At 40.5% G+C, this 230,577-nt stretch overlaps 4 protein-coding genes across 15 annotated transcripts; 1 reads left to right on the plus strand and 3 right to left on the minus strand.

The window, feature by feature from the left end:
• Positions 1-1,564: 1,564 nt before the first annotated feature.
• On the minus strand, positions 1,565-77,496 carry TRIP11 (thyroid hormone receptor interactor 11). 3 transcript variants are annotated; one of them, XM_012453130.3, is made up of 21 exons: positions 76,969-77,496; positions 71,291-71,352; positions 66,559-66,669; positions 61,744-62,022; positions 58,450-58,518; positions 56,431-56,596; positions 54,939-55,301; positions 52,836-52,876; positions 52,391-52,477; positions 49,068-49,280; positions 45,170-48,199; positions 40,375-40,515; positions 39,656-39,849; positions 35,656-35,819; positions 34,153-34,256; positions 29,108-29,207; positions 12,254-12,335; positions 10,707-10,821; positions 9,861-9,977; positions 8,272-8,416; positions 1,565-5,477 (listed from the first exon to the last, which is right to left on the minus strand). In XM_012453130.3, the coding sequence occupies exons 1-21, from the start codon at positions 77,105-77,107 to the stop codon at positions 5,257-5,259; spliced, it is 5,943 nt and encodes a 1,980-aa protein (XP_012308553.3). In that variant the 5' UTR covers positions 77,108-77,496; the 3' UTR covers positions 1,565-5,256. The 3 variants fall into 3 exon arrangements, with proteins under 3 accessions (XP_012308553.3, XP_021531387.1, XP_021531386.1); XM_021675712.2 differs by lacking the exons at positions 1,565-5,477; positions 8,272-8,416; positions 9,861-9,977; positions 10,707-10,821; positions 12,254-12,335 and adding an exon at positions 16,762-16,823 and having other exon boundaries at positions 76,969-77,469; XM_021675711.2 differs by lacking the exons at positions 1,565-5,477; positions 8,272-8,416; positions 9,861-9,977; positions 10,707-10,821; positions 12,254-12,335 and adding an exon at positions 16,860-22,112 and having other exon boundaries at positions 76,969-77,469.
• Positions 77,497-85,553: 8,057 nt separating this feature from the next.
• On the minus strand, positions 85,554-137,907 carry ATXN3 (ataxin 3). 8 transcript variants are annotated; one of them, XR_010342102.1, is made up of 13 exons: positions 137,836-137,907; positions 127,036-127,200; positions 126,469-126,513; positions 124,168-124,253; positions 123,676-123,742; positions 120,712-120,799; positions 115,471-115,603; positions 114,640-114,806; positions 112,763-112,859; positions 102,114-102,244; positions 95,788-95,957; positions 89,834-90,035; positions 85,554-87,553 (listed from the first exon to the last, which is right to left on the minus strand). XR_010342102.1 is itself a non-coding variant. In XM_064375168.1 (11 exons), the coding sequence occupies exons 1-11, from the start codon at positions 137,857-137,859 to the stop codon at positions 90,016-90,018; spliced, it is 1,023 nt and encodes a 340-aa protein (XP_064231238.1). In that variant the 5' UTR covers positions 137,860-137,907; the 3' UTR covers positions 89,759-90,015. The 8 variants fall into 8 exon arrangements, 7 of the variants coding, with proteins under 7 accessions (XP_064231238.1, XP_064231235.1, XP_064231236.1 ...); XM_064375168.1 differs by lacking the exons at positions 85,554-87,553; positions 95,788-95,957 and having other exon boundaries at positions 89,759-90,035; XM_064375165.1 differs by lacking the exons at positions 85,554-87,553; positions 89,834-90,035 and having other exon boundaries at positions 90,072-95,957.
• Positions 137,908-147,526: 9,619 nt separating this feature from the next.
• NDUFB1 (NADH:ubiquinone oxidoreductase subunit B1) lies at positions 147,527-154,848 on the minus strand. Of its 2 annotated transcripts, none has more exons than XM_012453137.3 (3): positions 154,548-154,848; positions 148,580-148,724; positions 147,527-147,632 (listed from the first exon to the last, which is right to left on the minus strand). In XM_012453137.3, exons 2-3 carry the CDS (start codon positions 148,717-148,719, stop codon positions 147,596-147,598), a joined length of 177 nt encoding a protein of 58 aa, XP_012308560.1. In that variant the 5' UTR covers positions 148,720-148,724; positions 154,548-154,848; the 3' UTR covers positions 147,527-147,595. The 2 variants fall into 2 exon arrangements, with proteins under 2 accessions (XP_012308560.1, XP_064231243.1); XM_064375173.1 differs by lacking the exon at positions 154,548-154,848 and adding an exon at positions 150,360-150,737.
• Positions 154,849-154,908: 60 nt separating this feature from the next.
• On the plus strand, positions 154,909-194,753 carry CPSF2 (cleavage and polyadenylation specific factor 2). 2 transcript variants are annotated; one of them, XM_012453131.2, is made up of 16 exons: positions 154,909-155,033; positions 159,230-159,293; positions 161,263-161,447; positions 165,216-165,375; positions 165,454-165,559; positions 166,045-166,174; positions 168,712-168,827; positions 172,684-172,871; positions 173,529-173,819; positions 183,011-183,111; positions 183,773-183,973; positions 186,624-186,776; positions 187,810-188,035; positions 189,107-189,406; positions 191,641-191,775; positions 192,183-194,753. In XM_012453131.2, the coding sequence occupies exons 3-16, from the start codon at positions 161,299-161,301 to the stop codon at positions 192,273-192,275; spliced, it is 2,349 nt and encodes a 782-aa protein (XP_012308554.1). In that variant the 5' UTR covers positions 154,909-155,033; positions 159,230-159,293; positions 161,263-161,298; the 3' UTR covers positions 192,276-194,753. The 2 variants fall into 2 exon arrangements, with proteins under 2 accessions (XP_012308554.1, XP_021531388.1); XM_021675713.2 differs by having other exon boundaries at positions 159,230-159,287.
• Positions 194,754-230,577: the final 35,824 nt, after the last annotated feature.

Here is a 230,577-nt window from a genome sequence, read left to right on the forward strand (position 1 = left end):
GATACGGTAAACAACCACTCTCCCTCCTCCCATCGCTCTGCGAGGCCCAACTCAGGGCTCCTAGCGCCTCGCATGAGCTCCCCGAGCGTTTCTCGTACTTCTTTAGTAATCTGGACAGGCGTCTGTCTCTCCCACCTGTGAATTTCTCAAGCCGCAAGCCTTACTCCCCTTGTTTTTACCAGATAAGCTCCCCTCCAACAGCAGAGAAAAATTCCCACAACTTCCCCCACCCAAATTCACCCGCCATCTACATCTCCCCTCTCTTCCATAGTACCAGCCCCAAGAAAGGGGTCCTTCCTACCTAAGGCCAATCCCTCCAAAACTGTGCTCCGATCTCATTTCCCTTTCTCAGGAACTCTACTCTACACTCTCTTCAGCCTCTCCATCTAATCCTGTCCTTACCATACTCATTTACCATAAGCGCAAGGCTCTCAGCTTCAAACAAGTCTCCTTCCACCCCCACTATCCTCTCCTACTCATGCCCTCTTCCCCATCTGCAATCTGGTTTCTCAGCAGAGTTGCCTACAAACAGTCTCCACTTGCTCCCCACCCCTCACCAACACAGCTCTGGTCAAAGCCAACAACCACCTTTTGCTCCCCAAGTCCGGCAGTCTTCTTAAAACTCCTCTTGCCAGCCCTCGCAGCAGCTGGCACCTCATGCGTTGACCTCACCTTACCTTTCGGAAGGAACTCTTGGCTTCAGTAACTCCCTGACATTCTTATCTACCGTTTGGCAGTGATGAACTTTTAACATCTGTCTAGAATTTTGGACTTTAGAAAGCACTTCCACAAGTGGCACATTTATTTGTTTAATAAACATTATAAATGAATGTGTCATTTGATCCTAACATCCCCATGAGGTTTACTAGGTAGGTGTTGACTTATTTCAGAAATGAAAAAAATAAGACCTGTAGTCAAGGTAATTTTGTGACAGGTCACACAGAAAGGGTCAAAATCAGTACTCTATCCTGCTGTCAACTTTAAAAGCCATGACCCTTTCCGTCCTGCCATCATATGAACTGCTAGAAGTACTCAAGTTCCACATCTAAGAAAAAATGAAGACACATACCGATTATCTTGCAAGAGGACCAGAGGCCAATGATGTAAAATACCCTCTGAAGGAAAAAGAAAAAAAAGGCTGGTTAAAACCTCTCAGATCCTTTTTTTCTCTTTTTTGAGACAGAGTCTCACTCTGTCACCCAGGCTGGAGTGCAGCGGCACAATCTTGGCTCACTGCAACCTCCACCACCCAGGTTCAAATGATTCTCCTACCTCAGCCTCCTGAGTAGCTGAGATTACAGGGACATGCCCCCATGCCTGGCTAATTTTTGTATTTTTGTAGAGATGGGGTTTTGCTTGATTCGTATGAAAAAAAGGATCCTTCTCTCATACATAATCTCAAGCATCTTTTAAATTGTTCATACTTAAAAATTTCCAAGGCTGAAATAGTATCCTAATAGCAGACATCCGGTGAATAAAGACATTAGCTTCAGTAGTTCATCAACTACTGTTACAAACAACATGTGTAAGTCATTTCTCCCCTTCTAAAGAAAAAGTCAGCAGCTGTTTGCTAAAAAAATTTTTTTATTGTGAATGAAGACATTGCCAACTTACATATATCATTTTTATTTGGAGTTTTTTTTTTTTTTGCCTTGCAGAGCTCCTGAGAAATTCAAAAATGCATTAACTTTAGCTCTATAAATAACATAACCTAATTTTAAGGTTGCGTTGGAAATTTCCCACATTTAGATATTTCCCTAAAAATCAAAAGACAATTTATCAGTTTTACATAGAGATACCTTAATAAGTATTTAACTTTTTAATAAGTTAAAAAGTAAAGACTGGCAAATAATCACAAATGTCAGAATATTAAAGTAGCATTTTTTCCATAGGAATATATAAAATAAATATCATCTATACCTACTAGATATTTACAAAATTTAAAGATAAGTTTTTGTTGATGGAAGATGTTTTAAATACTTCGATATGTGGAAAACTTCATTATCTTTAAAAATCACGTTCAAATGCTTTTAAGTTTGATGCATAATAGTGTTTTCTAAAAAGTTCCCATCACTCTCCTGTCCCTGAAGACAAAGTTTTTCCCCCCACCTACTGATTGGGTAAGTATTTTGATAGTTTCTGTACTCTGTTCAATTAACTGTTAAGAGGTTAAAAGAAACCAAAGGCTTTATTTGGGGGGATACTGGATGTTTAACCGGATAGTGGGAAAGAAGCCATTCCTTTATTCCTAGGTTTTTGTTGTTTAGCTCTGTTTCATTTCTTAAAAATCAAGAATGACAGGAATGAAAATTCAAACAATTTAATCCAGTATTATGCTAAAATTAAATTCAATAGTTGGATGAATTTTCTACTACAGTATAGAGGTTGAAAACCATTTGGAATGTGGTGAAAAACTATGGCAGCGAAGGCAGAATTCAACCACAAATTCTACTGAGGGGATAGAGAAATAAACAGAAAAATTACTGTAGTTAAAATATTGCAGTTAAACGCACAGTTAGCAATGTCCTATTGCCAACATTAGAATTATATGCTTCATCACTGTCTGGTTATTAAGACGATTTGGTGAGCAGGTGGTTCATCTCTGACACAACTAAGTCTCAGAAAAGTCAATGACTTATATCTGGTTTAGATCAATGAACACTTAGTATGCATACCAGTCAGCTATAGTTTCAATGACGCAATGAAAACATTAGGTACTATAGCCTTTTTTTTTTTTTTTTAAAGATGGGGTCTCACTGTGTCGCTCAGGCTGGAGCGTACTGGTGCAATCTTGGCTCACTGCAACCTCCACCTCCTGGGGTCAAGAAATTCTCCTGCCTCAGCCTCCTGAGTAGCTGGGATTAAAGGCGACTGCCACCCACCCCGGCTAATTTTTATATTTTTAGTAGAGATGGGGTTTCACCATGTTGGCCAGGCTGGTCTGAAACTCCTGACCTCAGGTGATCCACCCGCCTTGGCCTCCTAAACTTCTGGGATTACAGGCGTGAGTCACTGTGCCCGGCTGGTACTATAGCTTTAGGACAAGGTCACATACTTATTTAAATAGTAGCCATTTAATATCATGCTCTGTGATGTTTAGCTATGCAATCCACCCACAACAGCTTTTAAACTTATATTAAACTATGGGATGAGAGGGGGACAGGCTGTTTTGGTCAGAGAAGGAAATACTCAATAATGTCAGAAAAGGCATTTCAAATATGATGACATACTACTTAAATACCAACCATGCATCTCTTTTTCAAATTAAAAGAGAAAACTTTTTACATATTCTATTTCTTAAAAATAAAGTACCATGTGTCTTTTTTTAACTTAGAAACTAGTATTTCATTTGCTCCACACTGAACTGAAACTTCAATGGCAGGCAGCAAATACTGTAGGATAGTCAGTGAAAGTGTCTTTGTCAAAAGCATATGAAAACCAAGGAGTAACAACTCATAGAGAAATAATAATGGGCAAAAACCAAGAGGAGGCAGTTGGACAGTTCTAATATTGAACTTGTATGACAGCTGCCTTTAAAGTATACTAAATAAAGCATGGCAATATAAACCAGTTATCTGAGGAGATGGGAGACATTCTGAAGCAGCATTCTCAGTTATTTCATTTTTCAGAAAAACAAGTTTCACCTATCAACATATAAATAAGACTTCCAGTCTTCCAAATACATTAGAAATACAGTTAATCACAGCAAAACTTGCAAACTACCCGATTTAGTTCTGGCCTCAGCCAGGCCTATTTACATATTTGAATTTGTTTTATTTTATCTTTCCTTGTTATACAAATGTTTCTATTTTAAAAGCATATAGAAATTTATAAAATTTGCAAGAAATGTCTTTTTAAATGTACAACTTCAACAACTAATAAAAATATGAACATCCAGATATAGTTAAGTTTCAAGTTGGGATTTTTTTATGATGGGTTTATAAAAAAATTAAAGAAATACTCTCTTAAGTTTCGAACATCTGGGTACTGGTGCTATCAAAGTGATTTCACTGCCTCTGTGAACACCGTGATGAGAACAGCTGACTCTCAGACTGCTGTAGCCCATATGTCAACACCGCAGACAGAGGCAGGAAGTGACACGCATCTTCAGTGATATTGCTAATTATACTTATGTAGATGCAGCTGTATAGTTTAACACTTATATGAAAGTTGTATGAATTTGTGTAAAGAAACATTTAGCTTTAAGATGATATCTTTAAATAGATATCTTAGCTGTTAAGACTAAGTGATACATCTGCACTATATACTCAACAATAAAAAAGAACAAACTAGTGATACATCCAAAAACTTGGATGGATCTCTTATGCTGAGTGAAAAAAAATCAGTCTCAAGAGGTTACATATTGATTCCATTTATAGAACATTTTTAAAATAACAAAGTTGCTGAGATGGAGAACAGTTAGTGGTTGTCAGGGATTAAGGAGAGGGCCAGGGAGAGAGGTGGCTATGATTATGAGAGGGTGACACGGGGGATACTTGTGATGGAGGTGCTGTATCTTGACTGGAGATAGTCATATGAATCTACACAGAGGGTCAGGTGGAGTGGCTCATGCCTGTAATCCCAGCACTTTGGGAGGCTGAGGTGGGAGGATCACTTGAGCTCAGGAGTTCAAGACCAGCCTGGCAGCATAGTGAGACCCCATCTCTATTTAAAACAAAACAAAAAAAGCATCTCCACACATGATGACATTGCACAGGACCAAATACATACTTCATCTCAGGGCACCTATGACCTTCCAGGTACAATCTTGTTGGTCTGTCTCCACAAAGTCCTCTAAAGATGATCAATATATGCTTCAGATCAACTTTCCACACTAAGCAGAAAAGCCACTACTAGTACTTTTTTATTCTTCATTAAAAAAAAAAACAACACTCTCTTGATAAACCACAATCTCTAGCTTAAATGAGCTTGGAAATCACAGAAGGAAATAAAAAGCTGACATATAGCTACTAGCATGTTTGTCTGTCTTTTTGTAAATTAAGATAAAAGATAAATCAAATGTTCCTAGCTTAAATAAGGTCATATGAGAAGGAATAAAGCAGATTACATAGCAAACATTTGCTCCTGACACCTACAGTGTCTAAAAGCATTAGGAATATTTTTATTAAATTCAGAGAAAGCACAACTGCAAACAAATACATGACTTTTTCCCAAAGGCCACTTTGTGATAAAGTACGTACGTATAGTGTTCATGGTTCCTTTAAAGTGCTAGATTGTCTCTGGTTTGAGAATTATCTATTGCTTTAAAAGGTCTTTCAGCACAACCCCAGCGCTGTTGTCAGGTAACACTGGCAAAGGTGTAAATGTGGGCAAGACATCTGAGATGGGTTTCAGAAGAAGATGCCCGGGTCCACCAGGTCCATGTCCAGCTGGGTTAATAAGAGGCACAGCTGCCGAGCGAGGAGCCAAAAACGAATTTACATCTGTTCTTCTACCAGATCTGGATTCTGCTGTATCTAAAGAATAAAAGGTGGATTTAGTCACCTATCCTTCACAAAGAAGTCAAAATGAAGTAAGTCTCTGAATATAAGTAATAGCATAAAAAAAGTTATCTGTGTGGCTGGGCGTAGTGGTTCACATCTGTTATCCCCTGTAATCCCAGCACTTTGTGAGGCCAAGGCAGGCAGATCACGAGGTTAGGAGTTTAAGACCAGCCTGGCCAACACGGTGAAACCCCGTCTCCACTAAAAATTCAAAAAATTAACCGAGCGTGGTGGCGCACACATGTAATCGCAGGTACTCAGGAGGCTGAGGCAGGAGAATCGCTTGAACCTAGGAGGCAGATGTTATGGTAAGTGGAGATCACACCGTTGCACTCCAGCCTGGGCAACAGAGCAAGACTCCGTCTCAAAAAAAAAAAAAGAAAAGGAAGTTATCTGTGTAATATTGTTAAATAATTGATTAACACAGATATATAAAAACAATTTCCCACTACTATCAACTTAAAAATTCTACCTTGATGGTAATAACATTGGTATTCAGCACATCTTTTTGGACTGTTCTTTATTCAAAATGAAAGCACAAATAGGCCTCAATTTCTAAACACAAATACTAATTTGTATGGCTAAAATCCGACTAATGTTCACTCTTGGTAATTCAAAACATTTTCTGATAAAACAATGCTATACATGTGCTTTAAGTTCCCAGATTTGGCCCCTAAGCAAATGTAATTCATAGGCTGCTGGGTTCTAGATCCCATAAGCAGGGTCTATGAAACACTGGAGGTGAAAGAGGATGAGGAATAAGAGGAATTAATAGGGAAAGAAAAGAAGAGAGAAGAGTATTTGTATGCTTATCTAATACTTTATTAAACACACTAAAACTCTTGCTTTATACTTCAATACCAGATATATAACTGAAGAACTTCATTTACCATAATAACAGCTTTTTAAATGGTGTCATCTATGTTGCAAGGCAAACTCTTTACTTACCCACCTGAATAATGAAGGACTTGAGGAGTTATGTTTTCCCCAAATAATTGTAATCGTTAAGAAGAACAAACCCATATTACAATCATAACAGGTGAATTAATATTAATTTACCAAAAGAAAAAACATACACATACCTTACCTGATCATCTTTTAAGCAGTCAAAGGTTTGAAAACAATCTTGATTATTCTTCTATGAAGTTGGGCTAATACAATTCCTTTATATTGGAATAGTCAAATTCCTAATGTGTTAGTGAACAGATTCTGCTTTAGTGCCCAAGACCACTGACAACTTCATTGGTAAGGGACAAGCAATCCTTTGAAGGTGCCCACTTCAGCAGTGAGAAACTCAAATAAAAGAGACCTCTGGAAGCAAAGAAAGCACTAAGACAAATTCATCAAATCTGCTTATCACCGGGCACTCTTAGAGGTCTCAAGCTGTACTTTCCTGTGAATGACAACTTTCCAAACTCTGGGCAAGCTCCTGGTGTTACCTAGTGTTACACATTTCCAAATTCAGGATTAAAGACTAAGCTTGCTTAATTCATGCAAAGCCTATATCAACCCAGACCATCACCAGCTTTTGTCTCCCATCAATACAAATCAAGCTGGGCACTGAACTTGATAAAAGGAAGGGGAAAGGTAGGAAGCAGGAAGAAAAAAAAAAAAAAGAGAAAAGAAGTGGAAGGGAGGAAGAGGAAGAGAGAAGGAGAAGGGAAGAAAAGGGAAAGGAAGGGTGGGAAAAGAAGGGGAAGAGAAGAAGGGAAGAGAGGGAGGGAAAGAGCCTGCCATAATGAATTTGGGAATCTGTTTCAAGATGCTACAACCTAGTGTAACAAGAAAAAATGTTTTTAGTATAGTCTACACCTCTTAGATAAAACTATGACTTTTCACTACATTTAGCAGGCAAAACTATTATCTAAATAACCGATAAGTTTTACTACTTTCCCTTCCTATATAAGTCCAGAAAAATAGAAATATTTGTCTAAACAGTAGAAGTTTTAAAAATTTCAGAATATAAATTCTTTATTCAAATTTAAGCATCTGATGTGATATGAGTATATAACATATAACATATTACAGTCCAATTAGTAAACATGTTAGTCTATATTAAAATATGAAGGTTTCAGAAAAGAGCTCTTCCAATAATTTGTTTACAGTCCAACAGCTTATAATTCAATTTCAATGTGGTAAATTTTCCTGCATGCTGGTATATGTGACATGAACATAAATAAAACCCTTACAATCTAGTGGGACAGAAAAATATGTATACACGTTAGCAACCACCAACCATCCACTTCTAGGCAGATCTTTCAACATAAAAGAGTGCTTTCTACATTCTTAGAGTCCAGTCAGCTTATTAAACTGCACTTACATATATTAACATACCAATGTTCGGTCACTGACTGCAGCACTTAAATTTTCAAAGGAGAAAAACGCTTTTCAAACTATAAACTATACCTCCAACTCGGATTAGCAAGAAGCACCATTAGTGAGGAAGGAAAGCAGGTGGCCAAGAAAGATTTAACCAGTTCTCCACCACTTCCAGAGGAAGAATTCAAAGCTGGTTAGGCAGACAGAGAAGAATTCTTCTGATATACAAAGGGAAGATATTTTTTACCATTTAAATTAATCTAAACCAATTAAATATCCAATTGCTACAAGAATATATGACGCAAAAGCCTGATGCCTGATTGGAATTCTGGAAATCTTCATTGCACATTTTCAAAAACGCTAAAAATTTAGTATCACTGTGAAACATAATCATATATTAAACGTCCAATTTTTAAAATATAGAAAAAAAATAAATCTCTAGTTTTACCTTTAAAACTTTCTGGTGTATTTGCATCTAGTTTTCTCCTTCCTGGTGAATCCAGAGGTTTCATATCATGAACAGAAAGCTTTGGTGGTGGAATGGATGGATGAGATTCTGTTTCCAGAAATTTAACAAAAAGTTCTGAAAAAGACTAAGAAAAAATATTTTGGTTTTATTAGGCTAGATAATTAAGTTATATTCACTACAACTAAGAAAATGTACCAGCTTTTCTAATTAAATATTAAAAACTAATCATGCCATTTGAATCATTTTTTTTTTTACAAATCAGTTTTATGAACAATTGAAAACACCAGCACTTTAGATAGATGATCATTATTACAAAAATCTAACAATTAAATCAATAGTCATTGATGATAACACTCACTTTTAACATCTCATGGTCAGAATTAATTAGCCAACTGATGATACTTATTTTTCTTGCCATCAATGAATAGCATTTAATGAATCTGATCATTTTAATAACTATTAACATAAACATAAAAAATTATATGAGGGACTGGGCATGGTGACTCATGCCTGTAATTCCAGCACTTTGGGAGTGCTGGAGGCAGGAGGATCACCTGAGGTTGGGGGTTCGAGACCAGCCTGACCAACATGGAGAAATCCCATCTCTACTAAAAATACAAAAAAATTAGCCAGGTGTGGTGGCACATGGCTGTAGTCCCAGTTACTTGGGGGCTGAGGCAAGAGAACCTCTTTAACCCAGGAGGCAGAGGTTGCAATGAGCAGAGGTTGCACCATTGCACTCCAGCCTGGGCGGCAATATCTAAACTCTGTCTCAAAAAAAAAAAAAAATTATACGAAAGGAAAACACACATTAGACGTGATTTTCTAAAGTCAGGTCTAACCAATGAATATAGCAAAAGATCACCCATAACATTATCAGATAAAAATAATGTAGTGTAGACCTTTCCTTTAAATTAAATTTTATGCCAGCCAAGTAAAACAGGGTTTCCTCTTTAACCAGCTCTGGGTAAGTCATCTATCCTCAGTGTCCTCTTCATTAAAAAACTCCACATTCTAACTCATAATACTACTCAATTCAATTAATATTCATCTAGAGCCTACAACATACCAGGCACTGTGTTTTCATGTTCATTAACTGACTCCTCCATTGAGAATCTAAGTTTTATGAGGGCAGGTACTTTGTCTATCCAGTTTGCAGCTGCATCCTCAGTGCTTGGAAGAGTCTAGCTCACAGCAGGTACTCAGTAAGTATTCACTGGCTCAACAATTTGGAACATACATACACGAAAAAAATAAATCCTCTATCTTGCTACTATAATTTAGTAGCAAGACTGCCTATGGCAGCATGATCAAGTACAAAGGAAAAATTAATATTTTGAAAAATAAAAGCACCATATAGAGTTAAAATAAAGCCTATATGCAATAAAATTATGAAAACTGGCTTGTTATCCTTAAGCTTAATCACCTCTCTGGAACTCAGTTTCTGCAACTTCAAAATAAAAGGGTTGTATGAAGTAATTTTTAAAAGAAATATGATTCTTTGCAAATGAATGCAATATACAGTCATTTCACTGTTCACTTTAAGCAAGAATAAAATTGGTTCTTACACTATTAAACACAGATTGCTGATTTGGTCTCAAAGGTGTGGTGGGAACACTTTTTGATCCTCCTCCAAACCACCCAGTCATCCACCTGGTAACACCGCCCTGATTGTCATGAAACAACTGAAAGATCATTTTAAAACAGACACATATTATCAGTACAAGAAAAAAAAAAGGACCACTTTCACATGATTTCTGATAGTTGTGCATGCTTTTCAAGTTCAAATCCTAGTAAATGCTTCCTACTGACAGAGGCTACAGATACAACAAAATGCCACCCCAAACACAATCTCAAATGAAAGTTTGGGGATATTTCAACATTTCAGAATCCTGACATGAGAAGTACTTTCTAAGTTATAAAACATTTAGGCTGGGTGCAGTGGCTCACGCCTGTAATCTCAGCACTTTGGGAGGACAAGACGGGCAGATCATGAGGTCAGGAGTTCGAGACCAGCCTGGCCAACGTGGAAAAACCCCGTCTCTACAAAAAATACAAAAAATTAGCCAGGTGTGGTGGCGCATGCCTGTAATTCCAGCTACTGGGAGGCTGAGGCAGGAGAATCACTTGAACCCAGGAGGCAGAGGGTGCCGTGAGCCAAGATCACGCCATTACACTCCAGTCTGGGCAACTCCGTCTCAAAAAAAACAAAAACAAAAACAAAAAAACAACATTTAAACTAAAATCATACATATGGAACAAATCTACCTCCTCAATGTTGTAAGAAGTAATTCCATTTCCACATTGAGAAAATTACATTCAGTAAAAGCTACATATAGTAAAAGGAAGTACTTATCTACAAAGCCACTATCTGGGTTATGAATGTGTTCAGATGGCTTTCATTGTCCAGTCACCTGCTCCATCTCCTCCCTCCTGACACCCAGGATGCTCCCCATCAACCGTAACACTTCATGACGCTGATTTTTTGGTGTGTGGAAATGACCGATGAAGAGGTTTCTCATTAGGACTCTGAAAAGAAAGGCAGAAACAGCTCAAGCAAACTCAACATTAAGTGCACCCAAACACTAAACATAGAAATATTTAATTAAACAATTACATATTTCCTTATAAAAAAAGTCTAAACAAAATATTTTAAAGTGTCTTAAAAAATCTTGACAAGTCTAATTAATATTTCAAACAAAACAAAATAAAAAAAATTTCAAACATCCCAAAATGTATACCTTTTAAAACATCACTTACTAGCCTCCCACTTTCTTCAACCCAGTAACTGACTGAGGTGGTACCGCCTTAGTAATCCCAAGTGCCTGACTGGGCTCATGTTTACCTGAGCAGAAGCTTATATGGTGATGACTATTGTGTTTAATGTTATGCTTTGGGCTGGGCGCCGTGGTTCACGCCTGTAATCCCAGCACTTTGGGAGGCCAAGGCAGGTGGATCACGAGGTCAAGAGATCGAGACCATCCTGGTCAACATGGTGAAACCCCATCTCTACTAAAAAAATACAAAAAATTAGCTGGGCAGGGTGGCGCGTGCCTGTAATCCCAGCTACTCGGGAGGCTGAGGCAGGAGAATTGCCTGAACCCAGGAGGCAGAGGTTGCGGTGAGCCGAGATCGCGCCATTGCACTCCAGCCTGGGTAACAAGAGCGAAACTCTGTCTCAAAAAAAAAAAAAAAAAAGTCATGCTTTTATTTCCCCATCCAAATTTATTAAAAATTTACTAATAATATATACATTTAAAAAATATTAAATGAGCTATTATTGCATGTATACCTAGGTTTCAGAGATAATACATTTGAGCAAGATTATGTTCACTTAAGGACAGTAAAAGAAGCAAAAAAGAATAGCAAAATTAAATTTTTTATTTTCTAAGTACTTTTTACTGAGGTGGTATTTTTTAACTCTTCTTTTTTTTTTTGAGATGGAGTTTTGCTCTTGTTGCTCAGGCTGGAGTGCAATGGTGCGATCTCAGTTCACCACAACCTCTGCCTCCTGGGTTCCAGCAATTCTCCTGCCTCAGCCTCCAGAGTAGCTGGGACTTACAGGCATGCGCCACCATGCCTGGCTAATTTTGTATTTTTAGTAGAGACAAGGTTTCTCCACGTTGGTCAGGTTGGTCTCCAACTCCCAACCTCAGGTGATTCACCTGCCTCAGCCTCCCAAAGTGTTGGGATTACAGGCGTGAGACACCATGCCTGCCCAAGCTCTTCCACATTGTTTTAAGAAAAAGAATGAGTTGAAAAAAATCTACACTAAAAAATAAAAGAAGGTTAAGTGATTCTGTTGACTCCTCATTAAAGCTGCATCTTTCTTCGCTATAGAGTAAGAAAAAGAAAAGGCTTTTGAAAAAATTAATCACATACAAACATTTACATGTAGAAGTTTTTTTTTTTTTACCACAATTTCCACAAAACACACAAACATTAAAAGGAAAAAGCTTACTTGTTCACTTTTCCTTCTGAGCTGTTTGCTAAGTTCATCAATTTCTTTTGTACATCATCCAGCATTTCTTGTCGGAGCTCATCTGTTTTAAAATATGTGAATAAAGATAGCCATTAACTGATTAAATAGTCTGGATGACTATATAATGACATTTATGAGATCTTTATTATAAACTGAATATATGCACTTATTCTAATTGTATTCCCAATTACTTCATTAAATTGGGAATTCAATTACTTCCATCTCTTCTTTGGTCCAGAGAACCAGGCTCTGATACAGAAATCCTCTAGAAGCCAGAGTGCATTAATTCACATGGTTTACTCCGAAGAAAGTAATCAACTCTGTAATAGAACACTGAGAAACTAAGAAAAGTTCTTATCCTCTTTAAAAACTTAATAGCAAAGAAGAGATTTTCATCACTGCCTCCTTGCATGAAACATTTCCAGAGCCACTCTAATGGGAGGAAGTGGAAAGGACAATTTAATATTTTCCTTTTTCTATTTTCCTGGCCAGACTCTGTTTTTGGTGAGCTAAGAAGTGTATCTAACACAACTAAGACCACGGCTCAGGATGTAGCTGATAGGGCAAACTATTCTGGGGGTAAGGAAATTGCAAAATATAATTTAGGCAATCAGCTCTAATATACAAATCAAGATACTATAGCTTATGACTGATTTAGAAGGATGCCTGGACTATTTTATTTTTGAATTATTCTTTAAAAAGGAAGCAAAATCCGTAAAATCTTGGTGAAATAGTTGGAATTTAAGCAGTATTAAAGGCAAAGTCTAGAACTACAACAAAAGATACCCTGTTTATAAATTCAGCCATGCCACAGGGCAAGGATTTCTGGACTAAGGAACTCTGAGTCAAACATGAAGTTTATACCTGTTACACCAGAAATGAATAGTTTGAGCTGAAAGAGATGCTCACTAATTTTAAGCTAGATTATAAGTTTTTGTTCTGAAAGAAATGAAGAGGAGAGCTCTATCTCAAAACATTCACATCCAAATGCTAGACTCTGCCACAAACTTTTTCTTTGGATTATGCTGCATTTTCCTAGTAATAGCTGGATACAACTTCCTTTATCAGATATATGACTTACATTTTTTTTTCCCATTCTGTGAGTTGTCATCTCACTTTCCTGGTGATATCTTCTGAAACAAAAGTTTTCCATTTTTATGAAGTCCAATGTACTTTTTTTGTTGCTTGTGCTTTTGGTATCATATCTAAGAAACTACACCTAACCCAACACCTATGTTTTAAGCATTTTATGGTTTTAACTCTAAAATTTAGGTCTACTATCCATTTTAAGTTAATTTTTGTGCATGGTGTGAGGTAGGGGTCCAATTTCATTCTTTTGCACATGGATATCCAATTGTTCCAGCATTATATGGTGAAGAAACTATTCTTTTGGCACCCTTGTTGGAAATCAATTGACCATAAATGTATGGTATATTTCTAGACTCTAAATTCCCACTGTAAGAATTCTCCAAATGTTTTGTCTTTTTTTCCTGCCTGGAAAGCTCTTTTCCATCAGTACTGCCTATTAACTCCTATTCACCTTTCATGTGTGTTTCCAACTCATTTTCTTAAAGAATTTTCCTCTGAGCCTTAGAGATTAGGCCAGGTCTGTTTGCTTTATGTTTTCATTCTGCTCTGTACAATACCCAAAATTCTGATTTATGGTACTAAATTCATATATAAAATATCTTGTTTAATTGTTTATGATGGCTTGTGGTTCTCCTAAATTGCAAAAATCTAACTTGCAAAATGTCATTCATGTAATAGGCCAATTTTACCAAAATAGAGATGGTTGCCATAACCATATTATAAAAGCAAGGTTTCTATTTGGAAAATCTACTACACTTTTCCTTTCCTGTCTTTCCAGTAAGGAATTTAAACTTGGACGAGAGAGGGAGAGAGGGAGAGAGAGAAGGGGAGAGACAGAGAGAGAAAGAAAAGGTGGGGGTGGACAGGACTATTATTAAAGTCTGAGTCAGTAAAAGACATTTTAGACTCCTAATGTGCACATGTATACTACTAGCACATGGTGTTATTTGGGCCTTTTCTACCACAACATTCTCAATGTAAATAGAACTCAGCAAATAAGTTAATATCTTGTCCCTGTTTTGACTTAACCATTCCCCTCACAAACGAAAGTAGGAGACAGAGTAAAGATGAGCACGATCTTCTCCTTCCTCCTCCATTCCTCCCCAAGGCTACAAAATAGATAGAGGATAGCTGGGCGTAATGGCCTATGCCTGTAATCCCAGCACTTTGGAAGGCTGAGGTGGGTGGGTCATCTGAGGTTGGGAGTTCAAGACCAGCCTAACCAACATGGAGAAATCCCGTCTCTACTAAAAATACACACTTAGCCAGGCATGGTGGTGCATGCCTGTAATCACAGCTACATGGGAGCCTGAGGCAAAATAATCGCTTGAACCCGGGAGGTGGAGGTTGTGTCGAGCCGAGATCATGCCATTGCACTCCAGCCTGGGCAACAAGAGTGAAACTCCATCTTGAAAGAAAGAAAAGAAAGAAGAGAAAGAAAAGAAAAAGAAAGCACAGAAATAGAGATCAAACTTAGCTACGCTGCCCCCAACCCCCACCTTTCCTTTCTCTGAGATTTCCCTTCTCCTACCTACTTTCCTCTAAAATTAATAATTTGTACATTGATTACATGTCTATATAATAATTTGGTTATACTGGACTATATAAAAATATATGTATGTATGTACATGTATTTGAGACAGGGTCTTGCTCTGCTGCCCAGGCTGTGGCATGATCACAGCTCACTGTAGCCTCAAACTCCTAGGCTCAAGCCATCCTCCTGCCTCAGCCTCAGGAAACAGCTGAGATTACTAGTGTGCACCACCACAACCAGCTAATTTTTAATTTTTTGTAAAGATGGGGTCTCACAATGTTGCCTGGGCTGTTCTCAAACTCCTGAGTTCAAATAATTCTGCCATAGTCTTCCAAAATGTTGGGATTACAAGTGTGAGCCACTGTGCCTGTCCCTATATAAAACATATTATGAAACTTAATTTCATCTATAGCTTTTTACTGTCTTAACATGGCCACTAAAAAATTTAAAATTACACGTGGCTATACTTCCACTGGACAGTACTGCTTTAGAACATAACCAGGATATAACATTACACTATATTGTCTCTTATTTAATAAAAGAGGCTGGGCGAGGTTGCTCATGCTTGTAATCTCGGCACTTTGGGAGGCTGAGGTAGGTGTATTGCTTGAGCTCAGGAGTTTGAGACCAGCCTGGGCAACACAGCGAAACCCTGTCTCTACAAGAAATACAAAAATTAGCCAGGTGTAGTGGCATGAACCTGTAACTCCAGCTACTTAGGAGGCTGAGGCAGGAGGACTGCTTGAGCCTAGGAGGCAGAGATTACAGTGAGCTGAGGTCGAGCCACTGTACTCCAGCCTGAGCAACAGTGCAAGATCCAGTCTCCAAAAAAAAAAAAGAGAGAGAGAAAGAAAAAGTGAAATGACAGACATCTTCAAAGTAAAATTCACAAAGCAGAGCTGAGCTGGCTAAACATTTTAGTAAAATAAAGTAGAAAATTTTAACTTTGCTCTATGAAAAACTGATCAAGAAATCAAACTGTGTAAAAGTCCAAATCAAAAATACTTTCTTGATGAAAACTCATTAAGATTGGCATAATTTTTATTAAAGTCTCTATATTCAGAAAGGTAGAGTCAAAACATCCTTAAGGTGAAAATGACAAGGTTAAAATTTACTAAACTATCAGAGCCTGCAGTTTGTCCCTGAGCTAATGTGATGTGGAATGCAAAGGGCTGTTGCAAATTCAAGCAATAGTTAAAATATATTCTGATGTTTGAGTCTAGGGGGAAAAACTCAGAATTTAAGGGGCAAGGCTAGAAGGATGGTATTAACTATGAGGGGTTTGGAAAGGAAAAGAAAGTCAAACATCTACTACAAAGGTCCCCACCGATGCCTCTTCTTCTCCAGGCACCCTTATTTTCCTCCCATCAGAGATTCTGAATATTTCTCTACAAAAACTAAACTCGAATTCAAACCACAATTTGAAATCAGAACTGTATTTATATGGGCAGGCAAAATATGGTTATTCAGAAATGAGTTTTAAGCCAGATAAAATATTTCTGTGAAATAATCTCACATGCCAAAATAATTTTTTGGAAGTAAAGAAAAAAAAATAGGTGGAGGGGGGCACATTAAAAGCTCAGCAATAAAGCAACTGAGATTTAGTCTAGTGTGGAGAAAGAGTTACTCTATATCTATGACACAGTAAAACTTGCCATAGCAGAGTCTCTTCTCTTGAACACCAGATGGTGCCATGGTCTTCAACATTTGGTTTGAAATAAAAATTGATTACAGCAAACTGGCACATCATAATTTTACATTTCGTTTGTAATTAATGACAGTACACTATAATACTCCCTTCAGACAACATCTTAAAATGAATCATACTACATCTTAAAGTGAATCATACTGCTTACAAAGTCATTTGGATATTTCATGACTAAGCTCCTGCAGGCAAGATCCAAGTCAGATTAGCTGAACAGTCACCTGACAGAGGAAAAAAAAAACAAAAACACAGACCTTGAGAGTCAGAAGTGGATATGAATCATGGTCCTATCACCAGGGCCAGACTTTGTTGCCTATTTTGTAAAATGAACAGGCTTATCTCAAAGGATTTGAGAGAATCAACCGAATGATCAAATGTGACTTTTCTGAACAGTTAAGTGCCATATAAAGCATTAGTACTTATCTAATTTCTTATAACTAAAAAGTTCATATTTCAATCTAGCCTGAATCAGTATCACATATATTACTCTGTTTAATGTTAATATTTTGTGAGGTTCCCCCCTCCATTTTGCATGTTTGCCATCTTTGAGGCCAAGGAGTCGAGAAGGAAGAAAAAACTGTTAGATGATTTCACAAATATATATATATGTGTGTGTCAAATTGCATCTGGTATCTTATTTGCATCTAGATGCCTTAAAAATTTAAATCTGATATAATATTAAACCTAATAAGGAAATTTAACCTCTTCATTTAATTAAATATAATCAAAGCTAGAAATTAGATCTTTTTTATTACAGAATTTCAAGTTATACAAGATCACTTTTAGCATCAAATTACATATATATGTATACATACTTTTTAAAACATTTTTTATTTTCATTTTTTTGAGACAGAGTCTCACTCTGTCACCCAGGCTGGAGTATGGTGATGCCCCAGCTCAATGAAACCTCTGCCTCCCAGGTTCAAGCAATTCTCCTGCCTCAGCCTGCTGAGTAGCTGGGATTGCAGGCACCTGCCTCCAGGCCTGGCTGATTTTTGTATTTTTAGTAGAGACAGGGTTTCACCATGTTAGCCAGGCTGGTCTTGAACTCCTGACCTCAAGTGATCCACCCACCTCGGCCTCCCGAAATGCTGGGATTATAGGTGTGAGCCACCATACCAGCCCAAATAATATATGTTTTTAAAAGATATCATATATATTTGCAATTTGAGATTAAGCTTTATAAGCATCTGCTTTTTTTTTTTTAAGACAGAGTCTCACTCTGTCACCCAGGCTGGAGTGCAGTGGCACAATCTCTGCTTGCTGCAACCTCTGCCTCCCAGATTCAAGTGATTCTCATGCCTCAGCCTGCTGAGCAGCTGGGATTATAGGCATGTGCCACCACATCTGGCTAATTTTGTTGTATTTTTAGTAGAGACAGGGTTTCACCATGTTGGGCAAGCTGGTCTCAAACTTCTGACCTCAACTATCTATCTGTCTTGGCCTCCCAGAGTGCTGGGATAACAGGAATGAGCCACCGCACCTGGCCCTGCTTTGTCTTTTAGCTCAATTATTTTCAACTATATCTGACACAGAATTTGAAAGTCTAGAGTATACGGTAAATGTTTTATTGTCCCATTATTATAATTGTTCATTGTTGAGTGAAAAGTATCTTTTAAAATTCTAGGCCAGGCCTAATTGCACATGCCTGGGAAGCCAAGGCAGAAAGATCATCTGAGGCCAGAAGTTCAAGACCAGTCTGAGCAACATAGACAGACTCTGTCTCTACAAAATAATAATAGTAAGACCTTGTCTCTCAAAAATAAAAATAAACTTCTACTTCCTAGCAATGGACTCACAGGAAAAGAATTTTATTATATAGTATAATAACCTCATTAATCTGAATTCCACTAGATCAGAATCTGTGATTGGTTGAGGTCTACTGGATTATTTGTAGACCAAATTTGGATTATTCATTGGAGTTACTATGTACACTTGATTTTATATAAATACATGTGTGTGTGTGTGTGTGTGTGTGTGTGTGTGTGCATACACTTTTTAACAAGACCAGCAAGGTAACTTTATTTTGTATATTTTAAAATTGAAAATATAAACAATAATTAAAAAATAAAAAGAAAATATAGCATAACAGAAAAGGTTAAGTTTCTCAATTAAATGTACTGGATACACATAAATTTTAAGGGAAGAAGCAAAAAGGAAAATGATGGTTATTCAAGTGCAGACTGACTACCTAGCCCAAAAAAAAAGACTTTTAAAAAATCATAAAACCTCTAGCTTTTCTAAGACTAATTTTCATATGGTTGGAGGATCGTCACCATGGAAGTGATTTTGTTATATGCGTATATGTTATACTTTACTGGTAATTTACATGATGGCTTTTAAGGCCCTGGGAGACATATGGTTTTTGGAAACAAGATTGGATAAAAATCACTGCTAAGACGCAATACACCTTATTTTTTTTGGTCCTCCAATAGTCAAGAAAAGGGATAATTCACTGTAACATTTTCTTACCACCCAAATGCCTCAACCTATACATTTTAAACTTTTTTAAACATTGGTTATATTGCCCAACTTCATTATTGAAAGAATATTAACAAGACATTATTTTGGCAAATTAAATCTTAAACGTGGCTTTTCAACAGGATTCCATGTTAAAATGTAGTTTTCAAAATCTTACAAGAGTAATGCTTAAAATAGTGTACATAGTTAACCTAATTAAAACAATTAGCTTCAAAATGACAAATTGATAAGCTAAGTAAAGCCTACACTATGGAACATTTGCTTGGAAACTTGATTTGTCAGTTATGCATAATAAAAATTCCAGTCATCAAGAAAATTACAAAATTTTTTATCATACCATGATTTCTTTCACCCACCAGCTTTTTTATCTTACAATAGATAAATACCAACATGTTCTTATTTTTACACTAAACTACACAGGATTGATGCATTTGGTTAGACTATCATTCACATTGTTAAATTCCATTTTCTCTTTACATAACTTGGTAAAATTTCACTTCTTCTAGATTCCAAAAGTACCTACAAAAGCCATGCAATTTTACCATTTTTAATATACTATGGAATATCACACAAAGTAAAGCATTTCAGTGTCATGTATAACCAAGTTACTGTCGATCCAAAAATTCTTGCACATCAATCAAAAGATATCTAAGAACTTAGGAACAATATTCTTCTTATTACTGTATAAAAATAACCACAATGAATAAGTATTTGTGTAATATTTACTCCACTGTCTCATTTCCAGAAACTGTGACAAGCTGTAAAGGTATTTCAGTGTTGGTAAGGATATCTTGATTGCTGGTGGCCAAAGTATTAACAGTTCCTATTCCTGAAACAGAACCTTGTTGAATATCTGCAAGGATAAGTGTTGTTCCTCCTGCAGTAACCAAAGTATTATCTCACACAGCTTCCACAGATGCCAGCACTGTACTGCTAGAGTGAATACCTTTTTTATTCTGTGTGTTTTAATACGTTTGGCAAGGTGGTCACTTCTCATAAAGCATTTTGAACATTCTGGACAAATTTCTTCTCACCTGTATGTGTCCTTCTGTGCCTCTGTAATTCATCACTTCGAGTAAATCTTTAAGCACAGTACATCCAGTTACAAATAAAAGGGTGTTCTCCAGAATGCCAACGCAGATGAGCTCTCAGATGTGAGGCCTTCCCATAGACTTTACCACATCCTGGTATATGACAAATGTGTTGCTTGTTTTTCCCAAGATTGGAAGCTCTCCCATCACCTTCTTTACAGTTGGGACAAGTGCAAGCTACCCTCTGAAGTCTTTTTCCTTCTTGATGTTGTTGGTCCCCTTCTTCATCTACCACTTGTATTCTTAAGTGTGTTAGGTCATTGGTATTCAAGGTAGAATTACCACTGAGCTGCCACTCTTCAGGATCAGGTTCTTCTTCTTCCTTGATCCTAATATCTGTGGGACTGTCAGCATTCTCTCCTGGATGTAGCTGTATACCAGTAGAATCTATAGAGTTCACTGAAGCTGTCTGTAGATTTGGCTACTGCCTGGTGTTTAGACTAACTGGAGTGGAAGTGAAGGTTCCACCTACCACAACTTGACCAAGTGTGAAGTTTGAACAGGCATCAAAGTTATTTGTTGGGCAGCAGTATGCTGTTTTTGCAGATTTTGCAAGTTCTGGACCCCCTTGTACTTGAAACGTTTGCCAAGTTATCTGTCCAGAAGGGGTCACTGTCAGTGCCTGAATTAAAAAGATTCCAGGATTCAGCTGCAACCAAAGATTCTGCAAAGCTTGTTGTGACATACTTTGACCACTGACTTGCACACCATGGATTGTCTGTGGTGTAATACCTTGCACAATTTGGGCTTGACTGGTTGGCTGCTGAGACTCCTGAAGTTGTAGATGTTGTACAACAGGCTGTACAACAGGCTGTGCTGTAGAAACCCGAACATTCTGTGCCTGTGTCTCTTCAGAAACAGGCGACTGGATATAATTTCCCTGAAGATCTGAAGAATGAACTGGCCCACTAGATGTGATCAAGCTATTTGTGTTTTGTTGTAATATACCTGTACTGTCTATCATAACACGTAACTGTGATGAAGAGGATATTAGCACAAATAAATCTGTATCAGTATCAGTTTCATTAATATCAGGAGAAACCCACCCAACAGTCCTTTCTGAATTTTCTGAACGATCCATAGCTTGTCCTGTGTTTATCAAATGTCCATCAGCATTAATGCCTGCAGTCATTGTATGAGAACTGCCCGAGAGTCCCAAAGGATCTTGATTGACACTATTGATTGGTACAAACGTAGTATTTCCTGGCAGACCAAGAGTCACATTAGCAACTACTTGCGTTTGACCAGGAAAAGATGAACCACCAATTGCAACTCCCTGAACCTGGACTTGACCAGTCTGAGGTATGAGATTCTGGATGTTAGCAGGAGGTGTTCCAGAGGCAAGTAAGGTTTGATTAGAGCCAGGAATGATCGGAAATTGACTGCTTTCTTGATTTACACCCCCATTATCTGAAGAGCCTGTGAAACCAGTTTGAACCTGCTGACCATCTCTTGACTGAATCTGTGGTATTACTTGATATTGAACATTGGACATGGTACCATTTGATGAATCTGATCCTGGTGCAACTGAAAATATTTGTTGATTCTGCAAATTCTGCCCACTTGAAGCAGTGGTACTTGGAATCTGTACTAGATTACCAGCTTCATCTTTTATAGTTGTAGGTGTGGCTGACAAAACCTCCCATCGGTTTGGTGCTCCTCCTAACCGTGCAGAAGCCAAATCACCTGTTGCTCTGGCGGCGGCCGACTCCTCCTCGTCGTCGCCAGGCGATGGCGGCCCTATCTTGCTGCAGGTAGCGGCCAGCAGAGCGAGGGGTGACGGTTGAGTGTCCTGGGTTGCTGCCGCCACCGCCACTGCCACCGCCGCCACGGCACCGTTTCCGTGCTGTTGCTGCTGCTGCAGATACTTGCCGTGGCCGTCACCGCCATCAACGTCCAAGGCAGCCATTTCCTCTTGTTTCATGGGCTTTTCAGGAGCTGCAGGCACAGAGCAGGATTGGGGGTGGGGGTGTGGGGGAGAAAGGCAGGTGGCAGAGAGGGAGGGGGCCCACAGGCCGAGGCGAAATTACTCCCAAAGCCCGGACCCAGGCTCCTTTCCCTCCCCCACCGGACCCCTCGACCCGCGGCCTTTTTTTTTTTTTTAAAGGAGTCTTGCTCTGTTGCCCAGGCTGAAGTGCAGTGGCATGATCTTGGCTCACTGCAACCTCCATCTCCCATGTTCAAGTAATTCTTCTGCCTCAGCCTCCCAAGTAGCTGGGATTAGAGACATGTGCCACCACACACCCAGCCAATTTTTGTATTTTTAGTAGAGACTGGGTTTCACCATGTTGGACAGGCTGGTTTTGAACTCCTGACCTCAGGTGATCCACCTGCCTTGGCCTCCCAAAGTGCTGGGATTACAGGTGTGAGCGACGGCACCTGGCCATATTTTATATAAGTATTTTTAATGTAACCGAATCAAATTTATTTCTCCTCTCCATTCTCCTACCTCAACTCTTTATTATGAATTCAGATAATCTGTACTGTATTTTCTCCATACTGAAACAGAACTAATCTTTTTAGAAAGAGTAAATATTATGAGTGATTATATATTTAATTTTTACTCCTGTGGCATGTGAGACAGAATATCTATTTAATTTTAAAAGTGTTACCCACTTTCTTACTTACAGGTGGGAGCCAAACACTGCGTACATATGGACATAAAGATGGAAACAGCAGACACTGGAGACTACCCGAGAGGGAGGAGAGGGAAGGGAACAAGAACTGAAAAACAACCTAATGGGTACTATGCACACTACCGGGGTAACAAGATCATCTGCACCCCAAACTTCAATGTCAAGCAGTATATCCATGTAATAAACCTGTACATGTACCCTGAATACACAAGTTGAAATCAATTTTTTTTTCCAACGGGATATTTCACCAAAGAAGAAAAAAGAAAAAAAAAAAAGCAGATTTCCAGTATCTCTGGAAAGATCTGAAGACATGGCAACACTGGGCCCACATTCCTGCATGGCAGCAGCTGTGTGGAGCAGAGAATCTACTGCCTCCATAAGAAACACTCTTCAATTGATCAATCATTCAAGTAAGTTCAAGTAAACCCTTCACTAGCTTTTTCTACCCTTCCATGCTACTAACAGCAAGTAGAAAGGATAGCTCTTTCCTTTCTAAAACACGTGTTACATGTATTTGATGTGTGTCATCTTCCCTTCCTGCCTGACTGTAAACCTTCTGAAGGCAAGACCCTTGTCTCCTGTCTTTGGATCTTTAGTGCTTACAGCAGTGCTTAGCACACAGCAAATAAACAATGAATATTTGAGAAATAAGTCAACGACTGATTCATTTTCTCTGGGAAAAGAGAGTATCTGCAAAGAACACTGGACAAAAAGAACAAATACTTTATGTTCTGAATTATGTTCTCACCTATGCATAAAGGAATAAGGGCAAGTACATAAAACACATTAACTGAAAACATTTTTATTGCTACATCATGTACTTTCCCTTTAAACTTAGAGGAATTTTTTTAAAAATTATAATTTCTAAAAAGAGGCTCAGTTTAGATATTAATATTAGGGAGACTTACATTTAAAAATATGATCACTAAGTTGAAAAAGGTTTAATTATTTATCTAATTAACATACACTTTTTTCTTAACTCATATTTTGGCATTGTGTAGTATACCCAGATGTTTATATCATCACAATTTTTTAACCGTTTATGGCAATTCAGAATACTGCATCTGGTACTTCTTATATGTTTCCTCTAAAATCACCAGTTCTGCCAAAAACATCTATAAAGAAATCCCTCAAAAGGTTTGGGTAACAAAGCGTCTGGGAATGTATTTGGCTTCTGTTCAACGGGACATTATATGTTTTCTTGTATAAATCATGTCCTGGAAAAATGGAATGTCCGTATTTAAAATAAAAACTTTACCATCCAGCACCGTAAAGGTAGTTCCATGAAAAACATTTTAAGCTTCATTTATATCTGTAGTTTTAAAACATGATTTTATGCTTCATATTACAGTAAGTTTAACTGGGACTATTTTATACATTCTTCTAGATTTTCTTTTGAAAAATAGTCTAAGGAAATTTTCCATTCTCAACTCAAAGGAGACTTTTAAAAGCAGTCATTAAATCTTCTTTAAAATAAAAAATTGGCCAGGCATGGTGGCTCACACCTGTAATCCCAGCACTCTGGGAGGCCAGGGTGGGTGGATCACCTGGGGTCAGGAGTTTGATACCAGCCTGGCCAACACGGTGAAACCCCATCTCTACTAAAAATAAAAAAAGAAATTAGCTGGGCATAGTGGTGGACGCCTGTAATTCCAGCTACTCGGGAGCCTAAGGCAGGAAAATCTCTTGAACCAGGAGGTGGGAGTTGTAGTGAGCCGAGATCACACCACTGCACTCCAGCCTGGGCAACAAAAGCAAAACTCTGTCTCAAAAAAAAAAAAAAAAAATCAGTTATGTCACCCTTTCAGATACAGGTATAAACTAGCAGACACAACAAAAGATCTTTGTATCGCTTATGAAAACTCACTTTTCTTCCCACACTGTAAAATTCACCACCCTTCTGAATCACAGTTATCAAAATAATAACTGTCTTGTGCTATTTCAATTTATCCAATCATTTTCTTTTTTTTTTTTTTTTGAGATTGAGTCTCACTCTCTTGCCCACGCTGGAGTACAGTGGCATGATCTCAACTCAGTGCAACCTCCACCTCCCGGGATCAGGTGATTCTTGTGGCTCAGCCTCCTGAGTAGCTGGGATTACAGGCATGAGCTACCATACTTGGCTAATTTTTGCAATTTTAGTAGAGACAGGATTTCACCATGTTGGCCAGGCTGGTCTCGAACTCCTGACCTCAGGTGATCCACTCGCCTCAGCCTACCAAAGTGCTGGGATTACAGGCATGAGCCACCACGCTCAACCAAATCATTTTCATTTAAGCAGGAATTTATGTCAAGGATGATGGTAGAGAACAAGATGGAAAGGAAAAATGTCAAATCTTACCATAAATATCACAACACAACACATATTAATGGTTCAGTCACAGGTGTATATTTTCTCATCAGTAATAATTCCATAGAAATTCTGAACTCTGATCAACTCCGAATAGTTAATGGAAAACACTGTCATATGTGCTTCATAGGCCACTATACTGAGTTTGGATATGGGATGGCATGTGAAGTCAGTCTTTGGAACTGTATTGAAGAACGCTTTCAGGTAAAATGCTGAAAGAGGCCGGGCGCGGTGGCTCAAGCCTGTAATCCCAGCACTTTGGGAGGCTGAGGCGGGTGGATCACGAGGTCAAGAGATCGAGACCATCCTGGTCAACATGGTGAAACCCCGTCTCTACTAAAGATACAAAAAATTAGCTGGGCATGGTGGCGCGTGCCTGTAATCCCAGCTACTCAGGAGGCTGAGGCAGGAGAATTGCCTGAACCCAGGAGGCGGAGGTTGCGGTGAGCCGAGATCGCGCCATTGCGCTCCAGCCTGGGTATCAAGAGCGAAACTCCGTCTCAAAAAAAAAAAAAAAAAAAAAAAAAAAAAAAAAAAAAAAAAAAAAAAAAAAAAAAATGCTGAAAGAATAATTTCTAAAAGGAAGGATAGCAATAATTCTTTTACCAGCCAACATTATCTATTAAACTCTAGTACTCTTAGGATCTTAGGATTTATTTTCATTGTTTCTTTCCCAGGAAGAGAGATAGAGGGGGAGGGAGACAGGGAGAAAGATTTAAACAGTTCCCTACTACTGGTTTAAGTCTTTACTCAAGTTCCTTTTCTCCATGGAATGCTGCCTGACCCTTCATGGGATTCTGGAGGAACTAAATATGCACTGTCTTATGATCACTGTTGTGCACCACTGTCTTAAATTACTAACCTATGGAGTATCTACAGTGTGTGTCATTTCCTTAGCTAAACTCCTTGGAAAGGGATACTATCTAGCATCTCATACAGCACCTAACAGGAAGCCAAGCAGTTGGTTCTCATTAAATACTTAGTGTCTGATAAGCATGTGCCTTCATACTTTTCACACGAGGCCTGAAAATACTCTTAATTCATAACCACAGATGCACATACATACTCTAAGAAATGACTGAAAGTATCAACAATCTACTGTTTCAATATTGGCGTTGTTTGCAACAGCTTTCTTTTTCGTATGTTTGACTAGACTGAATCATCTCATCTCTGGTAGCAATGACATAATCAACCATTTTGAATAAAATACTTTTAAAAGTGAGTTTCCTAATATTGTTTAAATGTTGAAACTGTATATCAACTAATCATTAGTCTACAGATGCTTAGAAGTAAAACAATACTTTGCCTTTACAATTCAAGTCTCCATGTACTTTCTTACAACAAAAGCCAATCTGTCTTTTTCAAAATTGTTTCTCCTGGCAAATATTTTTGCTGTCTGGCCAAGTTTTGTGTTAAAAATAAAGTACAGTATTACAACATCAATCAACATTTAAAGTACTTAATGATCTAGGAGAGAAAATATACAGCGATTCTTTTGAAACAAGTAAACCAATCAAAGTTTTGTTTATATTATCGAATCAAGAGTGCAGCTTTGAGAAAACAAAATTGCATTTGTATTTAGAGATATAAAAGTGATATTAAAGCACTTAAGTAATATGAGAAAACAGATTAAGAAGAGCTGAAAATGGCAAGAATGACTTAGAGACATAACAGAATCAACTGTCTCTTTACACCCCGTCCTGTCTGTGCAACACTGGCCTCTTGCCTGCTGTTTCAAATACCAGTTGTACAAGCATAATCAGAACTTTCTCTGTAGCTAATACTGATTCCACAAAATGAGTCCGAAGTTCCTATACATTCACAATGATTAATATTTTTTACAAAATAGAAACCTAGGCCACGTAAGCCTTATCATCTATAATCAAGAACATCTGAAAATATTCTACTGGTGGGAGCTTAAATGAAAGCCTCAACAAGTACTAAATACAGGTTGAATATCCCTTATCCAAAATGCCTGGAACCAGAAGTGTTTCAGATTTTGGATTTCTCAGACTTTGGAATGTCTATATTATATTACTACCAGCTGAGCATCCCTAATCCAAAAATCCAAAATCCAAAATGCTCCAATAACCATTTCCTTTGAGCATCATGTCAGCATTCAAAAAGTTTTAAGACTTTGGAGCATTTCAGACTTTGGATTAGGGATGCTCAACCTGTACTTTAAGAACTCTGATAATATTTATTCACTACAATAAATCATAGAATTTTACATTTATCATCAAGTATTGGGAATGACTCAGATAGGTGTGTAAAAGAGGATGTTGCCTTAGATATTACAGTAGTATAACATATAGCATTGAGTTGCCACAACCCAATGAGTTGGTTCACAATACTGCTGTTTCACCTCCATTAGTTTAGCCCAACCCTAAGATACCAATTCCCAGTGTGTCTCCTCTCAGTTGCCCATATGACTTCCAGATAATGCTGTAGTTGCACTGGCCTTCAATCTACCTAGACTGTTTTCTAAATAAATACTGCCTCTTGGTAAAGGCAGCCATTTCAACATTTAGGACACAATACAGAAGATGCTACCATATTTTCAGAGGAAATTGGAACTATATGGAACAAAATACAAGTAAGACTATAACCATTTTCCTGATAGGACTACAATAACATAGAAAGATCATGAACTATGGTAATAGGTAAAAAGACTGGAGTTCGAATCTTGCATCTTTAATGTAGAAAATGGAATTAATACCGTCTATTTTAGAGATGCTTATAAAAAGTAAATGATGAGAAAACTAAATACATAAATGTTATGTCAAATGTCTGTAACAGACACTCAATGTATAATTGTTTCCTTGCTGCCCATTTCCAGGCCCTCAACTAGATCTAGAGATCCTAGGCTGGCCAAGTCTTACAAGGTAGAAGACTTTTGGTTGGGCAGTAACTTGCCTCAGAATCAAATCATTTTGAGGACAATTACTTCCTATCTAACTTATTTTTCTTCTTTGTATTCCTAAAAATCTCCCCTCTCTGGTCTCCTGCTGGATTTAGGTCAACTTACTTTGGCTTGTTCTTTGATGTCCATGCTTCAGTGGCTCCTGCCTGCTTGTCGCCCTAGTATCTAAGTCACTGCTTCTGTCGTTGACAGTTCCTCTGATGTACCACCTCCTTCTATTTTTGCTTATATCTAAGTTCATGTTAGGTGATATGTATTTCTTAATTACATGCCTTGTTACTACTGTGCCTAACCTAGACATCTGGAGTTGATGCATTCTAGGCTCCGTTATCACCTTTCCAATAACCTTGAATCATTACCTACTAAATCCGCCCTAGAATAGTTTTGACTTCCTGGTTGCCTCTAACTTAGAGATGAAATGAGGATATACCATCTTTGTCAGCTATTGGATTCAACAAAGCCCTGTAAGCCACCTGATCATCGAACCAACTAATAATCCTAAGCATGTGACACACCTTAGGGAATTGACAGGGCATACGAGACACCTTATAAACGTCAAAAAATACATGATGCACCTGTGGTAAAACACCATCTACAATCATAAAAATCTAGTTATACCTAGACATTCATTCCATAGAAAGTTACTCTTTTACTTGAGAATTCTGCCCTAACAGATTGGATGGCTTTAGGCAGCATGCACATTAACTGATAAGGGAGAAATCACATCCATAAAAAGTCAAATCAGTCCAATCAAGCCCTCTGATGGTCAACAGGGTGACAGCCAACACAATGGCATTGCCTTAACATCCAGTAAAACTCACTGGACAGCCAGGGCCAACTTAAAGACTCTGGTTTCACTAGGACCATACGTAAATTGAAGCAAATCAGTAAGGGAAGATGCAAATGGAAGTCACACGTCAATGAAGTTGGTCTCACTTAACTGTGCCAATTTATGGCCGAAGACTACATTTGATTCTGTATCAGTATTGCAGTGGGGGAAAAAATGAAAAGAAAAAAAGCCTACTTTGTTTTTTAAGTTCTTCAATTTGTTCTTCTTTTAGATCTAACTGTTCTGTAAGTCTTGATGCTGAATCCAATGCAGCATTTGCTTCATCCAAACGTTCCTGAGAAAATAAACTTTATTAAAAAGTATGCAAAAATTATTTCGCAAACTATAAGGCTTAGAGACATTTTAGAGTCAACCTTTACATTTCGGCTGGTGAAGCTGCACCTCTATGACCTTAGGCAAATTCATCCAACTAATAACTGTCAAAGGCAGAACCCACATTCTTTTCAATACAATACTGCCTCATTTAGAGGAACTAAATAAAAAGAGCAGATGCCACTAAAAGACAACATGATGACAGAAGTTAAAAAAAAAAAGTAACAATAAGAAATAAAACTCCAAAAAAACAAAAAGTCCAGAAATATAGCAACAAATGTTCTTATTTTTTAATTTTTGAAAGTCTAATAAAGCAATGCTTGATTATGACTTTGTTACTTTAATTTTTATTTCCCTGACCACTACTAGTGAATTTGAGCATTACTTTTCGTGTTTACAGGGCAAATTGGATCTGCCCTTCTGTAAAAACCTCTTTGCATACGTTGCCCAAGTTTCTACTGAGCTGTATTTCTCTTGTCCATCTGTAAGAGCACCTTGTATAGTAGATAAGAAACTTTTTAACCTGTGCTATGCAAATAGTTACCATATCTGCCATTTGTCTACTGACTCTACAATATCTTTTGCCATGTAAACATTTTACACTGTATATAATCAAACATGTTCTACTTTGCTTTTACAGCTTCTTAAGTCTTGGTCTTTGTTAGGATCCTCCTTGCCCTTAGAATGTACATGTTGTCTTCCAGATTTTATTACAAAATATTTTGTAATATAATTAAATCTTTAACACAGTGTTTCTTAATGGGAGTGGCTTTGACATTCCTTGCCCAATAAATGCCAGGTGAGACATCTATCCCCAGATAATCAACACCACTCCCAGTTGAGAGTCCCTGCTTTAATACACCTAGACGTGACTTTCGTTCATGCTGGGAGATGGGGTCTGTTTTTTCTTTTCCTTTGTTTCTTATGGACAGCTGGTTGTGTCAACATCATTAATTAGATAAGCTATCCTTTTTCTCATTAAATTAATTTAAGATTTAGTTTCAACTTCTCAAATATATCCTGGGCTCTATTTCTGGATTCTCCTTAATCCACAAATCTAGTCAATATTGTGTCAATTTAGGACTCTATCATGGTATCTAGTAGGCAGGTCTCTCCTCACTGTATTATTTCTCATAATTTTTTGGCTATTCTCAAGTATTCTCCCATGTAAATTTCAAGTCAAGTTTTGCCATCTTCAGTCAGTGTCATAGTCTTTTTAATGTGTTACCTTGAATAGGTCACAGTCCCCAGTTATTCAATCAAACATAATCTAGATGTTGCTGTGAAGGTATTTTGCAAATATAATCAAAGTCCTTAATCAACTGAATTTAAGAAAGGCAAGTTATTCTGGATAATTTAGGTGGGCCTGATTGAACCAGTTTTAAAGTTCTTAAAAGCCAGGGCTTAGGCTTCCCCTTAAAGAAGAAATTCCCTCTTTGAGCCACAGCTTCCACCTGTGCCTATGGAGTTCCACACTGCTTGTGATTTTCCTTTCCTGGCTGCCTGTGGACAACAGCTTTGGCCCATGCCTGTTGAGTTCCAGCCTGCCTTTGATGTGGTCTTCCCATCCTGACTGCCAACCTATGAATTTCAGACTTGCTTAGCCAGCCCCTACAATTATGTAGCCAATTCCTTGTAATAAATTGCATATGTGTATCCATATGTATCACACATATAAATTTGACACATATACATACACACTCTACTGATTTTGCCTTTAGGGACTGAACTCTGATTGATATATAGAGGAACTGAAATTAAACAATTTAAATAAAATATTTACTATTCAAAAATCCACAAAACTAAATTTAGTGTGAAGGAAATTTAAACTTTCAAATGATGTTTTTAACCCCACAGCATTTGTACTTACAAAGTTATTAAAGCTTAAATCTACACTTAGACTTTTCCAAAATTAGCATTTAGATTTTGCTATTCTACCAATAGTTTGGTTTTTATTTCATTAATTACAGCTTTTATTTTTATTAATTCTTCTCATTTATCTTGTTCTTCTTTTAAATGTGTATTACATTTTACATTAAAAAAAATAAAACCAGTTTTAAAAGAAGATTTGGCTGGGTGCTGTGACACATGCCTAGAGTCCCAGCTAGTCAAGAGGATGAGGCAGGAGGACTGCTTGAGCCCAGAATGCAAGGCTGTAGTGCGCTATTATGATCACATTTGTGAAGAGCTACTGCATTCCAGCCCAAGAAATATGGCAAGATTTCATCCCTAATTAAAATAAGAAGAAAGTGCCAGGAATAGAGGCTCTCGCCTGTAATTCCAACATTTTGGGAGGCCAAGACAGGAGGACTGTTTGAGCCCAGGAGCTTGAGACCAGCCTGAACAACAAAGCAAGAATCTGTCTCTAAGAAAAAAGAGAAGAAGATCTGGACTTCCATTCTAGCAGTTCCACAGACTGTATACTCTGGATCCACTAGAAATTACTATTTGGATAAAATACATCTTTTTATGTGTATTAATGAGATGACAAGAAAGTAAGTATAAATGGTCAATAAACATATTAAAAGATGCTTGGCCAACTTGGTGAAACCCCATCTCTACTAAAAATACAAAAATTAGCTGGGAGTGGTGGCACACATCTGTAGTTCCGGCTACTTAGTAGGCTAAGGCAAGAGAATTGCTTGAACCCAGGAGGCGGAAGTTGCAGTGAGCCAAAATCGCACCACTACACTCCAACCAGGCAACAGAGTGAGACTCTGTCTCAAAAAAAAAAAAAAAAAAAAAAAATGCTTGACCTGGTAATTAGGGACATGCAAATTAAAACCACAGGAAGATAGCCCTTCTGCTATGGCTTGAATGTAGCCCCCAAAGTTCACGTGCTGGAAACCTGATTCCCAATGTGGCAGTATTGGGAGGTAGGGCATAATGGGAGGTATCTGATTCATGGGGGTACCACCCTCATGAATAGATTAATGCCCTTATTGTGAGAGTGGTTCATAATCAAGGGAGTGGGTTCCTTACAAGAGGAGGAGTTTGGCCCCCTCCTGCTCTCTCAGCCATGAAATGATGCAGTAAGCAGGTCCTTACCAGTTGCTGGCACCTTAATCCTGGATTTCCCAACTTCCAGAACCTGTGAGCTACTAAGTTTCTGTTCATTATAAATAACTTGGTTTGTGGTGTTCTATTGCATCAGCACAAAATGGGCTAAGACACTTTCCTACCCATCAATCAGATTGGCAAAAACTTTGAAAGTCTGATAATGTCAAGTGTTAACAAGGATTAGAACAAGAACTCATGTGAACTGCTAGTAGGAGTAAATTAGCATAATTACTTCAGAAAACAATTAACCATCATCTAATAAAGCTAAAGTTGACCATATATATCCTATAACTCACCAATTTCAATCAAGATATACACCTGAAAAAAACTCTTACATGTATTGAAGATATCTTAAATATCCTTTATTAATAAAATGGGTAAATTATATATTCATGCAATGCATACAGAAGTGAAAATAATGAACCCCTACATATAGTAACACACAGTAATATGACTGAATCGCATAAGTTTTTTTTAAAAAAAGCAAATCTCAACCAGGTGTAGCGGCTCACACCTGTAATCCCAGCACTTTGGGAGGCTGACTCAGTGAATCACCTAAAGCCAGGAGTTCAAGACCAGGCTGGCCAACATGGTGAAATCCTGTCTCTACTAAAAACACCAACATTAGCTAGGCATGGTGGTGGATGCCTGTAATCCCAGCTACTCATGAGGCTGAGGCAGAAGAATCACTTGAACTTTTGTGGGGTGGGGCGGGAAGGAAAGAGGTTGCAGTGAGCCAAGATCCTGCCACTTCACTCCAGCCTGAGCAAAAGAGCAAAACTCCATCTCAAAAAAGAAAACCAAAGCAAGTCTCAGAAGAATCACTGAATTTACATATAGATCAAATTCCATTTACATAGACTTCAAAAATATGCAAAACCAAACAATGGATTGTTTGGAGCTTCAAATCTATGTGATAAGAACCATAAAGAAAACAAGCAGAAAAAGAAATAGAGAACAAAACAAAACAAGGAAGTAATAAACCTAACATTTTGGAATAGTGGTTACCTAAGAGGTAGAAGATAAGAATGGGATATGAAGGAGTGCATAAAGAACTTCAAAGGATGAAGTTTTATTTCTCACACTGGGTGGTGAGAATGTGGGCATTTGTTGCATTGTTAGTCTTATATTTTATACTTATTATCTAAATTGCTTTGCAGCCACTCAACACTTAATTAAAATGTTAAAACTTTATTAGGACATATATCTTCACTTACTCGGGACGTTAATGTTAAGAACAGCAAGATTACCTCCACTAATACCAGGTAAATGAACTTTATCATTTTCTACCAGCTATTGACAGTCTATTTGTGACTTAGAAAAGGTTTTCCTAAATCTAAAAGCAAGTTGTTTTGGTGTCATATCTCTTCACAGGAGTTGATTTTTCCTTATATATAATTTTTATATGTATGAAATACAGCATGTAATAGAAAAATCTTTTAAAGGATGATGCCATTATACAAAAGAAAAAGATTTAATGGCATAATATATATTGTTTTAATCCATGTGAAATAGAGTGCTCAGTAAAGTTTGTTGAAAAGAGAAAATTATAAAGTTAAAATTGTAGATTTGGATGCTTTTTTCCCCCAGAGATCTCTAAAATACCTGTGTGTGCCAAAAAATGTAAATTATCATCTTACATTTGCTGTGTCTACTCTAAACTATGACACCTTAGGGAAATCCTGGGTATCTTGTTCACTGTCAGGCTGCAGCAGAGAGCTGGATTCAGGGTACTACTCAAAAGTTTACTAACTGAACAGTTTAAGAGATTATTTCGAAGACAAAGACTCTACAAGTAACTGTTTCATGAATAATAAAACCTACAAGAGAAAACTATTTTGTCCTACCTGCAATGATACCACTTTTCCTTCCAGATTTTCTGCCTTTTTCTTCCATTCAGCTACAAATTGTTTTTGCTTTTCGAGTTCAGCAGAATACATAGCCTTTTCCTCTAAAGAGAACAGAAAGTCACATTAGTATTTTGCAATTGTGTGATAAAACTGGAATGTTAAGCCATTTGAAATTTTAATAATCCAATAAAAACAGTTCGAATGTCTCAAACAGAAAAGAATATATATGCCTTAGTGTAATGTTAAGTGGTACTTAAGTAATGAGATCACTTTCCTCCATGTAAACCCTCTCCATCTTGTCTACCTTGCAGATTCTTCTCTCCCTTCATAACTCTACTCAAAGATTTCCTCTCTGGCAATGCTTTCTCTATAGCCTCAGTTCCACATTGCTTTGTATAAATACCCACTTTAATAATTACATTATATTGTAAAGTAGACCTTAAGAAATTTTCTTCTTTCTTGTTTCTCGCTCTGTCACCCAGACCGGAGTGCAGTGGTGCGATCTTGGCTCACTGCAACCTCCGCCTCCTGGGTTCAAGCAATTTTCCCTGCCTTAGCCTCCCAAGTAGCTGGGATTACAAGTGTCTGCCACCACGTCCAGCTAATTTCTGTATTTTTAGTAGAGACGGGGTCTCATCATGTTGACCAGGCTGGTCTTGAACTCCGGACCTCAGGTGATCCGCCCACCTTGGCCTCCCAAAGTGCTGGGATTACAGGCATGAGCCACCACGCCCGGCAATTCTTACATCTAAAATTTAAGATTTCAACCCCGAAAGGACACAGAGGTACAAATTTAAAGTTTTGCTTAGACACAAAACTAAAAGCCTCCATTACTTACTCATTCTCATATCCCCTAATTACCTCCCCCAACTAGCAGTTAATTTACTGTCAATAATTACTGAATGCACGAATAAACAAATGGATGGATGAATGATCTCACGTGAGTAAATCTAAGGACAGGAGGTACAATGTGAGAAGGTCTATTTGTTTCTCAGGGTAAAACTGCTCTGGTTACTATTATTGTGTCTCCAAAAAAGTATCTTCCATATGGACTAGAAAATGTAATTACCTCAAAGCATAGACGAATAGCTATGAACATGAGAATCACTATTTGAAAGAACAGTAATTAATTATGATTATCTCAGGTAGGTTCAACCTCCAGCCATTACCTTAAAACCTAACTATTCTTTCTAAGTGCATATCTCTCTTTCTTTGTATTCTCCTCTTTATTACTTGATCATCTTTTCTTATTATTTCCTCAACTCTTACCTCTCACTGGTAAGAGGATGGTAAAACAAATTTTTAATAATTACTAAAGTTTGTTTTCTCGTCTTAATTGTAAAAGGAGTCTAAATTAACTTTTTGATGGCTACTCACCCTACCCTCTGAAAGGGTAACCTTTCAGAGATTTCCCCATGCATCATCTAAAATAACTCTCAAATGAGGCAAAATTTCCCATACCTACAATTTTTCTTCATTGAAAGTGACCATAAAGCTTACCTTGTTGGAAATGCTCTAGTACCATCTGCAGGTTGGCCAGCGACAGAGCATACTGCTTTACTTGTTCCTGAGAGACAGAAAGCTGCAGCGCAGTTTCATCCCTTTGCTTGGAGACCACATTCAATTGTTCTTGCAATGACTCTACCTGCATACTGGCTTGATGGCTTCAAACAAAAAGAACAAAAGTCAAACTGCTTCTATCTATTTAGATACTTTAAGAAGAAACCACCTTCTCTACATCTCATTGCACTTTATTTATCTTATTTTGAGACAGAGTCTCACTTCTTAGTGCAATGGCACCATCTCAGCTCACTGCAACCTCGGCCTCCCGGGTTCAATCAATTCTCTTGCCTCAGCCTCCCGAGTAGCTGGGATTACAGGTACCCACCACCACACCCCCACTAATTTTTGTATTTTTAGTAGAGACAGGGTTTCACCATGTTGGTCAGGCTGGTCTCAAACTCCTCACCTCAGGTAATCCGCCTGCTTTTGCCTCCCAAAGTGCTGGGATAATAGGTGTAAGCCATCATGCCCGGCCTCTTACTGCTTTAAATTCAAGTTAGATATCAAAGTATTTAGATACTTTAATAAGATGAAACATCTTCCCTACATTTTTTATTTTGGTAAAATATACATAAAATTTACCATTTTAACCAGTTCTAAGTGTATGGTTCAGTGGCACTAAGTACATTCACACTGTTGTACAACCTACCACCATTCATCTCCAGCACTTTTCTCACCTTCTCAAACTGAAACTCCACACCCATTAATTAGTAACTCCCCTTTCCCTTGAAAACTACCATTCTACTTTCTATCTCTGTGAATGTGATCTTCCCTACATTTTATTGCATTCAATTCAAGTTAAATTTCAAAGAAACTTGAAGAGTTCTTCTGGTACTTATTGTTCCTGTTTCTGTAAATTCAATTACCCTTCCTACGACAGTGACTTTGAACAAATGGCAGTCCTTTTTTAAAGACTAAGAATTAAGTTAAATAAGAAAAGTCAGCAAAATAAAAATGTAGGCCAAGTGAGATAACTCTCACATGTAATCCCAGCCCTTTGGGAGGCCAAGGCAACAGGACTGTTTGAGCCCAGAAGTTTGAGGCTGCACTGAACTATGATCACACCACTGCACTCTAGCCTGGGCAAGAGAGTGAGATCCTGTCTCTAAAAACTACAAATAAAAGAAAAAGAAAACTGTACAAGTAAATAGACTGTAATTTTTGTGCTTCCAGGATAAAACTCTAAGATGTAATTTATCATGAAATGTTTTATAAGGAACCCTGGAAGTCATTTTGTCCATCTCCCAATTTAATACAAAATGGATTCTATGACACTCCCTTGCCTTTGACCCTCTTGCATTCATGGTGAACTCACAACTTTCCAAAGGCTATCCCACTGATGATCTGCTCTGAATATTAGTTATCTTTTATTATCATCTTTCTTTCTGACTATATTAAACACAATCTCTTAACTCCAACTCCACAGATTTCTAAGAGGTTTATATAGCACCTATCTAGGTTTATGTCACTGGTGTACTTCCTTAATGTATAATGATTATATTCAAAATACTGCACCCAGTCTCCCAGGATTTTTAATTTCCAGTTAAATTCTTATTCAAGAGCAGCCCATGAAAGCTCATTAAGATCAACTCATTTTGAAGAGACTTTTTATCCATTAGCACCCTCTTGTGGAAAGAGCATAAGTTGGTAATCAGAAGACCTAAATTCTGCTGCCAAATATCTCTGGACCTTATTCAACTTTGCTGGTTAGCAATCACTTAAAGGGTGACTGTAGGAATGAAATAAGCTATGATGGCACTCAAAAAGATAATAAATACCAGGTGTACTATTAAGTAAGAGCTCACACCACCATAATCAGGTTTATAGATCTGAGTTACTGATACAACAAATATTTACTGAGTAGCTATTAAACTATATGTAATATATACAGTGTGATGGGTAGAAAATAAATGGCCCCATTTCTATCCCCCAGTGACTTTACACTTCATTGGGTGGGAGACAGCATAGGACATGTCAACAATTACCTGTACCCTAAATTAAAGTATAAGTGCCCTCAAACTGTAAGACTCAAACTAAGTATTATGCAAGTTTGAAGGATAAACATCACACCAGGGAAGGTTTGTTTTCGGATATGACAAGTGGGGTGCTAAATAAAGCACCCTTTAGGAGAAAATGGATTTGAAGAATAGTCAAGATTCACAGGTAAAGTGCAATTAATATATATATATATATCTTTATATATCTTTATATATATATTTTTAATATATTATTTAAAATATTATATATATATATTTTTAATATATTATTTAAAATATTATATATATATATATATATATATATAAAGATTCACAGGAAAACTTGCTGGGGATCTGGTTGACTCTTCAGGCAGAAGAAGGCATATGAAAAGAAAAAGCAGAAAAAAAAGAAATAGGAAAACAGTGGCTCTATCTGAGAAAGTGAGTAATACAGTCTGGCTGGATGTAACCAACAATGTGAAATAAGGCTAACGTGGTAGGAGCCTGGGACCATCATTGGAGTCAAGACCAGTTTTTGAAAAAAGGAGTAACAAGATCACAGCTCTATGTAAGGAAGGTTATTCTGGAAGTTATGAAAAATAAATGAAAGGAGCAGGGACTAGAAACTATTTTAATTAAGAAAAAATAAGGGCTTGAAAAACAAAAAAAAGGATGAGAATAAAAAATGTTACAGCATTTCCACCGAAGTGAAACATAAGAGTCAAATGATCACTCATTGTTTTAATATCCTTTTTAAACAAGTTTTCCAGCTGAATCTAAAGGTATAATAATATACTCTGCAAAGGTGGGGTAGGGGTTCATCCTCAGGAATATTGTCTCTACTGGCCTATAACCTCTTTGCAGATAGATAGTATCTATAGTCTCATTTTATCTCCCTTTGTGTCATAAATCATAAAAAGATAAAAAGATGCACATACCAGTAAGAAATATAAATTGACACAATTTTTTGTAAAATAATTTGGCAGTATAATCTCAGAAGTTTTGATCTTGATCTAGAAGTTCTTGATCTAGAAGTTCTGTTTCTCAAAACTTACACTAAGGAAATAATCTGTCATCAACACAAAATACATGTCTTAGGATATCATGTTAACACTCAGTGATTTTGAAAAGTTAAAACACAATAAATGTCCAATAATAAATGACTGGGTTAATCATGGCAAATCCAAATAATGGCATATTATGTGGCCATAAAATATTGTAAACATACATGGTTTAACATGTACTGCCATTCGTATTATTGATAGAAACAAGTTTCAAAACAGACTGAATATTATAATCTCAGTTTTGCTTTAAAAAAGATATATAATATATACACACAGACATAAAAGTATAAAAAAGCACACAAAAAGATAATCTCTGGGCATGTGAGGCTCTGTGTTCTTTTGGATTTGTACGATTTTCCTAAAGTGAAAAACAGAATGTTTTTATAACAAGAAAAGAAAAAAATTTTATTGAGATAAATTAAAATATATAAACAGGGACCGGGGTCACTCAAGAGTTCTAATAAGCCCTTGGTCTTTACTTTGCTACTTCCTTTATTATCTTCCTTCTAATATCCACATCCTGCTCAACTTTAGATCATTTGATGAAAAATAAAACCATATAAATAGTTCTTTGGGAGTTGGACAGAGCCAATTAAAATCAGTCAGCATTTCAAACTATACTCCTAAAATGGTAAGAGGCAATGATCTAGGTGATGAACAAGATACAGACAGTTTGAATGCCAGATCTTCTTAAGAGTCACAGACTCAAGTGTGAAACCCCTACACATACTGTGTGTGCCTACCTTGGGCAGGTTATTAAATCTCTTTACCCTCAGTTTCTTCATCCATAAAATACAGATAATGAATTTTGCAAGGATGAGCTAACATACAAAAAATAGAGTCTGATATTCAAGAAGAGTTCAATTAAAGTTAATGCAAAAAAAATGAAAAAATTACCTTGCATTTTCCATCGCATTAGAGGATGAAACTAGCTTTTCCTCCAATACTGTGACTTTCTTTCTTAGTTTAGCCTCTCTATCTTCTGCAGCCAAAGCTTCACGGGTATAAGAATCTTCTGATTCTAAAAGATGATTACGCAATCTCTCTAGCTCCTGGTTTGACCGCAATTCTTTGTCACGTAAACGTTGAACCTAGGTAGAGGACATTATTTTTCTTCTACAAAATGCTCCCTTTCCCCAGATACAAACCACTTTGTTATCAAATCCTTTCCCCATTACTGAAGTGTATTATTTGTATACCAATTTCCCACACTGCAAAATGCATTTATACTAGGAAAAAAATCATCTTGAATATTTAAATGGAAGCTTTACTTGGCAAAATCTTATTCCCTGTGACCATAATGGAAAATGGAATTATACAAATCACTCTACTGTATAAAGTACTCTTTGTGACAGGCCACTTTTTCAGCAAATGTCATTTTTTTTTCATACTGTATGGGTGGGCAATTTTTTTATACCCAAGATATGCCATAGTTTTCACTTTTGAAGACTGAAAAAAAATACCATGGGAGACTAAAATCCTACATTGCACAGCAGAGGAAGACTAAGAAAAATCACCTAAGAGAGAAAGTCATTTTCATTGATCAGCTTTCCAGTTCTCTTAATAGTTATTAAACTTATTGTCTAACTCGTAATTCCTTTAAAGTGAAAGTGTACCTCATTCTGTAGGGCAGTGTTTTCCATTTGTTTTTGTTTCAGGGCCAACATGACTTGGTCTCTCTCCTGTTGAAACACAACTGTCTTCTCCTGCATTGATTTAACTGCATTTAAAAGCTGATTTAACTCCCCAGTCTTGCCCTTTTGAAAAGAACAATTTTAGCTTTAAAAAAACAAAACATATTTAAAAAGAGACATTTTCTCCATTAAATTATTAATTCATTTAATTTTTAAATCAGGCAGCCTCCTGAGCCAGAGTAGGCTCAGAGAGACTCCTAATTAATTTAACAACATAGTTAACTATGTCAAAGTCATGAAAAACAAAGTCAGAGGATCTGTCACAGTCTAGAGGAGCCATGGAGACATGACATCTAAATATAATGCAGTATTCTGAATGACATCCTGGTACAGGAAAAGGATACTTAGCAAACATTAAGGAATTTGAGTCTAGTATGAATTTTAGTTAATAGTAATACCTCAGTATTGGTTCATTAGCTGTGGCAAATACATCATAGCAATGTAAGATGTTAACAAGGGAAACTGAGTATGAGGTCTACAAGACCTATCTTTGCAAATTTTCTATAAATTTAAAACTATTCTAAAAGAAAAAGGTTATTAGAAATGTTTTAAAGGCTGGGTGCGGTGGTTTACACCTGTAATACCAGCACTTTGGGAGGCTGAGGCCAGTGGATCACTTGAGGTCAGAAGTTTGAGACCAGCCTGGCCAATGTGGGGAAACCTCATCTCTACAAAAAAAAAAAAAAATATATATATATATATATATATATATATATATATATATATATATATAAATTAGCTGGTGTGGTAGCCCACCCCTGTAGTCCCAGCTACTTGGGAGGCTGAGGTGGGAGAATTGCTTGAACCCAGGAGGTGGAGGCTGCTGTGAACCGAGATTGTGCCACTGCACTCCAGCCCGGGCAACAGATTGAGACTGTTTAGGAAAAAAAAGAAACGTTTTAAAAGGTACCCAAAGGACAAAAATGTCTTCAAATTTACCCTATACAACAAAGTATTCAGAATCCCCAAATCAACAAAATGTGTATGTGTGTGCGTGCATATCTGTCCATTCATAAGGCATCCACAATTGTTATTAGAGAAAGCAACTTCACTGCAAAGTACGGCCACAAGTTTCAGATGATAGCTGAAATTCTAAAAAGCACAAAAATGTGTCAGACTGCTTTACAGCTACTTCTTTTTTTTTTTTTTATGAGACAAAGTCTTGCTCTGTTGCGCAGGCTGGAGTACAGTGGTGTGATCTTGGCTCACTGCAACCTCCACTTCCCAGGTTCAAGCAATTCTCATACCTCAGCCTCCCGAGTAGCTGGGATTACAGGCATGCACCACCAAGTCCAGTTAATTTTTGTATTTTTAGTAGAGACAGGGCTACACCATATTGGCAAGGCTGGTCTTGAACTCCTGTCCTCAAGTGATCCACCCACCTCAGCACGCCAAAGTCCTGGGATGACAGGCGTGAGCCAGCGCGCATGGCCTCCAGTCACTTCTTTTCTCCATTTTAAATATGCACATCATATGAACCTATTTATAGTTTAGCATATTTTAAGTTTTCATGTAAACTTTCCATTTCTTTAAGAATATATAATGTATCCCCCAGGATAAATCATTATAACCAAAATATAAAACCATCTGTTCCTTTCCTATTAACACCTCTCCTGGATAGAGAGGCCAGTATTTTCCAAATAATTTTTCAGTTAATTTTCTTTTCACATTATAGAGAAAGAACAAATGTTTGATAAATTAAGTAGATTTGAATATCTCCTGTTGAGAACATCCTTTTCTCCCTAAAAAAAAAAATGATGTTACTCATTATATTCAAGATATAATCTAAAGGCACTCTTCAATTATATAGAGAGTATTGGAAGAAATTAGTTTACACTAATTACCTTCAAGTAATATAATAGTTAAGTACTACTTAACTTAGGGAACCTTCCTAAAAGTGAGAGCATTAATAAAATCTGCACACTTTAGATCTGTAAATGTCAATGAAATAGAACTAAATTGCACAAAATGCTAAAACTCCAAAATGTCTCTAAATGACAGAAGACATCATTGCTCTATATTCCTCTGTTCTACTCTCATAACCATAAGAAGCTACAGCTAATTTGGGTTAGTGAACAACAGGAAGCTCTAGCCTCTAAAATTCTCTTCACATCAATTACAGACCAGTACCATGAAAGTGAAGAAGTTATCGCGGAAGAACACCTTAATACTGATCATCAGTGTGCCTACTTCATCAGATGACAAAGGAAAAAAATGAAGCTTTCACAACTTTCATCTAAGACTCTAAGAAGAAACTTAATTGGCAAATGAAGTTAAATAACTTTGTATCTTAAGCCTGGCAGCATGTAATGCTCAAGAAGCACTAATTGAATATTTTATTGTTCTGCCTATCATCTCTTTTCCAAATTTCTGCTACTAAAAGTATAGAAATTACAGAAAAAAGGCACTACAAGCCCTACACAGCACCCTATACACTACCAAACAAGCCCTACACTATACTATCATATATAGTAGAGTATATAGTAAAACAGGAAATCCTCATAATTCTTACTAAAATGAATTGCATTTAAAAATTTAAATATTATCAAAAGCTACTGGCACTCTCCATATAACTGCTATGACCTTCTGTCTTACGGCTGAATAAACAAACCATAAGGTCAAAACACATCCAAAGTCCCAAAACTGACAGAACTGGGATTATAATATTTACTGAGCCTACTACGAGAAAAGTTATTACTCATGTCCAATACATTTCAAATTTCAGGTTGTGACTAATCAATTCATAAAAATCAATTTAATGAGGCATCTAGCACTTTATTTATTTATTTATTTATCTGAGACAGTTTTGCTCTTATTCCCCAGGCTGGAGTGCAATGACACAATCGCGACTCACAGCAACCTCCGCCTCCTGGGTTCAAGCGATTCTCCTGCCTCAGCCTCCCAAGTAGCAGGGATTATAGACATGTGCCACCATGCCCAGCTAATTTTGTATTTTTAGCAGAGATGGGGTTTCTCCATGTTGGTCAGGCTGGTCTCAAACTCCCAACCTCAGGTGATCTGTCCTCCTCGGCCTCCCAAAGTGCTGGGATTACAGGTGTGAGCCACTGTGCCCAGCAGCACATTATTATTATTATTATTATCATTTTTTGAGATGGAGTCTTGCTCTGTCGCCGGGCTGGAGTGCAGTGGTGCAACCTTGGCTCACTGCAACCTTCACTTCCTGTGTTCAAGCAATTCTCGTGCATCAGCCTCCCAAGTAGCTGTGATTACAGGCATGCACCACCACACCTAGCTAATTTTTGTATTTTTAGTAGAGACGAGGTTTCACCATGTTTGCCAGGATACTATCACCATGTTTGCCAGGATGGTCTCAATCTCCTGACCTTGTGATCCGCCTGCCCTGGCCTCCCAAAGTGCTGGGATTACAGGCGTGAGCCACCGCACCCAGCTTTTAATTATTATTTTTAAAAATTTCTAGCCCAAGTCATTCTACCTGAATAGCACATTCTTTTTTAAACAGGGTATCACATGTAGTAAGAGCAATTTCTGGTTCCTGAAACATTTCAGTTACACACACACACACACACTCTCTCTCTCTCTCTCTCTCACTGTGTCACAATGTAAAATGTATTTCTTACTACAGATGGTTAAAGACATGTGTATATTTCACATACATATATACATAAGAATTTCTAAGGCCAGGCGCAATGGCCCACGCCTCTAATCCCAGCACTTTGGGAGGCTGAGGCGGGTGGATCACCTGAGGTCAGGAGTTGAAGACCAGCCTGACAAACATGGTGAAACCTCATCTCTATTAAAAATACAAAAATGAGCCAGGCATGGTGGCACACGACGGTAATCCCAGCTACTTAGGAGGCTGAGGCAGGAGAATTACTTGAACCCAGGAGGTGGAGGTTGCAGTGAGCCAAGATCGCAACACTGCACTCCAGCCTGGGCAACAGAAACTCCATCTCAAAAAAAAAAAAATCTCTAAAATGTTAAGTTACTGAAATATACCTAAAATCTGATTAAACTGAAGTGACTTCAAAATTCTCAGGACACACTTCTGTTATCTAAAGAAAAATATTAGGTTGGCATGTTGGTTCACACCTGTAATCCCAGCACTTTGGGAGGCCAAGATGGGCAGATCATAAAAAGTCAAGAGTTTGAGACCAGCCTGACCAACATGTTGAAACCCCATCTCTTCTAAAAATACAAAAATTAGCTGGGTGTGGTATCGTGCACCTGTAATCACAGCTACCTGGGAGGCTGAGGCATGAGAACCACTTCAACCCAGGAGGCAAAGGTTGCAGTGAGCCAAGTTCACACCACTGCACTCCAGCTACTCAGGAGGCTAAGGCAAGAGAATCACTTGAACCTGGGAAGTGGAGGTTGCTGTGAGCCAAGAATGGGCCACTGCACTCCAGCCTGGGTGACAGAGCAAGACTCTATCTCAAAAAATAAAAAGAAAAAAGAAAGAAAGAAAAAAATTAAATACTACCAAATTCTTTTTATCTACTTAGCAAACTGTAAAAAATTAATGTATCACTAAAAATATTTGGGAATACCTAGTAATTTTGAGGGAGAACTTCCAGATGCCTCTGAGGAAAATTTATTTAGAATGAATCATACCTTGAAATAAATATTTCTAAATGAACAAATGCACAGTCCTCTTCAAAGACAATATAAATGGAATAGCATAAAAAAAGTCTCCTCCACCCCAACTTCCTGCAACAATACTCCATCCAGAACATACCTGTTCTTTCTCTTTCAATAGCTGTTCAAAAGCAAGAGCCTTCTCCTTCATGGAATGGCACTCAAACTCTTTTTCTCGCAGCATCATAGAAAACTTCATGTTAGTCTCCTGTAACGCTTGATATTCTGTTTCCTTTCCCCTGGATGTTTCTACTATTTTTTCATTTTCTCCTTTTAGTTTGCCAATGTCCATCTCTAGAATTAATATTCTCTCCTTCAGGTTTATTACTGCCTGCTTCAAAAGTTCATTTTCATTTACTTTGTTAGTAAAATTTTCATTGGAAGAAAGTAATTGATCACTTTTGGCTTTGATTAAGAGGTCTTTTTCCTTAAGTAATTTTTGCAAAACATCTTGTTTCTCCTTTAGCTGCTTAATTTCTGAATCAGTTTGCTCATGTTCTTTTTTTTCTAGCTCTGAGGTGGCAGCAATCGAATCAGACAATCTGTGATTATTTTCCTGGAGAGTTCTAATCGTGGCATCTTTTTCCTGTAGTGATTTCCTTAGCTCTTCTATCTCTTGCTGAAGCAATTCAGACGATTCACTCAATACATCAGACTTACCTGCTCTAAGAGACTCTGCTGACTGGGGAGTCAGCAATGATGCAGAAGACAGCTGGGGTGAAATAATATCAAGTTTTCCTAAAAGAAGATCCTTGGTATTGCAAAGCTGCCCAATGCTGTGCTGAACTTGTGCTAACTCCTGTCCAAAATTTTTGAGTTTGGTTTCATTCTGCTCATAACTTTGGATCAGGCCAGTATAGTCCACTTGTAATTTAGAATTATTATCACTGTCAACCAAAACTTGTGCCTGAAGTTGGTGAAGTTCTTCCTGAAGCTGGGCTGACTCATGTTGCATGTTTTGTACTGTGGTCATCACCTGCTGTTTCCATTCCTCCATTTTCTTTACTTGCTGTTTTAACTTGTCACGTTCCTGTAGAAGCTCTTCAAATTGATTACTGTTAACACCTCCAACCTCATTACCAGTGCTGGATGTTTGTAAAACTGCCAATAAAGTCTGACATTTCTGACTTAGTGCATCTATTTCAATGTCTTTTTCTCGAATGATACGTGATAAATTCTGAATAGTTTCTCTAAACATGTCTTGGCCACTACTTTCAAATCTAGTGGACAATTTTTTATTTTCGTCTTGCAGTTTGATGAGAGCTGCTTCTTTGGCAGCAACTATATCCATCATTTTGTGATATTCTGTTTTTAGATGGCTATTTTCCCTAGTCTTCTCATTCAAAACAGCGAATACCTTTTCTCTTTCCATAGCATAGGCCTGCAGTTGCTGTTGAAGGTAAACAACATCTTGAGTATAGGAAGTTGAAGAAATTGTAGCATGAAGAGCTTGTATCTCTAAATCTTTCTGCTGAATAATCTCAGTTAGTTTACCAACTTCATCTTTGGACAACTGATCAATCTGTTTAGTTAAAGATATATTCTTTTCATTTAGAAGTTTAATCTCCAGTTCTCGCTCTTTTATTCCTTTCACTAATCTTTCCGTTTCAGCTTTAGATAAATCATGCTTTTCACTTCCATTTTCTATATTCAGGCTCTGAACTTTTGTTTCTTGAAAAATATCAGAGTTATCTGTTTGAATGTGCTGTCTTTCTTCATGAAACTGGGTTTTGATCTGCTCGATTGTTTTTTGCAAACTCTTAATTTCCTCATCTTTCTCTAAAAAGAGCTGGGTGTGCGTGGCGTTCATTTGCTCATGCTGGTGTCTTAACTCATCCATTTCCTTCTTCTGGTCTTGTAAAGACTGAAGTAGTTGTGTCTTACTCTGGTTTTGGTCTTCAATTATCTTTTGATGATGTTTAATTTCCTCTTCAAGATGATCCTTGATCATGTTCAGTTGAGATACTTCAGATTCTAGTTCAGTAACACTATCAAGGGTCTTAGGGTCAGCCACAGGTGCAATTCGACTCTGCTGTTCCCTAAGTCGTTCCAGTTCTTCTTGTAGATGATTATTTTCTTCTTTCATGGATCCAAGACTTCTGTCCTTTTCCTCTATGGTCTGTCTTAAAATTTCATTTTTTCTTAAGGCCTGAGAATGTTTATCCAATTCCTCCTGCAGCTTTGAACTTCCTTCTTTAAGTTTTTCAATAAAAATTTCTTTTTCATTTATAAGTTGTGTCAATTGCTTCTGCTCTTCTAAACTAGATGATAAAATGTCCTTAGTTTCTTTGTGACCAATATCCATTTGTTCAATATTCTTTTTGAGTTCTGCTATTTCAATGTCTTTCTTTTGATTGAGTTTAATTAAACGCTCATGTTCCACCTGTAAGGCAGAGGCATTCAAGTTACGTGCATTTGATAGTTCTTCAATGGTTTTCTCATACTTGTTTGCTTCTTCCAACAGCCTCTTTTCAGCCCGACACAATTCTGCTTCTATCTCTCCTTTTTCCATTTTTAGAGTCTCCACAATAGTGTTTTTTTCCAGAGAAAGCTGTTTGATATCAGCCATAGATTCTTCCAACTGATGCATCAAATCTTCATATGCTAAAACTAACTTTTCATTTTCCACTTTGACATCAAAAGCAACTTTCTTTAAATTTTCATTGAGCTGTTCTAATTCGGAAAGACTTTGCTTTAAGTGTATAACTTCAGCTTCTCTTTCTTTAAGTAAACTATCCTTAAAATTACTACTAGAGTCTTGACTTAGAGACTGAGTTAACTCATTCCTTATTCTAGAAAGCTCATCCTCATTTTGTCTAATATGCTCCTTAAGTTCCAAATTCTCCTTCTGGATGTTTACAGTACTTTTCTGTGACTCATTTAGCTGATCTACTAAACTTTCTACTTTGTCCTCAAGTTTCTGCTTAGTTAAATGTAAATCATTTAGCACCACTTCACGTTGAATTAACTTCTCTTTCTGTACATCTAACTTTTTAGTAATGTCCATTTTATCATCTTCAAGTTGATGAACTCTCTTCTTTTCTTCATTTAGATCTTGTTTCAGTTTACTTATGATGCTATCTCCTTCATTTTGTTGTTTTGATAGTTGATCTTTTATCAAAATCATATGCTGAAAGAAAAATTTGCACGGTGACTTTACAACATTTTCTCAAGTTAGTACTTAACGAAAATTTTATAAAACCTCACACATAATAGAAGAACAATCCTCAGATATTTCTAATCCTTCTTAAAAACATTGTTTTTCTATCAAAACACCTACTACAAAAGTACTTACTACTATTTTACAGAAAATCTATCTTTTCTTTTTTCTTTTTTGAGACGGAGTTTTGCTCTTGTTGCCCAGGCTGGAGTGCAGTGGCCCAATCTCGGCTCACTGCAACCTCCACTTACCAGGTTCAAGCGATTCTCCTGCCTCAGCCTCCCAAGTAGCTGGGATTACAGGCATGTGTCACCACGCCTGGCTAATTTTATATTTTTAGTAGAGACGGGGTTTCTCCATGTTGGTCACGCTGGTCTCGAACTCTTGACCTCAGGTGATCCGCCTGCCTTAGCCTCCCAAAGTGCTGGGATTATAGACGTGAGCCGCTGTACCCAGCCCCAGCATTTTAGGGATAAGAATTTAAAACCAAAGATGGTAAATAGCATATGTTGTTCATTTTTAACTCTACACCAGAGCAGGAGTCAATGAAGTATAGCCATGAGCCAACTCAGAGGTGCTGCCTGTTTTGTAAATAAAATTTTATTGAAACATGGTCACACTCATTTGTTGATATGACAACAACAGAGTTTAGTAGACTGAGACTATATGGCCTACAAGGCCAACAATATTTACTACCTAGCACTTTACCAAAGAGGTTTGTCAAGATCTATGAACTAAACCATTAATTAAATCACACCCATTTCTGCATGTCAATCCAGTGATTAAGGTACTAACTACTTAACAGAATGTGCTGCCTCACTGTATTTAATAGTGTTACCTTTGTAGCTTCTTGATTTTGTCTGTCCAATTCTTCTATCTCAGTTATCAGTATTTCCTTTTCACTAATAATCTGATTGAGTTCTTGTTCCTTTGCCTCCAAATGAAGTCTTAAGTCATGTAATTCTGAATCCAAACTTATGTCTCTTGTAGCTGTACTTTTAATTCCTTCATATTCATTGTTCAATTTTAAAAGTGCTATCTGTAAATCTTCCTGAAATGATAAAGGGAAAAAAGCAACACATACTTTCAATTAGAGACACCAAAAGACTAAAAACATACATAAAAACAAAACTTGGGAATCTATCTTAAGTGCTCTATATTGGAAATAGTATTGAACAATACCTCAATAATGGCATGTGAAATTCAACAAACCACATCCCTCATTCATGAGAACTTTTCTTGTAGCTTCAAGCAAAACATTTCTATAATCCTAGACAAATGTAATGACTGTAAGTTTGTCCTCTAGCGCCAACTTCTTTATTTAAAAAGTTCCCATTTGAAAGCCTCTCCTAACCTGCTCCACTGTGGCTTCCCTTTATCCATCCCCTGGCCCCACCTACCATACAAACATACTTTTCAAAATGTCCCCAGGTCTTTCTGCCTTCCTCACTTCCATTCTCTAACATCTAGTCATCAACAGCCACAAACTAAATAAAAACATAAAAAAGCAACACTCCTTCACCCAAAAGTTTAGCCTCTCTAATTAGAAAGGTTTCTTTTCTCTTACTAATTTCCCTTATTACTTATGCTTCTGTCACAATATGGAACTTTTTCTTGACCCAAGAATAACCCTTCTTCCTTCCTTTACTTTCTGAGTACAGACTAGATTCCCCTGTCACACCTGACATTCCTAAAGATAGCATATATACATTTTATAGTCTACTACTTGGTATTTAATGCTTTCTCTAAAATCTCAGAAGTGGGGCAGTTCTCTATGCTTCAATATTATTTCAGTCTCTAGTCAAGATGTTTGTAAAAAATTGTATATTAAAGCCTTCTTTCATTGACAGATTTTTAAAAATCAAACCTATATGGAATCTACTTTAAAGAAGAGTCTTGAACCGGGTGTGATGGCATATACCTATAGTCCCAGGAGGCTACTTAGGTGGCTGAGGCAGAAGGACTACTTGAGTCAAGGAGTTCAAGGCTGTAGTGCACTATAATCATGCCGTGATCAGCCACAGCACTCTAACCTGGGCAACACAGCAAGACTCTGTCTCTCTAAAAAGTAAAATTTTAAAAAATAAGAATCTCAAGTTCCTTCAAATAAACACCCTAATATATACCTTATAATAGAAACTCAACATTGCTATGGAGAGTTGGTTGAAAAAACCAAAAGAGACCCAATAAAATCTACAGTAGACCATCTGTATCACCATTTTTATTTCCTTCTAATTCAAAAATTTATTCTAACTACAGCTAAAAGATGAAAACAGCATTCTTTTAAGTCTTTCCAAAGTTATCTGTTCAAATTAGGAGAACCACAAACATTTTCTTTCAGTGGATCTTAAAAGCTCACAGCCTTATAGGGACTTTTTAAAAAAAATTATTTATTTATTTATTTATTTATTTTTGTGGTAGAGATGGTGTCTGTCTCACTATGTTGTCCAGGTTGGTCTCGAACTCCTAGCCTCAAGCAATTATCCCACCTTGGCCTCCCTAAGTGCTCACCCGCATAGATACTTGGTATTCTTAATCAGTAAGCAGACACAATTCCAGGAAGAGTTACAATGGACTACTTAACATCAAAAGAAAGGAGAAACAGTGATCAGGACTAGCTACAGAAACCAAACACATCATGAAAAGTTACAGGCCCTACCAGATAAGTGCATAGAGGTCTGCAAACTACAAACTTACTAGGTCAGTCAGGTAAAGAGCAGAATACAATGGGAACACAGATAGGAAAGAGAAATATATATAATATAGTAATTTTTTAAATGACTGGGAGATACTGCTGGCATGTAGTGGGTAGAAAGAGTGGCAGCAAGAATCCCACAATACACAGGGTAGTACACACAAGAATCTTCCTACTTCAATGCCAATAGCAGTCCCTTTGAGAAACACTACACATATACTAATGTGGAAAGATGTTGGAAATATGGTACGTAAAAAGGGTATTTATAATATGCTAACATTTGTATTTTTTAATGCTATTGATATGTACAATCATACATGCATAGACAGAGTCTGCAAAAAAATCACTATAAATTAGTAACAGAGCCTGTCCCTGGGAAAGAGGCCAAGCCATAAAGGTGCGACAGATACTCCACTATACTGTCTGAAGGTTTTCAGTATGTATGTTTTCTGAACACATATATCAGAAAATATGCACCAATTTTTAAAATTAAGAATTTAAATTAAGACACTAGCCTTTAACTTAATAATACTACCTTATAACTGTCCTATATTTAAGCAGCTGCCTTAGCCAAGAAATTTCCCCAAAGTGATACAAACATAAAAATACTTCTAAATACCTTTCCCTTTCAGAATCTTATTTCTTCCTTGCTATGAACATACACAATAAAGACCTTCTTTCTACCACTGAAACGGTCGCTCTGTACCCCTGTAAAGGCCTTATTTCACCGAGTGTGTTGGCTCATGCCTGTAATCCCAGCACTTTGGGAAGCCAAGGCAGGCGGATCACCTGAGGATGGGAGTTTGAGACCGGCCTGGCCAACATGAAGAAACCTCATCTCTACTAAAAATACAAAATTAGCCAGGTGTGGTGGCAGGCACCTGTAATCCCAGCTACTTGGGAGGCCGAGGTGGGAGAATCGCTTGAACCCAGGGCAGAGGTTGCAGTGAGCCAAGTTCGTGCCATTGCACTCCAGCCTGAGCAATAAGAGCGAAACTCCATCTCAAAAACAAAACAAAACAACAAAAAACCTTCTTTCTACCACTGAAACTGAAGCTCTGTACCCCTCACCACCAAGAAAGTCCTGTCTACTCCAATGAACACATTCTGAAGCACACAGCAGCAGATACAGTTATTATAGCATGCCACTCCAGACCTCCTGACCTACCTGTGTATGCTCCTGCTGTCAGGACATCATCAGAAATCAAAACAGGACCTCCACCTGTCTTTTCTGCTTGTTTCTGTGTGCCTACTAGCTTATTTCTAAATATATACTCAAAGCCAGCCACTTATACTCTGAACTTTGCCCAGGTACTTCAACCTAGCCTGACAAGCATCAATGAGATCAGCTCTATTCTCAGGACTTGAGCTCAATTACTAAACATTCCATTTGGATATCAACTGGCCCTTGGCTGTGGACTGTAACAAACACCATTTTAATTCTGCCCCATTTTTACAGCACCCACCTTTTCTTGACTCAGTAATGACTTCTCTTTTTCTAAAACTTCAATATGCATTTTAAGTTTCAGATTGTCTTCAGCAAGACTGTTATCCTACAAAAATATTAAGTGTTTTCAGGTAACAAGAAATTTCCAGTTTACAAAAAAGCAGGCAATCTATACAACTGCGTGTTTCTATTCAGTATTTCTTTAATGATATATAATAATTATAAGAATGTGACACTTATAAGAGTGTCTAAAATGAATGAAGCCAGCCATTCATTTTCAACACTCTTATAGATTTCCTTATCATGCTTGAAAAAATATAAAAATACATTTACAAAATAACTTCTAATTATTAGAAAAACAACTCTCTGAATCTCTTAAGGAAAATTAATATGCATTTCTCACTTTGGTATAGGATCTGCTTCCACTGTCTCTACGCAGATAACATTTGTCAAAATTAATTTACCTGGTTTAAACTACTCAATCTCATTATTTCATTTTCAGCATCTGTAAAAACAGCAAATGAACTTGAAATTAAAATTATTTAGAGTAAATTACCTTCAATATTAAACTCAGAAATGCAACCCAATTAAAACAAAGTGTATATTTAAGCACCACTGGCAAGCAGTAACTGTTCTGAGTGAAAGATGTATTTGTAATTTTGTATTTCTGTTTTTGTCTGTATCAAATAAATCATAATGTAAATGCCAGTTAGAAACCACGTTAAAATACAATTTGGTGGATAAGTATAAGAAAGAATTAAAACTGTATTGTGGATGAGTCATAAGTTACTGCCTTGATAAAAATGCTAACGACAACTACGTTTCAAAATGAATTGATTAATTTGAGAAGCAGGAAATAGTACATGGTTTAAGATTGGATGAAAACAATTTAAAAGTAATAAATGTATATTTATACCACCACAATATAATCCCCCAATTATCTAAAGTGATTTAGACATGAATGTTGATTTAAAAAACCAATCTGATATTGTAGATAGATCCATCAATAGAAGAGGCACACAAAAAAACACAGCTGAAATCATTGATTCGACATTCACTTAAGAAATATTTAACATTTACTATGAGGCCAGGTGCTAGATAAAAAGCTGGAAAACCTTAGCCCTTGCTATCAAAGAGTTTACAATTCAGAGAGGAAGAAAAACTAGTAAGCAGAGGATTACAACATAGTATAATAGAGCAAGCACGAGGTGCTATGAGAACAAGGCAAACACCTAATCCAGATGAGGAGGAGCAAATGGGGCCAGGAAGTAGCAGTGCTAGGTACCTCTTGGTGGAGGTAATACCGGCACTGAATTGATACACTGAGAGTCAGCTAAAAGAGCCATAGAGACACTCCACAGAGAAAGCCGAGAATGCAAGAGTGACAGAGCAAAAAGGCAACATTGCTGGTTTAAGGAGCTATAGAAATTCAACATGGCTCAAGCTTAGAATGTCAGGAGCATGGGAAAAATTTAAACTGAAGAGTAGGTAGGAACCAGATCATGAGAGACATTATCATGTCTAACTAAGAAGTTTAAACATCACCCCGCAGTTCACAGGGAGCTACAAAGTACTAAAAACAGGAGAGTAACCTGCTTTGCATTTCTGACAAATTATTCTGGCTGGAGAAGAAAAAAAACTAGATTGAAGGAATCTTCGAGAAAGGAGAATTTTAAAAGATAACTCTTCAACACTCACTACTGGCTAGACACTAAGAGTGGCAGACAGTAACTCATATATTCCTGATTACTAAAACTACAAGGAAGATACCATTATTATCCCAACCCTATAGATGAAATAACCAAGGCATAGAGATGTTCACCTGTCCAAGGTCAGCTAATTAGTGATAGAGTTAGATTCTAACCCAGTTATGTCCTTACCCACTATGCTATTCTGCTACATTCAGAGAAGGACCATAGTTAACAGAGGCAAAAAGCAATTATTATTGCCTGAAGTAATTCTGTGGCAATGGAAATGGAAAAAAGGGGGTGGGTTTCTTTTCTAAGCAAATAAACTCATCTGGATCACCCAATATGATAAATAAATAAATGTATTATTCTTACATAAGTAAATTTATTTTTAAGTAAACTTGTTTTTTAAAACATGAGTACAATTACTTTGAAATTTATTTTATTTACTGGTGTTTGGTCTATTTCATTTAGTACATTTTTTGTAACACAGAATACTGGTATAGTAACTAAGTATCATCATGAGCATAAAAAACGGTGGAAGACCTACTGCTCTAAGCACTCAGGGCTTTGCTTGGATATAGATCATTTCAAAAAGGTAACAAGTGACTTTGAAGAAGAAAGGCTGTATTCCCTAACTGGAAGGTGTGGGTTGTGATGAGTTACAGAAAGTACAGCAATACCTAATCCTTTTTAATAGGAAAGCCCTATTCGCAACCTATTAACTCTTACTCCACTCAATTCTACCCATATTAACAGGCAGTCATTTCCAGGAATATGCCATTTCCACAAAGTATTCAGTTAATGAAGCATTTGTCTCTAAAAACAACTACTATGCAATGAAACAACAATCTGAAAGAAGTTACAAAGACTATATACCAGACAGTGCTTGTTGCAGTCTGAATACTTCTTCCACTGATGCACTCTGTGCAACAAGTCTTTCCCTTTCTGTCACAGTATCACTTTGCTTCATGGCAGAAGGCTGCAATTTACTACATTCCAATTTCAAGTTTTCACATTCTTCCATTATTTGTCTCTTTTCCACATTTAGCTGTTCTTGTTTTCTCCTCAAAATATCTCTGTCATTTTCTGCAGAAGATAATTTTTTATTTATATCTTTTATTTTATCCTCAAGTTCTTCAATTTTTTTGGTAGACTCCACTTTTTCTGTTTGTAGAACTTGAATAGTTTTTTGCATCTCATAGATTTGAGAGTGATCAGTTTCTGTAACTCCAGAGCCACCTAGAACATGAACACAAAACAAGGACGTCAAATGTCAAGTACCAAGAACTTGGCACTTGCTCTTGCTTGTTATATACACCAAGAGATTTAAGACAGTTCAGAATTTGGAAAGCTTAAAAGTTAAGTTACTGTAATAAACTAGAGTATTTTAAAATAAATAAGAAGTTGGGAGAAAATATTTGAATCAACTACATAAAGACCTATGTATCCAAGTTTGAAAGAAAGTGACAATATCTCTAATCATTTATTACCAAAATATCATCACCAAACAATGCAAAGAAATCTGTAAATTATAACTATTTACCACAAAGGCAAAAAGGACATTTTCATTTTCACAAATTCCTTTTTTTTTTTTTGACATGGAGTCTCACTCTGTTGTCCAGGCTGGAGGGCACTGGTGCCATCTCAGCTCACTGCAACCTCTGCCTCCTGGGTTCAAGTGATCCTCCCACCTTAGCCTCCCGAGTAGCTGGGAACACAGGCAAGCACCACCACATCCAACTAACTTTTGCATTTTTAGTAGAGATGAGGTTTCACCATGTTGGCCACGCTGGTCTCAAATTCCTGGTCTCAAGTGATCCACACGCCTTGGCCTCCCAAAGGGCTGGGATTACAGCCATAAGCCACCACTCCTGGCCACAGAATCTTGAAAGTAGAGATGTCATTGCAAATTTCTGGCAGATAAGCAGAACTAGTCATCTACTCATTCATTATAACTCAATGCAAGTTGACAGCACTGTCCTGGTCTTAGAGTGCTAGGCCTACCATTTAATTATGTCATCTAGTATGTTAAATTAATGAAACTAACAACTAGCTAGGCACAGGGGCTCACTCCTATAATCCTAGCACTTTGGGAGACTGAGGCGAGTGGACCACCTGAGGTCAGGAGTTCGAGACCAGCCTGGCCAACATGGTGAAACCCTATTTCTACTAAAAATACAAAAATTAGCTGGACATGGTGGTAGGCGCCTGTAATCCCAACTACTCAGGAGGCTGAGGCAGGAGAATTGCTTGAACCTGGCGGGTGGAGGTTGACGTGAGCTGAGATCATGCCATTGTACTCCAACCTGGGCATGAGAGGGAGATTCCATCTAAAAAGAAATAATAATAAAGAAATAAAACCAATAACCTTGTTGTAACAGATTTTCAAGTTCTTCAATTCGTTCTTCATAGTCACTTAATTCTTCCCGATGTCGTCGACTTATTTCTGTCAATTTCTGTTGGTGCGCATTCTGCAGTACTGACATTTCATGTTGATGGTCATCAATTTCCTGACTTCGGTTCTGTTTTAGTTCCTTAAAAAATGAAAACAAAGTTATTCAAATTTATAATCAATGAATTTAAGTAAGCTATATATTTAACCGTTGTCCAAAAGTCTGCATTATTAAAAATAATTATCAGAACATGTTAAGGCTGAAAAGAATTTCAACACAGACGCAAAATTAGGACAATTCTGAACAACTTCACTCTTTCCTTTCTTATGTCTTAAAAACAGTTTTTCTATTTCTCATGAGGGAACATCAGCAAGAAAAGGCTGAAACAAAAGATGAGTAAAAATGTATTTTCCTTAATATCTGTGACCATGAACCTCTCCTTTTCCTAATAACACATTCTACCAATACCGGTGTCACCCCTCTGGCTAATCTGTACCTGCTGTTCCACTACCCATATTGTCTCACTCAGCCTTTCCTTTTACCAATCTTACTGGGACTCCCAAACTGTCAATCTTGGCGCCTTCCTACCCACGTTGAGCCCACTGTCTCTCTCCCTGGAACCTGGATCTTGAGCTGAGTCCGTCAACTAGGGAAATTGGTTTGACAGGAAGCATCAGGACAAGTGCGTTCTTAAGAGTCTGTCCACTGGGTCCCGCCACCCAGATTCCTAACACTCTTCCCACTCTTATCTAACCTGAGGCCCAGATGCTCAGCTCCTCCTTCAATGCTGCAGAGGAACTACTCTGGGTTCTTCCAATAAATCCTCTTTTGCTTTACTTGGCCAGAGATAGTTTTTGTTGCTTGTAACCAAGAATCCTAATCTATGAAAAAATTGATGCTCTTATGAAAAAAAAAAAAAGATCCTAATCTGTAAATTAACTTCTTACTTATGTGCCAGCACTGGGCTAAGAGCTTTACATTTAAACCTCAAAACAATCCTATAAGGTAGGCATTATCATGGTCTCTACTTTATTGATAATAAAACAGAATTAACTTGCCCAAAGTTAGCAAAGCATGTAAATAATACAGCCAGGATTTAAACACTGGTCTGATCTGGATTCTATCCACTCTAGTATTATAATAATAATGAACCCAAAACTAAAAACTCTATATTTGACAATAATTTTGACACTAAAACTAATTCACAGCCACAATAATACACGTAACTAAGACTTTTCTTTAAAGAAATAGTTGACACGCACTAGCAAAATTCTACTGCTAAATTATTTCCAATGCATATTATTATTTTATCTATATCCTTTCAGTCTAAACCTGGAAACTTCAGCAACCCAGCAATTACATTTTAATAAAGACAGTTTTACTATATAGAATATGAGACTTAACGAGAGATAAACTCCCTAATAAATGTTCAAAACCAAATGATTTTGGAAAGACAGAGATTTTTATTTACTTTACTTGCCATAAATAATAAAGAAGATAAAAAACATTTTTAGGCCAGGCGCGCTGGCTCACATCTGGATTCCCAGAGTTCTGGGAGGCCGAAGCAGGAAGAAGGCTTGAGACTAGAAGTTTGAGACCAACTTGGGCACCATCTATACAAAAGCCCCATCTATACAAAAAATTTAGAAATAATGAGCCAGGCATGGTGGCATGCCTGCCTGTAGTCCCAGCTACATGGGAAGCTTATGCAGCAGGATCACCTGAACCCAGGAATTGGAGGCTGCAGTGACCTGATCATGACACTGCACTCCAGCCTGCCAACACAGTGAGACCCCCTCTCTAAAAGAAAAAGAAATATCATGATCTATATAATGATAATGACTTTTATAACTGAGACTTTTACTAATTTAGGCTTATGCTTTTATTTTTCATTTTTTCTTTAACATTAACAGTCTCTGAGTACCATATGCTTATGCTTTTAATAAGTAGATTTAGATATGTAACTGCCATCATCAATCAACAATTTGACTTACCTTAATAATATTTTGTAGTTTACATATTTCACTTTGATCAGAGTTATGTGTTCCTTGTGCTTTGGAAGACTAGATCAGAAAAAGAGAATTAGTAAATAATTATACTGATTTTCTTGTCAACAGAAAGTCACAAACAAACTTCATTAAAAGACACTCTTTAAAAAAGGGGGCATTTCACAGATTCTGACTAAAGAATGTCATGCACCTTTTAAAGAACCTAGTCTAGCCGGGCACGGTGGCTCATGCCTATAATCCCAGCACTTTGGGAGGCCGAGGCGGGTGGATCACGAGGTCAAGAGATCGAGACCATCCTGGTCAACATGGTGAAACCCCGTATCTACTAAAAACACAAAAAATTAGCTGGGCATGGCGACGCGTGCCTGTAATCCCAGCTACTCAGGAGGCTGAGGCAGGAGAATTGCCTGAACCCAGGAGGCGGAGGTTGCGGTGAGCCGAGATCGCGCCATTGCACTCCAGCCTGGGTAACAAGAACAAAATTGCGTCTCAAAAAAAAGAAAAAAGAACCTAGTCCAGCAGTGAATAATACACAGTAAATAAAAGATATCATGTTTAAGAATTTATTAACTAATTGGGGGGACAACAGTTTTATAAAATAACTAAAGTTAAGGTAAAAAAATTTATAGAATATTTTACCCAGCTTGACAAAATTTAAGGATAAAGATAATTGAGCAGCTTTCTAAAAGGAAATTTTCTTTCTTTCTTTCTTTCTTTTTTTTTTTGAGACAGGATCTTTCTCTGTCACTCAGGCTAGAATGCAGTGGTGTGATCATGGCTCACTGCAGCCTCTACCTCCTGGGCTCAAGCAATCCTCCCGCCTCAGCATTCCAAGTAGCTGGGACTACAGGCACATCCCACCATGTCCAGCTATTTTTTTCTTTTTTTTTTTTTTGTGGGGTGGAGGGGCGGTATCTCACTATATTGCCCAGGCTGGTCTTGAACTCCTGGTCTCAAGCAATCCTCCTGCCTTGGCCTCCCAAAGTGCTGGGATTAGACATGAACCATCATGCCTGGCAAAATCTTTTTAAAATGATTTTACCCAGAAGATCTCTACCCAATAGAGAATAATCTTTGGTTTAACAAATAAATAAAACAACTTTTGGATTCTTCTCATTCAAAGCTGTATGTTGTTCATTTATCTTTATTAATATTACTACATAATATCTTAATGAACCAAAAGCTACTCTAGGACTCAAAGAATAAAGCATAATAGAAAAAATACAGGATTTAGAGTCAAAATGTGTGTCTGAATCATAATTTAATCACTGTGGCAATGGATTGCATTACTTAAAGTTTCAGTTTCCTTATCTACAAAATAGAGGTAATAAATACATCTCATAGTTATTAACATAATAATATATTGGGATAATACATATAGAGGATCTTGTAAAGTGCAATACAAATATTAATTTTTATTATGTCTTGCTAGAAAATTAAGTCCTCAGAAAGGTCCCAATAACGCCTTTTTCACCTTTGTAGTCTAGTACAGGTCTGTCATGGAGTAGGCATTCAAGACATGCTGAAGCGAACACACCAAAAACTATTCTCTTCCCTATGAAATCTTACCCTGACCATTGTTTCTTAAAATGTGTTCCTCAGGTTATCAGAATCACCAGAGCTATTTGTTTGAAAGCAGTTTAAGGCCCTAAAACTGGCTAACAAATTGGTATCTCTGAAGGTACAACAGAAGATCCACAATATTGCCAAATTCCCCAGGTCATTTGTTACACATACAAAGTTTAAGAACTACTGCTTTTTGAAGATAAGATGGACCAAAAGATCATCTTCTCTAAGGCTTATTTTGTGTACTGAGAATGTCCAGCAACTTGTGAAGGAAGGAGATAATTTTAATTGGGAAGATTTCTCCTTTACATAACTAGATTACATTTACACAAACACAAAAAACAATCTTTTTACTCATATAATTTGTTTTTTTCTTGCAATGATGAAATTAAATTCAAATGAACAATGTTCCAGTTAATTCCAGGTCTTAATGTCTCCTGACAATTTCCATAGCATACAGGTTGAGAATCTCTAATCCAAAAATCCAAAATCTGAAATACTCCAAAATCTGAAATATCTGACTGCCAATATGATGCCACAAGTGGAAAATTCCACACATAAGTACTTAACACAAACTTTGTTTCATGAACAAGTTATAGAATATTACTTAAAATATTGTATAAAATTACCTTCACAAGTACCAATGGGTATAAATTTTATATGTAACTAAATGAATTCCATGGTAAGACTTGGATCCCACCCTCAAGATATTTCATTATGTTTATGAAAATATTCCAAAATCTGGCTGGATGCAGTGGCTCATGCCTGTAATCCCAGCACTTTGGGAGGCTGAAGCAGGTGGATTACCAGAGGTCAGGAGTTGGAGACCAGCCTGGGCAACATGGTGAAACCCCATCTCTACTAAAAACACAAAAAAAAATTAGCCAGGTGTGGTGGCGTGTGCCTGTAATCCCAGCTACTCAGGAGGCTGAGGCAGGAGAATTGCTTGAACCTGGGAGGCAGAAGTTGCATGGGTCAAGATCATGCCACTGCACTCCAGCCTGAGCAACAGAGTGAGACTCTGTCTCCAAAAAAAAAAAAAAAAAAAAGTAAAAGAAAAGATTCCAAAATCCAAAATGTGAAACACGTCTAGTGTCTAGTCTCAAGCATTCCAGGTCAGAGATATTCACCTGTATACAATCTGATATCTAAGATAAAAAAGGGGTTCTTGGAAGAAAGTTTACAGCCCCAAATGGCAAAGAATTACTTGCTAATGCATGAGAAACAACACAAAATAGTTTATCATATTTTATAATATCAATGACCAGATTTTCATTTTGCATGTAACTAGAGCTAGCAGAAACCTCAAACAACATCTAAGCAAGTGGTTTCAAACATGGTGCCTCGGAATCCTGATGTTTTTGCCACAGGAGTCTTAGGGACTCCAGCAGAGAAGTTTCTTGGTTCAACCACAGCAATTCAACATTTTTTCTCTTTTGAGTCCTGGACTCATAACATTTTTTTTTAAAAAAAGGATCTGTTAATTTAATTTTTTGTAACTTTTTCCCAAATAGTGTACAGAAAGGGAAACAGACTGGGAGAGAAAGATGATGACCAAAATCACTTAGAAAGTCACTGGTGGAATTAGAATACAGGTTTTCTATTTCCTAGTCCAGGGTTCTTTCGGATATCAAACGCCCTACATACAGCTTTTTATATTACACCAGTATTTTTATTCAAAGTTTTCAAAAACTCATAAAAAATTTTATCTACCTGGGCAATATGCCTCCAATGGCCAACTTCGGACTCAAGCCTTGAAACTTCATTTGAAAGTCGGTTTATTTCTTGTTGGGATGAAATTACATCTCCGAAGTCCATATCATCGTCAGGGAAAGCTGAAGGATGATGACTAATCCCATAAGTGAATGAAGACGATGCAGTTGTGGCTGGTACACCGCCAGCTCCCGAAGGTACTGACTGAGCAGCTGACTGCAGTTTCTGCAACTGATCCTGGAGTGCAATCTGTCTGGCTTTAAGATGGCTGATTTCTACCTATATATTTATAACCCATGTTTTAAAAAGGGTACTTTAAAACAATCATATTAACCTTTTGTAGATTTGTATTAAAAGACACAATAATTTATCTAAGATTATCCAAGGATGGTCCTCTATTAACTGAATCTATCTTATATAAGATTCTAACTATAACATTTTTATTTAAAACACAAACACAAAGCACAAATAATGTCACAAATAGTAGAAATATCAGAATTTCATATGTTAACTAAAACAATGCATTTCTCAGTTCAACACGGGTTTGCTATCTTCTCTGTATGGGGTAGTATAGGCAATTTCTTAGGGTTCTGTTTGTGATTACCAAATCTTAAACGTTGAGAAATGAAAGCTGTGTCAGTCCATGCATTGGAAATTTTCTTAAAACATCTCCTGTCACAAGAGTCTTACGTAACTGATTATGGCTAGATGAAGGCTTAAAATGGACCATGAATCAGAGGTAACTTTGTACTGGTCTGCACAACACAGCTGGAAGAATGCTTTGATTTATAAATCTAATCTTTTTAGATAAGATAACAGTGAAACAGTGAGCCCAAGGTTATTAGCCCATGAATCTTAAAAAGAAATAATATACTGAAAGAGGTCTTAGCTTTAGCTACGGCAAAGAGGAGGCAGTGAGAATCTGACCTATTCAGGAAGAGAACAGTATATAAATTCTGAAGCTACCAGCAGAGTTTTGACTGAAGGCTGGCAAGTTATAGAACAAAAGAAATTATAAACACAGGACCTACCACAATGCCACATCCACTCTGAGTAAAAGATCATTCAAAACACAAAAACAAACAATATAGACAGAACTGAAATAAGCTTTCTGTAAAGCAGTCAAACTAGTCCAGAAGACACTGCCACAACTGAGGAAAATTTGATATTGGGAACACAGCCAAAAAGTAACAGTATTTCTTTTTTCTTTTTTTTAAATTTGTAACACAATTTATTTTACAGTCATTTGTGTCACAAATCATTTGCTTTTAATTTGGAATAAATAAAAAGTAACAGTATTTCCATATGCATAGAGTTAAGCAAGTAGACAAAAGCTAAACACATGTATGTCATATGTCATAACAAACAAGTTTTTCATACTGGAACCCCTTCTCGAATGGAAATTCATGGTAGTGTACAAATTTCATTCATTTTCCCACAAATGACATGAGATAAATTCCATCTTGGAGAATATGAACATCACAATGAAGGCTGCAGATATTCAGAAAGCAGCAGATCCATATAATCATATCTTTCATCCTTGTAAAAAGTACTGAAATCCACATTTTTTTCAAATGTAGTTATATTTTAAAAGCTATCATTATATAAGATACTTATATCAACTTGTAGAGTTATACAATTACAAACTGTAATAACAGATATTTCCAAACCGGAATGCTTAATGTGCCCTCTAATATGGATAGTTCAGTAGAAAATAAAATGCCAAAATTTTCCACACCAGTATTTTCAACTGTGAGGTAAGCATCAGAATCACCTATGGAGCTTTTGAAAATTATCAGTACAGGTTGAGTATCCTTATCTGAATGCTTGAGACTAGTAGGGTTTCACATTTCAGGTATTTTCCAATTTGAGAATATCTTCATAAACATAATGAAATATCTTGGGGATGGGACCCAAGTCTAAACACAAAATTCATTTCTGTTTCATATACACCTTAATACCCATATAGACATGGGAAAGTAATTTTATAAAATGCTTTTAGCAATTTTGTGCATAAAACAAAGCTTGTGTTCAGTACTTATGTGTGGAATTTTCCACTTGTGGCATCGCACTGGCACTCAAAAGTTTTGGATTTTGGAGCATTTTGTATTTTGGTAGGAATGCTCAACCTGTACCAGGGCCTCTTCCCAGTACACTAAGTTACAATCTCCTAGGTGGTGTAAACATGTATATGCTTTTCTTTTCTTTTTTTTTTCTTTGAGATGGAGTCTTGCTCTGTAGCTCAGGCTGGAGTGCAGTGGCGTGATCTTGGCTCACTGCAATCTCTATCTCTCGGGTCCTGATTCAAGCAATTCTCCTACTTCAGCCACCAAAGTAGCTGGGATTACAGGCATGAGCCACCACGCCCAGCTAATTTTTGCATTTTTTAAGTAAAGACAGGGTTTCACCATGTTGGCCAGTCTGGTCTTGAACTCCTGACCTCATGATCCACCCACCTCAGCCTCTCAAAGTGCTGGGATTATGGGCGTGAGCCACCGCGCTCAGCCAACATGTATATGCTTTTAAAGTGTCATAACGATTCAGCTGTAAACCCCGGGTAGGAGGAAATACTGTTCTATCATAATGTTTATAAGTCAGTGCTACTCAAAGTGTGACCCACGGACGAATGCAGTGAATGCTCACTACCAGTCCATAGCAAGTACAGCAATGGGAAGAGTAAGGTTTAAAGACCTGTAAAGCAATTTGGTGGTAATTTTATATCTGCTGAATCTTTTTTTTCTTTTTTGAGACAGAGTCTCGCTCTGTTGCCCAGGCTGGAGTGTAGCAGCACCATCTAAACTCACTGCAACCTCCACCTCCTGGGTTCAGGCAATTCTCCTGTCTCAGCCTCCCGAGTAGCTGAGACTGCAGGCACATGCCACCATGCCCAGCTAAGTTTTCTATTTTTAGTAGAGCTGGGAAATCGTGAGGAAAAAAAAAAGGAGGTTTTAACTTTAATTTGAACTTGCAGCCAGGTACAGTGGCTAACGCCTATAATCTCAGCACTTTGGGAGGCCAAGGCAGGTAGATCACCTGAGGTCAGGATTTTGAGACCAGCCTCGCCAATGTGGTGAAACCCCATCTCTACAAAAAATATAAAAATTAGCCATGCGCAGTAGCACATGCCTGTAATCCCAGCTACTCGGGAGGCTGGGGCACGAAAACTGCTTGAACCGGGGACACAGAGGTTGCAGTGAGCCGAGATTGTTGCACCACTGTGCTCTAACCTGGGCAACAGAGCGACACTTCATCTAAAAAAAAAATAATAATCTGAACCTGCAACTTTGCTTTTTTTAGTATTCGTTTTGTTTTTGTAGTAATTCATTTTTTATTGTATTTTATAAAATTATCACTTCCCAACAAATTGAAAATTTAAGCACTACTTTCGGGCCGGGTGTAATGGCTCACACCTGTAATCCCAGCACTTTGGGAGGCCAAGGTAGGAGGAGCACCTGAGGTCCGGAGTTTGAGACCAGCCTGGCCAACATGGAGAAACCCTGTCTCTACTGAAAATACAAAATTAGCTGAGCATGGTGGTGCATGCCTGTAATCCCAGCTACTCAGGAGGCTGAGGCAGGAGAATCACTTGAACCTGCAAAACGGAGTTTATGGTGAGCTGAGATTGCGCCATTGCACTCCAGTCTAGGCAACAAGAGTGAAACTCTGTATCAAAAAAAAATAGAAAATTTAAGCACTACTTCTTTCAATGCCTATGTATATCTTTAATGTGCTATACTTTCATCTTTCACCTTAGCATATCACAAAAGGAACCAGAAATCATGGCACCTAGATTTTTAAAACCCAAATATACAGTTATGGTAGAAATGAACACTTAGTCAAAAACTGAAAAACACGCAAATGATCTAAATAATAAAACAGGAAATGGTTCAATTCAATTTAAGTATTTACTGGGGTCCACTTATGTACTAAACACTAAAGAGAATTCAGTAACAGCATGACACATGAGGATACAGACTGTATTTTTTAAGGATTCAGAATAACATTAAACTATATAATAATATCTACTACCAGCACTGTAAAGCAAAGATAAGTCAATTCCAAGGCAGCCATTTCAAACTAAAAAAACTCAACACATTTATAAGACAATTATAAGTAGATTACAATATACTTAATACTGTTTTTCCATGGAAAATCAAGCACTTGCCAACAGAACAAATATTAGGCTTCATAAAATCAGAAATTATAAGCAACAGATGTCTACAGATATTTTATACAAAAACTTTTTCTTCTTGTTTTGGAAAGAAAAAATTACACATCACATAGGTTGGTTTATATAATATAAACTAGCACTTTGGGAGGCCGAGGCGGGCAGATCACCTGAGGTCAGGAGTTCGAAACCAGCTTGGCCAACATGGCGAAACCCCATCTCTATTAAAAACACAAAACGTAGCCAGGTGTGGTTGTAGGCACCTGTAATCCCAGCTACTCAGGAAGCTGAGGCAAAAGAATGGCTTCACTGTAAAGCCCTGGGTAGGAGGAGCTACTGTTCTATCCTAATTGAACCCGGGAGGCCTACAGTGAGTGGAGATTATGCCACTGCACTCCAACCTGGGTGACAGAGTGAGACTCTGTCTCAAAAACGAAAAAAAAAGTAAACAAATATATAACGTAAACTTAATAGAAAACCTTATAAAGTTCTTATTAAATAAGGGATATCAAACTGAGTTGAGAATTATTAAATTTATCACCTTATTTTTACAGACCTGAATATACCTTGATCTATATTCTAACTCTAAAAACATACCTAAATACATTACAGTGAAATACATATGAAGTAACTGTGATCACATTTACCTCTTTTTGTTGAAGTTGATTTCGGTAGCTTGTAGATTGTTGCTTTATCTGAAGCTCTGATGCTTCATGTTTCTCTTCTAGATCAGTACACAGTTTCTTAAGTCTTTCATTCTAGGAAAAAAAATGTATTTTCAACAAAAGACTGCAAGTAAAACATGCAATTAGTTATCTGCACAGCATTATGAAAACCACACTGCTTCCTCCCCCAAAAAAAGTCAAATACAACAGGTCTCGGACAGAATTCTGGAATTTAAAATATGTTTTTAAAGTTAAAAATGCACTGACCATGTTTATATAGAATATGCATAATTCTAAACCAAACGGGGAAAAATTAACATTTTGCTCAGATTGATTTTCTGCTAAGAAAAAGCCACTAATCAATGTTTCCCCATCTTTGTATACCCAGTTCTAGCATACAGTAGTCAATACACATCTAGTAAATGAATGGATTACATGTTTGGGCTTTTGTTTTCTCCCCAAACAGACCTTTTTTTTTTAAAGAAATCTTTCTGGTTGAAGTATAGGGAGGAGGCTAAAATCTCACATTGTTTGCTTGTCTTTCAGGCTCCCTGAAGCACCTCTGAAAACTCCAAATTTAAAAACCACGACTGGAACTGTTTGAAAAAAGTTAGAACTACACAAAATACCCTAATTCAATGAACCTAGACATCACACACAGTCTTTTAAGATGTTGAAAAACATTTAAAAAATTATTCAAATTGTATGTAACTAAATATTAAATTATATTAACCTATTATTCATTCCTTATTGAATTGAAATAATAAGAACATAATGGGGCAAGAGAAATGGACACTAAAACCCTCTACAGAAAAGTATTTACAAGTCATTGCAGATAACAATTTACTAAGCATTCTACTAATATACCTACAAACACAGTTTAACAATGAATGAGAAAAAGGAGACTGATGGTGAGACAAAAAGCTCTTGCTAAAAGGTGAAGACTTTTTCACTTTGCGGATGTCATTTGTTTTCTTCTTAGATTCTAGGAAACTCTAATGTCAATAGATCTGAAAATAATGATCCAGGGAAGATTACATAAATTCCCAGAGAAAACCAATGGAATAATCAAAGGAATAATTACAACATCTACAAATCCTAGTTTGGGACTCCATCCCTAGAAATCTAATACAGATTTTAATTATCTGGAATAGAATTAGTAGTAAAAATTAGTAAGAATTAGTAGTAAAAAACAAGACCAATGGTCACAACAGCTGATTATCTTCTATCCTACTGGCTGCTTTTGCATGATTTTCTGTAAATTGTTAGTATGAAAAACACAATATATAACTGGGCAATATAATATACTTAAGCCAAAAACTGGTTATAAAAGTTCACTTCAGGTTTTTCTTCCACACAAAATTACCTAAGGTTATTTGTTTATTTGTTTAACTCTGATTAGTAACTGGAACCTTAAAATTCAGCCGGGTGTGGTGGCTCATACCTGTAATCCCAGCACTGTGGGAGATCAAGGTGGGCAGACCACAAGGTCAAGAGATGGAAACCATCTTGCTTGACCAACATGGTGAAACCTCGTCTCTACTAAAAATACAAAAATTAGCTGGGTGTGGTGGCGTGTGCCTGTAATCCCAACTACTCGGGAGGCTGAGGCATGAGAATTGCTTGAACCCAGGAAGCAGAGGTTGCAGTGAGCCAAGATAGCGCCTCTGCACTCCAGTCTGGTGACAGTGAAATTCCGTCTCCAAAAAAAAAAAAAAGAAAAGAAAGAACAAAAAAAAAAGAATCTTAAAACTCTGAATATAGTCAATATCTACTTGGTTGTCTGCCCTGATCTCCCTAGCCATATGAGAGTAAGAAAGGTTGAGAAAGGGCCAGGTGCGGTGGCTCACGCTTATAATCTCAGCACTTTGGGAGGCTGAGGTGGGAGGATCACTTCAGCCCAGGAGTTCGAGATCAGCCTGGGAAACATAAGGAGACCCCATCTCTACAAAAAATACAAATAAGAAAATTAGTTGGGCATGGTGGCTTGCACCCATAGTCCCAGCTACTCAGGAGGTTGAGGAGGGAAGATTGCTTGAGTCTGAGAGGTCATGGCTGCAGGGAGCCATGATCACACCACTGCACTCCAGCCTGGGTAACAGAGCAAGACCCTGTCTCAAAAGCAAAAGAAAGGCTGAAAGAGCAAATGAACTTCATGTGGCTGAACCCATAAAATATGAAGAGAGTTGCCAGAGACAATATTTTCAATTATGTGGAATATGAACAGAGGGGGCTGGTTGGAAAGAATAAGTGTAAATAGAAGAGAAGAGAGTACAAATGAAAAGAGAGAGACTCCTGATGGCCTCCAGTTCTAGCTGAGTCCCTCTAAAGTCTGACTACATTTCTGCTGTTGAAGTCCACAGACACTCATATCTAAAATATTCCACCCTGCTTAATCCTTGGTTATACCATCAGGGCCCTCTAAAATAACTTAATTTCTTTTTTAAGTAGTCCTAACTATTCATAAAACTCGCTATTTATTTCTTTTATTCTTTCTTAGAGGTCTACCAACAAAGAGAAAATTTACATATTTTTCAAAATAGAATAAAATAGTCTATCAATCAATTACCATAAGGGTACCCTGAATCCTTTTATAAATTTAAGAAAAATCATGGGATCACAATCAACTTGTATTTTCTGTATCTTTTTTATTTTATTATTATTTTTTTTGCGACTGAGCCTGGCTCTGTCACCCAGCCTGGAGTGCAATGGCATGATCTCGCTTCACTGCAACCTCTGCCTTCTGAGTTCCAGCGATTCTACTGCCTCAGCCTCCTGAGCAGCTGTAACTACAGGCATGTGCTACCACGCCTGGCTAATTTTTTTTGTATTTTTAGTAGAGATGGGGTTTCACCATGTTGGCCAAGCTGGTCTTGAACTCCTAACCTCAAGTGATCTGCCCACCTCAGCCTCCCAAAGTGCTGGGATTATAGGACTGACCCACCATTCCCAGCCTATTACAAAAAAAATTTTTTAATTAGCTGGGTGTGGTGTCACAGGCCTGTCGTCCCAGCTACTCGAGAGGCTGAAGCAGAAGAATAGCTTGAGTCCAGAAGTTCAAGGCTACAGTGAGCTATGATTGTGTCACTGTACTCCAGCCTGGGCAAAACAGGAAGACCCCTTCTCAAAACAACAACAACAAAAACAACTAGAAGTAATAATAACGTGAAATCTATCAGGGAAGTAACTGAAATTTGGAATCAATTTTGACAAGATGGCCGGGTGCGGTGGCTCACGCCTGTAATCCCAACACTTTGGGAGGCCAAGAAGGGTGGATCACTTGAGGTCAGGAGTTCAAGACCAGCCTGGCCAACGTGGTGAAACCCTGTCTCTACTAAAAATACAAAAAATTACCTGGGCATGGTGGCAGGTGTCTGTAATCCCAGCTACTTGGGAGACTGAGGGAGGAGAATCGCTTGAACCGGAGAGGCGGAGGTTGCAGTGAGCTGAGATCGCACCACTGCACTCCAGCCTGGGCAACAAGAGCGAAACTCCCGTCTCCAAAAAAAAAAAAAAAATTACCAGATAAAGATATTCCAGGTTGTGCAATAAAGAGTTAAAAAGCAGTTAAATAAATTCAAACAACATTGCTTATTTTGACTCTTTATGCTTTCAAAACCAGAAAAAAAAATAGAAATAAAAATTTGGATTTGCTGTATTTAAATCATTAAAGTGTCTTTTTCCTTTTTTTGATACAGGGTCTCACTCTGTCGCCCAGGCTGGAGCACAGTGGCAGTTATCACAACTCACTGCAACCCTGACTTCCTGGGACCTAAGATGAGGTGATCCTCCCACCTCTGCCTCCTAAGTAGGAGACTACAGGCACCTACCACCACACCTGACTAATTTTTTTATCTTTATTTTTTGTAACGAGTCTCAAATTCCTGGCCTCAAGCCATGCTCCCACCTCCACCTCCCAAAGTGCTAAGATTACAGGCATGAGCCACTGCACCCATTCTAGACACTAATAATAAATAAAACAATAAAATTAATTTGCTATTCCTATATTCTTTTTTTTTTTTTGGAAAGAGTTTTGCTCTGTCACTCAGGCTGGACCTGAGTGGTGTGACCTCGGCTCAATGCAATCCCCGCCTCCCAGTTTCCAGCGATTCTCCTGCCTTAGCCTCCCAAGTAGCTGGGACTTGTTTGTATTTTTAGTTAGAGAGGTGGTTTCACCATGTTGGCCAGGCTAGTCTCGAACTCCTGACCTCAACTGATCCACCCGCCTTGGCTTCCCAAAGTGCTGGGATTACAGGCGTGAGCCACTGCACCCAGCTGCTATTCATATATTCTAAACTTCTTTGTATCCAAACATTATTATTATTTTAGTTAGGGAATTTAAAATCTCCAGATTAAACAGAATTGCATTCTTCATATTATAATTAAATGTACCACTGCAATTTTGTACACTGTTGGAACACAGTAAAGACTGGATTATGATAAAGTATTGCTACTATTAATTTCTACATTTGGTAGTTTTCCTACTTATAGCATACAGAAATAAGAGATGGGAATATTAAATAGAAAACTGCAACAACATGTAAATATATTTTTCATCTATAGAAGGTTGATAAAAGCTCAGAAAACAACTAAGATTAAACAAGAAGAAAAAGTGTTAAAGCAGTACATTTAAAAAGAAAGGATCAAAATAATATTTGAGTAACTTTCATGACTTCAAAAAAGAAAAATTTAAGTAGTTTTTGATTTTCCTTACCTCTGACCTCAAGATTACATGAATGGCTTCAATTTCCTTTGTCCTAGAATCCGGTAATTCTGCTACAAAAGAAAGCAAATGTTGAATATTTAATCAATACCATATGAATAAACAGGTATTTTCAGGAAAATATATTTCACGGAGTTTACACAGAATAGTAGGCCGATATAAGAGCATTCAAAAGAAATTTATCACTTCAGTCTCAAAAGAAAAAAAAAAGCGTTCATTAAAATTTTGTTGTGGGAAATTAAGTTCTGCAAATTAAAACTATTTATCTGTGGGCTTATGTTGCTATAATTTTAGATGAAACTTATTCAACTGTGGCTTCGGGCCTTATTTCTAACTTTAAGAATTAAAGAAAGAGGAGAAAAACACCTAGGGTAGCTTGCCAGTTAAGACAGGTTTATTTTTGAGAAAACAAACCTGAGAGGGGCATTTGGTTGAGTTAGCTTAGAGGCACACTCTTTTCCCGTTTAAGAGTTTTTAAGGATTTAGGGTGGGAGAGTTTATTAGAGGCTTGAGCTGCTTCTGTTTTTCTATAATGCTGATCTGGGAGGGAGAGTTTTGTGTTTATTTCATGTTTTCTGGAGCTGCAGGAATATCCCCCGAGTCTGCTTTAGCTTCCCGATTTTAGTACACCTGAAGGGAAAGGAATGTGCCAATATGGGGAAATTCTGTCTTTACTAAAAATACCCCAAAAAAAAACTAGCCAGTTGTGGTGGTAGGCACTTGTAATCTGTAATCCAGCTACTCAGGAGGCTGAGGAAGGAGAATCACTTGAACTAAGGAGGCAGAAGCTGCAGTGAGCTGAGATCATGCCACTGCAGTCCAACCTGGGCAACAGAGCACGACTCCGTCTCAAGAAAAAAAAAAAAAATCCAGAGTTAGCTTTTTTTTTTTCCTAGGTACTAGTATTTTTTTCATTACAGCATCTTAATATGAAAATAACTGGCCGGGCACGGTTGCTCACGCCTGTAATCCCAGCACTTTGGGAGGTCGAGGCGGGTGGATCATGAGGTCAAGAGATCAAGACCATCCTGGCCAACATGGTGAAACCCCGTCTCTAAAAAAAAAAAAAAGAAAATAACTTCTCTGAACTACAGTTTATTAGGAATGTCCAATTTTTTGGCTTCCCTGGGCCATACTGGAAGAAGAACTGTCTTGGGCCATACATAAAATACACTAACAATTGCTAATGAGCCTAAAAAAAAATTGGCAAAAAAATCTCTTTCTTTATTTTTCTTTTTTAAGACTGAGTCTTATTCTGTTGCCCAGGCTGGAGTACAGTGGCACAATCTCAGCTCACTGCAACCTCTGCCTCCCAGGTTCAAGCGATTCTCCCACCTCAGCCTCCCCAGTAGGTAGGACTACAGGCCTGTGCCACTACACCTGGTGAAACCGCGTCTTTACTAAAGACAATTTTTTTTACAAAGAAATTTTGTAAAAAATAAAAAATTTCTGTATTTTTTAGTAAAGACGAGGTTTCACCATGTTAACCAAGCTGGTCTTAAACTCCTGACCTCAGTTGATCCACCTGCCTCAGCTTCACAAAGTGCTGGGATTACAGGTGTGAGCCACCATGCCTGGTCAGAAAAACTCAAAATATTTTAAGAAAGTTTAGCCAGGCATAGTGGTGTGTGTCTGTAATCCCAGCTACTCGGGAGGCTGAGGCTGGAGAATTATTTGAACCTGGGAGACGGAGGTTGCAGTGAACCGAGATCACACCACTGCACTGCAGCCTGGGCGACAGGGCAAGACTCCATATCAAAAAAAAAAAAAAAAAGGAAAAAAAGAAAAAGAGTTTACAAATTTATGTTGGGTCTCATTCAAAGCCCATCCTGGGCCACAAGCAGCCTGCTGACCACAGGTTGGACAAGCTTGGTTGAAATCAAAAGAAACATGCAATAATTACAGTGACAAACACTCTTGTTTAGAAAATCACCATGTAAGGTTACATCTGTGGTTGTTTATGTATCTTGCTTGAAACTATGAAAGGACTGTTTAATTGCTATTCTGAAGAGGACCAGGTATAATCTAATCTATTTAGAAAGGTAATTGCTGCCAGGCGCGGTGGCTCACGCCTGTAATCCCAGCACTTTGGGAGGCCGAGGCGGGTGGATCACGAGGTCAAGAGATTGAGACCATCCTGGTCAACCTGTAATCCCAGCTACTCAGGAGGCTGAGGCAGAATTGCCTGAACCCAGGAGGCGGAGGTTGCGGTGAGCCAAGATCATGCCATTGCACTCCAGCCTGGGTAACAAGAGCAAAACTCCGTCAACAAAAAAAACAAAAAAAAAAGAAAGGTAATTGTTAAAAGCAGCAACTGTTTCAGAGAGGGATTTTACAAGTTCATGCAAACTCCATACCTCCCCCAAGAAAAACCTGGCCTATTTAAGTACAAAGGGGAGATATTATGTAGACAAAAATATTCTGACTTTGTGAATGAGGGCAAATATGACATTTACCATTCATTAATGTTTACGATTTGCTAGGCACAGTTCCAGGCATTTTACACTCATGATTTCATTTAATCCTCTTAACCTCTCAATGGGTATAATTATCCCTGTTTAACAGATAAGGAAACTGCTTTTTGGAGGTTAATTTCTAATAATTTGCCAAAAATCCCACAGCTTATAATGCACAAAAGCAGAATTTCAACCTATGTCTATCTAATTTTAAAGCCCAAGCTCCTAACCTTGAATAAATCAGTAGTGTTAGGTAAAACTGCAACCTTCTGATATTGTAAATATGGATGGCTTTCAAGTTGTCCCTACAGTGCTATTTTGGAGCTGCTTTATTTTTCATTGCTGACACAGGCAAAACACTAATACCTGTTCGTTGAATAAAAGAACTGTACTCTGACCCTCTGTTCCTTTTATTTTTTTGAGACAGGGTCGTCTCTGTCACCCAGGCTGGAGTTCAGTGGCGCAATCACAGCTCACTGAAACTTTGAACTCCTGGGCTCAAGCAAACCTCCCATCTCAGCCTCCCAAGTAGGTGAGACTACAGGCACATGCCACCATGCCCAGCTAAAAACTTTTTGTAGAAATGACATCTCCCTATGTTGCCCAGGCTGGTCCGCAGCTCCTGGCTTTAAGCTATCCTCCCACTTTGGCCTCCCAAGGTGCTGAGATTACAGGTGTGAACCACCGCACATGGCCAGACCCCCATTTTAAAAACTTACAAAATCAATAAATCAGGTGTTAAGCAAGTCCAACTGGAATACAAAGGGAAAAGAATAAAAGCATTAAGCAACTTTGCAGATTTCTAATCACCTACTTGTGTCATTTTTATTGAGCATCTACTATATGCCAAAAGGAAGATGCCACATATTGGTAATACAAGGAGGAAAAAAATTCAGTCCCCACCCTGGGTATTAAGAAAACAGATAAATTATAACTCAACATGTTAAGTGCGGTCAGGGAGTGATCCACAAAGTTCTGTCAGAACACAGGTCACCAACATTCCACTTAACTCAACTTGTATAGGAGTCAGAATGGTTCACCAAGTACTTAAGTACCTGACATGTGAGCAGGGATGTACAGGAAAATTGTTTTCTGGGTGAAGGACGAAATAGAGAAGAAAGGGCTTTCCAAGTAGAGGCTTGAAGTTGTGTAAGTACCTGACAAAATCCCAGGACAGAGACTCTGTGTATGAGCAAGCATGTGTATGCACACATGTACAGCAATTGGTATAGCAACTAGAAAAGGTACGTTGAAGGCCTGTAATCTAAACACTTTGGGAGGCCAAGGCAGGTGGATCACCTGAGGTCAGGAGTTTGAGACCAGCCTGGCCAACACGCTGAAACCCATCTCCACTAAAAATATAAAAATTAGCTGGGTGTGATGGCACGTGCCTGTAATCCCAACTACTTGGGAGGCTGAGGCAGGAGAATCACTTGAACCCAGGAATTGAAGATTGCAGTGAGCCCAGACAGCGCCACTGCACTTCAGCTTGGGTGAGAGTGAGGCTGTTTCAAAAAACAAAATAAAACAAAAAACCCAGACAAAATGGGTCTTGGCCTTCCAAAACTAAGAGGTTTGGATTTTATCCCGTAACAAGGTCAAAAAAATTTTAAGCCAGTTTGTTTTTAGAAAGTAACTGACAATACAATAGAAAATTGATTGGAGTAGGGAGAAATGGGTGACAGGACACGAAAGAGAAATAGTCCCTGGGAAAGATTATAGGGATCTAAAGAATAAGGAGTAATAAAGGAAAGGACAATTCTGGCATAGGATACACAAGATTTGGTGACCAACTGGAAGTAGGTGATGAAAAAAGACACAAAACAAAGACATGAAGATTTACACTTTAGGCAACTGAGCTGAGAGGGAAGCCATTAAGATTGAGAAAACAGGAGCACATTGGGCAGAACAAAATGAATTCCACCTTCAACCTGGAAAACATCCAGGTTGAGGGATGCATATTCTCTGGCTTAGGGTCAAAGGAACAGCCAATCATTTTCTCCTATCTAGGATACAAGGAGAGACTAGTCATTTCCCATAGTTATCCAACCCTTCTAAGCTTCTGACTGCCCTCAAGGTCCCATGCTTTCCCCCACACATAAAGAAGCTGTTTCATTTCCCTCCCCAAACCTGTCTCACTGATGCACTTTTATAGCATGGGAAACCTCAAGCAGTAAAATGGATTTCGGTAGCTCCCCAGTCTATTCTTCCTTCCATCTAAACAGACTGCATAGAAACCCAAAACATAAGCATTACCTTTCTATGAAACTATCTTTCCCGATTTTAACCAAATAAACATGAAGAATCTGTTAAATTAGCAATCAAAAAAACTAAGCCAGAATGCTAACTTATTACATTTATTTAAAAGAAATACAATTGTCAAAGGAGCAGCTCTCATCCAAAAAAAACAGCCCATTATCTCCCTGGAGCAGACTTAGACTGAAACTTAAACACCGTTTTAATCCAAAGAGTGCTTACTGAAATGCCAAGAAATATAAAATAGTAATTAATGTAGCCACTGATTACCATGTAACTCTGGGTCACTATTTATTAGTAACACAAGATTGAGGACTTCAAAAATGAGTGAAGATTGCTAAGGGTACCTTAAGAATAGGGTGATCTTCCCTACTCTACTTTCGAAATATGGGAGAAATGGGCGATTATACACAAAAATACATTCTCAGCTGGAGCGCTACAATGTATCATCACAATAAACAAAAATAAAAATAGAAAAACATGCCCCTGTTTCGAACATACTCAAGACAAAAAGAGCAAAACTCACTACATGTTTAAATTATGAGTTATTTCGACTGTTACAAAAATAGAAAACACATATACAATTCTTTAAACTGTGTCAAAATACAGGAAGATAAGAATGAGATCAGCCCCCAAACTGAGGGCAAAGTAAGTGGTGGACGTGGATAAACCAAACAAAAATAAACTCGACTTAACGTAGGAACAGTTTCACTCTACTGTACTTTGAGTGTCCAGAGTATTTAAAGGGAAGGGAAACAGGACTCTTCCCCTGGCCCTCAGTGGTCTTTCGTCTTAGAAAATCTGTGGAGAAGAGGCAAGAGGAGGTGTGTGAAGAAAAAAGGGAGGAGCAGTATTCCTTTGCGACCTGTCCGCGTCTCCTGACTGATGGAAGCAGAGACCAAATGCACGTTCCCCAGGTCTTAGAAAAGCCCTCCCCTCCCTCGGTCCAGCTGTTACCTTCCACTTCCTCCGTGCCCTCCATCAGCATATCCTTTGTAAAGTTTGAAATCTGGCCAGTGAGGGAAGCCAGGCTGCCCCCGACTTGACCTAGAGACTGTCCTAATCCGGAGCCGAGGCCCCCAAGCCAGGACGACATCGCGGCGAGTTTATAGAGAACGACCTGGTCCGCTCGGAAACAAAAAAACGTTTAGCACGGTCGAATGATCCCACCAAATATCCTTGGACGCCTGCCTTGGCGAGACTTGTCCAAAACACTCAAGATTTGATAACACAAAGCGGGGTTCTCAGGCAATGCCGGCTCCGGGTTCTGCCTAGAAACGCGGAGGCCTGGCCTGGAATTTTACCAGGGGCCTGCCTCTAGTGACACAGTCACCCATTGAGGGCCTTCTGCTCATTCCCACGAATTCCCACCGTCCAGATTGAGCCACTTCTTCCTCTGCTCTAGTGAGTGTCCCCAGTTTCGTGGGCTACTCCTGCCAACTCGACGCCGACCGCCATGACACTCGCTCAGAAAGCGGCAGAGGACCATAGAAAGGCGCCGCGGTGGCGTAGACAGGCCCCGCGACGCCACCGGATGTGTCCTTGGCGCAAGGGAGGCTGGGAGCGCGGAGGACCGAGCGCGGACCGGACTGAGAGCTGCCGGCGCCCTGCGCAAGGTTGGGTTCACGCAGTCGGCCGGCTTCGGCCTTGGGTGGAATAGCCGGGAGAACCCGGGCATCGCGGCGCTCCTTGGCCTCCTGCAGCTGCGTTTCAAAGCAGAGCCGACCCTTGGTGGGTAGCCCGGGGACCCTGCGGACCCTCCTTGTGTTGTTGAAACCGAGTGTTTTTTAAATTTATTTATTTTATCTTTTTTTTTTCTTTTTCTTTTCTTTTCTTTTTTTTTTTTTTTTAAAAGACGGGGTTTTACCATCTTGGTCAGGCTAATCTTGAACTCCTGACCTCAGGTGATCCGCCCGCCTCGGCCTCCCAAAGTGTTAGGGTTACAGGCGTGAGCCACCACTCCCGGCCGAAACCGAGTGTTTTAATTGGGACTACACCCAGCGAAGCCGGGAGACTTGGCGGGGACGTTCCACTGTGCAGGAAGCGGCTTCAAATAACTCACACGCGTCACTGTGTTAATTAGCTGCTCCGTGACAGGCACTATGGTAGGAACTGAGGCTACAAAGATAGAAAAGGTGCGTTGCAAAAAAATAAAATAAAGGATGGGTTGCAAATTCAGGTGTCCAAGCAGGAAACACACTTGCCCTCTATAGGAGAAATCTCCTCTGGTGGCTTTCAAGCTCACAATTGAAACCCTACCTTCTTTGACAAACGTTGAGCTTTTTTCATTAAGCTGCCCTCACCCAAGTAGTTGAAAAACGGACAACCTTTTTTTCAAAATGACGCGTTACAGGACAGCAGGGCAACTTGGTAGAGAAGTGCTGTTTAATGTCAACGCACCCATGGTATTGGCGGCACTAGCTATGCAAATGCCCACGCTGTGGCTGTAACACACAGTGTCCTGCCTTGCTTGCTTCCTTCCCTAAAGGAAGAAAACTTGTCATGTGACTTTCAAGCAATTGGTGCATGATACGTGGACACACAGCATCTAGCCAGGGAGACTTACACATATTTTGGTTTCAAAAGGATGTGATTGGTCTGCAGTTCTTTTAGCATACCAATAAGTATACTGGTATCTTTCACTTTGATTTTATTCACAAGGCGGGCTACCACAGATCGCACAGTTTGTGAATAGAACACTGGGAATGCCTCCAGTATTTGGGATCTGATGGCACTGGGCAATAGGAGTTCTCCCTGAAAGCTGAAATTATTTTATTTTTTTACATCCAGGAGTCACCCTGGATATCTGAATGTGCTTAAAATCAAATTTACATCTCATTCTGGAAGTGTTTATTAAATGCTTTCCCTGCATTCATGTGAAAGACATCATAGCCCAGTGGTAAGATGTGCAGACTCCGAGGCCTGACTGCTTAGGTCTGTCACTTATTAGCTGTTTGACCTTGGATGGGTTACTTAACCTTTCTGTGCACTGGTTTCTCAAAGTAAAATGGAGAATGGTAATAGTAGTGCTTACTAGGTGGGATTGTATGAGGATTAAATGAGGTAGTATTTGTAAGTACTTGAAACAGTGCCCGGTACATGGTGACTTCTATTTAAGTGTTTGCAAAGCTTTTTAAAATGTGGCATACCGATGATAAGCAACTTGTTAATGTGCTTACCATTGTTTTGGGAACAGGATACAGCAAGAGGAAAAAAAAATCAGTACTTCATCTTATGAAGCTTTCATTCTACTGGGAAGGTATAGATACTAAATAAAATGAAATAAATTTAAGACAGGTGGTGATGGCTACTGTCAAGGTATGAGTGGGGGCAAACAAATAAAACAGGGTGAGGCCAGACCCGATGGCTCACACCTGTAATCCCAAGCAATTTGGAAGGCCGAGGCAGGAGGATCACTTGAGCTCAGGAGTTGGAGACAAACCTGGCCAACGTGGCAAAACCCCATCTCTACCAAAAAATACAAAAATTAGCTGGGCATGTTGGCACCCAGCTGTAGTCCCAGCTACTAAGGAGGCTGAGGTGGGAGGATTGCTTGAACCTGGGAGATGGAGGCTGCAGTGAGCCATGATCATGCCAGTGCACTCCAGCCTGGGCAACGGAGCAAGAGACCCTTTTCAAAAAAAAAAGAAAGAAAAGAAAGCAGGTTGAGGATGACATAGGAAGGATGTGTGGAGAGGGGATACTTGTAATGTTGTAGAGGGTGATCAAAGAAGGCCTCACTGATAAAGTAATCTTTGCACAGAAACTTGAAGGAAGCAAGAGAATCAGACATCTCATCTGCTTATGCCTGTAATCCCAGCATTTTGGGAGGCCAAGAGAGGAGGATCACTTGAACCCAGGAGTTCAGAGCTCAGGACACCAGCCTGGGTAATACAGCAAGACCTCATCTCTATGAGAAACTAAAAAAAAAAAAAAAATGGCTGGGGTGCAGTGGCTTATGCCTGTAATCCCAGCATTTTGGGAGGCCAAGGTAGGTGGACCACCTGAGGTCAGGAGTTCAAGACCAGCCTGGCCAACATGATGAAACCCCATCTCTACTAAAAATACAAAAATTAGCGGGGTGGGGCGGCGGGCATCTGTAATCCCAGCTACTTGGGAGGCTGAGGCAGAAGAATTACTTGAACCCAGCAGGCGGAGGTTGCAGTGAGCCAAAATCACACCACTGCATTCCAGCCTGGGCGACAGAGTGAGACTGTGTCTCAAAAAAAAAAAAGAATGAGACATGTAGGTATTTGGGAATCCAGGCAGAAAGAAACAGCTGATGCAAATATCTTGAGGCAGGAGAATCCTTGGCAGATTAGAAAATTAGAAGGAAGGCAAGGATGGCTAGTACAGAATGGGCTGGAAATGGTTTGCAAGCAATGAGGACCTAGAAGTAAGGGTGTTAAAGTGAGGAGATCATATAGGGCCTGGTAAGCCATTGTAAGGACTCTGGCTTTTACTCAGAGTGGGATGGGGAGTGACATAAACTTAAGACCTAATTCAGTTCCTGGATGACAGTGAAAAGATTAGCTATTGTAAATTGAGCTTATATTTTATATAGGTGTACATTCTCTGGATTTCCATTTCTGTAAATTCATATGCCATAAAAAACAACCCTTTTTCAAAACCTTTTTCTGCAATTAATGAAGAAAATAAATGCAAATATATGCCTTTACATCATATATTAATTAACATAAAACGTATGTCCTGAAAGAAGTTTCTCATGGTGGATTTCTTTCTGTGAGATGGACTACAACCCAAGAAACTTAATAGATGATATTGGTAAATAATGTAATGTGATATCTTGGATGTGCTTCTAAATAATGGAAGTTGACTTTGCTCCCGTGTGTGTGTGTGTATGTGTGTGTGTGTGTGTGTGTTGTTTGTGTGTGTGTATAATAGAGGTGGGGTAGGTGAAACAAGAATTGTCAGAAACATAAATGTTGAAGCTGGAGGGTGGATACATAAGGGGTCATTAAACTAGTATTTTGCTTTTGCATATGTTGGAAATTTTTTATATCTCTGTAGCTAATATATTGCTCTTCATCACTCAATAAGCAGCAAAACCAACCCAGCACAATAGAATACAACACCTCAAACACAGCCCATGAACCTCAGTGGCTACAGGTGGTGCGATCGAAGCTGCCCAGCTGAAATTCTAAACCTAGGATTTTTTGAAACCTCAATGGATAGAACAGGAAAAAAGACAAAAAATAACTATCAGCTGCAAGCTGGTTTCCATTTCTCAAGCAGTGGGATCATCAGTATTCCTCAGGGGAAAATAGTTCATCTGTTTGTTTGTTTGAGAGGGAGTCTCACTCTGTCACCCGGCTGGAGTGTAGTCGTGTGACCTCCGCCTCCTGATTCAAGCAATTCTCCTGCATCAGCCTTCTGAGTAGCTGGGATTACAAGCGGTTACCACCGCGCCCGGCTAATTTTTTGTATTTTTTTTAGTAGAGACAGAGTTTCACTGTGTTGGCCAGGCTGGTCTCAAACTCCTGACCTCAAGTGATCCATCCACCTTAGCCTCCCAAACTGCTAGGATTACAGGCATGAACCACTACACCCAGCCAGTTCATCTGTCCTGAGAAAACCATCAAAATGAATTTATGCAACTAAAAGCAAAAACTCAACTTTAAAGTAGACTTTAAAATTTAGTCTGATATTTCTCTGAATTTCTAAGCATTAGGCTTATGATTGCCATTTTCTTATTAATTTTAGACATTACCAACTTTCCATTATGGAAAAATAAAAGATTTAGCACTCTTGTATTTCCCCATGCCTTTATTTCCCTTCCTCTGGGCTTTCAATATGGTGATACCATAATTATTGGTAAAGTAAGTAATCAATATTTACCTTACATGACTGTATAAATCTTATTCACTGCAGCTGAGTCAAATGGTGTACTAAGATTATATTGCCTTGATTTTTCTACCTTTTGTTATTCCTGAAGTTAACAGATTCCATTTTTTAAATTTGCATGATTTTCCATTACTACAGAATCTTTCTAAAACTTCCCAAGAGAATTGTAAAGTGCTTCTGTTTTCAACAGAACGTTGGCCGGATGCAGTCGCTCACGCCTGTAATCCCAGCACTTTGGGAGGCTGAGGCGGGCAGATCACCTGAGATTGGGAGTTTGAGACCAGCCTGACCAGCATGGAAAAGTCCCATCTCTACTAAAAATACAAAATTAGCCAGGGGTGGTGGCGCATGCCTGTAATCCCAGCAGGAGGCTAAGGCAGGAGAATTGCTTAAACCCAGGAGGCAGAGGTTGCAGTGAGCTGAGATTGCGCCATTGCATTTCAGCCTGGGCAACAAGAGGGAAACTCAGTCTCAAAAAAAAAAGAAAATCAAGAATTCTGTCAATTGGCTAGCCTCAGTTCTCTCTACCCAGTACCCTGTTTTCCTGCTGTATTCTCTAATTATTTGCTGTGCCTTGTTTTCTTCCAAGAAGCTTGTCATATGTTCTCTTTATATCTGACTCTCTGAAATTAATAATGGTGTGCTTTGATGTGGATTTTTGTTTCATACATTATGCTGGGCACCCTGAGCCCTTTCCAAAGAGCTTTTAGTTCTGCAAATTATTATTATTTATTTGTTTATTGAGACAGAGTTTTGCTCTGTTGGGATTACAGGTGCCCACCACGTCTGGCTAATTTTTTGGTATTTTTAGTAGAGATGGGGTTTCACCATGTTGGCCAGGCTGGTCTTGAACCCCTGACCTCAGGTGATCCACCCGCCTCGGCCTCCCAAAGTGCTGGGATTACAGACATGAGCCACCTCATGGCCACAAATTATATATATATATGTATATATATAAAATTAGTGATGAATGTTTCCTTTTTAAGGAATCTGCTATTTCTTTCTCTTTTTTTTTTTTTAAAGATGGGGTTTCACCATGATGGCCAGGCCGGTTTTGAACTCCTAACCTCAGGTGATCCACCCACCTCAGCCTCCCAAAGTGCTGGGATTACAGGCATGAGCCACCTCACCTGGCAGGAATCTGCTATTTCTTTTTTCTTTTCTTTTCTTTCGTTTTTTTGAGACAGAATCTCCCTCTGTCACCCCAGGCTGGAGTTCAGTGGCACAATGTCAGCTCACTGCAATCTCCACCTCCTGGGTTCAAGCGATTCTCCCGCCTCAGCCTCCCGAGTAGCTGAGACTACAGGCACTCGCCATCATGCCCCACTAATTCTGCTGTTTCTTTGAAAGAGTTTTAGCTACACCTCCTGATTTCAGTCTACATCTAACCCTCACCTCCCAGGATACTTGTTCCTGTCCTTTCCTGCATACTGCTAGAAACTCTTGAACACTCAGTATTCAGCTTCCCGGTTCTGCTCATTCCTACATCAACTTGTCATCTTCCAAAAAAAAAAAAAAGTTAGCATCTCTCTTCTGTTGTCTCACCTGGAAATGACTGCTAATTGTTCCCCAAAGTCTGTTCTCCCCTTCATATATAGTAATTGAGCCCCCATTTTTTACCTGGATGCATGACAGCCAAGATGCCAGTGCCCCTATTGCAGCCCTCATCCCTTTACCATGTTTGTGCACACCAGCCAGCACCTGTGTCTCTGTCAGCAGACTGCCTCCAGGCTACTGGAGCCCATACTTTCTAGGTGCCCAGAAAGCTGAAACACAACCTCATTCAGCGGGCATTGAAAATTATATGCAGTTTGCCTGTCCTGTTTTGGACTAAGATGTGAATATCCTGCCTCCGGACTGTCTGCAAGACTGAGGCTTTGCTTGATACGATCCCCTTGCTTGGCTTCCTCCCTTCCTATTTCCACTTTCTTACTCCCCTATGTCCTTTCCGCTTCTTCCTGGAGTACTTTTTTTTAATACCCGCTCCCCTTCCTGGAGTACTTTTAAAAAATTACTTTCAACCAGACACAGTGGCTTATACCTGTAATCCCAGCACTTTGGGGGGGCCGAGCCAGGCAGATCACTTGAGGTCAGCAGTTCGAGACAGCCTGGCCAACATAGTGATACGCCGTCTTTTCTAAAAATACAAAAATTAGCTGGGCATGGTGGCAGACACGAGCTACTCAGGAGGCTGAGACAGGAGAATCACTTGAACCCGGGAGGCGGAGGTTGCAGTGAGCTGAAATCGTACGACTGCACTCCAGCCTTTGAGACAGAGCAAGACTCTGTCTTAAAAAAAAAAAAAAAAAAAAAGGCCGGGCGCGGTGGCTCAAGCCTGTAATCCCAGCACTTTGGGAGGCCGAGGCGGGTGGATCACGAGGTCAAGAGATCGAGACCATCCTGGTCAACATGGTGAAACCCCGTCTCTACTAATACAAAAAAATTAGCTGGGCACGGTGGTGCGTGCCTGTAGTCCCAGCTACTCAGGAGGCTGAGGCAGGAGAATTGCCTGAACCCAGGAGGCGGAGGTTGCGGTGAGCCGAGATCGCGCCATTGCACTCCAGCCTGGGTAACAAGAGTGAAACTCCGCCTCAAAAAAAAAAAAAAAAAAAAAAATGTTAAGTGGTATGCACAACTTTGAGAAAGTAACCCAAAGGAAAAGACACATAGCCTTTTTCTGCCCTTGTTTGTTTGTTTGTCTCACTCTGTTGCCCAGGCTGGAGTTCAGCCTCCTGAATAGCTGAGACCAGTGGTGCATGCCACAATGCCTGACTAATTTATTTTTATTTGTTGTAGAGATGAGGTCTCCCTATATTGCTCAAGCTGGTCTCAAACTCATGGGCTCAAGCGATCCTCCGCCTTGGCCTCCCAAAGTGCTGGGATGACAGGTGTGAGCCACCAAACCTGGCCGCCTTTCTCTTTCTGCAGCATGGGCACCAGCACAGCCATATTAGATCCATGAGCTGACCTTAGCCATGGAAGCCGTGTACGTACAGCCATTATGTCAGAGGTGTGTAAACCACAGCAACTCCATCTTAAATAGGAGCTGGGTAAACTGAGGCTGAAACTTACTGGGCTGCATTCCTAGATGGTTAAGGCATTCTAAGTCACAGGATGAGATACAAGGTCAGCACAAAATACAGGTCATAAAGACCTTGCCCATAGATCAGGTTGCAGTAAAGGAGCTGGCCAAAATCCACCAAAACCAAAATGACCATGAGAGTGACCTCTGGTCCTCCTCAGTGCTATACTCCCACCAGCACCATGACAGTTTGCAAATATCATGGCAACATCAGGAAGTTACCCTAAATGGTCTAAAAAGGGGAGACATACATAATCCACTCCTTGCTTAGCATATCATCAAGAAATAACCATAAAAATGGGCAACCAGCAACCCTTGGGCCTGCTCTGTCTATGGAGTAGCCGTTCTTTTATTCTTTTACTTTCTTAATTCCTTTACTCTCTTAATAAACTTGCTTTCACTTTGCACTTCGGATTCACCCTGAATTCTTTCTTGCGTGAGATTCAAGAACCCTCTCTTGGGGTCTGGATGAGGACCCCTTTCCTGTAACAATTAAAGAGCAGATTCCTGAAACTGTGATGCTATATAATCCCTGGACTGGCGGTCTCCACATTTTTTGAAGATTGGAGGAGAAAAAAACCCATGGCACATAAAGTCACTGTTATATTAGTTTTTATTATTACAACCGAACCTAATACAATGAATGCATCTCCTCTCCTGTTTCCTGTATTCTTATATATTTTTCTTTACTTTCACCTAGGTGGGATTTTGGAAGGGAGCAAATACAGTGATCAATCCTCTGTATTTTTTATTGTGATAAGATATACATAACACAAAATCGACCTTTTTAACCATTTTCAATTGTTAAATGGTTATACAGTTCACCGGCATTAAGTACATTAACACTGTTGTACAGCCACCACAACTATCCATCTTCAGAACTTTTTTCATCTTCCCAGACTGAAACTCCATATTTGTTATTTATTTATTTTTTTGCTATTTTTATTTATTTTTTCCATATTCCTTAAATGACTCCCAATTTTCCCCTCTACTATCTCCCTGGCAACCACCATTCTACTTTCTGTCTTTATGAATTTGACTATTCCAAGGATCTTACATAAATGGAATTATACAGTAGATATCCTCTGTATTTAACTAGAAGACCCTGGAAAACGTGTGAGATGGTGGTTCAAAGCAGTTAAATTTAGTCAGGCACGGTGGCTCATGCCTGTAATCCCAGCACTTTGGGAGGCCAAGGTGGGCAGATCGCCTGAGTTCAGAAGTTCTAGACCAGCCTGGGTAACATGGCAAAACCTCATCTCTACCAAAAATACAAAAATTAGCTGGGTGTGGTGGCCCGTGCCTGTAATCCCAGCTATTCAGTGGCTGAGGCAGGAGAACTGCTTGAGCCCAGGAGGAGGCAGAGGTTGCCGTGAGCTGAGATGATACCACTGCACTCCAGTCTGGGCAACAGAACGAGGCCCAGTCTCAAAAAGGGGGGTGGGTTTCAGTGTTGGAGACAAAGGTACCCCTGTGCAGAATTCAAACACAGCTTTTGGAAAAAATGGATCTGAAGAAGGCACAAAAGCAATGGAGGTGGCATAGAATCTGCTCCCTCCTGGCCTCCTGCACTAGTTTTGAGCCACTTTAGAGGGATGAAGAACCTGGCTGAACCATTTTCTAAGAGACTTAGCAGGACTCTGGGCACAAGAAGAGCTGCTTGGGGCCATGTGGTGACACGTGGCTCAGGGCTGAGACAAGGAAGGGCTATTCCTCTGTGCTCAGCTTGGATTATAGTACCTCTCTGGTGTTCAAGAATTTGACATTTTCGGGCTTGGTATTTTTTCATCTTATTTTTTAATCAGGTTAACGCTGGTATGTATTAAAATGTGCACTTTGAATGAAGAGACCCTCCAAACAGGCTTTGTGTGAGCAACATGGCTGTTTATTCACCTGGGTGCAGGTGGGCTAAGCCGAAAAAGACGTCAGCGAAGGGTGATGGGATAGGAGTTGGTTTTTTTGGTTTTTTTTGAGACGGAGTTTCGCTCTTGTTACCCAGGCTGGAGTGCAATGGTGCTATCTCGGCTCACCGCAACCTCCGCCTCCTGGGTTCAGGCAATTACCTGCCTCAGCCTCCTGAGTAGCTGGGATTACAGGCAGGCGCCACCATGCCCAGCTAATTTTTTGTATTTTTAGTAGAGACGGGGTTTCACCATGTTGACCAGGATGGTCTTGATCTCTTGACCTCGTGATCCACCTGCCTCGGCCTCCCAAAGTGCTGGGATTACAGGCTTGAGCCACCGCGCCCAGCCCCAGGAGTTGGTTTTATAGGTTGGGGCAAATCTTTTGGGGACGGGACAGGGGTGTAACAGAGTAAGATCAGTTACAGTGCTGGGGGTAGGGGCAAGGGGTATCATTACTATAAGTTCAGTTACAATGGCGGGTTAGGTAAGGTGTAAGAGTAGTTAAGATGGTGGGGTGGAGGGGTAGTCACAGAGCAAGAACAGTTAAGATGGCAGAGTGGGGTGAGAAGCTTAATGTCCAGGGGAAGCTCCGCTGGGCGATCAGGAACAATGGTGAATGCAAGGGGACGGGGAGATCAGCCGAGGCAGGCAGGACTTCAGACTTTCTGGGTCCAGGCTTGCACGTGGAGGCCTGACAGTATGTAAAAAAGCTATTGGTTTTCTTTGATGGATAAATGAATAAGCAAAATGTGTATATATCATACAACGGAATATTATTCAGATTTTAAAAAGAAAATTTGGACATACACTACAACATGGATGAACATTGACATGCTAATTGAAATGCACTAGTCACAAAAAAAAACACCTACAAATACCGCGTAATTCCACTTACATGAGATACTTAGAATCAAACAGACAAAAGTACAATGGTAGTTGTCAGGGGATGGGGAAGGGAGGAAGGATAGGGAGCCATACTGACTGATTGAGCTCCTCTCTACCCTAATACAAGAGACTTTCATAGTTAGGCAGGAATATTGTCACCCTTATTCAGCCTGACGAAGTTACAGAAGATGGATCTTCATCTTTCTGCAACCCTTAGGATTAAGAGTTTTCTTATAAAAGGGAGGTAGGGAAATGTCAGAGGTGTTTCAACCAGAGCAACTCCATCTTGAATAGGGGCTGGGTAAAATGAGTCTGAGAACTAGTGGGCTGCATTCCTAGATGGTTAAGGCATTCTAAGTCACAGGATGAGACAGAAGGTCTGCACAAGATACAGGTCATAAAGACCATCCTGATAAAACAAATTGCAGTAAAGAGGCCAGCTAAAACTCACCAAAGCCAAGATGGCGATGAGAGTGACCTCTAGGCCTTCTCAGTGCTACACTGCCATTAGCACCATGACAGTTTACAAATGCCATGGCAATGTCAGGAAGTTACCCTAAATGGTCTAAAAAGGGGAGGCATGAATAATCCACCCCTTGTTTAGAGAGTGACCTCTAGGCCTTCTCAGTGCTACACTGCCATTGGCACCATGACAGTTTACAAATGCCATGGCAATGTCAGGAAGTTACCCTAAATGGTCTAAAAAGGGGAGGCATGAATAATCCACCCCTTGTTTAGCATATCATCAAGAAATAACCTGCTGAGCGTGGTGACTCCTGCCTGTAATCCCAACACTTTGGGAGGCCAAGGCAGGCAAATCATGAGATCAAGAGATTGAGACCATCCTGGCCAACGTGGTGAAACCCTGTCTCCACAAAAAGTACAAAAATTAGCTGGGCATAGTGGTGTGTGCCTATAGTCCCAGCTACTCAGGAGGCTGAACCAGGAGAATCACCTGAATCTGAGAGGCAGAGGTTGCTGTGAGGCGAGTTCATGCCACTGCACTCCAGCCTGGCAACAGAGCAAGACTGTCTCAAAAAGAAAAGAAAGAAATAACTATAAAAATGGGCAACCAGCAGCCCTTGGGGCTGCTCTGCCTATACAGTAGCCATTATTTTCTCTACTTTCTTAATAAACTGGCTTTCAGTTTATGGACTTGCCCTGAATTTTTTCTTGTGCAAGATCCAAAAACCCTGTCTTGGGGTCTGGATCTGGACCCCTGCCCTGTAACATTATCATGTTTCAAAACTTGTGCCCAATCCTAATTAAAGCTAAAATGAATAGACAACCCTCATAAAATTTGAGGACAATATATTCCTCAATCAGTCTAGGTGGATTCCAATACTACATTTGGATTCTGGTGTCCAGAGTTGGATAAAATGAAGAAAAGCAGCACTCTTAAAAATTGCTACTAATGTTTTGTTTGGCCCTAAAGGTTAAAAATCAATTGAGCAAACATTTATTTATTATTTTTTAAAGGCAGGATTCTGGTTTTTTTTTTAAATAGAGATGGGGTGTTTCCCTATGTTGCCCAGGCTGGACTCAAACTCCTGGGCTCAACGGATCCTTCCACCTTGGCCTCTCAAAGTGCTGAGATTAAAGGTGTGAGCCACTGGCGCCGGCTCAATTGAGCAAACATTTAAAAATCAGATTGCAAATGAAAAATTGAAATTCCTAGCTTCTTTTGCTAAAGACTGGGGATCCAGTAATAGTGCACCTTTTGGCAGCAGTAAGCTGAAATAGATCATCTATGGACTGTGCTGGCCTGCAATATTCATATTCATCACCACAGCTGGTTAAAAACAATTCATAAAATGGTGCTTCTCAAGCTTCACTCTACACTTTAGTCTCCTGGGGATCTTGTAAAAAGTCAAGTTCTGAGGCCGGATGCGGTGGCTCACACCTGTAATCCCAGCACTTTGGGAGGCCGAGTCGGGTGCATTACCTGAGGTCAGGAGTTCAAGATCAGTCTGACCAACATGGTGAAACCCCGTCTCTTAAAAAAAAAAAAAAAAAAAAAAAAGTGTTTAAGTTCTGATTCAGTAGGTCTGAGTGTGGCCTGAAACTGCATTTCTGAAAAACTCACAGGTGATACAGATGCTGCTGGTCCTCCATCCATACTTTTTTCCTGCTTTGTCACCCAGGCTAGAATTCAGTGGCAAGATCGTAACTCACTGCAGCCTTGAACTCCTGGGCTCAAGCAATCCTCTTGCTTCTGCCTCCTGGGTAGCTGGAATTTCAGGTGCAAGCCGTTGAGCCCAGACCTAATCATACTTTGAAGAGCCAAGCTATGAAATAAAAATAAACACAAATTCAAAAGGAAATAGAAAAGCAAACATTATCTTTATTTAATAATCTTTGATATTTAAAATACAACTCATTGAACATCCACATTTAACAACAGAATCCTCAGCGTTCAACAGTGCTTTGGAAGCCCGGCTTTTTTAAGGACCAGACAGGAAGGCCTGTGCGTGTAATAACGGCAAATGAACTTATGAGGGAGCACACACAGAAGGGCTGCAGGGCTTGGGTCCTGAGCAAGCGGCACTGCCACAGTACACTTTTATCAAGGCCAAACAACAATGCTTTTTGTTTCAGATATTTTCTGTACTTGAATTTCAAATATTTTATTTATACAGAACAGTAATTTTTAAAGTTATTCCTAATATCCCAGTGTTGTAGAAATTAGATAATAACATTTAAAAGGTATGTTTTCCTTTCAAAAAAAAAAGCATTAAAAAAATTCAGAAAACATTCCTTAAACTATGTAAGAGACAACTGAGAGCTTCCTAAATGCATCAGCAACATCCATGTATATTTCACTAATGTTTCCCATTGCTTTGTCTATGAATCCACAGGCTTAAAATAAAATGTTTTTTGATATGCTATTAAACATGCCAATTACCATAAATTTAGAAGTTAGGTTATTAGCATTAATTCTTACAATGCAAGGCCATTTTGGAAAAAATTAAAATAGCAAAAGTTTTCTTCAAATTAAAAAACAAAATCAAAATTCTAGAATTTACCAACCATGTCAATAATCTTCATTCATGGAAGCAGACTCGAACAAAAATATTTTTATTATGTTTAAGACTTAAAAAAATACAAAGGCGCTCATTTTTTAAAGCAAAAAGATGCTGGTTATAAAGGGACCAAGATTAAAAGAAGTTTTTACCTTGAATATGAAAAATAAAGTTATTTACATTGCTGATACGATTAGTTAATCCAATCTGGTATTTCCTAATTAGGGTCACATATGTATGTCCATACTTGTTAAGGCCTCGATACAGCAAACAATTCACTTTGAAAATAGTGGCCCGAGGTTGGGTGCAGTGGCTCACAACTATAATCACTTTGGGAGTGGATTGCACTTTGGGAGGCTGAGGCGGGTGGATCACCTGAGGTCAGGAGTTTGAGACCAGCCTGACTAACATGGTGAAATCTCCGCCTCTACTAAAAATACAAAAATTAGCTGGGTGTAATGGCATCTGTAATCCCAACTACTTGGGAGGCTGAGGCAAGAGAACTGCTTAATCCCGGGAGGTGGAGGTTGCAGTGAGCCGAGATCACGCCATTGCACTCCAGCCTGGGTGACAGAGCTAGACTCTGTCTCAAAAAAAAAGAAAATTAAAGAAAATAGTGGCCAGAGGCCTCTTCAATTCCAGGTAAAGTTTGTGTGTGTGTTGCTTAAGACGGAGTCTTGCTCTTGTCGCCCAGGCTGGAGTGCAGTGGCGCAATTTTGGCTCACTGTAACCTCCACCTCCTGGGTTCAAGCAGTTCTCAGCCTCCTGAGTAGCTGGGATTACAAGTGTGTGTCTCCATGCCTAATTTTTGCATTTTTAGTAGAGATAAGGTTTCACCATGTTGCCCAGACTCGTCTCAAACTCCTGGCCTCAAAGGATCTGCCTGCCCCAGCCTCCCAAAGTGCTGGGATTACAGGCGTGAGCCACCCCGTCTGGCTGAATCGATTTTTTATTTGTACAGTCCAATGGGCCAGTTTTAATAATTTAGTAGCTCTTGGCACTAGCTTTTTTTTTTTTTTTTTTTTTTGAGATGGTCTCACTTGGTCGCCCATGCTGGAGTGCAGTGGTGCAAACTCGGCTTACTGGAACCTCTGCTGCCCAGGTTCAGGCAATTCTCCTGCCTTAGCCTCCCAAGCAGCTGGGATTACAGGTGCCCACCACCTTGCCCAACTAATTTTTGTAGTTTTTAGTAGAGATGGGGTTTCACCATCTTGGCCAGGCTGGTCTTGAACTCCTGACCTCATGATCCACCTGCCTCAGCCTCCCAAAGTGCTGGGATTACAGGTGTGAGCCACCCCACCCAGCTGGCACTAGCATGATTTTAAAAATAGTATCAAAAATTCAGACATTCAGGCCGGGCGCGGTGGCTCAAGCCTGTAATCCCAGCACTTTGGGAGGCCCAGGCGGGTGGATCACGAGGCCAAGAGATCGAGACCATCCTGGTCAACGTGGTGAAACCCCGTCTCTACTAAAAATACAAAAAAAAAATTAGCTGGGCATGATGGCGCGTGCCTGTAATCCCAGCTACTCAGGAGGCTGAGGCAAGAGAATTGTCTGAACCCAGGAGGCGGAGGTTGCGGTGAGCCGAGATCGCGCCATTGCACTCCAACCTGGGTAACAAGAGCGAAACTCCATCTCAAAAAAAAAAAAAAAAAAAAAAAATTCAGACATTCAAAACGTGACCTAGGCTCTGACTGGAATAAAATTTATTTTATTCAACTTAATATTAAACAATATGGACTACTGGTAATTTTGTCTACAATGATACTCAACCAGTTTTGAGACTTTTTTCCTCATTAACTTTGGCATCATGAATAAAGCCTTAAGAAAAATCAAGTTTTAAGAACAAAAAAAAAAGCGCCTCCTTAAATAAAATATTCTGTGAATTGTAAATTATTTGGCCAAGATCTTAGAGTTTAAATATAGTTTACCTGCAGCAACCTTTGCAAACAGTTTATATTACTGAAATATTTGTATGTTGATTACTGTAAAAAACATACATTGATGATTTTAGATCAGAGGTTAACTATTCTGAATCTTAAAAACATAAATTACTCATTAAGTCCATGACATCTGAAAATATGAAAGTGGTATTTCCAAGGCTTATTTAAACTTCTACTAGCATCACCACTGTAAATACTTGATCCCAGTAATACAAATTACACATTAGAAAAATGATACCAGTAGTTTAAATATTAAACATTAAGATGTTCCCAATTAGTAAAACAGAATGGAAATCTTTAATACAGTTCTTAGCAAGACAGTTCTTGTGAATTTAGTTGTTCCTGACTTTCTTGCAGGTGGTTTACAGTAAATGGCAGTACCTGATGTATAAACTATAGCTTTAGGTAACTTTTAGCTTTTTTGATACTACAGTTATTTGCACTGGCATCTTTTCATACTGGCCAATGAATTAAGAAATGGAATCTAAACATTCAATTAAATGTAAGCCAACCCCACCAAGATGGCAGTTCACTAGTGATTCTGGATCTGCCTGCTAAATGTAACAATTTCACAACAAACTATACAAACACAATTTAAACTTATCCAGTGTGTGCTCAGCTCTGCTTTAAAAACTCTCTAGTTGGCCGGGCACAGTGGCTCACGCCTATAATCCCAGCATTTTGGGAGGCCAAGGCAGGCAGATCACCTGAGGTCAGGAGTTCGAGACCAGCCTAGCCAACATGGTAAAACCCTGTCTCTACTAAAAATACAAAAATCAGCTGGGCGTGGTGGTGGGCGCCTGTAATCCCAGCTACTCTGGAGGCTGAGGCAGGAGAATCACTTGAACCCAGGAGGTGGAGGTTGCAGTGAGCCGAGATTGCACCACTGCACTCCAGCCTGGGTGACAGAGCGAGAGTCCATCTCAAAAATAAACCAAACAAACAAAAAACAAAACAAAACAAAACTCTCTAGCAACTAAAAGTCAAACACGCCATATTTTCTTAAGTGCTTTAGGGTATATAATATATGAACTTTACAAACTCTAACTTTAAAATGCATATTAGTTTTCTCATTTTTGTATTAGATAGCTCGTCAATTCAAGTGTATAAAGTTTAATGTAACTTTTCAATGGAAAAAGTAATGAACAAATATCCATGGAAAACAGGACTAACACACTGGTAATAATTACATAAATGTTCAGTCTTAAAAATATTTAGCTTTTTAAATCTTGAGGGAGTAGAACTAAACTCCAACATCCCTTTCAGTTTAAAGTTTTATAATTCTTCTGAAACATTTTCAACTATTACAGGAAAACTTTTGATTTTAAAATAAAACTATCCTTTTGTCTAAGGGAAAGTTCAGAAAACTTTGATTGGCACAAAATAATGACTTAAAAAATCTGTTCTATCCAATAAAAAGCTATTTCATAATAATAAATAAAAGATATTTTTTCTTCTCTTTTCAGTTAGCAATGAACCCTAAATCAAAAAGGTTTCCCTGATAAAATGTGTGCAGCCACACACCAGTAGGGTAATACACCATACTTTAATTTTCTAAGTTGTCGGCTGAAATTTCTTCTTGGTATTAGCTTACGAACAATTCAACATTCAAAAGAGCTTCCAAAGGGAACAGAGAATGAGGGATGGGGAACACAAAAACTAAAACCTCAACTTCAGAGAGACACGGTTTTCACCAAAATCATACTATTCTATCGACCCAGCAAGAAACTCTCTGTACATCTCAATTAAAGAAAATATTTATCAAAACTATGGACTTTCTTATTTACAGACCCACTAAGTACTGTGACTTCTACAGTTCTTAAGCTAGCTAAACATGATGCAAGTGTCAAATCACAGTATAAATTTAAATATATTTTCATTAGTAAATTATTTTCATGTTCCAGATCACCATCTTTGACAAGCTATACCTACTAAAAGATGTGAAGCAGACACCTATATTCCATGACTCAATCATAAAGAGAACAGAAAGCTCCAGTCATAGGAGAAAAAATAAAATAAAACTGCTATTAAAATTGAAGGCCAAATTTCATGTATCATACATTCATGGTGGGTACATATGTTCAGTCTTCTAACAGAAGGAAACTTGCCTGCATACTATGCTTCTCCTAGTTTTCTCAATTGGAGAAGAAAAGAAATAATGAGGCGCAGGAAGAAGGGGTTGCAACAAAGCTGTAAGGTTTTGACACAAGTGAAAAGACATTCATAAAGCATCTGGGAAAGCACATGCTCACACATTTTAAAAAATGCTCATTTATTCTCAAGTACTTGTGCAGGGCTGATTTCAGAGTTAAGGAATGCACCAGTCATAAAGAATGATCCCAACATAGGGCTTAAAATGCTAAACCCTGGTTGAGTGCGGTGGTTCATGCCTGTAATCCCAGCACTTTGGGAGGCCGAGGCAGGTGGATCGCCTCAGGTCAGGAGTTCAAGACCAGCCTGACTAACACGGTGAAACCCCGTATCTATAAAAAATTTAAAAAAACAAAGCAAACAAACAAAATGTCTAAACCTCAGAAAAGATTACCACCTCTCAAGAGTTGTGGGAAAATAAAGAAAGCCAGGTAGCAGGAAAGTTGTGATCAGAGAAAATAACACAAGAAAACACTTGAGCACACGATATACAGTTGAAGGGAGAACCATTCATCCTTCTGGAACCATTACTTTGATCAACACAGACTAGAGATACTTTCCTGAAAGATTAATTTGGTTAACAAGAAATGAAAGTGACTATTAGGTGATGTGAGCCAAATTATCTACAAGAGAGAAAAAGAAAACAAACTATATGGAAAAAGTCTGAGGCAAGAGCTTATCAGCTGGTCTACAAAAAGATCCAAGAAAAAAAAAATGCCCTAATTTTAGATATGTTAGATATTGCACACTCAAAAAAGAAAAACATTTAGAAAACTATTTTAAATGTATTTAATTGCTGAATGCCTTTGGCTAATATTTGGAAGATCATTATTTAGTCCTACAACTGACACATTGTTCCACTTTCCCATCATTTTGTTTGCAAACCACTAAAAGTCTTATTTCCTCATCTTTTTGACACATACCAAAATGGACCCTATGCTGTAATCACACAGGATAATGTTGCAAAGTATGAATATCTAAATTGTTTTTTAAAGATATTATTTTTTTCCTTCTGTTTTCAAATCATTTCTGACAGTTTCTAAAGACATGGTCACAGCTGCCTGAAGCATGTCTTCTTCACTCATGGCCTCACCTGTTGGGAAAGAAAATACACATTTCCTTAATATTTCCGGAAAGTCATCAAAGGGTAAGCTCTTAGAAAATGTATTTCTATTTGATCACACATTTCTTCTTTTTGTTTAATTCATATAAAGCAAAATTCGCTTTCACAGTTGTATAAATTTTGACAAATGCACCATCAAGATACACAACCATTCCATTGCCCGAGAAAATTCCCTCATGCTGCCCCTTTGTGGTCAATCCCCAACTCCTAATCCCAGAAAGCCACCAGTATATATTCTCTGTCCAACAGTCTTATCTTTTCCTGCCTGCCATATAAAAGGCATCAGCAGGTATGGAGCCTTTTGCATATGGCTTCTTTCACTTAGCATAAGACATTTGAGATTTGTTGTGTATATCAACAATTCATGTATTTATAAAAACTCAACTTTCTATTTTGAAATAACTGTCAATTCAAAGGAATTTGCAAAGATGTTTCGGAGAGCTTTCGTCCCTTTTGCCCAATTTCACCCAATAGTTACATCTTATGTAACTAAAGATCAAACTAAAACCCAGATATTGACATTGGCACATGTTGTATGTAGTTCTTTATGGCATTTTATCACACATGTATATTCATGTAACCACCACGACCACCACAATCAAGACACATAAGTGTTATAATACCACAAAGATCTCCCTCCTATCGATTTATATTCACACCTACCTCTTTCACTCACTTTCTCTAACTGGTGGCAACCACTAATATGTCTTCTCTCTATATATACATCTGTCATTTTTAGAATGTTGAACAAATGGAATCATACAGTATAAGAGCCTTTGAGGCTTTTTTGCACTCAGCATAATATCCCTGAGATCCAGCCATGGTGCTGCATGTGCCAACACCTGGTTTCTCTTTCATCCTGAGAGTAGAGTACTCCATGCTATGGATGTACTACAGTTTGCTTCACGGAGGACATGTTGGTTGTTTCCAGTTTTTGATTATGACCAATAAGGCTGCTATAAACATTTGTATATATGTTTTTGTGATAATATGAATTTCTATTTTTGGCTGGGCACAGTGGCTCACGTCTGTAATACTAGCACTTAGGGAGGCCGAGGCAGGCAGACTGCTCGAGCCCAGGAGTTCGAGACCAGCCTGGGCAATTGTGTCAGTGGAACAATGTGTCAGTTGTAGGACTAAATAATGCTCTTCCAAATATTAGCCAAAGAGGCATTCAGCAATTAAGAACATTTAAAATACTTTTCTAAATTTTTTTTTTCTTTTTTGAGTATGCAGTATTGCCCAGGCTGGTCTTGAACTCCTGGGCTCAAGCATTCTACCTACCTCGGCCTCCCTAACTGCTGGTATTACAGGCGTGAACCACTGTGCCCAGCCAAAAATAGAAATTCTGCCCAGGCTGGTCTTGAACTCCTGGGCTCAAGCAATCTGCCTGCCTTGGCCTCCCTCTCTAAGTACTAATATTACAGCACTTAGACAGTGTAATATTAAAAAAAAATTTAAAAAATTTATTGTTTTTCTAGGATAAATGCCCAGGAATATACATGCTATGTCATATGGTCAGGGTTATGTTCAGTTTTTAAACAAATAGTCAAATTATTTTCCAAAGTAGTGCATCAGTTCAAATGAAATATAGAAAGCTTACCTCCCTTTATATTCCTTGACCCTCCCCTTCATTTGTAATATAATTGCCTTAAATATTTCCTGTATATATACTGAAAACCAAATCAGTGCTATTAATTGTTACTTCAACCATCACACAATTTAGAAAATTCAAAAGCAGGGGAAAACCTATTGTGTTTACCCCAATTTTACTCTTTTTATTGTTCTTTCTTCCTTCCTGATGTTCCACAATTTCTTCTTTTATCATTTCTTTTTAGAGAAATTCCTTTAGCCATTCTTTTAGGGTAGGTCTACTGGAGACAAATTGTTAATTTCCCCTTCACTCCTGAAGGATATTTCACTGGATATATAAATCTGGGTTTAGAGTTTTTTCCTTGGGTTTCTTATTTTGTTGAGACAGAGTCTCACTCTGTCACCGAGGCTGCAGTGCAGTGGCATGATCTTGGCTCATTGCAACCTCCACCTCCCGGGCTCAAGCAATTCGCTTGCCTCAGCCTCTCAAGTAGCTGGGACTATAGGTGCCCACCACCACATCTGGCTAATTTTTTCTTTTCTTTTCTTTTCTTTTTTGAGATGGAGTCTTGCTCAGCCACCTAGGCTGGAGTGCAGTGCCGCAATCTCAACTCACTGTGGAACTTTCGACTGCCGGGCTGAAGCGATTCTCCTGCCTCAGCCTCCCAAGTAGCTGGGATTACAGGCACGCACCACCACACCCAGCTAATTTTTGTATTTTTAGTAGAGATGAGGTTTCCTTTTGTTGGCCAGGCTGGTCTCCAACTCCTGACCTCAGGTGATCTGCACGCCTTGGCCTCCCAAAAGTGCTGGGATTACAGGCGTGAGCCACTGCGCCTGGCCTAGAGTTTTTTCCTTTCAGCACTAGAAAAAATGTATGTACCTCTTCCTTCTGGCCTTTATGATCTCTGACGGGAAATCTGGCTGTCATTTAAATTGCTGTAGGTAAAGTCATTTCATGGTAATTTCAACATCTTCATTCTTTATCTTCAGTGTTCAGAAATCTGACTATAATGCGTCTATGTGAATTTCTTTGGGTTTATTGTATTTGAGCTTCACTGAGCTTTTTCAATCTGTAGGTTTCTGACTTGTGCCAAATTTGGGAAATTTTCAGCCATGACTTCTTCCTCCAGTACTTTTTCAGCCGTACCCTCTTTCTGATCTCCTTCTGGGACTCCATGACACAAATTTAAATCTTGTTATAGTGCCACAGGTCTCTAAGGCTCTATTAAATTTTCTAGTCTATTTTCTCTCTGTTGCTCAGAATAGGTAATTTCTGTTTTTCTGTCTTCAAGCTCACTGATTCTTTCCTCTGTCCTCTCCATTCTACTGAGAGAGGTCTTAAAAATTCCTAAAATTTCAATTACTACTATTTTCCAATTCTAAAATGTCATGGGGGCCTTCTTTGTATCTTCTATTTCTTTGCTAAGGCATTCTATTTTTTCATTTGTTTCAAGTGTGCTCACTGTAATTGCTCACTGAAGCATTTTTATGATGGCTACTTAAAAAACCCTTATCAGGTAGTTGTAACATCAGTGCCATCTAGGTGTGTCTACTGACTGTCTTTTCTCATTCAAGTTGAGATATTTCTGGTTCATAAGTGATTTTCTTTTTTTGAGATGGAGTCTTGCTCTGTTGCCCAGGTTTGAGTACAATAGCGCAATCTCGGCTCGCTGCAACCTCCGCCTCCCAGGTTCCAGTGATTCTCCTGCCTCAGCCTTCCCAGTAGCTGGGATTACAGGAGCACAGCACCACACCTAGCTGATTTTTCTATTTTTAGTAGAGATGGGGTTTCACCATGTTGGCCAGGCTAGTCTTGAACTCCTGACCTCAAGTGATCCACACACCTTGGCCTCCCAAAGTGCTGGGATTACAGGTGTGAGCTATTGCACCCTGGCTTAGTGATTTTCAACCGAATCTTGAAAATTTGGGGCATTACGTTATGAGACTGTGAATCTCATTTTCATCTTCCAATTTGGCAAGGCTCCTCTGACACAGCACTGCCAGCAGGGAAAAGGGAGTGCCACCTTGCCACAACCAGAGGGAGGTGGAAGTCTAGGTTTCTTCAAGGCCTGTGATGACAAGGAGTGGTGGTCATGGGGATTACTGCTAAACACACATGGGAATTGTAGCCCCCTAGTCCTTCGCTGATCTATAACTGGCTGGGAGGGAGAAGACTGCCTTGTTACTGATCCCCCTGTGGCCTCCACGGATATTGTGGAGGTGTGCTTGCTATTGGTGGGTATCAGCAACAGTCTGGATTCTCTACTAGGCCTCTTTTCTGACATCACCCACATAGGAGCCAGAGATATGCTTATGTATTATTGGATAGAAGTTCAGGCTTCCTGTGACCACTGACACCGAGGGAAAGAAGTGCTATCACCTTCCGGAAACAATGAAAACCCCAGCTCCCCACTCAGCCTTCTCTGACACCACCTTGGCTGGGAAAGGGGTGAAGTGTACCTCATGACTTCCAGGTTGGGGTACATATCTTGGCTCCCACTTGTCCTTTCCTGACAGGAGTGAAGGGGCCAGTTTATTCTGTGGTATTTGACTAGAGTGCTATTATCTAAAAGTGTTTGTCTTGTTAGGCTGCCTCTTTTGGCTAGAAAGCAGACTTTTCAGGGGGTTTTCTCTTGATCTGAGCCCATGGCTTCTCCAGTACCAAGTCCAGGACAAATGAGGCAAAAAGAAAATCCAGGCCACTCCCCACCATGCTGCTCCTCTGGTTCCAAGGTCCCCAGCCAATCTGTCTTCTCTCTGCCTTTGACATTCAGCTTGTTTTATACAAATGTTCAGTTGTTTTGGCTGTATATAATAGGAGGAATAGGAAAAAGTACCAGTTCATCCCATTTAGTATTTAATTGTTTGGACATGCCACAGTTTGTGCATTTATTAACCAAATGAAGGTCTACATTTAGGCAGTTTGTAATTTTTGGCAATTATGAATAAAGCTGCTATAAGCATTTTTTTTTTGAAGACTGAGTTTCACTCTTGTTGCCCAGGCTAGAGTGCAATGGCGTAATCTTGGCTCACTGGAACCTCCGCCTCCTGGATTCAGGTGATTCTCCTGCCTCAGCCTCCTGAGTAGCTGGGATTACAGGTGCCCGCCACCACACCCAGCACATTTTTATATTTTTAGTAGAGATGGGGTTTCACCATGTTGGCCAGGCTGGTCTTGAACTCCTGACCTCAGGTGATCCACCTGCAGTGGCCTCCCAAATTGCTAGGATTACAGGTGTGCACCACCACACTCGGCCAGCTATAAGCATTTGATGTAAGTTTTTATGTGAACCTAAGTTTTCTTTTCTCTTGGTTATATATGCATGATTGGGATTGCTGGAGCACATGGTTAAGCATACATTTAAGTTTATAAAAAAATGCCAAACTGTTTTCCAAAGAGTACACTTTTACATTCCCATTAACACTGCCTAAGTCCCAGCTGCTTGGATCCTTGCCAATACTTGGTATTGTCAGTTTTATTTCTTCATTAAGCCACACTTACAGGGGTGCCGTGGTATCTCATTGTGGTTTTACTGAGCATTTCCCAGTGACTAGTGATGCTGAGAGTCTTTTCATGTGCTTATTTGTAATCCCTGTATCTTATTTGGTGAAATATCTTTTCAAATCCTTCATCCTATTTGAGTGGTTTTCTTACTGTTCAGTTTTAAGAGTTCTTTATATATTCTGCTTACAATTTCTTTGTCAGATACAGTTACCTTTTCACTCAACTTCTATTACTAACTGGCCAAAGTTTAAGACATATTTAAAACAAGACTTGGAAACTAACTCTGCACATCCCATTGTGAATATAGTTGAGTATATTTAGATTAAACTCAAGTATTTTTCATTTTCCAGGTGGTAGAATGTATTTCTTTTTGACCTACTAGTATTCATGATTTCTAAGGAATTTTTGGAGACTGTACAAATCACTGTGAAGTTGATATTATTATGTTGAGGTGTTCATTAAATGTTCTAGCATTCCTCCTGCCTTGGTTTCCCAAAGTGCTGGGATTACAGGTGGGAGCCACCACATCTGGCTTTTTTTTTTAATAGTAACTGCTCCTTAATCTAGGGAAATTTAGTAGATTACAAATTTATTTAAGAGTCTTAATATGATTAGAGGGGAAAAAGAATAATATAAAGCAAAAATCACAGGAAGCTTGTGGTCAGATAAAGTGTGAAGGTGGCCAGGCGCGGTGGCTCACGCCTATAATCCTAGCACTTTGGGAGGCTGAGACGGGTGGATCACGAGGTCAAGAGATCGAGACCATCCTGGTCAACATGGTGAAACCCCGTCTCTACTAAAAATACAAAAATTAGCTGGGCATGGTGGCGCATGCCTGTAGTCCCAGCTACTCGGGAGGCTGAGGCAGGAGAATTGCTTGAACCCAGGAGACGGAGGTTGCGGTGAGCCGAGATTGCGCCATTGCACTTCAGCCTGGGTAACAAGAGCAAAACTCAGTCTCAAAAAAAAAAAAAAAAAAAACAGTGTGAAGGTAACGAACATGATGAATGGTGAGCAGGCCTTACCTAGATCACTCCCAAGAGCTCCTGAACTGGTGGTTGGCCTTTCACGTGGATGTGAACTCTGTCCTGATGGGTTCCCCTGCTGCTGCTGCTGCTGTTGCTGCTGCTGTTGCTGTTGCTGCTGCTGTTGCTGTCTGAAACATTAAAAAGTGAATGTATATTTAAAAAACAAAACTTAACAGGCTGGGCACAGTGGCTCATGCCTGTAATCCCAGCACTTTGGGAGGCCGAGGTGGGCAGATGACAAGGTCAGGAGATCGAGACCAGCCTGGTCAACATGGTGAAACCCCATCTCTACTAAGAACACAAAAATTAGCCGGGTATGGAGAGAGATCCAAGATGGCTGATCACTAGCAGCTCGGGATTGTAGCTCCCAGAGAAAGCGCACAGAACGAGAGGACGCCACACTTTCAGATGAATTTTTGTTACCCACGGACCAGAAGATTCCCAGTGGAGGAGCCCCACAGGTTGCCAGGGCAACTTTGTGGCCAGCGTTGCGGTTTTGCCGGCGCCCCAGCGCGGTGGTTCTTGGTGCAGAGTAAACAGGACTGGATCCCCTTTTGATCGACATTTGGAGCTCCAGGAAGGCAGAGTCGCCCATTTACCTGATTGAAGAAAGGACTCAAGACAGAAGCCAGACCGGAGATTCCCAGGCAGAAAAGCACCATGAATCTTAATGCCGCTGTTTTGGCCGGCGCAGTGGGTTATTCAGATTTTGGCGCTGGGAATCAACAAGTTGGACATCCACTCAGAGACCTAATTTGAAAGTAGGCAATTACAAAGACGACAGGTGGATGAACTTACAATGATGGGAAGAAACCAGCGTAAAAAGACTGAGAATACCCAAGATCAGAATGCCTCTCCTTCTACAGGTGATCACAGTTCCTCATCAACAAGAGAACAAGGCCTGATGGAGAACGAGTGCGTTCCAATAACAGATTTAGGCTTCAGAAAGTGGATAAGATGGAACTTTAGTGAGCTAAAAGAACATGTTCTAGCTCAATGTAAAGAAACTAAGAACTCTGAAAAAAGGTTTGACGAAATGCTAACGAGAATTGACAACTTAGAGAGGAATATAAGTGAATTAATGGAACTGAAGAACACAATATAAGAACTTCGTGAAGTATGCACAAGTTTTAACAGTCAAATTCATCAAGCAGAAGAAAGGATATCAGAGGTCGAAGACCAACTTAATGAAATGAAACTAGAAGACAAGATCAGAGAAGAAAGAGTAAAAAGGAATGAGCAAAGTCTCCAAGAAATATGGGACTATGTGAAAAGACCTAATTTACGATTGATAGGTATACCTGAATGTCATGAAGATAATGAATCCAAGTTGGAAAATATTCTTCAGGATATTATTCAGGAAAACTTTCCTAATCTAGTAAGGCAGGACAATACTCAACTCCAGCTAATCCAGAGAACACCACAAAGATATTCCTCAAGTAGAGCAACTCCAAGACACATAATTGCTAGATTCACTAGGGTTGAAATAAAGGAGAAAATTCTAAGGGCAGCTAGAGAGAAAGGCCACGTCACCCATAAAGGGAAGCCTATCAGACTCACAGCAGACCTCTCACCAGAAACCCTACAAACTAGAAGAGAGTGGGGGTCAATATTCAATATCCTCAAAGAAAAGAATTTTCAACCCAGAATCTCATATCCCGCCAAACTAAGCTTCATAAGCGAAGGAAAAATAAAATTTTTCACGAACAAGCAAGCAATCAGAGATTTCATCACCACCAGGCCTGCTTTACAAAAGCTTCTGAAAGCAGCACTACAAACAGAAAGGAACAACCAGTATCAGTCATCCCAAAAACTTTCCAAAACTTAAAGAGTATCTCTATAATGAAGAATCTACATCAACTAATGGGCAAAATAGCCAGCTGGCATTAAATGACAATATTGAACTCACAAATATTAATTCTAAATTTAAATGGATTAAATGCCCCAATCAAAGACACAGACAGGTAAATTGAATAAAAAGTCAAAACCCATCGGTACGCTGTATCCAGATCTATTTCACAAGCAACGACATACAAGACTCAAAACAAAGGGATGGAGGAAGATTCACCAATTAAATGGAGTGCAGAAAAAACAAAAACAAAAACAGGAGTTGTAACTTTCGTCTCTCACAAAATAGACTTTAATAGTAACAAAAACTAAAAGAAACAAAGAAGGACATTACATAATGGTAAAAGGATCAACGCAACAACAGGAGTTAATGATTATAAATATATATGCACCCAATACAGGAGCACCCAGATACATAAGTTCTTAATGACTTATAAAGAGACCTGGACTCCCGCACAATAATAGCGGGAGATTTTGACACCACATTGTTAATATTCGACAGATCGATGACATAGAAAATTAATAGGGACATCTATGATTTGAACTTAGATCTGGAATAAGTAAACTTAGTGAATATTTATAGAATTCTCCACCCTAGGTCCACAGAACATACATTTTTCTCAGTATCATATTACACCTATTTTGAAAGTGACTACATAATTGGAAGTAAATCACTCTTCAGCATTTGCATAGCATTTCACAGACTTAAATATTGGTTGGCTGTTTGTTTGTTATTTTCTTACCTTATTCCTTCCTGTCTCCGTTGTTAAGCACAATTATTGGCATAAAAGAGGTTTTTAATACCTATTTTTAGATTGCATTCCAGCCCGGGCAATAGAGCAAGAATCCTGTTCTCTCTCCCCCTTTTTCTTTCTTTATCTTTAAAAAAAAAAAAAAGAAAATTAGCCGGGTGTGGTGGTAAGCGCCTGTACTCCCAGCTACTTGGGAGGCTGAGGCAGGAGAATCGCCTGAACCCTAGAGGCGCAATGAGCCAAGATCGCGCCACTGCAATCCAGCCTGAGAGACAGAGTGAAACTCCATCTCAAAACAAAAAATCAAAAAACAAAAAACAAAACTAAATGAAAGAATAAACACCATGAGAAAAACTATTCATGTGGCAAATACATTGTTCCACAAATCAAAGTAGTCACCGGCATGAAAAGAATGCAAGAGCAGTTAGTCTGATATACATTACTTTAAAATATAGAAGTGCTGATCCTAGGAATCCTAGACATAAAATTTAAATTTATCAGACAAATTAAGAGATAAGTATTTTCATCATAAAATAAGTTATCATGGCTGGGCACGGTGGCTCACACCTGTAATCCCAACAGTTTAGGAGACCGAGGTGGGTGGATTGCTTGAGGTCAGGAGTTTGACACCAGCCTGGCCAACATGGTGAAAAATCATCTCTACTAAAAATACAAAAATTAGGTGAGCAAGGTGGTGAGCACCTGTAATCCCAGCTCCTCAGAAGACTGAGGCAGGACAATCACTTGAACCGGGGAGGAGAGGTTGTGGTGAGCCAAGATTGCACCACTGCACTCTAGCCTGGGCGACAGAGCAAGACTCTGTTTTAAAAATGAAACAAAAAACCTATCATACAAAAAGATTCACTGGTGGCTATTCTTATGTGAATGAGTGTTGGTTTATAGACCCTTATTGTTGTTGAAAGTCACCGAAAACAATACATTTGAGCAGATAAAGTATCTTGAACTACCATATGAGCTAACATAATGTTTCTGTTACTGGCTCATTCTTTTCATTCAGGTCTGAGTTTAAAAAGCCCCTCAGAGACACCTTTCCTAACAACCCCACCAAAAGTAGCCACCTGACATTCCCACTACCTCATCACTTCATTTTAATTCTCAGCATAAACTTATCATCATCTGGTGTTCTGTTTATTTCCCTCTTTATGGCCTGTAAGCTCGGGAGAGCACCAATTTTTTTTTTTTTGAGACAGTCTTCCTCTTGTTACCTAGACCAGAGTGCAATGGCGCAATCTCGGCTCACTGCAACCTCTGCCCACTGGGTTCAAGTGATTCTCCTGCCTCAGCCTCCCGAGTAGCTGGGTTTACAGGCATGCGCCACCAGGCCCAGCTAATTTTGTATTTTTAGTAGAGTCGGGGTTTCTCCATGTTGGTCAGGCTGGTCTCAAACTCCTGACCTCAGGTGATCCGCCTGCTTTGGCCTTGCAAAGTGCTAGGATTATATGTGTTAGCCACTATGCCCAGAGAGAGCACAAATCTTATCTCATTCATAGACTTCTCCCAGGACTGATAACTGGGCTGTTACATAGTAAGCATTCACTGAACACTTGATAAATGAAAGAAATGAAAACTACTACTACATTATCAGATTTTAAGTAATAGCTATTGCATTAAGTTCCTCTGTAATTTTTTCAAAAGGAAAAACAATGTAATACAAATCCCCATTTTTTTTTTTTTTGAGAAGGAGTCTTGCTCTGTCGCTCAGGCTGTAGTGCAGTGGCACAGTCTCTGCTCACAGCATCCTCTTCTGCCCAGATTCAAGCGATTCCCCTGCCTCAGCCTCCTGAGTGGCTGGGACTACAGGCATGCGACACCATGCTGGCTATTTTTTTTTTTTTGTATTTTAGTAGAGATGGGGTTTCACCATGTTGGCCAGGATGGTCTCGGTCTCCTGACCTTGTGATCTGCCCACCTTGGCCTCCCAAAGTGCTGGGATTACTGGCGTGAGCCACCACTCCTGGTCACAAATCCCCATTTTTAAAATGTTTAAACATGATGGTTATGATGTAAATATGTATGAATATATATCCTTGTACTTAGAAAATATACACTGAACAACTGAGACACAATGGAAAGTCATATCTGCAAATTATTCCCAAATGGTTCAGAAAGGCCAACTATTGGAGATTATGGGTGAAAGATATAAGGAGCTCTGTGTACTATTTCTGCTTTTATGTATATCTGAAATTACAGGTCAAACATCCCAAATCTGAAAATCTGAAATCCAAATGCTCCAAGATGAGAAACTTTTTGAGCACCAACAAGACACTCAAAGGAGGTACTCGGTGGAGCATTTCAGATTTGAGATTTTTGGATTTGGAATGCTTAACGGGTAAGTATATTGCAAATATTCACAAATCCTAAAAAAGAAACCCAAATCTAAAACACTTCTGGTCTCAAGCATTTTGGATAAGGGATACTCAATCTATATTCTTTTTTTTTTTTTTTTTTTTTTGAGGCAGAGTTTCGCTCATGTCTGCCACGTTGGAGTGAAGTGGCATGATCTCAACTCACTGCAACCGCCACCTCCCAGGTTCAAGTGATTCTCCTGCTTCCACCTCCCGAGTAGCTGGGATTACAGCCATGTGCCACCATGTCTGGCTAATTTTTGTATTTTTGGTAGACACGGGGTTTTACCAAATGTGTTGGTCAGGCTGGTCTTAAACTCCTGACCTCAGATAATTCACCCGCCTTGGCCTCCCAAAGTGCTGGATTACAGGCATGAGCCACTGTGCCTGGCCTCAATCTGTATTTCATATATATAAACACAAACACAGAAAACCAAAAACCAAAACTCACAAACAGCTGACAATCTGAATGAGAAGCCATAGGTTTAAAAAAAAAAAAAAAAAGGTACATAAGAATTTCAAAAGAAGCCAGAATTTTTAAACTACCTGCAACAATTACTAAGACAATGGCACACTTTTTTCTAGAGTTCCTCTTGATTTTGTGTTTTAAAACTGTGAAGAGTAAAGAAAGTTCAACCAATGAAAACTGCAATTTCTCCCTGTTGGTCTGAGCCAGAATACTGACCTGTGTGTAAGTGTAACACTTTAGCGTGCACGGGTAATGAAGCACACAAGGGCAGTGTCCTCCCATTAGCACATCTTGATGCTGTGACATGGCACAAGACAGATGGACTGAGTTATGGAGTATTCCTGCCCATGCCCTCTTCCCCTCCACTCAAGAAGGTAGGTGAGAATGCAAGGGAGGGGCAGGTGAGCTAGCAACTTTAGAGGGATAGCCTTTATTCTACTTTTAGTTTATGAAAAATGAGAAGTAAACAAATTACCGACCTTGAAACAATGCTGACACCTTCCAGCTGTGAAGACACTGAGATGGAACATGTCCAAGAGGCACTCAGCATCCACCTTGCTGTACCCTCAACATTATAGACGTTAAAGCTAAAAGCTAGATGTCTTAGATTCTTTTACAAGTAGGATTCTGGTTACAAATTAAGTGCTCACATGAGCTTTAAAAGGCAGAAATGGGTTGGGGGCACTGGCTTACACCTGTAATCCCAGCCTATTCGAACATTTTTAAAAGGATACAAGGTTGCCTGACACTGTTTACTAACAAGCACTAATTATTGCTGACATCATGCTTATTATAACTTACTTAGTCATTATTGGGTATTACCGAATTATCTTTACTATTCTAAAAACTTCAATCTGTTGGAAGGTTCATATTTTTAATCTAATTTAAAAAAAAAAATTGGGCCTGGCGCAGTGGCTCACGCCTGTAATCCCAGCACTTTGGGAGGCCGAGGCGGGTGTATCACGAGGTCAAGAGATCGAGACCATCCTGGTCAACATGGTGAAACCCCGTCTCTACTAAAAATACAAAAAATTAGCTGGGCATGGTGGCACATGCCTGTAATCCCAGCTATTCAGGAGGCCGAGGCAGGAGAATTGCCTGAACCCAGGAGGCGGAGGTTGCAGTGAGCGGAGATTGCGCCATTGCACTCCAGCCTGGGTAACGAGCAAAACTCCGTCTTAAAAAACAAAAAAAAACAAAAAAAACAAAAAAAAATTAAGTAAAAGAAGCGTTTATTTTTATGCTTTAAATATAGTTTTCTTAGATATACCTGTAAATTTTGTATCATAGTTTCTCTGTAAAGTATGTCTTTAGACCATTATAGTTTGGCAAAAAAAAAAGTCTGAAATAAACATGACGGAAGTATCACATGGGAATTATTCTGTAAAGCAATTTAGAAATCTGTACCAAGGCCTAAAAAATGTTCATATCCTTTAACCCAATAATCTGACATCCTCAGAAAAATTAGAAGAAATGATGAGAGATTTAAGGCATAGAGGCAGTTTAAGAATTGTTCATTGCAATATGATAACAGCAGAATTCAAAAAGCTCATAAATTATGCCACATCCATTCATTTTATGAAATATGCAGCCTGCTACAAAGACTATTTACTGTCATGGGAAATGGGTACAATACTTACAAGGAAATGGGTACAGTACTTACAAGGCAAGTGTCTATATGTCATAGAAAGAGAATGTGCCAAAATACTAACATCAGTTACTGAAGGAAGTGAGAGTATGCTTTCTTCTTCTTTCTTTTTTTGAGACAGTCTTGTTCTGTCACCCAGGATAGAGTGCAGTGGTGCAATCATGACTCACTGCAACCTCCACCTCTGGGTTCAAGCGATTCTCCTATCTCAGCCTCCAAAGTAGCTGGAATTACAGATGTGTGCCACCGCACCCAGCTGTTAATTTTTTTGTATTTTTAGTAGAGATGGGCTTTCGCCATGTTGGGCAGGCTGGTCTTGAACTCATAGCCTCAAGTGATTTGCCTGCCTTAGCCTCCCAAAGTGCTGGGATTACAGGCATGAGCCACTACAACTAGCCATGTATGCTTTCTTTTAATTTTGATATTTCTTAAAATAAATTTTTCAGAATGTTAGTTTTTCTAATTAAGTAGATTTAAATTATTTTTTACATTAACTAGATAATTGATGATACAGAATTATAATTAATCATTATTATGATTACTATTTTATGACAACAGCATTTAGCGATGTTAAAAAAAAGCTCATATATTTTAGAGACACATTAAAATGGTTACAGACAAATGATATAACTGAGATTTGTTACACAATAATCCAAACTTGTAGGTGGGCCAATGGAAAGAAGGACGATGGGAGTATTAAAAAATGAGACTAGGCCAGGTGCGGTGGCCCAACACTTTGGGAGGCCAAGGTGGTGGATCACTTGAGGTCAGGAGTTTGAGACCAGCCTGGACAACATGGTGAAACCCTGGCGCTACTAAAAATGTAAGAATTAGGCCAGGCATGGTGGCTCACTCCTGTAATCCCAGAACTTCGGGAGGCCAAGATAGGTGGATCATGGTCAGGAGATGGAGACCATCCTGGCTAATATGGTGAAACCTCGTCTCTAATAAAAATACAAATAATTAGCTGGGTGTGGTGGCATGCACCTGTAGTCCCAGCTACTTGGGAGGCTGAGGTTGTAGTGAGTCGAGATCACACTACTGCACTCCAGCCTGGGTGACAGAGCTAGACTCCAAGTCAAAAAAAAAAAAAAACAAAAAAAAACAAAGAATTAGCCAGGCATGGTGGTGTGTGCCTATAATCTCAGCTACTTGGGAGGCTAAAGTGGGAGAATCACTTGAATCCAAGAGGCAGAGGTTGCAGTGAGCAGAGATTGCACCACTGCACTCCAGCCTGGGCAACAGAGCAAGACTCTGTCTCAAAAAAAAAAAAAAAAAAAAAAAAAAAAACAGCGAGATTGACCATGTGCTAGTATTTGTTAAATCTGGGTGATAAACACAAGTTCATTTTGGTAGTTTTTCTATTTTTGTATAAATTTGGAGTTTATTAAAATAAAAAAGTTACTTTTGAAACTTAAAAGTAAAAAGCACTAATAAGCAGTACTTTGAAATTTAACATATAATTAGCCACTAATCTATGCTGAATAAAGACTAGAAATATCTCACATTAGGAAGATGTCAGCTGATCAGAATTTTCCTTCATTTACTTCTGAGCTGTGACTTAAACAAAACAGAAGAAAAGGTAAATATTTTCTTCATTATACCATCAAATGTAAAATGCTCCAATATTTTTAGATGCTGCTAAAATAGAGTCAATAACAATGTAAGATGCTGCTTAATTTCAGAGACGTTGAAATGTGAAAATATGTGCATCTTAGAATGTATGAAATACAGCAAATAGCAGCTCAGATTCAGCTATGAACCTTTTGTTTTCTGACCTAGGATCAGAGGGTCTGATTTTTAAAATATTTCATTTTAAAATAAAAAAAAATACCCTCTCATCTCTCTATGATACAATAATTTACATTTAAACTCCTAATGCACTGATGACTTATCACAGTATCATAGGAAATATAGCACCTGTGCAAAATGAAGTGTGGAACTGAAGTGGCATTGGGAAGGAGAAGACTCTAAGGCAAGATTTTTCTTTTCCTTTTTTTTTTGAGATGGAGTCTCGTTCTGTTGCCCGGTTTGGAGTGCAGTGGGGTGCAATCCTGGCTCACTGCAACCTCCGCCTCCCGAGTTCAAGCGATTCTCCTGCCTCAGCCTCTTAAGTAGCTGGGATTACAGGTGCGTGCCACCACGCCCAGCTAAGTTTTTTGGTATTTTTAGTAGAGACAGGGTTTCACCATGTTGGTCAGGCTGGTCTCACACTTCTGACCTTGTGATCCGCCCACCTCGGCCTTCCAAAGTGCTGAGATTACAGGCATAAGCCACTGCACCCAGCTGATTATTTATCTTGCAATCTTTAACATGGAGTTTTATTTTTCTTAGAAGAAAAAAGGCAGGAGACAAAAGTTTGAATGCTAGTTACTTGAAAAGAAGGGATTTTCACACGGTGGAATTTCTATTTAGCAAGCCCTTACAAGGCTGGCTACAGGCAAGGTTTTAGGAGTTGACCCAGATTTATGGTTTGCATCCATCCCCCTGATGCTAACAGGATTGCAGGACCCCCTGAAGCGTCCATGAGCAGCTAAATGACCTACCACCTCTATTTGAGAATGTGCTCCCATACCTCACAAGCTGTTTTTCTTACTGATTGGTAGAGGAATCTTGCAGGGTTCATCAGGTAAGCAAGAAGCACATCCAAAGGATCAATAAGCATTCTTCTTGCCTTGTCTTAATTCAATTTTTCTTCTAATAAATGAAATTTTACAAGGTTTTCATCACTCAATTTCAGGTTTTTGGTTTTTTTTTTTTTGTTCCTTTTTTCTTTTTGAGATGGAGTTTTGTTCTTTTGCCTAGGCTAGTGTGAAGTGGTGCTATCTCGGCTCACTGCAACCTCCGCCCCCTCGGGTTCAAGTGATTCTTCTGCCTCAGCTTCCCAAATAGCTGGGATTACAGGCACGTGCCACCACCTCTGGCTAATTTTCAGATTTATAGTAGAGATGGAGTTTCACCATGCTGGCCAGGCTGGTCCCAAACTCTTGATCTCAGGTGATCCACCCATCTTGGCCTCCCAAAGTGCTAGTATTATAGGTGTGAGCCACCATGCCCAGCAATTTCAGGTAATTTATCCAGTATTAGGGCAAAGTTTTTCTTTAAAACTACAGTTTGTTTCATACATTATTTGCTGTAAAGTTTTAAAAAATACATTCAAATGGCTGGGCATGGTGACTGATGCCTGTAATCCCAGCACTTTAGGAGGCTGAGGTGGGCAGATCACCTGAGGTCAGGAGTTTGAGACTAGCCTTACCAACATGGAGATACCCTGACTCTACTAAAAAAAAAAAAAAAAAAATACAAAATTAGCCGGGCATGCTGTAATCCCAGCTACTTGGGAGGCTGAGGCAGGAGAATCACTTGAACGTGGGAGGCGGAGGCTGTGTTGAGCTGAGATCGCGCCATTGCACTCCAGCCTGGGTGACAGGAGCAAAAACGCCATGTCCAAAAAAAAAAAAAAAAAAACCAAAACAGGATTCAGGCAGTAATCATTTACAAATAGACAAATTAGCCAAAGCAAATATTAAACACGTTATTTTAATTTGTACCAACTACTTTACTTTTCAAAGTAGGCTTCTCGTCTTTTCCGAAGCTCTTCTGAAGTAAGATTTGTACCTGATGTCTGTGGAATATCTTGAGATATATTTCTGGAACTACCTGAAAACAAAACACAACAGAACAAAAACCAATCATTAGCCGGGTGCGGTGGCTCACGCCTGTAATCCCAGCACTTTGGGAGGCCAAGGCGGGTGGATCACGAGGTCAAGAGATTGAGGCCATCCTGGTCAACATGGTGAAACCCCGTCTCTACTAAAAATACAAAAAATTAGCTGGGCATGGTGGCGCGTGCCTGTAATCCCAGCTACTCAGGAGGCTGAGGCAGGAGAATTGCCTGAACCCAGGAGGCGGAGGGAGGTTGTGGTGAGCCGAGATCGCGCCATTGCACTCCAGCCTGGGTAACAAGAGCGAAACTCCGTCTCAAAAAAAAAAAAAAAAAAAAACATTGTATTTACCAATTCAAGTAACAATATGTTTGTTTATACTCATTTGAATAAGCTTTTAAAACGTTTAAGAATATTCTATTCTGGATGGGCGTGGTGGCTCACACATGTAATCCCAGCACTTTAGGAGGCCAAGGCGGTGGATCACCTGAGGTCAGAAGTTCAAGAACAGCCTGGCCAACAGGTTGAAACCCTATCTCTACTAAAAATACAAAAAATTAGCTAGGCATAATGGCAGGCACCTGTAGTCCCAGCTACTCAGAAGAATTGTTTGAACCTGGGAGGCGGAGGTTGCAGTGAGCCAAAATGGTGCCATTGTACTCCAGGCTGGGCAACAGTGAGACTGAGTCTCAAAAAGCTGGTTTCTGTCCCTGCTAATCCAGCAGGGTTCTATTAATCAAAAATGGGATTGCACACCATATGGAGTACTCAGAGGCGTGCCTAGAGGCAAGAAACATTCAGAATAAAAATAATCTTCCTATTAATGGAATCTCAATTTTATTTAGATATCTAAGGAAATCAATTGATAAATAATTTCATTAGAAAGTAGAAGCAAATACATATGAGTTAGAGAAAAATAAAACAGCCCACTTTAAACTTTTTTTTTTTTTTTTTTGAGATGGAGTTTCGCTCTTCTCACCCAGGCTGGAGTGCAATGGCGCGTCTCGGCTCACCGCAACCTCCGCCTCCTGAGTTCAAGCAATTCTCCTACCTCAGCCTCCCGAGTAGCTGGGACTACAGGCGCGCGCCACCATGCCCAGCTAATTTTTGTATTTTTAGTAGAGACGGGGTTTCACCTTGTTGACCAGGATGGTCTCGATCTCTTGACCTCGTGATCCACCCGCCTCGGCCTCCTCCCAAAGTGCTGGGATTATAGGCGTGAGCCACTGCGCCCGGCTGTTAAATTTTTAATTAAGCTACTTTGAGCTATGCCTTAACATTTTTCTTTGCCTAGATTGTCTAGGGGAGGTGTTTTCGCTTTTCCCTATTGATGGTTTATATCACTAAAAAACTGGGCCCACCAAAGTGGGTTTAAGCTTTAAATTACATAGCCAATAAATGTTGGATTTTTGTAAAATCAGTTTATATTCCCTGTCCAGGCCCTTCCATAGTGTCTAATGGCATACATTCATGAAACAGCTGGTTTGGGTAAGGGTCAACTGATACCCACAAAGATTAACCTCAGTTTACTATTGTGTTAGTAAAGTATTGAAACAAAATGAAATAACCAGAAGTAAAAATATAACTACTCCTAATATACATTGTAAAAAGTGATTTCCATTACAAGAAATCTAAAGGAAAAGCCCACTATATAGCTATTGCTTCTGCAGTAATTGTCAAAAAACTTCTAAGAGTACATTAACTTCCAGGAATCCTAAGAATAATTGAAACTGATTCTTCAGCAATGAATAAAGCACACATCGGAATGTCTTTACCTTGCATACTTAGCTGAATAGCCCTGCGGAGATCTGCTTCCTCATCTTCCATGTCAATTTCTTGGCGGCTTAGTGCCAGAGCCCTCTGCAAATCCTCCTCGTCTTCATCTAACATTCCTGAGCCATCGTTTGCTTCTAACACTTGTTCCAGGTCTGTTTTATGGACTCTAAAGAACAAAAGCACTGGTATTAACTGCAACTAGTCTTCTATTTTAGACAGAACACAAAGGCATTTGTAATGTAAAGGTTTTATGTAAGTCAAAATTTAAAATGTTTTCTGGAAAATAAGCTCTAGTAATATAATGATTGTGTTGTAATTTGAATCTAACTAAGTGTTTTTTTTCTGTTTCTTTCCTTTTTTTTTTTTTTTTTTGAGAGACAGAGTCTGACTCTCTTGCCCAGGCTGAAGTGCAGTGGTGTGATTATGGCTCACTGTAGCCTTGATCTCCCCAGGCTGAAGTGATCATTTCACCTCAGCCTCCCAAGTAGCTGAGATCACAGACATACACCACTACATCTGGCTAATTTTCATACTATTTGTAGAGATGAGGTTTTGCCACGTTGCCAGGCTGGACTCGAACTCCTGGGTTGAAGCAATCAGCCCGCCTTGGCCTCCCAAAGTGCTAGGAATACACCATACCTGGCTAACTAAGTTAATATATTTAAGTATTTAAAAGAGTTGATTCAAGTTTGAATTAATAAACTTCGCTAAAATATAGGGTCTAAAATAGTCACCAACAATACAAGAACCACATATTCAATGTAAGCATGAAAATTTAATTCCTGTAATGAAATACTATCACATATTCCATACTGCAGGCTTATTTTTACCTTTGCTCTTTTAGTTGTGCTAATTCTTCTCCAATAAGTTTTGGTCGATGCATTTGTTGGACCCTAATCATCTGCAGAAGTTGGTCAGCTTCACAATCTGGCAGATCACCCTTAACAACAAATATAGAATAACCTAAAAAAAAAAAAAAGGGCAAAAGTCAACCTAAACAGCTAGAAAAAGATTCAAAATTGATGTAAAATGCTGGTAAAGAGGCAGCACAGTATACTGGAAAAAAAAATACAAGCTGAGTGCCAGGAGCAGTGGCTTGTGCCTGTAATCCCAGCACTTTGGGAGGCCAACACGGGTGGATAGCCTTAGGTCAGGAGTTTGAGACCAGACTGACCAACATGGCGAAACCCTGTCTCTACTGAAAATACAAAATTAGCTGGGTGTGGTGGTGCATGCCTGTAATCCCAGTTACTTGGGAGGCTGAGGCAGGAGAATCGCTTGAACCTAGGAGGCGGAGGTTGCAGTGAGCCGAGATCACACCATTGCACTCCAGCCTGGGCAACAAGAGCAAAACTCTGTCTCAAAAAAAAAAAAAACCAAAAAAAAAACAAGCTCAGGATTCAGAAAGATCTTGATTACAATAATGATTCTCATACTTACTAGTAAAGTTATCTAGGATAAGTTACCTGAAGTCTCTGAGCCTCACTTTCTCCACTGTGCAGCTGGAATAGCCATCTTATCAAGTGACTGTGAGAAGTACGTAAGGCTATGCACTAACTGGTATCAGAGAGATAATAAAGGAATGGGTAAGAGCAAGGGATTTAGAATCAGACTGCCTGCATCTGATCCCAGTTCTCCCACCTCCTAGTTGCATTTGTCTTGGTTTACTTTACCCATTAGTCTTGGTTTCTACTCTTAAACATATGATACTGGTACCTGGCTGTGATGGTTAATATTGCATACCAACTTGACTGGATTGAAGGATACAAATTATTGTTCCTGGGTGTGTCTGTGAGGGTGTTGCCAAAGGATATTAACATTTGAGTCAGTGAACTAGGAGAGGCAGACCCACCCTCGATCTGGGTGATCACCATCTAATTAGCTGCCAGCCCGGCTACAATAAAGCAGGCAGAAAGAACAGCATGGAAGGACTAGACTTGCTGAGCCTTCATCTTTCTCCTGTGCTGGATGCTTCCTGCCCTCAAACATCAGACTCCAAATTCTTCATCTTTTGGACTCTTGGACTTACACCAGTGACGTGCCAGGGGTTCTTGGGCCTTTGGCCACAGATTGAAGGCTGCACTGTCGGCTTCCTACTGTTGAGGTTTTGGGTCTTGGACTGGCTTCCTGGCTCCTCAGCTTGCAGACAGCCTATTGTGGGATTTCACCTTATGATCATGTGAGTCAATATTCCTAATACATTCCCCCCTTCATATATATCTACCTGTTAGTTCTATCCCTTTAGAGAACCCTAATACGCTTACTCACAGGGCTGTTGTGAGGACACAGTCAGATAATGTGTGCAATAACTAGTAACATGGCTAAAACGAATCGTCTGTGGAAAGAGCTACTCCCACCCTGACCCACACATGTATACCCCTTGTACCTGAAAATAGGAGCTGGGAAGCCAAATACCTAGAAGCTAATTAAGGTGTCAAATGTGTGGTTTGCATCCCAAAAGAATTACATTAGTCTAGTGTAACTGTATAAATATGATTCCAGAAATCCAGGGTTTCCTAAGCTAGATGCTACACTAAGGGTGGGATATACCTAAAGCAGTCTAATTGATTTAAGTTTTTCTATCATATATATATATTTTTTTTTTGATTTGAGATGGAGTCTTGCTCTATTGCCCATGCAGTGGTGCAATCTCAGCTCATTGCAACCTCTGCTTTCCAGGTTCAAGCAATTCTCCTGCCTTAGCCTCTCGAGTAGCTGGGATTACAGGTGCCTGCCACCACGCCTGGCTATTTGTAATTTTAGGAGAGACAGGGTTTTACCATGTTAGCCAGGCTGGTGATGTTTTTTGTTTGTTTGTTTTTCTGAGAGAGAAAGTCTCGTTCTTTTGCCCAGGCTGGAGTGCAGTGGTGTGATCTTGGCTCACTGTAACCTCTGCCTCCCAGGTTCAAGTGAGTCTCCTGTCTTAGCCTCCCGAGTAGCTGGGACTACCGGTGTGCACCACCATGCCTGGCTAGTTTTTGTATTTTTTGGTAGAGACAGGGTTTTACCATGTTGGCCAGGCTGGTCTTGAACTCCTAACCTCAAGTGATCTGCCCCCTCGACCTCCCAAAGTGTTGGGATTACAGGCATGAGCCACCCTGCCCAGCCTAAGACTTCAGATAGTATTCTAAGTGTGCTGGGAAGCCAGTGAAGGACAAAGAGTGAGGGTGGGAAATAACAGGCATTATACGGTTTTTTTTCTTTTTTCCTCCTCCCCACCTCATATTACGCTGTTTAAGAAGCATTCTGAGCTGCTCTATCAGTATAATATATAGGAACCAGAGTACAAGAAGAGTCACCCTTACGGAAATGGAAAACCTGATGGATAGCATGGATAGAGAAAAAAAAAAAGTCTTTTGTAGATATGTTCAGTTTGAAATGCTTTTTGGACTTCCAAGTGGAGATGCCAAAGCTAGGAGTTAGTCAAAACTAGGTGTTCAGGGTAGATATCAAGACTGAAGATAAAAATATAGTAATTACTGACACGTAGATCTTAATTAGAGATGATATTTAAAGGAATGCAGTGGCACATAATCAAGAAGTTGTACAAGATTTAAATCCTAGGTGACTTCAATAGTCAGAGACTGGAAAGAGTAAGATCCATGAAAGGAATCTGAAAGATGCAGGGTTTCAAAGAAGGGATATTATTAGGAACCAAGATTTTAAATAGAAAAAGGATACAAGTATCTAAAAATCAAAGAATTAAAAACACTATATTCCTAAATGTGAATTCACAATAACATCATAACAAACCTAGTAGCAATAAGCTGCTGGCACTCAGATTGTGATCTCTAAATACCACTGTTAGAAGGTGGTGGAGCACGGTGGCCCATGACTATAATCCCAACACTTTGCAAGGCTGAGGCAGGTGGATCACTTGAGGCCACGAATTCGAGACCAACATGGCCAATATGGTGAAACCCTGTATCTACTAAAAATAAAAAAAATTAGTCAGGCGTGGTGGCGCACGCCTGTAATCCCAGCTACTCAGGAGGTTGAGGTGAGAGAATCGCTTGAACCTGGGAGGCGGAGTTCAAGAAAAAAAGAAGGCACACTAGAGGCAATTCTAAGGAAAAAATAAAAACAAGGAAGCAGCTGGAGTCTCATGGAATTAAGAGAGGCTTTTTCTTTTTAATCAACGGAGGTACAGTGCTTCTTTTTCTGCTTCTAGGAATACTACAAAAAAAAAAAAAAGAGGAGGGAAACTGATTATATAAGAGAGTGGAGAGATGAAAGCAGGAACATCTTGCGTACGTGACAGGAGCTGGGATCCAGCCCACAAGTGAGGGGCTGGTCTTGGCTAGAGGTAGGGGACCACTCATCTATTTCAATAGGCTCAAAGCACAAGTAGAGATATAAGCAAACTGATAAATTTGCTGACAGAGATAACAATTTTAATTGCTTCTATATTCTCAGCAGAATGTAACAGAAGGCAATAAGCAAGGTTTGTAAACAAGGGAAAGGAAAGTGGTTAAAGGTTTGAAGACATAAGCTGTGAAATTAATCATCTCGGTGAGTGGTACATGATTTTTTTATAAACATCTTGGAGGGTGGTACATGGATTTACTAAGAAAACATAGTAGAAATATCAGGCAGCACTAAGGACTCATTTGAATTTTGTGATTATAATAAATTTGAAGTAAAACCTTTGCTAGGTGTGGTAGCATAAGCCTGTAGTCCCAGCTACTCAGGAGGCTGAGGCAAGAGGATCACTTGAGCCCAGGAGTTTGAGGCTGCAATGAGCTTTGATTATGCCACTACACTCCAGCCTGGGCTTCAGAGAGTGGCTCAGTCTCTTCGACAGACGGATGTATGGATGAATAGATGGACAGATCATTTAAGAAAAAAGTAAAACCAATCATCATGTTTTATGTTATTTTTAGCCATGTCCAGCTACTCTGGTACAGGAATGAACAAGGTCAAGATTTGGTTTTAACCAAGGTTGAGATTTTTGTCATTCAAGTATGATGGAGGGACAGAAGGGGAAACAAGTTGAAGAATGCAATGGAGTGATTATAATGATGGATTATAGAAAACAAGCAGCATAAGAAAAAGAATGCATATAAGGAAAATGCTTGGGCCCCATGGTAGGGTTTAAAGAATGGTTGGAATAAAAAACCAGACAAAACATGGTTTAAAGATAGGAGGTGGAGGCCGGGCACGGTGGCTCACGCCTGTAATTCCAGCACTTTCAGGAGGCCAGGCCAGGTGGATCACAAAGTCAGGAGATCGCGACCATCATGGACAACATGGTGAAACCCCGTCTCTAGTAAAAATACAAAAATTAGCTGGGCGTGGTGGTGGATGCCTATAATCCCAGCTACTCAGGATGCTGAGGCAGGAAAATTGCTTGAACCCAGGAGGCAGAGGTTGCAGTGAGCCAAGATCGTCCCACTGCACTCTAGCCTGTGCGACAGAGTGAGACTCTGTCTCAAAAAAAAAAAAAAAAAAAAAGATAAGAGGTATTTAAAGAGTAATATGCTTGCAATTGAGATCTGATGGTGGTCACGATTACTGGTAATAGCTAAGCAAGAGTAAGTGATTCTGAAACTAAGAAGCAGGTACTGGATTGATGGGATTGATTAATGATACAGGAATCATTAAGAAGGATAAAAGAAGTTGAAGTAGAGAAAAAGACAGTGAGTCAGATCCTAAAATCACTGATGAAAAGAGACTTGTGGATGAGTGCAAAAGGGCAAGGGATAGTTTAATCTAGGGGCATGTATTTCAAAGAAACTGGAGTTTATAGGGAAGAACAGTGGCCTAGAAGAGGCAAAGAAGAACAAAAATATCTATCTCTCCTCTCAGGTATGTGATGTATAAAAGAAAAAGCCATTACTTAGAAGGGCTGAAAAGAAGGCAGCATCCTCAGAAGAGGGATGGCCAGGTGTCAGTGACAACTCTAATTGAACAGCCTCACCCAAATCACAGCCTAACATTCACCACGTCAAACCTAGAGATTAGTTCACTGCCACTGCCAGAAAAACAGTATTGTCACACTCACATCTAATGTGCCTGTTTGTTTAACTACTTTGAAAGATAACATTACAAAATTTTCAGCCTTTACTTACCTTCCTGTTGTAACTGAGCCAAGAAAAGTGCAAGGTATGTATCTGATATTAATTCTGGACCCGTCAAGAGAGAATTCAAGTTAAACCACTGAAAAAAAAAATTGTCAATATTTTAGTGTACATTACAGGTAATAAGGAAATAAGAATAGGTATAATCCATCTAAGCTTAGTAAGATTGTTTAAACTCTAGAAATATGTCAAGTTGAGCTCTTTTCTTTAACTGAATAATATGATTGTAAAAACTACAATAGAGGCTGGGTGTGGTGGCTTACATCTGTAATTCTAGCACTTTGGGAGGCCAAGGCAGGCGGATCACGAGGTCAAGAGATCGAGACCATCCTGGCCAATATGGGGAAACCCCATCTCTAATAAAAATACAAAAAGATTAGCTGGGTGTGGTGGCGCACGCCTGTAGTCCCAGTTACTCGGGAAGCTGAGGCAGGAGAATTGCTTGAACCCAGAAGGCGGAGGCTGCAGTGAGCCGAGGTCGCACCACTGCACTCCAGCATGGCGCATGGCGCCTGGTGATGGACTGAGACTCTGTCTCAAAAAAAAAAAAAAGGTAGAAGTAGGGTTTTTGTTTTTGAATTATCTTTTATTGATTTAATTCAATATACTCTTTCTTGACTTTTATCTTTTTCGGCATTTACTTTTTTTTTTTTGAGATGGAATCTGCTCTGTCGCCCAGGCTGGAGTGCACTGGTGTGATCTCTTCTTACTGCAACCTACGCCTCCAGGGTTCGAGTGATTCTCCTGCCTCAGCCTCCTGAGTAGCTATGATTACAGGCATGTGCCATCATGCCCTGTTAATTTCTGTATTTTAGTAGAGATGGGGTTTTACCATCTTGGTCAGGCTGGTCTAGAACTCCTGATATCATGATCCACCCATCTCTGCCTCCCAAAGTGCTGGGATTACAGGCATGAGCCAGTGCGCCAGGCTGGCCTTTACTTTTTATTAAAAAAAACAAACAAAAAACTCAGCTTCATTGAGGTAGACGTGACATGCAATAAACTGCAGATATTCAAAGTGTACAGTTTGAAATTTTTTTTTTTGAGACGGGATCTTCTTCTGTCACGAGTGCAATGGTGTGATCATGACTCACTGCAGCCTTGACCTTCTGGGCTCCCACCTCAGCCTCTCTAGCAGCTGGGACTACAGGGAGGTATCACCATGCCTAGACAATTATTTTTTTTCATTTTTTGTGTGGAGATGGGGTCTTGTGACATTGCCCAGGCTGGTCCCGAACTCCATTAGCTCAAGTAATTATCCTGCCTCGGCTTCCAAAAGTGCTGCATGACCCACCGCATCTGGCTTAGAAATGTTTTGACATTTGTATACTGTGCTCCCATGAAACCATTACTACAACCAAGATAGTGAACACACTGATCACTGCCATGTTTCCTGTGCCTCTCTGTAACCCTCCCCTCTAACTCCTCTTTAGACTTCTCGTCCCCAAGCAACCACTGCTCGATCTGCTTTCCATCCCTACAGATGAATCTGCACTTTTCTAGACTTTTATATAGATAGTACCATACAGCATATAGTATTTTGTTTCTGAGTTATTCTTTCAGCATAATTATTTTGAGATTCATCCATGTTGCTGCATGTATCAATAGTTTATTCTTTTTTACTGTACTAGCTGGTTTTCAATAAACCTCTTTCAAAGATTCAAAATTCTAATAAAAAGGACGTTAAATGATTTTGTTTCTTAAAACAGCTTGCTGAAGACATATTTAATGTTTTTTTAAAAAAATAGAAGTGATTTTATGTAGAGGGTATTACCTGGCTTTTGGAATCATATGAATAATCTTGTTACACTAAAGCAAACATAACTGAATGCTTTTATTCATGCTTGACACTACTTCAGGCTTTGTGACAGCACTATGCTAAATACAAATCTGTAAATGTAATAATTAACTGACAGGACATAGTCATCACATAAAAACCCACTTAAAAGTAACCACATTTGTACTGTCTTTAATAGAGAATTTTTCAGGCCGGGTGCAGTGGCTCACACTTGTAATCCCAGCACTTTGGGAGACCAAAGTGGGCAGATCACCTGAGGTCGGGAGTTCAAGACCAGCCTGACCTACATGGAGAAACCTCATCTCTACTAAAAATACAAAAAAATTAGCCAGGCATTGTGGCACAAGCCTGTAATCCCCAGCTACTCAGGAAGCTGAGGCAGGAGAATCACCTGAACCCAGGAGGTGGAGGTTGCAGTGAGCTAAGGTCGTGCCACTGCACTACAGCCTGGGTGACAAGAGCGAAACTCCCTCTCAAAAAATAAATAAATAAATAAATAAAAATAATAATAATAAAAATATATATACAGAGAGAGAGAGAAAGAGAGAGAAGAGAGCGCACGCACATGAAGGAGGGAAGACGGAATTTTTCTTACGATATAGTTAAACTGCATATACTTGTCACAAATAAATTTACAAGAAAAACTGATAATTACGTTTTAAAATGACAAATTTAAAAATAAAATAAAATGACAAATTTTCTATCTATCAAGATCAAAACCATGCCACACACACACATTACTGGTCAGTTTCCTAATTTTAAATGCAAAAATCCTTTTTTAAAAAATTTTTTAAATTTTTTTTCCTTTTTATGTTTTATAAAACAGAGTCTCACTCTGTCACCCAGGCTGGGGCACAGTGGCACAATCATAGTTCACTTCGGTCTCAAACTACTGAGCTCAAGTGATCCTCCTGCCTCAGCCTCTGAAGTAGCTAGAATTACAGATGTGAACCACCATGCCTGGTCTTTTTTTTTTTTTTTTTTTGGTAGAGACAGGACCTCACTTTGTTGCCCAGGCTGGTCTCAAACTCCTGGCTTCAAATGATGCCCCCACCTCCCAAACTGTTGGGATTATAGGCATGAGCCACCATATCTGGCCCAGTTTTAAATGGGATACAGAATAAGAAAAAAAGACATGGAAGGATAAGAAATCTTACCTGTTTTCCTAATTTTCTAACTGTAAACCAGTGTTCCTTATAATTGCATATAAATGATCTTTCATTTCTAACAAAGAAAACACACACAATATTAACTTGAAATACTGAATTCGTATTTATTTATGTTGTCTACTGGCAAATATTATATAAAATTTGTGATAACTTAAGATTATATTTACAGTTAAATATCACTGATGTTTTGAAAAGATCACACAACCATATGAACATCTCTGCAGCAGCTTAGTGATGCCATGCCAAAAGATGGCCTCACACACCACTCAAGGGTCAGCTCTGTGCTGCCACGGACACTGGGGTGCCAGGAAGACTAGAGGGCAGATGCTCATGGACATCACAGAGGTGAACTAGGAAAGTCTGAGGGAATGAAACAGGGAACATAGAAAGTATTCAAAATATATTTCTCCTTTAAGAAACTGTAACTTTAAAAATCAAATTTGGGAAAAGAAATGTATGAAATGCAAAACAAAATCTTACATAGGATCGATCCTGAGCCTCTGATACTCGGGACTGTTGAACAGGATTAGTTCTAAACCCCAAACTTTCAAGGCATTGCTTATAACCTGTTAAGAAAAATAGCAACTTTCCATAAGCTAAACCACTCCATTCCAAAATTAAGAAGTGTAGCTATGTTAGTTGTGTAAACACTTTAAGAACTGTAGCTATGTTAGTTGTGTACTTCATATATAAATTCCTCTAAAAGGCTATAGGTTTGTTTGTTTTTGAGATGGAGTCTTGCTCTGTCACCCAGGCTGAAGTGTAGTGACACAATCTCAGCTCACTGCAACCTTCTCCCACAGGTTCAAGTGATTCTCCTACCTCAGGCTCCTGAGTAGCTGGGATTACAGGCATGTGCCACCATGCCTAGCTAATTTTTATATTTTTAGTAAAGGCCTTTCACTATGTTGGCCAGGCTGGTTTTGATCTCCTGACTTCATGATCCGCCCGCCTCAGCCTCCCAATGTGCTGAGATTACAGGCATGAGCCACTGTGCTACACTAGCTATAGGTTTTAAAAAGTGTGTGTGTGACTTTGGCAGGCCGAGGTGGGTGGATCACCTGAGGTAGGGAGTTCAAGACCAGACTGGCCAACATGGTGAAACTCCATCTTTACTAAAAATACAAAAATTGGTTGGGTGTGGTGGCCGGTGCCTGTAATCCCAGCTACTTGGGAGGCTGAGGCAGCAGAATCACTTGAACGTGGGAGTTAGAGATTGCAGTGAGCCAAGATCGCACCACTGCACTCCAGCCTGGTGACAGAGCAAGACTCTGTCTCAAAAAAAGAAAAAAGAAAATGCAAACCTGATTATTTTAAACTGTCTGACAAAAAAAAAAAAAAAGGAAATTTCTGAAAATTCACTATCTACCCTCCAAGATAGCCAAGAAAGCAGCAAGTGAGCCAGGTACCAGCAAAGACAAAAAGTGAGTGCAAGGCAGCATGAACAGGCACCAAGAGCAGCAAGGCACAAACAGGAAACGCCAAGTGCTGGGCCTGCTCTGACCTCTGATTCTAGCCCTGCAGTAGCCATCACCTGCTAACAGTGGCACGGTAAAGCACTAGATGGACATGTTGGTGGATGAGGAGGACTCCAGGAGGGTAGTACAAATAAAGGAAGATATCTGCAGAGATAGGTCGCTCAGGAGAGGTTCTGAAAGAACTCTGGATACAACTCACAGTGTTAGAAGAAGAATGAAAGACCCACAGATAAAAGAATCTTCCAAGTACATGTGTATAACCACCACAGAATTCAAAGAGAGCTATACATTAAAAAAAAAAAAATCAAAAGCCACAGACCGTAATAAGGAAATCCAATCTGGTAGGCTGATTCAAAAGTAAGGTAGCAAGGTATTGCATTTTCTCAAATTTACCCAACAGATGGTAAGTTTGAGTATTGTGACTTCTTAGAATTAAGGTTTTTCTTTTTTTTTTCTTGTTTTTGAGACGGAGTCTCGCTCTGTCGCCAGGTTGGCATGCAGTGGCATGATCTCGGCTCACTGCAACCTCCAACACCCTGGTTCAAGTGATCTCCTGCCTCAGTCTCCCAAGTAGCTGGGATTACTGGCACACACCACTTTGCCCAGCTAACTTTTTGTATTTTTAGTAGAGACTGGGTTTCACCATGTTAGCCAGGATGGTCTCGATCTCCTGAGTTTGTGATCCGCCCCCCTTGGCCTCCCAAAGTGCTGGGATTGCAGGTGTGAGCCACCGCACCTGGCCAGAATTAAGGTTACTATTAACATCCAGATGCAAATTAAATAATCTTTCTCAAAAAAGAATTTAGATTCTACAATCCTTTCATGTTTATCTATATAAAAATCCAGTATTCTAGTTGGCTGGGCATGGTGGCTCATGCCTGTAATCCCAGCACTTCGGGAGGCTGAGGCAAGAAGATCACTTGAGGTCAGGAGTTCGAGACCAGCCTGGCCAACATGGTGAAACCTGTCTCTACTAATACAAAAAGTAGCCAGGCATGGTGGTGGGTGCCTATAATCTCAGCTACACGGGAGGCTGAGGCAAAAGAACTTCTTGAACCCGGGAGGCAGAGGCTGCAGTGAGTCGATACTGCGCCACTGCACTCCAGCCTATGTGACAGAGCGAGACTTCATCTCAGAAAAAATAAAAGAAAAACTATCCAGTACTTTAGAGTATAATCTTATACTCTGTAGACATGATCTATTAGAAGAACTTCTGAAGGTCACATTGTTGCAGTGACTACTGAGGCTGTGAAACAGTGCCTGGGATGTAAGCAGCACATGGTACATGCTCGTGACTACTTACTTGAATAGAGAAGAAACCACTGTCATCCATATTTCCAGAAGGCTGCTGTTAATTTTGACAGGTAGTTGAAGCAAGGGTGGGGATGGGGAAAGAAGGATACAAACTGTCATCAGCGTGCATATTTAAAATAACATCTCATGCATTCCCATTTCCAAAGTTAAAGGCACAGTCAGAATTCACCGGTCAGATCCCTATAAGAAGAATGGCCCATTCTTTTCTACATAGTATCCATGTTTTTAAAAGAAATGTGGGCCAGGCGTGGTGGCTCACACCTGTAATCCCAGCACTGTGGGAGGCCAAGGTGGGTAGATCATGAGGTCAGGAGTTTGAGACCAGCCTGGCCAACATGGTGAAACCTGTCTTTACTAAAGATATAAAAAATTAGCCAGGCGTGGTGGCGTGCACCTATAATCCCAGCTACTGGGGAGGCTGAGGCAGGAGAATCACTTGAATCCAGGAGGTGGAGGTTGCAGTGTGCCAAGATCATGCCATTTTACTCCAGCCTGGGTGACAAGGTGAGAGTCTGTCTCGAAAAAAAAAGTGACTTAGTGAGTTTAAAATCAGTACCTGTAAAAATGTGCGATAATCTTCACTAGTAACTCCTCCTTCTGCCATTCTCATCCTTTCTTCCTCATCCAGCTGATGTGCAATTGAGGATAATTCCACAGGGCTAAAATATTCTCCTTGCAATAAATTATTCAAGCAATGCTGAGCACAAAGTGAGCCTTCTTGCTAATATTTCCAAAAGAAAAAAGTAAAATGTGACTTATTAAACAGAACTGTGTAGTATCTTCCCCTAAATAATTTAATCATTAACTTTTTTTGTTTTCTTTTGAGACAGAGTCTTGCTCTGTTGCCCAGACTGGAGTACAGTGGTGCAATTTTAGCTCACCACAACCTCCACCTCCCAGGTTGAAGTGATTTTCCTGCCTCAGCCTCCCGAGCAGCTGGGACTACAGGTGCCCGCCACCACGCCTGACTAATTTTTGTATTTTTTTTTTTTTTTTTTTGAGACGGAGTTTCACTCTTGTTACCCAGGCTGGAGTGCAATGGCGCGATCTCAGCTCACCACAACCTCCGCCTCCTGGGTTCAAGCAATTCTCCTGCCTCAGCCTCCCGAGTAGCTGGGACTACAGGCGTGCGCCACCATGCCCAGCTAATTTTTGGATTTTTTAGTAGAGATGGGGTTTCACTTTGTTGACCAGGATGGTTTCGATCTCTTGACCTCATGATCCACCTGCCTCGGCCCCCCAAAGTGCTGGGATTATAAACGTGAGCCACTGCACCTGGCTAATTTTTGGGTTTTTTTTGTTTTTTGTTTTTTGTTTTGAGATGGAGTTTCACTCTTGTTACCCAGGCTGGAGTGCAATGGCGCGATCTCGGCTCACCGCAACCTCTGCCTCCTGGGTTCAAGCAATTCTCCTGCCTCAGCCTCCCGAGTAGCTGGGACTACAGGCGCGCACCACCATGCCCAGCTAATTTTTGCATTTTTAGTAGAGACGGGGTTTCACCTTGTTGACCAGGATGGTCTCGATCTTTTGACCTCGTGATCCACCCGCCTCGGTCTCCCAAAGTACTGCTATTATAGGTGTGAGCCACCGCGCCTGGCTTAATTTTTGTATTTTTAATAGAGACAGGGTTTCACTATGTTGGCCAGGCTGGTCTCCAACTCCTGACCTCATGATCTGCCCGGCACAGCTTCCCAAAGAGCTGAGATTATAGGCATGAGCCCCCATGCCCGGGCAACTTTTTTTTTAAACATGGTTGAACTGGGGCCGGGTGCAGTGGCTCACACCTGTAACCCCGGCACTTTGGGAGGCCAAGGCGGATGGATCATGAGGTCAGGAGTTCAAGACCAGCCTGGCCAACATGGTGAAACCTCATCTCTACTGAAAATACAAAATATTAGCTGGGCCAGGTAGGCTGGCGCCTGTAATCCCAGCTACTCGGGAGGCTGAGGCAGAGAACTGCTTCAACCTCGGAGGCAGAGGTTGCAGTGAACAGAGATTGTGCCACTACACTCCAGCCTGGGCAACAGAGTAAACCCTGTCTCAAAAAAAAAAAATAGTTGAACTGAACTTTCAGCTTTAGATAAGCATAATTAATATAGGTACATGAATTTTCATTTAACATTTATTTTACAAATCTACCATTAATAAAACTACAATTACATGATGAAAAATTTAAGAATGACTTTAAACAAACATGATCATCTGTCAAATGCATCAAATCTCTCTCTTTTTTTTTTTTAAGACGGGGTTTCACCATGTTGGTCAGGCTGGTCTTGAACTCCCGACCTCAGGTGATCCACCTGCCTTGGCCTCCAAAGTGCTTGGATTACAGGCGTGAGACACCACGCCCGGCTCCAAATCTCATATTTTACTGAAAACTACTATATAAAACATTTAGTCGCCCTCATTTTCAGTACCTAAGATAAATTCAGTACCTAAGATAAATTTGGAGATTCCATAGTAAATTACTTAATGGTGAAAAAAAAATTCAGTCCCTATAACAGTTATTTATTTATTTAAAAAACAAGATCTCACTATGTTGCCCAGGATGGACTTGAACTCCAGAGCTAAAGAGATCTTCCTGCCTCAGCCTCCCAAGCAGCTAGGACTACAGAAACATGCCACTGTGCCCAGCTCCCTAGAACATTTATTATTTTTTTTGGTGGTGGTGGTGGGGGGGGAAGGGGTGACAGAGTTTCACTCTTGTCACCCAGGCTGGAGTGCAGTGGCGAGTAGCTCATGGCAACCTCCGCCTCCTGGGTTCAAGTGATTCTCCTGCCTCAGTCTCCAGAGCAGCTGGGACTACAGGCACGGGCTACCAAGCCCCGCTAATTTAATGTATTTTTAGTAGAGATGGGGTTTCCCCATGTTGGCCAAAATGTTCTCAATCTCCTGACCTTGTGATCCGCCCGCCTTGACCTCCCAAAGTCCTGGGATTACAGGCGTGAGCCACCGTGCCCGGCCAACATTTATTCTTTTAACATGATAATCTTGGCCAAGCATGGTGGCTCACATCTGTAAACCCAACACTTTGGGAGGCCGAGGCAGGTGGATTGCCTGAGGCCAGGAGTTTGGGACTATCCTTACCAACATGGCGAAACCCCATCTCTTCTAAAAATACAAAAATTAACCAGGCGTGGTGGTGTGCACCTGTAGTCCTAGCTAATCGGGACACTGAGGCATAAGAATCGCTTAAATCTGGGAAGTGGAGCCTGCAGTGAGCCATGTGCCACTGCCACTCCAGCCTGGGTGAGAGAGCAAGACTTTGTCTTAAAAAAAAAAACAAAAAACCAAAAAAAAAAAACCTCCACTTAATCTAAACGCTTGTTGATAGAATTTTAAATCTTAAGAATTAATACAGGTGAGACAAATTCTGTTCCATGTTAAAACTTGCAGTTACAGGACTGAAGTTCTCTTCATGGAACTCTACAGATAATGTACACACAATGTAGTGCAATGAGCAGAACTGTCCCAAACAACCCTGGAGCTCACTCCTGGACCAGCCAGCAAGAGGGGCTGTACCCAAGCTCAGCTCCCATGACAGGCTTCCTCCTTGTGGGAAGTAGGTACAACTTCCCATGGGTTCAAGCCCTTCAGGTACTGGGCAGCTGGCTTTCTCATACAACTGGCACTCTGAATCCAAGTCCGGGCTGCCTGGCACTGAGTAGCCTGCGTGTGACCCTCCTTCCCACAACTGTGTAGCTTTCCCATGCTATCTGATAAGAAGGGAGACTCATAGGATGGATCTGTCCCTGTAAACACCAGGTTTGCCCCTCCCTGAATTGATGGCAGGTGAGAGAACATTTCCTTTTCCTGCTAACCTTGGCCCTCCAAGTGCCCTCTTTCCCCAGTAAGCTCTATTCCTTTTTTTTTTTTTTTTTTTCTTGAGACGGAGTTTCGCTCTTGTTACCCAGGCTGGAGTGCAATGGCGCGATCTCGGCTCACTGCAACCTCCGCCTCCTGGGTTCAGGCAATTCTCCTGCCTCAGCCTCCTGAGTAGCTAGGATTACAGGCACGTGCCACCATGCCCAGCTAATTTTTTGTATTTTTAGTAGAGATGAGGTTTCACCATGTTGACCAGGATGGTCTCGATCTCTTGACCTCGTGATCCACCCACCTGGGCCTCCCAAAGTGCTGGGATTACAGGCGTGAGCCACCGCGCCTGGCCTAAGATCTATTCCTTAACCCAACCTATCTGATATCATGCAATTTGTCCCAAGCTGTGTTACACAGTAGACTCTAAAGAGAACCACTTTGCAAGATGGATATTTTTCCTGATGAATCAATGTTCTAGGAACAAAATTCAGCTGGTGAAAAAAATGCAGGTTACGTGTATATAATGGAATAGGAAGACTGCATTGCTATAGGAAATATCAAGTTCTGGTGTTGAGACAGCCCAAGTCTGAGATAAGTTTACCTTCATCTTTTGGAAAGGAATTAAGTAGCTTGGAGCTAGAGAGAACACTATCCCTCAAGTCTTCTCATGAGAATAGACTTTTTGTTTCCACTTCTTTCTCCATCTTCTATATTTCTACTATCAGAGTGCAACTCTTACTGATGCAAATTGAAGGGATATATAGATGTTCTACTTATATCCTATTGAAAAATAGCCAAGCCTGGCTACGGTAGCTCATGCCTGTAATCCCAGCATTTTGGGAGGCCGCGGCAGGAGGATTACTTGAGCCCAGAAGTTTGGGACCAGCCTAGGCAACATGGTGAAACCCCATCTCTACAAAAAATAAAAAATTAGCTGGGCGTGGTGGTGCATGCCTATAATCCCAGCTACTTGGGAGGATGAGGCAGGAGAATCACTTGAACCCGGGAGGTGGAGGTTGCAGTAAGCTGGGATCGCACCATTGCACTCCAGCCTGGACAACAAGAGCAAAACTCTGTCTCAAAAAAAAAAAAAAAAAATTAGCTGAGCATGGTGGTGCATGCTTATAGTCCAGCTTCTTGGGAGGCTGAGATGGGAGTATAACTTGAGCCACAAAAAGGCTGAGGCTACAGGGAGCTGAGATTGCACCACTGCACTCCAGCCTAGGTGACAGGGTAAGACCCTGTTTCCAAAAAAAAAAAAAAGAAGGAAAGAAAAAGAAAAGAAAAATAGGCAAGACAAATAAGCACTTCATGAGACAGACAAATGGCTACAAAGAACACAAAAAAGGTACTCAACTTCATTAGTCATCAGGGAAATGTAAATTAAAACCACAATGTGTTATTACACAAACTCTCTAAAATGGCTAAAATGTTGGAGATTAGAGATTTAGAAACTGTTGTATACTAGTGGTGAGAGGGTAAATTGATATAACCAATAATAACTAATAATTATTTAATGCATCTACTAAAGCTTAACACATACATCTCCTATGATCTGGCAATTTCATTACTAGGAACATAACATAAACAATAGAAATGCAAACATATGTTCATCAAAAGGTATGTATAAAAATATTCACAAAAGCACCATTTCTGTGCTACAAAATAGCATTACTATTTGTAGTAACACAAAATAGCACTACAGACAGCATTACTATTTGTAATGGCCCCTAAAACTGGAAACGACCCAAATGGATAGCTGGGATCACAGCAGAATAGAAATTGTGTTTACTCACAAAGCAATACTACATAACAATGAGAATGAATTAATTACAACTACCTGGAACAGTATGAATAAATCTCTCAAACAATGGTAAGCAAAAAAGGACATAGTAGAAAGGGTATATACACTGCACAATTCCAGTCACAAAAGCTCAAAACCAGGCCTGGCATGGTGGCTCATGCCTGTAATCCCAGCACTTTGGGAGGCCGAGGCGTGTGGATCAACTGAGGTCAGCAGTTTGAGACTATCAGCCTGGCCAACATGGGAGGCTGAGGCAGGAGACCTGGGAGGCAGAGGTTGCAGTGAGCTGAGATCATGCCACTGCACTCCAGCCTGGGTGACAGACTGAGACTCCCTCTCAAAAAAAAGCTCAAAACCTGGCAAAACTCATTTATGATGTCAGAATTCATGACAGTGGTTATTTTTGGTGGGAGTGTGGTGGAAGAAGAGTTAGTACCTAGAAAAGGGAGGTTATAGGATGTAGGTAAATCTTCTGTTCCTTGCTGTTTACACATGTTCACCTTGTGAGAATTCACTGAGCCGTACTCTTAATGATGTGTGCTCCTCTATACCTAATTTTTCTTTCTTTCTTTTTTTTTGATACAGAGTCTTGCTCTGTTGCCCAGGCTGGGGTGCAGTGGCATGATCTCAGCTCACTACAACCTTGCCTCCCAGGTTCAAGCAATTCTCCTGCCTCAGCCCCCCAAGTAGCTGGGACTACAGGCACGTGCCACCATCTCTATTTTTTTGTATTTTTAGTAGAGATGGGGTTTCACTGTGTTAGCCAAGATGGTCTTGATCTCCTGACCTCGTGATCCTCCCACCTCGGCCTCCCAAAGTGTTGGGATTACAGGCATCAGCCACTGCACTCGACCTCTATACCTATTTTTTTCAAAATTCAAACAGTAAGACAAAAGCCTCTGCTAACACAAATTTTCTGTCCTGCTATCAGTTTGGAGTTTACAAACTATGGTTCACCATAATTTTTTACAAGTAGTAAAAGGCAGAGCTGAGACTCAAACCCAGGCAGAGGTTTCAAAATCTGTGCTATTTGAATGTTCATTGCAGCACAGTTTATAATAGCAAAGACCTGGAACCAACCCAAATGCCCATCGATGATAGACTGGACAGGGAAAATGTGGCACATATACACCATGGAATATTATGCAGCCATCAAAAATGATGAGTTCGTGTCCTTTGTAGGGACATGGATGAACCTGGAAATCATCATTCTCAGCAAACTGACACAAGAACACAAAATCAAACACCGCATGTTCTCACTCATAGACAGGTGTTGAACAATGAGAACACATGGACACAGGGAGGGGAGCACTATACAGTGGGGTCTGTTGGGGGGAAATAGGGGAGGGACAGCGGGGGGTGGGGAGTTGGGGAGAGATAGCATGGGGAGAAATGCCACATATAGGTGAAGGGGAGGAAGGCAGCAAATCACACTGCCACGTATGCACCTATGCAACAATCTTGCATGCTCTTCACATGTACCCCAAAACCTAAAATGCAATAAAAAAAAAAAATTAAAAAAAAAATCTTAAAAAAAAAAAAATCAGTGCTATTAGCACTTCAAGTCACTCACACAGAATTTGGCTTCTCCTAAAGCTCAAATATCCTAAAGATGGCTAAAAGCCAGCAATCACAAAAGGACATAATGAATGCCACAGGGTCAAAGCTCAGTATCTTTTCAGTCTTTTCGATAATTTTATTTACAACCCCAGCAAGTTTAGTCAGTATTCTCAGTTTGCATTACATTAAAAGCACCAATACAACTGGCACAGCAAGTAAAGTGACTTAAAAACATGACAGAAAGCAGACAACAGAACGAAAACAGAGGACAAAAATCCAGTAGTTAGTGGTCATAAAGTTGGCATGAAGGTTTAAGTTAGGGGTTGGCAAACTCTAGCCCATGGGCCAAATTCAACTTGCCCCAGTAGCTAAGAACGCACTTTACATTTTTGGATCATTGGGAAAAACGTGCACATACACAAATAAGAATGTGTGACAGAGACTAGAGCTGGCCTGCAAAGCCTTAAGATACAGAAAAGCTATTTACTTTAGATAAACAGCACCGTATACATATCAGAAAATCAAAGACCTCTCTTCATTCATTCAAAAATATATACTTTTTTTTCTTTTGAGACAGGATCTTGCTCTGTCCCCCAGGCTGCAGTGCAGTGGTGAAATCCTGGCTCACTACAGCTTTGACCTCCCTGACTCATGCATCCTCCCACTTCAGCCTCCCAAGTATCTGGGACCACAGACATGTGCTACCATGCCTGGCTAATTTTGTTCATTCTTTGTAGAGACAGGTCTCACCACACCCCAGCCCATTCAAAAATTTATTGAGTACTTACTCTGTGCCAGGCTCTATCTCAGGCACTGTAGATGTATCAGTGAGAAACTGTTTTTACAGTCTAACTTAATAAAGGGTACTCAAAGTGATCAATCAGAAAGCGGAAACCAAGGTTCCAGAGCAAGTGGGAGCAAGTGGTTGCAAGGTCCTTTGTAGGCAGATATTCCTACCTGCACAGCTTCTTTAGGGCCAGAGTTGGTTTTCTGGCTCTCCAAACCCAGGACCTAGCAAGAGTTAAAGGTATATTGCAGAGAGGAAGGGAGTGAACTGAAAAATGGCATAATAAGCCCAAACATTCCCAGAGTGGACTATATAGGAGATTAACAATGGGCCCTATGGTTATACATGCATACTCTTGAGTATGCCCAAAAAACTAAATTGTTGCCGGGCACGGTGGCTCATGCCTGTAATCCCAGCACTTTGGGAGGCCGAGGCAGGCAGATCACTTGCTGTCAGGAGTTCAAGACTAGTCTGGCAAACATGGTGAAACCCTGTCTCTACTAAAAATACAAAAAATTAGCCAGGCATGGTGGTGGGTGCCTGTAATCCCAGCTACTTGGGAGGCTGAGACAGGAGAATCACTTAAACCAGGGAGGTGGAGGTTGCAGTGAGCTGAGACTGTGTCACTGCACTCCAGCCTGGGCAACAAGAGCAAAACTCTGTCTCAACAACAACAAGAAAATACAAAAATTAGCTGGGCATGGTGGCGGGTGCCTATAATCCCAGCTACTCAGGAGGCTGAGGCAGGAGAATCAGAACCCAGGAGGTGAGGGTTGCAGTGAGCCAAGATCACGCCACTGTACTCCAGCCTGGGCAGGAGAGAGAGACTCCATCTCAAAAAACAAAAACAAAAACACCAACCTAAATTGTTGAATCTTCATTTGCTATGTACATACAACTTAATGATAATGTTAAATGTATTCCTGAAGTATCTGTAGGCCTACACACATGCTAAGAATTAAGAGGGACTTCTTTTAAGTAAGTAGATTTTCACTAGGCTAGCACCCAGCTTTTTTTCATTCCATGGTTCAGCAGAAATGTGTCCCAACTAGGTAACAATCAATATCGTCGAAAACCTTGTCTAATTCTCAGGAAGTAGTGTGGAACATATTTAAGGCCTTCCATGTTGAGATGTGGTCCCACATCAAAGCCTTTGAATGTTAATAACAAAAATATGGCCGGGTGCGGTAGCTCATGCCTGTAATCCTAGCACTTTGGGAGGCCAAGGCAGGTGGATCGCCTGAGGTCAGGGGTTCAAGACCAGCCTGGCCAACATGGACCCTGTCTCTACTAAAAATACAAAAATTAGGCTGGGCGCGGTGGCTCACGCCTATAATCCCAGCACTTTGGGAGGCCGAGGCAGGTGGATCACGAGGTCAAGAGATCAAGACCATGCTGATCAACATGGTGAAACCCCGTCTCTACTAAAAATACAAAAAAATTAGCTGGGTGTGGTGGCGCATGCCTGTAGTCCCAGCTACTTGGGAGGCTGAGGCAGGAGAATTGCTTGAACCCAGGAGGTGGAGGTCGCGGTGAGCCGAGATCGCGCCATTGCACTCCAGCCTGGGTGACAAGAAACTCCGTCTCAAAAAAAAGAAAAAAAAAAATACAAAAATTAGCTGGGTGTGGTGGCGGGCACCTGGAGGCTGACACAGGAGACTCCCTTGAACCGGGGAGGAGGAGGTTGCAGTAAGCCATGATCGTGCCACTGCATTCCAGCCTGGGTGACAAGAGCAAAACTTGGTCTCAAAAAAAAAAAATTTTTTTTTAAGTACATGTGTATTTTTCACCCACTCTACTGAGCCAAGTAACTAAATCTCTACTGTCTATGATTTATAAGTCATGTCAATCAAGTCAAAAGATTAATGACAACTATACGACTGAGTCTTTCCTCCCCCACTCTAAATCAGTCTATTTTTAAAGTTTCCTAGATGTTTTCTACAATTTAAAGTATTGTACTTAACAATTTGTTCCAGGCACAGTGGCTGTCTAATGCCTGTAATCACAGCACTTAGAGAGGCTGAGGTGGGAGAATCACCGGAGTAAAGGAGTTTGAGACCAGCATGGGCGACACAGCGAGACCCTCATCTCCACACACACACAAAATTAGCTGGCTATGGCGATATGCACCTGAAGTCCCAGCTAATCTGGAGGCTGAGGCAGGAGGATCTCTTGTGCCTAGGAGGTCAAGGCTGCAATGAGCCACGATCTCTCCACTGCACACCTGCCTGGGTGACAGAATGAAACCCCATCGCTAAAATAAAAATGTTTTAAATAGATTCATACTACAGATTTACATCTGGTAAATTTATTATCTTTGCTTTATTTGTTGTGTGTGTGTGAATTTTAAATGTCTGGGATAATTAATGATGATAATTACTGATCATTTACAAGTATTTAATAAAACAAAAACCCTTTGCTCCTCCTATTAAATAGCAGCCTTACCAGCAACTCCAAACACGAAACTATTATGAAACAATGTATCATATGCCAAAGTTGTCCTGGGGAAGGCTTCATCACACACAAATGGCTGGATTAATAGTATGTGAGTAAAGACAAGTTTCTCCACTTGTCACAAACAGTATCTTCAAGTGCATGGTCACTGAAGAGTTAAAGTGACAGCAGGCTAGGCAGACCACAACAAAATCATTCCAATCCACGCCTAATACCCAAAAACAAAGCTGGCCGCCTGCTCCGGAAAGATGGGAGTACCCAAGAAACCAAACCAAACATCCCGTAATAAAAACTCTTGTGACGACTTCCCTGTTAAGGGACACGCCGAGTTTCCTACTTCACTTCCTAAGTGTCAGGCCCCCGTGTGGGCGAGCCAAGGTCCCCTCCCTCCGGAGGCTTGCGGACCTAGTGCAGGGGAAAGACATGAACAAGACCCCAAAGATCTAAGTGTAGGCAAGACTCTACACTCTAATATACAATTGAACAGTCCGGAGAAGAAAAAGTTAATTCTGCCAGGAATGGGGTAGGAGGGGTCGAGGGAGATGTCCCAGAGGTGACTCTAGCTAGACCCTAGGGAGAGGGAAGGCTTGCAGAGGTCAAAGAATCCTTCGAAAAGCGATGGAAAGAGACGGAAAAAGGCAGAAGCGAACCCACTGGGCGCCACCCCACTCCTGTGTCCCGAGACGCCCCGGCCCCGCCCATACACCCTCCCGGCTTCCCGGGCGGGGGCCTCGGAGGCAGCGGGGGAAGTGGGGGATTCGGTGATGCTCCCCTTCCAGAGCCAAGGAGGCGGGAGGCTGCGGCGTCGCCCCTCGCCCGGCGAGATCCGGATGGGGGCGACTCGGGCCCCACCCAGCCCCCTCGGAGGCTGTGATGCCGCGCTCCACGCCCGCCACCGCGCGGCAGACAGCTCCCCACCGAACGCAGACACTCACTTTCTCGTGGAAGATGGCCTCCATGTTTATTTGTCTGGAGCCAACGGCCCCCGCGCGGAACCACCCCCTCCAGCTCCGCCCCCTGCCCCTCTCCTCCGCCCACCCCGCCCCTCCCTGGCCCGCCGCGGTCTCCCCGCCCACGCACAGTACGTAGCCCAATCACCCGTGAGGATTCGAGTCACGTGGAGCAAAGAGCGCGTGAACGCCGGCGACACGTGACCTTGGTAGGGCGTCCTCCTATCTTCTGTTAGGGGGCCTTCTAGGGGATGCTACAGCGCCACCTGCTGTCTGGAGGATCTCTTCCGCTTCCCATCCATTTCTATGGATTCTTAGGTTTCTGGCCGGAGGTCTGGACCACTCAACCTGCGTTCTATGTTCTTTTTGTTTTCCACTTTATTTGAACTTTCTACTATGTTCAAGTAACTATTTTTTATCTTTCTCCTCCTCCTCCAATGAAAGTTTGTTAAGCAAAAGGCATCATTACATTCTCCCAAAACCTAGCACTTGTATAAAAATGATAGCTAGGCCAGGGGTGGTGGCTCACACCTGTAATCCCAGCACTTTGGGAGGCCGAGGCAGGCAGATCACCTGAGGTCGGGAGTTCGAGACTAGCCTGACCAACATAGAGAAACCCCCATCTCTACTAAAAATACAAAATTAGCAAGGCATGGTGGCACATACCTGTAATCCCAGCTACTCGGTTGGCTGAGGCAGGAGAATCGCTTGTACCCAGGAGACGAAGGTTGGGGTGAGCTGAGATCGCGCCATTGCACTCCAGCCTGGGCAATAAGAGTGAAACTCCGTCACACACAAAAAAAAGAAAACAAAAAGATAGCTAATATTCATATAGGGCTTTCTATGAGCTAGGCACTTTTCTAAACGCTTTACATATATTATCGAATTTAATACGGCAAACTTTGATGTCGGTGTTGATGTTATTCATACACATGAGGAAACCAAGGCATGGAGAGATTAAGAATAGTACAATGTCCAAGGTCAGGTAGTAAATTACCTTGCCAGGATTCAAATTTAGGTGACTTGTTACCCGCATAGGTGTTCTGGACTTTTAGAGGGAAATTCGAAGTGCAGTGAATTGCGTGGGAGACGGAGAGGTAGCAGCGGTTTGATGAAGCTTAAATGGAAGGATAGGTGCAGATCTTGCACCTGGAAAGCAGATTAAGGTGCGCTTTTTTTTTTTTTTTTTCTGAGACTGAGTTTCTCTCTGTCCATCTCACCAAAAAAAAAAAGGCCGGGCACGGTGGCTCTCGCCTGTAATCCCAGCACTTTGGGAAGCCGAGGCAGGCGGATCACCTGAGGTCAGAAGTTCAAGACCAGCCTGGCCAACATGGTGAAATCCCGTCTCTACCAAAAATACAAAAATTAGTCGGGCGTGGTGGCGCGCGCCTGTAATCCCGGCTACTCAAGAGGCTGAGGCAGGAGAATCGCTTGAACCTGGGAGATGGAGGTTACAGTGGGCCGAGATCGCGCCACTGTACTGTAGCCTGGACGACAGAGCAAAACTGACTCTCAAAAAACAAAACAAAACTGGCCTTCCCACCCTAGTCTTTTAATATGCAAATACTAGGCACCAGGAGGTTCTACACACACGTGGGGATATGCGGGGGCGGCCACGTTGCAAGGCACATGTGGAGGCAAGGGCAAGAGGACAATGGTGGGAGTCGCCATGTTGGGGGGACCCAGTTTCTAACAGCCTGTATTTGCATATTAAAGGTGCCAGCCCGGGTCTAAGAGCCAGGGCTTTCATGATAGACAGGAAACGTTTCTGGAGCTGCTTTTAAAAGAGAGGAAAACTTTTCAAGGACCCCCTTTCCTCTCTATCTGCCTAAATTAATTTCTTTTCTTTTTATTTTGTTTGAGACAGAGTTTCGCTCTGTCCCCTAGGCTGGAGTGCAGTGGCGCAATCTGTGCCACTGCAACCTCCGCCTCCCAGGTTCAAGCCATTTTTCTGCCTCAGCCTCCGGAGTAGCTGGGACTACAGGTGCTAATTTTTTTATTTGTAGTAGAGACGGGGTTTCACCATAATGGCCAGGCTAGTCTTGAACTCCTGACCTTGCGATCCGCCCACCTCGGCCTCCCAAAGTGCTGGGATTACAGGCGTGAGCCCTTGCGCCTGGGTAAAATAATTTCTTAATAACTCTTACCACAGTGAGGGATTGGGGACTGTAGAAGACAGAAGTGTGAGGGTGACTTTTGGGTTTGTGCCCTGGGCAGCCACTGTGGCAGGAGTAATACTGAGAGTGGAAAACATAGGAGGAGCAGCAAGGTTTTGGGAAGAGAGTAAGACAGAGTTTACATTTTGGAGATACTGAATTTAAAACGCCTATGAGACATTGGAGTAATTATGTTGAGTAATGGTTGGTTACCAGATCTAAAGTTCAGGAGGCTGCTTTGCACTCAATGGGGAATTGTCATAAAAAAGGAAACTGAGGCTGGGTATGGTGGTGCATGCCTGTAATCCCAGCACTTTGGGAGGCAGAGGCAGGCAGATCTCTTGAGGCCAGCAGTTCAAGACCAGCCTGGCCAACATGGTGAAACCTTGTCTCTACCAAATATACAAAAATTAGCTGGGCGTGGTGGCTCATGCCTGTAATCCCAACTACTCAGGAGACTGAGGCAGGAGAATCGCTTGAACCCAGGAAGCAGAGGTTGCAGTGAGCCGAGATTGTGCCATTGCACTCCAGCCTGGGCAGCAAAGTGAGGCTGTCTCAAAAAAAAAAAAAAAAGGGTAATTGAAATTATAGAAGTGAATAAAGTCTTCCTTAGGGAAAAGGAAGAGATTGAGAGGAGGTCTAGAGCTGAGCCCTCAGGGTAGTGAAGCAATAGCTAAGGAGGAGGGAGAAGAAGCAAGAGACTGTGACATTGTGGAAGGCCTGGACAGGGACACTTCAAGGAGTAGTTGTTATTTGATTGAACGCATTTAATAAAGAGATCTTCCAAAGAGGCTTTCTGTGAGCAACATGGTGGTTTATTCACCTAGGTGCGGGTGGGCTGAGCCCGAAAAGGGCGTCAGTGAAGGGCAGTGGGATAGGAGTTGGTTTTATAGGTTTGGGGTGGGCAGTGGAAGTTAGAGTAAGATCAGTTACAGTGGTGGGGGTAGGGGCAAGGAGTATACATTACCGTAAGCTCAGTTACAATGGCGGGTGGGGTAAGGCTTAAGAGTAAAGTTGGTAGGGTAGGGCGGAGTGATATTCACAGAGCAAGAACAGTTAAGATGGCAGGGTGGGGTGAGGAGTATTCACATTATCATAATAACAATGAAAATGGCAGGGTAGGAAGGGAAGCTTAATGTCCCAGGGAAGCTCTGCTGGGCGATCAGGGATAATGGCGAACTCAGGCGGGGTTGGTGGGGGCGGTGCGGGGCGATCAGCAGGCAGGCAGGACTTCAGACTTTCTGGGTCCAGGCTTGCACATGGAGGCCTGACAGTAGTCAGTGTCAGCTGCTGCCAAGAAATCAAGCAATAGAAGGACTTATAAGAGCCCACTAAATTTTGTTGCTGTGGAGACCATTGGTGATTTTGGGGACTGCAGGGTCAGAGGAGCAGAGTGGCAGTGAGAGGTAAGGGAATGGAGACTGCCAGAGAGGACCAGATGAGGAAGGAGAGGATTTGCTACCGTTTGTTGAGCATCTCAGTACAGTTCATAGTCTTGTACTGGGGAAAGTCCACGTTCTTAAGGAATTGTGTGGTCTAACCAGGGAAATCATAGTCTCATGAAGTGAAAAAAATTGCAAACCACCATTTGTTTCTTTTTATAAAAAAACGTAGTTAATGTTGGCCGGGCGCGGTGGCTCACGCCTGTAATCCCAGCACTTTGGGAGGCCGATGCGGGTGGATCATGAGGTCAGGATATCGAGACCATCCTGGCCATGGTGAAACCCCGTGTCTACTAAAATACAAAAAATTAGCTGGGCGTGGTGGTGCGGGCCTGTAATCCCAGCTACTCAGGAGACTGAGGCAGGGGAATCGCTTGAATCCGGGAGACAGGTTGCAGTGAGCCGAGATAGAGCGAGACTCCATCTTATTTTTATTTATTTATTTATTTATTTTCTCTAAGCACTGTGGTTTGTAGCGAGACTCCATCTTAAAAAAAAAAAGAGTGACCAACGCTAATCCTTGCTTTTATGGGTTTTAAAGTCTATATGGAATAAAGAGGGAGAAAAAAGTCTACAATGTGATAAATCTTGACACACGCATACATATAACAGACGGCATGTATACTACACCTGTGAAACCACCACCTCAATCAAGAAGATTAAATATATCCCCAAGTTTCCTTTTTTTTTTTAGACAGTTTCACTCCTGTTGCTCAGGCTGGAGTGCAAAGACACAATCTCAGCTCACTGCAACCTCTGCCTCCCGAGTTGGAGTGATTCTCCTGTCTTAGCCTCCCAAGTAGCTGGGATTACAGGCGTGGGCCACCATGCCCTGGCTAATTTTGTATTTTTAGTAGTTTCACCATGTTGTTCAAGCTGGTCTTGAACTCCTGATCTCAAGTGATCCAGCTGCTTCACTGCTGTAGTCTCTCAAAGTGCTGGGATTACAGGTATGAGCCACTGCAACTGGCCCTTTTTTTTTTTTTTGAGACATAGTCTTGCTCTGTTGCCCAGGCTGGAGAGCAGTGGCATGATCTCACCTCACTACAACCTGTGCTCTGCAACCTCGACCTCCCGGGTTCAGGGAATTCTCCTGCCCAGTAACTGGAACTATAGGCGCAGGGCACCATGCCCTGCTAAGCTTTTTAGTAGAGACAGGGTTTCACCATGTTGGCCAGGCTGGTCTCAAACTCCTGATCTCTAGTGATCCCACTGCCTCGGCCTCTCAAAGTGCTAGGATTACAGGCATGAGCCACCTTCTGGACCCTGATCTCTGAGGCAACCACTGAACTGCTTTGTTACTACAGATTGCTATTTATAACATTTTATATTTATATAAATGGAATCCTATAGCATGTATTCTATCTGGCTTCTTTCATTCAGCACTGTTTGAAATTCATCCATATTATGTATCAATAGATCATTGCTGGAAATTCATCCATATTATGAATCAATAGATAATTGATTCATTGCTGGGTGGTAGTCCATGATATGGATTCAACACAATTTACCCGTTCATTTGTTGATAGACATTTGGGTTACCTCGTTTTTGGCTGTTACAAATCAAGCTGCTATGAACATTCATGTAAGTCTTTGTGCAGACATATGTTTTCATTTCTCCTGGGTAAACAACTCAGACTGGTATGGCTGGGTCAAGTGATAGGTGTATGTTTAACCTGAAACTGCTAAACTTATTTCCAAGGTGTTAAAACCACTGGCAGCTACATTTTTTATTCCTGCCAGCAGGGTGTGCCTTCTAGCTGCTCTACATCCTTGCTAACAATTAGGAGTCAGTCTTTTACATTTTAAGCATTTCATTTTTTTTAATTTAATTTTTTTTTAAGACAGAGTCTTGTTTTGTCACCCAGGCTGGAATGCAGCGGCATGATCTCCACTCACTGCAACCTCTGCCTCCTGGGTTCAAGCAATTCTCCTGCCTCAGCCTCCCAGGTAGCTATTACAGTCATGCACCACTACACCCAGCTAATTTTGTATTTTTAATAGAGATGGGGTTATCATGTTGGCCAGGCTGGTCTTCAACTCTGGACCATGTGATCCACCCACCTTGGCCTCCCAAAGTGTTGGGATTACAGGCATGAGCCACCCTGCCTAGTCTAATTTTAACCATTTTAATTGGTGTATAGTGCTATCTCATTATGCTGTTAATTTGCCTTTCTCTAGTGACTACTAATGCTGAGTTGTTTTTTTTTTTTTTTTTTTTTTTTTTGAGACGGAGTTTCGCTCTTGTTACCCAGGCTGGAGTGCAATGGCGCGATCTCGGCTCACCACAACCTCTGCCTCCTGGGTTCAGGCAATTCTCCTGCCTCAGCCTCCTGAGTAGCTGGGATTACAGCCACACGCCACCATGCCCAGCTAATTTTTTGTATTTGTAGAGACGGGGTTTCACCATGTTGACCAGGATGGTCTCGATCTCTGGACCTCGTGATCCACCCGCCTTGGCCTCCCAAAGTGCTGGGATTACAGGCTTGAGCCACCGCGCCTGGCCTGCTGAGTATCTTTTCATGTGCTTACCTGCCATCCTCTTATCTCTTTTGGCAGTGTTTGTTAAAATATTTTGCCTATTTAAAAAGTTCAGTTGAGAGAGAGATCCAAGATGGCTGATCACTAGCAGCTCGGGCTCGTAGCTCCCAGTGAAAGCGCAGAGAACAAGAGGACACCACACTTTCAGACGAATTTTTGTTGCTCACGGACTAAGAGATTCCCAGCGGAGGAGCCCCACGGGTCGCCAGGGCGACTCTTGTGGCCAGCGCGGCGGTTTTGCTGGCGCCTCAGCATGGCAGTTCTTGGTGCAGAGTCCGGAGATTCCCGGGCAGAAAAGCACCATCAATCTTAACACCGCTGTTTTGGCGGGCACAGGGGATTGCTCAGATTTTGGCGCTGGGAATCAACAAGTTGGACGTCTGCTCAGAGACCTACTTAGAAAGTCGGTAATTACAAAGACGACAGAGGGATAAATATATAATGAAGGGAAGAAAGCAGCCTAAAAAGGCAGAAAATACTCAAAATCAGAATGCCTCTCCCTCAACAGGGGATCGCAGTTCCTCATCAGCAATGGAACAAGGTTTAATAGAGAGCGAGTGTGTTCCAATAACAGAAGCAGGTTTCAAAAGGTGGGTGATAAGAAACTTCTGGGAATTAAAAGAACTTGTTCTAACCCAATGCAAAGAAACTAAGAACCTTGAAAAAAGGTTTGACGAAATACTAACGAGAATGGACAATTTAGAGAGGAATATAAGTGAATTGATGGAGCTGAAAAACACAACACTTCGTGAAGTATGCACAAGTTTAAACAGTCGAATTGATCAAGCAGAAGAAAGGATATCAGATATCGAGGAACAGCTTAGTGAAATGAAACAAGAAGACAAGATTGGAGAAAAAAGGATAAAAAGGAATGAGCAAAGTCTCCAAGAAACATGGGACTATGTGAAAAGACCTAATTTACGTTTGATAGGTGTACCTGAATGTCACGAAGAGAATGAATCCAAGCTGGAAAATACTCTTCAGGATATCATTCAGGAAAACTTTCCCAGCATAGCAAGGCAGGGTAATATTCAACTTCAGGTGATACAAAGAACACCACAAAGATATTCTTCAAGAAGACCAACCCCAAGGCACATAATCGCCAGATTTATTAGGGTTGAAATGAAGGAGAGAATACTAAGGGCAGCCAGAGAGAAAGGTCAGGTTACCCATAAAGGGAAGCCTATCAGACTTACAGCAGATCTCTCAGCAGAAACCCTACAAGCTAGAAAAGCGTGGGGACCAATATTTAACATCCTTAAAGAAAAGAACTTTCAACCCAGAATTTCATATCCAGCCAAACTAAGCTTTAAAAGCGAAGGAAAAATTAAATCTTTTGCGAACAAACAAGTACTTAGAGACTTCACCACCACCAGGCCTGCTTTACAAGAGCTTCTGAAAGAAGCACTATACATATAAAGGAACAACCAATATCAGCCTTTCCAAAAATATATCAAAAAGCAAAAAGCAGCAACACAATGAAAAATTTACACCAACTAATGGGTAAAACAGCTAGCTAGCATCAAATGGCAGTATTAAACTTATATATATTCTAATTGGATAAAAAGACAAAACCCATCGGGGTATGCTGCATCCAGACCCATCTCACATACACAAAGACTCAAAGAGAAGGAGGAAGATTTACCAACCAAACAGAGTAAAAATAAACAAATAAATAAAAAGCAGGAGATGCAATTCTCGCCTCTGATAAAATGGACTTTAAAGCAACAAAGATAGGCAAAGAAGGACAGTACATAATGGTAAAAGGATCAATGTAACAAGAATAGCTAACGATTCTATAGATCAACGAGACAGAAAATTAACAAGGACATCCAGGACTTGAACTCAGACCCGGAACAAGTAAACAAAATAAACATTTATAGAACTCTCCACTTCAAATACACAAAACATACATTACCACCTCACACCTATTCCAAAAGTGACTACATAATTGGAAGTAAATCACTCCTCAGTAATCACACAGCATTTCATAGGTTTAAATGAAATATTGGTTGGCTGCTTGTTTGTTATTTTCTTCTCTTATTCCTTCCTGTCTACATCATTAAGTATAATTATTGGTATAAAAGAGGTTTTCAATACCCATTACCTGCATTCTAGCCTGGGCAAGAAAGCAATACTCCCATTCTCTCTCTCTCTTCTTCTCTTCCTTTTTTTCTCTTCTTTTTTTTTTCTTTCCTTTTTTTTTCTTCCTTTTAAAAAAAAAAGAAAAAAGAAAAAAACAGGCTCCCCGACTATCCCATGGTGACCCAGACCCCCCTCTTCCTTGAGCCAGAGACTACAGACAATTGAGGGGAGTGCACGTACAGGTCCTCCCGCAGTGGGGAAGGTCGGGGTCTTAAAAAAAAAAAAAAAAAAATCCCGAGTCCAGGTCTTTACCTACAACGATTCTGGCTTCTCAGACGCAGGCCGAGGCGGGTGGGTCACGAGGTCAAGAGATCGAGACCATCCTGGTCAACAAGGTGAAACCCTGTCTCTACTAAAAATACAAAAATTAGCTGGGCATGGTGGTGCACAGCTGTAGTCCCAAAAGAAAAAAAAAAGTTCAGTTGTTTATTATTAAGCTATAAGGATTCTTTACATATTCTAGATGTTTTTTGAAGAGCAAAAGTTTTAAATTTTGATAAAGTACAACTTACTGATTTTTTAAATTAGTTCATGTTTTGTGTTATATTTTAAAAATCCTTGCTTCCTGTGTGTATCCTAGATTTTACAAGAGGAAAAAACTTTGCCAAACCCAAGGTTACTAATATGTTTAGTTATGTGATTTTTATCAAAATCTTAGCATCATCCTTTTAAAGTCTCATTGAAGTACAATGTTTGAAATTTTTTTTTCCCTGAAAAGTATCTGATAAAAAATTGACTCTATGATTTAATAGTACTGTGGTCCAAAATGAGAAACAGCAAATTAAATGCTAATTATTAATACCAATGTTTACAATCAGGTATACAGTTAGTTAATACAATAATTACCTAATAATTATTTTGTAAGCTAAGTATGCTTGTTACTACAAAGACTCTGCTGCAAAAGAAATAGCACTCGAAGATACATCTCAGCAAGGCAGTTTACTTCTATAGACTGGTGCCGGGCGAACCAATGGAGCAATGATGGCCGCCGCAGTCTTGGACAAGGGGGGAAGGATACTTATGCCTGGTGCGGGGGGAGGGTCGCCCCTGTTGGTGTGTTGTCCCCTATTGGCTAGGGTTAGAGGGCACAAGCTAGACTAATCCCGGCTGGCTGTTTTAAAAAGAGCAGGAGTCTGAGCTGAAGTGGCAGGGTGGGTGTTTCCGCGAGCTGGAAAGTGATTGGGATGAATCAGGATGTGGGGGAGGAGCAGCAGATGTGAACTACTGATTAGAACCTGGGGAGAAGGTTGTTAACTAGCATTACGAGGAAGTCAAACTTTAAGACAGCGAATTAAAGAATAAGAGAGCTGAACATACTGATTCTTTGAAGAGAAACTTGAGATTCACTATAACAACTACCTTTGTATAAAAAGACATTTCAGATTCTTCAAATTCAATAATGACACTTTTTTATTTCTCTCAGAACTTTAAAATGTTAACACTGCACATGTCAGCCAGTCTTTACTTCCAGGTATATTCTTCATTGGGTCGCAATTCCCTGTGGAAAGCAAAAAAGGAAGAAATGGAAAAAGTGAAAATAAAACTTTGATAAGAAATAAAAGGGGAAGTCAGTCAAAATTTTTATTTTATTTTTTGAAACGGAGTCTTGCTCTGTCGCCCAGGCTGGAGTGTAGTCGCACAACCTTGGCTCACTGCAAACCCCACCTCCTGGGTTCAAGCTATTCTGTCTCACCCTCCTGAGTAGCTGGGATTACAGTCTTGCGATGTCACACTTAATTTTCTTTTCTTTTCTTTTTTTTTTTAAGACGGAGTTTCGCTCGTTACCCAGGCTGGAGTGCAATGGTGCGATCTCGGCTCACCGCAACCTCCGCCTCCTGGGTTCAGGCAATTCTCCTCCCTCAGCCTCCTGAGTAGCTGGGATTACAGGCACGCGCCACCATGCCCAGCTAATTTTTTGTGTTTTTAGTAGAGACGGGTTTTCACCATGTTGACCAGGATGGTCTCGATCTCTTGACCTCGTGATCCACCCGCCTTGGCCTCCCAAAGTGCTGGGATTACAGGTGTGAGCCACCACGCCCAGCCCTCAGCTTCACTTTTCTGAGTTAAAGAATTGTAATTACTGGCCAGGCGTGCACTGTGCCCAGCCTGTATCATGTCTTAAGATAATATATATGACAATGTATGTGGAAACTGTATCTAAGTTAGGCTTTGGTCAACTGCTTTTAAACTGTTTCTTTCATATTAAAATGCACTTTGAATTATAATAAGAGGATACTTTCAAAGACCTGAAATAGCCTATTCATAAAATGAAGACTGTTTATATTCTAGAGGTAATCATATTGTTTTATCCAAGGATTCAATAACGAACAAGACTGAAAAACAGTATAATTTGAATCTAAGTCCGTTCTATTTATTTTTGGCACATATTAAAAAGAATATTCCCAAAATCTGGCCAATTGCTGATTTAAAAAAATGCAGACTAACCTTTTATATAACATACTCTTGTTCCGGAAGGCAGTTAGCTTTTCATCATTCTTTCTGTCAAGATAACATCCAAGGACAAATCCCATAGGGACAAAAAGAACAACCCACTGGTCCCGCACAAGTTGAAGGAAGTTCACCATGATCGCTAAAAGAAAAAAGAAAATATCAGAAATACAATCCCCCCTGCTTTTTTTGAGAGGGAGTCTTGGCTCTGTCACCCAGGCTGGAATGCCGTGTTACTATCTCAGCTCACTGCAACCTCTGCCTCCCCAGTTCAAGCAATTCTACTGCCTCGGCCTCCTGAGTAGCTGGGATTAAAGGTGCCTGTCACTACACCAGGCTAATTTTTTGTATTTTTAGGAGAGATGGAGGTTTTACTACATTGGCCAGGCTGGTCTTGAACTCCTGACCTCGTAATCTGCCTGCCTAGGCCTCCCAAAGTGCTGGGATTACAGGCGTGAGCCACTGCACCTGGTCTTTTTTGGTTTTTTTTGAAATAGCTTTTAAATTGCATCTGGGCCGGGCGTGGTGGCTCATGCCTGTAATCCCAGCACTTTGGGAGGCTAAAGTGGGTGGATCACTTGAGGTCAGGAGTTCGAGACCAGGCTGGCCAACATGGCAAAATGCCGTCTCTACTAAAAGTACAAAAATTAGCCAACTGTGGTGGTGCATGTCTGTTATCCCAGCTATTGGAGAGGCTGAGGCAGAACTGCTTGAACCCAGAAGGCAGAGACTTCAGTGAGCCAAGATTGTGCCACCACACTCCAGCCTGAGTGAAAGAGTAAGACTCTGTCTCAATAAAATAAATAAATTGCACCTGAAACAGGAAGATAGACATAGATGTAAGAGACAGATGTTAAAAGCATAATAAGCCATAATAAGCCTCTCTGCTTGCCTGCAATCAGAATGTAATATAATGCTTAAAAATCAAACTGAAGATTATATATGTGACAATGATTAATATAAAAATTACACTGCACCAAGTCTGTTTATTAAATTTTACTTATAGCTTCACTAGTGATGTGATAAGATACAAAAATCGTACTTGGCAACAGTTGATTGTTTGCACCCTCCTCATGCTGTTCTGGAACCTTTTTTTTTTGTAAAAGAGACGAGGTCTTACTACGTTGCCCAGGCTGGAGTGCAGTGGCTATTCACAGGCACTACAGCTCTCAACTCCTGGGCTTAAGTATTCTTCCTGCCTCAGCCTCCCAAGTAGCTGGGACTACAGGCATGCACCAGTACACCTGGCTCTGATTAAGAACTTTCACATGTGTAAAACATTTAGAATCTCTTGCAATGCAAAAACAAAATTTAATAATACAATTTTGCCAGAAGTGGAATTCTTTAGGTAAAGTTATAATTACTGAAAACTAATTTTAGAAGGAAAATTAAGATATGAGAGGAAAAAAAACTATATATTCAATAATGTCACAGTAGATCTGAATATCAATTACTCTATAAAAGGTAAAGGGGCTGGGTGTGGTGGCTCACACCTGTAATCCTAGCACTTTGGGAGGCTGAGGCAGGCAGATCACGAGGTCAGGAGTTCCAGCCTGGCCAATATGGTAAAACCTCATCTCTACTAAAAATACAAAAATTAGCTAGAAGTGGTGGTGCACGCCTGTAATCCTAGCTATTCAGGAGGCTGAGGCAGGAGAATTGCTTGAATTCAGGAGGCAGAGGTTGCAGTGAGCTGAGATGGCGCCACTGCACTCCAGCCGGGGGGCCAGAGAGACTCCGTCTCAAAAAAGAAAAAAGGTAAAGGAAGAAAACTTACTTTTACAGAATGACTACTAGGTGGCTCATGCCTGTAACTCCAGCACTTTGGGAGGCTAAGGCAAATGGATTGCTTAAGCCTAGAAGTTTGAGACGAGCCTGGGCAACATGGCAAAACCTTGTCTCTACAAAAAAAATCAAAAAATTAGCTGGGTGTGGTGGTATATGCTCGTAGTCCCAGCTACTCAGGAGGCTGAGGTGAGAGGACTGCTTGACCCCAGGAGACGGAGGTTATAGTGAGCTGAGATCACAGATCACCCAGTTAACAGAGCAAGACGCTGTTTCAAAAAAAAAAAAAAATGAATGACTACTAGGTACCAGAGCCATCATACATTTCTATATGTAATGTGAAATAACTATTATCTACATTTTACAGATAAGAAAATAGCTTAATCCTTCAAACATAGACTCATGCCACCAAAAAAAAAAAAAAAAAAAAAGCTTAATCCAAATAGCTATTAAGTATAGAATAGAGCTGGAGTTCAAATTCAGCTTCACTCTACAGCTTTGGCTCCTATTATATTATAGCTCGTGCCTAAGAAACCCCTCCCTGAAATGATGTTTATGGTACTTAAAAGCTTTTAAATGCTGAGTTCCCAGAAGGTGGACGAGGAGGAATAGAACTATAGGGTTCTAAACTGTAGGGTTTTCTGTATCTGAAATGCTTGGGACCTGAAGTATTTTGGATTTGTTCAGATTTTGAAATATTTGCATATACATGAGCTATCTTGAGGATAGGACCAAATTTAAACATAAAATTCATTTGTGCTTTATATATATACCTTATACACATAGCCTGAAGGTAATCTTATATGAATTTTTTTTTTTTTTGAAAGTTTCACTCTCTCACCTAGGAAGGAGTGCAGTGGAGTTATCACAGTCCACTGCAGTCTTGAACTCCTGAGCTCAAGTATCTTCCCACCTCAACCTCCTGAGTAGCTGGAGCTACACATGCTAATTAAAAAAACAATTCTTCAAAAAAATTTTTTCTGTAGCTCTTGCTATGTTGCCCAGGCTGGTCTCAAACTTGTGGCTCCAAGTTTCAGATCTGGGGGCATTTTGGATTTTCAATATTCTGATCAGGGATGCTGAACCTGTAATAATTATCATGTGGAAAATAAATTGCACTAATTCAATAAAAACATAGTTGGATTGCCAATTTTCTGTAAAAATTTGTATATACAGAGGAAGTCAAAATACACCTGTGTGCATTTGGACCTAAATTAATAAATCATGTACAATGACAATCAATACATTATTGTTGTCAGCACTTGCTCAGCACTAAGCTGTGCTAGGACTATGTAGACTAAATTTCTGCCTCTCCTCTGACACTGGGTGGCATAGTTATCCAATTCATACTTTTTTCTTTTCTTTTTTTTTTTTTGAGACAGAGACTTGCTCTGTGGCCCAGGCTGGAGTGAAGTTGTGCAAATTCAGCTCACTGCAACCTCCGCCTCCTGGGTTCAAGCAATTCTCTTGCCTCAGCCACCATGCCCAGCAAATTCTCAGCCGTGCCACCATGCCCGGCTAATTTTTGTATTTTTAGTAGAGATGGGGTTTCACTGTTGGCCAGGCTGGTTTCGAACTCCTTACCTCGTGATCTGACCACCTTGGCTTCCCAAAGTGCTGGGATTACAGGCATGAGCCACCGCGCCTGGCCATACTTTTCTTTTAAAAGGCAAGGTCTTGCTCTGTTTCCCAGGCTGGAATGCAGTAGCATGATCAGACCTCACTGGAACCTCAAATTCCTGGGCTCAAGTGATCCTCCTGCCTCAGCCTACTAAAGCTCTGGGATTACAGTATTGAGCCACAGCACCTGACCTCACAATTCAAATTATTTCTCATACTTCCAAAGTGTCTGGTTTAGGAAGTTGTCATGAACTTAAAAGTCACCTAATTATTATATACTGTATTTTATAAAGTGTAATGCTACATATGTTCCAGTATATCACTGGTCTAGAAAATTATGACAGCGATTAAGGATTAGATATGTAAATAGTTAATTTACAACTGCCATCAATTCGTTTTAAGTTTTAGTCTACTATTTACAGCTGGAGTTCCTAAACTTGACTGTACATCAGAATCACCGGAGGAGCCCTTTTCAGTCTAGGGATTTCTTGGCCTTACCTCCAGGGCGAGGCTGGAAAATCTGTATTTAAAAGAACTCCCCCACAGATTTTGATGCAAATGGTTCCTGGACATATAAATGTAAGTGTAATCAACCTGACTTTATTTCCTAAAAGATGGTGCCTTCGGCCGGGTGCAGTGCCTCACGCCTGTAATCCTAGCACTCTGGGAGGCCGAGGTGGGTGGATCACCTGAGGTCAGGAGTTCAAGACCAGTCTGGCCATCATGGTGAAACCCCATCTTAAAAAAAAAAAAAAAAAAAAAAAAAAAGATGGTGCCTTCATTAAGCAACATTATTTCTATTTATCTCTTTAGGTACTTTTTGTGATACAGACCAAGTGGCCACATTAGCCACTTATTTGCTTTATAATCTTGAGCCTGTCAAGTGTGGGAATAATGAGTGCCTTAAATAAGATAAAGTTGAAAGTACTATACTGCAAAACACTAGACAATACATGTCTCTGTGTTCATAGATAATTTTTTGTATTTTTAGTAGAGACAGGATTTCTCCATATTGGTCAGGTTGGTCTCAAACTCCCGACCTCAGGTTGTCCGCCCACCTCCGCCTCCCAAAGTGTTGGGCTTACAGGCGTGAGCCACCAGGCTTGGCAAGAGCTGAATCTTAAAAGCACTGCCAGGCATCCTTCTTGATGCTTTTCATAATCACCAACTTATATAATCCTCACAATAACACTACATACATCTTAGCTAATACAATGTCCTCAAAGCAATAGGCTTATTTTTTTCATATGAAGAAATCCGGGAACAATCCTGATAAAGTAATTTGCCTATAGTCACAGACGCAGGTAAGTGGAAGAGCTGTGATTAGTACCCAGGCAGTCTGGCTCCATGGTCTCAAACTCCTGGGCTCAAGATCCTCCCATCTTGACCTCCCAAAGTGTTGGAATTACAGGCCTGAGCCACTGTGGCCCAAGCTCTAGTTTATTATTACTGTCTCTCGTACTAAGTACAGAGATAAACATTCATATCAATCTCACTTTTTTCTTATTTTTCCTAATATTTTTCTTCAACCCCATGTTTTCCCTCACTCAACCACTAGAAAGAAAAACGCATCTGGTGTGTATCTTTTTTTATAAGTCACTCCAAATTCACATTGGAAACAAGGAGACACTGTCTAACCAGTCTCCGCAACACTTTAGATGTATTGCTTAAAAACTGTCGATTTAACCTGTGAAAATTCTGCAAGATGCACGGGAAGAATCAAATTATTTGACGCGTGGAACTCCTTGAGGTCTTGGAAACCAAGATCGATTTTAAATACTACGTTTTAAAAAAAGCAAAAGGTTGGTCGGACGCGGTGGCTCACGCCTGTAATCCAGCACTTTGGGAGGCCGAGGCGAACAGATTACCTGAGGTCAGGGGTTCGAGACCAGCCTGGTCAACATGGCGAAACCCTGTCTCCACTAAAAATACAAAAATTAGCCGAACGTGGTGTTCGCCTGTAATCTCAGCTACTCGGAAAGCTGAGACAGGAGAATCGCTTGGACTCGGGAGGCGGGGGTTGCAGTGAGACGAGATTGCGCCATTGCACTCCGGCCTTGGTGACAAAAGTTAATTTCTGACTCAAAAATAAAAATAAAAAAGCAAAGCAAAAGGGTAAGCGCATCATTTTGGTGCAACGGTGTCGGTTCAAGAGGACTGCGGTTTGGAAGACAGCGAGGTTAGCGAGGAGACAGAAGACTGGGACTTGGACGAATGTAAACTGCTCGCTTCAGGCCAGATGGTGGGATCGCGGCCGGTCTCCTCTCCAGTCCGGCTAGCGGGCGGTCACTGGGTCACATCTCTCCGGACGTTTTCTGCTATGAAAGCCTCAGAAAACCCTTTCCAAAAGCTCCGGCCCGGAAACCCCATCCCCCACCCGAAGAAAACCTTTCCTTTTCCCGTCATCTTAGCTAGGAAGGCCCGGGGAAGCGCAGACTACCCCTCCACACACGCACAGCACCGAGGGCTTGTCTAGAACCCTCCTCTCCATCCTCGCCAGGACCCCTCCACCCTCGCTGTGATCGGCGGCACCGCGGCCGCCCGGGCTCCCCAGACCCACCTGCAGGTCCAGTGGCAACAGCGACCGGAGACCCCAAGGACAAGGGAGAACTCAGCCACCAGCCCCGGTAGAAGCTGCGACCTCGGGACTTGCCATTCGCCGCGTCCGCAGGGAGCAGAGGGGTGGCGCCGGCAAATGACACTACTTCTTCCTCCTAAGGGTTGACTCCTCTCATTTTTTCTTAGCTACTAAACACTACCAATAATTTCTAAATAAAACTTGGCTCAACGCCGAAGAGGCATGCAGGCGTGAGCGCCGTCTTCTTCCCACAGCCCTGTGCCCACCCCCCGGAGATGGTCTCGTTCTGGGTGCTCTTTGCTTCCGCCGCTCCCCTCCAGCTCCAAAATGGCGGCTGCCACTGTGGGTGTTCTGCCGGCCGGTCGTCCCCGGCGCTGCTGAGCCAGCATCGGCTTTTCTCCCTCTTGACCCTGGATTCGCCTAGGGGTTGGGAAGGGCAGTGGACGGCACTAGGGGAGGCCTGACGAGGCAAGTGAGGGCGGGAGAAAGGAGCGAGCCTCCGGCTGGGGGAGGCGGCGTCATCGGCCCTCCGGGAGCGCCGGGCCCTATCTCCGACCCGGTCTCCCCAGAGTACGCGTCTCCTGGCTGCGACTGTCCCGGCCGTTTCCGGCAGAAGTGGTCAGCGAGGGAAAGAGAAGTGACTTCTCCATGGGTCAAGCTCCCGGCTGTTTTGCGGCAGCCCATGCGGTTCCCTCTCGGGATCTCCTTCCCTCCTTTCTGTTTTCCTATGCTTCCCCCTTTCATCTCTCTGCGCTGGAGGAGTTAAACGGACGCCAGCTTTGGGTCCTTGGCCTCGTGGCTGCGGCGTTCTCAGCCTCCAGCGCCCGGGCTCTTTCCGTCCTTTTGGGCTGAGAGACCATACTACGCAGGCGTCCTTTTTGTTCATCGATTCCAGAGACCTTTCGGATGTTTGTACCATGCTGTACTAAAAGGGTCTTGGCCCTCCGAGCTTTCCCACCGTCGCCCTCGAGCGCTTCCACTATCACTGTGAAGTCCCAAGTCCTAATTCTTTTTGACTTGCTATTTTACGTGCTCTATAGAAAACGAGGTCAGATTAGCTCCAACCCCGGCAAGTCTGGCCTCCTGTGACCAGGTGAACCTGAGCTATCATTTATACCCATTCCCTTATTTATTTATTTTTATATTTTTAAAAAGTTTTAAAGAGAGATGGGGTTTCATCTTGTTGGTCAGGCTGGCCTCGAACTCCTGACCTCGTGATTCTCCAGCCTCGGCCTCCCAGAGTGCTGGGATTACAGGTGTGAGCCACCGCACCCAGCCCTATCCCCTAATATTTAATTTTGCAATCCCTTTAATCTCTCTCTCTTTCTCCCCCCTTCCCCCACACGCCCCCCCCCCCCCTTTTCTTAGAAACGGCGTTTCACTATGTTGCCCAGGCTGGTGTCCAACTCCTGGGCTCAAGAGATCCTCCCATTTTGGCCTGTGCTGGGATTACAGGCATGAGCCACCATACCCGGCCTTGCAACCCTCAACTGACCGGGAAAAGACTTCCCACTAAGTGAGCTCCAAGGCTAACCCAAACTCTTCTGTTTTCCCTTGGATTTTGCTTAGTTCACCTCAGTTGTCATCAACATGCACGGTTGTGATTTTTTTTTTTCTTTTCTTTTTTGAGACCAAGTTTCGCTCTTGTTGCCCAGGCTGGAGTGCGATGGCACGATCTCGGCTCACTGCAACCTCCGCCTTCCGGGTTCAAGTGATTCTCCTTCCTCAGCCTCCGGAGTAGCTGGGATTATAGGCATGCATCACCATGTCCGGCTAATTTTGTATTTTTAGTAGAGACGGAGTTTCTCTATGTTGATCAGGCTGGTCTTGAACTCCCAACCTCAGGTGATCCGCCTGCCACGGCCAGGATCCCAGTGTGTTGTGATTACAGGCGTGAGCCACCTCGCCAGGCCACGGTCATGATTTTTTATTCTTTGAGATGGGGTCTCGCTTGTCTTCCAGGCTGGAGTGCAGTGGTGCCATCTCACTGCAACTTCCACTTCCTGGGCTCAAGCAGGCCTCCCACCTCAGCCTTCCAAGTAGCTGGGGTCACCAGCGCAGCCACCGTGCCTGGCTACTTTTTTGTGTCTTTAGTAGAGATGGGGTTTTGCCATGTTGCCCAGGCTGGTCTGGAACTCGAGCTCAAGCGATCTGTCCTCCTCGATCTCCCAAGGTGTTGAGATTACAGGTGTGAGCCACTGAACCCAGCAACATGCACGATCATTTGATCATTATTGAGAGGGCAAGTTAACTGTGATAGGTATTTGCTATGAAGTACTGTCTGTCAAAACCAGGGCCCTGAAGGAATTTATGATATGATGAGGCTTCATTCCTTCCTGCAGTACCCATTCATGCTGCCTTGACCACTGAGCTTGGCATTGGATATACAAAGATGATCACTTTTACTCCTTTATACATTGGACATCCATTCAACAAATATTCTTCGTGCCCCCTTTATAACAAAATAACTTTGCCTAGGGCGACAAAAAAGCTTTGTAAAGGAGTAAATATTTGAGCTGGGTCATTAGGATGAAAAGGAATTTGCTGAGCTCAAAAGGAGAAGGTAATTCTGGGATTCAGTGCAGAATACAGAGCTTTGAGGAGCTTTGAGAAGCTTTAGCATACTTAGGGAGAATGGGATAATAACCTGCTTGAGCATTTAGTGCAAGAGTGATTGGTGAAGGAAGAGGTAGGTTAAGATCAGCTTTGGAGGATCTTGATTTCTAGTAGGAAGTTCAGATTTTATTCAGTAGTTAGCAGGAATCCAGTGGATATTTTGTGCAAGGAGTGGGCAGGAGGATACTTGTTTTTTTAGGATGGTCTCTGACAGCTCTATGAAGGATCAGCTGGGAACAGGAAATCTAGATGAAAGGAAATTGGCAATCATTCAGGTAAGGCAATGAGTGTCTCCGTGGAGGCACAACAGTGAAGGAGGTCAGAGAGACATGAAGTAAATGGCAAATGGTATTCACCTGGTCACTGCCAAGTTGATGGTAAGAAGGTGACTTGAGTTTTTAGTGTGGGAGAGTAAACGTTTGGCAATACCCTTAAAATCCAGTCTGAGACATGTACACAAAAATAGGATGGTGACAACCTGCACCTGAGGGGTGACAGAACACGATGCTCTATCTAGTGGAAAGCATTGATTTTTATGGCTTGGAGTCTAGATCTACACTATTACAGTAGCCACTAGCCACGTGTGGCTACTGAGCACTTCAGATGTGGTTAGTCTAATTCAAATGGGCTGTCAATATAAAATACACACTGGATTTTAAAGATTTAATATGAACATAACTATTCATATTTGTGTAAAATATTCAACATGATTACATGTTGAAATAATATTTTGGATCTATTGGGTTAAATACAATATGTTAAAATTAATTTCACCTGTTTCTTTTTCACTTTTCCATGTCGCCATGAAGAAATTTAAAAGTACATTGTGGCATGTATTATCTGTCTGTTGACAGAGCTGTTCTAGTCTATACTAGATGTGGGAATTTGTAAGGAGGTGGAGTATGAGCTGGGCCTGAAGACATTGAGCAGTGATGTCAGGATGACTTCCTCTATTGCCAGTTAAGGCATTCGGTTTGTCTTTTCTTAAGCAGTACTTCAAAGATTTCTGAGCAAGGGGTAATATGTGCAGAGTGTTTCTGAAGATAAATCTGGTAGCAATGTTTAGGTTGGATGAAGGGAGGAAAGACCGGAGGCAGAGAAACTGAGAAACCCAAATGTAAGGTAATGAGGCCCTTCCTGTATTAGGGTGCTGGCAGTAGGAATAGAAAGGGAATGATAGGCAAAGCGTTTCTGAGGGAAGAATAATCAGGAGCTGGTAATAGACTCTCCGAAGTGAAAAATCAGCATGTAGCATTTCAAGCCTTGATTATTTAGATAGCAACTAATGTATTAATGTCACAGAGCTATAAAATACATTTGAGACTGAAGAAATTTGGTCCCAGGATAGAATCAGCCAAGTTAGGAGGGAGTGGTCCACTAAATACTTTCTGTTTTTATCTCCCTGCTTTCTGTATCATCTTATCAATCATACACACCAGCTAATTTCCCCAAAATACAGAATTGCCTGTATCATACCATCTTTCTAGTTGGTAATGAATTTTAAAATGTTTCTGTTGCCTGTGGGACTAAGTTCGAAATTTCCAAGGCCTTTTATTATATGGCCCCTTACTGTTCATTAGGCCTTTTATTTTTTGCTTTTGTGAATGTGTACCAGGCTATTTTTTCCTCTGGTACTTTAAAAGTTTTTACTCAAAAGTGCAGAGATGAGATTTCTGGTACTCTTAAGCTTTTGTTTTGTGCCTTTATTCCTGTTATTCCTGTTTTGAGTACCTTCTCTTTGTTTCTACCCATGTCTTACCAATCTTTAGTGAGTAACCTTAAATCCCACCTCTTCTATGATTCTCAATAACATAAGGTTATGTCAACTTAACCTTCCTAAATATTTTTATGTCTTTTATTATTTTATCTGTTTATGTAAGCTTAAGCTTCCTAAAATTATGACAAATCTCTTTTTTAAAAAAGGACCATATATTATACCACTTGCTGCTGCTCCTGATGCCTTAGGGCAAGATACAAGTTAAACACCATAATTATAAACAGAGTGAAATCATAATACCACATTCATAAGGCTCTTATTTATTTTTTAGATTTATAAAGAACTCTTCAGAATTCCTGGTGTTTCATCATACATACGACTGAGATCAGGTATCAGTAAGTAATCAATGTTTAATAAAGATACAGCTTTTTTTATGAACAATTGTAGTAAAAATATCTTTTTGTCTGTTGAAGTCTTGATCTGTCTGCAAATAAGTTTTAACATGAACTTACTCGTTCTAGCTGCAAGATACTTTGCATGTTACTTCATAACCTAAATGAAGAAAGTGGGAATTAAGGAAGACTTAAGTAGAAAAGAATTTCCTTTAGGCCATTAATATAATTGTGGCACAGTAAGCTTTTTGGCAAGGACAATTTCCAAGGTCCTTCCCCAAATTTTATTTATAAACGTTTTTCATCAAATAGAGAATTAATGTCCCACACCTGTAATTACAGCATTTTGGGAGGCCCCGGTGGGTGGATCACTTGAGCCCAGTCTGGGCAACATAGTGAAACTCTGTCTCTACAGAAAAATTAGCTGAATGTGGTGGTGTGTACCTGTAGTCCCAGCTACCCAGGAGGCTGAAGTGGGAGGATCACTTGAGCCCAGGAGGTTGAGGCTGCAAATGAGCCATGATTGCACCACTGCACTCCAGCTTGGGTGTCAGAAAGATTCTGTTTTAAAAAACAAAAACAAGTCAATATATTTTAAATTTTAACTTACCAACATTTATTGAACAAACACTATGTGCAGGGATGTGCTCATGTACGAAGGATACAAAAATGGATCAAGAGAGCTCTCCCAAGCAAGGGCAAATACACGTAAATAGGTTCCGGTTTGTGGTGTGGTAAGGACAGTGAGCTTATTTAATACTAGCCATGCCCCATTTCTTAATTTATCTACTACCACTGTCTCTTAGGCACTGTGGAGGCGCTGGAATGTAACTGTGATCAAAATAGAGAAGGTCTTTACCTTCATGGAGTCCACATTCCCGTGTGGGCACAGGTGGAGAGAAGATGACAGACAAAGGGAGTAAATAAATAAGTAGCAATTATAGAGCACTAAGTATTTTGTAGAGACAGAGTCTCACTACATTGTCCAGGCTGGTCTCAAACTCCTGCCTCAGCCTCTCAAAGTGCTGGGATCACAGGCACGAGCCACTGTGCCTGGCCTCTAAATGTGTTCATGTTATAAGTTCCTGAAATACATGTAGTAGGCATCCCAATTTGCATTCCATCAGATATATGTTGATTGTGCGTCAGGTTCTATTTGGGAGTTGGAAACATAAGATGCTACCTCTGTTTTTCACTTGCTCACATTCCAATGCAAGGGTTCTTAATGTTAAACTCCCTGAAAAGTTTGTGAATTTCTACATGTATATGTACTCTTGTTTTTTGTTTTGGTATGTTGAGAGTTGGTGGGGAAGAGCGGGGAAGGTCCATAGGTTTTTACCAGATTCTCAAGGACCACTGGTCTAACTAATAGGAGAGAAAGGCATGTTAACTAATCATTGTAATAACAGTGAAATCAGTGGCATCACAGAGCAAGATAGAAAGTAACAAATTCACCTTCAAGGATGAGATAATTAATTCCTAAACATTTATTTATTGAGGAACTTGGATGCGGTAGTATCTGTTATGGATAACTTATACATTATTTGAAATACTTCAATATCCTTTTTACATATATATTATTAATATTAATGTTTTATAGACTGAGATACATAGGTGAGGAAAGGTTAATTAACTTGCTTCAAATGACATAGGAGTAGATTCATATATCGGCCTATTTGATTGCAACATTCACTACCTTTTATTAAACCTCACTGGGGAGCCACTAAAGGACTCATTGTGTCTAAGATTATGTTTGTGCTTTTAAACTTGGCAATGACTTAATAAGCTTGCTTTCAGTTAAAAAATAAATAAAAAATAGACTTGGCAATGATGGAAATGGGCCTTTGAACTGCTTTTCGTGTTAATGGAATTTCTATGCACTTAAATATTTGAAATAATTTTAATCAATTTGTCTATTATATATACCAGACTGTGCTTTTATGTTTAATTATGTTTTCATTTCCTTTGAAAGATCCTTTTAGCCTGCTGTCTCTGGACCAAAAAAAAAATGACATCTATTATCAAATTAACTACCCTTTCTGGGGTCCAAGAAGAATCTGCCCTTTGCTATCTTCTCCAAGTTGATGAGTTTAGATTTTTATTGGACTGCGGCTGGGATGAACACTTTTCTATGGATATTATAGATTCCCTGAGGAAGTAAGTTACATTTCATAATTTTAGGTTTTTATTAAATCAATTTTCTTTTCTGTACTATAATACCATTTCGATGTGATAAATATTGCCTTTTTACACTAGTTTATAGCAAAAGGCTTAATTTTACTTATGCCAAAAAGCTATAGTCACAATTTTAACTTGTAAAGTTTTGATTGACTTATAAGCTTTGCTTGTTGAAATTCAGCAAAATCTTAAGCTAATGGATTTTAGTAGAAATTTTTGCATGCTAATTTTTGGAGAGAACAAGAATACCTAAGAATTTGAGAAGATGAAACACTTTCCATGTGAAAGTTCTGTAGTCAGATCACATTAGCTTACTTTCTACATCTTTTGATGCTAAACATTGTGAACTGGTTCTCAGAATGACCATGAGATACTGATTCATCCAAAAAAAAAAACCAATTATGGGCCAGGCATGGTGGCTCCCGCCTGTAATCCCAACACTTTGGGAGGCTGAGGCGGTCAGTTGACTTGAGTTCAGGAGTTCGAGACCAGCCTGGCCAACATAGTGAAACCCCAACTCTACTAAAAATACAAAAATTAGCTTGGTGTGGTGGTGCACACCTATAGTCCCAGCTACTCGGACTATAGGCGCACATCACCACACCGCCACCAGTATAGGAGAATTGCTTAAACCTGGGAGGCAGAGGTTGCAGTGAGCTGAGATCGTACCACTTGCACTCCAGCCTTGGCAACAGAGCAAGACTCTGTCTCAAAAACATAAATTAAAATAAAATAAACCAATTATGTTTTCAGTATTATACTAATTTTGCAAGAAAAGAGGATTTAAATATATATATATATATATTTTTTTTTTTCCTGAGACAGAGTCTTGCTCTGTCACCCAAGCTGGAGTGTAGTGGCAAGATCTTGACTCACTGTAACCTCTGCCTCTCTGGTTGAAGCAATTCTCCTGCTTCAGCCTACTGAGTAGCTGGGATTACAGGCATGTGCCATTGTGCCTGGCTAAATTTTGTATTTTTATTTTGAGACGGAGTCTTGCTCTGTCACCAGACTGGAGTGCAGTGGCGCAATTGCGGCTCACTGCAACCTCCGCTTCCTGGGTTCAAGTGATTGTTCCGCCTCAGCCTCCTGAGTAGCTGGGACCACAGGCACGTGCCACCACGCCCGGCTAATTTTTTTGTGTTTTTAATAGAGACTGGATTTCGCCGTGTTGGCCAGGATGGTCTCGATCTCGACCTTGTGATCCGCCCGCCTCAGCCTCCCAAAGTGCTGGGATTACAGGCGTGAGCCACCTCACCTGGCCAAATTTTGTATTTTTAGTGGAGATGGGTTTCATTATGTTGGTCAGGCTGGTCTCGAACTCCTTGATCTCGTGATCCGCCTGCCTCGGCCTCCCAAAGTGCTGGGATTGCAGGCGTGAGCCACCACTCCTGGCCCAAGGACTTAAATATTTAAAAACTTTAGAACTTGAAAAAAAAGTCCAAACCATCTTATTAATTTCTTGTGTCAATGAGAACATATGCTTCCTTGATTAATTGAAGTTTTACTATTCAATTAGCAAAACTGTCAGTGGTTACTATGCGAAAAAGGTGGGACAAAAATCTATTGTAAATATGTGGCCATATAAATCTATAAATATCCTTAATAATTTCTGAAATTTTTTTTTTTTTGAGACAAAGTTTTACTCTTGTTGGTCAAACTGGAGTGCAATGGCGCGATCTCAGCTCACTGCAACCTCCATCTCCCAGGTTTAAACATTTCTCCTGCCTCAGCCTCCCGAGTAGCTGGGATTATAGCCATGGGCCACTATGCCTGGCTACTTTTTTTTTTTTTTTTTTTAGACAGAGTTTCACTCTTGTTGCCCAGGCTGGAGTGTAATGGCGTGATCTTGGCTCACCACAACCTCCTCCTCCCAGGTTCAGGCTACTCTTCTCCTGCCTCAGTCTCCCAAGTAGCTGGGATTACAGGCATGCGCCACCACGCCTGGCTAATTTTTTACTTTCTAGTAGAGACAAGGTTTCTCCATGTTGGTCAGACTGGTTGGAACTCCCAACCTCAGGTGATCTGCCCACTTCAGCCGCCCAATGTGCTGGGATTACAGACGTGAGCCACCGTGCCCAGCCAGTTTTTGTATTTTTAGTGGAGATGGGGTTTAGCCATGTTGGCCAGCCTTTCCTGAACTCATGACCTCAGGTGATCTGCCCGTCTCGCCTCCCAAAGTGCTGCAATTACAGGCGTGAGCCACTGTGCCCGGCCAGTAATAATTTCTGAAATTCTAAAATGAGCTCACGCCTGTAATCCCAGTACTTTCGGAGGCCAAAGTTGGTGGATCACTTGAAGTCAGGAGTTTGTAACCAGCCTGACCAACATGGAGAAACCCCGTCTCTACTAAAATTACAAAAATTAGCCGAGCATGGTGGCACATGCCAGTAATCCCAGCTACGTGGGAGCCTGAGGTAGGAGAATCACTTGAACCCTGGAGGCGGAGGTTACAGTGAGCGGAGATCACACCATTGTACTCCAGCCTGGGCAACAAGAGCGAAACTCCATATCAAAAGAAAAAAGAGTTAAGCAAGGCTGGGTGCAGCGACTCATGCCTATAATCCCATAACTTTGGGAGGGGATCACCTGAGGTCAGGAGTTTAAGACCAGCTTGGCCAACATAGTGAAACCCTTCTCTACTAAAAATATAAAAGTTAGGCTGGGCACGGTGGCTCACGCCTGTAATCCCAGCACTTTGGGAGGCCGAGGCGGGTGGATCACGTGGTCAAGAGATCGAGACCATCCTGGTCAACATGGTGAAACCCCATCTCTACTAAAAATACAAAAAATTAGCTGGGCATGGTGGCGCGTGCCTGTAATCCCAGCTACTCAGGAGGCTGAGGCAGGAGAATTGCCTGAACCCAGGAGGCGGAGGTTGCAGTGAGCCGAGATGGCGCCATTGCACTCCAGCCTGGGTAACAAGAGCGAAACTCCGTCTCAAAAAAAATAAATAAAAAAAAAATAAAAAATAAAAATTAGCCAGGCATGGTGGTGGGTGCCTGTAATCCCAGCTACTCGGAAGGCTCAGGCAGGAGAATCACTTGAACCAGGCCGCAACGGTTGCAGTGAGCCGAGGTCATGCCAGCGCACTCCAGCCTCGGCAATAGAGCCAGACTGTGTCTCAAAAAGAGAAATAGTATGCAGGTTAGCTATTAAAAATCAATTTATTTGTGATATCTACTGTTCTATTTTGTTTTTGTTCTTGTTTTTATTTTTAGGCAGGGTTTCATTGTGTCACCCAGGCTGGAGTACAGTGGCGTGATCTTACCAAGCTCAACCTCCTGTGCTCAAGTGATCCTCCCACCTCATCCCCCTGAGTAGCTGGGACTACAGGCTCATGCCACCATACCTGGCTATTTTTTTTAGGGGGGGCAGACTTTTTATAGAGATGATGTTTTACCATGTTGCCCGGGCTAATCTTGAACTCCTGAGCTCAAACGATTTGCCTGCCTTGGCCTCCCTAAGTGCTGGGATTACAGGTGTGTGCCATCACACCTGGCCTTTTCTTCTTTTTAAAATGTGTCTACAACCATATATTTAAGTTTACCTTATACCACAGTTTTTATAGCTATGCAGAGCACAGGTAGTAATAATTGAAATTCACAGGTAATCATAATTTTAGGTCTTAGTTTTGCTCTTCTACCCCAGCGTAGTCTTCAATCCAGAATTGGTGAATAATTTTGAATATCCTGCCTTTACTTTTAAAAAGATTCAAGAAATAGTCCTTGGATTGTGTTCCTATAGGCATGTTCACCAGATTGATGCAGTACTGTTGTCTCACCCCGATCCTCTCCACCTTGGTGCCCTCCCGTATGCTGTCGGAAAGTTGGGTCTGAACTGTGCTATCTATGCAACCATTCCTGTTTATAAAATGGGACAGATGTTCATGTATGATCTTTATCAGGTAATTTAAACAATTTAAAAAATTTGCTAGCACTCCTTCAGTGGTTATTTTTCACCTTTATTTGTTTTATTCTTTTAGTCTCGACACAATACAGAAGATTTTACACTCTTTACATTAGACGATGTGGATGCAGCCTTTGATAAAATACAGCAGCTAAAATTCTCACAAATTGTGAATTTGAAAGGTAAAAAGAATTTCCAGTAGTAAGTTGTTAGACAAATGGGGTTTAACTTGCTGGAAAATACTGACGAGAATTTGGAGTGAAAATTATAGTCGTTATGGTCTGAAGAATAAATAAGTTGGCACATTCTGCCTTGATACAGAACTTTTAATTTCCATTTGAATTTTAAAAATTTCAGAATAAATGTTAACAAACTGTTAATAGCTCAGGCCTTTTCATATTTAGCTTAAGAAAGACTCATTTAGTGTTTACTGTGTATAATAAACAAAAGTTAACGTGGCCATTTCCTCCTCCTCAGAGTTTACAGTTAGGTTGAGGAGACAGAGTAGCTGAGATGGCTGAATGTAGTGATTGGGGTAAATGAAGTGCTATGGCAGCAGAGTAGAAAATGACGGAACTCTAGCATTGGACATTAAGAGTTTATTATTGAACTAACCTTTCTTTAGGGTTGTAAAAGAAATCTGAATATTATGATCTTGTTGACATAGGTAAAGGACATGGCCTGTCTATCACACCTCTGCCAGCCGGTCATATGATAGGTGGAACAATATGGAAAATAGTCAAAGATGGAGAAGAAGAAATTGTTTATGCAGTTGACTTTAACCACAAGAGGGAGATGTAGGTATATCAAGGCGAAAGCTAAAGGAAATGCAATTGGTGTTATTTTATTCTTTGGAGGGAAAATCAGAAACACAGTTTTGTTTTGTTTTTAACCAGAAATCTAGAGCAATTTAAAAGCATCAAATAGGAGATGTTTTCAAAATTAATTATTTGCATAGTAAGGGGAAAAGTTTGGTATAGGACATAAGAGATTTAAAAAATGTAGATGTAAGTATACACTCTACAAAACAGACATCTCCTTGGAGATATTGCAAAGGAGATGAATTTTTACATACTAAATTATATGTTCTTGACCTGCTGTTTAACAAAACTTTGTGAATGGGGTTGTTCTTTTGTTTTGTAACGTGATATGGGTTAGCTCTATATCCCCACCCAAATCTCATCTTGTAGCTCCCATAATTCCCATTTGTTGTGGGAGGGACACAGTCAGAGATGACTGAATTATGGGGGCAAGTCTTTCCCATGCTGTTCTTGTGATAGTGAATCGGTTTCATGAGATCTGATGGTTTTAACAACAAGAGTTGCCCTGCATGTAATGTAATTACCATCTAACATAACTGCCCTGTATGTTCAAAGTCAGTTCCTTTGAGAGAGAACACAATGCTAGTTACTATTTTATACACTTTATTTGGTACTCAGAGCATTACTATAAAATATTTTGCTGTTTAGTCTCTTACAGGCTTATTTTGTTTTATCTGCACATTAAGTTCATAGGTATTTTGTGTTACATTACAGTAGCCTGAGGATCTGAAATATTTAAGAGAAACAGACTGAATTTTAGACATTTATAACTGTAGATTAATGAGAGATGGCTATGTGAATAAATGGTATTGAAGGATTCAACCATTTTGGAAAAAAATCAATTTGTGTCTTTATATAACAGAATAAATTTCAGATGGATTAGAACTAAATATAAATGAAGCAATATTGGTGAGTCTGAGCTCTGATTTGGAAAAGACTTTGTAAGCATAGAGATAATAGACCAAGTTATGAAAGAAAAGTTGGATAGGTTTGATGACATACAGGTTCAAATGTCTGAAACAACAAATAAAAAAAAAATCAAACCAGGAAACAAGTTGCCCCAAAATTTATAATGTAAATATAAGATCAGGTATTAATTGATAAATGGCTGGGCACGGTGGCTCACACCTGTAATCCTAGCACTTTGGGAGGCTGAGGTGGGCGGATCATGAGGTCAGAAGTTTGAGACCAATCTGACCAATATAGTGAAACCCTGTCTCTACTAAAAATACAAAAAATTAGCTGGGTATGGTGGTGTGCATCTGTAATCCCAGCTACTTGGGAGGCTGAGGCAGGAGAATTGCATGAACCTGGGAGGCAGAGGTTACAGTGAGTCAAGATTGTGTCATTGCACTCCAACCTGGGTGACAATGCGAGACTCTGTCTCAAAAAAAAAAAAAAAGAAAGGAAAAAGATTAATAAAAAATAAAAAACCAGTTGCAAGATGGACAAAAGTTATAAAGTCAAAAAAGAGAAAATTTAAATGATCTTTTTAATTAGATATCATTAAAATTACTATTCTTATTGATATTTTTACTTATTTTTTTTGAGACAGAGTCTCACTCAGTCGCTGAGGCTGGAGGCACAATCACTGCTCACTGTAGTCTTAACCTCCCAGCTTCAAGCGATCCTCCCACCTTGGCCTCCCGAGTAGCTAGGACTACAGATGCACTCTACCATGCCTGGCTTTTTTGTGTGAGATGAGGTTTCACCATGTTGCCCAGGCTGGTCTTGAACTACTGGGCTCAAATGATCTGCCCACCTCTGTCTCCCAAAGTGTTGGGATTACAGGCGTGAGCCACTGCACTAGGCCAAAATTATTTTTAAATGGTGAGTTTCTTCAGGGAAGTATGTAGAGTTGGTTAGTCTTTTTGGTTGAACTTTTCTGGAAAAGATTAAATCTTTCTGGAAAGCCTTTTAGCAGTACTATGTATTGTAGTCAATACATTTCTAGGAGTGTGACCTAAAGAAACAATCAGAAATGTAATTGAAGCTTTTTCTAAAAATGTTCTTTGAAAGATTATAATGGCAAAAATAAATGACCTAAATATCAGTAAAGGGAAAGGATCAAATAAATACAGTGTAGACACAATAAAATGTTTTTATAATTGTTAAACATTTAGTTTAGAAAAAAATTTTTGTGTCATGAGTAAAAACCAGGATATAGAACTGAGTATATAGGAATGTATATGGGATACCAGCTTTGTAAAATACGTATTTTACCATAAGGCAGGGTGAAAAGAAAAATTAAAAATATATACGTGCATAGAAAAACATATGCTTAAAAGGGTGTACACCAAAATATTGTATCAGTTATCTCTGAGTAATGGTACTCTGGAAGATTTTTATTTTCTTCTTTATACTTTTTTTGAAGTATATCAATGAGCATGTCTAATTTACAGTTAAAGGATGGAACACCTTATAAATGAAGCTGCTTATTTTTTAAGTAGGAGAAGCTATTATTGTTTACTTGAAATGATATAAAATATTCCTCTTCTTAAACTTTCTTATAGCCATTTAAATGGATGTTCCCTGGAAATGCTAAGCAGGCCCTCCTTACTTATCACAGATTCATTTAATGCTACATATGTGCAGCCTAGAAGAAAACAGAGAGATGAACAGCTTCTGAGTACGTAGTCTTTAATGTCCTTCTTCTTCTTATTATTATTATTTTGTAACTTTTTGTATATTTAGGGAATACAAGCACAGGTTTTTTGTTTTTTGAGACGGGGTCTTGCTCTGTCATCCAGGCTAGAGTTAAGTGGTGCGATCTCAGCTTACTGCAACCTCTGCCTCCCAGGTTCAAGCAATTCTCATGTCTCAGCATTCTGAGTAGCTGGGATTACAGGTGTGCACTGTCATGCCTGGCTAATTCTTGTATTTTTAGTAAACATGGGGTTTCTCCATGTTGGCCAGGCTGGTCTTGAACTTCTGACCTCAGAGGATCTGCCTGCCTTGACCTCCCAAAGTGTTGGGATTACAGGTGTGAGCCACCACACCTGACCACAAGTAAAGATTTCTTTTTTTTTTTTTGAGATGGAGTCTTGCTCTGTTGTCCAGGCTGGAGTGCAGTGGAGCAATCTCAGCTCACCACAACCTCCATCTCGTGGGTTCAAGTGATTCTCCTGTCTCAGCCTCCTGAGTAGCTTGGACTACAGGCTCACACCTCCATGCCCAGCTAATTTTTGTATTTTTAGTAGAGATGGGGTTTTATTATGTTGGCCAGGCTGGTCTCGAACTCCTGACCTTGTGATCTGCCTGCCTCAGCCTCCCAAAGTGCTGGGATTACAGGTGTGAGCCACTGCACCTGGCCAAATACAGGTTTCTTTTTTCTTTTTCCTTTTTTTTGAGACAGAGTCTTGCTCTGTCACCAGGTGCCGAGCTGGAGTGCAGTGGCACGATCTTGGCTCGCTATAACCTCCGCCTCCTGGTTTCAGGCAGTTCTCCTGCCTCAGCCTCCCGAGTAGCTGGGACTACAGGCACATGCCACCACGTCCAGCTACCTTTTGTATTTTGGTAGAGATGGGATTTCACCATATTGGCCAGGATGGTCTCGATCTCTTGACCTCATGATCCGCCTGCCTCAACCTCCCAAAATGTTGGGATTATAGGCGTGAGCCACCGTGCCTGACCAAGTACAGATTTCTTAATGCATATAATGCACAATGGTGAAGTCTGGCCTTTTACTATGTCTGTCCCCAGAATTGTGAATGTTGTACCGAATGTATAATGTCCTTTTTAAGGAGCTGTGGAAATACATGGTAGTGGGAATGACTGTTCATTCTGTTTAACACTTTTCTTGGTCATAAGAGATTGCTTAACTTTAGTATTTCTGAAAAAAATATTAAGTCGTCATCAGTTTTTGTATAAGAAGAAACTTTAGCTGGTTTGAATTTAACTTTTGTGGAAGAATGTAAAGATTGGCTTCTCTATGCCAGTCAGTACATAGCTAGCTATCCCTGCCATTCACTGGCATATGTCTATATATAAAGACCTCATACAAAAAATACACTCTAAAAGAAAATGAACAAAGAGATAAATGGATAAATGAGGGTATAAATAGTCTGCTAATTTTTGGGTGTTTTACACTATAATATAGTAGGCCATTGCTGCTTGCTTCATCTTATATTCTATTTTTTTTTTTTTTTTTGAGATGGAGTCTTACTCTGTTGCCTAGGCTGGAGTGCAGTGGCATAGTCTTGGCTCACTACAACCACCACCTCCTTGGTTCAAGTGATTCTTCTGCCTCAGCCTCCTGAGTAGCTGCAATTCATGTGTTACCATGCCTGGCTAATTTTTGTATTTTTAGTGGAGACGGGTTTCACTATGTTGGCCAGCTGATCTTGAGCTCCTGACCTCAGGTGATCTGCCTGCCTAGGCCTCCCAAAGTGCTGGATTACAGGCATGAGCCACTGCACCCAGCCTTATACTCTTTTTAAATAAGCTATATGGGATTTCAGCAGGGAAAATTAGATTCCATTTTTAAACATGTTTGCAACCATTGTTTTAGTTTATCTACTTTAAAAATATAGCTATTAATAATACCCTGTGTTGTGCTAATTTTAAGAAGCTCGAGCCAGACACTGTGGTTCATGCCTGACATTGTGGTCAACACTTTGAGAGGCTGAGGCAAGAGGATGGCTTGAAGCCAGGAATTTGAAACCAGACTGGGCAACATAGTGAGACCCCATCTCTACCAAAAAAAATTTTTTTTGCCAGGCATGGTGGTATGGGCCCGTAGTTCCAGCTTCTTGGCAGGTGAGGGTGGGATGATTGCTTGAGGCCAGGGGGTTGAGGCTGCAGTGAGGTATGATCACACTACTGCACTCCAGGCTGGGTGACAGCGAGACCCTGTCTTAAAAAAAAGAAAAAACAAAAAAATTAGCAGCTCTTTAATTCTTATTTTTGCTAGAGTTCAGTTTTATCACATATTTCCAAGGGGACTTTCATCTAGAGCAAGGAAATCCATAAAGATACACTTATTAGAAGGGACTATGATCTATATTTTATTCTATAGGGATACATACATACAAACTATATATTATATATAGTTGGCCCTCTGTAGCCGCTGTTCCACATCTGAAGATTCAACTAACTGTGGATTGAAAATATTTGAAAAAACAATAAAAAATGATAATGCAATAATTTAAAATAAGTAAAGTATTAGGTATCATAAGTAATCTAGAGATGATTTAAAGTACATAGGAGTATGTATGTAGGTTATATGCAGATACTTTTTTTTTTTTAGACAATGTCTCTCTCTGTTATACATGCTGGAGTGTAGTGGTACAATCACAACTCTCTACAGCCTCCCACATAGCTAAGACCACAGGCGTGTGCCACCACACCTGGCTAATTTTTCTTTTTTTTGAGGTGGAGTCTCACTCTGTCGCCCAGGCTGGAGGGCAGTGGCGAGATCTCGGCTCACTGCAGCCTCCACCTCCTGGGTTCAAGTGATTCTCCTGCTTCAGTCTCCTATGAGTAGCTGGGACTATAGGTGCATGCCACCATGCCAGCTAATTTTTTGTATTTTTATTTTATTTATTTATTTATTTTTAAATAGAGATAGGGTTTCACCGTGTTAGCCAGGATGGTCTTGATCTCCCAACCTCATGATCCGCCCATCTCCACCTCCCAGAGTGCTGGTATTACAGGCGTGAGCCACTGCGCCCAGCCAATCTTTTGTATTTTTAGTAGAGACGGGGTTTCACTGTGTTAGCCAGGATGGTCTCGATCTCCTGACCTCATGATCCGCCCGCCTCGGCCTCCCAAAGTGCTGGGACTACAGGCGTGAGCCATAGTGCCTGCCAGTTTTTTTATTTTTATAGAGACGTGATCTCCCTATGTTGTCCAGGCTGGTCTTGAACTCCTGGGCTCAAGCCATCCTCCTGCCTTGACTTCCCAAAGTGCTGGGATTACAGGTGTGAGCCATCATGCCTGGCCACCGTTTTATATGAGGAACTTGGGCATCTGATGGTTTTGGTATTTGTGGGGGTTCCCGGGGCCAGTACCCATGGATACTTAGGGATGACCATATTATAATTATGTGAGTGTATATATTTGTGTATATAAATTTGGGAATTTATCATAACAAAGTTGATTGGGGTGGATAGGCGAGACCAGGGCAGCCCGGAAACACCAGGCTGGTTACATTTGGCCTAGTCATACAATTTTCCCAGTGATACACCATTTTCTATGTGTATTATGATGTATAAAGTGTCGAGGACTAATGATTTATAATTTTTCAATGAAAAAAGATTGAGAGTTAATGACACTGAATATATGAAGAGATAATCAGCAGAATTAAAAGCAGTTGTAATGACCTGAACAAAATTCTTTCATTTACACTAAGCCAGAACATATACCTGGCTTAGTGTAGTTGCTTATTTGTAAATTACGGTCTTTCTAATTAAAAAAGGGAGATGAAATTTAGTTTTGTAGCATACTATTATGTACTGTAGGGCTTTTACATTCTTGTTTTCTAGCAAATGTCCTGGAAACACTTCGAGGTGATGGAAATGTTTTAATAGCAGTGGACACAGCAGGCAGAGTTTTGGAACTTGCTCAACTTCTGGATCAGATTTGGAGAACTAAAGATGCAGGATTGGGTGTTTACTCATTGGCACTCCTGAATAATGTCAGTTATAATGTGGTGGAGTTTTCTAAGTCCCAGGTTTGTTTTCATGTTATCACTTGTAGTAGAGAAGTTTGCGACAGTGATTGGGTCCCTGGAAGTGAGTGTCTTAATTGTTTTTTGGATTTTATTTTTCTCTTGAAGAGATTGTTAATAATGATGATAACTTGCCGTTAATCATTTACTGTTCTGTGTGCTTTAAATGTATTATTTCATTTAATCCCTATGTATTCTGTTAAGTAGTTTTTATTTTTGTCCCTGTTTTAAAGATTAGGCAAATTGCTTCTCTTCTAACTCTTAGTATCTCAATCTCTAAAATGGGGACAAAAATAGAACCTACCCCATAGTATATACATGTTAGAATTCATTGTTCTTTCTTTTAAATAAGCTCTTTGCCTTGAAATAGCAGTGTCTGGGAGTAAGGTTTTCACTTAGAACATATACCTTGCCTTTTCAAAAAGATTTAAGGTGATTTATACGTGAAATATAATGCAAAATTGGTTTTGGGGGGGATGAAAACTAGGGTGGGAGAATCTAAAGGGAAATGGAAGCAGAAAATAAGCTTCTTGTCAAAACAGTACAAATTTAAGCAACCAGTGGGGGTAAAAGATAGAACTTAAGTTCCTTGACTATTAGATATATATTGAAGTTGTAATATAGTATTTATAATTATTGTCATCTTTCCCCCCATATTAGGTAGAATGGATGAGTGATAAATTGATGAGATGTTTTGAAGACAAAAGAAATAATCCGTTTCAGTTTCGCCATCTCTCTTTATGTCATGGTCTTTCTGACTTGGCCCGGGTACCTAGCCCTAAAGTTGTACTTGCCAGCCAACCTGACCTGGAATGTGGATTTTCAAGGGATCTCTTTATTCAGTGGTGTCAGGACCCTAAAAACTCAATCATCCTAACTTACAGAACTACTCCTGGCACTTTAGCACGTTTCCTAATAGATAATCCTTCTGAAAAAATTACAGAAATAGAGGTAAGCACTTGCATGTGAACTTTATTTTAAAACTGTTTGGGGGATACATTATGCATGATGTATAAAAAATAGTGACCAAAAATAAAACTTGAAGTTGTTTTAGGATTTTTATCAGAATTACTCTTGAGAACCAGGAGTGGTGGTGTGTGCTATAGTACCAGCTACTCAGGAGGCTGAGTTGGAAGGATCACTTGAGCCCAGGAATTTGAGGTCAGCCTGGGCAACATGGCAAGACCCACCACCCCATCTCTAAAAAAAAAAAAATTACTGTAGAAGAGAGCCTTTAATAGCACAAATTTCAGAGCTCCTTAACTGGAGATTCTCATTCTTCTTTTTTGAGATAGGGTCTTGCTTTGTTACCTAGTCTAGAGTGCAGTGGTGCTATCATAGATCCATGCAGCCTCAAACTCCTGGGCTTAAAGGATCCTCCTCCCTCAGCCTTCCAAGTAGATGGGACTACAGACATGTGCCACCATGTCTGGCAATTTTTTTTTGAGATGGAGTCTTGCGCTGTCACCAGGCTGGAGTGCAGTGGTGTGATCTCAGCTCAATACAGCCTCTGCCCCCGAGTTCAAGCAATTCTCCTGCCTCAGCCTCCTGGGACTACAGGCACGTGCCACCATGCCTGGCTAATTTTTGTATTTTTAGTAGAGACAGGGTTTCATATTTTTTGTATAGAGACGTTGTCGTCTTACGTTGCCGTGAGTGGTCTCAAAAGCAGCTCTCATTCTTAAACTCTTCCTTGGTACCCTCTAGTTTACCCAGACATATACAATGTTTTCTCAGTCTCTCAAAGGTTCCTTTCTTGTCTCTTGCTTAATTTAAATCAGACTGTTTCCTAAAGACATTCTTCATTCTGTAGCTCCCTGAAGTAAGTACTCTTTCTATGTTTCATGTACTTTGAGTGAAGTACATGTCTTCCTTGTTATGTATTGGAGCTTCCTAGCTATTTATCTTCCATTTGCAGTTTTTGCCTTCAGACCTGCTGATATGCTGGTCCCCTGCTTGTTTCTGACATTTAATGATCCCTTGGTCATTCTGTTACTCATTGGTGACATTTAACCCTGACTGACAGTATTCCTGTCCACTGATATTCAGGACTTCATTCTCATTGACTTTAGCATTCATGTGTACAATCTGTCCAATTCTCAGTTACTTGACACCCTATTTCTTAATCTTTTCCTTCATCTTACCTCATTCCTGCTATCATGTTGTCTGCTCCTGTGGTTATACCTGAAACCTTCTTATGGCTAAACAGTCTCCCAATCTCCACCTCAAGCATCCCATTCTGAATTTACAGTTGACTTTCCCTATTACTCCCATGACAGCAACTTTTCGGTTCCATTGGGACTCTCAGTTCATGAACCTCACCTTTTACTGTGCATCATCCTTCCAGCCTTAAAGTCAGTAGTCCATAATTAATCATAATTTTTCAAATACCTTTAACTCTCTTACACTTTTATTTTAGTCATCTGGAAAGGCTTTGACCTTAGTTAAACCATTTGCTTGGTTTGTGCCTGTACTTAGCATCTTTATGTTACTGAAGTTAAACACTATGGTACATACAGATTTGTTTTCACATTCATGACTTCACATCTCAAAAGGGGACCCTATACCAGTGCTCAGCATTTGGTAGGATGTTCCCTTTCTCATGGTAAGGCAATTTAATATCTTCTTTCTCCTCAAACATCCCACAGCTCGTTCTTAGCCTTCATTCATAGCGTATGATCTTGTCTCAAACTTGACATAGAAGTCGAAGCAGTGAGTCAGGAATTCCTTTATCTTTCCACCACTAAGTTTACTAACTTGATTCTGCATCTGCATTTGCTGCCTTATCTCCTGTTATAGGAACAAGACAATTAGCTCAATGACCAATATACCCAAAGATCATTTGCTTAATAACCAGCTCATCATATCTATTGATTTTTTAAAACTAGTATATCATTAAAGTTTGTAGCAATTGATATAATAGGATGGTTAATAACTGCCAGAGTTGTGCAAAGATTTAGGTGACTAAACCTTAACATAAAGCTTTAACATAAAGCAGTATCATAAAGCTGCTTCTCATTTTGTTTTTGTAGCACTCTTTTTTTTTTTTTGAGACAGAGTCTTACTCTGTTGCCCAGGCTGGAGTGCAATGGCACGATCTTTAATTACTAGAAATTCAGTTAGGTCTAATAAACCATTTGAGGAATTAGTAAAAGAAAAATGATTTAAGTTTGGAAAAAAGTAGGAAATGATGTTCAGAAGCATGCTAAGTAAATGAGAAACAGCCAAAACATAAAGTGTTAAGTTTTTGATCTTTTTAATAACTAATGCTGATGCTCAGGGACCTTTTCTTGCTCACTTTCTTAGCGATATTTCTTTTGCAGTTATCCCGCCTGTCTTCATTATCTATCAGTTTTTCCCTCTACTTGATATATCTGAAACAATTTTTACTCTTTTCCTACTCCCAGTACTGTTCTGTCTTAGAGAATGCAGCACTTCCCACATATTCAAGCCAAAAATCTGGAAGTTTAAAAAATGTTCACTGAAGTATAACATATACTGAAATGTATGTTAAGTATATAGCATGATGAATTTTCACAAATTGAATATACCTGTCTAGCCTGTACCCTGATTAAGAAATAGAATATTTCTGTAGCATGTTGGGCAGAGCCAACTAAGATAAAAAAGTAGAAGTGATAAAAAAGAAATAGAATATCACCAGCACCCCACAAACCTCCCTCTGACCCTCCTTCCCTCCCCTGAAAGGGCAAATACTGTCTTGACTTGTAATACACGGATTATTACAACTTATTTTTTCATTTTTCTTTAAACTTCACAATCCAACAGCAGATCTTCCAGATATATTCTAAATTTGTTGGCTCTTCTCTCTCTACCATGGTTATCCTAGCCCATGCTAAATGGACTTGCCTGGACTTATGCAGTAGTTTCCTAACTGGCTTTTCTATTTCTACATTTTTTGTTTGTTTATTTTTTGAGACAGGGTCTCACTCTATCACCCAGGCTGGAGTGCAGTGGCGTGATCATGGCCCACTGCGGCTTTGCCTACCCGGGTTCAAACTGTCCTTCCACCTCAGCTCCTGAGCAGGCACTACAGGCACACACTACCATGGCCAGCTAATTTTAGAATTTCTTGTAGAGATTGAGTCACATTATGTTTCCTAAGCTGATATGTTTTTACTTTTTTACTCCCTTAATCCTTTCTTCTCACAGCAAATGAAGAGATCTGTTTTTTTTTTGGTGGTGAAAAACACATACATAGCCAGGTGTGGTGGTGTGCACCTGTAATCCCAGCTACTTGGGAGGCTGAGGCAGGAGAATCACTTGAATCTGGGAGGTGGAGGTTGCAGTGAGCCTGGATGGTGCCACTGCACTCCAGCCTCGGTGACAGAGAGAGACTGTCCCACAAAACAAACAAAAACACATGCAGTTCACCATCTTAACCATTTTTATGTGTACAGTATAGTAGTGTTAACTGTATGTACGTTGTTGTATGACAGATCTCTAAAACTTTTTCATGTAGCAAAACTGAAACTCTGCCTATTGGATAGCAACTCCCAGAGATCTTTTAAACATTCATTATTTCATGTCATTCACTTGCTTAAATGGCTCCAAAGCCTTCCTTCTTCTCTTTGAATAAAATCCATGCTACTTACCAGGCTTTTGAGATCCCACATGATCTAATCCCCACCTACCTTTTGACCTTAGCTTATTCTACTTTCTCTATGCCCTACAGTGCATCAGGATCTTTGCACTAGCTGTTCTTCTGCCTATAGTGTTCTTTCCTGACTTTGCATGTGGCTGGCTCCTGGTCATTCAGGTCTCAGGTTAAACCTGAGGCCTACTCCCTCAGGTAGGTCTCTGACTACAGATTTAAAATACCTGCCTGGTTTAGCCGCCCATCACCTTACTTTAATTATTCTTCCTAGCACTCATCACCGCCTGATGTATTCCTTGTTTGTTGTCTTCCTCTTCCCACCATCAACTGCAATATGAATTCCGTGAGAAAAAGGCCTTGTTTTTTGGTATCCCTAGTACCCAGAACAGTGCCTGACATATTGGAAGCCCTCAATGAGTGTATTGGTTTCATTCATGGATGATCAAAAAAGTGAATATGGAATAAACTAGATTTCTGATTGTGTTAGACAAGAAAAGTTTACTAAGTATGGTATTTTTTCATCTGTGTCTGATGCCCTTCTAAATCAAGTCTTACTCATTTAGAAAGCAAAAATGATAAACGAATAAGGATTAATAGGTTGGAGTAGTTTTGGATTAGAAAAAGGAGTAAGTTGGAGGTAATATGGTGAAGAAGTAGGAAGAAAAATATTTTAGAGTTGGTTATTCTAGAAATCTGTTTCTGAATAAGCTATTAATCTTACATATTTTAAATGAAAAATAAGATGGAGAGCAAAATGTATTATAGCAACAGGCATAAACTAAATCAGAGAGATAAATACGTTGTTAAAGATTATTTGTGCCGGGCGTGGTGGCTCACGCCTGTAATCCCAGCACTTTGGGAGGCCGAGGTGGGTGGATCACGAGGTCAAGAGATCGAGACCATCCTGGTCAACATGGTGAAACCCCGTCTCTACTAAAAATACAAAAAATTAGCTGGGCATGGTGGCGCGTGCCTGTAATCCCAGCTACTCAGGAGGCTGAGGCAGGAGAATTGCCTGAACCCAGGAGGCGGAGGTTGCGGTGAGCCGAGATGGCGCCATTGCACTCCAGCCTGGGTAACAAAAGCGAAACTCCGTCTCAAAAAAAAAAAAAAAAAAAAAAAAAGATTATTTGTGGGTAAAAGGCATCTATGTAAGTTGCTAACTGCAAAAAAAACCCCACTATTTTCTAAATGAAACTTATTTTCAAATAAGATAGGAGGCAAATGTGGGATGCCAGATAAATGTGGGATGCCAGATATAAACGTATTTATTTATTTATTTTAACTTTTTTTTTTTTTTGAGACAGGGTCATGTCATGCCCTGTTACCCAGGCTGGAGTGCAGTTGCATGATAATAGCTCACTGCAGTCTTGAACTCCTGGACTCAAGAGCAAGACTCTGTCTCAAAAAAAAAAAAAAAAAAAAAGAATATCTGTGAGAGACTGAGCATAGTGGCTCATGCCTATAGTCCCAACACTTGCCGAGGTGGGAGGATCACTTGAGGCCAGGAGTTTGAGACCAGCCTGGGCAACATAGCGAGACTCTGTCTCTACATAGTATAAATGTATATTAAACAAAAGAAATTTTAAAGAGAATGTCTTCGAGGGACCAGACGTACTAGCTTATGCTTGTAATCCCAGCACTTTGGGAGGCTGAGGTGGGAGAGGATTGGTTGAGGCTAGGAGTCTGTGACCAGGCTGGGCAACATAGCAAGACCCTGTCTCTACAAAAAAGAAAAAAAAATTTCCTTGAGGGAGTAGTAAAAGTTACTTAAGTAATAAAAGTTACTAAGTTCTTTTAGTAAAAGATTTTAAAAAATAATTTGGGTGGCAAGATGGGAAGTATTAGTAAAGAACTTGTGTTGTGTATTAAAGCATAATGGCTGTTTCTAAGAAAAACACTTGTATGTTTATTTGAGTTGTGAGTTAAACTAGCCACTTTTTTTCTGGGAACACCTTTTTTTGTTTTTTTGAGTTTGGGTCTCTGTTGCCCAAGTTGGAGTGCAGGGGCACAATCATATCTCACTACATCCTTGAACTTTTGGGTTCAAGTGACCCTTTTGCCTCAGCCTTCCTACCAGCTAGGACTACAGGTGTGTTTCACCACATCTGGCTAATTTTTAATTCTTTTTTATAGAGACTGGGTCTTGCTATGTTGCCCATAGTGGTCTTGAACTGGCCTCAAGCAGTCCTCTCACTTCCAGCTTTCAAGGTGCTAGAATTACAGGCATAAGCTACTATGCCCAGTCTGGAACACTATTTTTATGTGAAATAATGACAGGGTTATTCAGATTTGGGTGTTTGACAGACATTTTCCTGAAAATTAATAAATTGAGCCTGTCACTCTAAAGAAAACAATTGACAGCATTTGTTGGCTTAAATCTGATAAAATTCTAACTTTCAAATTAAAATTAGAATTTTGGAAAACTTACACCCAGCACTGACATTGACAACTTAAACTGAAAAGACTGTTGATAAGATTGGTGGTGATATTTGTAAACGTGATTTAAAAAATATTGTCAATGTTTGTAAGATCTGTATAACTTGGTGAACTAGTATTTTCCAAATAACCAATTAATTATGTTACAAAATAATGCACAAATTAAAAGATCCATTCAAAGTTTAAGATACAGGGTTGGCACGGTGGCTCAATCTCGTAATCTGAGAACTTTGGGAGGCTGAGACAGGAGGATGGCTTGAGTCTAGGAGTTCAAGACTAGTCTGGATAACATAGCAAGACCTTGTCTCTACAAAAAATAAAAAATTAGCTGGGTATGGTGGTGCACATCTGTGGTCCCAGCTATTCAAGAGGCTGGGAGGTGGGAAGGTTGCTTGAACTGGGAGTTTGAAGCTACAGTGAGCAGTGGTCACATGACTGTACTCATCGTAGGCAACAGAGCGAGACCCTGTCTCAAAAAAAAAAAAAAAAAAACCCCACAAAGTGTAAGATACATCAAAAAAAAAATCTAACGTAACAGAGTACAAAAAGTCTATCGGTATGGTTTCAGATTCTACATTAAAACTAATCTTTAAGAAACAACCACTTTCTGGTTTTAATGTAGTATCAAAGAATAATATTCATGAAAGGACTAATTACATATTTTTCCCTTTCCAACTATACATGTCTGTAAGCCTGAATTTTCTTCGTATACTTTAACCAAAACAACATATGGCAAGAGAGTGAATGGAGAAGCAAATGTGAGAATCCAGCTGTCTTTGGTTGAGCTAGACATTAAAGAGATTTGCAAAAATATAAAATAATCCTATAGGCCAGGTGCAATGGCTCATGCCTGTAATCCCAGCATTTTGGGAGGCTGAGGAGGGCAGATTGCTTGACCCCAGGAGTTTGAGACCAGCTGGGGCAATATGGCAAGACCCCATCTCTACCAGAAAAAAAAAAAAACAAAAAAAAAAAACTAGCTGGGTGTGGTGGTGGGTGCTTGTAGTAGTCCCAGCTACTCAGAAGGGTGAGGTGGGAGGATTGCTTGAGCCTGGAAGATTGAGCTGCAGTGAGCTATGATTGCACCACTGCACTCCAGCTTGAGCAATGGAGCAAGACCCTGTCTCCAAAAAATAAAATAATGCCATTCTTACTGTCTTTTTTTTGCTTTGGAAAATGTAATTTTTTTTTTTGTAAGAATCTGTTAATGTTGCCACGTGGTTTTATTTGTATTATTTATTTATTTTTATATTTTTGTTGAGACGGAGTCTCCCTCTGTCGCTCAGGCTGGAGTGCAATGGCTCAATCTCACTGCAGCCTCTGCCTCCCAGGTTCCAGCGGTTCTCCCGCCTCAGCTTCCTGAGTAGCTGGGGTTACAGGCATGTACCACATGCCTAGGTACTTTTTGTATTTTTAGTAGAGACAGGGTTTGACTCTTGGCCAGGCTGGTCTCAAACTCCTGACCTCAGGTGATCCACCCGCCTCAGCCTCCCAAAGTGCTAGGATTACAAGCTTAAGCCACTGCGCCCAACCAGTTTTGTTATTTTTTAAAGATAAATATTTTAAAATTGCTTAGTTTTAATTTCTGATAAGGTAAACGTTGATAAATATAACCCACAAAAACAAAAAGCTCTTTGGGGCTCTCTAATTTTTAGGAGTCTAAGGCAGTCCTGAGATAAATATATGAGAACTACTGATTTAATCATTCCATTTGGATGGATTTTAAAGTTTTTACCCAGTTTTTTTACTATTATAAACATTGCTGCAATGTACTATTGTACTTTTTTTAACACATTTGTGATTGTTTCAGTAGGATAAATTCCTAGAAGTAGAAATACTGTGTCAAATGACAAGAAAATTTTTATTTTTAGATGTTAGCAAATTGCCTTTTAACATAGTTGCACTAATTTTCCCACGATAATGGAGGAAGTTACTCTTTCCCCATGTATGTCATTGCCAATCTCATAGATTAAAACAATTATGTTTTTTATATTTTGTACTTTTTGAAAATTAGTAAAATTAAGTATCTTTTCATGGCCAGTAGTTATTTGTCTTTCTTATTTTGTACATTGCCTTTTTAAGTGCTTTGTCCTTTTTCATATGTTGATTATCTTTTTCTTAACTAATTTAGAAGAGCTCTTAGGAAGAAATAGTTTTTGTTGGTCATAGTGCTGAAAATATTTTTCTTAGTTTCTTTTTTTTCTTTTCAGTTTCTTATTTAGTGTATTTGAAATGTCAAAGGGAGATTTTCTTTATTCATGTTGCTGCATTTATTTATCTTTCCTATTATGGCTTTTGGGCCTCACCTACTCCAAATTATAAAAATATGTATCTTTATTTTCTTTTCCTGATTGACTGGTGATTTTTAACCAGTTTTATGTCTTGTTTTGTCAGACTCAAGTGATCCTCAGACTCAGCCTCCTGAGTAGCTGGGACTATAGGTGTGTGCTCCCACTCCTGGCTTTTTTTTTTTTTTTTTCTGAAACAGAGTCTCACTTTGTCACCCAGGCTGGAGTGCAGTGGCCTGCAGCCTTGACCTCCCAGGCTCAAGTGATCCTCCCACTTTAGCCACCCGAGTAGCTGGGACCACAGATGCATGACACCATGCCTGGCTTTTTTTTTTTTTTTTTTTTTCTTTTTGTGGAGATGAAGTCTTACTGTATTGCCCAGGCTAATCTCAAACTTGAGTGATCTTCCTGCCTTGCAAAATGCTAGGATTATAAGTGTGAGCCACTGTGCCCAGCCTCCCAGCTAATTTTTAAATTATTCATAGAGACAGAGTCAACTGTGTTGCCCAGGCTGGTCTTGAACTCCTGACCTCAAGGAGTCCTCCCACCTTGGCCTCCCAAAGTGCTAGGATTATATAATAAGTATGAGCTACTGTGCCTGGCCAACCAGTTTGATTTAAATCAAACCCATCCTAGATGATGTGTGACAGCTCAATTTTAATACTAATCTAAATAGGACCTATAATTGCATGTAATGGAAACTTGATTAATTAATTTCAGAGGAAAATCAGTTTAAAGATGATGGCCACTGTTTTAACCCCTAATATTAACATTTCCTTTTGTCTGTTATTTTTCTTTAGCTGAGGAAACGTGTGAAGCTTGAAGGGAAAGAACTTGAGGAATACTTGGAAAAAGAGAAACTAAAGAAAGAAGCTGCTAAAAAGCTTGAGCAGTCAAAAGAGTGAGTCATTTTCGGACCATTATAAGTTTATGGATGCAATTTGAAAATAATGTGTCTTTGACTTAAGTGTTTCATTGAAAATATTTTTTAAATTTTCGTAAGACTTAATTTTGTTACAGCCATCTTTCAAATGGCTGGAATACCAGATCCTGTCAGTGCTAATATTATTATGCATTTATTTGTTATGCTTTATAAAATGTCAGTCCAATAATATCGAATGTTATTTCAGTTATGCGTCACTTAACGATGGGGATACGTTCTGAGAAAAGTGTCATTAGGGGATTTAGTCATTGTGTGAACATTAGAATGTGTGTTTACACAAACCTTGATGGTATAGCCTACCGTGTATCCGGGGTATGTGATATGGCCCATTGTTCCTAGGCTCCAAACCTGTACAACATGTTACTGTACTGAATACTGTAGGCCATTGTAACACAGTGTTAAGTATTTGTGTATCTAAATGTATCTAAGCATAAAAAAGGTACAGTAATCTTATAGACCACTGTTGTATGTGTGACCCATTGTTGTTGACTGACATAACCGTATATTATCATTTGAGTTAATATTGAATTTTAGTATTGATTCAGTATTAAATTTATACATATTAATTTAAAATATCTTTGAAACTTTATGACCTTGATCTATTCTAAAATCCTTCTAGGGCAGATATAGATTCCAGTGATGAGAGTGACATTGAGGAAGATATTGACCAGCCATCAGCTCATAAGACGAAACATGACTTGATGATGAAAGGTGAAGGCAGTCGTAAAGGAAGTTTTTTCAAACAGGCAAAAAAGTCTTATCCTATGTTTCCTGCCCCAGAAGAAAGAATTAAATGGGATGAATATGGAGAGATTATCAAGTATGTGAGCAAAACAAACTTTTCTCTCTTACAAATTGGAGGCATTAACTGTGTTATTTCCCTTCAGTGGATTTGATCTTTCTAGTCATATGTACTTGGTTAATTTCTGAGAACCTCAGCCTGAAGACACAGAAGACTTGTTTTTTGAAACATAAAAGTAGAGATGCTGAGGAACGTCTAGAGAATATTAAGAGAAAACTGGCATTGTTAATACTTAGTTGTGTAAAATGTTTAAAAACATGATCAAGACTTTTTTTCCCCACTTAAAAAGAGAGGAAGAGGTAGAATAGGAAGAACTTTGGCACTGTAAGTGGTGGCTCACACCTGTGATCCTAACACTTTGGAAGGCCAAGATGGGAAGATCATTTGACTTCAGGAGTTGGCAATATAGTGAGACCCCCATCTCTATCTTCAAAAAAGTAAAAGAACTTTGGGTGGCTGGTGATCACATTACCAGTCGATTATGCCTTAAATATTATACAGGTTTTTTTGAGATTAAGAGAAATATGAGATAGCATGAGTGGAACCATGGAAAATCTACAAAATCTATACTTAGCATTAGAAAACCAACTGAAATCACATGTTGTCATTGCAAATTTGAAAACTCTACTATCCTGGGTAAAAAAGTCTTTCAGGAGTCTTATTTCCCTGGTAAATGTAAAATGTATAATGCAGTGTCTGTCACTATCTGGTTCCTCCCTACTTTTCCATCATGTTTCTGTATATTTCAGTGTGTGTTTCCTCTCTGGTGGTATCAGCCTTCTCTGTTTCCTTCTGCTTGGTTTCTTTTTTTCCTTCTGCTTGGTTTTTTTGTGTCATGTCTTTGCATATGTTTTTTCTTCAGCCCTGTTTCACCTTCCATCCCAGATTTCCAGGTGCCGAATCTGGCCTCAGAAACTACTGGAAACTTTTTCTGTCTTCCAACACAATCAGGTCCCTCTCTTGTATTTTGTTTGTATGCCTATAATGCCCTCTTGAGCATATAGTGGATTTAGGTCATTATTGGGTTTAATTAGGAAATTTCCAGCCAAGCGTGGTGGCTCACACCTGTAAATCCTTGCTTTGGGATGCTGAGATGGGAGTATCACTTGAACCCAGGAGTTTGAGGCTGCAGTGACCTAAGATTGTGCCACTGTACTGTATAGCCTGGGTGACAGAGTGAGACCTTGTCTCTTAAAAACAAAAAAAAGAAAAAAGAAAAATCCACTGTCTATTTGGCCCTCAAACAATAGGGAGGAAACATAACAACGTTAATTGAGCTTGCTTACCATTCCACTTAACAAGTGGCCAGTCTTTTTAACATATGGACAGTAATCTTTAGCTTCAATTCCCTTAGCTAAAAAATGGGGATAAGAATTAAATGAGGTCATGTTGTTAAGGTACTTAGCCTCGAACCTGACTCATGGTAAATGTGCTTTAAGTGGTTGCCACTGCTCTTGTTATGTGGATTACACATGGAGATACTGGACTCCAGGGACTAAGAAGCTGCTGCAGCAATCAGGGTCTTGGGAAATAGAGGCTGGGATTTTCAGAGAGGAATGTGTGAGTGGATTTGTGGGTGGGACAAAGACAATTACAAGAGGCTAAAGGATGTTAAAGTGTGGTTCTATTAAAAAGTAGAACACTCTGATATTGCAAGTAAAAATGGGAAGATAGATGTGTCAATAGTACATTGAAATTAAGATGAAGGCTTATGAGGAAGCTAATGATTTTGTGCCTTGGTTTTCTTGATAATGTGGAAAGGGAGAGGTATCCACTTTCTTTGGATAGAGAGGAAATAATGGGGTCTTAAGGACATGAGAGGAGTTCTGAGATTTACAAGCGTTGAGAATTGGCAAAGGAAACCACAGAAATCAAGAAAATTACTTGAAAAGTATACAGGGCTGGTTGCAGTGCTTGTGCCTGTAGTCGCAGCTATTTTGGAGGCTAAGGCAGGAGGATTGCTTGATCCCAGGAGTTCGAGACTACAAACCTGGGTAACATTGTGAGACCCTACCTTTTTTTTTTTTTTTGAGACGGAGTTTCGCTCTTGTTACCCAGGCTGGAGTGCAATGGCGAGATCTTGGCTCACCGCAACTTCCGCCTCCTGGGTTCAGGCAATTCTCCTGCCTCAGCCTCCTGAGTAGCTGGGATTACAGGCACATGCCACCATGCCCAGCTAATTTTTTGTATTTTTAGTAGAGATGTGGTTTCACCATGTTGACCAGGATGGTCTCAATCTCTTGACCTCGTGAGCCACCCGCCTCGGCCTCCCAAAGTGCTGGGATTACAGGCGTGAGCCACCGCGCCCGGCCGACCCTGCCTCTTTAATTAAAAAAAAAAAAAAAAAAAAAAAAAAAGAGGACCAGATTGCAACAATACTTGTGATAGCCACTAAGAGCATCTAATGACCTGCCCATTGCGTGGGCTAGTGCCTTTCACTAGCCCACACAATGTTTTAAAGAACACTTGTACATGGTTATGAGAATCGGAATAAATACAGTCATCTGGTAATTGATATTATGAGATAGCGTCGGCTTTGGATCAAATGTATATTTGAATCTTGAGATATGTGAGGACTCCAAAAATTATGCCACCTACTAGTTAGTTATGTATGTTATGTAGTATTAGCTTGGTTTTTACTACTTCTAATTAGAGACTTATTATTTAGACCAGAGGATTTCTTGGTACCAGAGCTTCAAGCTACTGAAGAAGAAAAAAGCAAATTAGAATCTGGTTTGACAAATGGAGATGAACCCATGGATCAGGATTTATCTGATGTTCCTACTAAATGTATTTCTACAACAGAGTCTATTGAAATAAAGTAAGTGGTTTTGTGACATTTTGAAAATAGATTATAAGATAAAATTTCAAGTAATTGAATTATGTAATTTACATTATTTCAAGCAAAATTTCTGAATATTCTTTAGTAAGTTTGTGCTTTTAAAATTTCATTTCTTTTTGTATGAAGAGACTTGTGAAGTATGGTGGCATGATATTTTCTCTTCATTAATGGTATGTGAATGCCAAAGTAATTGAATTGTTGATGCTGGGGGTGTGGTGCTTAAACTGTAACATTAAATTGTACATTTATATGAGGAAATATTATTTCTGGCCTGTTTAGTCTGTAAGCAGGTGAAAAGGAATAGTGTATGTAACTCACAATTTAATTTTTCTGAGTAATTGCTTGTTTCATAAAATATACTCCTTGACTTAAACATCTCTAGTACCCTAATGTCTAGAAAATACTGTTGTGGTCTGAAGTAGTTAAGAAACCTTTTTTCCCCCTTTTACTTAGTTAAATATTACCAGCAAATGATCATTTTGGAATCTTTTTTAAATCATCAGAGAACAAAGTGTTTTATTTGTCCAGTAATATCATTTAGTATATATTTTTGAGTGTGGATAAGGTCTAAATAATACAGATAGGTCCAGGCGAGGTGGCTCACGCCTATAATCCCAGCGCTTTGTTAGGCCAAGGTAGGTGGATCACTTGAGGTCAGGAGTTTGAGACCAGCCTGGTCAACATGGTGAAACTCCATCTTTACTAAAAATTCAAAATTATCCCAGTGTGGTGGAGCACGCCCATAATCCCAGTTACTTGGGAGGCCGAGGCAGGAGAATTGCTTGAACCCAGCAGGTGGAGGTTGCAGTGAGCCAAGATCGTGCCACTGCACTCTAGCCTAGGCAAAAGAGTGAGACTCCATCTCAAAAAAAATAAGTAAAAATAAATAAATAATACAGATAATATAACATGTATTTCTCAAATCCTAGTTTTATATATTGTATACATGATAAAAGCCATCTTTTTTAGAATTATGAGAAAAGTAATACCGAATAATCATATTTAATTACAGAGCCCGTGTTACCTACATAGACTATGAAGGACGCTCTGATGGGGATTCCATTAAAAAAATCATCAATCAGATGAAACCACGACAGTTGATCATCGTCCATGGCCCACCAGAGGCCAGTCAAGATCTGGCAGAGTGCTGTCGTGCCTTTGGTGGGAAAGATATTAAAGTGTACATGCCAAAGCTACATGAAACAGTTGATGCCACTAGTGAAACTCACATCTACCAGGTAAACATGCCAGGAGTTGCCATTGAGTAGAAATAAGTACTTTTTGTTGCAGGTTAGGACAGATACATTAGAAATACAGAGATGTGTGAGACAGACTTGGATGGTCTCCTGCCCTCACAGACTTGATAGGGTAAGGGGCTTAGAACAAGGAAATACCATTTATCACATTGTTGTGCCGCTGAGAGAAGAAGTATAGGTTGCTATAAGAGTATCAAGAGGGGAAACCACCCATATTTAGAGGTTTAGAAAGGGTTTCCTGCAGAAAGTGATAACTAATCCTATGTGATGTTTAGATGGGTTGCCAGAACAGATAGAGTAGGAAAGGCAGGGAAGAATATTCTAGGCAGAAGAAACCATATTTGCAAAAGTACAGAGGTGAGGAAAATAAAAGAATTCAAAAGTTTTAGAAAAATTCCCAGATATCAGGGTTCTACTCCTAATTGGAACAAATGGATACCAAATACAGGACTAGCACAGTACAGGGATGAACTCTGTCTGATAATGGTAGCTGGTGTCAGTTTAAGGCTGGAGTGATGTCTATATCTGGAAGAAATGGGTGCGAACATACCAGACAGGAAATTTATTCTGGGCAGAGTAAGAGGAAGCAACATTCCAAGAATATGGAGACGTGAAACAGTATGGTATATTCAGGAAAGGACAAGCAGTTCAGTAACTACTGAAGTATGCCAAGTACTAGAGGATGAGACTGATGAGTGGTTCTCAACCTTGACTGCACATGAGAATCATCTGGGGAGCTTTGTGAGGGTCAGAGGGACTCAGTGCTCTGGTCTTAATCTTACCAGTTATGTTAGAGGTCCTGATTTAATTGTTTTAATTGCCATGTGATTTCATTGTGTAGTCAGGGTTAAGAATCTTTATTTTGGAAAGTAGACTGGGGCCCAATGATCTACAGGTAATGAGGTCATTGCAGGTCATTGTGAGGCTCAGATGAGTGAAAGATTTTCCAATTTTAATATATTACCAGAGTTAGAACATGATAATAGGTTATATTTAATTTGTTAATCTGTATTTTGTGGGTTTTATTTCTCTCCCCCTCCTTTGCATATCTAGGTGAGATTGAAAGACTCACTTGTCAGCTCTCTTCAGTTTTGTAAGGCAAAAGATGCTGAATTGGCTTGGATAGATGGTGTCTTAGATATGAGAGTTTCCAAAGTGGACACAGGGGTTATTTTAGAAGAAGGAGAACTAAAGGATGATGGAGAAGACTCAGAAATGCAAGTGGATGCTCCCTCAGATGCCAGCGTTATAGCGCAACAAAAGGCCATGAAAAGTCTGTTCGGAGATGATGAAAAAGAAACAGGTGAAGAAAGTGAGATCATTCCTACTTTGGAACCCTTGCCACCTCATGAGGTAAAAAAAGCATGTGCTTTTTTGATTTCTTCCTGAATTTGTCATCCTTCTAGTTTTCATATCTTTTGGGTTTTTTCCCCCACTCCAAAACTAAGTGCGTCTACAGAACCGCTTATATTTTTAACTATTTAAAATACATGTCAGCTGGGAGCAGTGATTCACGCCTGTAATCCCAGCACTTTGGGGAGGCTGAGGTGGGAGAATTGCTTGAGGCCAGGAGCTCTAGATCAGCCTGATTAACACAGTGACACCCTGTCTCTATGAAAGATGGCAAAAACCTAGCCGGGCATGATGGTGTGTGCCTTAGTCTCAGCTAAGTAGGCTGAGGCAGGAGGATTGCTTGATGTCAGGAGTGCAAGACTACAGTGAGCCATGATTGTGCCACTGCATCCAGCCTGTATGATAGAGCAAGACCCTGTCTTGAAAATAAAATATGTCTCACATGTAGGCTGATTTTGGAGTTTTAAAAAGAACTCACGACATGTTTCTGTGTATATGTCTTTGTGTATGTATCAATTCTATATCAATTCTATACAGCTAAGGAATGAAATATCTTTAGCAAGTCTTTTAAGGTACATAATTGTTTCATGATTTGTTTTTTTGGTATAGATTTTTAAATATTAAGTTTGATGATTGTGAGGATCACCTGCCTGCTTCCAATCAGGAGATTTATAGTTTTCTTTTCTTTTCTTTTTTTTTTTTTTTTTTGAGACAAAGTTTCACTCTTGTTGTCCAGGCTGGAGTGCAATGTTTTCTTTTTTTTTTGAGACAGAGTTTCACTCTTGGTTGTCCAGGCTGGAGTGCAATGGCGCGATCTTGGCTCACCACAACCTCTGCCTCCCAGGTTCAAGCAATTCTCCTGCCTCAGCCTCCCGAGTAGCTGGGATTACAGGCGTGCACCACCACACCTGGCTAATTTTTGTATTTTTAGTAGAGACGGGGTTTCACCATGATGGTCAGGCTGGTCTCGAACTTCTGACCTTGTGATCCGCCCGCCTCGGCCTCCCAAAGTGCTGGGATTACAGGCGTGAGCCACCCCTCCTGACCTGAGATTTATAGTTTTCTAAGAAAGTCATACTATTGTGTTTGTTTGTTTGAGAAGGAGTCTCGCTTTGTTGCCCAGGCTGGAGTGCAGTGGCGCAGTCTCGGCTCACTGCAACCTCCACCTCCAGGTTCAAGTGATTCTCCTGCCTCAGCCTCCAGAGTAGCTGGGATCACAGGCACCTGCCACCATCCCCGGCTAGTTTTTGTATTTTTAGTAGAGATGGGGTTTCACCATGTTAGTCAGGCTGGTCTTGAACTCCTGACCTCAGATGATCCATCCACCTTGGCCTCCCAAAGTGCTGGGATTACAGGCATGAGCCACTGCACCCAGCCGAAAGATACTGTTGCACTCCATTTTTTAATGTTGGTCATTCAGTTGAAATAACTTTTGGTTTTGATATAGTTAGAAATCTATAATTAAGTTTAGATATAATTTAGTCTAGCATTTACATATACTTGAAAGATATCTAGTTAATTAGGAAAGGCTCTAGGTAATTAAACTTGGGAAAATATTAAAGCTATGAATCCTACATGCATGTCAAGTGATGTCTTTAGCCCTACTATGAAATTCAGAATAGAGAAGCAGTCTCTGTTGCTGGATTCCTTTCTAGTACAACCATCAAAATTGGGAGGAGGAATTAGAATATTTTTTTTCTTCTGTGCTAAAGTTAGTGCTCTTCAAAGTATTATCAAAGCAGAAAGCAGCAGCCTTAGGCAATAACCACTTTCCTTGCTGATTGTAGAACCTGTGGCATCCATTTCATTTGCTCTGAGGAAGGAGAGACAGGGAAAATGGGATTAGGGAGGAACTGGCCTTTGAAGTAAGCAAACAACTGGGATCTAGAAAATGAATTTTTGGTTCAGTCCTGCCCATGGCACTCTAGTTGACCCCCTTAGGCAAGTGGGTGAGTGAAGCATAACATTATGCAATGTCTCTGTTATGATGAGGCATGACTAATAAAACTGATTGTGAAACAGAAAATGTGAAGGGCTTTGTAATGTTAAATAATGGGGTAAAATTTAGAATAACAACTTGGAATGTGATTTACAGTCTTGAAATGATCTGTCAGAGGACTTCCGGGAATAATAGAAAATCTCTTAGAGATCATATAGTATTCTACTTGATTCAGTACAGTTGTGTGTCTGGTGTTTTACTTGAAGTTATTCTTTCCCCTTTGACCTTATCTAAGGTTCCTGGACATCAGTCAGTTTTTATGAATGAACCAAGACTGTCAGACTTCAAACAAGTTCTTTTACGGGAGGGAATTCAAGCTGAATTTGTAGGAGGTGTACTTGTTTGCAACAATCAAGTAGCAGTCCGTAGAGTAAGTGTGTTTCAATAAGGGCTGAATTGAACACATACCTCTGATGTTTTGTCATTTTGAAATTCTGTAATTCTTGATTGGTATTTTCACAAAACTGAAGATCAGTAATTTATATTCATGATGATGACCTCGAAGGTTTACAAAAGTCTTATTGACTTGAAGGCTTATGAAAGACTCTTGAAGAAATGACACATAATTTTATTGTAAATTTTAATTATTTGAATCCTCTGACATTTATGTGTCTATGTAAAATTCATGACTTCAATATTATATCCATATGCTGTGAATCAGAGAAACCCATGTCCTGACCAATCATAAAGTAATCTATTTCATATTATTTTGGTTACTATGTCTGCATATTAATGAATAGAAAATGTACTAAAGAATTTTTTTTGTTTGGTTTCTAGACGGAAACTGGACGCATTGGATTAGAAGGCTGCCTTTGTCAAGATTTTTATAGGATAAGAGACCTTTTATATGAACAATATGCCATTGTGTAAAGGACATGATGTCAAGAAGTATCTGCTTGACCTTTCTAAGGAAAAAGGATTCTTATCTTACTCTGAGCTTTTGATGTTTTGTTTTGTAACATACAAAAAGAATCTGCCAGAAAAACTTACATGTATTAGATTTTTAAAAATGTAAATAGAGAACATTTTGCAAATGCTCATATGAGCATTCTATCTTTTGGCTTCCAGAGTGATAGAGCTCCAACAAGTATAGAGGCCCAAGAGTTGAAGGTGATTGGTTTTCTTTGCATACTCCTTGTTCTAGAAGGACTTTTTACTTGAATAAAACAATGCAACTTAGCAAACCAATTCATGGCCTTAGAGAAACATTTTGCATGGGTTCTTACAAACTTGTTATATTTTCTGGAATGATAAATGAGAATTATTTTGAAAAGACATGCTCCAAAAAAGAAGACAAAACTGTTAAAACAATTTTTTGAAGCTTATTTTTAAAAGGATACGTGCTATGACTCCTTCCAATTTGAATATGCAATTGTTTTCACAGCCAGAATATCTGTTTTCTGCTCATATTTCCCAGTGATTCACTCGAGGGTAAGGTAGTACACATTTCGTTCAGAAATCAATTTTTATTTCTCATATATCTTGTTTTATCAAGATTTTGTTGCATTTTAATTTAAAGTATAACACCATCATTTCAATATACATAATTTAAAAGAACTCCTTGGTGCAATATAGTCTTAAGAGTTCTGCATACATTTTAGAAACATCTTAACCATCAGTTAGGTTCTGTATTAAACTGTTTAGTGCTCTGTTTTTTGTTTTTGTTTTTGTTTTTGTTTTGTGATGGAGTCTAGCTCTGTTGAGCAGGCTGTAGTGCAGTGGCACGATCTTGGCTCACTGCGACCTTTGCCTCCTGGGTTCAAGCAATTCTCCTGCCTCAGCCTCCTGAGTAGCTGGGATTGCAGGCGCCTGCCACCATGTCCAGCTAATTTTTGTATTTTTGGTAGAGATGAGGTTTCACTGTCTTGGCCAGGCTGGTCTTGAACTCCTGACATTGTGATCTCTCCGCCTCAGCCTCGCAAAACGCTAGGATTACAAGCATGAGCCACCGTGCCCTGCCAAGTGCTCTGTTTTTAAGAAAACAAATGTTGAACCTCACACTTTTATGAGGTGACGGTATAATTTAATTAAAAGGTGTAAATGTTTTCATCTCTTAGGCTTGCTCTCTCCTAAGGTCACCCAAGCAGTGGTTGGATTTTATATACATTACTACTAAAATAATACTGAAGTTGGATAAAGTTTTCCTTTCTGTGTTCGTGTCTTTCTTGTGATTAACCACTCTGATATAGCATAAACCACTGTGTTCAAGAGTAAAAACAATATATGCAATTTTCATTGAACTTAAGCAGTGAAAACTATGTTGCCCTATTGTAATCCACTGATGCTTTTTTAGAAAGTAGCTTAATCATGGCAGACCTTGATGTTTATTTCTCAAATGGTTAAGCCCTCCTCTTTACCCTTAGTTTTTTGTTTTTGTTTTTTGTTTTTGAGACAGAGTCATCCAGGCTGGAGTGCAGTGGTTAGATTTTGGCTCACTGTAACCTCTGCCTCCAAGGTTCAAGTGATTATCCCACCTCAGCCTCCCAACTAGCTGGGACTACAGGTGTGCACCACTACACCTGGCTAATTTTTGTATTTTTAGTAGAGACAGGGTTTCACCATGTTGGCCAGGGTGGTCTCGAACTTCTGACCTCAAGCAATCCACCCACCTATGCCTCCCAAAGTGCTGGGATTACAGGCATGAGCCACAACGCCTGGCCTACTCTTGGATTTTTGGGAGAATCAATCTTCTTATTTAACTATGTATAGAACAATCCAGTAATATCAGACTTGAATTACTATTTCATTCTGTTTCAAATGCTTCCAAAGCTTCTATTGTAGATTATAGTGTTAATGCAAAGTTTACAGACTTTTGATATGGAAAACCAGATATACAAAACAATGTTATAAAAGGCAAATATAAAGGGTATTTTTTTTTGTATTTTTTTTTTTAGTGCTTTGAAAAAATTTCACTTAAATTCTTATTACTGTATAGATTAAGCCCTGTAGTGCTATTTATATTCCAAGGGAAAGGAAATCTGAATTTGTTTTACGGTTTAAAGTATCTGGTTTACATATTATATTGTAATACTGATATGGTTTGGTTGTGTTCCCACCAAATGGAATTGTGTTAATAGTTTCCATAATCCCCACATGTTGTGGGAGGGACCCAGTGGACAGTAATTTAATCATGGTGGCGGTTACCCTCATGCTGTTCTTGTGATGGTGAGTTCTCATGAGATCTGATGGTTTTATAAGGGGATTTCCCCCCTTTGCTTGGCACTTCTTCTTCCTGCTGCCATGTGAAGAAGGACATGTTTGCTTCCCATTCCACCATGATTGTAAGTTTCATGAGGCCTCCCCAGCCCTGTGGAACTGTGAGTCAATTAAACCTCTTTCCTTTATAAATTACCCACTCTTTGGGCAATTCTTTATAGCAGCATGAGAACATACTAATACAAATACAAATATTGAAAAATTGTATCTTGCCTAACTTTTTTGTTGTCCTAGGAAGAGGAGTTAAATTTTAAAGTACTGCTTTAAGATGGCTGTGTTAAATAATAATCATTTCAAGAGCAATGTGTTTTACCTGTTTCTAGATGACAATATTACTAAAATTTCTCAAATGAAAACTTTGTTTTAGCTTCAGAAAAATATAAATTTTAAAAATGACTGAGGCTGGGCCTGGTGGCTCATGCCTGTAATCCTAGCACTTTGGGAGGCTGAAGCAGGTGGATCACCTGAGGTCAGGTGTTTGAGACTAGTCTGGGCAACCTGGTGAAACCCCATCTCTACTAAAAATACAAAAATTAGCTGGGTGTGGTGGTGGGTGCCTGTGGTCCCAGCTACTCTGGAGGCTGAGGCAAGAGAACCACCTCAACGGGGGAGGCAGAGGTTGCAGTGAGCCAAGATTGCACCATTGCACTCCAGCCTGGGCGACAGAGTGAGACTCTTGTCTCAAAAAAAAAAAAAATGACTATGAGATAAATCATGAACTCAGAGGAATTTTCGGATCTTTATTATTTAGAAGCAAGAATAAGTATGACATTTGGGCTATTAACTGATAAATGCAAATAATTTGGTTAAAAATAAATTTGATTATAGTATTTGTTGTGGTAGGATTATAAATGTCAAATATCATTGCAAACATTTCTGTGTTTTTAGAAATCTCTTAGGTGGCCTGAAATAGAAGTGAGGAAATCAGTTTTTTAAGGTGAGCCATTTGCCTTTTTTAAAAAATTGAGATATAATTTACATACCATAAAATTCACTCTTTTAAAGTGTACAGTTCAATGGTTTTAGTATATTTACAGAGTTGTACAACTATTACCACTATATAATCCCATAACATTTTCATAATTCCAAAAAGAAACACCATACCCACTAGCAGTCACTCCTCATGCCCCCTTCCTTTGACCCCTGGCGACCATTAATCTACTTTCTGTCTCCTTGAATTTGCATTTTCTGGACATTTCATACAAATTGAATAATACAATATATGATCTTTTATGTTTGACTTCTTTCACTTAGCATAATGTTTTCAGAGTATATCAGTGTTGTAGCATGTATCAGTATCCTTTTTGTGACTGAATATTATTCCATTGAGTGGATATATTACATTTTATTTATCCATTCATCCATTGATGTACATTTGAGTTGATTCCAAATTCTGGCTGTTATGAAGAATGCTGCTGTGACCATTCATGTTCAGATTCTTTTTGTACAAACATGTGTGTTCAATTTTCTTGGGTATATATCTAAGAATAGAATTGCTGGATCATGTGGTAATTCTTCTTAACCTTTTGAGGAGCTGCCAGGCTCTTTTCAAAAGTGGCTACACCATTTTGCATTTCCACCAGCATGTGTTTGAGGGTTCCATTTTCTCCTCATTCTTGGCAACATTTATTACTCCCTTTTTAAATTTTAGTCATCCTAGTGTGTGTGAAATGTCTCATTGAGGTTTTGATTTGCATTTACTTAATGACTGATGATGTGGAGCCTCTTTCCATGTGCTTGTTGACTGTTTTATATCTTTTGGAGTAATGTCTGTTCAAATCCTTTGTCCATTTTTGAACTTGTTTATCTTTACTGTTGAGTTGTAAGTTTTTTTATATATTCTGGATACTAAACCATTATATATTGATTTGCAAATATTTTATTCCATTCTGTGGCTTGTCTTTTCATTTTCTTGATAGTGTACTTTGGAGCCCAAAAGTTTTTAATTTTGACAAAGTCTAATTTAGTTTTTTCCCTTCAGTTTTTTGTGCTTAGTTTTATATCTTTTTTTTTTGAGATGGAGTCTCGCTCTGTCACCCAGACTGGAGTGCAGTGGTGCGATCTCAGCTCACTACAACCTCTGCTCCCAGGTTCAAGTGATTCTCCTGCCTCAGTCTCTCAAGTAGCTGGGTTTACAGGTGCCCACCACCATGCCCAGCTAATTTTTGTATTTTTAGTAGAGACATGGTTTTGCCATGTTGGCAAGGCTGGTCCTGACTCAAGTGATCCACCCACCTTGGCCTTGCAAAGTGCTGGGTTTACAGGTGATAGCCACCTGGCCCGGCCTTTGTTTTATATCTTAAAAAGCCATTCCTTCATCCAAAGTCATGAAGATTTACACTAATTTTTTTTTCTATCCTCCCATCTCAGCCTCCCAAGAAGCTGAGACTACAAGTGTGTGCTACCATGCCTGACTAATTAAAAAAATTTTTTTATGAAGACAGGTTCTCACTATATTGCCCAAGCTGATCGTCTCAGACTTCCAGACTCAAACATTCCTCCCACTTTAGCTGCCCAAAGTGCTGGGATTACAGGCATGAGTCACCATTCCTAGCTTTAATTTTTGTATATGGTGTGAGGTAGGGGTCCAATTTCATTTTTTTTGCATATGGATATCCAGTTGTCCCAGCATCATTTGTAGAAAAGACTATTTCTCCATTGAATTTTTCTCCCACCCTTGTTTAAAGTCAGTTGCTCATGAATGTATGGGTTTGTTCCTGGACTGGAAATTCTGTTTCACTGATCTATATATCTATGCTAGTACCACATGTCTTCATTACTGTAGCTTTGTAGTAACTTTTGAAATTGGGAAGTGTGACTTCCCCAACTTTTGTTCTCTTTCAAGATTGTTTTGTTTTAACTATTCTGGGTCTCTTGCATTTTCATGTGAGTTTAAGATTCTGCTTATCAATTTCTTTTTCTTTCTTTCTTTCTTTTTTTTTTTTTTGAGACAAAGACTCGCTCTGTGGCCCAGGCTGGAATGCTGTGGCTCAGTCTTGGCTCACTACAACCTCTGTCTCCTGGGTTCAAGAGATTCTCCTGCCTCAGCCTCCTGAATAGCTAGGACTACAGGCACGCATCACTATGCTGGGCCAAGTTTTGTATTTTTAATAGAAACGGGGTTTAATGATGTTGGCCAGGCTGGTCTCGAACTCCTGACCTCAAGTGATCTGGCTGCCTTGGCCTCCCAAAGTGCTGGGATTGCAGGCATGAGCCACCATGCCCAGACTAAGATTAAGCTTATCAATTTCTGCAAAAAAGCCCACTCTTGGTTTTTTTTTTGAGACAGAGTTTCTCTCTTGTTGCCCAGGCTGGGGTGCAATGGTGTGATCTTAGCTCACTGCAACCTCTGCCTCCCAGATTCAAGTGATTCTTCTGCATCAACCTCCCAAGAAGCTGAGATTACAGGCATGTGCCACCATGCCTGGCTAATTTTGTATTTTTAGTAGAGACGGGGTTTCTCCATGTTGGGCAGGCTGGTCTTGAACTCCTGACCTCAGGTGATCCACCCACCTGGGTCTCCCAAAGTTCTGGGATTACAGGTGTGAGCTACCGCGCCTGTGCAGCAAAGGTGTATTTTTTTTTTTAACCTTCTCTTTTGTTTTTGTCTCACTTTAATCACTTTGTATTTGTAGGAAAATACCAAAAATTACCAAAATCTAAAAACCCAGGGCTTTGCTGGAAGTGAGGGTATCTTGTTGGCTTTTTTGTTTCTTTTCCTCCCCACCAATATACACACGTGCACACACAGCTCTATTTTTTAGTGCTTTTTATTCATTACTCACTCCCATTTTATTTTAGCTCTTGAAGTAAAAATGTGATTCCAAATAGCAGAAGTTTGGAGAGTTGGAAATCTCTCCTCGTGGCTGGACGCAGTGGCTCACGCTTGTGATCCAAGCACTTTGGGAGGCCAAGGCAGGCATACTTCTTGAACGCAGGAGTTCAAGACCAGCCTGGGCAACATGGTGAAATCCTGTCTCTACAAAAAAATAGAAAAATTAGCTGGGCTTGGTGGCCATAGTTCCAGCTACTTGGGAGGCTGAGGTTAGACGATCAGCTGAGCCTGTGGAGGTTGGGGCTGCAGTGAGCCCTGAATGAATGAATCCATTTCTCTCTCTCTCGCTCTCTCTCCATTATAGTCAAAGAGAACCAAAAGTGTATGTGCTTTTTTTTGTGAAATTGTTAAGGATTCCATGGATCCTACTAAAATTTTTGATACTGGGTGATAATTTCAAGTGGAGAATATTAAAGGATTCGTGAGGCCCTCCTACCTCACTTTCTGAGGTCATGTTAACTTTAATGTCCAATTTATCATAGGTGTTTTTTATCCCCTGACATAATTGTTATGTTAAAAACAAACAAAAAAGGAACCATTTACTGTACATTCAAAACTAGTGAAGTCTTTCAAACGTATCCCTGCGGGAAACTTTTTATTCCAAGGGTGCTGCCACTGCCCTTGTTTTAAATATCTTTGCAACTTCATTTCTCTTCAGGTCTATTTACCAAACTTACTAGAAATATTGTAAATTATTTTAGAAACACATTGTGGTCTTGGCCTCAGGTGGCATTGCCACTTGGTACTACATGACCCCACACCACCTAAAAAGAAAAAGAACTTTAAAAACCTTCTAAGGACAAACATTTGCTACCATAGGTGATTTTTAAATTTTACATTAACTTTTAAATATCAAACCATAACTAAAATACAAGTAGTGAAATTATACTTTTATAAAGTATCAAATTATGTAGATAATGATAAAGTTATAAAGTTACTATAATTTCCAACTTCACCCATAGGTCATGGTATAGTTGAAATTTCATATTTAAATATCAAAGCACATAAATGTCTAAAGAGATTGTGTCATGAGGAGGATTCAGAATATTATTTGTTTTATCTACATTACAGCCTATTAAGAAAAGTTTTACATTTATTTCAACTATTCTATTGAATACGTTTACCTAAGATGATGAAACCATTAAGCAGAGATTTTTGTAATGGTATTAAAATCAGTGTAGGCCGGGCACAGTGATTCACACCTGTAATCCTAGCACCTTGGGAGGCTGAAGCAGGGGGATTGCTTGAACTCAGGAGTTTGAGACCAACCTTGGCAACATAGTGAGACCTCATCTCTATTAAAAATCAGAAAAGTTGGCCAGATGTGGTGGCTCATGCCTGTAGTCCCAGCTACTCAGGAGGCTGAGACAGGAGGATCCCTTGAGCCCTTGAGGCTTCAGTGAGCTAATGAGCGCACCACTGCCCTCCAGCCTGGGTGACAGAGTGAGACCCTGTCTCAGAAACCACGAAAATCCCAGGGTAACAGATTCCTAACAGGTTAAAGACTACTTGTCTTATTTGTTAACTATTTTGAAATAATTTTAAACCTGCGGAGAAGTTAGGATAGTTCAAAAGATCCTGTATGCCCTTCCCCTAGATTCTTCTATTGTTAACATCTAGCCCATACCACTCTATAGCTAGGTATACACATTATTTTTTGAATGATTTGTTACTAAGTTGCAATTGTGATGTCCCATTAGTCCTAAATACTTAAGTGTATACTTTTTAAAAACAAGGAGACTCCTCCATAACTACAGTACTTAAAATCAGGAAACCAGCATTGATAAAATTCTACCATTTGATCCATGAACCCCATTCAAATGTTGCTGTTTACTCCAAAAATATAATAACCTTTTTGTTTTTTGGCCCATGGTCCAATTCAGGATGACACATGCATTTAGTTACCTTTTCCCTTTAGTCTTCCTCAATCTGAAGCGGTTCCTTGGTGTTTCCTATTTTGTGACCTTGACATTTTTGAAGAATGCAGACCAGGTACTTTGTAGAATGATTTGCACTTTGGGTTTCTCTAATAGTTCCTCATGATTAGATTCAGGTTATGAATTCTGGGGAGGAATACCAGAGAGTTGATGCTGTCTTCTTTTCTGCATTATATCAGGAACATCATGTCAGTTTTTCCTATTACTAGTGATGTTAATTTTTAACAGTTGGTTATAATGTTTTCAAGATTTTTCTGCTGTTAGGTTAGTATTTTCTCCCCTTGTATTTGTTTTTTTTTTTTTTGTTATAAACTTAAAAAGTACAACATGATATTTATGTATACACACACACACATTTACTTAGTGAAATGATTATTACAGGTACTTATTAATGAGGAATTAGGTATTTTGTGGGTAGCTATTTTGAGACTGTCAATATCCTATTCCTCAACATTTTACCCTTTACTTTTAGCATCCATTTTGATGATCCCCTGTCTGAATCAGTTATTGCCAAATGGTTTTCTTTTTCTTTTCTTTTCTTTTTTTTTTTTTTTTTGATACAGGGTTTTACCCTGTTGCCCAGGCTTCAGTGCAGTGGTGAGATCATAGCTCACTGCAGCCTCAAACTCCTGGGCTCAAGCCATCCTCCCCTCAGCTTTTGGAGTTAGCTGGGACTACAGGCATGCACCACCACACCCAGATTATTTTTAAATTTTTTGTAGAGACAGGGTGTCTTCTTCCCCATTTATTTAGTATTTATATCAGTATAGAAGATGGGTTCCTGTTTTATTATCTATAAGTTATCATGATTTATTTTGATGCCCCTGTTGTCCAAGATTTGACTAGTGGGAGCACTTTCCAGCTAACTCCTGTGTCCTTTGGACACATCCCCATGGTTCACTGAACACTTCCTTGCTTTCTGGCACCACAAGATGTTCCAGGCTCATCTTTTGTTTTCCCTACCCCAGTCCTGACATAAGCCATTTCTCCAGAGTCCTGGTTCATATTAGTGGAGAATGGTATTTAAAAGCAAGATCTGGATGCTAAGCCTGTGCTCATTGCCCCTGTGCTAGCATTGCCACTGCGTTCTCCCAGTGGACAGATTTGGAAATGTATGCATCTATGCTTGTTACCTCATCCATCCATATGTATATTAAAAACAAGCACACACTGATATATTTCACATCTGCTTCACAGGGTTTATTCTAGTCTTCTCCCTTTCTACAACTGTGCCTTCTCCACCCTACATTTAAAAACTAGACTTCCCAAATCTTCAATATATTTGCTTACTTGTTTATTCTCCCTGTGATTAACCAACCTCCTGACCATGTGGTTGGCTCCCTTGCTCCATCTCTACCCCTCACCCCCTACCATGCATCACTGCTGTGAGGACTGAGTTTCCTCCCTTTCCTCGATCCATGACAGCACCTGCCAACTGAATCCCACAGTGGGGATTTTAAAGAAGGCACTTTTGGCTCAGATGGCAGTGCCAGAATGGACCTTCCAATTTACATGGTGCTCTAGCAATTGTGAAATAGATTCTGAAGATCTCCTCCTGGACTGTGTATTGTCTTTGGGTTTTTGTCTTGGTTATTTTGTTAAAATGTTTTCCTGGTGACTTTCTACTCTATAGCTAAGCCTTATACATCATGTTCAAGCAGGTGTCAGACAAAATAATGATCATTGTGGAGTGGAGTTAGGAAGGAAAAGATGAAAAGGAAGAAATCGTAAATTCAGACTTGAGAGGAGAAATGGGTAAGGCAGTAGCTGTCTCAATCAGAAATGCTGTCTGTGCCGGGACACATTCACAGTCAGAGATCTTAAGTAATGTGTTAATATTATTTTGTAACTGTCCTTGCAAAAAAAAAAAAAAACCTACCTGTCAGTTCATTTGGATCATCCACCCCCTTAACTCTTAAGTTTTAAGAGTGTCAGGACCAAGTTAGCTGTATTGAGTGCTGAGGTGTTCTTTTATTAAACAGTCAGCTAGTCTTCAGTCTTAACGATTTGTAGTGGGAGGAATAATATGCCCCTGGACAAATAATTCCTTGGAAAGCTCAGGTTGGAGTCCACTTACGTAACAACTGTGGGCAACCTGCATAATAATCATTCAAACTTGTCCCTATCTGTGGGAAAATGGAGTCTTTGGCCGTAATTATTTCCATTTCAGAGATTTGGTTCACCTAATGGGAATAATTACTTAAGTGCCCTTTTTCTAAAAAATAACTGAGCACTTAGCAATAATAGGTGTCACTGAGTACTTTCTACATACCAAATGCTGCGCTAAGTACTTTATATGCATTGTCTTATTTAATCATACCAATCATGGGCAGTTTGGGTACTGTTATCCCCATTTACAGATGAGGAAACTGAGGCTTATAGTTGTTGGTAGTCCTCCACTTCTCACACATGATACATATTACAGTGTGTAGTGGTTTTGACATATCACTTCTTCAGATTTGAGCAAAAGAAACTATCATCTCTAGCTAACTTAGGAAAAAAGAGGGTTTACTGGGACAGTAACCACAGGTAGCTCTTTGAATCCAGGTAGCAGGCCCTATAGTCTTTTTTTCTTTGAGACACAGTCTCATGCCCTTGTCCAGGCAGGAGTGCAGTGTCACAAACATGGCTTACTGCAGTCTCGACCTGGCACCAAGTGATCCTATCACCTTAGCCTCTCGAGTAGCTGGGACTACAAACATGTACCACCATGCTCAGCTGATTTTTTTTTTTTTTTTTGAGACAGAGTTTCACTCTTCACCCAGGCTGGAGTGCAGTGGCACCGATCTCTGCTCACTGCAACTTCTACCTCCTGGGTTCAAGCAATTCTGCCTCTCCCTCCCAAGTAGTTGGGACTACAGGCATGCACCACCATGCCCGGATAATTTTCGTATTTTTAGTAGAGGTGGGGTTCCGCCATGTTGGTCAGGCTGATCTTGAACTCCTGACCTCAGGAGATCCACCATGCCTGTCCTAATGTTTATATTTTTGTAGAGACTGAGTCTCACCGTGTGGCCCAGGTTGATCTCAAACTCCTAGGCTCGAGTGATCCTCCTGCCTTGGCCTCCCAATGTGCTGCGTTACTGGCGTGAGCCACTGTGCCCACCCCCAGTAGCCTTTCAAGGCATTCCTAAGGGAATGGATCAGCTTGGGTACCTCCATGTGTGATGTCATGAGGGAAATTGAGACTGGTTTTTGTCATGGCTAGAGATGAACATCCTGATTGTTAGTCTCACCAGGATTAGACACAGATAGGGGGAGTCTAAGAATTTAAGGGTCTGTTATCAAAAGATAGAAGAATGAATGCTGGGAGGCAAAAAGAAATATTCACTCAGTAGCTGTAGTCCTAAGAGTGCAGGCTCTGGAGTCAGGCTTCAGATGCCAGGGCCACCACTTTCTGTGTGTATCAGGCCAGTTACTTCATATCTTAGCACACCGAGAACATGGGGATGGTTATTGTACCACCTCCTAGGGTCACATGAGGACTAAATAATGTGAACCGTGCAAAGTACTGGAGTGTATGGCACAAAGCACCTTAATGTATGTTACCAATTATTAATTGCCTCATTCTTTAGTGCAGCCCCTAAGGCTAGGTATCACCTCCATTTTTACAATTTAAAGAAGCTTGCTCTGGGGGCGGGGAGTCCAAGTGGCTTTTCAAAGTCACGCAGCTGATCGCTGGTGAATCAGTACCTTTACCATACTATGTGACCTACACAAAAAAGTACTCTAGTATTTATCCTTTTAGCTTTTAGACAATAATCCTTTAAGGTAACTTCCAATGTATTATAATCTCCTCTAGATAATAGTGGAGTTTATACCATATGACCTAATAGAGGTCTACCACATTTTTATCTTTAAACATTTTCTAAGACACTTTTTTTTTGAGACTGAGTGTTGCTGTGTTCCCCAGGCTGGAGTGCAGTGGCACAATTTTGGCTCACTGCAACCTCCACCTCCTGGGTTCAAGTGATTCTTGTGCTTCAGCCTCCCGCCACCAAACCCAGCTAATTTTTTGTATTTTTAGTAGAGACAGGGTTTTGCTGTGTTGGCCAGACTGATCTCGAACTCCTGACCTCAGGTGAGCTGCCTGCCTCAGCCTCCCAAAGTGTTGGAATTGTAGGTGTGAGCCACCATGCCTGGCCCTAAGACAGTTTAAATGCAGCAAACTTTCTGGTTTGGTCAATGTGATAATGCAGTATCTCTAGTATCTAGAGATACTAGATTATTTTCTCATCTTGACTGATGATTTTATGCTATTCCCCATAGAAGAGCAGAAAACAAGTATTCCTTGGTCAAAAATAAGAAAAGCCACAGGCTGTATGTGGATCTTGTAACATGTTTATTCAGGATCAGGAATGCTTATATGTTGGTTCCAAAGAGTCACCAAACAATTTCTCATGAAATCTTTGGATAAGGGAGCGAGGAGGGTTGGGTAGGGATTTAATGAAGTGAGTGTCTCACCCTTCCAAAGCTGTTTTCACAGGTTGCTCATTGATGGATCTGTGGTGGTGTGAATTAGCAGGGTCTGCCTTCTTTTTACTTTACTTGACATTTTAATCAGTTTCTGGTTTGAGGATATCGGTGGCAGATTAAGAAAATTTGCAAATTACTGGAGAGATAAAGCCTAGAATTCTAGACTTTACCAAAAAACCTTTTATTGGACTATAAGCCGAGTATAAAGATGGCATCCAGAAAAGTTAATGGACTTAGGGCCACGTTACTAAGAAACAAACAGACTCTGTAATTGCTAACACTGTTTTAAATAAAGGTTGCGGTGGTGCTGCTTCATTCTACTGGTAAGAAAGACCCTGATTAAAGCCCTTCATTCAGGAAACATTCTCCATTCCTTTATTTGACTTTCCACTCTAATGAGAAGTAAATGCACATTATAGAAAATTTAGAAGGCATAGAGAAACAGGAAAATGCCCTACACTAAATGTAGTGCTTTTATCATTTTGTCATATCTCCATCTTTTTTTCTGTGAAATGTTTATATAACATGTATAGAATTTTGTATCATGCCTTTAAAGAAAATCTTTCCGGGCCGGGCGCGGTGGATCACGCCTGTAATCCCAGCACTTTGGGAGGCCGAGGCGGGTGGATCACGAGGTCCAGAGATCGAGACCATCCTGGTCAACATGGTGAAACCCCGTCTCTACTAAAAATACAAAAAATTAGCTGGGCACGGTGGCGCGTGCCTGTAATCCCAGGTACTCAGGAGGCTGAGGCAGGAGAATTGCCTGAACCCAGGAGGTGGAGTCACAAAAAAAAAAAAAAGAAAAAAAATCTTTCCACGTTTATAAACATACTTTTTTCTTTAAAACGTCTTTTAATGGCTGCAAATACGTCATCATGTGGCTATACCATTATTCAGTTCTCAATTTTTTTCTCTGTAATCTGAAATGCAGACATTTATGAATAAAATCATGCTTCATGGTAGATTCTAGCAAATAATTGCAAATGGTGTGAGTCCCACTTCTTTTTCTTTTCTTTTCTCTTTTCTGAGACAGGGTCTCACTCTGTCATCCAGGCTGAAGTGCAGTGGCTCAATCCGGGCTCACTGCAACCCCTACCAACTGTGCTCAAAGGATCCTCTCACTTCAGCCTCCTGAGTAGCTGGGACTATAGGTGTGTACCACCAAGGCTCAAGACTGGCTAATTTTTTTTTTTTTAGAGAGATGGGGTTTTGCCATGTTGCCCAAGCTGGTCTCAAACTCCTGGGATCAAGCAATCTGCTGGCCTTAGCCTCCCAAAGTGCTGGGATTACAGGTATAAGCCACTGCTCCCGGCCCCTGAGTCCCACTTTTTTTTTTTTTTTTTAGACGGAGTTTCACTCTTACTGCCCAGGCTGGAGTGCAATGGCACGGTCTCAGCTCACCATAACCTCTGCCTCCCAGGGTCCAGCAATTCTTCTGCCTCAGCCTCCCAAGGAGCTGGTATGACAGTCATATGCCACCACACCTGGCTGATTTTGTATTTTTAGTAGAGACGGGGTTTCTCCGTGTTGGTCAGGCTGATCTCAAACTCCCGACCTCAGGTGATCCGCCCACCTTGGCCTCCCAAAGTTTTGGGATTACAGGCGTGAGCCACTGCGCCTGGCGAGTCCCGCTTTTTAAGGACGTTAATAACTGACTTAGGTCCAGAGGGGAGAAACCAGCTTTTCGAAGGACCTGGAAACAATAACAAATAGGAACTAAGGGTATTTGATTTACGTTGGAGTAGGCAATATGGCTCATTTTTGGAAGAGCTGGAACCTTATGAAGGAACGAGCTCAGGATCACTAAAAGCCTCCACGAAGCTGATCAGGAAAATTGCAGCATTCCTTCATGCTCAGTGGTGACCTGGCTTTATGTGTTCTACGTGTAGTAAACTCTCTTTGGGAAAGAGAAGGTAAGTCTTCAATATTTAACAACGAAATGAGAGCATCAGTAGTCTACCACTGTCATTGCAAATACATCACTGCTTCAAGAATTTGCTTCCTGTGCCAGCATCTTATATGTGAATTATCTCCATTTGCCTTTCCTCCTCCTATTTTTTAAAGAAGATCTTTCTCTCTCTCTCTCTTAGAAACCTTATGAGACCATATTAGACCCTGATCAGCCGGGGGAAGAGAGAACAGGCCCTTAAAAGATTTGTTAGAACTGTCACTTTCCTCATTACTTTAAATTGCTAATTATTATTATTACTGCTATTATTATTGAGATGGCGTTTCGCTCTTGTCACCCAGGCTAGAGTGCAATGGCGTGATCTCGGCCCACTGTAACCTCCGCCTCCCGGGTTCAAGCAATTCTCCTGCCTCTACCTCCTGAGTAGGTGGGATTATAGGTGTCTGCCACCACACCTGGATAATTTTTGTATTTTTAGTAGAGACAGGGTTTCACCATGTTGGCCAGGGTGGTCTCAAACTCCTGACCTCAGGTGATCCGCCTGCCTTGGCCTCTCAAAGTGCTGGGATTACAGGCGTGAGCCACCGTGCCCGGACCTAATTACTATTTAGTGTGTTTCACAATGGGAACAAGCAGGGCTGTTGTGAAACTGTCCAAAAGTCCCTTAAGGTTTCAGCCTCAAGCAGACATCCCAAGAAATGCAGTGCTTAAGTTTTGGGTGAATTCTTCATTCTGTAACTTAGGTTTCCTTGGATGTGAGGCCAATGTCAGCTTCATTAGCTCTGGAGTGCTCTGAAAGGATTAACTTCTACTGGCAATTCCGGGGAAATCGATGGACAGCAAATAAATTGTAAGCCATGTGATAGGGCAGGTTATACACTGTTTAATACACTAGGCCCAGTGTTTCCATTTAGTTGCTGGCCTAGAATGAAGAGCACTATTATTGAAAACTTACTATGTGTCACATACTTGCCATACATTACTTTGGTTTAATCCTTTGATAGTAGCCCATGCCAGACCTAACAAGTTATCCCCACCATACAGATGAGTAAGTGAAGACTCAGAGAGGCTGAGCATTTCTCTGGGTATCAATCACTAGTAAATAAGAGCCATAGCCAGGATATGAATTTGGATTTCTGTGTATTCCCAAGTTCACATTCTTGGACCAGGATAGTGAGGGATTTCAAGGGAGTAACCACGATTGTAGATCTAATGTGGCAACAAATAGGCATTCAGAAAAGAGGAATCGTTTGTGTAGATTGAAAGGAGACTCGTAAGACGAGTGTATTTCCTTCAGAAAAGGAAACCTCCGTGTTTCTCTGTTCGTTGGATTGAGAATTCGGGATCTTTTTATTTCTAGGGCTTTGACTTGCTTTTCCTCACCACCATTTCAAAATAGAAACAATGGTCAACTTAGTTAAAGCTGGAGTTTATTATTTATTTATTTATTTATTTATTTATTGAGACGGAGTCTGCTCTGTTGCCCAGGCTGGAGTGTAGTGGCACTATCTCAGCTCACTGCAACCTCCGCCTCCCAGGTTCAAGTGATTCTCCTGCCTCAGCCTCCCGAGTAGCTGGGATTACAGGCGTGCGCCACCACGCCTAGGTAACTTTTGTATTTTTAGTAGAGATGGGGTTTCGCCATGTTAGTAAGGCTGGTCTCAAACTCCTGACCTCGTGATTTGCCCGCCTCAGCCTCCCAAAGTGCTAGGATTACAGGCGTGAGCCCGCGCGCCCGGCCAAAGCTGGACTTTAGTTCAAGAATTGCATGGTGTTTTCCTTGTTCTAAACGCTTTCACAGCGTGCTGCTGCTCCACCTGTCTCACTTCTGGAGCATTTTTCTACTGCTGTTAGAGCTACTCCAGACAGATTTAACATTTTGAGATCTCCGTCTTTGAAATAAAGCAGGGAAAGGATTACTGCCAAATGCAAATTCAGAAACCAAGGACAACTTCTGGACTCAGGAAGGAGAGATGTAGAAAACAATTAGTAGTGTGGTATTTGGAGTTGCTAACCTCAATGTCCATTCCAATTCCCTTTCTGACTGTGAAGGCATCCAAATAGCTAAGGAAGATAGAAAACCTAACATTTGGATTTACTATATGGCAGACGCAGGCCTAGGCACGTTATTGCCTCATTGTTTGCAATAGCAAGCCCAACTACATTCATAAATAGGGGAGTAGTTGAGCTGATAATGTATATCTACATGCAGGATATCTAATACATTAAAAACAACTTAGATTGAGAGATGGATATTGTATACTGATCTGAAAAGATGTTTATGTTAAAATGACTAAGTTGCAGAGTAATATATTTTCTTTTTCTTTTCTTTTTTTTTTTGAGACAGGGTCTCACTCTGTCACCCAGACTGGAGTGCAGTGGCACAATCTCGGTTCACTGCAACCTCCACCTCCCAGGCTTAAGAGATTCTCTGGCCTTAGCCTCCCCAGTAGCTGGGATCACAGGCATGTGCCACTATCTCCCAGCTAATTTTTATATTTTTATTAGAGACAGGGTTTCACCATGTTGGCCAGGCTGGTCTTGACAGAGTAATAAATTTTCTAGAGATGGGTGTGAGGCTGGGTACAGTGGCTCATGTCTGTAATCCCTAAATTTTGGGAGGCCCAAGTGGGAGGGTTGCTTGAGGACAGGAGCTCAAGACCAGCCTGAACAATAAAGTGAGACCCCCATCAAAAGAAAGAAAGGAGGAAGAAGTGAAGGGAAGGGAAGCAAAGGGGAGGGGAGGGGAGGGGGGAAGAGAGAGGAGGGGAGGGGGAAAGAGAAAGAAAATGAAAGAGAAAGGGAAATGAAAGAAAGAAAGAGAAAGAGAGAAAGAGAAAGGAAGGAAGGAAGGAAGAGAAAGAACCTATATATTTAAATGGCTGAGGGAAGATTCTAACCCAGGTCTGCATTAAAGATAAAAATTTTCCACATGTTCAATGGATTTTACGAATTCTTTTTCCTCAATGAGTACCTAATCTGAAAGGAAACGATATGGATGTCACATGAAAATCCTTACCTCCTGTGTCCTCAGTGCCAGTGCACAATGGAGCTGGAGAGAGGCAGCAGAGGAGGTGATGGAGAAAGAGGAGAGGAGGAAGAATGAGCAGGAGGCGGAGGAGACTGCCTGGAGGCAGGCCTCACCACCCGTGGGCCCCCTGTGTCCCGCCACTGCCTGGCCTTTCATTAAGTGGACCACTGTCTCTGAGGACATCACAATGTAGTCCAATCTATGCCCCTCTCATTTTTAAAAGTCTGGACAATTTCTGATATTAAATATGGTTTTACACGAGATGCTTAAGAACATGTACACTTGGTTTGACACCAGTATTTAGAGTCCCAGCACCAGAACTAGGCTAAAAAACAGTGGTGGGTGGGCTGGGCATGGTGGCTCATGCCTGTAATCTCAGCACTTTAGGAGGCTTAAGTGTGTGGATCATCTGAGGTCAGGAGTTCGAAACCAACCTGGCCAACATGGTGAAACCCCGTCTGTACCAACAATACAAAAATTAGCCAGGTGTGGTGGTGCACACCTGTAGGCCCAGCTATTTGGGAGGCTGAGGCAGCAGAATCGCTTGAACCTGGGAGGAGGAAGTTGCAGTGAGCTGAGACTGCACCACTGCACTCCAACCTGGGTAATAGAACCAAACTCCATCTCAAAACAAAAGGAAACAGTGGAAGAGAACCTTGCTTTCCACCAGGCTGCTAAGCTGGCAGGATCCAGTCCTAGGGACGGTGACCATCTTTGCCTCTTTGCCACATCTTGGGGGCAGCCTACCTGAGAATGTCACCCACACAGGAGACAGGGAGAGAATATGATATTGTTTGAGGTCCCCTCAACCCACCTCCTGAACTTAAATGAACCAATAACTTCCCCCGGCTTCCTTTTTGTTCTTTGGTTTGTTTGTTCGTATGAACTAGTTCAAGCTGGTTTTTCCAAAATTCGCAATAGAAGAGGTGCCCACCCCATAGAACAAAACAATTGTGAGAGCCTCATAAATATTTGTTAGATTTTATTTTTTTTCTAAACCTAAGCTTCCTCTGACCTGTAAACTGGAAATAAGTGTCCTGTTTACCATGCAGGGTTGCTGGGGATGGGGATCGAATATGACAGACACAGAAGCCCTTTGAAAAATCAAAACGTCACACAACTATAGCGGTAGATAATTTACAGTCAACTGTCCTCTCTAACCAAAGAGCCTTCGGAGAATTCTACGTAGAGCAGAAATGTTGCCAAGTCAGGGATTTTTCATATATATGAAAATATGACACCAAATATCTTAAAAATATTTTTCTTCTTTTCTTTTTTTCGAGACTGAGTCTCGCTCTCCTGCCCAGGCTAGAGTGCAGTGGTGCAATCTTGGCTCCCTAAACCTCTACCTCCTGGGTTCAAGCTTTTCTCCTGCCTCAGCCTCCCAAGTACCTGGGATCACCAGCACGTGCCACCATACCTGGCTAATTTCTAGTATTTTTTTTTTAGTAGAGACGGGGTTTCACCATGTTGGTCAGGCTGGTCTTGAACTCCTGGCCTCAAATGATCCTTCCTCCTTGGTATCCCAAAGTGCCGAGATTCCAGGCACAGGCCATGGTGCCTGGCTGACATCAGCATCTTCATCCTCATTCCCTGGAGTCCTCTAACAGTTTAACACCTCAGTACACATTGGTTGAGAGGCCACATCTTTTGAAACTATACGTGATGCTGTCATCAGAAACATAGGGCACGATTCCTCCTGTGGAAACATATTTATGACTTCCATATCATAAGCATTATAGTCTTTTAAAAGTGTGTGTGTTTTTTCTTAACAACTTCTCACACAATTGTAAGGCTCTTCCCTGTGAGGACTAAATCAGTGTTAAGCGTTTCTGTCTCCTTTTTCATTGTTTCTATCATGCGATTATCAGCATCTTTACAAGCATTCCAAATTGGCATTGACTGATTTTCTTCAGACTAATGTAGCTTCTCGAAATAGTATTTTAATGTGCAGGATAACAAAAGAGCTTTTTCTGTAACATGCTAGATTTTGTAAGGTCTTGAATGTAAGGCAGTTCCCTGTTTTTCAGGGAGAGTTTGGGGAGAAATCTTAAGTTTTATTTTTTTTGAGACAGAGTCTTGCTCTGTCGCCAGGTGCCAGGCTGGAGTGCAGTGGTGTGAACATGGCTCACTGCAACCTCGGCCTCCCGGGTTCAAGCAATGCTCCTGCCTCAGCCTCTCAAGTAGCTGGGACTACAGGTGCGTGCCACCACGCCCAGCTAATTTTTGTTTTTTTTTTAGTAGAGGTGGGGTTTCACCATTTTGGCCAGGATGGTCTTGACCTCTTGACCTCGTGATCTGCCTGCCTCGGCCTCCCAAAGTGCTGGTATTACAGGCGTGAGCCACCGTGCCTGGCAAAATCTTAAGTTTATATATCTATAGAAATAGCTTGATCACTGGGAGAACTTAGACCTTGCATTATTCTTACCTCCCATTCAGGAATCTGACAGCTGCTATGTGATAGGTCAAGAGATCCTTGATGCTTACGTTTATATGCCAGGAACAGGAAGTATTCACATGCTCCCCACACCCTTGCCTGGTGGGCAGCTTCTGGGCCTCGGTGGTTGGTGGTTATGGGTCTATGATGGTTAATATAACCATTATAGTTACATGATGGTGGATGAAATAAAAGAAATTTTAAGGGTCAAAAAATGTAGATTGAGGCTGGGCTCAGTGACTCATGCCTGTAATCCCAGCACTTTGGAAGGCTGAGGTGAGTAGATCATTTGAGGTCAGGAGTTCAAGATCAGCCTGGCCAACATGGTGAAACCCCACCTCTACTAAAAATGCAAAAATTAGCTAGCGTGGGGCCTTACACATGTAGTCCCAGCTACTCAGGAGGCTGAGGCAGGAGAATCACTTGAACGTGGGAGGTGGAGGTGAGCCAAGATCATGCCACTGCACTCGAGCCTGGGCAACAGAATGAGACTCTGCTTCAAAAAAAAAAAAAAGGTACGTTCTGAAATGGGAGGAATTGTAAGAAAGGCCTTCATGGGTTATGTTTTCTTTTTAAGTCTTGGAAATTCAGGGTGAGAGAAAGGGAGGGAGAGGAGGAGACAGAGATTGAGCCTAAAGGCTGAATAGAGTTTCAGCACAGCGCTCGGTTGATGTTGCCACAGATACATCTTGTACCACACAAGACAAGCAAGAGAATGGAATTCCTTTTCGGCAATTTTCAAAAGATGAGAGTAAATAAAGACTTGCGTTTCAGTTCATTTTGGGGTTTCTTTTCAATGTGGTAGCGTGCTATCCCATGTGAGATGGGTCCCACCTGCTGCTTGGATTTGTGTATACTTACTTATTATTTTAGGAAACTTAAATTTGTTGACTGCTTTATAATTTTCACGTCTATTTTTTATTTTTTGAGACAGAGTCTCACTGTCGCCTAGGCTGGAGTGTAGTGGTGCGATCTCGCCTCACTGCAGCCTCCGCCTGGGCTCAAGCAATTCTCCTGCCTCAGCCTCTGAGTAGCTGGGATTACAGGAGCCAGCCACTATACCCAGCTAATGTTTGTATTTTTTAGTACAGATGGGCTTTGCCATGTTGGCCAGGCTGGTCTCAAACTCCTGACTTCAGGTGATCCGCCTGCCTTGGCCTCCCAAAGTGCTGGGATTACAGGAGTGAGCCACTATACCCGGCTAGAATGCTTTATAATTTTTTTTTTTTTGAGATGGAGTTTCGCCCTTGTTGCCCAGCCTGGAGTGCAATGGTGTGAATCTGGGCTTACTGCAACCTCCGCCTCCTGGGTTTAAGCGATTCTCCTGCCTCAGCCTCCCAAGTAGCTGGGATTACAGGCACCTGCCACCACGCCTGGCTAATTTTGTATTTTTAGTAGAAACGGGGTTTCTTCATGTTGGTCAGGCTGGTCTTGAACTCCCGACCTCAGGTGATCTGCCTACCTCAGCCTCCCAAAGTGCTGGGATTATAAGAGTGAGCCACCGCGCCTGACCAGAATGCTTTATAATTTTTAAAATGCCTTGTTATTCAGCATCTCATTGAAGATCCTCCTCAAATTGATTTCCTCTTGGTTTTTCTGGTTCCTGTTTGTTTTGTTTTGAGACAGGGTCTTGCCCTGTCGCCCAGGCTGGAGTGCAGTGGTGCTGTCATAGCCCACCGCAGCCTCGAACTCCTGTGCTCAAGTGATCTTCCCACCTCAGTCTGTGGAGTAGCTGGGACTACAGACGTGCACCACCACATGGCACATTTTTACGTATATTTTTAGAGATGGGGGTCTCGCTATGTTACCTAGGCAGGTCTCAAACTTGTGGCCTCAACTGATCTTCCTTTCTCAGCCTCCCAAGTTGTTAGGATTACAGGCACGAGCCACTAAGCCTGGCTCCTCTTCTGTTAACGGGGCTCAGGGAAGGGATCACCCAGTTGATAAATCGGAGAGCTGAGGGTGGGGTCCAGGGCTCCACCGTCCCTCTTCCCTCTCCTCCCAGGGCTCTTTCCTCCCTGCTCTTCAATCACCCTTTCCTGGCCTTGCCTGCTGCATGCCAAGCCCTTCCATCTGCTCTCTGATTTCACTGCAATTACAGTGTCCCAAAGCGGCCCAAGGCAAAGTCTGATTTCCCATAAATAGCCCATCACTGATGTGTGTATCTCTCTGCAAGGATGGCCTGCCCATTTCTTCTGTCTTACGCATCCCTAAGGGAGGCAGGTCAAGTGGCAGAAGACATAGGATTTGGTGGCAGAGCAAGCCTCAAAAACTGGTTGTCTTAATTGTCCACATGAACTTGACTCAATAACCTACACCGAGTTCATAGTTTTCTAATCCATAAAGTAGTGATTACACCACATTTCATCCACTTTGGGAAGCACGCATGCCCATACTTCAACACCTCTGAAATTGGGAGAGTATTACAATTTTTTGCACATCGAAGTTTTAGTAGCTTCGCCTTTCCTTTTCTTAGTGGTATATAAAATAATAGTGCGTCGTAGAGTTGATAAAAAATGGTAACGTTTTTACCTCTTAGAGTTATTGTGGGGGCTTGAAATCCCAAGAGTGTGACAAAAGAAGATTTCATCTATTTCATCTCACCAGGAGAGTGTGTCCTGGTAGTCAGAGAAAGGCCGTGACCGACTCGAAGTCAGAGTTTTTTTTGTCTCTTTTTTTTTTTTTTTAAATAGAGATGAGGTCTTGCTGGTTTTGAATTCCTGGCCTCAAGCAATTCTTTTGCCTTGGCTTCCCTCAGTGCTGAGATTACAGCCTGAAGTCAGTTTTAAGTAGTGGAACTAACATGAAGATCCTAACCCAACATGAACTCTTATCTACCCGTCTAGGCCCCTGAACTGTTATGCAAGACCTGGGGTCTCCGTGCCAATGGGATCATCCTGCAGGAAGCCTGGCACCCCTGATCTTGGGGAAATGCATTTCTAGAGGTGGGGTATGGATCCTGGATGGGGCCCGAGCCTGTGTGTGCTGCAGGGAAGTGAAGGGCTTCTGCCTTGCCTCTGCTGGTGCCCGGGGAGGGAGCTCCGGGTCCCAGATTCCCCATGCGGCCAGCAGAATTATGAAGGTGGCACCAGGTAGAGTAGAGTTGGTGCAGGATAGTGGGGAACCCCAGAGTTTCTAACTGGAGAAGCCAGGGGTCCTGAAGCTTAGACCTTCTCCGGCCCCATTTGGTGTGGAGTACTCTGACTCTTGAGGGAATGATGGAGGTAGGGGCACAGGTAGACAGTACCCTCCTCAGTAACATCATAGCCAGGGGATACTCCGGGCTCAGTGCCATTCTGGCTACCATAAAACAGTACCGGGAGTGTTATCCCTTGAGCTCCGAAGCAAGACTACAAGACTACCCTTAGATGTTTCTGTGCCTCAGTTTCTCATCTGTAAATTGGGGTTATAATATTACCTACTTTATATTATTGCAAGGATTAAATGAGCTTATAGTTGTAAAATGCAAAGAACAATGTCTTCTGGTAGATAAGTGCTCAATAAATGCTAATTATTTATATTATTGAAAGTATCTTTGAATAATTCTGATTGTATTGATTTCATGTGGATTATATAATTTACCTTTGGCGGTAAATTGAGTTACATCCTTTCCATGTCCCTGGGAGGAAAGTCTGTTGCTTGTTAGCAGTCAGTCCCATACATCCTCCTCATCTCCTGTTTTATGCATTCATTAATTCATTTATCATTTATTCATTTATGTTAGTCTACTGTCACACACATATTGCTACAAAGAACTACCTGAGACTGGGTAATTTATAAAGAAAAAGGTTTAATTGCAAGCTGTAAAGGAGGCAGGGTGGCTTCTGCTTCTGGGGAGGCCTCAGGAAACTTACAACCATGGCAGAAGGTGAAGGGGAAGCAGGCACGTCTTACATGGCTGGAGCAGGAGCAAGAGAGAGAGAGGGAGGTGCCACACACTTTAAACAACCAGATCTCACAAGAGCTCACTATCGTGACAAAGCACCTGAGGCGGGATGTGTTAAACCATGAGAAACTGCCCCCGTGATCCAATCACCTGCCGCCAGGCCCCACCGCCAGCACTGGGGATTACATTTCAACATGAGATTTGGTGAGGATGCAGATCCAAACCACATCATCATTCAGCTGTGAATTCTTTCTCCCTGTAGGTGACAGTTTGGTCTCTTCTTTGTTGTTCTTGTTATTGCCTTTAAACCTGGTAGGAATTCCCTTCTTTCTCCTCAATCCCTTCCCTTCCCATTTGAATCATGCTGTCTCAGGGCATGCGAGCTAGGTGGCTGGATAGGTCACTGGCCCAGCACTCTCATTATACAGGTAAGGAATGAGGCCCAGAGGGGAAGGTGGCTTGCCCAGGTGTCCTGGTGAGTGGCAGGGCAGGGACCGGGCCAGGTCTCCTCATTTCCGGATGACACCAGCCATCATCTGCAGAACTGGTGCATGCTGGCTGTAACCCTGCTGGTGAGAGGTCGTGGAGGAGGGGACAGGTGGGGAACATAGCAGCGCTGGCTTTAAAGGTATTGCCTCCTTAGGTGAGGGTATCCCCTCAGCCAGCTTCTGTAGCTTATGACTGACTCTTCCTCCTGTCAACCCTTTGTAAACATTTAGAGCAGTGAGTGTTCATTCTCAGCTAAAGGGAGCATCAGTCCTTTGCAGATGGGAGCTGCTGGGCCCCTGGTTGGAAGGTTGCCCTAATCCTGCTCTCTCCCACTTTAATTCCCTGCAAATAATCTTCCCAGGCTGGCCTTAGCCTACTTCCCCGGGCCTGGAAGGCACATGAGGTAAGCCATTCGGCTTAACGCTAGTGTGGCAACACTCAGAACTCACAACATGTTGCTAGCACAAACCACCCAGAAGGGTGGAGCACTCCCAATTCACAGACCAGGAAGTGAGGCTGTGCCAGGTTGAGTCGCTGTCCCGGGCCATGCAGTTATGGGATTTAAATTCTGACTTTGTGCTATGAAGCTCTGACTTTGGCAACAGATCTCTCGCTGTGAGGTGTTAATTTTTAATGAGGCTTGCTCCTGCTCCTGGAGCCTGTCTGCCTTCTCAGGAATGTGCTGGCCCTGGAGCTGGCCTCGCTGCAACCCCTGAGGGGAATGTCTGCTTATTTTTCTTGAAATGACAGGTGCAGCATGCCTGCTCATCACCACTGTGAAGGCTTATTTTGGAACATGCGCCATGGAGCCTACTTTAGCCTGGCTCCGGTGCACGCTTGCGCTGGCCAGCGTGTGGGTGTGTGGCTGCTACATGCTGGATGGACCACCTGCAGCAGAAGAGCTGACTCAAGTCCGTCAGAGGCTTCAAGAGCTCTCCACTCATTCAACAAACACTGATCTAGCACCTACTCTGTGCCGGCACTGCTGTGAGAGGCTCAGGAATGTTAGTTCTCATAACCACTCTAGGAAATGGGTTCTGTGATTAGCCCCAGTTCCTGTTTATGGGTGGAGAAACCGAGGCACAGAATGAAGTTACTTGCCAAGGCCACATGGTTGGCAGATTGGCAGAGCTGGGATTTCACCCACACCATCTGACTCCAGAGCCCCCTGCTTGGAACTGTGCAGTCACTGTTGAAAGTCTGCTCCCCACGCAACCCTTAGAGATGGCTGGGATAGAAATGGCCAGTCTCCCAAAAGATACTAACTGGAAAATCAATACCTGAAGTATAAGGGAGAAAGGCAACAGTGCCCAAAGCAAAGTACAGCTAAAGCTTTTTGGAGCAAGGGGGACACATTTAATTAGCTAATTCAATATATACGTGTGTAAGCATATATATTGCTTGTTTAGCTTTATTTGCTCACTTGTCTATTGTCTGTGGCCCTCACACTCAAATGTAAGCTCCACAAGAGCAGGAACTTTATCTTGTCACCTCTGCATCCCCAGGACTTACAAAAATGCCTGCCAGGTAGTAGGTGCTCAATACATATATATAGTTTGATAAATGTGGCAAGTTAAAGATGGCCGTAAATTCCTTGCTAATTCTCTCATTTGAAACATGGGTCTAATTCTCCTCCCTTTGAATTCAGTCTTGCCTTGATGACTCGTGTGACCAATAGAACGTGGCAGAAGTGATATTCTGGGACTTCTGAAGCCAAGTTGCAGAAAGCATTGCAGGTTCCATTGGGGTTTCTTAAAATTCTTATTCCTGGAATGCTCCCTCTTAGAACCTGGACTTCTTGCTTTGAATAGTCTGAGGCACATGAAGAGGCCACATGTAGGCGTGTCAATCAACAGCTCCAGTGGAGTTCCCAGCTGACAGTTAGCATCAACTGCTGGTCACAATAGGGAACCAATTTGGACATCCAGCCCAGATGAGAATTCAGATGACTACAGCTCCAGCCATTTGACTACAACTACATGAGAATCTCCATGTGGGAACCACCCAGCTGAGCCCAGTCAATCCAAAGAACCATGAGCAAGGCAAGTGGGGTTCTGATGTGGGAGGAGAGAGGAGGAGGCAGCACACCTAGGATAAAACAGCATGTATGTCCTGGGCTCATTTATGGAAGATCATATATGTACGTGTGAGCATGTACGAAGAGGGGCTTGAAGATGATCACCAAATTGTTAATGGCAGTTATCTCAGGATGGTGACATCTAGGTGACCTTTGCTCTCTTTATATCTTTATGAATTGTTCACGTTCTTGACAATGGGTATATATTATTTACACAATTACATACAATCAGTGAAGTTACTGAGGGTGGAGTGAGAGAAAAATAATAAGTTGAAGTCAAGGTATTTATTCAACACGATGTATACCTTTGAAGATTGTTATGGCGACTATCTTTGGGTGGTAAAATTAAGAGGACTTAAATTTGTCATCATTAGGCTTCTATTCAGATCCTGGTTCAGGTGAGGTTAAGGAACTTACCCAACATTGCAGGGCTGGTATATCAGTTAGGGTTTCTACTTGAAACAGACACCATCTCAGGCTGATTTAAGCATAAAATAAATGTACTAAAAGTTTGGACATCTATTCATGATAAAAAATCTCAGTGAACTAGGAGTAAAGTGAAATTTCCTCATTCTAATAAAGAGCATCTACAAAAACCTATAGCTAACATCACATTTAGTGGTGACACACTGGACGCTTTACTTCAAAGATTGGGGAACATGTAAAGATGTCTGCTTTTACCACCCCTAGTTAATATCTTAGTACAATAAGATCAGAAAAAGAAATGAAAGGCATAAGGATAAGGAAGAAATAAAACTATAGACAATATGGTTGTCTACGTAGAAAAGTCCAGAGAATTTCCAGACACTATTAGATGTAACAAGTCAGTTTAGAAAGAATGCGGGATACAAGATAAATACACTAAAATCTATGTATTTATTTAGTTTTTTTAATGCTAGCAATGAACAATTGGAAATGCAAGTTTTAAAAAAGATACCATTTATAATAGTACCAAAAAGCATGAAGTACTTAAAGATGAGTAATATGCAGTATTTGTAAATTGAAAACTACAAAACACTGATGAGAGAAATTTTAAAAAGACTTAAGTGATATATACCATGTTAATGGATCTGAAAACTCAACACTGTAAAGATGCCAGTTCTCCCCAAATTGATCTCCAGGTTCAACGCAATCTCAATCAAAATCTAAGCAGGCTTCTTGGAGAACTTGACAAGGTGATTCTAAGATTTATATAGAAAAGCAAAGGACCTAAATTGGTCAAAACAATGTTGAGAAAGAAGAACAAAATTGTGGGATTTATATTACCTGATTTCAAGACTTACCATATAACTATAGTAATCAATACAGTTTGATATTGGTGAAAGGTTAGACGCATAGATCAATACAACCAAAAATAGAACCTAGAAATGGACCCATACATATATCAATTGATTTTTGTCATAAATGGCACAGCAACTCAACAAAGAAAGCATAGTCTTTAAACAATGCTGCTAGGATTATTGGATATCTATATGCAAAAACCAAAAGACCTCAATCTATACCATACATAAAAATTAATTTGAAATAGGTCATAGATGTTAATGTAAAGGCTAAAATCATATAACTTCTAGAAAACAGGAGAAAATCTTTGATACTTTGGGTTACATAAATATTTCTTAGGAAACAAAAATCATGAATCACAAAAAAAAATAAGATGAACTTCATCAAAATTGAACACTTCTGCTCTTTGAAAGACTTCTGAAAACAAAAAGCCAAGCCACAGACTGGGAGGAAATATTTGTAAAAAAAAAAAATCTGATAAAGGACTGGTAACAAGAATGTATAAAGAACTTTTAAAACTCAAAAATAAAAAAAAACAATAAAAAATTACCAAAAGATTTAAATAGATAATTCACCAAAGAAGATATGAGAATAGCAAATATCACATGAAAAGATGCTCAACAGCATTTGTAATTAGATAAACATAAATTAAAATCATTATGAAATATCACCACACACCTACTAAAGTGGCTCAAAAATGTTTTTAATTTTTATTATTTCCACAGGTTTTTGGGGGAACAGGTGGTATGTGGTTACATGAGTAAGTTCTTTAGTGTTGATTTGTGAAGCTGTAGTGCACCCATCACCCAGGGAGTATACACTGTACCCAATTTGCAGTCTTTTATCTGTCAACCCCCTCCCACCTTTTCCTCCAAGTCCCCAAAGTCCACTGTTCCATTCTTATGCCTTTGCATCCACATAGCTCAGCTCGCACTTATGAGTGAGACGATACGGTGTTTGATTTTCCATTCCTGGGTTACTTCACTTAGAATAATGGTCTCCAATCCCATCCAGGTTGCTGCGAATGCCATTATTTTGTTCCCTTTTCTGGCTGAATGTATTCCATGGTGTGTGTGTGTGTGTGTGTGTGTGTGTGTGTGTGTGTGTCTATATATATGAAACAATTTATCCACTCATTGACTGATGGGCATTCAGGCTGATTCCATATTTTTGCAGTTGCAAATTGTGCTACTATAAACATGTGTGTGCAATATCCTTTTTGTATAATGACTTCTTTTCCTCTGGGTAGATACCCAGTAGTGGGATTGCTGGATCAAATTGTAGTTCTACTTTTAGTACTTTAAGAAATCTCCACACTGTTTTCCATAGTGGTTGTACTAGATTATATTCCCACCAGCAGTGTAGAAGTGTTCCCTTTTCACTGCATCCCTGCCAACATTATTTACTTATTTATTTATTATTTTTTGAGATGCAGTTTCATTCTTGTTGCCTAGGTGCGATGGAGTGCAATGATGCGATCTTGGCTCACTGCAACCTCTGCCTTCTGTGTTCAAGCGATTCTCCTGCCTCAGCCTCCCAAGTAGCTGGGATTACAGATGTACACCAGCATGCCCGGCTACCTTTTTGTATTTTTAGTTAGAGATGGGGTTTCACCATGTTGGCCAGGCTGGTCTCGAACTCCTGGCCTCAAATGATCTGCCCACTTTGGCCTCCCAAAGTGCTGGGATTACAGGCGTGAGCCACGGCACTCTATTTTTTCTTATTTTTTGATTATGGCAATTCTTGCAGGAGTAAAGTGATATCACATTGTGGTTTTGATTTGTATTTCCCTGATCATTAGTGATGTTGAGCATTTTTTCATGTTTCTTGGCCATAAAATGGCTCAAATTTTAAAAACTTGATGATATCAAATACTGGAGAGGATATGGAACAACGAGAACTCACACATTGCTGGTGAAAATGAAAACTGGCACAGCCATCTTGGCAAACAGTTTAGCAGTTCCTTATAAAGTTATGTATATGTGTATTTTACTATACGATGCAGTCATTCAACTCCTTGGTATTTATCCAAAGGAAATAAAGACATGTGGACACCAATATCTATATGTGAAAGCTTACAGCAGCTTCATTCATAATCGCCCCAAGCTGGAAACAAATGTTCATAACATCCATCAACTGGTGAGAGGATGAACAAATTCCGATAAATTCATAAAATGGAATTACTACTCAGCAGTAAAAAGGAACAAGCTACTTGTGTATGCAGCAGCACGAGTGGCTTAAAAGCGTGATGCTAAGTAAAAGAAGCCAGACGCAAAAGGCAGCACACTGCAGGATTCTATTTCCGTAACATTCTGGAAAGGGGAAAACTGCAGGAAAGAAATCAGGTCAATTGTTGCAAAGGTGTGCAGGCTGGGAGAGGGGAGTGACTGCGAAGGGGCAAAGGGGAAATTTTTGGTGTGAAGGAAATAGTCTATAATTCGTTGTGGGGGTGGTTATGCAACTGTATATATAAATAATTTTGCCAAAATTTATAGAACTGTACACTTAAAAAGAGTGAATGTCACTTCATATGAAATATTACTCTAATGAACCTGAACAAAAAAGAAAGGTCAGTGGGTGGGCCAGAAGCCGTGACGGTCACGAAAATGTCCGAATCACAGTGCACGCTAGGTTCAGCCAGCATCGGAGAGTGCTCAGCCAGGAAAGCAGAAAACACCCCGGGTTTGCAGGCAGAGACCGTCAACGCACAGGCTGAATTCAAGGAATCCATGGGGCCTGGGTCATGTTCCTGTGCCTTAGATGCAAGGGAGGCGGGGACTGGAGAATCTGGCATTTTCAGCTGCTAGAGTGGGAGGCAGGCTCCAGCTCTTCAGATGGGAGATTAACCATAAAATAAAGCGGTTCAGATGCTGGGAAGCAGAATAATAAATGCCCACCATGGCCAGTAAGTATCAAAGTTGGGTTTCCAACTGCATCTTTCCAACAAGGACCAAGCTGTTCACTGCATACTACGTAGCAGAGCTTAAGACAATGCCTAAATGACACTCCCAGGATCCAGAACCACTTAGTTCTGGGTTAAAAACTGTGGACAGACAACCACATACTATAAACAAAAATTAATTTGAGGCTGGGCGTGGTGGCTCACAACTGTAATCTCAGCACTTTGGGAGGCCGAGGCAAGCGGATCACTTAAGATCAGGAGTTGGAGACCAGCCTGGCCAACATGGTGAAACCCCGTCTCTACTAACAATACAAAAATTAGTCGGGTGTGGTGGTGTACACCTGTAATCCCAGCTACGTGGGAGGCTGAGGCAGGAGAATCACTTGAACCCAGGAGGCAGATGTTACAGTGAGCTGAGATCATGCAGTGGAACTCCAGCCTGGGTGACACAGTGAGACTTTGTAAAACAAAAAAAAATTAATTTTAAATAGGTCATAGCTGTAAATACAAAAGCTAAAATTATAAAACTTCTAGAAAACAGGAGAAAATCTTTGATACTTTGGGTTAGGTCAGTATTTCTTAGGAAACAAAAAGGATGAATCATAAAAGAAAAAATAATAAGATGCACTTCATCAATATTTAAAACTTCTGCTCTTTGAAAGACTTATGAAAATAAAAAGACAGGATTTCCTCACAGAAAAATGTCCTCCCAGTCTGTGGCTTGCGTTTTGATTTTCATGTCTTTATGAAATATATACATGCACTCTGTCCCCCGTGAGAGTGGAGAGAGCTCCAGGCTTCCCGATGACTTCAGCTGGTCCCGTCAGCCCTGCCCATGCTGAAGTCTCCTCAGGGCCCTTCATTACCATGTAAGGAATGTCCTTTTTCAGGCCAGACTCAGTGGCCCACACCTGTAATCCCAGCACTTTGGGAGGCAGAAGGTGGGCAGATCACTTGAGGTCAGGAGTTTAAGATTAGCCTGGCCAACAAGGCGAAACCCTGTCTCAACAAAAAATACAAAAATTAGCCAGGCGTGGTGGCGTGCACCTGTAATCCCAGCTACTCGGGAGGCTGAGGCAGGAGAATCGCTTGAGCTTGGGAAGCAGAGATTGCAGTGAGCAGAGATTGTGCCACTGCCTGCCCTCCAGCCTGGGTGACAGAGTCAGACTATGTCTCAAGAAAAAAAAATCAGGAATGTCCATTATGTCCTTTTCTGGCTTAGGAGCAGACAAGTCCTCTAATAACAGAAGGAGGAGCGGGACAGGCGCCTCCTCCCTGGACCTGCACAGCTGAGGCTGGAGCTTTGAGTAGCATCAGAGTCCAGAAGGAACAGGAAGGTGGAGACGAAGGGCAGGGTGGTATGAGGCGGAAGAGACGAGGCCAAATGGAGGTTTTGAAATAAAATCGCTTTTCTCCCCTCTTTCCTCCTTAAACCGTTTCCAGAGAACCTCTGGCTCAACTCAAGGCCAGCCAGGCTTCTCCCGCTTCCTCCCGTCTCAGCCTCTGTTGACCCCCAGGTTTAGTGGTTTGTCTGCTTCCTCCCTCCAGCGACACCTGGATTTCTTTCTGAGGAGTTCTTTCTATCCTCCAGCACGTGCTCTCAATACTCCAACAGTCCGGGGCCTCATTCTCCAAACACCCACACACCTGCAAAACAACACCTGCAGCCTCTATTTCCAAACAGAATAACACAGCTGTGGGAAAGGTGCGGACTCCCTAATTCAAAACCAACAAAGGCTGAGGGTGCTTCGGGAAAAGGAAACGCAAGAGCAGAGAGGAAGGGAAGAAAGATGCAGGGAAGCGCCTGGGTGTACCCTACCAACCGTCTCGGCCCTTCCTCTCCCCCGGCAAAGGGCTGACATGGCCAGATACTTGACATTCCCATCCTCTGCAACAAAAATGGGTGCATGTGCTCTAATCTTGGCCAGTGGGACCCATAGGAGGAGGGGTTTCTTGGTGCCTTCTGGGTAAGGTTTTCTTCCCTAATTCAAGGAGATGCCTGTGTGGAAGCGCTCTTCCTCTCCCTCCAAATATTGTCATACCCATATATGATGTTGGAACCATCATCTTGGGAACACAAGGACAAGCTTAGGACCAAGTCATTATGCTGAGGAAGGCTGAGCAGACACATGGAAAAGAGTCTGAGTGCCTGATGACATCCTCGAGAACCAACCCTGGAACTCCCCTAAGGTAGGTTTTCTGATTATGTGAGACACCAAAGCCCCTTATTATTTAATCCTCTAGCAGATGGGTATTTGTCCCAGGTTGGAGTGCAATGGCACCATCATAGCTCACTGCAGCTTCAGTCTCCAGGGCTCAAGTGATCCTCCCACCTCAGGCTCCTGAGCAGCTGGCACCACAGGTGTGATGCCACCACACCTGGTTAATTTTATTTTTGGTAGAAGCGAGTTCTTTTTATGTTGCTAAGACTGGTCTCAAGCTCTTGGGCTCAAGTGATCCATCTGCATCGGCCTCCCAAAATGTTGGGATTACCTCTCCAAAACTTGCAGGTGCCCGACATCATTGCAGGAAATGCTTAACGCATTTTTTTAAAAGAGCAGACGTTTTATTACATCTCTTTTTTTAGTTTTCTGCTTAAAAAACTAAAAAGATGTATAAGACACCGTGCTCGGCCAGTTGAAAATATTCTGACAGACACAGAAGGAAACAGCATTTGCTAAATTTCCCTGTGTGTAAGACTGCGCCAGGGCTTTATGTAAGGTAATTGGTACATTATCCCTGTTTTACATGGGAGGATATAGAGTCTTAGGTTAAATAACCTGATAAGGTTATTTAATACAAGGTTATGTATTAAGTGCCAGAGGCAGAACTCTAAGCGATTGTGACTTAAAAAACAGAACAAAACAGAAGCATTGTCCATCAACAAATGAATGGATAGGCAAAATGTGGTTTATACATACATGGAATATTATTCAGCCTTAAAAAGGAAGAAAATTCTGGTACATCTTACAACATGGATGAAGCTTGAAAAAAGCTGAGTGAAATAAGCCAGACACCAAAGAACAAACATTGTATGATTCCACTTATATAAACTAGGTAGAGCAGTTGAATTCATAGAGGTGGCAAGTAGAATAGTGGGTACGAGGGGCTAGGTGAGTGGGAACGGGAAGTGATGTGGCTTGTGTCCCACCCAAATCTCATCTTGAACTGTAGCTCCCATAATCCCCCTGTGCTGTGGGAGGGACCCAGTGGGAGATTACTGAATCACGGGGCAGTTTCCCCCATGCTATTCTCATGGTAGTGACTAAGTCACATGAGATCTGATGACTTTATAAGGGTTTCCTCTTTTGCTTGGCTCTCATTCTCTTTTGCCCGCCACCATGTAAGACGTGCCTTTCACCTTCTGCCATGATTGTAAGGCCCCCCCCTCAGCCACATGGAACTGTGAATCCATTAAACCTCTTTTCTTTATAAATTACCCAGCCTTGGGTATGTCTTTCTTAGCAGCATGAAAACAGACTAATACAGGGAGTTACTGTTTTACAGGTACAGAGTTGCGGTTTGGGAAAATAAAGTTCTAGAGCTGGACGGTGGCGATGGCTGGGCAACAATGTGAATGCACTTGGTGCCACTGAACTATCTGCTTCAAAATGGTTACAATGGTAAATTGTATGCTATGTATGTTTTTCCCCCAAAAAACTAAAAAAGAGATGTAATGGAACCTCTGCTCTAAGGAAAAACAGAACGTTTTAAGCACTTCCTATATGATGTTGGGCATCTTGCAAGGGCTGGGGATGTAATGCAAAGGAGGTGAACGAATCTGGGCTTTTGTGGAACTACCATTCTAGTAGGGGAGGCTGGCAATACACAGGTAAACTAATAGGACCCCTGCAGATTAGTGATCATTGCTTGAATGGTAATAAATAGGTGCTGCGATGGAAAATAATTGGGGTTTCTGGTGTGTGTTAGGCGACATTTTAGATAGGGTAATTAAGTTCATCGAGGAGTCACATTTGAATGAAGCCTTGGCAGATGGGAAGGAGCCGCCATCATTACGTGAAGGCACAGGGAAAGGCTTTCCAGGCAGAGAGAGTAAGAAGGGCAAAGTCCCTGTGGCAGGAAAGAACTGGGGACATTTGAGGTCATTGTGATTAGAGCTCAGAGGCTTGGGTTGGAGAAAGTCAGAAGCCAGATCCTGTGGGAACTGGTGGGCCACAGTGAAGGGTCTGGATATTATTCTGATTGAGATGAGAAGTCACTGAAAGGCATATCCGATTTACATTTTTGACAGGTCTCTCTGGACACCGTGTGGAAATTGGATTTTAAGGAGCAAAATGGAGGCAGCAAGACCCATTAGGAGGCCATTGGTGTAGCCCCAGAGAGAGCTGATGGTGGCTGGGAATTGGGGGTGGTTTAGAGAGAGGTGAACAGATTCCACCCAGGTTCTCAAGTCACAGACCACAGGGCCTGCCAATGGGCTGGATGTGCAGGCTGCAGAAAAGGGAAGAATCAAGGCTGACTCCTAGGGGTGGGGCTTGGGCAAGGGGACTGGGGTGCAGGGGGTGGTGAGGCCTCATGGAGAGGAAGAGGTTTGGGGCAAAATCAAGGGTTCTGTTCTGGGGTCTCCGGACAGTGCACTCTTTGCCTCTTTCCACTCCACTCCATCATCTCCCTAAAGTTAATAATATCAGAACGTTAAACCCGGACCTGTGGGCAAATCTAAGTGGTGGGTGACATGACGTGGTGCTAGGAAGCACGCGAGACTCTCACGGACAGCACAAACTCCAAGGGCCCATTTTCTCATCACCTCAACAGTGTTCAGAAAAGAGAAGTGTTACCATTGGACCACTGGGGTTGGTACCTTAGTACAGTGTCTTGGATAGGGCTTTCCCAGGAGCAGATCCTGAGACAAGGGTGTGTGCAAGGAGTGTGATTGGGAGGCGACCTCAGAAGGCACTGGCAGAAGAATGGGTGTGTGAGGGAGGGAAGGGATGAGCCAATCAGGGTTTGCTAACAAGCAGGTTATACCATAGACAACTGGGTGTGGTCCCGCTGAGACATCTGAGAGAAAGCATACAATGTGCACTGAATTGTCCCACCCTGGGGCAAACACTGGGGTATTTTTTTTTTTTTTTTGAGACAAAGTCTTACTCTGTTGCCCAGGGTGGAATGCAGTGGCGTGATCTTAACTCACTGCAACCTCTGCCTCCTGCGTTCAAGCGATTCTCCTGCCTTAGCCGCCCAAGTAGCTGGGACTACAGGTGTGCACCACCATGCCCAGGTAATTTTTGTATTTTTAGCACAGATGGGGTTTCACCATGTTGGCCAGGATGGTCTCGATCTCTTGACCTCATGATCCACCTTCTTTGGCCTCCCAAAGTGCTGGGATTACAGGCGTGAGCCATCACGCCCAACAACACTGGGCTCCAGCATCTGTTGGCCCTTCATGCTGGCCCTCAGAGAAAGCCTGCAGGTGGAGCCTCACAGGTTTTTTCAGGAGGAACCTGGCGGTGAGTGCCAAGAGGATGTGGAGGGGGCCTTAACAGTTTCTGTTATTGCTATACCAGAATCATGCTTTTGCTTCTGCTAATTCTTTAGAACAAGTCTCAAAGCTATCAGACGGTACTGTTCAGAGTGTGGTCCATAGATCTGTGTCACCAACTGTGTGCTACCTTTCAAAATAAAGAATTTGTAAATCACTCCCTTGCTTGCTCTAAAAAATCAGCTGATCTAGACGGTGTGCCTAGTGATGAAAATGGATTTGCATCCTGGTGAACGCTCCTAATCATTTTGCATACTGGGAATGAACAATTCACAGACAGGCACATTCTGCCACACTGTGCTCAACTCAGTGAGATCCCTGAGGAAAGGTCCCAGGCACATTCGTCTCTGCTTCCTCAGGGCCTGGCACAGAGTCTAGTTCAGAGGAGGCACTTGGTGAGTCTGTATTGTCCCATTGTACAGAGGAGGAAACAGGGACATGGAGGTGGTGCGATAGTTGGGGTGTTTGGCCCCTCCAAATCTCACATTGAAATGTGATCCCCCATATTGGAGGTGGGTCCTAAGGGGGGTGTTTGGGTTGTGGGGTGGATCCCTCATGAATAGATTAATGCCCTCCCTGTGGGAGGAAGTGAGAGGAGTGGTTCTCGCTCCGTTAGTTCCCTCGAGAGCTGGTTGTTAAGAAGAGCCTGGCACCTCCCCCCATCTCTCTTGCTCCCTCTCTTGCCATGTGATCTCTGCACACACATGTCCCCTCCCACCATGAGTAGAAGCAGCCTGAGGCCTTCACCATATGCCCCATCTTCTAGCCAGCAGAACCATGAACCAAATAATCCTCTTTTCTTTATGCGTAACCCAGCTCAGGTGATGTATAGCAACACAAAATGGACTAAGACAGGCAGCCTCCCATCTCTGGGGCTTGGAGCCTCCTAACCTCAGCGCTGCCACCCACCTTGACCGATCCACTTGGGATGAACTCTCTCCTAGGAGGGTGACACCAATCAGATTCAAGTTCAGTGTCATTTCCTCTCCCGCTCTAAGAATTATGTATTAGGCGGTGTCTATTTCTAGGGACCACTCATGCAGCCAAGGCTCTTCCCCATCTCTGCTCCTGCCTGGACCAGGTTTCATCCTGTTCTTAGTGGACACCATTGAACACTCTTGGTGCTGATTCTATGATTCCACCGTGAAGTGGGAAATCCCAGGTACTGAGGAATTGCCTTTTGGTGGTTAGTCTTTTCAACCACATAAGGCTGGCAAAGGACTCAGAAACTCCTGGGAGTTTCTGATGAAGAAAAACTTTTTTTTTATTATTATTATTTATTATTATTATTATTATTATTTTTAAAGATGGGGTTTCACCATGTTGGTCAGGCTGGTCTTGAACTCCCGACCTCAGGTGATCCGCCCACCTTGGCCTCCAAAGTGTTTGGATTACAGGCGTGAGCCACCGCGCCCAGCCTTGAAGAAAAACTTTAGTTGTCACAGTAACTCATGGACAGATGAATGGGAGAAAAGTCACAGAAGTATGGTGATGGGAAGAAGAAGGAGCGGATAAGGGCAGAAAGGAGAGAAGTGGAAAGGCGGCAGCAGTGTTCGTTGGTAAGTCATCTGTTGGGTCCTTTATGCTTCAGGATCTAGGACTGGTTTTACCAAAGATGGGACAGCTGACTGAGATTCAGTATTTTGACAATTTCTAGCCAGGGGTGATAATCTGGCTCTGCCATGGGCCAGATTCCACCACTACTGACTTTTGTTTGGCCAGCAAGGTGTTTTAAAAATATTTGCATTTCCAGTAGCTGGGCTAGGTTAGGCTGTACTGCAGTAATGAGTAACTCCCCTCACACCTGTAATCTCAGCACTTTAGGAGGCCGAGGCAGGCAGATTATGAGGCTAGGAGTTCAAGACCAGCCTGACCAACATCATGATACCCTGTGTTTACTAAAAATACAAAAATTAGCCAGGTGTGGTGGTGCACACCTGTAATCCCAGCTACTCGGGAGGCTGAGGCAGCAGAATGGCTTGAACCCAGGAGGCGGAGGTTGAAGTGAGCCTAGATTGCGCCACTGCACTCCAGCCTGGGCGACAGAGCAAGACTCTGTCTCAACAACAACAACCACAAGAAAACAAGTAACTCCCACACCTTAGGGGCTGAACACAACTAGAGTTTATTTCTTATTCATGGCACCTGTCCAAGGACGTATTCTCATAGCATCCACTCAGGGACTCAGAC

Source organism: Aotus nancymaae, unplaced genomic scaffold (assembly GCF_030222135.1).
Source record: "Aotus nancymaae isolate 86718 unplaced genomic scaffold, 86718_ANA_hifiasm-v0.15.2.pri h1tg000011l, whole genome shotgun sequence".
Lineage (NCBI taxonomy): Eukaryota > Metazoa > Chordata > Mammalia > Primates > Aotidae > Aotus > Aotus nancymaae.

Excerpts from the sequence above, each read along its gene's own strand:
- TRIP11 (XM_021675711.2), bottom strand. The coding sequence starts at position 77,107 with ATGTCGTCCTGGCTTGGGGGCCTCGGCTCCGGATTAGGACAGTCTCTA. Across the intron at positions 58,519-61,743 it reads ATTGGAGGCATATTGCCCAG|TCTTCCAAAGCACAAGGAAC; the intron begins GTAGATAAAATT and ends TTTCTGATCTAG. Across the intron at positions 39,850-40,374 it reads ACACTGCCCTACAGAATGAG|GTTCAACGTTTACGTGACAA; the intron begins GTACACTTTCAC and ends TCCTCTACCTAG.
- ATXN3 (XM_064375165.1), bottom strand. The coding sequence starts at position 137,859 with ATGGAGGCCATCTTCCACGAGAAA. Across the intron at positions 114,807-115,470 it reads GCACAACTAAAAGAGCAAAG|AGTCCATAAAACAGACCTGG; the intron begins GTAAAAATAAGC and ends TTTGTTCTTTAG. Across the intron at positions 102,245-112,762 it reads CGAGAAGCCTACTTTGAAAA|ACAGCAACAGCAGCAGCAAC; the intron begins GTAAAGTAGTTG and ends TTAATGTTTCAG.
- NDUFB1 (XM_012453137.3), bottom strand. The coding sequence starts at position 148,719 with ATGGTGAACTTCCTTCAACTTGTGCGGGACCAGTGGGTTGTTCTTTTT. Across the intron at positions 147,633-148,579 it reads AAGAGTATGTTATATAAAAG|GGAATTGCGACCCAATGAAG; the intron begins GTTAGTCTGCAT and ends TGCTTTCCACAG.
- CPSF2 (XM_012453131.2), top strand. The coding sequence starts at position 161,299 with ATGACATCTATTATCAAATTAACTACCCTTTCTGGGGTCCAAGAAGAA. Across the intron at positions 168,828-172,683 it reads GAGAGATGAACAGCTTCTGA|CAAATGTCCTGGAAACACTT; the intron begins GTACGTAGTCTT and ends CTTGTTTTCTAG. Across the intron at positions 189,407-191,640 it reads AACCCTTGCCACCTCATGAG|GTTCCTGGACATCAGTCAGT; the intron begins GTAAAAAAAGCA and ends ACCTTATCTAAG.